Source organism: Apus apus, chromosome 24 (assembly GCF_020740795.1).
Source record: "Apus apus isolate bApuApu2 chromosome 24, bApuApu2.pri.cur, whole genome shotgun sequence".
Classification (NCBI taxonomy): domain Eukaryota; kingdom Metazoa; phylum Chordata; class Aves; order Apodiformes; family Apodidae; genus Apus; species Apus apus.
Genome location: NC_067305.1, coordinates 3,354,302 through 3,598,094, shown reverse-complemented (window position 1 = coordinate 3,598,094; position 243,793 = coordinate 3,354,302). Strand labels below are relative to the sequence as shown.

At 49.4% G+C, this 243,793-nt stretch overlaps 9 protein-coding genes, 1 long non-coding RNA gene and 2 other non-coding genes across 25 annotated transcripts; 7 read left to right on the top strand and 5 right to left on the bottom strand.

The window, feature by feature from the left end:
- Positions 1–933: 933 nt before the first annotated feature.
- On the bottom strand, positions 934–96,213 carry KDM4B (lysine demethylase 4B). 3 transcript variants are annotated; one of them, XM_051639691.1, is made up of 23 exons: positions 96,066–96,213; positions 83,297–83,450; positions 81,140–81,315; positions 79,912–80,026; positions 78,058–78,251; positions 60,749–60,798; positions 58,065–58,168; positions 53,354–53,491; positions 36,765–36,961; positions 36,279–36,311; positions 32,353–32,522; positions 25,900–26,408; positions 24,483–24,603; positions 20,900–21,078; positions 19,445–19,667; positions 16,777–16,853; positions 16,098–16,153; positions 15,544–15,652; positions 9,118–9,303; positions 8,847–9,011; positions 7,607–7,726; positions 5,176–5,268; positions 934–3,284 (listed from the first exon to the last, which is right to left on the bottom strand). In XM_051639691.1, exons 2-23 carry the CDS (start codon positions 83,429–83,431, stop codon positions 3,099–3,101), a joined length of 3,336 nt encoding a protein of 1,111 aa, XP_051495651.1. In that variant the 5' UTR covers positions 83,432–83,450; positions 96,066–96,213; the 3' UTR covers positions 934–3,098. The 3 variants fall into 3 exon arrangements, with proteins under 3 accessions (XP_051495651.1, XP_051495652.1, XP_051495653.1); XM_051639692.1 differs by having other exon boundaries at positions 25,900–26,405; XM_051639693.1 differs by lacking the exon at positions 36,279–36,311.
- A 608-nt stretch (positions 96,214–96,821) lies between these two features.
- Positions 96,822–108,300, top strand: LOC127394068 (uncharacterized). Its single transcript, XR_007891593.1, has 3 exons — positions 96,822–97,114; positions 102,909–103,197; positions 108,210–108,300. It is a non-coding gene; the product is annotated as an uncharacterized LOC127394068 (long non-coding RNA).
- On the bottom strand, positions 98,443–171,749 carry UHRF1 (ubiquitin like with PHD and ring finger domains 1). Of its 9 annotated transcripts, none has more exons than XM_051639747.1 (24): positions 171,712–171,749; positions 168,770–168,863; positions 160,595–160,692; positions 159,772–160,139; positions 159,369–159,522; positions 154,516–154,593; positions 120,958–121,040; positions 117,523–117,627; positions 113,334–113,491; positions 110,121–110,384; positions 108,931–109,103; positions 108,154–108,369; positions 107,541–107,647; positions 107,190–107,376; positions 106,112–106,235; positions 105,918–106,025; positions 105,052–105,156; positions 104,088–104,194; positions 102,874–103,036; positions 102,640–102,777; positions 102,145–102,259; positions 101,862–102,019; positions 101,214–101,312; positions 98,443–100,064 (listed from the first exon to the last, which is right to left on the bottom strand). In XM_051639747.1, the coding sequence occupies exons 9-24, from the start codon at positions 113,484–113,486 to the stop codon at positions 99,918–99,920; spliced, it is 2,364 nt and encodes a 787-aa protein (XP_051495707.1). In that variant the 5' UTR covers positions 113,487–113,491; positions 117,523–117,627; positions 120,958–121,040; positions 154,516–154,593; positions 159,369–159,522; positions 159,772–160,139; positions 160,595–160,692; positions 168,770–168,863; positions 171,712–171,749; the 3' UTR covers positions 98,443–99,917. The 9 variants fall into 9 exon arrangements, with proteins under 9 accessions (XP_051495707.1, XP_051495708.1, XP_051495709.1 ...); XM_051639748.1 differs by having other exon boundaries at positions 159,369–159,519; XM_051639749.1 differs by having other exon boundaries at positions 159,369–159,495.
- On the top strand, positions 126,482–134,954 carry LOC127394162 (perilipin-3-like). Its single transcript, XM_051639973.1, has 13 exons — positions 126,482–126,521; positions 127,475–127,551; positions 128,029–128,224; positions 128,857–128,939; positions 129,273–129,333; positions 130,228–130,340; positions 130,440–130,575; positions 130,991–131,190; positions 131,379–131,507; positions 131,600–132,057; positions 132,811–132,895; positions 133,270–133,839; positions 134,913–134,954. The coding sequence occupies exons 1-13, from the start codon at positions 126,482–126,484 to the stop codon at positions 134,952–134,954; spliced, it is 2,190 nt and encodes a 729-aa protein (XP_051495933.1).
- Positions 135,028–137,538, top strand: TICAM1 (TIR domain containing adaptor molecule 1). The gene has a single exon (XM_051639760.1). The coding sequence runs from the start codon at positions 135,098–135,100 to the stop codon at positions 137,264–137,266; it is 2,169 nt and encodes a 722-aa protein (XP_051495720.1). The 5' UTR covers positions 135,028–135,097; the 3' UTR covers positions 137,267–137,538.
- Positions 141,981–146,174, bottom strand: FEM1A (fem-1 homolog A). The gene has a single exon (XM_051639761.1). It carries the CDS (start codon positions 145,949–145,951, stop codon positions 143,903–143,905), a length of 2,049 nt encoding a protein of 682 aa, XP_051495721.1. The 5' UTR covers positions 145,952–146,174; the 3' UTR covers positions 141,981–143,902.
- Positions 171,750–191,601: 19,852 nt separating the features above from the next.
- TRNAV-CAC (transfer RNA valine (anticodon CAC)) lies at positions 191,602–191,674 on the top strand. Its single transcript has one exon. It is a non-coding gene; the product is annotated as a tRNA-Val (tRNA).
- Positions 191,675–191,991: 317 nt separating this feature from the next.
- Positions 191,992–192,063, bottom strand: TRNAG-UCC (transfer RNA glycine (anticodon UCC)). Its single transcript has one exon. It is a non-coding gene; the product is annotated as a tRNA-Gly (tRNA).
- A 452-nt stretch (positions 192,064–192,515) lies between these two features.
- On the top strand, positions 192,516–216,498 carry DPP9 (dipeptidyl peptidase 9). Of its 2 annotated transcripts, XM_051639737.1 has the most exons (21): positions 192,516–192,660; positions 194,610–194,697; positions 197,917–198,170; positions 201,868–201,980; positions 203,583–203,756; positions 203,956–204,124; positions 204,280–204,393; positions 204,702–204,834; positions 205,333–205,390; positions 205,949–206,049; positions 206,988–207,165; positions 208,161–208,326; positions 208,435–208,514; positions 209,905–210,057; positions 210,269–210,404; positions 211,320–211,465; positions 212,285–212,431; positions 212,578–212,730; positions 213,232–213,374; positions 214,011–214,122; positions 215,070–216,498. In XM_051639737.1, exons 2-21 carry the CDS (start codon positions 194,642–194,644, stop codon positions 215,160–215,162), a joined length of 2,679 nt encoding a protein of 892 aa, XP_051495697.1. In that variant the 5' UTR covers positions 192,516–192,660; positions 194,610–194,641; the 3' UTR covers positions 215,163–216,498. The 2 variants fall into 2 exon arrangements, with proteins under 2 accessions (XP_051495697.1, XP_051495698.1); XM_051639738.1 differs by lacking the exon at positions 194,610–194,697 and having other exon boundaries at positions 192,517–192,660.
- A 70-nt stretch (positions 216,499–216,568) lies between these two features.
- On the top strand, positions 216,569–222,046 carry LOC127394057 (procathepsin L-like). 2 transcript variants are annotated; one of them, XM_051639790.1, is made up of 8 exons: positions 216,569–217,560; positions 219,441–219,563; positions 219,706–219,828; positions 220,239–220,388; positions 220,585–220,809; positions 220,900–221,068; positions 221,255–221,369; positions 221,549–222,046. In XM_051639790.1, the coding sequence occupies exons 2-8, from the start codon at positions 219,450–219,452 to the stop codon at positions 221,646–221,648; spliced, it is 996 nt and encodes a 331-aa protein (XP_051495750.1). In that variant the 5' UTR covers positions 216,569–217,560; positions 219,441–219,449; the 3' UTR covers positions 221,649–222,046. The 2 variants fall into 2 exon arrangements, with proteins under 2 accessions (XP_051495750.1, XP_051495751.1); XM_051639791.1 differs by lacking the exon at positions 216,569–217,560 and adding an exon at positions 218,267–218,329.
- A 608-nt stretch (positions 222,047–222,654) lies between these two features.
- On the top strand, positions 222,655–227,006 carry MYDGF (myeloid derived growth factor). Its single transcript, XM_051639801.1, has 6 exons — positions 222,655–222,883; positions 224,171–224,221; positions 224,904–224,965; positions 225,205–225,286; positions 225,799–225,871; positions 226,122–227,006. Exons 1-6 carry the CDS (start codon positions 222,728–222,730, stop codon positions 226,199–226,201), a joined length of 504 nt encoding a protein of 167 aa, XP_051495761.1. The 5' UTR covers positions 222,655–222,727; the 3' UTR covers positions 226,202–227,006.
- A 714-nt stretch (positions 227,007–227,720) lies between these two features.
- Positions 227,721–234,863, bottom strand: TNFAIP8L1 (TNF alpha induced protein 8 like 1). 2 transcript variants are annotated; one of them, XM_051639800.1, is made up of 2 exons: positions 234,638–234,863; positions 227,721–229,204 (listed from the first exon to the last, which is right to left on the bottom strand). In XM_051639800.1, exon 2 carries the CDS (start codon positions 229,200–229,202, stop codon positions 228,642–228,644), a length of 561 nt encoding a protein of 186 aa, XP_051495760.1. In that variant the 5' UTR covers positions 229,203–229,204; positions 234,638–234,863; the 3' UTR covers positions 227,721–228,641. The 2 variants fall into 2 exon arrangements, with proteins under 2 accessions (XP_051495760.1, XP_051495759.1); XM_051639799.1 differs by lacking the exon at positions 234,638–234,863 and adding an exon at positions 231,242–231,446.
- Positions 234,864–243,793: the final 8,930 nt, after the last annotated feature.

Sequence of the window (243,793 nt, the reverse complement as noted above, 5' to 3'; positions counted from 1 at the left end):
TGGGGAAAAAAATGCACTGCAAGCTTGGTTCTTAATTTTGGGAAGGGGTGGAATGGCAGACCTCTTCTCCTACATGGGTAACAGAGGAAGGCAAAGAGCACGTTCTTCATCAGTCTCAGCTTCTCTTGGCTCAGTTTTATTAGCCAGTTTTACCCATCACATCTGGGAGCCACCTCCTCCTGCAGTACAAAAGACTTTCAATTTAGAAATGAAGAGACTTCAGCCCCCCAACAAATGCAATTCTGAAGTGCTCAACAGCCTTTAATTCGTTATGAACCTAGAGGCAGAGGAGAAAATAGGCAAAAAATACATCACATCCTTAATCTAGGGGGAGGGGGGAAAAAATAAAATCATTATTTTTATAGCACATAAGTAGACACTTACAAATGTATTTCACTGGAGGAAAGGGAGGGTAGGAATGTGCATTTCCTATTTCCTTTTCAATGCTCTGATGCCCAGAGGCCATCAACATGATCACTATCACCTGCACAAGTCATTCCTAAACCAAAAAGAGGGATGTAAAAATAGACCAAAAGGGAGAACCCTTGCAACAAGGAAGGGCATTCTAGGTTCATGTTTGAACAGAACTCAGCATCTGAATACGGGGTGAGGAAACACACTTTGTCTTTTTACAATATAAATAGTATGTTCAAAAAGTACTACATATGAATACAGTCATGGTGCTATTTCAGTCAGGACTTCAACATGCAGAGGACACTCCCCATTGCTCAACAACCACTCATCCCCTCCCACCCTTCCCCTCCCACCTCCAAAAAAAATAATAATAATAAAAAAAAGAAATCCTCTGCTGTTTAAATTCTCTTTCAGCTGTTTTAAATCTTTCCCTTCTGGCCTGACAACATTCATATTCTTTCAGGTCTGAACCAACAGGACACAGCTGGGCAGGAGTAACAACCGAGGCTTTGAAGAACCTTGCCAGTTTTGAAAACTTTTATTCATCTCAGTTTGTTTTTTCATCTTGGGAGACAACGATTGAAAACGTCAAAACCTCAGAAGTTGTTTTTTTTTTTTTAAAAAAAAAATCCCAAACAAAACCCAACCAGCAAACCCACCCTGTTTCCAACACCTTACAAACAGGCAGGTGAGCACACGCACGAGGAAAGAACCCGTAGCAGAGGCAGTAAAGGGAACTCCAATTCTCTCCAGGGAGAAGCAAAACCAAAATTAAACACCCTCCCCCCCCCCCAAACTGCTTTATTCTATCTCCACTCTTTCACTAGGACAGTTTAATACCAGTCGAATCTCTTAAGATGCTAATCTACCATCTGTTAAGCCCACAAATCCTTCCCACTTATTCCCTTTAAAGATCCAGCTGGAACGTTGCTTAAAAACCTCTCCACGGAACCATGACCACCTTGCAGAGAGGCTTAAAACCCCCCCCCCAAAACCAGAATATTGTCTCTTTCTGTCCAGTAATTTCAGGGAATTAAGTGGCAAAGATTGCTGCAGTGCTCTGGATAGCTCTGCTACCTCACAGCAGCTTCTGCCAGGCCAAGGCAGCGAGGGGAGATGTGCCCTGACTCCCCTCCATCCCGACGTCCCTGAAGCCAACGTCCCCTTCCCAACTCCACACTAGGGCTGCCTTTTTCTTTCCCTCTGAGCTGACAAGAGGTCCTCCAAAAAAGAGTGGAAAGACTTCCCAGTGACTTCAGCAGGGTTTTTGGATCAGGCTCTTTTACAAAACACTGCTCCAGGACAGCTCTTCGGCCAGAGGTGATTTTCAAGTGTTCAAGTGGGAACTGCCCACTCAATACTTTAGGATTTTGGTTTTTTTGCCTTTAATACTCATTCAATTCTCAGTGAACTGAGTCCAATCAAATGAAGGGCTTTGTGTTCCTCTTCCCCAGGAGTATCTCAAAGGCTCAGTCTTTACTTAAGTAAAGGATGTCACAACAATCAAAGATGTTTGGGGAATTTCTTCTTTAATAAGATAAAAGAAAAACATACAAACACCTCCCAAGGCTTCTGTCATGGAATGATTCTCACAACTGTAAGGAGAACAACTCAAAATTGAAATAAAATAAAAATAAGGAGATAAAGGAAAGAAAAAGGTTCCTATGGGAGACATGCCTACCAGAGAGCTAGAGCAACCCCTCCATGCTCTAGTCTGCAGTGGGGAAGGGGGATGGCTCGTAAAGGAACTAACACAAGAAGCAGCAACAGAACACTTGCCAAAACTGAGTGGCACATTGGAACTGAAAGCCATGCTGGATTTAACTAGAAAGCAACTGTGATGGCAAAGATGGGGAAGGAAGATGACAGGAATGACCATAACCTGGCCATTTCTTCCCTAAAAGTCCTTTCCTGGTGACATGGCAGAAACACACAGGTCTATCACACGTCTTTAAGAGAACTAATGGTAAGAAACATCCCAGCTATGAAACATTTCTTCCCCCATCTTCCCCAGCTTACAAAGAAGATAGTGTTTCTTTACAAAATAAAAGAACCCAGAACTTTCCAGGACATCTGCTCTTGCTCTCTTTCTCTCTCTCCCCACTGTAATTAGTCACATTTCATCTAGGGGGTGAGGGGGGAGAATTTTCTTTTGTTTTAAAGCCATAATCTAGAAAAATGTTTCGTTGAAACTTCGTTTTCCTATTTTTGTTTGCTTTTTTTTTTTTAATAATGCTCATTTATAGAAAACTTCACAAAGGTGACGTCTATGTACAGAAAACACAATTCCAAAGGCTGCTTCAGTAGTCAATGTAATAGCACCTTTAAAGACAAAAAGAGTTTGACATATTTTAAAAAGTCATTGCGTTTCATGTTAACCCTTTCCAAGCCTCACAGAAAGGAGCCCGTCACAAAGCTCCATTCGGGCAACCTCTTCCAAAGTCTTGGTGGGAAATGCTGTCTGAAGGTTTTTCAAGGTCCCTACTCTATAGGTCAGCAACATCTGGCCAAGTGGAGGTAGCGTGCAGCCAGACAGGATTTTCTTGCAGTCCAAACCAAGAGCAGATGAAAAAGAAACAGAAAATTCACAGCAGTCTATTGCACAAGGATGGTCTTCTAGTCCACAGTTTCCTCTTGACATTTCCACAGGCTTGAAAAGGGTTAATTTTTTTCTTTAATCCTGGTTAAAACATGTTGCTTTGAGTTCCATGCTGGTACTGTGTCTGCAACAGGCTCTCCATAAAGGCCAAGTAATCCGGGTTTTGTCCGTACTCTTCGGGATTTCTGGGATTCCCCAGCCGGGGACGCTTGGCTGGTCTCACTTCATCTCCTGAAAATGCCTCTTCCTGAGGAGCCCCAGTGCTGAGGGACTGCAGGAGAAAGGACAATCATTAGAGGCACAGCAGGGAAAGAGGGGGAGCCAGGGGTGCACCCAGTGGAGGGTCTGATCACCTGTGGGATCAGACAGTGAGGGCAGCCAGGGGACAACCTGGTTCAGAGAATCCTGGTGGAAAAGCTGAACTCCAAACCATGCCAAGTGCACAGCTGCAATGAAAACTCCAGGCTTCTGAAACCAAAGCCTCAAGTTGCCTTCTTTCTGCTTCAGAACATCTTTCACTTCAGCTCCTGCCTTGACAATTGTTAACTCCTACCCTCCTCTGCCTCTCCAGGTTACTCATGCCTAGCAGATGGCACAGAGGACACTGGGGCTCTGCTGATGTCTTTAAAAAAAAATAAAGACACCAAGAAAGAATTCAGGGATCATTGTACCAACAACTGCTGCTGTTCATCCTGCTCTGACACTCAAATGAGATGCATTGCTTGGTGGAAATTATCATCTCCTGTGGCCTTTGTTGGGCTGGGCTGCATTACAGCCCCGTGAGCATCACTTCCACAGAGCACAGTCTAACACTTCTGGCAGCAGGAAGGACTTGAGAAAAGCTTTCAACCAGACCTGAAAACTTCCTATTCACTTTCCAGCTTGGATTCCTTTCTCTGGAACTGTTACAAAGCCTGATGTCTCCACTGTGTTTCTTTCCAGCTCCTCTATTTCAGGGCTCCAATATGTTGTCTTTATTACTAGACAAGCTTAAATAAACTGGAGTATTGTGCACATCCAAGAAATTAATTCAAAGGTGCTTCTTTGCCACCAAAGTCTTTCAAGGATAACAAGGTAAATTATTATTAACCACTACAATTTATGCCATGAGGTCTGTTTCATTGAGATAAACAACCTCAAACAAGATGGAGAAGCCACCCAGAGCTAGATTACAGGAAGTCTTTTTCAAGTGGCTTTTTTGGGTAAAGCCCTTGAAGATTTCATGCATAATCAAACAATAGTTTCCTCCAAATTGTCATCAGTTCTTCCACAGAACTGCCTGTGGGTGCCAGGCTGTTTTCTGATGATGTGCATCTCACACTTCTGCTGGTGGCCAAGGATCCACAGGGTGTTTAACCTGGCACAGCAATTCATAGACTCTTAAGGGAAGGTTGGCCCACATTCTTTTTGTCCCATGAGAGACAGAAGTCCAGAACCTTATCACAGGTTAACTTTGTGGATCCATCCCTGTCCTACAGTGGATGCATCTACATGTAGAATGAAGAGGAAAACTGGGTATTCTCCATTTGCAGAGAAACCACTCCCCACATTTGTTTAAATGGCTTTAAAGCACCAGGATTGAAAGCAACCAGCAGGTTTGGAATGAAAAAAGCTATGAAATAAATCCCTCATATTTTCTAGGCTCAATAATTCCATTGTAAGGAGTGGAAAGACAGCCTGGTCTTTCAGATTAAGAGCTTCATAGGGAAAAGCTACATTCTGAATCTCCTGTTTGGTGAGAAATGGGGGTTTGGTCCCATGTGCTAATCAGTTCTCCAGAAACCACTCAGCTGGAAGTCAATTCATAGAGTCATCAGGGTTGGAAGGGGTCTCTGAAGAGGTCACTTGTGATGAAGGCAGTATTCAGACAGAATGGCAGTCTGTACAACTAAGTTCACAGGGTGTAAAATGATATGAACACAATCTTTTAACCAGAGAAAACTAAAACCAGATCCAAACACGGGAAAGGGAAAATCATTTAAATGCTTCTCAAGCATTTGCAGCAAGGATTTCTTCTACTCTGCATATTTTGTGAATGACAAGTGGTTTTAAAGCCACAGAAATTGCAGACTACAGTCACCTAATGTCTAAACAATATGCTAAGAAAAAGTAGTAACTGCAAGACACATCCATTCTACTCTTTCTATTCCTTTGATACCCACCAGGCGAGACTTCACTCTCTTGGGAAGCTCTTCCTCCAAGGTGTAAATATCCCCACGCTTTACCATTAGTTGGGAACCATCTTCAAACTCGACCTGCAGGGTAGGCAGAAGATGAAGTAAGAACTTGGCCTCTACACTTATAATACTTCAAGAATCCATTCCCAGACTGTGCCACATATGGAAATACCAAGGAAGCACCAGCTCCCGTGGATGATGCCCTGTTCTTGGCACTGCCTGTCTCCAGGATTGCTGCAGAATAAGCATCCCTGAGCTGTTTTAGTAGTGCTGAGCCCAAAAAGTGCTGGTCTCAGTGCTGCTCAGGCCCCTCCTGTCTTATCTGACCCACGTGGTTCCATTTAGGGGTCCTGTGGATCCTACAGTGTCATTACTACAGCTGGAGCAGCACCTCTGCTCCCTCCTTCCAGTCAGAGCACTAGAGATTTCCACTGATTTTTGACTCACACCCTGAAAAAATGCTGCTTTTCACTGACAATAACAGGCAGCCCTGGATCCTGGCAGTGTGGTAAGAATAATTTCTTTCATCTTAAACAAAGCATTTTCACACATCATAAGGAAGCAACTCCAGCTCCTAAAATACATTTGTATTTTAATAAGCAGAAATAATCAGCCAGGTCCAAAAAACCAGTGGTAACTCCTCCCATCAAACCTTTTTTGCTAAGCACTGATTAGATCATGAATTATGCATCAGATGCTGCAGGAATGTTTATTCACAGAAACGTGTGTATAAAAATGTTAAAACTATTAAAAGGTTTGAAGAAATTCTCATTTCCTTTGCTCAAGATTTGTTACTCATCTCTGGATAATGCTGAAGAACACACACCCCAGCTTAACGTGGGATGTCAGGTTGAGACTGGACACGTTCAGAGGGAAGAAAGCATCTGTGCTCTGAATTCCCCTCCTGCACTGCCCAGGTTGTGCAGCTCATCAGTTATGGGAGCTCCCAGAGCTGAGCAGCATCCATCAGCTGCAGAAACTGTGCAGGTGGGAGAACAGGCTTTGAAAGATGAGCTCTGCTGAGCCCTGCTGAGGTGGTTTAAGATGTTATCAGTCCCACTGACTGCCTGGTTTTACAGAGCACCACCAGTGGCACAAGGCAGAAGGGAACAGTTCTGAAGCAGCAGTTTGGTGTCTGCCTCCTCCGCTCCACCAGCTCCACCTCACAGAAAGGCAGGACATCTTAACCTATCCCAGAGTGGTTTGATCTTGTTTATTTAAGTTCCAAATTATTGCTAGGGGTTAGACACCCAGCAGGAACATACATTAGAACAAGTTACAAGACAGTCTTCTGGGCTTAGTCTTTTTGAAAGTTATACACAACATGTCATCTTAGCCCACAAACTACAGACTTAGGGATGTGACCTGGGCAGATAACTGCAAAATCACAGAATCATGGAATGGTTTGGGTGGGAAGGGACCTTCAAGATCATCTAGATCCAACCCACTTCCATGGGCAAGGACACCTCCCACCAGCCCAGGTTGCTCCAAGCCCCATCCAACCTGCCCTTCAACACTGCCAGGGATGGGGCAGCCACAGCTTCCCTGGGCAACCTGGGCCAGGCTCTCACCACCCTCACACTCCAGAATTCCCTCCTCATGTCTCACCTCAATCTCCCTCTTCCAGTTTTAATCCATCACCCCTTTGTCCTCTCACTACAAGCCCTTGTAAACTGAAATAAGACAAGTTCAAATTGCAAAAGCTAATCCCTGCTGTCTTCCGATGAACACACTTCATAAAAAAAGCAACATGACACAACTGTCTCTGTGTTTTAAAATATAATCCTATTCCAAAGCAGATAAAAGAGATGACTGGAAAAGTATCTACATAGGGAGCCCATGTGGAAAGCTACTCAGGTTATTTTCCCCATGGAGAAGAGCTTTACTTCGAGGTAACTGCATGATTTGAAAAACACAGATTCCTCATGCATATTTTTATGTCATTTGACAGAACAGCCAATTTCAAATGATGGTACCTTGGAGAAATCAATGACAACTTCCTATACTGTGATTAAACTGGGAAGCATGCATAATAATAGGTCTTGATGGAACTAGATATTGTGCTTCTTCATAACCTGGGTCACCTCAGATCACATCCTCTCTGCAGCAGTTAATGTCCATTATACACACCAAAAAAGGCTGTTAAGTGACAAGGATGGTTCCTGTGGTCTCTACAGCTGTGAAACACTCTGTGTGGGAAGGACAGAAACCAGAACCCCATTTCAAACAAATACAAGATATGGGATTTCTTTGCCATTTGTCCAGGGGTATCAATCTCTTTCAAATAACAATTATTTGCAAATTTCAGCACATAGGACTTGCACACAGTGTTGTACTTTCCAAATCACCACAACATTCAACAACTCAAGCAACAGACACATCGACCTGAAGTGGGTGGGTCCTCTTCCATGCTCACCTGGTAAATCTGACTGATCTGGGCTGCAATAAACTTGGCCTTATAGATGATTCCATCTGTCCACTGCAGTTGAACCAACTCACCCTCTGGAGGGGGTCCCAGCTGGATGCAGTCTCTGCTCTGAAGACAAAAAGATGTCAGCCAGTCAACACAAAGCTCAAGAAGTGGGTAAAGAGGGGTGTTAAACCCTGATGATCTTTAAGGTCCTTTCAAGCTTAACCATTCTATGATTCTACAAAACCAATACCCCAGGAAGCCCCTACACAGCCCTGTAATGAAGTATAAGAAATTTGCTGTACTTGTGCTTAATTGCAGTCATCTCAAACAAAACCATCAACCAGTGAGAGACCAGAAATCACAGAATCATAGAATGGTGAAGGTTGGAAGGGACCTTAAAGATCATCATGTTCCAACCTCCCAGCTCTGAGCAGGGACACCTCCCTCTAGACCAGGCTGCACAAGCCTGATCCAACCTGGCTAAATAAAGACATGCACCTCTTCTGGTGACAGTACTGAGTCCCAGGGAATTCCCATTACAAATCCCAAAACATCAGATCTCCTGTGTCAACAGCAACAACCAAGGGGGTGACCTGCTCTGTTCCACACAGGGAATCAGTGGCACAACCAGAAACAATGCATGAGCTGAGCAGTCAGCCTCTCCAAACATTCCCCCTATTAAGCACATTCCCTGTTTTGAACCAGAAGTGCTCCCAGACAACCTGCTTGCCCCAGGCTTGTCAGTTGAGAAATAAGAGATTCCTCAAGCACAAAACAAACAGGATGCAACTTAAAACAAACACTGATGTCTCTGAAGTCATCTGTGTATTGCAAAAAAAAATAAAATAAAAGGGGATAATGTCATAAACAAGAATGGTAACCAAGGGCAGGATGAGTTTTTCTATACAAGCAGTAACTTTTTCAATTACTTTTTTAAAGTTTTACCTTGTTGTAAAGAGGAAGAGGAACGACAGAATGGTTTGGGTTGGAAAGGACCTTAAAGGTCATCTAGATCCAAACCTCTGCATGGGCAGGGACACCTCCCACTAGCCCAGGTTGCTCCAAGCCCCATCCAACCTGCCCTTCAACACTGCCAGGGATGGGGCAGCCACAGCTTCCCTGGGCAACCTGGGCCAGGCTCTCACCACCCTCACAAGAAAGAATTCCCTCCTCATGTCTAATGCACACATCACACTTTGTACTCATCCCTAAGGTCAATGGTCTCCACCAAAGAGCTGCTTACAATGATGCTTTCTGGGTAAACGTTGTCACTGTATGAACCATCATCGAAGTTCACTTCATAGAAGGTCTGTGTGGTCATGCCAATCACTTTACATCTGTAGTAGAGCCCATTCCTGTTCTTGGTGATCACAGTCTGCCCAAGGGTCACCTCCCTCCGGAAGGGAACCTGCGTCGTGGAGAAAAGGGGAGAATTTGCAATTTGCAGTCAGAGAAACTGCAGGAGAAAAATCAGAGGCTTAGAGAAACTGTTCTAAATAAACCAAAACCCCTACATTCTGGTTAGCTGCTTTGTGTTTGAAGCAGGTGATGGAGACAACGTAGGGCCAGTCATCGGGCTCCATGGGCACCCCGGCTGCGTGGGCGCAGGTGACGTGGAAGGAGGTGGAGCAGTGCTCATAGGAGCACTGGATGCAGGCACCAGCCTCACGCTTCATCCTCTTCCTGCAGTACACACACTTCTGCAAGGGAACACAGGGAAGGGTTAGCCAGGCAGCCACCAGCAGCTCCAGCACCACAGATGGCACCTTGGTACCTGGTGGCGGGGGGATGTCTCTGGTATTAAAGTGTCCAGGGCACAGAAGGCACAGGCAGAACTGGTGATGTTTCCTGCTGAGAGGTCAGGTCTGATACTTGCAGAACTGTTTACACTCACTTGTAAGTCAAAGAAGTACAGCAGATATTAACTGAGCAGAGTCACAGAGAGGTGGGGTTGGAAGGGACCTCTGGAGATCATCTGTCCATCCCCCTGCTAGAGCAGGATCCCCTAGAGCAGATCCCACAGGAACACGTCCAGGTTTGGAATGTCTCCAGGGATGGAGCCTCCACAGCCTCCCTGGGCAGCCTGTCCCAGGGCTCTGGTACCCTCAGAGTCAAGAGGTATTTCCTTACAGAATCATCAAATGGTGAAGGTTGGAAGAGACCTTCAAGATCATCAGGTTCCAACCCCCTTGCATGGGCAGGGACACCTCCCACCAGCCCAGGCTGCTCCAAGCCCCATCCAACCTGCCCTTCAACACTGCCAGGGATGGGGCAGCCACAGCTTCCCTGGGCAACCTGGGCCAGGCTCTCACCACCCTCACAGGGGTACATGCTACAGCTCAATCCTCCTCCTTAGATACATTAAATGTACTCAAGTTAATTCAAACAGCATCTGGATCTTCACAGACACTCTGCTAGAAAACAATGTTTTCAATTTTTGAAAGAACAAAACACAGAATAACTGTGTAATAATTTGTTCTATCATATTCAATGGAACATTATACCTATTAGATCTAATAGAACATAATTTTATATAATGGAACAAAAATCTTACATGTTTATTTTACATATATAAACACATCAACTGTAAATGCTTCCTGTCAGTTCAGCTGTTGTAGTTAATTCAGCCACTGTTTTGCAAACAGAAAAAAGGAAAACATTGTGCCAGGCATCAGAATTACAGGGGGAAAAAAAGGGATTAAGTTTTTGGTGGTTTTTAAACTCATTTTCTGCAAAGCAGATCCACTTCTTAGGCTAATCGAATCTGACAGCACTTCAGGGGGACAGGTCAGCAACTCCAGGTGTGTGACAGCTTCAAAAAGAAATCTGAATTTTTTCAAAGCTAAAAATCACAAGCCTTATGACACCACAGACTTGGCAGCAAGCTCCAGGTGTCAGTGGGCAATGAGATACATTTCCCCGTGCCCCAACAGCACCAAATTATTGTTTTCAGCCTCTCAGAAGTACAGAAGACTTTGGGAATCCCAATCTAAAGAAATTTAAGTTGGACATTTGCATAATGTTTCCGAGGAGCTGTCTGGAAACCTCTTTCTTAGCTTTTAACATGTCAAGCCTAGGGCATCTGTCACTAATGGGTGGCAGGTTCTTCACCTTATCTGAGGTTTGGACAAGGCCAATCAAGGGAAATTAATATCACACATGTGAGACAAATGCATTTTTACTTCTTAGAAGGAACAGCTCACAGAAATGAAAGCCTGATCAAAATTATATGCCCATGAATCTGACTACTCAGCTATGTAATTTATTAATTCAAAGAAATGTCCACGTATAAGGAGGAACAGAGGAAAGCAGGGGGTTTTGGTGCCCATTTTAGATGACTGTCTCTCAAGCACTTTGCCCCCAGGTCTGACTCCCTCCCTCCCAACCCACCCACTCATCTCAACAGAAATGTCCTACAAACACCCTCTGATCCCACAGACGACAGATTCTTTTTTTCTCTCTGGTGTCTGACAATAACCAGAGCCTTTCCTCCCCTCTCCCACCCCTCGTGGCCTCTGGTTTCCCTCACTCCCATGAAAGCAGTGCTCAAAGCATGCAACATGACAGAAGACATGACCTACATTTTAGGATCAGTATGAATTACTACATCCCATGGGATGAGGAATGCAACGTCAGCTGCCCGAGATCACACACCAAACCAACACCACCCCCAGAAGGACAAACTCTGCTTCTAGAGCTGAGTCACCTTACCAAAAGTACCCTCAAAAATACGATGGGTGGTACCATGTTATAAACCCACCAGGAAATGCAAAATGAGAAGGGCCAAATTGCAGTGTGGTGTTTGTGATGGCATAGCTGGGAGCCAGGGCCCCACCATGCTAACTGGAACACACTGGCAAGATAAAGCCCATTCCTTCTCCAAAAAGTATTGCTCTTCTCCTTGAAAGCAAAGCACACCAAAGAAAGGGACAAGCATTTTGTCCAACATCACCCCTCCCCACCGGGGTCTGCCCCACAGGTCTATGAAATAAGGCAGATTCCCTTCCTGTGCATTAACTCAAGTCCCTATGTTTACATCAAAGATTAATTTGGCCTTTGTACTTAAGCTAACAAAAGCCAGGAAATTCAAAGCCAGAGCCTTAGTGTTGCCAGAATGTGGTTTTTAGTATTTAATAAGCTCTTCCTTTATCGCTCTGTAAACCATGTTCAAAAGGCAGATAAGCACCACAGCAAAGTGCACAGCAGGAACAGGGCACTGAAAGCAAGTCAATAGCAACAAGATCTCATTATTAAACTGCCAATACCTAATTCTGCTGCCAGCAGGGACAACTGCTGAGATACAGTGTGCTCAATATTGCCTCTCCAGGGAGCATTAACCCTCCAGGATCAGGAATCTGCCTTCATGGATGCAAACAGGATTCTTCCAAGCCAGGAGGATTAGTGTGCACCTAATGACACCCCAGTGACAAGACAAACTCCTTGTGACAGGCAGAAGAGCTACAGCAATGGAATAGAATCACATCCTAGAATCATGGAATGGTTTGGGATGGAAGGGACCTTGAAGATCATCTAGTTCCATCCCCCCTGCATGGGCAGGGACACCTCCCACCAGCCCAGGCTGCTCCAAGCCCCATCCAACCTGCCCTTCAACACTGCCAGGGATGGGGCAGCCACAGCTTCCCTGGGCAACCTGGGCCAGGCTCTCACCACCCTCACACTCCAGAATTCCCTCCTCATGTCTCACCTCAATCTCCCTCCTCCAGTTTTAGCCCATTCCCCCTTGTCATCTCATTACAAGTCCACGTCAAAAGTCCCTCCCTAGCTTCCCTGTATATATTCAGAGCAAATATGATGAAAAGATAAAGAAAAAACATGAGCTGCAGTCAGACTGAAATGTAGAAAACGGTGGAAAGGGTGAAAACAAATATCTACAGGGGGTGTCAGGAGGATGGGACCAGACTCTCTTCAGTGGTGTCCAGTGACAGGACAAGGGAGATGGACTGGATAGAAGTGCTGTGGTAAAGCAGCACATGCAGATTTCAAGACATTTTCTGCTGGAGGGGAGGCAGCAGGGAGAAGGTCTAAAGCATCTTCAGAATAAATGCACACTGGAGAGTCAGGCCCTAGCTGAGAATAAAGCAATGGGCTGTCTCCTGCTCCATGAACACTGCAATTCATTTACTTCACCAAGGACTGACAGCTAATTATTCCAAATTTCCGGGTCATAAATAATTTAGGTTCATGGGCCCGTAACAGACCATTCATCAGGAAAAATGCAAAATGCAGTCTTTAAAATGATACAGCATCCACAAATGGAGTGAAAGGTCTGTGCTTGAAAGAGGAGGCCTGGTGTATGCTCAGAGAACAGGAACCTTTAAACACATCACTGCAGTTCCTTGTCACCTCAGCCCTCTCACAGTAGCAAACATATAAAACAATACAAAAAAAAATAATCACAGAATCATTTCTGGTGGTAAAAGACCTTTAAGGTCATTGAGTCCAAGCACAACTTAACTCTACCAACCATTAACCCAACTCTACCAAGTCCAGTGATTAAACCATGTCCCTCAGGACCACATCTACACAGCTTTGAAACACCTCCAGGGAGGTGGCCTGGGAGCCTGTGCCAGGGTTTGAGAACCCCTTTCAGGGAAGAAGTTTCTTCTAATATCCAATGTAAACCTCCCCTGGTGCACCTTGAATCCATTTCCTCTTGTCCAGATAACTCCTACCTCCTCTTTCCCTCATCCATTCACTTCAATTATCCTCAATCTTCCTGTCATTCCTTCTCTCCTGTTCCATCAAAGGATATCTTTCCAATTTTACCTAGTATTGCATCAGCTCCATCATTGCCAAAGTCACCAGGTCCAACACCACCTCCTTCTAGTCAACCTTCAGTTGACTTCAGTAAACCTTCAGTTTATCTTCCTAAATATGCAGCTGCACACCTCCAAAAACCAGACCCCCCCAGTTCCTCCACTGACTCCTCATGAGCTCCATGAATTACCTGCAACATCCTACAAAGAAATCCAACTCCATGATGGCTCATGAGTGTTTCTCCACACAATCTTGTCCTATTTAAACAGCCTTTACTCTCAGGAGAATTTATTTGCTTTCTTTCCTGTGGCCAATGATGCTGACAATGCCACACTGTAGGTGGTGACACCACCAACCAACTTTTCAGCAGCCACAAACACAGACCAACAGAGCTGAAATATTTTTATAATCAGTCTAAATACAACAATATCCACCTGATGACATTCTTGAGCACAGAGTAACCAGGCTGGAAGTCTGCTTCTCACATCCTACCAGCTGGCCTGGCTGTACAGACACCTTAGAGGGGATCACACTGGCATGATGACAGAAACACTAGCCCAAGGCCTGAACCTGAATCCAAATCCACCTGCACCACCAACATTCCCTGCAGGCAGGGTCATGACAGATCCTGACAGAAATAGAACAGCATCAGACCTCTAGAAAAGTCCCCCTGATTCTGATGAAGCTGTGCACAGCACCAGCCATGCTAACACTTCCCCAACGAAGAGCTTAAAGTCAACCAGAATTGAGCTGCAAGACAGGCTCTTGCTACCTTCAACACGAGGAATTGGTGCCTGTAAATCACATTCTTGGACTGTGTAAGCCAAGGTAGTTCATATCAAAATTCTCCACCTTTCCTGAGACATGAAAAAACCATGATGCAAATGGAATACAACACTGCAGAAACCAACAAAGCTGTGAAGCTTTAATTTAGGAATGAAAGAGAAAGATGTGTAGCAGGCCTGTGCAGAGGCCTGGGATGGAGCAGCCAATGCTTCAGAGGAGCACGAAGCAACAGTGTTTTACACACATGAATACCACCCTGGCTCTACAGGATTGTAAGGCAGCCACAGAAGAGTTAAAGTCTTGTTTCCTCGTGAGGCTCCATTAAGCAATACAAGTGAGTCTTGTGTAAAAGGATTTTTAGTTTGTTACAAGTGCTGGTAATGAAGAGGGTGCATGCTGGAAGTGTCAGATGATCCATAAAGAACCACTGCTCTAAGATTTATCACTCTCCCATCACACTGCTCCATCACTCCACCTGAATAATGAATGCTTTTTACATTCACATTTGTGTACAAAACCCATTTGCACAACAGAGGAATAACTCTGGAAGCAGACAGAGATGCTTCCTAATCTCTCAGCCAAGCCCTGGCTGGGCTGCTGGTACTCAACGCCTGCACAGTTAACACACACATCAATGCTACCCAATGCATCACTGCTGCCTCTCCTTCCCCTCTACCACACTCCCAGCTGACTCCTGAAGGAATAAAAGCAGCAAAAGCACAATTTATTTTGCAATAACACACTACAGTGATGGGGCATTCACTAACATTAAGATTAATTGCTCTGAGCTAATGAACCATCCATTACTAATCCCTCAGATGAGGCTGCGCACCAAAATAACAAGTTGTAGGTGGACTTGCATTAAAATCTTTGCAGTCTCACCTTGCAGTCATGGTCACAAAGAAATGTTTATTAATTTCTACAAGAGATTTTTGGATAGCAAGGGAAAAATATTGTAAAGAAAGATGAGTCCAATTTATGATGAACAAGTCAGCAACACGTCAGCTTCTTTCCAGTCACCACGTCCCTTCACACTCCTGCCATGCAGAACTTAAACTAAATGGAGCTTTCAGGTGGTTTAGCCCTGACTGCCTGGTGGGTCAGTGTCCAAGGGGCTCTGCCCAGGGGAAAAGCACATTCCTGGAGTGCAAAGACAGATCTGATCATCACAATTTCTTGTGTGTCCAAGCACTGAGACAGTACCTCAAAAGACATCCTGATAACACAGCTTCCTGGCACGTTTTTTGGAAATCAGGGTTCCATCACCTCCCATCTCAGCTATTTTATGATCCCACACAATGTTTTTCTGTCTAGTTAAAGCCTTTTCCTTTTTTCTTTTGGCTCTTGTTCACTCTCTCCAGTTCAAAGACACCTACCAGTTTCCATCTCTGCTCTGGAATAGCACTGATATCCACAGGATGACGCTCTATTACGTTGAGAAAACGGGCCTCAGGAACAGCAATAGCACAGATTAGATGGACCCACCTGGAAAAGTCAGAGAAAAAGCAGAGCCTATCATTGTTTGAATTAAATACTCAAGAGGGCAGTTAACATTTCCCTGCCTCCCTCAGTATCAAGGTGTATTTATGGTGGTTGGCAGCCTTGGCAACATCATCAACTGACTGTTAATCACAGTCACACAGGTAAATGTCTCTGGAACAACAGGGATCAACCTTCCTATGTGTCTGATCTTCAAGTGATACTAAACATTATCTGAGAAGACTTCTCTGAGAATGAGCCAGATTTAACAGTGTTCAGAGCCACATTATCCCTGCTCCTGAAAAGCCTGGTACAGAGTGTAAGACAACACAGTTATTCAAGCTCATTCTGACAATTTAGTGAGTAGCAGTTACCTCCAGAATGCCAGAACTAGCTGTTAGACTGAGCATCAAGACCAAATTCTCAATAAATATTGACAAAATACACTCACCGCCCATCAGTGGTCATCTGAAGAGCTCCTCCCCTGAGATTGCATAGGCAACACTCCTGTGGGAACAAAACTGCTTCAGAACTGGGGCAAAAAGCTCTGCTAGACTGCCTGTCTCTCCCACAAAATGACATCACCACATCTGGGATGCAGAGGCAAACTGTACCCTCCCAACACCCATCTCTGGTGAAGTATCTCAGGAATTCCCAGAGGTGCTAGAGCATCTGCTATGAGGTGCTCTAAAAGGACAGGCTGAGAGAGCTGGGTCTGTTCTGTTAAGCTAATAGAAGGCTCTGTGGAGACCTTAGAGCAGCTTCCAGTGCCTGAAGGGGCTCCAGGAAAGCTGGGGAGGGGCTTGGGACAAGGGCAGGGAGGGAGAGGATAAGGGGGGATGGATAAAAAGTGGAAGAGGGAGATTGAGGTGAGACATGAGGAGGGAATCCTGGAGTGTGAGGGTGGTGAGAGCCTGGCCCAGGTTGCCCAGGGAAGCTGTGGCTGCCCCATCCCTGGCAGTGTTGAAGGGCAGGTTGGATGGGGCTTGGAGCAACCTGGGCTGGTGGGAGGTGTCCCTGCCCATGGAAGCGGGTTGGATCTAGATGTTCTTTAAGGTGCCTTCCATCCCAAACCATTCTATGATGCTATGAGGAAGTTTCCCTCTGTCTCCAGAGGAGGAGGCTCTTACCGCAGCCCACGCGTTGGCCGAGCACCGTGAGCAGGACCAACCTTCATTCACCAAGTCTGGACGTATTCCATAACAGCCTGAAAGAAATGAAGTCATATCCTTCAGAGTTTTGCTGACATATCTGTGGTACTGACTGGCTGACTTTTAAATTCAGAAGCATTTTTGAAATCAGGTGCAACTACATGGAACAGGCTCAGTCAAAAGTCATAAGGAACATCAGCTTTAGGAAGGGGAAAGAATTTGGGACCAGCAGGTCTCAAAATCAACAAAAAGCCAACACAGAGGTCACCCCACAACATTTTCTTTCTCTTTTGCAGGGACCATAATTGTAGTACTTTGATCCTGCAGGTAAGAAATAGACTCAAAAATGATTCTACTACTGCTGGAAGGTGCTCACCCATTAAACCAGTAAAGACCATTGAATTTTAGCATGACTGAAGCAGTCATCTTTGTATTGTGAGGAAGGACAAGCCCACTGGTATTGTAAAGAAAGTAAATAAATGTGTTTCACATTATTAAACAGTATTTAAACTAATAGTAATTTCTGGTTACATGAAGTGTTAGAAACATCAAACTTTATAGAGCATCAATGACTGTGACATGCAAGCACCAAATCCTCCTACATACTTCTCTGCAGCACCAAAATTGTAAAGTGGTATCATACTAATTATCAAGAGAGAAATATGAACAAAAAAGCCCTTAAAATCCTGTAAAAGGCACTGAGATTTGTTACTGAAGACAACAGGGACAAGACATACAAATAGTTTTGAAAAATTGGATCTACTTGATTCTCACCAGCTGGCAAAAAAAGCCTGGAGGAGAAAATTAAACATACCACAAATTGCTGGCCAGCATCCTGGCTAACACAAAGTTCATCCCATGGCCTTTGCCTGTCCTAACAAAATGGAACATTAAATTGCAGCTGGAGCATCTCCAGTTACTGAATTGGACTTAAAAGAAGTTTTTCAGCAAGCACTGAGATGGCCACAAGAACCTGATTTATAAAAATCACCCACTTAAGCAGAGAAACATGATGTCAAAAAAAAGTCAATAATATAGATCCAGGGCTGTCTTCCACATCTGAAGTCTCTTTTCATCATATGGCAAAGCAAGGAAGTAGATCCAAGGCAGTCCTAGAAAATGGGCAGGGGTGTGGGGGCTAAAAAACTGAGCTGGTGATGGAGCTGAAGGAGAAACAGCCCCTGAAATCCTGCTGGATGTACAACAGGCTGACACTGCAGGAGGGATTCCTTGCTCCAGGACCACAGCGAGCTGGACTATGGGATGTGAGAAGAGAAACAGTCCCACTTCTGAACACCAGGCTGTCCTGTAACTATGATCCAAACAGAACAACAAAAATATGCTCTTTTTAGGAATTTTGTCACTGCCTTTAAAGCTCAGAAACCTTCACAGGAGCTTTCTTCTCTCTGTGTCCTTGCTGCTGTCCTAACCCAGCACAGTTGGGTGAGGGCACTTCTCAAGAACAAGCAGACTGCCAACTGGTTTTGCAGCATGCTGCCAGATTAACCAAAATACACCTCAGCACTGCAATCCTGTAATCAAAGCAAAAGGACTCTCTGCAGCAAAGTCAAGGGGATATCACAGTCTGGAAGTACAAACAGCAACAAGGAAACAAGATGTTGGAGACCAGCTCAGAGCAGGTTTCACTTCTGTCCTATCCTCAAGGGTCGAACAAAGCCAAAATAGGAAGGTAAATTTCTCTGCACCCTGAGACTGCAGATTAACATCACCTTGCCCACATCCCTCTGTCCCTAAATAGATTTTAGTCACTGAAACCATTTTGATAGACTGGACGATGGAGGACACATGGATGTAGAAGGTGCAGCACCTCTATTTTGATTTCTGAAGACAGCAGAATTTCTCCCCACACTCACTCTGCATCGCATGCACTTATTAGCCAGAAGTGACCACAATCATGGATGCAGTAGGGAAATAAAAGTTGCATTCCAGTTCTCCATGCAGAACAATCCTGCTGAGCTGCACAGGGACCTGCTGACTATAAAATTGGAACAACAAAAGTAATTCCAGCTGATGCAAGTTAAATAAGATTTCCCATCTGTCAGGATCAAACAGCTGAAGAGTAATTCCTCACATCTCCTAGTACAGTGTAAATGCTAACTAGATGTACAATCTACAGTGAAGGTACACCCCACCAGGATTAATCAGACCTTCTTTTAGACAGAACTAGCAGGGAAACAAACAGACATATGTTTCTTTTTGCAATCAAGTGCCATTCCTACAAACAGTAACACAGACACCAATAAAACCTATCTCAAACTACTCCAATCTCTGATGCACGTGACAACACCACAGCCTTACCCAGCAGACCAATATTTGAACAAGGGAAAAGAGTGCCAGCAGCTTTGGCATTTCTTGCTTTATTATAAAAAAATTTAAAGATGACAAAGAATCTTTTCTGTGAGAATGAGGCAACTAAGCAAACAGAGAAAAATATTTGTGCGCATTTTAAAGATCAGTGACTGCCCAGATAGACCCAAATATACACATACTAGTACCAGAAAAGGAAGAAGTGGGAGTCACAGCTAGAACAAGTGTGCCCAGAAGGAATTCAAACACAGGCAACATGCAAAGAAACCTGGGAGTTTCTCAGTACCCAAAAAGCTTTAGTGAAGAAGGAAACACTCACTAGCATGAACTTGCAGGCAGCATTTGGCACAGGATATCAAGGGACTGGTTCCATCCTCTCCAATGTATGAATTTGAAGGAAGAGGCTCTGTGTTTTCTCCACTTGAGGTAAAGCACATCTCTGGGATCAGAGGCTTGGTCTTCTGTCCACACTTGGAAAGGTGGATGAAAGAGCTGGTCTCCCCCACAGAGACTGGGACAGCTTCTTTATCCATCTGTAAGGACTTAAAGAGAAAATACCATCATATGGAATCACTTCTTCCCTGCTCACAGTTTAAACCTTAAAGTCAGAGTGTTCCCCTTGAAAAACAGAAGTCATCCAACACCTGACCCCATGCAGGCAAATAATGAACTTTAGATCCTGCCTTTTCATGCAGACCCCCAGCCCTGCCTTGTGATCCCCTCTCTCTTCCTTAGGCCTGTACTGAGATCTCTCATTTATTCTGAAAGCTCAACAAAGTCATTTATTCTGAAAGCTCAACAAAGAAAAACATATAATGAGAAGCTTCCCCTGTTTTTCTTCTGTCAAAATCTAAATTCCTAAATCACAGCTGAAAACATCAAGAAAAAAAAAAGGAAAATATTAATTAAAGCAAGACCTTAAGACCTTCCATCCCCCTCTCCCATCCTTTTGGCATCCTTCCCTGCTCTTTCTGCAAGAATTTCTTCAGAAGGACATTTCAAGGTTTCTGGTAGCAGACCAGAGTTAAAAGCAATGGATTAAAGCAGCCTCAGCTGTACCCAGTTTTCCTTCCAGCCATTACACAGCAACACCCAGCAATCAGAACAGATCTTTTACTTTCAGTCTGTATAATAATAAATCAAGAGACTTTCTTGAAGTGGGAGGTTGGTTCTGCTTTGCCCAGAAAAAGCTTCCAACAGATACATACGCATCTAAGGCACGTATTCCTGGAGGACACACAAAGCCAGATTTGGCTCTATAAAGCATGCAAGAACAAATCAATACACAACTGGGCAAATAACTAATTCATCTGATAAATTCTGCCTTCCTGCTCATAACATATCCCAAAGCATATTGGTAGTTTCCCCCAAAAAATATGATGGATGTGCTTACTCAGGAAGTTTTTCTTTAGCTGCTTGTTTGCATATATTCAGAACTCTGGGACTGTATCTAAACTCTACATCTGTATCACATGCCACACGTGGCACAGTTTTCCTGCATGAAACAGGGTTTGCAGTGCAAAGCTCTTTGTGTGTGATTTAAAATATGAAAGCTGGGAAAGCCAGAGAAGCTGGGAAAGAGAACAAAAAAGGCTCCATCCACTGCCTCTACCAAATCTGAAGACAATTCTTTGGTGGGCAAACTATATGAGTTTTCTTACTTAATGACAGAATCCCAGAGTGGTGGGGTTGGAAGGGACCTCTGGAGATCATCCAGTCCAACCCCCTGCTAGAGCAGGATCCCCTAGAGCAGATCCCACAGGAACACAGTTACCTGGTTATAGGGGTAGAAGAGGGTACAGACAGCACAGTATGGCTCACTCAGGGCAGCAGCTGCATTGAATTTTCTTTCAGCCGGGAAATTATGTGCTTTATTCTTCCACTGGAGGGAAAGTAAAGATTTCATAGCTTCTGGGTCACTCATATCTTCCTCTCCAGAAAATGGAAATGTTTCTAGGAAGAAAGAAATAAAAATAAATCCCCAAACAAATGGACAGTAGAGGCAAAACAGGATACAGAGGGTAGAGACAAAAGGCAGCAAGGTGGGGTTAAACAGCTGATGTTTTGACAACAGAAGAAGTTCAATTAGTAAGCACATTCAGCTCACTCATGGTTCCTTATTTGTGTGTGCCTCAAATATTTCCTTAAATCACAGAATCATGGAATGGTTTGGGTTGGAAGGGACCTGAAAGATCCTCAGGATCCAACCCCCTGCATGGGCAGGGACACCTCCCACCAGCCCAGGCTGCTCCAAGCCCCATCCAACCTGCCCTTCAACACTGCCAGGGATGGGGCAGCCACAGCTTCCCTGGGCAACCTGGGCCAGGCTCTCACCACCCTCACACTCCAGAATTCCCTCCTCCTGTCTCACCTCAATCTCCCTCTTCCAGCTTTCATCCAATAGAGACACCAATGACCTAATGGAACTAGCCTTGAGGAAGAAGGAAGAGAACCTTGATTTGCTGCCTTTGTAACTCCACTTTCTAGCTGTGGGAACCTACAACATCCTTGTAATGAAGCCAAGTTCAAACTGCATGATGCACATGCAAAGAAATCCCCCTTCCTCTCTCCCGATGAACCCTCTGGAAGAGGCTGGTGCTGTTTGGTCAGGCCAGCTCCCAGTCCCACCAGTCAGCAGCGAGCCTTTTTCAACATTCCCAAAGTGCATCCAGTAGCTCCTGCTACCAACACCAATCTTGGCCATGAGGTATCTTGAGTTCAAGTCCTCATTTTACTTTCCTGCAGCTGCTTCCACCAAGCAGACACCACTATGCCCCCCATTTGCATTCAGCACCACCTCTTCTACTGCCACAGCTCTGATAGGTACTCCTTGTGCTAATTAGTTTGCTAATTCTTTATTTTTCCAAAACCTTAAAAAGGCCCTTGGTATTTTAGGATTAAACCACAGCAGAATCCATTTGTGTCAGTTTGGGACTCCAAGTTTCTCACCGTTCCTTATTCAGGAATTTTGAAACACTGTAAGTGTTAAATAAATTTTCCACACAAGACTAAGTATAAATCACTCATTGCATTGTCAATCTGCAAAGTCTCCAAAAGAACAGCTTTGGCAAGGAGAACTCAAAAGCATCTTAGTAGAACATTATCCCCAGAGCTCAGCACATTAAGCCAAATTGTTCACTGCTTCACTGTTAATTACTGGAAATTCGTCATTAATGTCTGAGTCTCCTCCCCATTCTTACCTCCCTTTTAGAGTTTCAGACTCTTAGGTGAACAGAAAGGATAAAAGGAAGTTGTAGTAAAAGACTAATGGCTAAATTTACATCTCACATTTTAAATGTTCCTCTCAACTAATCTGGTATTTGCCAAACGTAGGAAATTTTATTGAGTTTAATTCATCCTTTTTTTGAGATGATGAACACTGTGTATCTGTCACACTTCACATGAGGGTCACTTCCCAGAAAGTGGCTTTTCTTGCTATATTTTTTTATCTTGGTACCCAAAGGCAAACAGTAATTGGTAATACTCTTGCCTTTTCCACAACACAGCCTAGGATTCTGCTGGAAAGGGAGACAAACAGAGCCAGCCTTGCTACCAGGCTCCAGCTTTCCTTCCCAGAGGAAGGTCCTGCTTGTGCCAGGAGCTGACTGCCAGTACAGGGTGTGTCAGAGCAGAGCTGGCCCACACATCAAAACTGATTTACAAGGATATGTTCTACACTCTTAACTTCAGCTACATCTACTCCACATATCATGGAAAGCATAGATAAAATTGAAAGACCAGCTGATACTTCTGAGATGTCTCACTTCCAAAGCAGAGCTCAACCCTCACCTTTTGAAGAGATCAAGCACCTTTAATGACATTTTAAGACATGACCCAAAAACCAAACCATGTGTTTGTCCAAATTTTAGTCAAGGCACATAAAGAGACAGGCAGGGATTTATGGTGTCAGGGAAATCAATGAAACCAGGATCATAATCCAGAGTGACAGAAGAAAGGAAATGACTGTAGTATGTTATGTTATCATCACCTGCACTCATCCCAGGATGGATTCTGGGTGACACATGGCACTCAGGATGGCTCCTATATTTTAAGCAAGTTATACACAAGTAGAAAAGTCTACCAATTTGTGTCAACTGAAGCTTAGTGTAACATTTGCATTGCCTTAATTTACATGCTCACTCTTCCTCACTGCAGCCTCCACATCATCCCTACACGTTAGCCCTGAAAAAGCAAGGAGTGCAGAGAGCTGCTTCTATTCCCTGGCAGGGAAGAAAAGAATCTGTTTGATCAGATTTTACCCACCAGTGCTGTACATCAGCCCCCAAGAAATGCCAGCTTTCACAGAAAGTTGCTCTTGAGTCAGGCAGCAAAGCCCCTGCACACCATCCCAAAGTCAAACCTGTGAAAAGATGCTGCCTAATGAGGACCCTTCACACAAAGTTTGCTGCAAGGTCTCACACCAAAACCAGCTCACTAATCTCAACTGCCTTTCAGTGCTTCACTCTACTTTACAGATGTGCAAGACATCAAATGCATCATCCTTGGCAAGGAACTGGAGCTATGTATGTGCAGAGTATCCACTTCCTACTTAAAGGTTCTCTAAAACCCTCGGAAGGAGAGCAAACACCAAGGATGTTCTCCTTTTGAATTTGAAGTTTCAAGTACCTTGAAAGCAGGGGCTGCGAGCTACACCATTGTGTACATGTCCCAGCATGCAAAAGCTTCTTACTGTGGACTTTTCTATATATTCCAAGTACTTTATCACATGGGCAAGACCCAGAAGCAGTAAATTACAGGCACAGAACAGAAGCGAGAGGTAAGAGAAGTTTGTTTTCTCTGGGTTCAGACTGCTGTGGCATTCACAGTGACTGGAACATGGGAAAAAAAAACAACCCAGGGATGTGCATTTAAACACTGAGAGACTTTCTAATTCTCATTTCTGGATCTGCCAAGAAAAGCCGGACCCCAACATTGACATAAATTTAAAAACCCATCCAGAAACTTAGAATTAACTTTCCCCATACACATCACAGCAGACCCAACCTCTACTGCCCTCTGAGGTGAACAGATGTAATTTCAATGCAGTATCTAAGAAGGAGCTTTTACTTTAAGAGGTTGTTTTCTCTGAACTCTTTTTTCCCTTTGCCCAAAATGCTGCCTCATTCTGCAGCCAGCAAAATATTTTTCTTGAGAGAAAAAAGGGAGGGAGGTGAGAAGGGACACCTCCCACGGCTGAATTTCGTTTCCAGCTGGGTTATGAAAATGGGAACATGCTGCATTTTCTATCAGCTAAGTGTAACACAAAAAGTTTCAGATCATCCAGTTCTGTTAACAGCTTCAGCAATTTTTTCAGCTCAGACAAGACACACAAGCATCCTTAATGCTGCTGCACTCACCCTCATCACTCGAGGTCTCCTGCTTCACCACCGACAACGGGGAGCGCGTTGGTGGTTTGCCCAGGGGATGACGACGACTCTTCTTTATCTCCATCTTCATCTTTGAAAAAGCAGAAGCAGTCTGGAACAAACCAGAAAGAGTCCAGAACAAACCAAAAAGAGATCGGAACAAACCAAAAAGAGTCCAGAACAAACCAGAAAGAGCCCAGAACAAACCAGAAAGAGCCCAGAACAAACAAGAGGCAGCTGGAAGGGAACCCCAAAATATCTTGGTAAGCAAGGGGGATTACAAGGACAAGAGAGGCAGAATCCTTGTCATAAAGAGTTCCTGAATTTCCATAGCAAACTTTCCACTGCCTTTTGGCTGTAATCAATAAGCCTCCTGAGCCAATTACTGTAGCAGATAAAGGCAACGCTGTCTCTTGGATGTTGGGTAAACTAGTGTTGTCTTAAAGTCAGAACAGCCTTTAAGTCTGTCCATTCCATTAGCTTATGAAAAGTCTGGTCAATCACATAAAGAGCCAGGAACTCTAGCACGAGAATCATGTACAGGGCAGAGAGGACCAGAAACATTTTACTAGAACATCAGAGTGCATTTTATGCAAGTATATTTATACTGGTACCCACTGCTCTGTGTACCAGGCCATGTTGCAAGTACTGCCTGCACCCTCCTCACAGGGGCTCACAGGCCTCTCTCTGTGATGGGCACCAAACACATCTTCCTCCTTTAGGAAAAAGGAAGAAGATGCCTGTGACAGGTTACGTGCCCTGAACCATCATGTTCATATTTTCTGCCAGCTTTTCCAATGCTATCATCTCGTGATGCAAAAGATCCCCAGGCAGCACTACCTAGCAGGCCAACACTTAGAAGCATAAACCACATGCTGGAGAAGCAGAAAGCTCATCAGCTGCAGAAGTCAGAAACAAGGGAGAGGAATTATTAAAATGTTGGTGCCATCAAAGTTCCCCTGAGGATTGTTTGGTTTTACCACTCTGAGAATAGTTGCCCTGCAGCAGCCACTTGCTTGTGCTGGGTCTTCTTGATACTGTTTGAGACCAGTATTATCAGAGACTGGTTTAGGTCGGAAGGGACTTTACAGATCATCTAGTTCTTAACCCCCTGCCCCTCCTAGTGGGACACCTCCCACTAGACTAGGTATTAGCAGCAGGAAAAGATTCCCTCTTTCACCTCTTGAGGACAATAACAGCTTCAGTTAATCCTCTAGCCCCAGTGCCATGAGGGACTGAGCTGTGAGAATTTGACCAGTCTCTTCCCATGACAGCACTTTGTGGTCACCAACATGGCATGGCCTCACTGGAGGCTCAGGCACATTTCAGGCCTCCTCTCATTCCAAGTTTGGTCCCCAACTTGTCCCTTAAAACTAGCAAGTCTCATAGTCGCCTCCTCCACACGTACCTGTACGTCACTGACCGCTGCAGCCACCTCTGCAGTTTCTACTTCTGCCTTCTCCTCCTTCACAGGGATGTCCACAGGGACAGTCTGCTCCCGCCAGCCTGGACTCCTCTGGGTGGCAAACTGCTCAAAGGCCTGTTGGCAGGACATGCGCTCCTTGTCAAACACCACCTTCTTGGTCCGTGGCACCACGTAGAGCATGGGAATGATGGGCCGGGGTTTGAAGTCGTCCTCCTCCACTGGTGCCTCCAAGGGCTGGATGATGTTCAGGGGAGCAGGGGGCAGGCTCTTTTCTGCTGTGGGCACTGTGGCAGGTGCTGGTGGCCGTGCTGGTGGCACCTCCTCCTCTGCCAGCTGCTGTGGTGGGACTGCTGGGTTGGGCAGCGGCTGCTGCTGCTGCTGCAGAGAAGCTTGAGGCGCTTGCAGGTGGTGCTGGTGTTGATGGAAAAGGTGCTTCTTCTTCCTCTCCCCTTTTACTTTTGGAGGACGGGCCTTCACTTTGCAGTCACCTGCTTCAAGAAATAGGCAACATTTAGGCTCACATGGCGAGACTTCTAGGCATTCAGTAGTTTTTCTCCTTCTATCAAATAGCTGGGCTAACTCAGGACATTCTGGCACCACCTCTCCCCTCCAAGAGGCAGACTGAAAGCTGCAGACACGTTCAGCAGGACCTCAGCACTGCCTTAGAAAAGTCCATTTTAGAAATAAAAGACTCTTGTCATTTCTATGGAGTATTTCATTCCTGACTGGAGCAGAAAGGCTGCCAAAATGAATGTTGCCCAGAGGGAAAATATCTAAAACCCTAAGAAACTGGACAATGTGCCAAAAAGATGTAATATCTGACATTAGCCCTGACTCTGTGCTTCAAGTTTTCTGGATCACCAGCCTCCAAAGTGGGGTGTGCAAGACCATCCCCTGGGGTGCAAGAAGAAAATATGTTTGTACCATTGTCAAACAGATCTTTTAAATAGTATTTTATCTTATCTCCTCCTTTTAAAAACATTTGTGCATTTTTTTTATAATGGACATAATGTATTAGTACAGTAATACATGTACAGATTTTTATAAATAAGTATACACATACTGGGAGGTGTGCTCAACATTCTTGTGCTGATAAGGGGGTGCAATCAAAAAAGTCTGGAGACCACTGCTGTGTGGCACTAGTTTGGCCTAACCTCTGGGCCACCCCCATTTTCTGCTCCCTCTCTTTGCAAGCACAGCTCTTATCTGACTATTACTGTGCATCAATGCATTCACCAGCCCAAGGAAATGAAGAATTGAATAAAGATCCCTGATTCATTATTACCAAAAGATTTCTACTGTAAGGGCTTTTAAAAAAGATGCCTTTAAAGCATAAATCAAGTACAGCATTGAACTAAGTCTGTAACAGACACGACGCCAGCACTGGTTACTGAGATATCCTTTCCTAACGCTCACTCCATTTGTCCTTGTTTCTCTGTGCTTACTGTCATTCATCTTATCTGCAAAGTGTTGCAGGTCTCTTACATGGCTGTGACAACAAAAACACTTCTTGAACAGCCAGCCATCTCAATATTTTTACCAGAGGCAGTAACGACCCATAAAAGTCCTCCCCATCCATCTTCCCAACAGATCTCTGTTAAAGGAGCCACACAATCTTGAGTTTACAGCAGTAATTAAAATTCCTAGTCTCCATTAAGCAAGTGTCTCCAGGTTAGGAAAGGAGATGCCTTCACATCCTGCCTTATTCCATCTAGGAGATGTATGTTCCCTTTGTCCAGCTATCCCCCCACTTCATGACTGAAGGTATCAGTTCACTCAAAGGGAAGTAAATAATAGATGCTCCACAGACTGATGCCAGGGCTCTATTTGTTTCACAAGAGATTGTTTTTCACCTGCAGATGCTGTGACTAGATCAATCTGCTGCAAAAGGTAATTTTCCCACTACTAGGATGGGGAGGAGGGCTGATGGCAACAGCAGACAGACTATTCACCCTAACGATGATGCTCCACCAATCCCAACCTTCTCACATTCCTCCACCAAGGACTACACCAAAGCCAACCAGCCAAGCCTAGCAAGCAGAAAATCAGACAAATCATCACACAACACCCAAGGATCTGAAGGAGGAAGGGTTTGAAAAGAGAAGGTGAATAATCCCACTGAATAATCCCTGCTGGAATCTCCTGGAAGATACCTCAACCTGCAGTGAGGTGCCCCTGCTCCTAGCAGGGAGGTTGGATCTTGATGATCTTTAAGGTCCCTTCCAAGCTTCACCATTCTATGATTTTAAGACATTTCCCAGAAATTTGGTTTGATGACTTTATTTACACGAATTTATAAACATGGGAACAAGGCCAGCCCAAATACTTAGTGTTGTACTTGTGTGGGTAGCCCCTCACATAAACTGGTTTGTTCTATCACAGAGAAAGGAATATTGAATTTCCTTAGAGAAACAAACATCCTGAATGAAAGGCAAATTAGATTTTTTCCCCAGTTGCACAAAACCAGATCATATTTACTCTCTATACACTTGCAGAATTCTCTACCCAACAACAAAACAAATGCCATTCACCAGCATTATTGACTTGTGAATGGGTGATGTGACAGCAGCTGGCATCTAGAACTCTGCTTAAAAGTTTTTGTATTAAGATGAACAAACAAGTTGGCAAGTGGATCTATAAAATCAGAGGCCAGGAAAATGTGAGGTAAACTTCCAAATCCCTATCTGGCTGTCACGAATACTTCCAGAAAGGAAAGGGAACTGGATGCCCACATCAGCAGGGTAGGTTAGCAGAGGAATCCATCAGCTGCCCTGTGAAGGGGAAAAGCACAGGTAGCAGAGCTGGTACATGTGGAAAGCAGCAGTGGGGTGATGATTTTTCATGGTGAGAAGACTTGCTTGTTTAGAGATAATATGAAATACTACACAGAGCTCACAGAAGTTGCAGCTATATATATTACCTCTGAGAGGAAGAGGTGTTGGTGGGGAAATCAAATCACTTATATGGGGAAATTGAGTCACTTACACAGGACCTTACACTTTAATTGTGGGCAGTAAGATTGTAAAAAGCTTCTGTAAGAGGATGAACTTCATCTGCTACAGCAATATCCCCTGGTAGCAGGCAAAGACAATCAGAGATGGGCTTTAGCATCAGTAATTTAGCCACACCTTCAGTTACATTATCTGTACTGTCAGCAGGTCAAAAAGCAACTGTAAATTAGGCTTATTAATCTAGCAGAAGCACAAGCACAGAGATAAGATGAAGCTAAACACAGGAGAAAGCCTCTAATAAAGCACTGCATCCTTTAAGTGTCTGTGTTTGTCTCATAGTTGCACTCAAAGGTTTTTCTTTAATCCACACAGGAGACTGTGAAGAAGATGAAGCAATCACAAAGACTACTCCATCATCCCAAAGCTCCTCCTAAACACCGAGTTTACATTTTCACTTAAGCAGAGAATATTACCCCAGAGCAACCCCAGCACACCCAGGATTTATATCCTATGCTAACAGAATATGGGAACACAACTGACAGAACAGCAGGAAGCCAAAGTGGTAAAAAAACACCTTGTGCTTCCTCCTAGGAGTTGTGTCTGCTCAGTCATTACCAGAACTTCAAGCAGCACATGCTACAAACACGTAGATGGCCACAGGGACTGCCAGCAGATTTCTGACAAAGCTCTGTGTTCTCTACATGATGCCAGAAAAGTCCAGAAAGCCTCCAGGACAAACCCCTGTGCCATGACATTGTTTGATGATAAACCTTGCACAGTCTCATCTCTTAATGACCTAACACTGGAGAAAAACCAGTGAGAGACCAGCCACTGCTTGGCAGTTGGCCAGTTCATGAGATCTTGCCTCACGCAGCAAAGGGTCATCTAGAAATCAATTCTGCACCAGTCTGCCCTTGCAGAGAGATGACAGCAGAGAAGTTTTCAGTTCTGGTTTTTCAGGCAGCTTGGTCACAGCACCACTTCATGTAATGATGTCCTAGTTTACAGCTGCACTCCAGAGCGTAAGTGGAAACAGCATTTGATGAAATGTGGTGGGAAATGACAGACTGCTTTGCAGTTTGGTGCTGCATTGCTGCTTCTCACGTTACTGAAAACAAAACAAAAGGAATCCTCCTGGAAGATACATGGTTTGTAGCCCAGGACAGCAGGACTCTGAACAGGCACAGCCCCACAGGTAACCCTGCTGACTCACTGGGATGTATTTCTGCTGCTCAGCACACCCAGAGAACTGCAGAGCTTACAGGTTTTCCCTTTTCATTTCTACTCCCAAGACAACCTGCTAAGAATTCTAAATGCATTAATAGCAACATAATAAATTATTAATATTAGGCTGAGTCATAAAAACCGAAAGAAAACACCTTAAGGTATATGGGTCACAAATCTTGACTACAAGTTATTAATACTCAGCTAGTCCAAATAACCAACACAAAGCATAAGACCTACTTTGAAACTATCAAATATTACTTTGATTCTTCCTCCTTCTCAAGGTCATCTTTTGTGGTGTAAGTCAGACATGAAGCCAAAGTAAAATCAGAGGAAGAGAAAAAGGAAGTGAAGGTGGAGGTGGACAGCTAAACTGCCATGAGCAGGGCCATCCAAACAGATGCTATTTTCCTTTTCAAGATAAAAGTCTTAGACACTTTAGAGAGGTAAAGCAGGCAGGAAGACGTAGAAAACTAGAGAATCTGGTGGTATTTAATTGCCATATTGCATTAAAAAACTTGTGTCTTTGCTAACAGCCACAGGGAACACTAGACCTCTCAGAAATTGCAAAGCAAATTGTCTGGTCCTGGTGACACTTCCTGCAATGGTGCTGAAAATAATTTTTTTCCCTCCTGTGCTAAGTTACAGAGCTCTTAACATGTGGTCTGAGTGTATGATTTGGCACTTATTCAGCTAGAACAGAGTCTTTATTGTTCCTCTGCCATTCTAAGGATCTTGGATCCATGCTTGTCACTTACCACTTGCCTCTGAAGGGGTATCAGCATTTTTGGGCTATTTATTATTACCCTCAACTGTTAAAGCTGTACAAGAGCTAAGAACACAATTTAACACACTGCTGACCCTCCCAGGTTTAGGGCAATAGGAATGAACTATCTGCACGGTGCTGCTCCTGCTCTGTACAACAATGATATTCAAACTCCTTATCTCTCATGAAAAGAGAAAACCCACAGTGGAGCTGAGAGACTCTGGCACTGAACAAAGACCTCCATTCCTTTCCCAGAGCTTCCACAGATATCTTTTAAGATCATGATTAAGGTTCTCTCAACAGTTTGCAGCATCAGTTTGCTCCAAATGCTAAACAAACAGTGCATATATACAGTATCTGAAAATTAATCCACTGGTGTTTTTGAAACCCTCCAGAGTGCCTCAAAGAGAGAGCACATCCCAGACACATCAACTACTGAACCACTCACATTAGAGGGGGAAAAAAAACAACAATAAAGCAGCTTCCTTCCAGCAAGAACTGCAACATTTCATACACAGCCAAGGAAAGGAATGTGTCACCAAAAAGTGCCCAGCAAGATGGCTGAGGTCAGGCCTTTAGACTAAAAACATGTATCAGGAAGATGGCATGAAAAAAAACAACCACAAACCAAGATATTTTCTGGGTTTGCAACAGGCCTTCAGGTATGTTTTGCCTTAAGTCTTGGTGTATTCCAACAGCTTCAAAGAATTTTAAAAGACATTGTTTCTTACAGGACCATAATATTAAAAACATGATGTCCAGAAGTGCCAGTGAGCAGAGAAAAGTCAAGTGACTTATCAAAGGTTGCACAGAAATTTAGGCACAGATGTGTGCAAACAGCTCTGTCATTTTATTAGCTCTTACTCCTCTGCCTTCTAAGCAGTTTGGAACCTGTGCTTTCATGCAGAAGAAAACAAAGGACTGGGATTGTTGTCATGGCCTGGTGTGAACTTCAGCCAGGCAGAGAAAGTAAAGAAGCTTCTCTCCTAGAGCCAGGCTTGAAGAAAACCAAACCTTCAACTTGGACTCATGCAGCAGCTGTGGATCCCACACAATCTAAGGTTGCTTTTATTCACAGTCTCTGTAAGAAACTGGGAGGAAGGAATGAAGGAAAAAGGGAAAAGATTAATTGCACCAGGGAGTGCACTAATCTTTCCTTCTCAGAGTAAGACACCAAATATATTTGTTTGTTTCTCTATGGAATATTTTAAAATATTCCTCCCCTAATACATATTTTTACAGACCTGTAATAGTTTTGGCAGAAATTTCAAGCCCTGCCAAGAAACCTATTTGGACTGAATCCTTAAAGAGAGGGAAAAATCAATTGTTGCTGTAAATGATGGTGTCTTTCAGTGAGCACAGATTTAGCATTGGGAAAGCACTGGTACTTCAACAGAAATAAACAACAGCAGACAAGTTATTTACACAAGTGTTTTAGAGAGCTGTCTTGCCCCTGCTCTCCACTGATCTGCCATCAGGGAGCAGGGCCCTCACCTTCTCCCTCAATCACTTTGGTTCTCTCCTCTTCCTCTAGATCTGCCCCTCTTTTCAGCTCCTCCTTCACTTTCACATCTTCCAAGGCAGTTTCAATAGCCATGACATCCCCAAGAGACTTCTGATCCTCTGTTTTATGTCTTCTGGGTTGACTTCTTTTTCTGTGAGACCTAGAAGTACAGAAGTGTGATTTGACATAAAAGAACAGCCTTCAACATACACAGTTATCACTGCCTTAAAATGCTGAATACAAAACAAAAGAATCTTCTTTGGAGAAATAAACCACAAGGTAGCTAACAATAGCTACAGGGCAAAACAAGATATCTGAAAGGGAACAGATGAGCCTTGCATAGCACAACATTTAAGATCCATTCACAGCAGCCTGGGTGTTTCTTGCAGAGCTTTTCCCACTGATCCTAATGAAAGGATCTCATGAGCTGCAGTTAAAATTATTTTCATTGTATTTTACATCTATTTTGTTTGTATGTCAAAATAGAGATGAAAATTTGTTACACATCTGCCTTTCATCCTCTGCCTCCATCCCATCATTTCTTTTCATTCTGGACACGGAAACTGCTGGAAGTCTGCAAAGCATCATCTTCCAGCTCTGAAACATGACCCAGCACTACCAGTTTCTAAGAACACACTGTAATAGATGCATTTAGCATAAGCAATAGGTAGTCTGTGACTTTTCAGTACCATAATTCACAGGGTGCAAGGCCCATGGAGAAGTCTAACTAAAAAAAAGTGCATATTAATATGATCAGACAAACACTAACGAGTCAATAGCAATGTTGTTCTTTTTAAAGAGTCAGTGCCACTAAGACAAAGGGATGACAGTGGCCACAATACATAAATGCAGATTCAGAAGTCAGGATCATGTATTTTGGTTAGGAACTGTATTAGGAGCCAAGTACCCACACAGCTACTCACTCACTCCCTGCCTCTCCAGTGGGACAGGGGATGAGCAGGAAGAACAGCCACAAAACTTGTCAGTTGAGACAAAGACAGTTTAACAGGTGAAGGGAAGAGGAAAGAATAAAAAGAGAATGAAATCAGCAAAGGAAATCCACTCACCATCTCCCACAGGCAGACCAATGCCCAGCCAGTCTCCAAACAACAGCCACCTTGGAAGCCAACCCTCTTCCCCCTAACTCTGCCCCAGTTTTTACTGCTCAGTGTCATGTTTTATAGTACAGAATATAACCCCTTGGCCCCTCTGGGTCAGCTGTGTCCCCTCCCAGTCTCCTGCCCCAGCCTACCACCAGGCAGGGAGAAAAGCAGGAAACAGATTAACTCTGGACATGGTGCAAACCCTGTTCAGCCAGAGCCAAATCACTGGGGGCAGCCACCAATCCCAAACACAGCCCCTTGGGCTGCTATCAAGAAAGTTAACTTCATCCCAAGCAGACCCAGAGCCATTTATTCTACCTGATCTATTCAATGGCTGCTTGAATGTTGAGTTTAAACAAGCTCTTAAAAAGAGACTGATTCAGAAAGCTGCAATTTTTACACCATTTTTAGCACGTAGGGATTATTTTGAAAGCAGCATCTTCCATATGGCCTCCCTGCTCCAGGCCCTTTGCATCTACCATCATGTCACAAACTCTAAAATGCAATCACAGCATCAGCCCAAAGCTCCAGAAAAGCTGCAATTCAGGTTCCCAGCCTCAGAGCCCAGAACTTCAGCTGCTAATTAGATTTGGAGCACAATGGAGTGAAGAGCCCTTAATCAGGTAACCAACAAAGGAGGAAGAAAAAAAAATTCAACCTGAGATGAATGATTGATAGAAAAGAAAGTTGATCCATATGCAGAGTCATTTATAATTGCTAGACTCTAACCATATGGTAGCTCTCCAAGTATAGATGTTAACTTCACACCTGCAAGACATTTATTAGCAGGAACACTCAGCTGAACCCAGAAGGATCAACTTTTCTCTTCACCATACCCTAAGTTACATATCACCTTCTCTGTAAAGGGAAAAGCAAGGTGGGAGGAGGAGAGAAACCTGTGAGACTTTCCCATTGCAGCTGGAACTTTCCATCGTTGGTGAAGAAAACATAGGAGTACACTCAAGTGTTACAAGCTAATTTTAGTGCAGCGTGTGTTTTATTCCTGGGGTGTAGAAATGCCAGGCAAAAATTAAATCACAAAGCTTTCTATTCACAGCAGGTAAAAAAGCTCTTTTTGCAGTGCTTTTCTGACTCTGAAGTTGTGGAAAAATTCAGACAGTCAGAAAGCACATCATTTAAAGGAAGTGTGCTTCCCCAACAACAGCTGAAGGCTGCATGATTCCAGAAGTAAAAATGTTCTGAATCTGATATCATTCCATACCAGAAAGGGGCTTTTTGTGGACTAGATTTAAACAGTCTCTTGCTGCAGCCATAAAGTAAACAAAGTTGAATTTTTCAAGGTAAGGATGAATGACCTTAGAGAAGAAATAACATCTCTCTCTGTGGAGTTTAAAAGCTCCATTTTCCAAAAGAGCTGGCAAAAAAAGTAGCAGTTGTGCCCTTTGAAGAAGAGACCACAGAGTGACTTAATTTAAGTAGATACAACTGTGAAGAGGTCTGAGCAGAGGTGAATCCCATTCTTCCAGTAAGTCCATCCTGCTGAGAAAAGCAGGTGTTCAAGTAAAATGATGTCTTTCCAAGCATAGGGGAGAGAGATGACTGCTAAGCAGTATTTGACAGCTTCAAAACTGCTTCAGGATAATAGTGACATAATCTAGGAAACTATGAAGAGATAAGGGGGGAAATAAAATACCTGCATCTGTTGTGAGAGCTCAGGTTAAGAGAGAGGCTCCTCTGCCAAGCAGAGGGAAAATAATCCTTGGTGTTCATTCAGTACTTAGCATTGTGCAAACATTACATTTATCTAAGTACTGTAATGGCCACAGGCAGTAAAGAGATTCCCAGTTTCCAGATGAGGAAGAAGAATATCGAGGGACCCACTGGAGTTCAGACAGTGATTGTACATAGAGCAGAAATCACAGCTTCTGACCTTCTTCTACACTGATTTTCCTGAAGCTCACTACAGAAGGAATAGCTGAAAACATTTTAGGAAGATAACCTGAGTGGAGCAGCACTGCAGAGATCAGCTCTCTCTCAAAATACCCTTTTTGTTATGGCTTTTGGAGCATGGATTTGGTGGGGAACACACTTTTCCATTTCAGCATTTGTAAAACAATGGACAAATCATTTCATGTAGAAAAGGCAGGACAGGATCACCAGTCCAAAGCCACTCCAGGTGACTGAAAACTGGGTGACAAAGACCAGTTCTAGAGAAAGAGACACAATCTAACTAGCATGTTACCTTTTTTCTTTGATAGAATGCCTAAATAAATCAGTTATCAAATGATCTGCTCAGTAGCTTTTAAACTGTTACTCAAAGGATCCTCTCAAAGATGACCCCAGAAACCTAAAGTGCATTTAAAGCTTTTTTTCCTGGATTTCAGAGAAGTGATGTTGGAACTGAAATTACAAGCCAAATTGACACACCTGGACAAAAAGGTACGATTTCTGTACAACACTCATACCAGAAATGCAACAAAGAGCAGAGAGCAGAAAGCTTTGTGTGCTGCAAGCACTTTGGGGAAGAGGCAGAGCAGGAATGAGTGTGATGTAAAAAGGGAGGGAGCACATGGAAGGGCACACACACTACAGGGGGACATGAAAGCCCTGTGGTCACCCAGTTTTTGCAACAGTGAGGCTTTTTCTTCAAGCAAGCTTGATGAGGAAGGGAAGTTCTCCCATGTCTACATAAAACCAAGAAGAGGTCTGAGAAACCCCAATGCCCAAGGGTTTTCCATGCCCTTTCAAGGAAGCAGGCATGGAAAAAGCTAACTGAAAAGGGAGTTATTCTTTTACAAAACTTGACAGGAATAAGAATGAAGTCATTTACGTTGATGAGGGAAGTCACATACCGGTGTTTGTTGTCCTCTTCCTCATCTCCTATCCTATAAAGCAAGATTCCAAGATTAAAAGGTTAGCATGCCAAATTCTCAATTCAAGCATGCTGAAACAGACAAAAATACAAACTCGTAGAAAATTAATACAGAGATCAAAGGAAGCACAGACAGGCATGCATAAAATCCTGTTTGCAATTGATGGGTTTTTTCCCTCCTGCTTTCTGATAAGTGAAGCTGTAAATGTTTACTAGAAACTTTTTTGTCTTCCAGGATAAGAGATGAGATGTGAGAGGACACAGAGTGTCCTACTTTTAGAAAACATGCACTTCTGTAACATTTAAAGGAAAGAGACCACCGAGGGAGAACATTACCCAAGAAAAATTACAAGACAAAGTATTAACAAATACAAATAGAGTTTGAACTATCCCAAACTAAGATTTACAGCAGTTAAAACAAACCACAGTGCTCAGACACAACTTGTTTTTCTTTTTTTCTCTTTACCTGCGAAGCACTTTAGCCTTCAATTCTGGTTTTGTCTCATTCCAGGCATCTAGTTCTGGGCTAGTCAGAGCTGTGGGTTTCATATGGTCCAGGACAGCAATGTCTTTTCCTTGTTTCCATAAATCATAACGTTCTGGTTGCAGAATCCTCACAAAAACATCCATGGAAATCTTCACCATGTCTTTGCGGCAGGTGCACTGCAAGAGCAACCCAGACACCACCAGCAGGTCAGAGCAGAGGGACATTTTCTTGTTGGCTGAGTTTGCTTTTCTCCAGAGGCAAAATTAACACTTGGTCTGCAGGGCCTACAGTGGGTTGCCAGGGTGGGTCAATGCTAGGATGATTTATTAGTATTCATTAATGATGGGGTTTTTCAGCTTAATGGAAAGCATTGACTCTACCTGCCCTTGGAGAGACCAGAGACAGCACCAGCTGCCACACTCTGAGGGCAGTTGAAGACCCTGCTCCCAAGAGTTTTCTTGTCCCTCTAAGCCCACCAACCAAGATAAAACTTTCTGGCTGCTGACACCTAGTCATCACAGAATCATAGGAGGGTCTGAGTTGAAAGGGACCTTCAAGATCATCCAGTCCCACCCCCTGCATGGGCAGGGACACCTCCCACCAGCCCAGGTTGCTCCAAGCCCCATTCAACCTGCCCTTCAACACTGCCAGGGATGGAGCAGCCACAGCTTCCCTAGTCATTAGACAGTGATAACTTTGATCAAGTCTGAGCCTGATCTCAAACCTACATCCCCTCCTTTAGCCAGTCTCTTGCAGTTTTCAGGCTGAAAAGAGATTATTAGTATCACTTCATAACAGAAAAAAGTCTTAAAGGAACAAAAGACTAACCTAAGCAGTTAAACTTCCTAATTATACATCATGATACTGCACATAAATCATTCACAAGACTGTAGAGAAATGCAAAAGGCTACAACAATAACTACATACTGCATCTAAACCACAGATGCCTAAGCCAAAAAAAAAAGTGCACGATGCATTTCAAGCAGTAAATGCTCATTAGAATTAACCTCTGGAATGACACCCTTGAGATTGTACCTACCTACAAAAAGACTAATTACAGGTGGTTTCACTTGGATATCCATTTGTTCTGATGAAGCACATAATTACCAGGACCTGGAATTCCCATCCAGGACACAGACTGAACAAGCCTCTAGTCTTTTTCAACTTTTAGCCCAAAAGAAGGTGCAGGACTGAAAAGGAGGCAGCAACACCCTGATACCCACCTGCCTCCTGGGGGCTGCAGCTCCAGCTTTGCTGCTGTGTGTGAAAAGTTGAGACCCCTTCTAGTTCTGCTCTAAGGTGCAAAGCTTTGCTTGGTGTGCACTTGGACTAATTGCTTTTCACCTTCAAACTGAGGATGAGGAAATTACAGACACTCTGCAGGATTTGTTTTTCACCCTCCCTCCACACCTTTTCTTCGCAGAAAAGCAGGAAATTAAACTTGCTTCTCCCCTTTCTTCTTTCATTTCTCACTACCATTATTAAAAGATTTATGGCCATAGTTAAAGAGAGAAAAAAAGAGTCTTTCTGTACAGTTCTCAGCCATCCCACTTCCCTCACAACTCCTGTTTTTCATTTTGCAAAGACTGCTGGCTACCTTCTGCTGCTCTGACCAGGAGAGCAGCAATAACCTGAGTGCACCGAGTGGGAAGGAGTTTTTATGGACAGACACTTTCAGGAAAACTCAATTCATTCAATGAATAATAGTGTGGGACGGAAAGATTGGAAATGTAATTTGGCCAAGGAGTGCCTGGAACACAGATGGTATCCATGCTTCAAATTCCTGGCCAGGCAGAAGCTTCTCACCGGCACCTCCATCAATATTGGCTTAAGGGATTTGTATTGAGCAGATCTGCAATCATTTTCCCTTAAGAAATGTTAAAAGCACCTGTACACTGCTACAAAAAGGAATACAGAAGAGCACCCCATAGCACCCATCATCAGGGAGCTACAGAGACTGTAGCTTCATGCCTTTACAAGGCATGAAAAATGGCTTAATAGGGGAATGATCCACTTTCTGATCCGAACCTGGAACCAAGATGCTGCAGCACACAAATGGCAGCTCCTTCAAATCAAACAGAGCCAATCCTGAGGCAGACAGGTCTCAAGGTCTCCAGCTACCAGCAGCTCCAAAGTCTCACAGAAATGTAAAGTAACCACAGGTTATCAGAGCCCACCTCCTGAGCTCTCTGGATGCTACTCAGAGAAATGCCACCATGGGCTGCAATCTCCAGTGCTCCACACCAGCAGCAGCCTGCAGTGGCCAAGTTCCCTTCTTTACACAAATCTAACATGATGTATGTTTGTATTTCAATTTTAATTTGATTTTATTGCTTTCACACTAGCAAGCATGAATAATTTACAAAGCCTCTTTCCTCTGGGGCTTCTTCCAGACCATACAGTTCTACTTCCTCAGCTGCTGAGGTTGGTCCCATTCACGTTCCCATAATAACCAGGGTACTTTTCCGTACCCTTCTCTCAGACCCAACAGAGAGATCCTGCTTAATACAATAGATGCTTCCAATACAACTCCAAAAGGGAATATGCATGTGTGCATGAGGGGTTGGAGGGGGGAGGAGAATGGGGGAGATCAGAGGAGGAAACTGTGGGTAGAGAAGGGTGAGAAACTTCCTTTGCTCTTATTCCATGAGAGCAGGACAAAAGCAGCAAGCTTGTGTTCCCCTGTCAATGATACCCATTTCCATTTATTGCTTCCCCTTCCATATAAACAGAGTCGTATTTCTTTCCAAGTATTTAATTGTGCTCATAAACACATGTATTTCCTCAGAGACACTATTCCTGCACCTCCCACCTCGGTCTCTCTCTATCCCAATTTCTGCAGAACATATCCTCCAGATTCCATTTCCCCCTCTCAAATTCTAACACTTCCATATTACATTATTCAACTTTACAGAAACAAAATGGAATTAAAAACTAACATGTCTACACTTATAACACCACCACTAAGGAGAGATACAAAAACCCGTTTCATGAATCATAGAATGATTTGGGTGTGAAAGGACCTTAAAGATCATCTAGATCCAACCCCCCCTGCAACAGATCAAACAAAAGAATAAACAGCAGAATATTTATAACTGAGATCTCTAAGGACCAACTGCAAGTCCTGAAAATGGGGGTGGAAAAAAAAATAAAACTAAACTCAAGACCAGTTTTCAGGTTAGCTCTTTGCCTTCAGTTATGAGGGATCTGAGATCCAAACCAGCAAGAAGACAAAAGGAGCTTCAATATTCCCCAAATCTGTAGGAACACAATTTGTTCCATCTTCTGAAGGCTTTTCCTGGCCTCATCTCTCCTTTGGCAGAAGTTAAGGACTTTGTTCTCACCATATAGGATAAGAACATGCAGAGGAAACTTGCAACCTAAGCACATGCAAAAATACTATAGGGAAATCCACAATGAAGCACTTTTCAAATACAGAAAACCAACATTCTTCCTCTACTTATTACTTTATCATCTGCTTCTCAAAGTTGGAGACTGTGGTGAAATATCTGACCACACCAGGAACCCTGTCTCATTTATTAGAACTCAAAGACTGACAGAGGGAAATTTGTGGCTACTGAATATGTAACTGTTATCTTATTTCCCTGATTTTTTTTTAAATAAGAAGACTAATAAGTCTATATAACAGCCAAATAAAAAGACTGTCTCCTTGCAGTAATATAATTAAATGATATATGGAAAAAGGCAGGTTCATTCAACCTCAAGCATCATTTTTGTCATGATATCTCCCTCTCTTCCCAGCTATTAGCACTAAACTGAACCTCATCTGTTCTATAATATATAAAAAGTTAATGCAAAATTACCCTTCTCCTGATGTAGAAACAGTCACCAAAGTGATGCAGTTAAATTGGCACCTCTGGTTCTCATGGAAAACCCCCTCACATTTAGATGAGATCAGGACCCACTGCACAGCTGAAGCCTCAGCCAGGCTCCTCCTTTGTCTTAATGGACATTTAAATATAAGAAACCCAAATATGCTCAAAGTTGATCTTCTTTCAGCTACTATGCCACCATTAAATGGCAGCCCAAAACCTTCACTTAAAGCTTTTATATCTGTTTTTTCATAACAATGAAGCCTAAAAGCAAGTTACTGGGAATGAAAGATGAAGTTCAAAAGGCAGCTAAGAAATCCCTGCAGTGCTTGAAAGGAACACATCTTGCTAATGCAGACAACACCCCTAAACTCTCCATAATTTTCCAGCACAAGGTAGAGAGTTTCAGCTTTTGAGAGAAACAGAAAGTCCTCCCAGTTATTGGATTCCTTGGGTGCTACTTGAGATCTAGTTCATACTCACCCAATATGACAGAACAAACTCCAGTTTAATTTCCCTTCCACTCAACCCAAACCTCCATTTCCACTCAGACTCTCACAGAGAGTCAGGGTTGGAGAAGTGACAAAGGCACATGAATTACATCTCTGTGTCTGGGAGATGAGTGGAGCAGGTATTCTGCCAGTAAATGAAGAGTTAAACTTTGAGGAGAAGAAGAAAAACCAAAACTGCATAGTTTGTGTGTTGATGGTTGAAAGCTTGTGGGAAAGATGATGAGTCTTGACCCCCTGTTTCTAGTGTAATTACCAGCATTGCCTTAAGTCTCAACAACAAACCAGTTCATTAGGAAACCCACTGGAAATCCTCTACAGAGTTGCATAAACAAAACAATTAGGCAAAAATTTCCACCGACTCCCCCTGGTCCCTGGCTGCAGGGCACACTCTCCTTGCTTCCTTGGCTACCTCCCACAACGTTCCAGGAGGATTCTTCTGAGGACAGTTGGGAAAGTGGCAAGTGGTGTTAGCTGGAGAGTCAGATGTATCTCCTGCCATCCCAAACAAAAGGATTCTGGTTCAAGATAAAAACTAGAAAATACCATCTGACACATTTCATTCTAGGCTAATAAAACAATAAACCAGCCCAAACGGCATCAGGCTTGGGCTGATGTTACACATGGAGGTTTCACTTGGTTGTGGTGTTTTTTGGAAAGTTATTTTGCAACCTCTGCCAGAATTGTTTCATCTTTTACTTGTCTGTAGAATGTGCCTGTAAGGATGCAGAATGCTGAATCTGTCTCAAATAGAGGGCTGGAGCATATCTCCTATGAGGACAGGCTGGGAGAGTTGGGGTGTTCAGCCTGGAGAAGAGAAGGCTCCAGGGAGACCTGAGAGCACCTTCCAGTGCCTGAAGGGGCTCCAGGAAAGCTGGGGAGGGGCTTGGGACAAGGGCAGGGAGGGAGAGGACAAGGGGGGATGGATGAAAACTGGCAGAGGGAGGTTGAGGTGAGACATGAGGAGGGAATTCTGGAGTGTGAGGGTGGTGAGAGCCTGGCCCAGGTTGCCCAGGGAAGCTGTGGCTGCCCCATCCCTGGCAGTGTTGAAGGGCAGGTTGGATGGGGCTTGGAGCAACTTGGGCTGGTGGGAGGTGTCCCTGCCCGTGCAGGGGGGTTGTGACTGGATGGGCTTTAAGGTCCTTTCCCACCCAAACCATGATTTGCAATCCTCATTCCTGTAAGATGAAGACAACCACAGTCAGGGGGAAGTATCACCCCAGTAGGGTCCCTCAGTGACTCAAGCAAAGAGGCAAGAACAGCAGGGAATTCAGTGCTCTCAACAGCACTATAAGAAGAAGATCAAATGAAGTACCAGTTCCTTTCTGTTTTACAGACTCATTCCAGTACAAGGGACAAACAAAGTAAGACTCTTATCCAGTGGTTATGATGTAGACCACAGCAAACATCATTCTGAGGTTATCTCAAGATATTATTTCTTCCGCGCCACAAGACTTGTGGCTGGTGAGAGCAGCCCACCACCAGCCACTGCCACAAAACATGTCACTTCTGCAGGTCAGCACCTTGTGTTCATGCATTAAGCACACAGCAAGCATGAACTCATATGGCTTGGTGAAGATCTACAGCTCTAAAGTGACAGACACACCAGACAACTCTTGCTAAGTGAGTTGAGTTATCCTTTAATCCTCCTGTTTGACCACCTGCCTTTTATTCATTTATTTTAAAAAGAAAACTGAATGCTGGGCTGGATTATACCTGTAAACCAAGTGAGGAAGCAATAAAATCCACATTTTGCATCCCATGTACAGGACCTATAGGCAGTTTGTAGAAACATGAAAAATTATGTTTGGTGGAACATGAAGTGTATCTGAAGTGACAACCCAAGATTGGCTTCTAGCATAGTATCAAAATCTTTCCCCTGGTAATAACAAGGATTCTTCAGTAACACTTTTCAAAAGGATATGAAGTTGAAAATGTATTTTCTTGCAACTCCAAATGCTGCAACTTAAGAATCAAGAGAGGTTTTATGTATTCAGGAAGCAAAACACTGTGTATCAACCCTAAAGGAAAGGGTCATCAAGACCTCTGTGAAAGTCACACACCAAAGGAAGTGCTGTTGTCTCTCTTCTGTAATAACCTAGACCCACCTGCATTTATTTTCACAGCAGTTAGAGCTGGGTGAGTACAGAGCAGAAGCAAGATCTGAAATGCTGATGAGCAAGATTAGGATGTGCCCAATTATGGGTCACCCCACAAAACCCGAGACTGCCAATAGCCACGAGGGTACCATGCTGGAAGTAGGAGCACAGCTATCAGGAAAGACAAACCATGAAGCAAAATAGAGTTTAAAAAAAATAAATTAAAAGAGGCTGCTCATAAGCAATCTGCTCTCACTGTACTCTAATAAAAAGTAGGCTTTATTTTTCAAGTGTTTTTCATGCACGAAGCAAAGAGGCAGAAGAGTAAAAAAAACTGTTGCTTTTCAGTACCCTGAAGGATTTTCTGTGGGGGACATCAAAAAGGAAAGGTACTTGATGAGAAAGTATAACACCAATTCAGTTACTTTACACTTGTACACTGTCTTCCAGAGTTCTAAAGTCACCATTTCTGCAGTTCTTGAACAGAATGGACTCTTTAGTTATTTAATCTTAGGTGAAACATAAGACTTCGCTTCCTTCTTCATATCTGTGCCCCCACGTGTCACCCCTGAAGCAATTCCCCTGGAGCAACACCAGCTGCAGAGGAAAGCACAATGCTAAGGCAGCTTTTAAAGGGATTGTTGATAGCCTTGCCCTACCAACATCCCCAAAGCCAGATGACCCTTAAGCCTCTGCTCTGACACATGAATGATTGGGGCTGGTTGACTTTATCAGGGGCTCCTGTGTGATAGAGAAGCTGAACGAATAAGCTGCAGGGAACACATTCTTCATGTGGCTATTTACTGCAGCCACAAAACACACCACAGCCTCCCCACTATAAATCACAGGGTTAGTGAGGCAGAGAGAGAATGGGAGACTCTATCAAGCCTTCAAGATCAGGACTCCCTGGATTCAGGGCAGTTTTCCACCCCAGAGATCTGGCAGTTTGCATCGCAGGCCCTTGGGGAGCCACCCTGAGCTGGCAGTCATTACTAAGCAGTATGCAAACAGCCAGCACCAGTGTGCTTGATACCTTGCAGTAATTAAGCTGAAGTTAATTAGGCTGTGTAGCATAAATAGTGTTTTTTAAAATATGCTTTAAAAACCTCCAGATCCTTCCCAGTCCAGTGCTTCAAGGGTTACACTGAACATGGAGCAGAGGAGGAGGTGCTGCCTGAAGTCATCTCTGCCCCGAGGTCCCATTTGCTGTGAATCAAGTCCTGAACAGTTTACAATTATATTCTGCATTTAAAATTAGTCTCTCAGATGCCCCTTCTCAAGGGCAGGACATCCAGATACCTGGTTAGCACCCAACCATCCAGAGGGGACACCAGTCCTTAGGTCCAGTGACATCCCAGGGCCTGAAATCCTGCAAACCTCCAGGGTGTATTTCTTCTGCTGACAGGAAGTGTTAATTGTCCTTCCTTCATCAACAAAACTGATGACAAGCAACCTCCCAGTCACTACTTCAGAAGAGGATCATGGAGGAACTCAAAAGAAAGCTGATAAAATTGAAGCTCCAAGATAGTTCCAGAAAAAACAACTGTCTCCTTTCCACTGCAGGATGAAACACACTGGAAAAAAATTCCTCTTTATTGCACTGAATCTGTGCCTTCTCCAGAGCAGGGTATTAAGGATGTTTACAGATAATACAAGAAAATGAATACCAAAAAAACCACAACAAAACTAACTTTGAATCTGACAAAAATAAACTATGGAAATGCTATTCCATAACAGATCTATTTTTTATGTATTCTAAGCTTAAACAGCCTCATTAGAGTCAGGCAAGGCATACAGAGTAATGCAAAAATACAATTCTGATTTCCCTTCTTTTGGAGACCAATTTTACAATTATTAACCAAAAGGTTTCTGCAAAAACCCCATGAATTTTATTTTCTTGGAAAACATGGACATCTCTTCAGAGAAAACCTACTAACATCTGAATAGTAGGAAGTAAGCTTCAATTTTACAGTGAAAATTAGAGGCGAGGCAACTTTAAATCACAAATACTCCAAATGTAAATTTGAGATCTGTTGATTCCAGTATTATATCAAAAATATCCATGGCAGGAAGAGGGTTCAGATGCAATAAACTATGTAAAAACCATAGTTTGAGATCTAAATGATGCCTTTATATATCTGTAAAATCCAAAGAGAAGAGTCTTGTCTTCTCCCCGGGGAGATGAAGAAGCAGCAGAGCAGCACTGAACTGCCCTGGATAGGAGCTCTGGAGGAAACACTGCACAGGATGGCAGGAAGGCTACTTATTTCACAGCATAAAATGTAGGATTTGGGAAGAAAGGGCAACTTGACCCCATTTTATATTGAGAGAGATAATTCCAGCACTAAGTCTGGAGTAAACAGGAGATAAAATGAAGGTATGAAAATGTCAACCGACAGTAACACAGTCGTTATCATCCAGGAGCATCTGCTGTTCATATAAAGGAAAGTGCAATAAATTGTTCCCCTCCCATCCATTTATTTCCAGTCCAGTTTGCAAAAGAAATAGAAAAGCTGACCTGTGAGGTACACCCCAATTTCTTATAAAACTGTACACTCTAAAAGTGCCTTTTTGAGAACCCAGGCCACCTCAGGAAGGACACTTCCCTACAACACTTGGGCTTCAAAATGTTCTTTAGGCAAATTCACAGTTATTCAGGTCTGTCCATGGTTGCATCCAAGAGTTTTTGGAAGCAAATAAAAATCAAGCCAGTAATGTAGCTGGGAACTGCAGGCTTGTGTGGCAAAATGAAAAGGAAAAAAATTAGGGTAAGGAATGAAAATCATCATTCATTGCCTGTCACAGCCCAGTTCTTCAACAACCAGGCAGAAAAAGGCAAAAAAAAACCCAAAACAAACCAAAAACACGACCAAGAGTTAATGGAAGAAAAATTACCAAAGAATTCCCACTATGGAGTACAAAGGAAAATGTTTCTCCTGTAGACTCTACCTGTGCAGCTAAATATTAACTACAATGCATCCAAGTAAAACCATTCCTACTCAATTGTATAATTTAGTCAGTAAAGTTAAGGTCTAAAGCAGAATATTCAGGTTACAGTTGAGTCCTGAAATATTGTGCCAGTATCTACAACACTACAAAAAACCTTTTATGCTCATTTCTTCTGGATCTCTTTTTACTTTGCCCACTGTGACAGTTTAGTCAAATAGGACTGTATCTTTAAAAAGCATCAAAAATCATCCCCTGCCAGAGTTTGATCTCCCCATGTAGCATGGCAAAGAATAATGAGATGAAATCCCAGTAGCATGGCAAAGAATACTGAGATGAAATCCCATCAGGTATTTGGAAAGACCTAGTGACAGTACACCAGGATTATCCATGGGAGCCCCAGGATTCCCTGAAGGTCTCCCTCCCACCCACAGACAAGTAACTGACAGACGTGCTGTTCAACCACAGCTTTTCACACAGATGAGGTGGAACAGGCAAGCTATGGTTGCCCTCAAAGTCACCTTGACTGGGAAGAAGTCAGCAGCAACACAAGGTTCCCTGAGGACAGATGGAGACATTTACATTGACAAGAAATGGGATAACAGTGAAAGAGCTGTTAATTCTTAGACTTCTGGGCACAATGTCCAGCTGTAGGCAAGACATCTCCTTCCCAGTGGTACACCCCCATAAAACTGAAGACATGAATTAAAGGAGAATGTTATACCCTTCCTCTGAACACAAGGAGACTGACATTTGCTTAGAACAAAATCCAGTCAGTCCTGGGGATTTATACACATCACAAGAGATTGTATGAATCTTGCCTGTCACACAGGAGCACTCAGCACTGGGGCTGGAGACACAATTATTAGAAGGACCAGCAAATCAGACTTAAGAGGCAAATACCTGCTGCAAGTAACAAGCTGAAACAAGAGCAGGGCAAACCTGAAGAGAGAAACCAAAGCATTCTGCTGCATGTTTGTGATAACCCACGTGTCAAAAGCCACCAGCTCTCACACTGCTCACCTGGGCCTGGGACATGCAAAGCAGGTTCCAGAGACACCAGCTATAGATGGAGACACAAACCTCCCTCTGTGTATTGGCGCTGTGTTTAGTTAATAAAGATGTTTGGGTCAATATGACCTTATGGTAAGAGGCTACTTGTCAGCAATGGTTACAGCCCCCATCTAAGGACACAAAACCCAGCCCCACACCCTCATTACCATTACACACACACCCTGCCAGTTCCTCCCCATCAACTTCGAAGCAGCTCTGAAAGAGACTCAAAACCTCTCACTACGTTCTCAAAAAGCTTTGAACCAAACAGGACAGCTAGTTTATTCACTTGGCTACTCATCCAAGCCACTTCCACTTGGATTTTTAAGCATCCATTCACCCAGGTTACAGATAAAAGCATATTTACACACTATTAGTTTCCTACAAAACTGAAGCCTTCTTTTTTTTTTTTTGGCTAATGCTGATGCTTGTTCTACAGTTAGAGCAAAACTAGTGTCAAAGAAGCTGATCTTTACACTTCAGCCTGGTTATCAGGTCTTTTTACAGCCTGGGCAGGTTCTGCTGTGGTTGGTAGGACATCTCATCCATCTGGCAGGCAATTAGCACAGCCCTGTCCATGTTCCTCCAAGGGGCACCATTACCTTTAACATGAGCTCCAGCACAGTGTCCTGGACACACACTGCTCTCCATGGAGCAGAATCCAAATTTCATCCCCAGGATAACATCCAGGAGAACATTACAAGAGGCTAATTTTGAACCTTGCCTTGTCACAGGTCTCAGGAGTACTGGTAGGACAAGACAGCTGTGCTGCTAACCCAAGGAAAGGAGAAGAATCCATTTCCAGCCAGGTGGTGTCAAGTGCAGATGCTGCCCAGTCCAGAGTTTCACAGAATCACAGAACCATGGAGTGGTTTGGGTGGGAAGGGACCTTCAAGATTATCCAGTCCCAACCCCCTGCATGGGCAGGGACACCTCCCACCAGCCCAGGCTGCTCCAAGCCCCATCCAACCTGCCCTTCAACACTGCCAGGGATGGGGCAGCCACAGCTTCCCTGGGCAACCTGGGCCAGGCTCTCACCACCCTCACAGCCCAGAATTTCCTCCTCATGTCTCACCTCAATCTCCCTCTTCCAGTTTTAATCCATCCCCCCTTGTTCTCTCACTACAAGCCCTTGGCCAAAGTCCCTCTTCAGCTTTCCTGGAGCCCCTTCAGGCACTGGAAGAACTTTATAAATGAGCATGCAACAAGAAGGAAAAAAACCTGCTCTGCTGTGAGCAAAGATAATCAAATTGTGCCTAGAGCAGAGAAATCAATATAGTAGTTTTTAAACTTAGTAAACCTGCAATAGTTAACCAAAAATCCCACACTCCAAGATGGGTCTCTCCACGAATGTGAAGGCAGCTCAAGTGTACACACTCAGCTGAGATTTCATTAAGTCCCTGTTTAACTTCAAATGAGATTTAAACAAACCTTTTGCCCTCCCAGTGTAACAGCCTTCGTACCTCATCTGGAACCTGATAGCAAGGTATCCAAGGGTTAATTAACACGTATGCAGTGTGTGGCTCAGGCAATATTAAATGGAAATCTCTGAACAGACAAGTGTCACTGGGTGCAAGGGAAATAAATTGGGCGTCCCCTTCCACACTTCAACTTTCCCTCCATGGATTTGCTCAGAGCTCTCGGTGCTGCTTGTTCAGTAATTTCACGCTACGCTGCTTAACAATGTAAGCATGGAGGCTCAATCTGAAACTGCACTTCCCAAATGTCACTTATTTGTGAACACATGGCTGAACCCAAAATTGCTTTTAATATTAGAGTGGAGCCTGCTGGCACTGCTGTAGTTAAGGGTCTGTCAGAATTTCCATGACAAACCCCATTTTCTGGGGTGTAATACCATGACCATTTGCTACAGATAAACCAGGTGTACAAGGTCACAGCAGACAAACATGATCTTTAACATTTTCAAACCAAGTTTTCTCTTGTCTGTTTTCCAGTTTAAGACACTTCACACTGATTTGGATCTTACAGGTCCAGGTTTTCTTGTACCATCCCTTTAACTCCAGAACTAATCCAGATGTGGGGCTCCTACTACACTCAGCACTGCCACAGGGTCTGAGCTACAGCCTTGATGGGACATGAAGAGATTAGAAACACCAACGTGGGGTTCACAACTTGAACACTGCTGGGGGCAGAGAGGATGTCAACGTTTGACTCAGTTTGACAACACGCAGTTGCTAGTTGAAAAAAAGCTCACTGAAATAAAAAAAAAGGATCAGCAAAAGCAAAACTGGCTTCATCCTGGCTCAAACCAGGACAGAGGACAAATACATCTTCTCAGCATGAGGATTTTTCTGTTGTGAGAACTACTTCAGGTGCCATTAGTAGCAACTTACAGGTGTTACCCCACCAGCACAGGAAATTTGTGTCTTTTATATTTCAAGATGTATTTCATTTTTGTACTTCAAGGCACAGCCACTAGCATGCCTAGCAGAAGATGCTTTTACACCACTGTACTTCCAGAAAGGATATAATAAAATCTATTTTGTGTATTTCAGAAAAGGAGAAAGCTCAGGTGCCAAAGTTGTTGGTTAACAGTGGAGTCCTTGAAACCCCGGGCTGAATATTATTGAAGAAAAAATTAAACAAGACCGACATTTCACCTTTCAGGAACCTGACCAGCTGAGCTTGCTTTCCAAGGGATGAGCTTCTCAGACACCAATTATTGTGCCATTGGATATTCAAAGACTGCCTGCCTGAGTTGCTGAGGGAGGATATGGAATACCAGGACAGGGAAAAAAGTGGGGTGACAACCATCTTCTTTTTCTAGTTGGGTTAATGTTCACTTAAAAGGAAAAATAGGAAGAAACAGCATGGGGGTTTTTCTGTGATTCTACAAGATCCCTTGAAGCCTGCAGTGCCAGAAACAGCACTAGCCTCCAGAAGCAAAAAATGTGTGACTCACATTAGTCACAAAGCAGCCACTCAGGCTGATTAACACACAACATTGATTGCTACTGAATCTCCTGCCATGCAGCAAGTTTCAGCTTGGCTCAGAGTGGCCAAAGGCATTACAGCAAAGAGGTGGAGAGCTGAAAGGTGCTGTCAGGGGTCTCAGGATCCCAAAACTGAGAAGAGAATGATGCTGTTCAGTAACCAGCTCCCTTTTGCTCTCAGAATATAAACTTCCGTGAAGGAAAACTGGACATCACTCCATTGTTCCACAGACTGAGACACAGATGTGCTTGCAACCCAGTTTGAACAGAGCTGGTTTTGCCCAGAACAAAGGATTATGATGCATGATAGAAGTTAGAGTCAACCTGAGATGACAGAAGAAAAATAAGTGAAAGAGATACCACAGATGTTATGCTAGAGTGAAAACTAAGTCTGCCCTTCTGGAAAGGAACATCTGAGGTAATTTTCAAATACTACCCCACTGCAATCTTTCCTTCTTTCCCCAGAGACTGTGTGGAGCTGAACCTTAACTTAAAAATCCACATATCTCATTGAATCAGTTATGCTGATCAGCTACACTTCCCACCTAAACCCCAGAGAAAGCAGAATGTGCCATCAGGAAAAGTCACTGACTTCGCAACTGCCTAAAGTAACAAAACATACAAGAAATTTGCCCTAAAGAGAAAAAGCCACAAAGTAATTTCAGCATGACTCTCCTCTTCAAACTTAACTGAGTGCATAGATTAAAGAAATTCAGGTATTTTCAGAAGGTTATTACCACAGTCTTATTAAAGCTTAAAAGTATTTCCAGCTTATTCCTTCCCCTTCAGTGTGTACCTAATGAATTGTATTCAGTTACATCAGTCACCTTATTCACTGTGAAATGCACTTTGGATGCATCAGAAAACCAATCTAACACACTAGTCCCAAAACAACCTCTTCACAAGGTGCATGAAACATCTGGCATTAGAGAAAGTCATTCCTGTGCCCTCAAAATGGCACGAATGTCCTGGTTTGAGCCAGGATAAAGCCAGGGAGAAGGTCGGAGATGACAGAAGAAAACTTCCTTCCCTCCTGCTTCGCCCTCTCGCTGTTTCGCTTCGCCTCTGCCTCCCTTCCTCTCTCTTTCTCTCTCTCTCTTTCTTCTGTTCGTGGCCGGCGTCTGGGAAAACACCCTCTGCCCATCATCATCGACCTGTCGACCTCAAGCCCTCCTGACCCTCGTAACTCTCTGCCTTTCTCCAGGAGCAGCTTCGGGATTCCTCGAAATTGTCTCATCTGAGGGGAGTGCTGGGGGAGTTGCTGGGGGTGGGGGGAGGCGAGAGGCTTCTACCCACACCTTTGTATAATCACATATACATATATATATACACACACTCTCATATCACATATTAGTATTCTAATTAAAGCTGCACGGTTCAGTTTTCAATCTAGCCAAGTCTCTCTCTTTTTCTCTCTCTCCTTCCCTACCTGGGTGGGAGGGGATCAAGAGCATTGTTGTCAAACTGAGTCAAACGGTGACAACAATTAATTGGCGCCCAACGTGGGGCCAGGTGTGTCCCCAGGATCTCATCAGCTGCGGATCGTAAGAAACAGCTGGAAGAATGGTTGGCATCCAAAGGCAAGACTTACAAACGGCCACCTATGATGCTGCTTCAGAAACAGGCAGTGAAGCTGGCTGAAGTACCAAGAAGTACCAAGAAGAAAGAGAAGCAATTACAAACTGGCCAGAAGGCACCCACTTTGGAATGCCACCACAAGAAGTGGTGAAACGAGCTCAAGAAGCTCCACCATATGATCATCTACCAGAGACTGAGAAACAGTTTGCCCTTTTCACCAATGGCTCCTGTCATCTTGTAGGGAACCACTGGAACTGGAAAGCTGCCGTGTGGAGTCCTACACGACTGGTTGCTCAAGTAGCCGAAGGAGAAGGTGAATCAAGTCAGTTTGCAGAGGTCAAAGCCATCCAGCTGGCCTTGGATATTGCTGAGCGAGAGGGGTGGCTGAGATTCTACCTTTACACTGACTCATGGATGGCAGCAAATGCCTTGTGGGGTTGGCTAAAGCAGTGGCAGCAAAACAACTGGCAGCAAAAGGGTAAACCTATTTGGGTTGCTGACCTGTGGAAGGACATTGCAGCTCAAATAGAGAAATAGGTGGTCAAAGTACAGGTTTGGGGAGGCCTGGCAAACTGACTACATCACACTGCCTCAGAGCCGCCAGGGTAAGCGCTATGTGCTTACAATGGTGGAAATAAGTACAGGATGGTTGGAGGCATATCCTGTGCCTCATGCCACAGCCAGGAATACTATCCTGGGTCTTGAAAGGCAAATTTTGTGGAGACATGGTACTCCAGAGAGAACTGAGTCAGACAATGGGACCCATTTCAAAAATAGTCTTGTTACTGATTGGGCTAAAGAGCATGGTATTGAGTGGATCTACCATATCCCATACTATGCACAAGCCTCAGGGAAAATTGAAAGGTATAATGGTCTGTTGAAAGCTACCCTGAAGGCAATGGGGGGTGGAACTTTCAAAAATTGGGATAAAAATTTGGCAAAGGCCACCTGGTTAGTTAATACCAGGGGATCCATCAATCAGGCTGGGGCTGCTCAATCAGACCTTTTGCATACTACAGATGGGGATAAAGTCCCTGTGGTATGTGAAAGAAACTTGTTGGGTAAAAGTGTCTGGGTCTATCCTGCTTCAGGCAAAGGTAAACCTGTCCGGGGTATTGCTTTTGCTCAGGGACCTGCACATACTTGGTGTGTAACGATGGAGGATGGTGAGGTACAATATGTACCTCGGGGTAATTTGACGTTGGGAGAGAATCCTTGATTTAACAATTGGTAAGTTATAGAGCCTGTACGTAATGTATGGTATGGAATAAGGGGTGGAATGTCCTGGTATTTTCAGAAGGTTATTACCACAGTCTTCCATCTAGCCAAGTCTCTCTCTCTCTTTTTCTCTCTCTCCTTCCCTACCTGGGTGGGAGGGAGAGGGGATCGAGAGAATTGTTGTCAAACTGAGTCAAATGGTGACACATGAATTATCAACAAGAATAAACCAGGAACATGGCACAACGAAAAAGCACATTGTTAAAAACATGGCACTTTCCTTTTTGTTCCTAAGGGTAAGTCTCCCACTCTGACTCCTTTTACTCCCTGGGCCAAAGGTTTTTAATAGCCCTTTTAATAACCCCAGCAGACACCTACTTGGGTGGCCATTTTTCCATAGTCAATCCATCGCAAAGTGGCAAAGTTGGTTGACTCGGCACAGTTGAAGCCATGGTTGAAGCCAGCATGGTAACCATAAGGAAAGGTGATCATAAACTCTCCAGCTTCCTGGGTGATCTGGAAAACAAAAATTAAAGGAAGAGATACCCCATGGATTAGTTGATAGAGCAGCTTGAGAAGAGACAGCTGTAAAAAAAGTTCATTGGTTAAATCTCTTTCGAAAGGAGGGCAAAACAGTCCTTGCTAAACCTGAAACAATTCTTGTTCACTGCAGAAATACTGAATTATTTCTATTAAGGAAAAAAGACAGCACAGGAGTCACAAGATCTGAACTATTTAGACTCACAGACTCCAGTTACAGAAAGGGTCTCAGTCTGCAGAGCTCCTAAAGATCAATAAATCTTTAAATCAGAACCCCATCAACTCATGGCCAGGCTAAATTTACACTCCCACCACCATGTTGGTGGAGTCAAGGAAAGTGGATTCCTCTCCTAATGGGGGCAAAACAGGGAGAAAAGTGCTCTCTTCTGCAGGGTCCCACTGAAGCACATGCTGCCTTTCACTGTATTTATTTCCCCAGTCACATTTATCAGGTTTAGTCCCATTTCTTCATCCCAAAGTCACCCCCCTAAAAATTACTGCCCACTATTTGCCTGCCTAAGTATAATTAAACCAACAAGAAGCATTATGGACATTATTAATATAAGGTTTAATGCCCTGCAGATTGCAGCTGTAATCAGAGGCCAGTTGATTTGCAATGCCTCTAAAAAATATTTTTAAATCTTATGCAGAAAAGACATGGGGGAAAAGAAAGGAGTTTAATTGTGAGAGTGTGGCAGAGATCATAAGAGCAGCCAGCAGAGATCTAGCAAGCTTGGAGCAACCCCTCCAGTCCAGCTCTCCAGCTCAGCAAGCATGAGACAGCACTTCCCTTCTCTGGATTAGGAAAAGAGGCAAAATTTGACCTTCCCTGTCTTTCCAACCCAGAAGTGCTGACAGCCCTTTCAGAGCAGTCACATGCCAAGCAGCTCCATTTGGATTCCTTCCCACCAGCAGTAACTCACCACACAGCAGCCCAGAGCCTACAGAGATTTCAAAGAACCTACAAGCAGAAAGATGGGTCCAAACAGAAAATGGAAACAGGCAGAAGTTAAACCATTTACGCACTTGGCTGGACTAAACACCTAAACTTCATGCTATTAACATCAGCAGAGTAATTAAAAAAGAGAGAATAAAAACTGCCACGATAATAGAAGAAGCTCCTGCAGTAGTTCTGGATGAGAGGTGCTGAAGTCCAGCCTGTACCCAGCTCCATGGAACATTCTCCCCTCCAGCCTGCTCCATAAATCAGCATGGTAGATTGCTAACTTCAGAAGACAGAAAGATTATGTTTCTGTCAGGAAATCTACATCCCGGTGTCTTCATTTCAAGCCCAGAGTGTATGTCCTCCATGTCACTGCTGTCAACATTATCCCCACAATAAATTAGAAAGCACTCAAAATGATGGATAGGCCATGCAGAAAAGTAATAACTATTGAAGGAAAGCCAGCACAAACTGCCACTCATGGAGAAAGCCCTAAATTTACTGACTTCTGCAAGCTCTTGAGGAACAAATGGAGAAATCAATATGAGATTACAGAAATACACATTTTTAATTATTAAAAAGCCCTAGTATTGATCTGCTTCTTTTTTATTTTTTTGTTCCAGATGTAAATACCATTATAGAGATTTATAAATGCCTGTTCACTTCACTGAAATCTGCCAGGAATTTAGATGAAGGGATCCTATCTCTGTTTCCACAAAAAAGGCACATGTTCCCTGTTTCTGAATAACAGTGATCCTCCTTCAAAAGCCCCTATTTCAGGACAGAAGGTATTCACATATAGGCTGTTCAGACTGAAGAGATCTCCTCCTCCTCTTAATATTTCAAAACAGTGAGTGCCATAGAGGAGAGAGAAGCTCTCACAAAAACACACTTCCCCCCCCTCCCCATTCTGTAAATCAAGATTGGGAATTATATAAGTAACATGTTAGTAATCCCCCCTTAAAAAAGAAAGTTGGGGTTTGACTCTAATATTGTCCTCTACGTGCTCAGAGCTTTTTTTGTAAAACAAAAAATGAATAAAAAGAGGGAGACAAAAATCAGATTCTTAGCATCAAGATTTCTGCATCTCCTGAGTACGAAGGAGACACCAGAAATCAAGCTGCAAAAAAAACCCTCTTCGTGTCACAAATCAAAAGATTCATAGTGGGAAGCCCAGCTAAGCAGGTAAAGACTTTTCACCAAGCAATAAATTACAAACTCCCTTATTTAAAGCACTTTGGATCCAATCCCTAACATCACACAGCTCAGTAAAGCTGTCTTGGAATAAGCCTGGCCAGAAAGTTTTCCTCTGCTGCCTTTTTACAAACTCTTTTGCTGCTCTTGCTTGGTTATTGATCAGAAATCACTTAGTATGTAATTACCAGTCAATGCCACTTTCCTCAGACAGATGGAAAAGCAAACACATGACAATATATTATTCTAGAGGAAAAATATGCCCATCTACAACATTCAAACCTCTGGAGTCCTGCAAGAATTTCCTTCACTCCCTGACCCCTATCAGACCCAAGAGCACTGCCCCAGCAAGCTGCTTCAATGGCAGAAACTCATTCCCAATTCCAGGTCTCCTCCACTCTGCAGGATGGCTGCACATCACTGCAGGATCACATGGCAAACTTCACCTCCAGAGGTTCTGTGCACCAACAGGCTTGGGCTTGTTTTTTTCAATTATTAGACCCTGGCCCAGGTTGCCCAGGGAAGCTGTGGCTGCCCCATCCCTGGCAGTGTTGAAGGGCAGGTTGGATGGGGCTTGGAGCAACCTGGGCTGGTGGGAGGTGTCCCTGCCCATGCAGGGGGTTGGATCTAGATGATCTTCAAGGTTCCTTCCAACCCAAACCAATCCATGGTTCTATGATTATTTTCAGCTGGTTCTTTAGCTAAAGCAGGACATGCTTTTTAGGCTCTGTTCAGCCAATTATTGTACCACTTATGGCATCTGGACAAAACATCATAAGGAAAACACCAGAAGAAGTAGCAAGACAGAGTGTTCAATTGAAGCAGAAAAAAGCATAAGAAGAAATCCTTAAACTTTACAATTTAGGCCAATAAAGACAGATAAGGCCAGGTTTTTCAGGAGCTTGCACTACCTACAGATTTCATACTCTTTTCTGAATATGGTCAGGACAGAGAATGTATTTTACCCTCTATCAATTGCTATCTCTCAGAGGGGCATCTATGCATCAAACTGAGATGCCTCCCATATTCCAACCCACATATCCACTTTTCTGAACCTTGCAAAGTGGAAACCCTTACCTAAAAATGCAGATCCCACAATTAGGTATTTTCATTATTATTTTCAACCATGTGTAGCAGGTACTCATGTTTTACACTTGAGAATTAGGTTCCACAGATAGAATTACAAGAAAAATGGCTTGTTGCTCTCTCTACGAACAATTTAATATCAACCATCTTGTGCAAACTGGGCCAAGTCTGGCCACTGATGTTGAACCAGAAGCACCACATCACTTGGTACAAGTCTCCCTTGCACTGACAGCAAACTCATCTGACAAGCCAGACGATCACACTTCAAATTTCATTCATCACAGCCTTCCACTAGGAAAAATGAAAGTCTCTGGAGCAGTAAATTGAATGAATTCATAGGTTTTATGCTATAAAAGAGCCAAGATCTTTTCCTTCCTTTTCAAAGAACCACCAGCCTCATCAAATTGGTGCTTTACTTTGTCTCAAGTTGACTAATTCTAGCAAAACCACACTTAAGAAAAAATGATCAGAACTCAAAGAGATCTTAGTTAGAAAAAGGTGGCCATAAAATCTACCTACAGCCAGTGATGCAAAGGGGATGAAGGAGGATTAACTCAGTTTGAATCAGACATCCTTTGACACTTCCCACTGGAGTTATGAGTCCCAGTACCTCAAACTCAATTCTCTTCCCTCACCCAAGGGCTGTCCCTGGGCACCCAGGCAGGAGGGGCTCTGTGTGCCAGCACCACACAGCAGCAGCAGGAGCTCTTTGACTGATTCTGCACAGATCCTAAATCCATGGTAAGCATGCTTGGCTGAGGAGATTTACTTCTTGCCAGAAGACTTTGAGAATAAGCATATTAAAATGATCTTACCAAATAAACATGACTCCTCATTTCAAATAACAGGACTTAAGTGACTGATGGATCCTTACTGGCTTAGTGTAGAACAGACTCTTACACAACAGAGAACCAGCACGTTTAACTCTGGGGTTTGGTTCACAGTGGATCCAGGAGGAAAAAAATAGAAGAAGCCTGTGTTCAAGACTTACCACTGAGTTATGCTGCCTCCAGATAAGCCACATCATCGGCATTATTGTTTGCCCCTCTCTACCTGGAGAGGCTCCCTAATTGACAAAGTTAGTTCTAGTGAAAGCTTTTCTGAAGAGAAGCACTTCAGGAGAGTGTCTAAGCCAAGCCACAAATCCTCATTTGCAGCAGCCACCTGCTTTAAACCGATAGGACCCATTTAGCATAATAATGCACTTAGAAATTAAGCAAATGGCTCCTCAGCGGCTTGCAATGAATTGCGGCCTTAGAAGGGGGGTGCTGGGCTTTGTGCACCTCAACAACTTGCCAGGGTCTTCAATGCATCCTTTGGACATACCCGGTCAAAAGGGATGCCATACTTCTTCAGGATGGAGGGTGAAATGAGGGTCATCTTGTGACGGAGGAAAGCATCACATCCCTGAGAGCTTCCTGGGAAAAATCCTGTAGAGACATGAAAAAGAGGAGTATCACTGCAGGAATATTATCTCCCATCAGTCTTTAAGCAGAGACAAGCTGACAAAATGAAAACCTGCCTTAATACTTTATATAGATCAAACCCATAAGCACAGAACTGAAGACGTCAGTAATTATCATTGTTTAAAATACAACATAAATTGGAGCCCCCAAGATAGGAAGGACATGGAGCTCCTGGAGAGAGTCCAAAGGGTGATGAAAATGATCCAAGGACTGGAGCAGCTCTGCTCTGGAGACAGGCTGGGAGAGTTGGGGTGTTCAGCCTGGAGAAGAGAAGGCTCCAGGGAGACCTTAGAGCACCTTCCAGTGCCTGAAGGGGCTCCAGGAAAGCTGGGGAGGGGCTTGGGACAAGGGCAGGGAGGGAGAGGACAAGGGGGGATGGATGAAAACTGGAAGAGGGAGATGGAGGTGAGACATGAGGAGGGAATTCTGGAGTGTGAGGGTGGTGAGACCCTGGAACAGTGTCCCTTCCAACCCAAACCATTCCATGATTCTATGAAATTTTGTGACAAAAACTTGCACGTTGAGGCACATTCACCTCAATTCCACTCAAGCTGAGAGTTCACATCTTGGTTTTATGTGTCTGGGAACAAGCCCCTCAGCAAAACCCTAGGAAGTGAAGAAACAGAATCTATTTGTGTCAAGATTTGGCTAGTACCCTACGCCCTGAGCCACACTTGTTCTGAATATGGATAAGGAAAAAAACCAACAGTATCTCTTCCAAACACTGCCATGTCCTTTTTATACCTTCTCTGATGGACAACTATATTATTCCTGGAAAAGAGATCTACTTACTGCAAGACCCACACCAAGCCATTAGAATAAATCACAAAAAACGAAAAATAACAAATTTGTGGCAAAATCCAAACAAACCCTTTGATGCCAGCACTTTGCCTCCAGAAATACCAGCTAAACCAAAGTAACACCATTTTCTTTAACACTGTGTTCTACTCCAGCTGGGGGATTCAAGAACAAATGATGTGTGTACAGGGATTAAAAAACATCACCATTTAGGAAAACAAATAACCCAACCTTTGGAAACAAAACTAATTGATGAGACATAATGGAAGGAGTTTCAGAAAGTGAAAAGGATTACTGGATTCCAGATTTTCTTATATTTTTGTACTAAAAGCATTTCAATTAAAATTATGACTGTCTGCTACCCAGTCTGTCGTCCTTCTCTGCAGTTCCTCTTTTTAATGCACAGTTTAAGTGGCTCTCATTAAATCTACTAATAAAGAAGCACATTTTAAGTGATTAGCACCAATAACATGGCAACACATTAGCATTCTCTCCATGGGCTCCATAGCTCTCCCAGTGAGCCCATTTGCAGCTCAGCTATTCATTTTCCATATTAATTGCACACTCATTTCTCCACAGTCAACTTCTTCATAGCAGGGACCACTGATCATAGACAGGGAGAATGCCCAGGCAATGATACTGCTTTTTTGGAGTTCAAAACATTCCCCATCCCAACTTCTAAGCAAGAGAAAACTAAAATGAAGATGAGATTATTGATCATTTGCTTCTGGTTTATACCCTAGGTCTCAAAAATGGATCATCAGGAAAAAAGTTACAAAGAGCTAGAGAGACAGTATTACTTGAATCACTTTGGTGGGGTGTTTCAGATTCTATAGCACAGACCACCTGGATTCATTGGCTTTTTAATAGATGAAAAAGTGACCTTTCTAAAACATGGCAAATGACTCAAATGAACCGTAGCTTTGCAGTGCAACATTTCTGACCAGCAATTCTCAGTATTATTTCATAGAATCATGGGATGGTTTGGGCTGGAAGGAACCACAAAGATCATCTAGATCCAAGCCCCCTGCATGGGCAGAGACACCTCCAACTACACCAGGTTTCTCCAAGCCCCATCCAACCTGCCCTTGAACACCAAAGGAAAGCCACCCAATGCAGTGTGTGTAGTTATGGCCCAGTGAGAACCCCAGCAGGTACTCTCCATGAACCCTGCTGGTGAATTTGGAAGCTCTTTCCTAGTTAAGACTGAAAGTTATCGATGCTGATACTGTGTATGGAACATTTCCAGTATGGGAAGAATAGTTCCCAACACCTTTTTCCCCACAGAACCTGTATGGGGCTATCAGAAAACCCCCCCATGCTGCACCCCACAACAGTTCTCATCTCACCATGAAAAATTTATTACACACAGAGATGCATGAAGGGTCTGTTATTAAACCCATTTCCCACACGTAGAAGCATTTGGTCTCAAAGCCTCAAAATTCAAGGTTTTTTCCCCATCAATTTTAATTAGGGTCACAGTGTGTCAGCAGACCAAGGCTTTGAGTAAACAGTTGCACTGGTAGGAAAATTCACTGACAAGTTTTCTGACTCTGAAGCTATTACACCAACGCAGCAAGGCCCATCAAGCAGCTCTTGCAAGATTCAATTATAGCAGCCAGTCCAACATCAATTCCTTACCAATCCATTTCAAAATGAAGGGTAAGATTCTGCCCTGAGATGCTTCAGTTTTCCCTGAGACCACAGCCCTGTGTTTTTCCCAACACAGGAGCAAGCAAAGCTCACCTTTTGCCAGGCGTTCCAACCTCTTGCCGTGTTCTGGAGGTATGGCATACCTAGGAGAAAGTCACAGAAAAGAGGAAAAAATTAATCACACCTCACTATCACCTGAAAAAAAGGGAAAGGAAAAGCTAGAAACAAGTGTGGGAATAACTTTCAGCACTGCACACTTATAATTAATGTCTGGAAATATAAGGAAAATGTTAGAAGTCTGGAATGTATCAATAACACGTGATTACAACACGTGGAAGAAAGCAAATATTTTAATAAAAGTCTTTAGACATGTTATATGATGTGTTATTTGCCTGCTGTTTTTTTTAAGGAACATCACAGGACTCCACAAGGTAGAAGGAGAATGAAGAAGGCAGATGATATGGCAGTGGTAAAACCAGAAACCAATCAGTGTAACACAGCAGGTATGGTTCCACTTGAGCGATACCTGCAAAATAAAACCATGAGGCTGTGCTGGAGATTAATGGGCAAGAATTTCTGGATGGGCTGAGAAGGTGTGAAAGAGGGTCTGTGCACATTGGTATTCCAAAGAAAATCACAGAATCATGGAATGGTTTGGGTTGGAAGGGACCTTAAAGATCATCCAGTCCCAACCCCCTGCATGGGCAGGGACACCTCCCACCAGCCCAGGCTGCTCCAAGCCCCATCCAACCTGCCCTTCAACACTGCCAGGGATGGGGCAGCCACAGCTTCCCTGGGCAACCTGGGCCAGGCTCTCACCACCCTCACACTCCAGAATTCCCTCCTCATGTCTCACCTCAATCTCCCTCTGCCAGTTTTCATCCATCCCCCCTTGTCCTCTCCCTCCCTGCCCTTGTCCCAAGTCCCTCCCCAGCTTTCCTGGAGCCCCTTCAGGCACTGGAAGGTGCTCTACGGTCTCCACAGAGTGTTCTCTTCTCCAGGCTGAAATCTGCAAAACTTTAAAAAACTAAAATTTCTACCACTCAGAATTCTTCCACTGAGCTCGTGTGTGTGTTTGCCACCTCTCCTGACCACTGCACTCCTGCTTAGCCCACTTCAAGAAGTTAAGAGCAAGAAATACCTGTTTTCTTACATTTCTTCTATGTGTTTTAAGGCAACAAAAACATTAGAAGCAACTTGGGAAAAAACTGCAAGAACGTTTCTAACAGTTGCAAAAACAGAGCCATGTGTGTGATGTCTATTTTAAAAAAATAAATAAACCAGGAGTTTCAAATGGTTGGTTTTCTCCACCAAAAGTTGTTGGTTACCTTGCTCCTTTCAAGTTACACTACCTGAAGTTACACTATTCTGAGGTATTAGATGATTCTGATACCTCAGGATTCACAGAGGCAAAAATCAGGTGATGAAGATTTTATGTGTTCAGGTTATAACAAGGTAACTAAATACCATGATACACTGAAATATCTTTAACATCATGACACACATAATAATGCCAATGGAATTTTGTACATTATTCTTTAGACACTGCATCAAATCAAACGCAGCTCTCATGCCATTTTTATTGGTAACAGAGAATCTTAAAAATTTACATTTGTGAGAAGGACATTTATTGCCAGCTACAACTTTGGTTCAATGTGAAGCATAAAAAATGCATTATTTTTGTTATTTCCAATAAAGCTGTCAAAGCCATCATGTCTCATTATAACAACCTGGAAACAGGATATTGGAAGGAGGCAAGAGCCCAATCTCAACAGCAGGTAAAGAGTGTTTCTTTACTTCTGATAAGATCTCTCCAAAATTCACCTGATCTGAGAGGACTTTCAGCCAGTCCCCTTGCTCAACTTCTCAGTTTTGAAGTTTTAAATATATCTAGAATGTAAGGAGAAGCAGATAAGTCATATTTCATATGGCTTCTGGACAAAAGCAAAATGTGCCTCTTTGGCAGGTTAGAAAAGATAAAGGACTGAAATCATACGTAGGATGCTTCAAGATTTAGACATTAAGCCGATTTAAACTGATGGCTTAAATAAAAAAAAATCTAAGGGAAAACACTATGTAGCACCTAATCTTGTAAAATAATAAATATAGCAGTGGGCTGCCAACATCCACTGACCAAAATTTGACAGTGCCTTAAATTGCATAATTATCAACCAATTCAATTTCATTTGTCTGGGACAAACCTCGTAGCTTTCGTTTTACAAAGCCCATTCATCACTTACATAAATGTGATAAAAACTAATCCTGATCCAAAGCTCCTTTGTGGGATTAATGTCCCTTAAAACAGGAAAATGAGACATTCCATTCCTTCTGGGAAAAATGCTGAAGGATTGGGAAAGAACTAATTTATGGCTAGAAGGCTGCTGCTGATTAATGTAATATCCCCAGTCTACAATGCAACCTTCACTTAATTAGTGCCTGTAATTGGGAGTTGTAAAGATAAGATTAATTGAATCTTGAGGATGTTAAAAGTTTAATACATTGGAACATGGTTATTGTGTTATCTGAAACTGCAGACTGCAAAAAGCCAAGCTGAGCTTTAAAGCAGGGTCCATGGAGAGACATAGAAAAAGGACTTGCTTGGAGAGAAACCAGCAAAAGAGGAGGAATTTCCAGATTATAAAAAAGAACTATATGTAATAATATCCAGATCAGAATACCTTGCCACAGAACAGCCTCTTGCCAAGAACTGGCTCCAATTTCAGAAATTAACTTTTTTTGTCTGGGCCTATCCACCCTTGTACCTTTATGTCAGGAATTCACCAAATTAACTGCAGAAGAGAATTCAAAGTAGGTCAAACTCTCCTTTAAGTTACACTCACAAATCTGACTGATTTACACAAAGATGGGCAATAAAGAAAGAATTTGGGCTGCTATTTAAACCAGTGAGAGAAGCAGAAAGCTGCTCTAAGTGTTGCACAGACTGAGCCAGCCAGCTCCATCTAGACAGAAAATGATTGATTACAAGGGAGAGTAACAATGGAGGCAACATGGAAAGATTAGAAACTGCAGCAATCAAAAGGAGAACTGTTATTGAGCATATAAACACCCAGGAAGGGCTGGATTTTGTGTACAACCTTATGGTACCACCCTCCTGCTTTCACTATGAAAAATGGCCAGGCATTTGCTAGGGACAAAAATCCTTGACAGAAAGAACTGATAGAAATACTGTCACTCAGTATGATTTGGTCCCATCCCTCTTGCACCCACAGGCTCAGATGAACAGCAAAACATCTTGAACTCCAGAGACAACAGCAAAATATCTTTCATTCCACAGATACCTGACAAGATTATGCATACTAAAGCATATCCATTCATTTCCTTTTCTGTATGCATGACTTGGAATACTTTCACATGATTTTTTCCCACCAAATAGTATGGTTAGTTTCATTTAGTACACCAGGACCAAGGATAAATGTGACCTGCTAAAAGTAGGTTTCCTCTAGAAAAATAAAAAAAAACAACCTACCCTACCTTCTTGAAAATAAAATGTCAAAAGGCACGTAAAGCTGCTTCCCTTCTCTGCCCCATTCAGATCACAGCACAAATGCATCCCACAGAGACAAGGAGAGAGAAGAAAAAAACCTCAGAACGAATAAAATCTCACTTTTAAATCAATTGACCAAAATAGACTGTGGTAACCAGGCAAGACCTTGAACTGGGCTGTGTTAAGACTGAGAACTGCCCGATGTTTCACCCCTGGTGATGGAAGCTGAGTCTTGACACCTCCCTGCCTGGGGAGGACTGAATTTGGTGAAGCAGGACTCACTTTGCTTCAGACACTTCCTTTTAACCACAGCAAAGAGGGAGCAAGGATCTTCTGTTGCCCCAAACAACCTGAACTCAAGAGAAGTGGTAGTGGCACCATAAATATTTGAACAGCCCATCTTTTTATAGATGCTTGTGCTTCAGAGAAAACAAGAGCCAACAGAAAGCACAGCAGTGCCAAAAATGCTGACCTTGAGCCACTGCTTCAAGTGCAGAATCTGTCCTTTCTGGTTCAAACTGGTTGCCCAATAAAAGCAAAGTCTACATAAATAGTGCTCAACCAGCAAGTGTTTGAAGATAGATCAAACTTCCAAGAAACTGAGCTGGCAAACAAACCAAGAGACTGATGTTCTAGGCACGTACTTCCACGGATCAGCCTTGCAGGAGTTGCCCAAGACAAAGGGCCAAACTAAACCTGAAAACCTGCCACTCAGCAACTTGTGGGATTACAGCAAGAATAATGGCTTGTGCTTTGCCAGGGAACGTAAGATTTACAGAATAGGGAGAAAAAAATATAAATCTCCAGATAAAAATAAAACCCAAAGTTACAGCCATGTGACTCAAAGGTCATCTTACCCCAGAGTCAACAATCTGAAAGTAATAAACTGATCCTTTCCAATTACCTTGTCCTACTCTTCGTACCAAAACATGAGCAGGTTTCTGAAATGGATTAAGTACCACTTCTACTCAGCCAGAACTCACTGTTCTACCTGAAAGATTTTCAGCTTCCCAGCTTGTTCCACAAAACCCAATTCCAGCATTTCTGATCTCTACTTCCGTGTCATTTTCCAAGTTCTGGAGTATCCTTCAAAACTAAGTCTGACTGTAACTACACCAGGGGCACAAGCTCAGAAGGTACTTGCCCCAAAGCTACAAACATGTTAAATAATCATTTCCCTACAGTGCTTTTTTTGCTTTTGTTAACGTAAGTTTAACTGGACAATCCTCTTTTTCTCCTTAACACAAAGAAAGATCCTTCCTACTTGCCATAAAGGATGTCATTAATAGTGTAATTTTCTTGGTGTTTTGTTTATTCCCCTGGAAGGGCTTGATGGATGTGGATAATTATCAGACTATAAAAGCCAGCAAATGTGCTATTTTCTATCGCTCTAAATCATCAAACAAATAAAGTGTGAAACAGCATTTTTGAATACAATTTTCCCCTCTAATGGCTTAGAATTATTATCAGGAACAATGGAAATAAATAAGCAAACGTCTTGTGAGTTACGAACTAAATGAGTGTGTCAGTAAAAAAAGAGCAGACAGGCCATCCTGGGATCCAAGGACCAGTTTAGAAGGCAGTAAGAGATGACATAAGAGGGAACTCACTATGACAGTGACAGTTCCCAGCACCAGGGACCCTTCCAGCTCTTCAGAGACTTTGCAGTCTGGCTCAGATTGTCCTCACTGCTGCTTCTTCCAAGGGTGTGCAATTCAGTTCTGTCTTCTTGGCCACTGAAAGCTATTAAAAACTTGATCCCTAACCAAGGCAATCCTCCCCTGGTATCTCTCCATTTAAGAGCTGTTCTCACCTGAAGCTCTCAGTAGCTTTGGCAGAGGACCAGACCATCCTCTCCCTTACTTCAACCTCCTCCCAAAGCTTCCAAGGTCTTTTCTTGCTACAATTCTCACACATACACAGTTTTTGACAGTTCCAATACCTTGCATCCCCACCTTGTTACACATCAGCCTCTCCTTGCACCAAGACAGAGCAATTAAGCAGTGATTACATCACTAAATCTCCTGCACCCACCTTCTACCAGAGCTTGGGGACCATGGGCAGGGGGAGTTTCAACCACAAGGCTTTGGAAATGTCACTTCAGCCCGATTCATGTGAGAAGGTAAGAAAGTTAATTTCACAGTGTCTGCACAAGGTCTGGCCAAACAGGCCCCACACAGTTTAACATGCTATAATTACTGAAATAAGGAACAGAGACAAAAAGAGAACAGCACATTTTAAATGCCTAAGATCATGTGGCAAGCTGGGGGTTAGTTATCTGTCTTCAAAGCAGATTTAGTTGTGCCAAGAATATTGACCCTTTGAAGATTCAAATGCCAACCTACTCTCAGTCCTGACAGGCAGAATAAAAAGCTATTATTTCACTCTCTGTAAGACAAAGTGTGTCCATAAATGCATAATCTGAACCCTGACCTTCCACATCTTTAGCCCCAGTGACAGAAGCAATGCCTCCAAAGAAAATCCCTGAGTCTCTCCAGAATATTTATCATTAAGAACTGTCACTACATACAGGGTAGTCCTTCATTTGCAAGGTTCATACCCTGCTTTGGAGGCCTATTTTTTTCTACCAGGTAAAGTATTTATAATAGTACATCTCCGACTGTCAAAGTAAAGCTCACAGGAAAAAAAAAAAGGCATTTTTTCCACATTATTTTAAAGCTGTTTTGCAGCCTGTATGAAGAAAAGGGCATCTCAACCAGAAGCATGGATTGCTCCTTTGTCAACAGCACCCTCCCTTTCCTGGTCACCCCTTTTCCTCATACCTTTAGTCTCCTCCATGTTTAACCTCCCTTCATCCCTCTCTCCCTCCCAGCTTGTTACAAGGCAGAAATTAACTCGCCTTCTTCTCCTCATTGATACCTGAGGCTGCCCCACCATGAATTTACTCCAAGTATCCAGTTTCTCTCCTCAGGATCACTGCTTGGAGAGGAAAATCTCCAGCTTCCCTCCTCTGTCCCCTTCTGTTGTGGCTCCTCCACATGAAGAAGGCAAACAAATGCTCTGGAGATAAGATTGCACACAGATCAGAGAGCTCCTTGTTCCACGGGAAGAACCTTTATCGAGTACCTGCAGTTTTTATCTTTAATGGATCATTTTACAGGACAATGGATGATGGAATTCAGTATCTTTAACCAGCAGTGTCAATGATTTCAAATAATGACATTTTTATTGAAATACACATAGGGAGGAAGATAAACACAGAGGCTGGAGAGTATCTGCTCAAAAAGCCATAATAAGGAGTAAACAGGTAATGACAGAACAAGATTACAACCACACAAACACTCCAAATCAGCCTGTCTTCTAAAGCTCAGAGAAAAATGAGCTCTGCATTCAGCTGCTCAAATACAATCCTCTGGGAACCAGCACAGGAAGCAAATCAGGACAAAACCTGCTCAGAAAGGGCCTGGGTAACAGTAAGCATTCTCAGCACTTACACCACAGAGCCATTTCACTCAATAAAAATCTCTTTTCCATGCACATAGTTGCCTAATTATCCAACCCATTTCCATGCACAATATGGAGAAATGGCAGGCAATTTTGCTGCTAACAAAACAGTAAGCAAGATGAGAAACTTCCTCTTTCACTTGAGATCTGTGCAACTGCAAACTCTGCATTCGTTTTCAAGTAACCATGGGCAGAATATCTCAGGTCTCTGGAGTTGGGACAGAATCCTTAAGGACTGACTGTTGGAAGAGAAGTCACACCTAACTGGTGCTAATTACATACTGCTCTTTAACCTTTAAATTTGCCAGGAGTTAGAAGTAGTATTGAAGAGGCATTAGTTTCAAGAAGTGACATCAGAGAGCAGCTTTTTAAACTTCTGATTTTAAAGCAATATGAATTTTCAAGAGGTACAACTGAACTCATAGATACAAGATGCTAGTGGGTTAAAACTGGAAGAGGGAGATTGAGGTGAGACATGAGGAGGGAATTCTGGAGTGTGAGGGCGGTGAGAGCCTGGCCCAGGTTGCCCAGGGAAGCTGTGGCTGCCCCATCCCTGGCAGTGTTGAAGGGCAGGTTGGATGGGGCTTGGAGCAGCCTGGGCTGGTGGGAGGTGTCCCTGCCCATGCAGGGGGGATGGATCTAGATGATCTTCAAGGTCCCTTCCAACCGAAACCACTCCATGATTTTATGATTTGCATAAAACATCTGAACGATCAGCTACTTCCACATTGCTTCCCTAACCCAAAACTCCATGAATACCAAAAGGAGATTCTTCCAGAATTCAAATGCAATTTTTAAATACTATTTTAAAGCAGAGAGTTTAATATGAACAACCATCTGCTCTTGGAAAGGCGATCAATGTACCAGTCCAGTAAGCTTCACACAGCAACAAATGCCAGACAAGAAGCACAAAATTACAAACCTCACTGGAGTGCCCCTCCTTCCACACCTACACAATCAACCCCTAGTCTGCTTCTGCATGCAGTGAATGAGCAGGATGAAGGGGTATTTTACTAAGAAAAGGTGTTTTGGGAAAAACATTATTAAATCATCTATTCATTTCATTTGGCCAAGAAGATAATTAGTATACAATTCAACTGAGATGAATGACTACAATATTCATCCCCTTGCCATTCTCTGCTATTTGTTCTGAAGAACCTGTTCACATCAGATTTATTTCCCAAAACTGGCAATCAGATTATTAATTACTGGTTGGTTTTTGTAGTGGATACTATACAAACACAAAGAAAGGCAAAGATTATGCCTCAAAGACCTTACATTCTAAAAATCCCTCAATGCAAAAGAAGAAACATGGAGAAAAAAGGAAACCAGGGGAGATCACAGATGTTCCCTTCTTGTACCAACTGGCCTGTGAGAGCTGCCTCCTTTACTAGGCACAGGCCCACGTGCTTCTGCTCTTGGAAAAAAAAAAACATGGATTATTGCCCACAGCAGAACAGAAGAAATCTGCTCCCTAGTAATTAAAAGGTATCTTTGGATTAGGAAACCTCTTGTGCTAGAGGTGCAATGTCTCTACACACACTCTTCTTTTCTGAGGGGAAAAAAAAGTACAAAAGTTTCGTGCCCCTTATGCATCAATCTACTTCATTTGGACCCACAACTACTGCTTTGAAGCTAGTGCCTGTGTTCTTGTCAGCATCAAAGCTGGAAGTGTTAGAGCTGAGATTTGATCAAGATCAGTGACACAGGCTGTAAAGTTTCCTTTGTTTCTTCTACTTGATCAGCTTTGTCATGTTGATGGGCCACTTAGAAATGAAGTGGAGAGAAACCCCGGCATATAAACTACTTAGAACGTTAACTAGTTAACAGTTGCACAGCACTGGAAGGACAGTGTGCTGTTTAAGTACTGTCATCACTGCAGGCTTCTGTTATTTTAAACTACACTTGTGCTGCACTTGGCATCACCCAACCTCAATTTTCTCTGCTGAGTAAAGAAAAAAAAAAAAAATCCCTGCTGATTTCTGCCAGTGTGTTAACAAAATGTGAATAAAGACAAAGCTCTGCAGTATCACCGTTGGTTCCTTCTGGTCTTTCCAACCCTGGCTTTCAGCACCATGCCAAGGCAGAATTTGCAAGCTCATTCTCCCACAGGGCCCAAGTTAGATCAGGCTGAAAGAGTTACATGAAGCATGGAAGCACATCTCCCTCCCATCTTGTCACCATGGCAAGGTACACTGTTCAAAAGCCTCAGTTATTAAAACCAATCTGTGATCCTGTCAGACTTCCATAGATCTTCATTTCAAATCAGGCTTGAGCTTTAAGCAGGCACTTTCAAAACATAAGAGTGAGTTGCAGCAAGAACCTTCCTGGATCAAAGATGTGCTTCCCTCAGTCCAGACTGGGACTGCTGAGCTGTGATGAGTTATTAGTGCTGGAGGAAACAGCAGAGCAGGCATTAAACACTGTCTGTGGAGCAGGAGGCCCCTTGAAGACACTGCTGGAAAAACAGGGATGAGCCTGACACATCAGCATCACCACCTCTCCAGGTCATGATGGAAGGATGTGAAGATGACCCACAGATCAGAAGGCTCTCCACTTTGCTAGGCTAGGTACAAGTACTCACAGGTGAGCTCCAGCCTCCAAGAGTTTATCATCTCAAGAAACAGACACAGATGGACATAAAACAGACTGAAAACTAAAATGGCAGCAAAGTAGATATTAGTACCATGCCTTTTGCAGTGGATTTAGACAAGAGTAAGAAACAGAAAAGGACTTTAGAGGGGGAAGTACACCTACAGAACAGACCTGAGTGAAAAGAGGGGGACTGAATGGCTGCAAGCAGCCAGCTTGCTGGCTGAGGTCCTGTCATCCATTCCACATCCAAAGCAACAGTTCCTCCCCAGACAAGATCCATAGTTGATCCCATCAGTCCATGAGTCTGGCTTGACCTTCGTGGCATTTTCTCTCAAACTTAGATGAGGGTGAGTCAAGAAAGACAACAGAGGTGTCCTACCTCCCCAGAATGCTGTGCCTCCTCTGCATGGGAAAAGTTATCTTTTAATAACCTGTCTACAACAGCATAATAAAACACAACAAAAATCTAACTCTATTAAAAAGAAAAATCTCCACTATTCCAATTGCAGGCACCTGACTGGGAAGATAATCCACATAACACAAGTTAGAGCTCATAACTCTTCATATAGTTTGGTTTGATGACTTAACCACATTAAAAACACTCAAGTTGCCCAAGATTCAGATGCTGAATCCTTGGCTGTTTAAAGCAGCCCATCAGCTGTTCCCTTCCTAATAAGATTTACACCATTCTTCACCCACAGCACCACCTCCAGGACAAAGAGAGCTGAGAAAGGCTTGTTTGGATATTAGTAGTTTAGTGTGGTTGGTATTGATTAACTAATGACTGCGGTATATGAAGCTTGAAGGGCTGTATTAATAACTCACTGCTGCACTGCTCTCATTTATCAGTGAATTACAGGGGGATGCAACTCTGCATCTCAATACATCACTCCTTCCATGAATCTCTGAGCAAATCAACATGCACACAGATTCTCAATGCAGAAAGCCTGTTTCAAAGCAGCCTTCCCCTAACAGTTCTGGAGGAGGTAGGAGAGTGAAAAGCTGTTCTGTCTGGCCATACTTTACCTCCCTTCCCTCTTATTTCTTTTAATGAATATCACTGTTCCTCCCTCTATCCCTTTTATCAACAGAAAAGGGTCTTGCTTTGCCAAATCTGCCCGAGAGCAAATGGTGTTGCAGTTAATCTATAAATCAACCATCACCATAAATTCTACTCTTTCTCCATCCAAAACTGCAGAGCTGTAAAACAGATTACATTGGATGGCAGAGGCAGGAAGGAAATCTGTGAGCTGCAAGGAGCCCATCACAGCCAAATGGCTCCCCCACTGCATCTCCTTTCTTCCCCACTCTACCTCAATCAGCCTATAAATCTCTGTTGTCAGGAGTGAAACACACAAACCACAAACATAAGCACACATTTTAGAGCAAGGCAACCCCACACACCTCACATGGAAGGCTGATGCAGACCTTGGGGATCAAGGAAGGAAAGGCTGAGAATATTCTCATGAATTCCCTAATGCCAAGAAATAGGAAAAGTAAAACTCGGGTTAGGGGGGGTTGGAATTCTCTGTATGGAGCAAAACAAAAAGTCATAGTGCAACAAATTCAGAGTCCTCAGTCCCCCCAAGGGCAAAATGCATCTGTGACTCCAGTTAATCCAGCTTTAAGAAACTCACAGGATCTCCAGGGTGCAAGGGTTACTGAGATCCCAATAATCAAGACTTATAATCACACCTGATCAATTCAGCAATTCAACTGCCTTGTGCAATGGACCCCTGAGAGGATGGAACAGTTAGAAGGCAATAAATGATGCAAGGGACAAGTGCCCTTCCCCCCTGCTGCCACACAGCTCTACCAAACTCTAAACCCAGCTGCTTTAAATGAGATTACACCAAGCTCACAACAAACTGCAACATATGTGAGTGTGTTAAAAGCAGAGGGATGGTGCAGAATACCTGGGGACATGGGGATAAGGACCCAGCACTAAGAATGATGGAGAAGAGAAGAAGTGTTAAGCTCCATGGCTGTATTAGGTTATTTCTTTCCCCAAGATTGATAGTTTTCCAGGGATTAGTGTTTTCTATCCTGGGAGGAGCACAGGACAGCAGTTATGACTAAGACAGCTGCAATGCTCCCTAAGACAAGAATGAAAAATAAAATCAGCACTGAGATCCTCAGCACTTCATATCTGCAGCTGCTTCAGTATGTGCTTTTAGCCAAGAATAAGGACGGCTCCTTTTACAACCCTCCCCCAGGGGAACAATCATGTCTCACTTTAAATCTTGCCATCATATCACAGTTAGAAAATGTAAGGTTTCCTTATTGATGGTAGCATCAATTACAGACAATGCAAATTCATTTAGTTGTTACAAGCAAGTCCTCCCATGGACTTGTTTTCCTTGATTCCGAGAGATGGACTTAGCCTAGACTGGGAACCCTGCGGGACACCTGGAGGGAAGAAATCAGAACTTCTAAAATACTTCAACTAACAATATTTTCAAGTAACCATCTGTACTTTCAAAAAAGCAGTCTTAAGGCTTTTACAAGACAGAATTCCAGAAGTGTTTCTGAAAATGTAATTGTAGCTGTGGCCAGTGCTTGCAACTAATGATATTATTTTAAAGTTCCTTTGGTAATTTGTCCTTAATTCCACATAAAGTGCTGTTCTGGCATAAAGTGTACTTTGTGATATCAAAGTCAAACAGATTAGGCATGATCCACTTTCAGCAAGGGACTGTTTTGGAGAGGAGACCATACAACTTGAAAGCTAAAGCTGGCTACCTCTTTTAATTAAAGGGGTTTAAACATCCATCATGATAAGGGAAGAGGGACATTCTATAAAAATCAATTACCATCCTCAGTGTCACTCTGGTTTAACACCTGCAGTTCTGAGAGACAGAGCACAGTTTAACATCCCATTAGTACTTACAGAAGGTGTATTAAACATGGTTGCTATACAGCAAGCTAAGTCTCAAAGTATCTGAGAAAATAACCTTATTACTCAGCCAGGTGTTACAGTGTTGACAAAACAAGATAGAGACATTACACCTCCAAAGTGCATCCATCAACTTCACATTACTGAGATTTAAAGGTTCCTCCAGCACTTCCCTACCATGGGGAGCTCTCCAGGTGGGTACTGCACATTTTGTAGAGACAAAACCAAGGGATGGTGGAGCACCAGAATGTTTAAAAATACACTTCTGAAATTGCAAGAGCTTAAGAGGAACACGTTCCTCAATAAAATGCCATAATAACCATGAAGCATGAGGCTTGGCATTCAGCTTTGTTGCTTCTGTCATTATAAAATCAGTCTTCTGTTAGCCTCATTTGACAATATGCTTTATTTTAGATCTCAGCATATGAATGTATAAAGTAATTATACATAATATGTATAATTGATACAGTAAAAACTCCTACCACAAGAGATTTAATGTAAGGCTGCAAAATGAAATACATTTAAACTTTTGAAAAAACTGGAGACAGACCATTAAAAGGTTGTAATTAAACTACTAATGGGAGAGAGAGGTTTTATTGTAACTTGAGAAACAAGCAAGCAACTCAATCTGGCAGCTCCTGCCTGGGCAGCTGAACACAAAGCTACACAACAGCTCCAAATTCCCAGGGTATGTGATGGGAAGTGCCCACGCTTCCCATACTACCCCTCCAGTCTGTCAGACTGATTTTCCAGTTAAAAAACACCAACAGTGTGACCACAATGTAGACCAGATGCAAGCACCTGAGACACAGAACATTAGAAAAAGTGATGGGCTTGAACAGGAGGGTAACCTGACAGGGGGCTGTGGATCTGGCTGAAGACACACAACAGTGCTCATTCCTGGTACAACCAGACAGAATTTGAGGAGTAAATGCATTGCCATCTACAGGCACAGATAAATCATGTAATGAATGTGGAAGCAGGAAAAAGCTGTCTTCCATTAGCCCCTCTCCTCTCCCTCATTGCTGGATGACCCTTTATTGCTCAGGTACTTCACTCAGTGCTGAACACTTTCTTAACCTGCATCCCCAGTGACCCAGCTCTGAGCAGGCAACTCCTGTTGCTGCAGCCTGTTCTGCTCTGCTTAAGGAAAAGAGGCAGCACAGGAAAGTGCTGGCAGCTGGACTTCTCTGCAGTGAAGAGACACATTAATCAAGAAGCTGTATGACCAGGCAGATGCTCATTAGGTTGTACAAAGAAGCCATCTCCAATGGTTGAACCACAGACAGTTATTTTAACTCTAACCCTAACAGTCCCTAAAGCACCTGTTTCTTAAGAGGGATAACCCAAAATTTCAAAGACAAATGAAAGACCCATACAAAATAATACTTGAGTAACCATCCCCCCTGACCCACAAGACAGATTCCTGTCTCAGCTTATCCTTGTCCAGTGAGGTGGTTTTTCTCATGGTCTGCACATACCCAGACCTCCCCGAGAAGATATTTCACCTCTTCCAAAAAAAAAACACCACAAAAAACAGACAGAGATTTCTTGTCACTTGAAGGAGGTCTGGGAGGCAACCTCAATCAGCTTAATTCCCCTCTCACCATAAGGAAAGAGAGCTGGTGGTTTCTCACTGCTCCAACACACAACCCTGCAAAGCAGGGCTTTGCTTGCACAGCCTGGATTGAAGTAGCTTAAGATAATTTATCAGAGACATGAAGAGGCAGGGTTTTTCACAGAGAATTTTGAAGCAGAATACTACCAATATACACAGTCCTTGGTTCACTACATAAATACCTCTGACAGCCAAACAAGAACTCAGCCTCTTATTTTAGAGCTCAACCCCAAACTGGTAGACTTCGTAACTCTCCACACTCCTGCTGTTCCCTCAGGTGCTTCTATGATGATCAGAGTCAGAGTCTATAAAAAGGATGAAGGAAGCTGGGAAATTTCCATAGAGGTGATGCCAGAAAAACACAACTAACATTTTAGCCATCTTTGGGTAAAGCCAGGCTGCACCACTGGAACTTCCTCAGTGAAGTCCAAGAGCTCCCCCAGCTGAGCTCTGGGATGACTGCAATCACAACCAGAAGATGCTCGGGTGCCTGGAAAGTTCCAGGTCTGCTCAAAGGGATATTCAGATTCACTCCTCAGAAGCTGGTTCACAGAAAAGCCTAAGAACTCATTAACAGAAGCTGTCAGGGTGAAGAGCAAGGAAGAAGTGACTCAGGCAAGTGGCATACTCTTGCCTTATGCTTAAGGGAACAGCAGGGAGGGCTGCCAAACCAGCAGTGGCATCTTGTCACAATACATTTATTTTTGTCTTACCCACTGCCATCTATATAAGAAACCTCAGTTCAATGGGAAAACGTTTTGCCCAAAACATGCTCTGTGCTTAAAATCCTCATTTCCCCCTAACTGTGCAAGGTTTATAGAACTAGTTACTAGAAAAAAACAACAAACAAACTATACAGAATGGCTGGATACAAATCCTCCCCTTCATTTTAAGTGGGGTAAAAGTTTATCAATATCAACAAATAACCCAACCAGGTGCAGAGCATGTTCCTGCTTTGATTTTTAACCAGCAACACCTGAGCTCCTTTACAAGATTTTATTATTTCTCTGCTCCAATTATCAGCAGTAGTGACTGAACTCTGCAACAACTGAAGCCCCTCTTAGGGGACTACCAGGTGTCCCCAGCACCTCCCCAAATCCTCAGAAGACAGAAATAAAAGCTACAAAGAACTTGCAAGATCTGATATTTGACAGATACCATTTTCCATCTACAATTTCCATTTCTTTCTGATTCTTAACCTCTTCACACAAAAATGTTTTGTGTTTTACTGCTGGGAGGTTTGTTTTGGTGGTTTATCTACTATGCAATTCCTTATGTTTGATGTTGTATTTGGGGGAAACACTGTAGTAAAGATAAGGCAACAGCTTCAATGCAATGAGTTTATCATCCTTATGGTTTACTCAGTATGTGGACGTTGACATATCATACCAACAATACTCCAAAAAAACTGAAAACTCACAAACCCCCCCCACCAACCACAACAAAAAAAACTACTAATACTTAGTGTATTATTCATTTAGCAGCTGTTCTCTACCTTTTGCTCACAATATGAGTGTTTCATGGAATCCTGGAATAGTTCAGGTTGGAAGGGAACTTAAAGATCATCTAGATCCAACCCCCCTGCATGGGCAGGGACACCTCCCAGCAGCCCAGGTTGCTCCAAGCCCCATCCAACCTGCCCTTCAACACTGCCAGGGATGGGGCAGCCACAGCTTCCCTGGGCAACCTGGGCCAGGCTCTCACCACCCTCACACTCCAGAATTTCCTCCTAATGTCTAAACACTAAAGAATTGGTTCAATTTTGTGAATAGTTTGTGGAACAGCCACTATTTTCATGCTGTAAGCAGCTCCTTTTTTTAAAGGCAATCTGTTCTTCTATTTTTTGAAAGCAATAATCCTCCATTCTGGGAGAGGAACAAAAAGCAAGCAGATGAGGCAGGACTGGTAACGTGCAGGCACCAGGAGTGGTCAGAGACACTGGTGATGGCACCACCCTAACACCAACCTCAGGCAGCTGCTCCAACAGCTCTCAGAGCAGCCAACTCTTGTGTGCTGACCTGCTTAAACCATCACTCTGAAGACACCAGCTTTGCTGGTGGTCACTGAGCTGTGTGGGCAAAGGAGGGTAAGTGCTTCCACCTACTGGAGATGGGGACTGAATAAAACCGATGTTGAACGAACTGCTTCTGAAGAGGAAGGAAATAACTGACAGTGCCTAAAATGAGAGGGTGGCACATTCCATTCCTAATCCAGAGAGATGTTTCTTGAGAGTAATTTTGTTTAACAGAGATATATATCATAGAATACCTGCAAAATCCTGGTGTATCTGCCTGAAAGAGGAAGACTAAGAATCAGGTCTGCTGGGGAATTAGACTTTCTGACATGTTGGAAAGACTTAAAAAAAAAAAATCACTTTAAACCTAGAGCTGAATGTCCCAGATGCAGCCCCTGCTTCCAGTCCTCTTCAGGACTGCAAGAGAATCATGTATCCAGTCATTCTGTGCTGGAATATCCACAGACACTAACAGCCTGGAGACACTTGGTGTCACCAGGGACCCATATTGCAGGGAGAAGGGAGGATCCTGTCTGCCTCTGCCAGGGCACAACGACAGCAGCTTCACTGTGACATTTAAGCTCTAATTTGCACGCAAATGTCAATATTTATTAGTCACATCAAGATCTTCAAAGTTCTTCTGTGTTGCTAAGTCTCTCTGGTTGTACTTTTAAATGGGAGACTTGAGGAAAAAAAAGAAGACAGTTCTTGGTAACTCACTCCAGATTTCCTGGCTTCTTGAACTTCATCCTTTATCTATTGATTATTTTTGTGGAAAGCTACTGCAAACCAGTCTATGCTGAAAAATGCTTATGAACATGAAAACGTAGCACTTTGACCCACCCTGTCCCTGGAGTTATGAGCATATTTACATGTTTAACTACTGGATATTTTAAAGTAACAGATGCTTCCTGCCTGCAGTACAATGCAAGAAGAGTCTTTCACTGTTAAAGTGCTCCTGAAGCCTCCACACATCCCCAGCACCACTTGTCCTCCCACATTAGTGCAAGTGCTCCCCTCTGCATCAGCTTTTCAAAAGCCCCAAGTGTTGAGATCTGGTTTTACTCATAATGTCAACAAATCTCCCTAATTCTGCTGCTTTTCTAGTAAGTCAGGAATTAGGCCTCTGAGAAAGTCAGCATGGAAGTAAAATTGCTTTCAAATGTAGAGTAGGAGAGGGGGGGGGGGAAAAGGGAAGTGAGAGATTGGGTAAAGCTGATGGAATTAGGTAGGCCTGAAGGAAAGGGAATTGCAGTGAGGGCAAAAGGTATCAAAGGTATCAAAAGAGGCACCATCTGTTAGTACTCACCAGGATTTTGGCTCCCCAAAATGCAAGTAGTTGATACTGTAGAGATCCATGTCCTCTGTGTGCCAAGCAAAAGTTGTCTTCCACATCCCAAAGTAGAGGTAGGGAGTGTTCACACCTTCTATGATGATGCCACACTCGTGTTCCACCATGTCTAAGAGGGTGTTCAGATTGCCAATATTCCATTCTTCCACATCCTGTAATTCAAAACAAATGTTTTGTACTGGAACATACCAGGACTTTCTATAGCACAGTAATACCCCACAGCTTCCTTTCAGTGCCCTGAAATCCTTGTGTTGTCTGCATTCATTTAATTCCACCTGCTTCCAGAAAGCTTACTTTTAATGCTCAGCAATAACCATGAAAAGGATGCATTACCCTGTGGCAAAGGGATTGATGAATAGCTTCTCACTAAAAGTGTTTGTTGAAGAGGCACTTGTACTATGTGATTCCCTCCCATTAAGTAACTGTTCTACTAATAAAAATAAGTAGCTGGCCTAAATGTACAATACATTTGTCTCAATGATATATTCCACCCAGAGGTTTTTCACAGGATGAACATGTATCAGCTGATGAGAAACTATAGATTTCAATGTGGCCAAAGTGGCAGAACCTCCACATCAGCTCAGTGCTTCAGATAAAGAATGGGGAAGACAGTTTTGTTGTTATCAGTATCCAAACAGAAAGAGTATTAAGAATTTCTAAATCTGATGGCTGGTTTTCTCTGCTTCAGTACCAAAGAGAGAAGGCACATAAACTGGTACAAAACTTAAACCTTGGGATTGCCTGAAGAGTAAGACAATGTCCCAAAGGAAATAGGCACAATGTACATTGCAAAGCTCCTTCTCCCAAAGCTTGTGCCTGTGCCTGGTTTTATCACCTTCCCTGATCACACCATGGACAAAAATATGATCTCATCAAAGCACCAAATACTACAGGTAACTTTGATGTCCATTGCTCTGAGGACCTCAGGTATCTATGTTTATTCCAATTCATGCCTTATTAAACCACAGTGATGCTAAAAAGACACAGTTTATACTGCAGACAACCAGCCAATGCTCAAAAAAGGCCCTTTTCCACTCAAAAGAAAACTACAGTGGAAGGGCACTGCTTCAGATGAGCTGCCTAAACAGTTATAAAATAAGCAATCCTTGTTGTTTAAAGCATAAGAAATTACAGAATTACTTCATGCAGAGGATGCAATAAAGGAAAAGCTTTAACAATTTGAATTGTAAAACCATTTAGCAGGCAGGTGCATAGGCAAGACCCTAATGCAGCTGCTTATGAAGAAAAAAAACCCAAGCAGAAGTATTTCAATTGTGTTAAGAATCCAAAAAGTATTTTTGATTAAGCACTCCATTCCTTGAAATGCTGCTTTCTTCTGGCTCTCTAAGGTGCTTCAGCAGAAATTTCTATTATATTCCCTTAAATAAATAAAAAAGAAAAAGAAACAAACCTCCAGCTCTAGCATGATAAAGATCAGGGTCAGTAACTTTTAATTGACCTACAGACTATCACACACATCTCATTATGAAGCCAGCCCAAGATTCTTTAACACCCTTTTCTACAAGTTATATACAATTTTCAGCCACACATTTTGTAGGAATTAAACACTTTTTCCCCCTTCATTTTCCTAGTAAAACTAAGCTTTTCACACCTTCCATTTTCTCTGCTATCCTGAATCCTAAAGGAAGCTTAGTCACAGTTTGGTAATGAGGGAAAAACAAAGAGATTATTTGCTTTTTTAAGCGTTGCTAAATCAAATAAATACTCATTTACTGCTCCTTAAAGAGAGAAGAGCACTAAGGAAGTTAGTATCCATATTTAAAATGAATAAAAGAGGAGCATTTGACTTACTGCATCATACAATGAGCCACTGATGTCAGCTCCATAAAGTGGTGAGACAAACGTGAGGTTCTTCCAGTACTTGCGCTCCAAGTCTTCAAAATCCTGATGGCGTGGAGTGCAATACCTGACAGGAACAGGGGAAAGGTAGGGATGGAAGAAAGATGGAAGTGTAAGGAACACTCAGCAAAGACAAACAACTGAAAAGAAGCCTGTCTTCCAAAGTAGGCACTCTCAGGAGGTTACTGAAGGTGGATTTCATTCTTAATGCTACTCAGATTCATGCAATTTTAAATCTTTCTATAAAACCTGCATATTGATAGACAGGATGAGGGTTTCTGGGAAGCACCAGATCCCCATCCTGAGGATGCAGGAGATGAAGTTATCACATGGGGAGCTGAGGGCAGGTAAAGCCCTCTGGTATGTGCAGGAGTAGCAGTATTTCAAAGTTATCATAGAATGGTTTGGGTGGGAAGGAACCTTAAGGATCATCTAGATCCACCCCCCTGCATGGGCAGGGACACCTCCCACCAGCCCAGGCTGCTCCAAGCCCCATTCAACCTGCCCTTCAACACTGCCAGGGATGGGGCAGCCACAGCTTCCCTGGGCAACCTGGGCCAGACTCTCACCACCCTCACACTCCAGAATTCCCTCCTCATGTCTCACCTCAATCTCCCTTTCCCAGTTTTAATCCATCCCCCTTTGTTCTCTCAATACAAGCCCTTATAAAAGCTGACAGCATGATGACATTATTGCTCAAGTTAAAACCCAAGACACTCCAAAACTCTGGGCAAGTGACTCTGGAAAAAGGATGCAACTACAGCTTGTAGCAGTTGGCTTGTCCCAGCTAAGTGAAGTGCTCTGCCAAGTTCCCAGTCTTTTTGGAAGACTACCCTGGTGTTGGGCTCAGCCCAGACTCCAGGATACTCTTATTTCTACCTCAGCAATGGAACACATCTTCCAGAACAACCATTAACGTGCCCAGAGTCATAAGACATTCTTTTCAGGCAGATTCTTAGTCATCTACTGACTTTGAAGAACCTTGCTCTACCACCTTCCCAGAAAAAGATCTAAGATACACAAAAAGCCACCAAGTTACAAACTCCTTTGAGATTCTGGACATCAGCTTTCAAGATGACCCTTTAACAAGGCTGCATTGACTTTTCAGCTTGTTTCTAGAAAGAAAAGCTTTCTGCACAACTCCCCCATTCCAAAGGGGCATCACTTCACACCAACATACTTCTCACTGTTGGCCAGACGTCGATATTCTCCCACAGTCATTGCCTTCTTCTGTATATTGTACTGGGTGAATAACCCCGACTGTCCAGTCACCACCTGCTGAATAGGAGCTGGAATAACCATGTCATCTATGTCATCATAGGTTTTTCGGGGCTTCCATTCCTTGGGAGGAATCACCTGGAATTGGGAAAAAAAACAACAAATAAAACCCATAACAAATACACCACTTGATGTTCACAAGAGGCAAACAACTGCTGCTGAAGAAGAGGCTGCTGAAGGGGGAGGTTATTTCATCCTGCAGGTTCTCAGATAACAGCAGCATCTCAAATAACTGGCACAGATGACAAGACACCTGCTCTGCATCTGCTGAAGTGCAGGACTAGCTGACATGTTCAGAGGGCTGATCTCCTGCCCACCAGCAGCTCCACCAGTGTCACAGATGATGGCCAGTGAGGAGAAGGACACATGGCTATTCCAAGGAAACGTGCTGCATGCCAGAAGGACTGCACATGCTTTTCCTCCAGAACAGCATTCCACTCTCACCTCTCATTCCAAAAAGCTGCATGAAAACTCAAGCAGCTTTATTAGCACGTTGCATCTCCACAGCTCCATAACCTTTCATAGTAGTCTAAACCACTGCTCCATCTAGAATATCACTGATATCAGGGTTTTCTTGAGGGGATTGGGTTTTTTTTTTCATTTATTTGGCTTTTTTTTAATTAAGAAGGCTCAAAATCCTGTTGCATTATTGCTGTTGATGTTTCTGTATTCATAGGTGACAAATCCTTAAATGAAAATGGGCTAGGGGTAGAGAAGAAGAGAAAACCCTGGGGAATACATCCAGAACTCCACCCTTTGTGCAAAAAAAACCCCAAACAACCCAGAACCTGCTGCAAAGCAGTGCTGAATCTGGAAGGAAACGCTGTAATTTTAAACAGAAGAGCTGCCAACAATTCTAGGCTCAAGATCAGAGAACAATCAGTAGAACATTCAGCAGGCACGTGGGATGAAAAAGTAAAATATCTATAATCTAATTTGGTGTAAGGATTAACCACAAAAAGTTACAGGAACTGGAGGACAAGTTACTGATTTTATGGTTCCTCCATGATACAATGAGTTCTACTTCCGCTACAAGATATGAACTGCAGCTGCAATAGAGAGACACAAAAAATAACTTGAAATGCTCAGATTTAGTCCTACAAGTAGAGTAATTTCTTTACAACATCTGGAATTCACCAACAACCTTTATTAAAATAATCTACCCTAGCAGACTCCCAGAATGTAATTGCTAATACACTTGAGTGGACAAGGAAACATTTCACAGAGAGCTTCATTTCAATAGCTCTCTTTAGAACTGTAATAAAAACAGTAATTGACCAATGTTTTAGAAGAAATAAGAATTATTTCATGCCTCACAGCTTTATTTCTCTGCTGTGCTTTATTAAGTTCTGCTAAATACCAGACATAACAACTACCTTGTCAGAACAAACGATCTCCCTCAGCCTGTGGTGCAAAATGACACAGCCACAGAAATACTCTTTCTGATCGGTTAGTCCTGATTTTTTCCATGCAGTTGTACATCAAGTATCAGGATTTAAAACCTTCCCATGGAGAGTTTTCATACATTTCATGAGTTTGAGTGTATAGATGTGGGTGGGAAGGAAGTAGAAAGATGTTTTAGAGTTGGCTGAAGCTTCCTAAAGGTCAACAAGGCTTTCAGGTATTTTAGGAACTGCACAAGCACACATGACAAATTTACAGGTCTGCAGACTTCAAAAGCTTGATCCTTTAGCCTACATTCTGGAGGAGCTGGAAACCTCACACCTCCAGCCCCCGAGGACCATGGCTACCCCTACCTGCATCCTCAGGCCATGAAAACACCCTTAACCCATCTCTGTAAGGGCTGTTTTCCAGCTAGGGATGAGGAAAAGACATCCTGCAAATAAACACTTCTTTCACTCTGCTGAAGGGCCTGTAACTCCTCTGCCTTTCCTCTCTGGGTAAACTGAAGCAGAGGTTCTAAGTGCAGTTTTCAAAACCACACTCTGCTTGACTGCTTGAAAGCTCCTGAGTGACAGAAATTCAGACACATGGAGCAGGGCCTTGGGAAGGCAGCTGTCAGGAAGCCTTCACAGCTTCCTCAGCCTGGGCAACTCACCTTGGCAATTCCTGCCCGGTGAGCTCCTTGGGATTCCATGTAAGCAATGTACTTCCCAAAGTCCCGGAACTCCTCCAGGGTGGGACGAAAGGTCATGATCTTACAGCCAGGGTTCTGCAGACTTTCCGACCCCATATTTCTACGGCAGCGGCGCCTGAGGAGGGAGATCAACAAGGGAGAAAGAAAGAAAGAAGAGAGGCAGGAAAAAAAAACAACTGGTTAAACCCCTTTATTTTCTTTAATGGATTTCACAGAAACGCACGTATGTATTTTTAATTTTCTCTCCCCTGCTCCCCCAATAAAGTATTTCTAAGTACTGTCCCCTGACATGGATATGAAGAGCTCCTGACCAAAAACCCACTTAGTTGATTTGTGAGCAGGGCCCTAAGAAGGGTCAAGTATCAGGGAACTCCTGACACCAGCATCATCCGAGAGATTGGATAGGGCCTAAATATAGACCATGGACTTCACATCAACCCCTCCACTCATCCTATGGAGCTGTGTCTCCTTGGGATGGCTGTCACCAGCAACACCCTTCTTCCTGCCCTCAGCACCCAGCCAGTGCCTGTATGGAACCAGCTGCTCCTCAAAGCTTTCCACCAGAATGCTTCACACCCATTTGTATTAAAAAAACACCAGCTTTGGCTGATGTTATTTCTTTTTCATGTGCTGAGCTACACTAAAAATTATAAGTAAGGTTTTTTTTTTTAATGTAACCCCATTACACTTTGTATGTAAGTACATAGACAATAAAGTGCCAGACAATTCTTAAATGAATTGTAGATGCACAATTTCAAATCTTCCTTCAATGAGAAAAGCAGCATTGCCCAAGTTAAAATCTGTAGGGAGAAAAAAATCCAGCAGAATTCAGGATGAAATCACAGTTTTTAAAATGGCTCTTTGTAAGATTATGTTTGGAAGCTCAGAAGGCAAAGTGTTTTAAAGGCATTTCAGTTGCAAACACAACCAGGAAAATATTCTCCATGTCAGAGAAGCAGCTGCAGCACCGACAATGTGCTCAAGCTATCACGAGAGGGCACTACGGGGCTTTTCAGAAATAAAAAGTGCATCAAAACTATGTCAAATGTGACTTCTAAGTCACAAGCAAAGTATGTCTGGATTAAAAGCGATTTCGAACTAGCCAAGATGTATTCTAGGTGCTACTAGAAGTACTCTTTTTGTAGGGAAAAACAAAACTAAACAGAGAAATAATGAATATCAGTGTTCTAACCAGTGAGAACTGCACAGAACTCACCCCTCTCCAGCTACTCACCTGACTCCTACAACTAAACATCACACACTGATTTGGGCAAATCCAACACGCAGCTCAGCCAGGGCACCAAGGTTTCCTTTACACATTTAACGGGGTAAACCACTTTTATATGTTTTCATTGTAAAGGCAAATGAACAGTTTAGACTTGAAATTCTAGAGAGCACACCTTTTTAGTATTTTTCAGAGTAACTTCCACGTGCAATTTGTTTCAGAGCAACGGCCTGCAAGGCTAAGCCCTTCCCCAACAGAGTCACTGAAGGAATTTCACGCACAAAATTGCAGCTTCTCACTCCCATGCTTGTCCTGTCCTCTAGCATCTGCCTGATACCTCCTCACCCACACTGTTACTGCATCCTTAGAGTAAAGGAGATCTCAGAAAAGCTCTTCCCAAGCCAGGAGCCAGACATGCAAGGTACACACTGTATTAAAACCCAAGGAGAAAATAAGACTCTGGGGAGACCTTAGAGCACCTTCCAGTGCCTGAAGGGATGACAGAAAAGTTGGGGAGGGGCTTTTTGCCAGAGAGGGCAGTGATAGGACAAGGGGTGATGGGTTTTAAACTGAAAGAGGGGAGAGTTAAGTAAGACATAAGGAATAAATTCTTCACCCTGAGGGCAGGAAGGCACTGGAATAGGTTGCCTAAGGAAGCTATGGATGGCCCATCCCTGGAAGTGTTCAAGGGCAGGTTGGATGGGGCTTGGAGCAACCTGGGCTGCTGGGAGGTGTCCCTGCTCATAGCAAGGAGGTTGGAATCTGATGATGCTTAAGGTCCCTTCCAACCTTCACCATTCTATGATCCTATGATGAACCCCAATATCCCAGAGGAAAACCAACTAAAGAAAAACATCATTTCACTCTCTTCACCCCAACAGATACTTCTAACAGCAGCTTCTCCAACAGAATTTGTGGCAGTCTTAAAATAAAAAAGCCCTTTAACCAACCCCTCTCATCTTCAAGGTGTCTTTGCCTAAAGAGATTTCCAACCTTGCCATGCAGCAAAAAAAAATTGGTGTTGCAGGGTCATCTTTTTAAGATGAGAATACTTGATCCATACCCACAAGAACGATTTCCCACACACTTTGCAGAAACACAAAAAGAGGAAACGGCATCTCCCATCCCTGAGACAAACCACGGGAGCTGACAAGCTCCAGGCATCTATCTGCTGGAGGCTTCCTCCCAACTACTGAAAAACATTGTCTACCAGGAAAAAACAGCTGATCCTAGTGAAGAGTCAGAAGAAAAGTGACTGTTGGAGAACAGGGAAGGAGACAGAATCCATCCCCAAACTTTTATTCCGACACAGTCTCACTGAGAATATTTCTGCTATTTTTAAACCAGGTTTAGAAATGCCACCAAGTTCAGCTGAGCGGGAAGCCCCAAGTCACTGAGCACCAGTTCATCGGGAGTATCTGGCTCAGGGAAAGGAACTTGAATTCCATCCTAGGGAGGATCCGTGCCAGGACCATCTGCTCCAAGGATGCCTTTCCAGTATTCACAGCTTTACTCACAACCAAGGGGAAAAGAAATAGCCAAAGCCAGGTTTTATCCCATCTTTTCCTCTAGATCATCACCAGCAATTCTGATTTTTATTCAATTAACTGGGAGCAAATAGTCAAAGTACATACTCCAACAAAAGAAGAATGGGGACCAAAAACTACTTCTTGCAAAGCTCAATCAATTAATAAAGTGTTAACCTGCCTCAATACAAGCAATGTCACTCAGCACTCAAACTCCATAGTGCAAAGACAGCAAAGCACAATGGATTTTTCCCACGTTTAATCCCATCTCTCATGTGCAGGAGGGAGGACAGTGATGATGTGAACAAATTCTTCTCTCTTCACTACTCACAGTGAAAAGGATGATTTTGTAGAAAGAACCTCAGCCTCCCATTAGTTCTTGAAAATAAGTATTAAGGTATTTTTCTAAGCTAGGTGCATTCTGGGTGTTTGAAAGAGAAATATTTTGAAAACCTTCTAATTTGCAATCATGGTAAGGAAACACTAATAACTCCACGGGAATGATCTTGGTGGACACAAAGAGCAAAGTTTTTAAATTTCAATTACTTTTACATTACACTTTTTCTTCTAAAATTGATGTGAACTAAGATACTTTTGTGACTAAAATCCTGTACCTGTTGATTGAAACCTTTGTATGGCACAAAAAAGCCCAAGAAACCCAGCAGAGATGAACGACTCATGCTTACTAAAGGATTTCTAGGACAGGGAATCCTTCCGCTAGCAAAAGTCTTAGGGCTTTCAAGTAGTTCCCCACTGCTCTCCTGCTGTTTTTCTCAGAGGAGTGGATAATGCCAACCTCATTCTCCTCTGCTTTTGAGTCTGGGGGTAACTTTGACTAAAGGTAGTGACTGTTAGTGCAAATGAACCTGCCTTCAGGCACCAGTGCTGGAGGCGAGTGCTGTTCCTCCCTCCACCCAAACGCAAAGCAAACCAGTTCTGCTAGTTTGCTGTAAACCCCCTCCTTATCAATCTGGATTTGAACAGTAAAAATTTATGACAGAGAACTCACTTTGTTTATACAGTAACACAAGAAGACCACCCTTAATCTTGCTGAACAAATTTAATAAGCTTTGTGGGATTACCGATTTCTTCAACACATTGAAGTTCCATTCGATTAATTTAAAGGAGGCATCAGATCTAAAGGTAAACTTCCCCCCCAGTGGTGTCTGCCCTGCTGCCATACACATTACACTGCCAAAAGCCCTTCTGAACAACCTGCTGTCTCTCCAAAGATGCAGTTTTCCACCATCAACCCCCCCCCAAAAAAAAAACCAAAACAAACTCCTCCTGGCTTTTTGCCAAAGGCCTTGAAACCAGACAACCAAAATTCAAACAGATGAAGGAAAAGGCCCCTTGGAACAGGTCTAGAGCAAAAAAAAAGGAGAAAGCAGGTGTTCAAAATCTGGCAGACAAAACAACTGCATGCAAGACTCAGGCAGTAAAAATAACTTTGTGAGAAGAGGATATGGAACATCTACAGTGACTCTAGAAGGTTTCACCTGGGTTGTGTTGGAAGCGGCTGAAAAGACACACAGAAATATCCTCCCAAGCACCCCCTGCAACCTGCTGCCTACTCAGAGCAGAAAATACACCCATGAGCCTGGTGGGCACATGGGCTGGCACAAGTATCATCCCCCCCTGCTGAAGGAAAGAGAACCACAGCCATCAACATTTCACAGAATAAACAAAGCACTGGCCACAGCTTGGAGCAAGAGGAAATTTCACAGCAGTACCAACTGGGATAGCTACTGAGCTCCCATCCATGGCCATTTGTTCTTCTTCTGTGCCAAACATGATGATTTGTGGTGCCACAGTGCAAAACGATCAGGGAGCTGACTCTGCTTACATGGCTGTGCTTTACAACAAGCCTGTAGTTGCAGGGACAGGACTTTTACAGCCATTGTGCACAGTCACCACCTGAAACCACAGCCACAGCACGCAACAAAGAGCTTCAAACATCTGAAACAGTTACAGGAAAAATCTGAGTGGATTAAACTGTTCTAGAAGGCACACTCAGAGCAAATTCTGTCCTACAACACAGTCTCTCCTCCCCAAACAGAAGCGCTTTGTAATCTCCTACATTAACTGGAGTTTGGATGTGCCTAAAAATGGATGGAGGGTCACTGGTGCTCTTCAGTCAAATTGCCCTTTTATTACAGAATACTGAACCCACTAACTCTTAATCTAATCAGGGCAGACAACAAACATCACTGCACTTGTACCACCAGTAAAACTGCTGTTAGCAGTTAAGAAAATTAAGTTCCACAGCTCATTACACTATGTAAGGACAGTGAATTATACACCCTTGCAGGAGACTATCTAAGGACAACGCACGCCAAACCAAGGCAGGGAAGTGTAGTGAGTCCCAGATACTAAGGGGGAAAAAAAAGAGGAGCTATAATGAGAAGATCTAAATGAGACACATCTAAATAGCTTAGATAATTAAAGACATAAAGAAAATGTCACATCCAGCACAAAGCACAAAAATCACTAATATCTAACAAATTATTCACTTCAATGCTGAAAACATAGCAGCTCACTCTTTGGGGAAGAAATCCTGAGTGCATTCTACTCCTGACTGGAGGAAGCTGCTACCAGGCAAATAATTTACTGTTTTAATACTTCAGAAAGATAAAGAGAAATACCATATCTTAAGCAAGTTTTTAAATCTCCCTTGCCCTCCATGTTTCATTATAACTCTCTGAATCAGAACACAAAGCCTGGCAGCATTATCAATGGTAACAAATTCTCTAATCTTGTTATTGTTCAACCTTCTCTTTTCTTTCCCTAACCTGGCAATTCCCCTTGAAAACCTCAAGTCTATTGATCCAAATACCCCTTCTAAACTTCCCCCTGCCCTTTAGTAATAATTAGAAAAAGAGAGGTTTGACTTATGCTCAGATCCCTCATCCTCAGGCAGGTTGGACAGAGAGAATTCCTTACCCAGACATGATGCCCACCAGCCAGCACGACGTGCCTCACTTCACCTAGGACTGAGCTGCCACACATCTACCACCCTGGAAACTCCTGGAAGGTTCACCTTGCTGGAAATCCATCCTTACCTCAACATCCTCTGGCTCTGCAGCTGCACCCAACTTCTTTCAGGTGCCACCATGCTAGTAGGACATCCTTGTTTTACCCACAGACATGGGCAAAAGTTTAACACAACTATATCTCTCAGTGCTTGGAAGACTGAGAAGCTGAACAAAGGACTTCAACTTGGTGGTTTATCTCAATATCCTCAATTAAACTGTCAATCAGGTTGGGTTTTTGCCCATTATCCAGGAGATAAGGCCCAGCCGGGCACTGATGGCATGTGGGAGGAGGCCGAGCAGCCTGGCTGGGCCGCAGGGACACACACTGTTCTCACCAAAACAAAAACATGTTGTACAGTCAATCAGACAGCCAAACAGCACCACAAGAAGTTGGGATTCACAGGCCTGTTGCAAGTTTTTACCTCCCTCTGCTCTTTGCCAGAAGAGCTTACAGAAATTGTTCTGCCTTTGTCCCAACATCCCCAGGCTGGGCCTGGGCTGCAGGTTCTCTTCAGGGTCAATAAAAAGTAAAGCTTGCAGAATGATTTTTGCCCAAATCTAATTCCAGTCCCTAGCAAACTTGAAATTAAAATAAGTTTCATTTAAGGACAAAAAAAAAAGGGGGGAAAAAAAAAAAAGGCAGCTGATCCTCAACTGAAAATCCTGTCAAGTTACAAACTGAAACAAAAAACCCCACAAAATGCAGATTTCTTGTGCCTGAATTAACTCCTGAGGCATTTCATGTATAATAAGCTAAGAACCCTGTTCATAAAATATTTTTTTTTTAATTTACTTTTAAATCATTATTTGGCTACTAAGTATTGAGTGCAAATATTAATGGAAACCTCGTGTTTATTTGAAATGGCTTTTTTTTATTATTAATTAGGCTGGAACTTAAGAGGGCAAATTCTTCTATTTCTGTCTACTTCCTTTCTCATAAGCCAACTAGCTCTATTCAAATTTACATCGAGATTATCATGGATCAGATAAAGTTCCCCAGCAGAACAAAAGACAAACTTCTGCAAGACATCAAGATTGTATTGAAAGCAGACAATTAGACATCGATAGTTTTAGGGCAGAATTGGGTGTTGAGAGCCCTGCTGAGACAACTTTCCTTTCTTCCTGAGAATCAGATTACAGCATTTAGACAAAGAGAGTGTAAACTGGTAAATCTGCAGCTCCTTGAGGTGTTGCTCAGTTTTAAATGAGTGGAAGAATCTGCAGCAAGGATTTTAAATGACCACCTTTTCCTCAAAATTCTGTATATATTCAATTTGTTACATTTTTAGCGTCCAAATTGCTTTAAGCTTTTAATATCCTTTATAAAGCCTAAGTAAAAATAACAGGAAAGACGTGAGGAGGAGGAGAGAGCCAACATTCCCATACAGGCAAAGCCAGCACCCATCAGAGAGTGGATGAAATGCTGCAGTCCTTGGGATTTGATAAATTTTTAAGAGTATTTCTACTAAATTTTACACTCCACAAGCCTTCTCCAGAACTCCAGATTCTCCTGTAGTTCAAACCAAGCAGCATATGTAGCTCATTAAAGTAAAATTCTCCCTCAAAACATCCTCTTAGCTATGTCAGTGGATAGTCACTCATCCATTTCTTCAAACTGCAGCAAAATTTAGTCACAAACAGCACTTAAAAGCAGGAAAAGTGTTTAGATTTAAGAGCAGTAAGTCTGTAAGAAATTAAAACAGATCATTATTGCCTGAAGCAAGGTAGTCAACACTTAATGTTTATTTCTGCCTAAATTCAGAACCAGTATCCAACTGTCTCCCTCCTCAAATTCAATGTTTTACTGAATAGACAAGATAAACTTATATCAAAACAAACAGAAATCAGTTTGCATCCCACTAGTGAGATAGAATCTACAGCCAGGTATCTTACAAACTTCACAGCAGTTTGCTGCATGACAAAATCGTTATCTTTGCTGTTATTATCTTCACTTTATTTGCTACGAGGCTACAGAAGTAATAAAAAGGGGGGGGAAATACCATTTAACCTGCACTGGTTCTTCCAGCAGCTCTACTGTGACTCTGGATCTTTGATGCCAGGTACACAAAAGTGCTAGGAAATGAACAAGAGCATTTAGGAGCTCACCATTTCAAACTGCATGACCAGAGTGAGAAGAGAAACCTCCTGTTCAGACCTGGAGCAACTGAGGTAGAACAACTACCTCGTTTTTAGTGATTCCTGTTTGGTCTGAACAAGAACTCAGAGTCTCAACACTTGAATTCAAGGGTTTGCACTGCAAACCTTGAAGTGTTGTAAAGTCACCCGCAGTCTATTATTCTTCTATTTCAGAAAGCTTGGATTACTGCACCACTTTGTACAAAAAGGTAATTCCTGTATCAGATTAATACCTTAATGAGGACTAATTCCCAACTGCCTTCCCTCAGCAAACCTCCCAACATGCAGCAACGTTCTCAGCTACTTGCTCAACTTCTCTAGGTTGCTTCAAGTTTTTGCAAGAGAGAATTTCAACAAATGTGATAGTTCAAAGTGCTTTTGACTATTTTTGCCAGTCTAAAAACACAACCTTGGCTCACTTTTTTTTGCACAAGGTGCGTTAGGTCCTGCCTAGAGTGGGTGTGACACACTGACCCAGATTCCAGGCATAAGAGCAGCTGCATTGCCAGAAAATTATCTCCTGGAGAAGAGACTGAGCAGGAGGCAAAGCCAGGAGGCCAAAGAACAGGACCAAGAAGTGTATCCCAGCTCACAGAGCTCCAGAATTGGACTTCAGCAGGTGTATCTACCCCTCAGCTGCAACTGTAAATAACTCCTCATCTGCACTTAGAGAAGTTGGGGGAACCCCATAATCTCCTCTTAGGCATTTCATATCTCATTTCACACCCATTTCATATACCATTTCAGATCCATTTCACACTTTTTTTTAACCAAAATTGCAACTGAAAGCAGTGACCTGAGAAAACCAAGCCAGTGCTAGGTCAGCTTCAAGGTAACATTAGACAATTCCAATCTCTCCCAGCTCAATTTTATCCATTTCTCTCTGGAAGCTACAGCTCCAAACCTCAACACGTACATCACAGCCAAAGCTGCACTGCTTGTTTTGCCAACACACAACTGAGAAGAAATAGGACAAACTTCACATAAACTTCTTAAGTACAACAACAAAAAACAAACCCCAAAACCCACAGAGGCTCAGCAGAACCCTCCCCACTACCCTGAATGCATATCAGAAATTGTAAAGGAGTGTCAGACACCAGCAACACCCAACACCCTTCTTAGGCCATATCAATATACAGTATTTTTATCAATCAGGTTTAAGAAACAAAAGAACAAGCCTGGACTTCACAAGAAATTGGCATTTCTGGCCTGTTCATGAGCCTTCTGAAACAGCAAAGGCAAATACAGGAATGAAGGGGGAGGTCATTTCTGCCATGACTGAGGCACATGCAGACTAAGTAAAGATCTTATTCTATACAAAAATTTTACAACAGAATACAAATGTGTGCTCCTGTGTCAGCAGTCATCCAGCAGGATTGAGGAACTACTTAATTTATAAAATGGAATAACTTATCCCATGAAAATACAAATTGACAAATACAAAATAAGCACCTTAATTAAGCCATGGAATAAGGGGCTATATTTGTACATTGTGACCAGACCGAACATATTTGGTCCAAAACAAAGACATTTTTTACCTTACTAAGCAATGATCAGTTACTGAAAAATACTGAAAATTGAAAAACACCCTTCTCAGCCCTCAATGATTTTATACTGAGAAGAATAATAAATTAATATAATTAAATCTACGTACAAGGACAAGATTTCTGCCAGTTTTGTGCAGTACTCAGGGGTATCCATTTCCCAGTGCAAAGGGACAAACCTGCTTTTGCTTCTTAAATAGATGACAAATAATTCCTCCAAACAGAGCCTTGCACAGCCACAGAGACTCCTGATGGCATCCAAATACATTAGGCAAATCCCTGACTTGCAGTGACATATTTAGCTGCCATCCATCTTTGATATTAACAGATGCTTTATTGCAAGCAATGCTGCCTATAGCACACACAGGCAACACAGGACAGACAGGAACAGGCGCTGCAAAATCCTTTTCAGCTGCATGTGGTAAAACACTAAAAAGTGAGGCAGGAAGGGTGGAAAATTCACCAGGCCCCGTTCCTCTATATAGCCTAGAATTAATTGAAATGAAATAAAGTTTCTCATTCTTATGACTACAAACAGATTTTCATAAAGTGTGAATGGGTGCACAGTTGTCTCAGCCTGCAGCAAGACAGTGCTATTATTTCTACTTATGTGTGAACTTCCCTGTTCACTGAAATTAGATGTAAACTTTGCAGGCTAATTAATTACAGCTACCTGAATGCCAACACATTGTTCATTGTAGTGCAGCTGGACACTCTAAAAGAAAATGAGAATACAGAGCTCTTGATAAATGTACCAAAAAACAAAACCAAACCATCTAGATAATATGCTTATCCAGCATGTCTGGATAAACTGGTTTTCCCAACTCATATGATATTTCCTGGTACCTCTTTTATGGAAATAGCTCCAAGTTTTCAGAGGTTGCTTCTGGTTTTGATAATTTAAAACACCTGGTGCCTGGAGATCTGTACAACAATCACTCAACATGACCTGTTAAATTACAGGCATTGATGGTACCACTAGGAATTGTCTTCACTTTTTCCTTTTTCACTTCATTTTGCTCCAGAGGTTCAGCTGAACAGGCTGGTGAGTAGTTCCAAGTCCCATATTTGCCCCAGGCCAATATCCAGCATTATCTAAAGAGAATAGCTTGGATTCTCCTGAAAGTGCATTTCACTACCACCTTCTTACCAAAGCTGATGAAACCTCTTATGTCTGTAAAGTCCTACTTACAAAAGCCCCTGAAGTCAAACTCTGAAGGTCAGACCTGTGTACTTTGTGGTTTTGTCCATGTTTTGTAACTCACTGAGAAAACTAACTTCTAATGTCTAACACCACAAATATTCTGGTCCCACTGGACCAGTTAAATTAATTCTCTCTCCTTAAGGAGTTAAAAAAAAAATGAAATACTATTACCAAGTGCTGGGCAGCATTTTCCTGTCAAAAGATACTTCAGTGAGTGTCTTATCTGTGAACAGTAGCTCTGGAACAAGGAATCAAGTGTATCCACCTACATATATTTTGCATAGGAGTAACTCCTCCCACTAATGAGAAAGAAAAAGCTGTTGATTCCTTTTGGCTCTGGAGGAGTCAGTCTACCTGCCTCAACTTCTCTCACTTATTACAGGGGAACCTAAGAATTAGGAACTTACTATCAAAAAGCAATTACCCCCCCGCATACTCCAACAGTTATTTGATGTAATTGCTGAAATGTAACTGTAAGTTTTAAATTCTCCACTTCAGATTTCAAGGGATGATGTGAATTTTAACAGAACAGGAAAAGGAAACCCAACAGGGAGAAATGAAAAGTTCATCATCAAGAAGTGATTGAGGGTGAAAAGGGGAAAAAAACCAAAACAAACCAACACCCCTCCTAGGTTTCTGATGAACAGAGTTCCTTAAAATCTTCTTCTTTTGGTTAAAGGAAACTGAACTTTGGAAGGGCCAAGCTCGATGTAACACAATTATGGATTTACACTGCCCCAGCACAAAGACAACTGAGTCACACAACCAGACTCCAAACACTCCAGGCCTCAGCAGCAACACAGAACCAGCTGGCACCCCAAGCAGCACCCACGCTCCGCAGCAGCTTTCACCAAAAAGAATCAAAGCAACACGGATGAAACTAAATCCACTTTGTGACTTTCACTCTTTAAAACAAAAGGGTCCAAAATAGACTTTTCTGCAACGCACCAGCTCCTACGCAGCTTGGTATCAAGAGCCAGAACCAAAGCAAAGCCAAGCACCACCTTCAGATGGTTTCCTGAACAGTTTCCCCTTCCACCACACTCTGTATCCCAAAAAGAGCCTAACAGGTTTTCTATTTATTTCTTCTTTTTACGTATTTTCTTTAAATAAAGGGCAAACCGAGCAGCTGGAACCCAGGGCGAGTCACCAAAGCGTGACCAGACGAATCATTTCTGCAGACCACAAGTGTTTGAGAGCAGGGGACCGCACTTTATTGAGCCGGCAAGGCTGGGGCTGAAGGCTGCTGGAGAAGGGGAAGGACCTCCCCGCACAGCCGCGGGGCTTTCTGTTCACGTCAGGAAAAAAAAAATAAGCCCCTAAAAAGCCGAGGTTTTAGCCCTCGACTTTGACAGCCTCTGAAGAGGAAGAAAAAAAATAAACAGGCCGGTGTCCTGTTCTGGCCGCCGGGTTTCCTCGCAGCCGGGCCTGTGCTCACCCCCGCCGCTCCCGGGCCGCCGACATCCCCCCCTCCCGGCTGCCAACCGGCCCTGAGCGATCCCCCGGCAACCATCGCCTCCGAGCGCGCCCGCCGCGGCCGGTACCGCCGGGGGACGGAGCCGCAGCGGCCTCCGCCCGCCCCGCGCCGAACCCCCGCGTTCAACACCGCGCTCCGGAGGGACCTTCCGCGGACACCGGGGGAGGGTGTGCGGTGTGGGGGGGGGAACGACACACGGGAAGGGGGGTTCCCACCGCACCGGCCCGAGACAAAGCGGGGCCGGGAGGAGCGGGCCGTGACAGGCCCGGCCTCCGGTGCACAGGCCGGTCCCCCCGGGGCCGGGGCCCGGCGCTGCCCAGGGCCGGGCCGCCCGGAGGAGGGCCGGCCGACGGAGGGAGGCGCGACGGGGCCGCCGTCCGGAAGAGAGAGGCGAAGCCGGGGCCCCCCGCGGAGCTGGGAAGGGGCTCAGCCCTGGGAAGGCCAACGGGAACAAGGGTCCCGGGGGGGGGGGGGGGGGTGGGCAGCACCGAGCCGCGGGGGGGTCCCGGGGGTGGAGCCGCAGGAGGCGGCAGGGCCCCCGCGGGGAGGGAGAGAAGGAGACAAGCAGCGCCCGCCCCCGTACCTGGGCTCGCAGGCGGTCTCCCTCAGCGGCGGCGGCGGCCCCGGGCTGCCCGTCAGCGGAGCGCCCAGCGGCCCGGCTAAGGGGGCAGGGCGGAAGGGGGGCTGCGAGGAGAGCTCAGCGCCCCGCGGCCAGCACCTGCCGCCCGCCTCCTCGCCTCGCTCGTTGGCTGCGACCGGCGCCGCCTTCTCGGCGATTGGGCACATGGGGCGTGAGCGGCGGCCGCTCCCGCCGCTGCCGCCGCCGCCGACCCGACAACAAGGCCAGCGCGGCCGTTGATTGGCGCGTTGCGAGGGGTAACGGCCCGCCCCCCTGCGGGCGGGGCGGCCGCCGGCGCTCGCGTCGCTCAGCCCCTTCTCCGCCAATAGGAAGCGGCGGTTGAAAGGCGTCGGCCCACCCCTTAGCGGCGATTGGAGGAGAGGCGGGGAAAGGCGGGCTGCGATAGGCGGAGCGGGCTGCCTGTCAGCGGCCGGCGGGGGCGCGGGGCGGTGAGGACGTGAGGAGCCGCACAGCAGCGGGGGGGGCTGCGGCCGCGCTGCGCCAACGGGGCGGGCAGGGACCGCCCCCCGCGGCGGGACCGGGCTGCGGGGCCGGGGGGACACCGGGCACCTTGGCCCTGCTCCTCCCGGCCCGGCGCCCGGCCCCCGCGCCGTGGCGGTACAGGCTGAGGGGGGGGCACCCCGAGGGGGATCCCACACAGGCCTCAGGAAGGCGGCGGTCAGTGCTCCTGAGGTAAACCTGGAGCACAAAGGTGGTAAAGGGGGCATTGGTGTGTTTAGAGGCGGTCACAGCGCCATCAGCGCCAGCCACGCTGCTGTTGGCACATGGGGTTCCTCACGCTCAGCAGCCCCGGAGGAGGAACACCCCGAGGAACCCCAGCCCCTCAGCAGTGGGATGGACACCAGCAGCTGAGGTCAGGGCTGCAGCAGGTGCAGTTTGAGGCTCCTTGGAGACTTCAGTACCTAGAGCTTCAAAGAAAAAATACTAAGTTAACCATCAGCTGCTGCTGGGAGCACCAAATCTGCTTCTCCACTTCACTCTGTCAGAGCCAGGTAAATCTCATCTTCATTCCTATTTGCCCACCAAAAATACAGCAGTACCATGGCCTTATGGCCAGCTGATTGTGGCCTTCTGCTGCCCCAGGACCTGTCCCACAGCTGCCATGTCCCCTCCTGCAGAGAAGCCACCAGTCGTGGTGAGAACCTGTAGCCACCTCCAGCAGTCACCACCACCACCCAGAGAGCTCTTCTCCAACAGGCTGTCATTACAGGACCATGGAAGCCTGCCAGGCTGGAGAACTATCAGGGGCATTGTTTAATTTCTGCTCAATTAAATCTGTGCAGACCATGGAATCAGTACACGGTGCTGGGAAGTGAGATGGGAATTCCCAAATTAGAAGATCTTTAGGCTGGCTTTTTTGCAACAGTTATTCTTGCTGCCTTATCTGCAACACACTTACTGAAATCATATATTGGATATTTAGTCCAGAATTTTACACCACAAACATGGAGGGGAAGTGAAGCATCTTCTCAGTCATCTCCCACCATGAACACACACACACTCCCTTCCTGTCCAACTCACTTCTCAGCACAGTGATTTTCCTGGTAGATCTTTCATGTTGAGATCTCCAAGCCCCAAAAATACCAAGTATCTAATTTGCAGGAAAATCCTAATTCATCCAAAACAAATGCTGACCACCCAGGACACTGAAACCTAGGTAGGAAAAGTTTATTTTCCAAATATCAAACAATAGAGCAAGGAAATCATGGTAATAGGTAAATAGACAGAACTCCTCACTTTCACCCACTCACCCCAAATTCTTCTCATCACAATATAGATTAAAAGGTGAAAGGACATTTTCATGGAAATCTAAATACCTGAAATTGAAAGTGTTTGATGTTAACAACCTTAAAATAGTGTTTGATTTCACTGGCTGGATAAGTTGATGGAGATGCTCACAGTACTTGCTAGAAACCCCTCCAAGTGATGCATCCAAACAACATGGAATTTTGGTCTTATTCTACCAATTTTGTTCTTCTTACTCTTGGTCTTATTAAGTATGAAGGCAATTCCAATTGCCAGCTGATATTTAGGCTTTTAAAACTGTGGGAATGCCCCAAAGAGAGAGAAAATTTGGGAGTCTTTGAGGTTTTTTTTTTAGTTGAACACAACACAGGCCTTTCAGTAGCACCTGGAAGCAAAGATTCTGAAGGCAAGAATATCAAATTAGTATTTTTCCCATTTCTTTGTAGTGAAAAATCATAATAAGACTTCAGACAATAAAAGGCTCAGCATAATGGAATATAAATCCAAATTCCAGCACAAGCAGCTGGATCTAGAAACACATTTCAGATAAAAAGTACGAAAGGAAAAGAGTCACTTTCATCTGAAAAGATATTTATTTTGAGAACTTCAACTTGCACATTGTACAAAAAAAATGGACAAATTCAGCAAAAAAACCCCTATAAAACGTTTCTTCTTCTCTCTAACATATTAACATTATAATTTTAAAAAGGGTAAGAGTTAAGAAAACCACAAATAGGCACATTTGTTCCAGTCTGTCTGCAGTGAAGTGTGATTAAAACCCATCCCTGTCCTGCTGAGGTATTAAACTGCAAACTTTGGTCGTGTTAGAAAAATTCAACCCATTCACAAAACCCACCTTTTTGGGGTCCTGTACAATTAACAAAGTCTCAATAACAAAGTCATAATTGGTTCTTTTCCCATTTCCAAGTAGAAATGCAGCAAAACTAATTAATAAAAGAGGCATGTTACCATAATACACCTACCAATTAAGAGGAAACCTGATCCAAATCCATGCTAATCACATCCAGCCACAGTGTTAAAGATTTTAGCCCCAAAATTATGGATCTGGTTGGCAAGTTTAAACAATTCAGTGCTTATGAAAAGAGAAAAAAAATATATATATATCTAGATCTGGTGGTTCAGAGCCCAGTCTTTCAGGAAAATTAAAAAAAAAAAAAAAAAGGACAAAAGGCACTTAAAAAGAATGGCTTTAGAATATTCCACAATGGCATTTCTGGATAGAAAACAGCACCTGGCTGAACAAATAGTTCCCTAATAAGAAGTCCAACTGAGGTAGTACTTCATATCCCTTGGCTACAGGCAAGCAGCTTGATTTTTTATTTATTTTGATATATAAAATGAGCACTAAATGGCTTTTGATAGGTTTATCAAATGTATAAAAAACAGGTGTGGGGGTTTTTTGTTGTGTGTTTGTTTTTTGTGGGTTTTTTTGCTTTTTTTTCAAAAATAAATCCTAGCCACCCACTTGTGGATAAAAAAAAAAGCTAGGAATTACCTTGTACAAATTGAGCATGAAAATGCTGCCAAGGTGATGTACAAAAATCTACCTTGATGGCCAAATCCCCAAACACTGAAGATTGTTCTAGCAACCAGGCCTTTTTTTTTTTTTAATTTAAAAACCAATAATTAAAAAAAAAAGAAAAAAGGGAGGTAAAGGGAAGGGGGAACCATGAGAACCACAATCATTAGCAGCCTCACTAGAAGCACTTTAAGTCCCTTAAAAACAAGGAGAATTCTGTGCTGATGAGTTGGGAGAGGAAAAAAGAAAAATAAGAATCTGCAGAGTTCAGTATTTAGCAGAAAAACAAAAGCCACAAGGACAGAAAAAGGGAATTCCTGGAAGTTTTCTCGTTTTTTTTAAAAACAAGGAAGACTTGAAAACTTTTTTTAGGGGACTGGGAGAACACAGACTACTTGGTTGTGTTGGTTTGTTGTTGGTTTGTTGTTTTGTTTTTTTTTTTTAAATTAAGCCCATTGAAAACCCATGAATAAGTCTGAACAGGAGAAAATTCCAAGTGCTTTCCAGAGTCACCGCCCGTTGCCGTACCCAGGGAAGAGCTGGCTCAGGAGGCTCTGCAGGGTCTCGTTCACCTGCAGGGGGTCATTTTTGCCCAGGTTGTAGCGACAGGCTGGGCAGCTGTAAACCTCAGCTTTGAAGGACCTGTCCAAACAATCCTGGGGAAGGACAACAGAAAGAATTGGTTAAGAAACAGATGTGGCTTTTAGCTTCTATTGCAAAGCCTGCAGTGAGGATCAGGGGATGGGTTGGGTTGGAAGGGACCTTCAAGAGCATCTAGATCCAGCCCCCTGCATGGGCAGGGACACCTCCCACCAGCCCAGGTTGCTCCAAGCCCCATCCAACCTGCCCTTCAACACTGCCAGGGATGGGGCAGCCACAGCTTCCCTGGGCAACCTGGGCCAGGCTCTCACCACCCTCACACTCCAGAATTCCCTCCTCATGTCTCACCTCAATCTCCCTCTGCCAGTTTTCATCCATCCCCCCTTGTCCTCTCCCTCCCTGCCCTTGTCCCAAGCCCCTCCCCAGCTTTCCTGGAGCCCCTTCAGGCACTGGAAGGCCTGACATTCCTTTTATATCCTAGTTCTCCCACAGATGGGCCAGAGCTGAGAAAGGCTGAGAGCAGCACAAGGCTGGAGAGAACCTCCTCCATGACATGTGCTTCAGCAGAGCACGGTGGTCTTGGGGGCAGCATTTGGGTGTAGGGTGGAGCTTTTTTGTTCAATGACATGTCTAAAGATCAACAACTGCAGCTGTTAAAGGCTGTTGGAGCTTCTGCAAAACCACCTTGCATCATTCCTCAAAACAAACCCAAAGCCCACACACTGTGGAACAGTCACACCCCTCAGTGTCACCTGGCAGTGTCACTGAGCCAGCTGAGGGTCTCATCATTTTTTAAAATCATCCTAGAATCATTTAGGTTGGAAAAGACCTTTAAGATCATCTAGCCCAATCACCACTGTCCAACTTAGGTGGCCTATAAGCTCTAAGAGGAATGATCTTCCTACTCAATAGGCTGCCTTCAGCTCCAGGGCTTCCTTTTTCCTTGGAATTCCATGGAAGTTTCCACCAAGTCTATCCAGAATGGGACAGAACAACATGAAATGGAACTTCCTGTAAAGCCCAGACTTCTCTACACCAAAGAATTTTCATCAAGCCATAAAGCTTTAACCTGCCTCATACTACAGGACTAACTAGGACCAGAAAAACCCAAACCTACAACTACTCCCACCTCTCTCAGCACTAAATCAAGTCAGTTCAAGGGTTATTGACTCCACAGGACTCCAAGAGTTGGATCCACTACCCACCTTGCACACGTTGTGCTGGCACACAGTTGTGACTGGCCGAAACACGACCTCCTGGCAGCAAATACACAAGAAGGCCTCTTCCACTTTGTTTAGAAATTTCTGTCCAGAGAACATTTGAAGCCAGTTAGTGGTAGTACCTGCTAGAAGACACAGCCAAAAAATCCCCCCAAACCAACCCTGCCCCACATTAAATGCAAGGGATTACTTCAGACATAAAAATGTTTTCTGAAGTTCAACAAGGAAAAAAAGAATCACATGGATAAGTTCTTATCCTTCTTAGTGACCTCAAATACAGGACTTTAAATTCATCATGGAATGGTTTGGGTTGGAAGGGACCTCCAAGAGCATCCAGTCCCACCCCCCTGCATGGGCAGGGACACCTCCCACCAGCCCAGGCTACTCCAAGCCCCATCCAACCTGCCCTTCAACACTGCCAGGGATGGGGCTTCCCTGGGCAACCTGGGCCAGGCTCTCACCACCCTCACACTCCAGAATTTCCTCCTCATGTCCAACCTATGCTGTCAAAGTCTATACTGAAAAAAAAATGCTCTAGGTCTGAGGCTGTTTCCTTATGCAGCCAAGAGCTCTTTGTCTAGGGATACACTAAATAATGGTCACTTGACTTCTGGAAAGAAAAACATGACATACTGGTCCATCCTTGAGGGCTTCCAGTACTTCATTCCACAATTTTTCATTGGCTTCATCACTTTTGATAAGAGATTTTTGCTGAGATGTCAGCTTGTATGGCTCAACTTTAGTTTTCTTTGGAGTCCCCGTGGAAGAGGTAATGAGTTTTTCCTCCCCACCTGAAAGAAAACACAACTTTTTAAATGAACACACACAAAAAAAAAAGGCAACCAGAAAATATGAACTAGGTAAAATGCACAAAAACCTACAAGGCTTTCTATATCCACTTGCCTACTCCACAAACCTGCTAATTTCCTTTTCCTCTTTCCTTTCCCCGGGGTATCAAACTCCTCATCATCTTCATCATTTTCTTTTTCCTTATCTTTGCTTGCAACAGCTTCCAAATATCCCTCAGGATACTAGAGGAAAACACAAAATAAAAAGCACCCAATGCAAAGATGCCAGTGCAGAGACTTGCAGGCTGCAGCAGGTCAGCAGGATGACCTCTGGAGGGCTCCAGGGGTTCTCCAGGTTACCCAACACATCCCTGCTCTTGTAAAGCACTTACTCAGACTATAGAAATCCTAGTCAAGAGCTGAGTTTTGTCCATTTTAGCCTCCTGATGTAAAAAGAAAACATATGACCCACAGAACTGAAAGCACTTGTGTCCCCCTCAGTCTAAGGGGGCTGGCTTGATTCTTACACAAGGATCATCCTTAATAAGAAAGAGTAATAGAATAATTCCTGCTATTCATCAAGTTCATCGTCCAGGGGAACCCTGCTGGGGTTCCAAAAGTACCTGCATTGTTAGGCCAAGCTTTTTCATCCTGTCCTTTCCTTCCTTGGTCCAAGGAGCAGGTTCTTCATCATCCCTCCTCAGCAAGTAACGCCACACTAGAAATCCAGACTTCCCCGTCTCAGGCCAGTATTTCACAACCTAAAGAAGTCACATGCAAGCTCATCATTCACCACAGAAACCCCTCAGCCAAACTGCCTCTCCCTAATTCAGTAGGTGACTTCAAATCTTTCTTACCTTATATATTCCATCATATCTGTTCCCTTCTACAGGAGCATATTTGCTGTGTTTGCCTCCTTTCACGTTCCTCACCACTCGGACGGGTTTCCCAGCTCTCCAGTCCTTGGCTTCAGCTCCATGTTTGTCGTTGATGGGGGCACTGCAGTTCAGAGCCAGAGCTCTGCAAGGAAACTCCAGTCAACCCCCTGTATTGACCAGCCTGAACTCCTCAGAATCACAGCAATGGCTACAAAAACTGGAAGCGACTGCCTCCTTGCAGACACAGGAGTCCTTTCTGAATCTCTTCTGAGGAAGAAGGATGTAGCCAACCTTTTGTTTGTGGTAAGCAGTAAGACTCAAATATTTTGTGTAATACTAAGAACACTGGGAGATGGTAATTTAGGCTCCTGCCTGGAGAGCAAATTGTAAATCCACTGATTCTTAATTACATTGCCCTCATGTACCTGCATGGGCCACCTCCTCCACTCAAGTCCACTTATTTGTAAGAATAACAGTTCAGAATTATGAGTGATCTAGTCTCCCAAGGTGCCTAGTGGCTGCAAAGGTCTTCAAATGACAGTATGAAAACTTCTTTGCTTATTTATTACTCTGTTCCTCAAGCTTCAGTCAATATTAAATGTGAAACTAATATAACTTCCATTTCATTTAACAGTCACTCCACGAAGCATTTCCATCATGCAACTGATCTGCAGCCTCCAACATTGTCCTAATTAATTTGCACATTTTTTCCACTTAGCCAGTTTGTTTTCATAGAATGGTTTGGGTTGGAAGGGACCTTAAAGATCACCCAGTCCCAACCCCCCCTGCACAGGCAGGGACACCTCCCACCAGCCCAGGTTGCTCCAAGCCCCATCCAACCTGCCCTTCAACACTGCCAGGGATGGGGCAGCCACAGCTTCCCTGGGCAACCTGGGCCAGGCTCTCACCACCCTCACACTCCAGAATTCCCTCCTCATGTCTCACCTCAATCTCCCTCTGCCAGTTTTCATCCATCCCCCCTTGTCCTCTCCCTCCCTGCCCTTGTCCCAAGCCCCTCCCCAGCTTTCCTGGAGCCCCTTCAGGCCCTGGAAGGTGCTCTAAGGTCTCCCTGGAGCCTTCTCTTCTCCAGGCAGAACACCCCAACTCTCCTTTGACAAACCCAGCTCTTGTGACAAGCAACCTGTCAGGCCCCCAGCTGCTCAGGTCAGGAATGGAGCACAAACATTGCCAACCTGTTCATGTTGGTCAGTTTTTGATCACAGGACTGCTCGGCCGTGCGCTTGTTTCCAGAGAGATCCCGCCCTCCACTCCCTGTGTATGTGAAGGAATTCCCATGATCCTGAAACACAGAGGGATGGTTTGTTTCAACACATGCACAAAGAGGATGCAATAAAAGCAGAAGAGTCTTTTAATCAAGTAGCTTTCACATGGTGTTACCAACAAAGGAAAGATGGTTCCCTCCTTTTTGCTCCCAGCCTCAGTTTCTGTCCCCTCTCCTACAATGCCAAGGGAGAAGAGCCAAGGGGACAGCTCTGGTCTTGTCACACCTGCTGACACTGCCAGGAGAGCAGCACAACACTCCCGCAGGACCTGCCTGGAAGTGCAGGAGCACGTTCCAAGTAAGGATAAAGTAACTTGTGCCTCAGGGCTGACACCACGACCTCGCAGTCAGAATCCAGGCTTAGAGCAGCTGCTGAGCTTCCTGGTACCCAACAGGCACTGGGGGCAAGGGGCTGCAGGAGTGAGGAGCCCACCATCTGCAGGGAAAATGAGCAGCAGAGCCTGGTCCAGCCTGGTCAGGGTTAGGTGTGGCTGGAAGAACCAAACCATATATTCAGACACAGGACTTGTGTCCTTAGGCTTGTTCTGAAGATGCTCCTGACATGGGAAGATCTGGCAGCAGACACAGCAAGACTGTGGGTGTGATGGAGACCCCAAAAAGGCAGCTAAGGACTCTTGGACCAAAAGCTGGCATTCAGATATTAAGATTGATTTAGATGATCCTGTTTCTCAGGCTGGCACATATTACTGGATCCTAGTTTTCCTTTGCCTACTTTCGTTCTGAAGAACATCAGTATCATCAAGATGGGGAAATAAATCCCTTTATATTGAGTGTAAAAAGTACAACCCAGGCTCAGGCTGAGTTAACTACAAAGGAGATTGGTTCTCAAGCATAAAGAATCAAGGTCCACTTACTATGTCATCTTCATAGCCTCCTGCCAGAACCAAGGAGTAGGCACCATCATTACTTCTGCCATGGATACCTGCCACATGGGGCCTGTGAACACCTGATTCACTCACCTGGAGGGGGAAAAAAAACAACAGTTTTCCAGACAACTGTTGTCCACAGCCTCAAACAAGGAGTACCTGATGGTCTTGGAGCTAAAAATTTCACATTGGGTTTGCATATATTACTGGGTGAAACTCTCTTCTCACCACTGTCCTCCAAAAAGCTCCAGGGAGAGGAAAGGGAAAGAAAAATGCTTTGAAAAAGGTGTTGGATATTTCAGTAAATTGGAGACTTTATGATACAAATTTAGAAATATGAATCTCGCTGAGATTGGTTATTAAAAAGCTCCAGGAATTGAAGAATAATATAGATATTAAAATTAAATGTTTGCATAAGGGGATTGGTTTTGAAAGACTTGCAAGAACCTTGAAAACAAAATCTGGCTGAGTCAGTGCTGCTCCTTTTCCAGCTTTCTAACAGGATGAGAAACCCTTCAGGTTGATAGACCTGGAGAGCTGGGAGACCCTCACCAGCTGAACACGTGGGAGATCCTGCACATCTCCAGGACAAACTGCTGGAAGTACATGTTTGGTTTGGGGGTTTTAAGTTACCAAAAAATAAAAAAGCACTAAAGAAGCAGCACTTGAAAGGCCTGGACAAAGCAGCATTAGTTATGGAACACTTGATCCAGACAAAGCCAGAATTCCTTCCTTGCTGCACTTATATATCCAGTGACACACACTCCAAGATGAACTGTTTCAGGTTTTCTCCTCAGAGCTGGATCAGTCCCATTTTTCCCTACAGTGACTCAGACCAGGATTCAGCTTCATACCTGAACTCTGAACTTCCACATGGTGCCAACTGGAATGCCAGGAATTGGGCCATAGTGGTTGGAGGGGACAATGGTACATTCCTTTGTTCGACCAACACATGCCATGCCCTGTTTCAAAGAGCAAGACCCATCAGCCAAGAATGACAAGGAATAACACACACTTTTCTTCAAAATAAAACAGCTTTTGTACTGACCTTGCCCCAGTCTCTCCGTGAGGATGAATTAGCAGATGCCATCTTTTGTTTCTTTTTACTTGCTTTTAATTTCTCTCCTGCTAAAACCACCTCACTTGCATCATTCCGACACTCGGGGCAATACCTGAAGTCATCAAGTCAATCAAAATTATCTATCAGCAAAGATTTATTTGAAAGGTCACTTCACCAAAACATCCTGAGTTATGTTACAATTGCCCTGTGTGAAAGAAACTAACTCCCCAGAGCTAGACCTGTTTTGGCTACAGTTCCTGCACAATCTTCTGAGTCAGTGCAGATGTGTCAGGAAATCAACAGTATCATAAAAATCATGGTATAAAAATCCTGAAAGGGGGCACAAGGGGTAAAAGAGGATTATTTCACTCTCTATATTTCACTGTCTAGATCTACCACCATACATATTTCCTATATAAAACTCTATACATCACCAGTCTAACATGGTGATGGGGCCTGGGGACAACCTGTAAGTGATCCCTAAAAACCACTGCACAAGTTAAACCTCCTGGGTCAATCAGTTTTGCTTTTGGGTTCCAGGTAGTTCCACTTCGCTTTGAATAGGCACAAGGATCCCAAAACCAGGAAAAGAAGTTTGAAAGCTTCTCTTAAAATATACTCTCACTGAAGAAAAATCACAGAACCATGAAATGGTTTGGGTGTGAAGGGACCTTCAAGATCATCTAGATCCAGACCCCTGCATGGGCAGGGACACCTCCCACCAGCCCAGGCTGCTCCAAGCCCCATCCAACCTGCCCTTCAACACTGCCAGGGATGGGGCAGCCACAGCTTCCCTGGGCAACCTGGGCCAGGCTCTCACCACCCTCACACTCCAGAATTTCCTCCTCATGTCTCACCTCAACTTCCCTCTTCCAGTTTTAATCCATCCCCCCTTGTCCTCTCACTACAAGCCCTTATAAAAGCCATGAAGTCCTGCCAACAAACATCTCTCCACCTCATATGGTCACACTATTGCCACCTAAGGGCAGCGTGGAGCACTAGACCTCACTTCCTGCTCCTAATGAGATGGTAATAGTGATACCACACACACGTGCTTAGGACTTACCAATCCTCATCATCTGGTATACAACTAAGGGGAGGGTTGAGGCAGTAGATGTGGAAAGCCATATCACACTCATCACACATTAGCTGTTTATCTGGATCTTGTTTACCTCCACAGATATGGCAAGCACAAATTCTGCAGGTCTTGTTGGGGTTGTCCTTACAAGCTTTACACACAGGTCCACTTTGTCCTGTTAGTGACAAAGAAACCACAGTCTACTTTGGTCTCCAGAAAGTCCCAAGAGACACTGGAAACAGTCAAAGGAGTCACAAGTGTCTTGGAGCTCTCAGAGCTTTGATCTTCACAAAGACAATTAGCAGAACATCACATGCAAGAACTGTGGAACACACTCACGTTTTAATGGACGGGCAGTAAGTGGACAAGTACTGCCTGGTTCTTCAATTTTATAAATTTCATCCACTAATATGATTCTGCAGTCATTCAAGGAATCACCAGCATCCCTGGAAGGAGAAGTTGGCAAAAGTAAAAAAAAAAAACACCCACACTTTGAAAGCTTCACCCAGCAGGAATTGACAACACCAGCAGGGCAGGCTGCTCTGGGGGGAGTCCCACAGCACAACAAACCTCTTCTAGCATCACATCATCTGGGACATGACAAATCACCCCCAATCAAAGCATTTTCATGCAGTTCCAGTGTAGCCCCTCTTGTCTCAATGAGGATCCAGTTTATCCTCAGTGACTGCTCCCCCCTTACATGCCAACTCCCCTTGTATTGTTCACAGTTACCAAGTCAAAATCACGGGGGTGAGAGGAAAAAGGGGCAACACTGGCAACCCTGTGAAACTTCCCATAAAAAAATATATACTTAGTTTCCCCTGAAGCTGAGAGCCCCACCTTCACCTCTCTCCACTTGACACATTGTTTTTTTTTTCCAGCAGAATCCCTCAGAAAAGCTTGAGCAAGAGTCGGGGAAGTCAATTTTACTCCACATGATTCATTTGCTTACCCAAGTAAAATCTTTGCATTTAGCTCCTTGACCATTTTCGTTTCCCTTTTTTGCAGAATCTCCGCATCGTACCAAAAACCTCTCTCTTTGGGTTCATCAGGATTATAGTTGACCATCACCACCTGTCCTACCTCCAGCTGGTGCCACTTCAAAATAGTCCGTGCACGAGCCCGCACGTCCTTGGAATTCAGTTGTACAACTCCATTCTCTGGATAACTTGAAGGAGAAGGAAGGTGTGGTGGGACAAAGGAGAAAAAAAAAAAATCAGACTCAGCATCAAAGTTGGGATGGATTTTATCCAGGCAGGACAATTTAAGAACTGATGCCACGTGGGAACATCCTCAGGAATATCATCCTCTTCTCCCACGGTCAGAATCAAGCAGTCTAACTTTACTACTCTTGTAGCCCATTTATAACTTGGAGAATGGCATTTTGTGTTTCTAAAAACATGATTCCAACCCACTGGAATTCTAGTTGGAATTCCAACTGACAAACTTGCACTTCACAGGGCTCAATAATGTAACTACTGAGTCAGCCCAGCTTGGTTTTACTTTGTGGATCTCTACAATAAACATTCCCATCATGATCCAAAAGACTTTATTGGAACCACAGGATGGTGAAGGTTGGAAGGGACCTTAAAGATCACCAGGTTCTCACCTCCCTGCTCTGAGCAGGGACACCTCCCACCAAACCAGGCTGCACAAGCCTCATCCAACCTGCCCTTGAACACCTCCAGGGAGGGAGTATCTTATCAGCCAAGAAGATAACAAAACTCACTCTTCATATTTCACATGATATATTACATCTTCTTCAGGAATGGTTGGTGGCTGATCAGAACCTGTGCAGCTGCCAGCTGAGTCTTTTGTAGGTTTTCTTCTGGATACATTTACAACCTGGGCCTCAAACCACGCTCCCATATTCATATCTCGAGCATCAACCAAGTCATTGATCTACACAGAGCAAAGCAGACAGCTCACCAAGATGGACTTTCAAAGTAAGCATTAGTTTCCAAGTCTAATTGAAGACTTAACCACCTCAAGACCTTCACCAATATCAAACTATTTAACATACATTTAACATACATTTCTTTTGCTTTAGAATTACAGAAGGGTGAAGGTTGGAAGGGACCTTCAAGATCATCCAGTCCCAACCCCCCTGCATGGGCAGGGACACCTCCCACCAGCCCAGGCTGCTCCAAGCCCCATCCAACCTGCCCTTCAACACTGCCAGGGATGGGGCAGCCACAGCTTCCCTGGGCAACCTGGGCCAGGCTCTCACCACCCTCACACTCCAGAATTCCCTCCTCATGTCTCACCTCAATCTCCCTCTGCCAGTTTTCATCCATCCCCCCTTGTCCTCTCACTACCCTCCCTGATCTGCCTTCCTGATCCCATCTTCTCAGGTTGAACCTCTAAGGCTAAAAATCCATTCTGCACCCATGTGTGTACATCTTCCTTATCAAGCACAAACCATTTCTAGTTAGTCTGGAACAGACTTTCAGAACTGTCTTACTCATAGGTTGGCAAAGACATCACTAGATCTGTCATAAAATCCATTCAACTTACAAATAAAATGATTCTGAGCAGCTGGTTGAGATTTTCTTTTGTTCATTCAAGAAAGTTTCAGCTTGGACAAATGAAGTGACTTCAAGCAAAACTAGTGGGAAACTTTTTTAAATAAAACCAGGCCCTCTCAATGCTTTTTTTAAAAAAAAAATCAATGAATGTATTGTAGCTTTAGTTCAGAGGACAAAATGAAAAATCAGATTTTTTGACCTCCAACATGTTGCATTTAACTGATTTGTGGGTTGGTTGGCACTTTTTTTGTTGTTTTTTCTTGGAAAAATGAAGCAAAAAAAGAAAACACCCACACAAATTGAGGCATGAAATTCTCCACTGCAGAGAAACAATTCCCCCCACCTCCCCCAAGTGCAGTTTTCAGTCATCTTAGTTATTTTAATGCCTCACCTTATAGAGGCCAATTCCTGGGTCAGTCCAGTCGGGCTGTGCTGCTGTGCTGGGCTGTCCCTCCAGGTCCATGGCACCTTCCCCATTGTGGGAGCTTTTGTCAGATTCACTTTGGCCTGAGCCACAGCCAGAGTCTGTGTCAGAGAGCTCGGAATCCTTTTCCTTGCTGACAGCAGGAAGCACTGCTGGGCTTTGTCTGACCAAGAGCTGCACAATATCGTTCAGTCCCACACTGTAATCAAACAGGGAGTGACCATCCTCCATCTGCAGGGAGAGGAGGAGCAGAGGAGGATCAGAGAATGGTTTGGGTGTGAAGGGACCTTAAAGATCATCCAGTCCCAACCTCCTGCATGGGCAGGGACACCTCCCACCAGCCCAGGCTGCTCCAAGCCCCATCCAACCTGCCCTTCAACACTGCCAGGGATGGGGCAGCCACAGCTTCCCTGGGCAACCTGGGCCAGGCTCTCACCACCCTCACACTCCAGAATTCCCTCCTCATGTCTCACCTCAATCTCCCTCTCCCAGTTTTCATCCATCCCCCCTTGTCCTCTCACTATAGCCTTGTAAGAAGTATTAAAATAATTTAGTTATTTCACCCAACAGAGATTTTTCCAATTCCAAACCACCCAAGATGCTGTAATTGTCTCTATGAGCCAAGATCAACCACACTGCTTGAAAACCATTAACAATCAAGGAACTTGGCAGCTCTTCAGCATCACAGTTACTTATAGATCATTGTTCTTCCTATTTAAAATGTTCTTGTTTTGGACTCTACAAGCTCAAAGAACAAGAACTCCACATGGTGGTAAACTTGCTACCCAGATTAAGCCACAGAATTCTAGGAGATCTGAGAAGGTTTGCAGTAAATTCCCTAGAAGTATCATTTCTGGGAAGAAGGACTTAAAAAACTACAGATCCCCAACATCCCTATCAGGATTTCAAGAAAATTCCACATTACATACAAACTCAAAACTTCTTTAATTCAGACAAGTCCCTTGGACACAAACTGATCTTTGTATTGTAACTGTGTGTGCTCCAGATCATTGTTACAACATTGCTCTGTGACATGTGGCATTAAGGAGAAGCCAAAGAGTTAATCACCTGCTTATCTCTGGGCAAACACACCATTTTTCCATCGAAAGTAAGAGAAATTAAAAGACTCAATGCAACTTGAAACCACCCCATCACTTTTTAACACTGCCAGGCATGTCCTGACTTCACACCCTCTCTAATTCTCAGAGTTCTTTGTGGAAGGATGTAGTCAAATCAAGATCCTACCCCTGCAAACAGAGGCCCAAAGAGGTCTCTCAATTACCCTTCAGGAACTCAGAGGGGCAGGACCATTTGAGAGTTAAAAAGCAGCACTGCAGACCACAGTGCAGCTAGAAGTTGAGACAAGCTTCACCACATATTTAAGGTCTGACTAAGAAATTATACAGGAAATGATCATCCCCTTCCAGTCCAAACCACCAGAAAAAAAGCAATCCCCAGAGCTTTGTTCTCTATCAGGGGGAAACAGAGCAAAACCACAAAAATTTACACTTCACAGGAATCCTTATGATAATTCCAAGCCTGATTTATGGCATTAAATGACTACGGAACAATCCCTGGAAATCTGACTGCACAAGGAAGTGATCTGGACTTGATTTTTTTTCTGCTTGAGGGATGAAAACTCCCTGAGATACCAGAGAACACACCAGAAAGGGGTTGTTTCTCCTTAACAAAGAGACAACATCACAAGCACAGGATGGTTATCGAGGGCAGTTATCACCGAGGAACACAAGTGACAACAGGTGCAAACAGAAATGGAAGAGCAGAGCCAGCATGACAACCAGAACATGAAACCACAGGGGTTTAAAAGACTGCCTGAAAGAATTGCCAGCCTCTGAAGATGTGCCTCTAACAAAGGAGGCAGTTATTTAACTAACGAGTCTTTTCCCAACGTCATTTTAAACCTCTAAGTAAGAAGAACATTTCTACGGATTCAAAAAGCCAGACAAAGCACAGCAGGGGAGCGATGACTAAGAGGGGTTAGAGGCTGACACGGGATAAACGTTCCTGTCTCAAACCACGCCTAAGCTCAGAGCTACTGGAATTACACAGAGAGGAATTCTTGCTCTAAGGGAAGTGCATCCTCAGTGGAAAAAGTTCCCACTTGTACCAAAAATCTGCTCAGCTTGGCTCCGTGAGAGCTGGGCTGAGAGCTGCTGGGTGCCCTGGGTCAGCCCTCCCTGATCACCTCATTCCAGCCACAATCACAGCCCTCCAGAGATGCTCAACGCTCCCACGAGCCTTTTTTTAGCACTACAGGTACCCAAGCTGGTCAGATGAAAGCACTCCAGGTGTATTTCCACATCCTGCAGTCACACCTGCTGGCTGGAACACACAGCCATCCCAAAACGGAGGGAAAGGTGGGGAAAAAAGCAACTGGAAATTGCTAAGCTCCACTCACCTCCCAGTATCAACTGCAGTGCAAGTTATCCCACTCTTTATCAAATTAATTTATCTGAACAACCAACCACCGGTTCAAAAGCTTCTGAAGTGTCTTTAACTACACAGGATATGGAAAAAGTACCTGAAAACGGTTTCAGTTTTCTTGTTAGATACATCACTAACTCATGTGGAAGCAAAGGGCTGTAAAACCCTGGTGGTAAATAGACCAAACAAGAACATAACACACTCCTGAGCCACTCTGGATTCTACAGCGAGTTCTGGAGCTAATAAGGTGCTGATTTCAGAGCAGAACTTAAAACCCACGAGCTGCTATTCGCATTTCCCCAAGAAAACCAGAAAACGGGACCTTTAACTCCTTGAGAGGGGGGAAAACTTGCCATGCTCCAAAACTTCCAGACCGGTCATATCTGTATTTTAATCCCTGCCTTTCCAAAGACTTTCAAGACAGGAAAACAACGCACTAGGTGAAAAATAAGGATTAAAAAAACAACTTTTGCGACTGGACCTCGCTGAGCCCCCTTCTCCTTGCAAACCCACCGCCCGAGAAGCGGGGGAAAAGGAGGCCGGGAGTCACTAGATGGCAGCAAAAGATCCCGTTTTCAGGGAATTAAGAATAAAATACATGAAGATCTCCCTGCCCAGCTGGAGGGGGAGCGGGTTTGGGGGGTGGGTTTGGGGCCTGAGGCGGCTGCGGGTCCCCCCGCCCCCCCTGTTATTGAGGGTTTGGGGCTGTCAAACCTCCCCCCCTTGCTCCGGTACCTGTTTGCCGCGGTAAAACAACCGTTGCCGGTGTGGTTCGACCCCGAAAACCTCGTGTATCCGTAGCCTGAGCCCTTCCACCTTGGTGAGCTTGGAGAGCGAATCCACGCGGTGAGTCTCCTTCCCGTCCATGGTGCGCACCTGGATCCACATGGCGGCTGGGGCCCGCAACACCGGGGAGGAGAGGCCGGGGGGGGGTTAAGTAGAGGAAATAAGACTAAACAGAGGGTGCTGAAGCACAAAAAGGGCACAAAACCAGCCGGAACCGGCCCGCCGGGCCCGGATCAATGGGCCCGCTCAACCCGCCGCCCCGGCCCGCCAGGCCGGCCCCCCCACCCGCCCCCTTTATATCTCCTCCTCCTTTCAGCCGATTGGCCGGCAGCCCGGCCGGCTCGGCCGGTGATTGGTCGGCGCAGGTTTTAATCCCGCCCCTCCCACGCCGGGCTCTAACGGCTCCGGTTACGCTCGTGCCCCTCGCGCGCGCCAACCGTATCTCGCGCCACAATTGAAACGCCGCCGCCCCCACCCTCCCCGCGCCAAGTCTCGCGTGGTTATGCAAATGAGGAAAAGGATAAATACGGGAGGGGGGAGCGGGTTGTCTTAAAGGGGCCGAGACCAACCGGCCGACCCCACCCGTGCCCCGGGGGGAGACACCCCCCCGGGAAGGGAGGGACACGGGGCGGGCCCCGGAGGGCACCGCGGTGGCCGCGGCCTCGTAACCAGCCGGGTGGGGGAGGAATCGCTTTGGTTCCCACCCGGAAAACAACGGGGGGTGTCGGCGACCCCCGGAGCGGCCCCGAGAGCCGAGCGGGGCGATGCCGGTATCCCCGGTACCCCCACCCGCCGGTACCCTCGCTCATCGGTACCCCCGGCACCCCCGCCGCCCCTCCCGGTTCCACCCGCCCTCCCGTTTCGGCGGCGGGGAAATCGATCCCGCTGCCACGGTCCCCGAGCGACGCGTCCCGCCAACCGGCACCGTTACCGTCACCCCCCGGGGAGACCCGCCCCGAGCCGGGGGCGGCAGCGGCCCCGCGTCCCGGCAGCTGTCACCGGCTGGGGCACCGGCTGGGGCACCGCGGAGCCGCTCCCCGCCCAGCCCCGCCATCCTGCCCGTCCCGCGGCGGGACTCACCGGTGCTGGAGGCCGGTGCTGCCCCGCGGCCGCCGCCCGCGCTCTCCCGGGCTCTCCCGGGCTTTGGAGTTTGGCGCGGAAAAGCCCCGTGCGCGGCGGGCGCGCGCCCATTGGCCGCCGCTGGCGGGAACGAGCGGGCGGGGCGGGGCCGCCTCCCGGGAACGGGGCCGGGAGGGGGGGAGGGAAACCGGTGATCCCCGGGGGTCCCCGGAGAACAACGTGGCCCGGTCCCCCCTGCCCCGCGGGTGGCGAAACCCCCCGGGGGTCCCGCAGTGAGTGGGCTCCGGGAAAGCCCCTCGCCACGGCCACGGGGCCGGTTATTGTTCTGCAAACCGGGTCACGGAGAGCCCCGGCAGCAGCCAGCGGGAGACCCGAATGATTCCCTCCTCACATCCACCTTCCCGGTGCACCCCCCCGGCATCCCCCGGGAGCTCCAGGCCCCGCCATGCGAATAATCGGAATAATCGGAATAATGCGAATAACCCGAATAACCCATTAGAGGCCTCTAACCTCCCGGGCTCTTGGCTCCAGCTCCCTCTGGGGCTTGTGCACCACGGCCCTGCCGGTGGAAACGTGGCCTGGATGATCCGGGAAGGCCGGGATGTTCCCGGGGGATGTTTTCCTCCCCAGATGATGAACGCTCCAAGGACGTTAAACATGAGCGAGTTGGGCCATTGGGTGGAGTGAGCTGTAGGCAGGGGGTGACCGAGGGGTATCTCAGAAGAATCGGTTTCAAAAGAAGGATCAAAACATGAAAATCGACCGTTGAGGGGTGGGGGGAGGAAGAGATTCCGGGGCTAGGGAGGCAGGAATGGCGGCGGGAAGGCGGGAATGGCGGCGGGGCCGGAATTGCTGCAGCGAGGCAGCGACCCGGGCAGGCCGCGCTGAGCTGCTGCTCCGGGGACCAAGGGGACACGAGGAGCAGGGAAGAGCACGAAGGGGGTTTCCCTGCACCCACGGAACCAACTTCTCACGTGAAAAACCACCAACTCGGCACCCGCCCAACCCCCCCCTTCCGGCACACGGAAGCTCCTTCCTTGCTCCCCTCCTTTCTTGGGACCCGGCGGGGATCCCGCAGCTCAGCCCCGGGTGGCAGGTTGGAAGTTTCTGGCCCAGGTGAGGTTGGTCCCAAAGGTCAGGTGAGGGTCACTGAACAAAGCCTTGACTCTGACCTGTGACCTGCAGCCCTCAGGCTCCGTTTCCTCCCAGATCCAAAGCCTTTGCCTTCCCAGAAAGTCATTTTTTTCCCCCTGTGGATGCACTAGAGTCTTCACTTGGACCTACCAAGCCCTTCCCACAGCCTGAGAGGGCTCTCAGGCATGACAGACCTGGCAGGGAGCAGGAGGAAAGGCTGAGTGTTGGAAAAAGCATCTTTACACAGGTCACAGAATCATAGAATCCTAGAATGGTTTCTGTTGGAAGGGACCTTCAAGATCATCCAGTCCCAACCCCCTGCATGGGCAGGGACACCTCCCACCAGCCCAGGCTGCTCCAAGCCCCATCCAACCTGCCCTTCAACACTGCCAGGGATGGGGCAGCCACAGCTTCCCTGGGCAACCTGGGCCAGGGTCTCAAATCACTTTAAATAAGTCTCAATTCTAGATCATTCTAGTAGTGGAACGTTGATTTCATCAGAGATTAGATCATATATGTTCTCCTTTTAAGGTCCCCTTTTCTATTAAAGTAAGACCATTGCCAGAGTAACTTACAGAGAACTTGATGTCAGTGAGATAAAGCCCTGGAAGCTTCAAGTTTCCACAGACTGTCAGGAAAAAAAAAAGACCATGCAGTGATCTAAGAGGCTGATGAGTTTTAGTTTCCTCCCTTTCAGACTGTTTCAGGCATTTCTTTTCTTGGGAGCTACAATTCTGATTGAAAACACTGTTCTGCCATCTGGTAAATGCCCCACGCTGTGAGGAAACAATATCTTGGTTCTCCTGCCAGCAGGGGTATCCAGCTCAGTTTATGAACACTTCAAGCATTGTGGAATTCATTTGCAAGAGATGCAGTGAGCAAGAGAAAATTCAAACAGAGAAATAACCATATCCCGTGGAAATGCTGCTCAAAGTGAAGTTTTGGCACAATGTTGAGGAGAAATGGAAGCCCAGGCGTGTGCATAACCACTGCCAGCTGATAAATATCATTAAAATAAGTCTTGGAGGAAGAAGAATGGATAGTCAGTCTTCTCAGTTTTAAGGGGGGGCAATTTATCCTTGCCTAGGCAGCACAGTCACCCCGTTACAGCTGCTATGAGTCCTGGTCCATCCCTTACAAGCCTTTCCAGCACTTTCTGGGAAAAATAGCAGGGGGCTGGTCCCATAAAACCACAAGAAGCATCACAATTCTGGAGCCCCCATCTTTAGAAGGACATGAAGCTTCTGGAGAGAGTCCAGAGGAGGCCACAGAGATGATCCAAGGGCTGGAGCAGCTCTGCTCTGGAGCCAGGCTGGGAGAGTTGGGGTGTTCAGCCTGGAGAAGAGAAGGCTCCAGGGAGACCTTAGAGCACCTTCCAGTGCCTGAAGGGGCTCCAGGAAAGCTGGGGAGGGGCTTGGGACAAGGGCAGGGAGGGAGAGGACAAGGGGGGATGGATGAAAACTGGAAGAGGGAGATTGAGGTTGGACATGAGGAAGAAATTCTGGAGTGTGAGGGTGGTGAGAGCCTGGCCCAGGTTGCCCAGGGAAGCTGTGGCTGCCCCATCCCTGGCAGTGTTGAAGGGCAGGTTGGATGGGGCTTGGAGCAACCTGGGCTGGTGGGAGGTGTCCCTGCCCATGCAGGGGGTTGGGACTGGATGATCTTGAAGGTCCTTTCCAACCCAAACCATTCCATGAGTCTATGAAATGTTACAAAGGCTCATGCTAACAGCAAACTTAGCTTGCAGAAGGCTGGCTGGGTTCAGGAATGTCCATCTTTGGCTTCTCCTGCTAACCTCCCTGGCTCCCCCCAGTACTCATCAGCTAAAGAGACCACATCTGCTTTGTCTAAGGGACTTGCTGTGGCTCTGGTATCATCCCATGTCCTGGGATACAGAGTCATGCTGCATCCAGCAACGGGAACTCACCAGATTTCCTTTTCCTCTCCCTCCATGCCAGGCTCTTTGGGGACAGAAGCTGAACACGAGGCAGTTTCAATCTGTTCCTTCAGCTCTCTGGTTCTTCAGCTTTCCCTGGGTGGAAACATATTTGCCTTTGGTGAAACCAGTGTCTGCACAACAGATCCTGCCAACAGGCTAAGCAGATACATTTGGAAGTTACTTGTTTTGCACTGTGTTGTTCTGTATGAGATCTTCACCACTTCTCAAAAGACCAAAATGGAAGAAATTATGCTGGAGTCCAGGAGAAATGCTGCCCTCCTTAGTGCTCCTACTGGTCCCTAAAATAATTGGGGTCAAGCTACCCAGACTCCAAGACTGGGCAGTAATGTAAAGGGAGCTCTTGTTTCTGATGACCAGGGAAGCAAGAGCAGGGTCTCAGCAATGGCCTGAGCTGGAGAGGACACACTTTGCAGGCCCAGATGAGGTGGGATGAGGCAAGAGTGCAGCAGTAGAGGGAGGAGCAAGAGGTTGTGTAGAAAACCATCCTGCAGTCTGAGAAGCAGCAGAAAGGTGAACTGGAAGACTAGGAGAGCAGCCAAGAACCCATCAGGCTATTCCCTGCAGTGAGGGGCTCAGGGCAGGAACCTGCCTGAGCTGTCACCACTTGCCCTTATGCCAGGAAAAGTGCCAGAGGAGAAGCAGGGGCTGGGAAGCCCTCCAGGTGAGCCGGGCAGCCAGGGAGCAGCAGCCAGGCAGGTCCTGTGTCTGCTGATGCAGGGTGAGGGCAGCAGAGAGCTGCAGCGTGCCCCGAGCTTGGGAAGAGCTTCTGAGAGCTGGAGAGACCAGAGGGGTTGATTGGGAAGCAGCTGGGCTGAGGGTTTTTGGTACCTCGCTGGAGAACTGTTTTCAGAAGGCCACAGCACTCTGAAGGCTGTTGCCTCCGGATATGGTCAAGCAAAGAGTGGTGAAAGACACCAACCAACAGATGGGTAGCCCAGGACAGGATCCAGCAAGGAGTTCTCTTCTGCCATGGCCCAGCCTCCCTCACTCTGCTGTGGAAACAGACACCCAGCACTGCAGGACCAGCTCAGGGACACCCAGCATTCCCAGCCCGTGGCCTTGGACAAGGCTGCTGTGATGAGGAGCACCAGCAACTGCTGTGGCTGACAGGAAGCTGGAGGGTGAGGGGAAAAGAGTGCTTTGAGCTGATGAGACCAGCTAGAACTACTTCTGCCACTGCTACCCCATGGAGCACTAGCTCCCAGTAAGGGGAAGTGGTGGAGGAAAGGAAGACAAGAACAGGAGACAGCAAAGTCTCCAGGCAGTGCAGACAGATGGGGCTGGCAGCAAACACCTTGTGGACTTTGCACAGCAACAAATGGCAAAGACCACAGGCTGATTTGTCCCCTCAGAGGGCCACAGCCAACACTGGAGCAGCCCCTGAGAGAGGGACACCTGAGCAGTACAGAGCTTCTCCTGCAGTTTGCTAGAAGCCCAAGGCCTTGACTTGAACTTAACTGAGTAACAGAAATCAAAGCACCACATGCCACACCCTTGAATCATCTCTTCCCGTGCCTGTGCCTGCCCTGGGGAAGGTGACCATGGCATCGTGGCAGGTCATTCATGGAGTAAATGCCATGGAAGATCAACAGGATCATTTCCGTGGCAGTAGATGAGCACTTGCAGATGGGCTGCTTCAGGGTCACATGTGGCCTCTGGTCCCCAAAGAGATGATGCTGAGCTGTGACACACACCACAGAGCAGGGAAAGGAATTGCACCTGACAGCAGCGACCAACACAAGGGCCTGATCCTCCAGATCTGCCACATACCAGCAGGCTTTGTGCCCAACAGAAATCCAAACAGGACTGGGACAGCTGAGCAGCACGTAGCTGGAGAGACTCTCTCCATAGGCAGACCCCAGGATGCAGCTGAAACAAGAGCTGGAAGCTGGCAGTGGGGCTGCAGAGGAGTGGGGTGACAGGACTCACCCCTGGGGGCCACTAGGAAGATTCTGCTCCGTGTTTGCACAGAGGCTGCAGCTCCTGACACGAGGCTGCCTTTTGTGGGAAGCACTGCCCAGTGCCACAGGGCTCCTCCACTCCAACACAACTGCCTTTCTCTTCCCCAAACATGTTTCCCTGCTTCCTCCTCCACCCTTCCCATGCCCACCAGGCTTCTTAAAACTGATTTTATCTCTGCTTTGAGTATGTGGCATTTATACCTTAACAAGGACCAAAGGAATGATCCTGCCAAGCTTTGCTCTGAAACTGCAGCCTCCAAATCTCCAGTGTTCTGGCTGCAAGCAGGTCAACCTCTGAGCAGGAGCCCCAAGCATTGCTACTTTGACCTAGTACCTGAAGCTCCACTTCAGATATCAAACATTGTCTAATGATAAACACTGATGTTATCTCAAGTGAACCATCTGCCACCTCTCCTCACGCTCACCTGTGCACAAGCCCCATGAAGGTGCGTGGTGCAGATGGAGCTGTTCTGCCCACTCAGGTGATGAAATACCACCTTTCCCCATCACTGCTGCCTCTGCCCTCCTCAGGCACTTCCCCTCCATGAACTGACAATTTGCATCACTGACCTGACGTGGGGACTCAGCCACTGTCCATGGACAGGCCAAGATTCAGAAAAAAAAAAGGACTAACTTCTTGATTCCTGCTCCCTGCAAACACCAGAACCCACTTAATGAGATCCAAGAACATCCATTCTTTCCCCTGCATGGATCACAACCCATTAAAGCCACCATGTGACACCTGCTCATCAACTCCAGTTTGAGAATCAGGCACTGAACCCTGGGAACCTGCCAATTTACCCTGTGAAGGCAACAAGATGAAAGGAGGGAGCCTGCACTGCCAGAGGGGTTGGTAGATGTTTGTTCCCAGGTGATGCTGGGATTTGAAGTTTGTGTCACAGACAAATGCACAAAAACTCTTCTCAGCAGTGCAGGTGGGAAAACAAGAGTTCCAAAGCCACCATTTGTAGCTGGGGAAGTTCAGAGTGGACATCAGGAACTGCTTCTTCGTGAGGAGCATAATGTGATGCTGGATCCAATATCCAGAGAGGCTGGAAAGGGGAAAACTCCCTGGGAGTTTTCAAGACTCATCCAGACAAAGCTCAGGACTGACCTGGCATTGCCCACAATCCTGTCTCCAGCCACAGGATGGACCACCTGAGGTCCAGAGGTCTTTTCAGCTGCCAACTCCATGATATGTCTGACTCAGGGAAGGAGAGGGATTCCTTCTAACCTGCAAGCTGACAAGTGATAATTCTCTACATTTTTGTCATTTTAACAGCACATTTTCAAAAAACATTGACCACCTCCTGCTCCCACTGCCTTCATGGCTTTCTGTGGGCAACAGAGAAATGAGACCCAAGGTCTCCTGCATTCACTGGCCAAAAACAAGGTGACTCAATCAGCTTAATAGCTTTAGAAAACTTCAGATAATTCTTACCTGTGCCTCAGTTTCCTCCCCCACAGATCTTGGAAATAGACAACAGGAAGCTTAATTGATGGTTTCAAACCAGTTTTTGAGATCTGAAGATGAAAAAAAGCACAAATGGAAAAGCAGAGCATTAAATAAAATGTTCATTATTTGTTGTTGCTATTAAAGAGCCCAAACCTTCCCCAGCCAGGCTCAGAATCCTGCACTGCTGAGCCCTCTGCAAGTATAAAAATCAAAGGCAATCTCTACCTTGAAAATCACAGCAAAACTGAGCAGCAGCAGCAGCAGCACATTTCACCACCACGTATTTGCTGTAGCCAGGCAGGGGTTGAGAGTGGGAGGGCATGTCTTACTCCTCAGGTAGTTACAGCACCCACGCTGCAGGGTAGGAGAGACTTGCCAAGAAAACATCATGGCTGAGTGATGTCTTCTCATCACAGGTCCCACATCCTGCTCCTCTGGAGCTTCATGGCAATGCCTGCGATGCCAGGGGGCAGCCCAAGAGCAGGCGTTTCCCTTGGAAAAGGCCAAGCACGAGCTGCCTGCTGGGGCTGGCTGACCCTGCATCTGGGCAACAGCTCCTCCAGCCTCGGGAGCAGGAGCTGAGCTGCCCCAGCACCCTCCTTCCAACCAGCCTGTGCTGAGGACGTGCTCCACATCCCCGCTGTGCCGACGGGCAAGATCCACGCTTGAATCTGCATCCATGGCAGCACAGACACACCTTGGCAAGCAGGTCTTTTCCTCCAGGCTTCGCTCCGTCCCCGGCCAGGCCTTTCTTGGCTCGCAGAAGTGAGCGTTGGAGCCAACACGGGGGCAGGCAGGCCCACCCAGCTCCGAGGCGTGCAGGGGCACGGAGGGCTGCGGTGCCCGCTGGGCCGAGCCCGTCTCAGCACCACGGGCCTGCTCCCCGTGACCTCCAGCACCGTCTCCCCCAACACCCAGCAGGCCGGGGGGTGCCCCGCTGCCCCTGGCTGGAGCGGGGGGGGGTTGGACACCCCCAGCAGGGCCCCCCGAGATCCCCCCCAGGTTGGTCCCAATCCTGAGGGGACCCCAGCCCCTCACCCCACGTCCCGCCCCTCCCTCTCCCTTCCGCTCCCCATTGGCCAGGCCAGCGCCTGCCGCGTCCTGATTGGCTCCCTCGGCTGCTCATCAGGCCCTGGGGGGTATTTATGTGGGGCGAGGCCCAGGGCTCCCCATCCTGTCAGCGCTGGGAGCGGAGGAGGCAGGTGAGGCAGGGCTGGGTGGGGAGGGGTTGATGGGCTTCGTGGCTTGGTTGGGGTTCCCGGAGGTTGCCCCCCTCACCTGGGCCTTTGCAGCCCTCCCGGGGGTGGAGGTTGGGCTTGGAGATGGATCCATGCTTGAAGGACTTGGCTCCTGGCCCCAGGGTGCACTGAGCCTGCAGCCTCCCTGCCGAGGGGCTGTGCTCCCCCAGACGTGCCCCTGGGGCTGTTCCTGCTCCCTCGGAAAGCAGAGCTGTGCTGTGTCCCTGCTGCTTTCCCCCATCTGTAGGTGGGGGGTGTCTTGGCTTTTTGAGGCCGAAGGTGTCCTGCTCTACCTGCTGCGCCTTGAGGAAGAGCTGAAAGGCTTTAAATCCCTCCCTAAAGGTTTCTTCCCAGCCTTGAGACGGCTTCTTGGTGACACTATGGGTCTCACCTGTGATTGAGGAGCTTTGGGTTGGTCTGAAAGTTCTTTTCTGCTTATCATCTGGTGAAGATGCAAGCTGGGTGAGGGGAGGTGGCTCTTCCTTGGCCAAGCAGGGGCAGCGCGTGATGTGCCCCCTGGACATCCCTGCTGACTTGTGTTGATGCTGGGAAGTGGTACATGCCTCGGGAGGCAGAGGGATCAGCTGGGCATTCCCTTCCTGTTGACTGTGCTGCCAGACCTGCCTGTAGCTATTTCACATGATCGTTTAGTGTAGGCACAGTAATGGTGTTAGCGAAGGGGGTGGCCAGGTAACTTCTCTCTTGCTCAAGAGCTCTCTCTGCAGCTGGAGGCTGCAGCCATGCATGGCTCTGAGCTTGCTGGAGAGAGCAGTTGGCAAATGAGCTTGGTGTTTCTTAAGACTAACAGGGCTCTCAAATGTGGTTGTGACTACCTGGAACTGGTACAGCTGTGGAGGACTTCAATGCCTACAGCTGGTTCTGCTGAAACTTCCAGATAAAAGCATGTGTTAAAGACTAAAGCAAGTCACAGCTTATGACAGAGAGGTGTGTCCTCTGGAGAAACTGGTACATGGGAAGTACTAGAAAGCCAAGAAGCTGTTTTAACCCAACTCCCTCTCCTCTTTCCTAAAATATCTCAAAATTCTAGTAGCTTGGATAGCTTACCCTCTGTCCCAAGGAGTTACTGACTGAATAATGGCCACTGGCTGTGGTGCTGGATTTCCATGGTGCTGGATTCCCATTGGAAGTGTGTGTGTGGGAAAACCCTGCTTCTGCCTGCAAAAGTGGCTTTAATCTTTGAGGCTCCCTAATGGCTTTTCTAGAAAGGTTAGGTGGGCACCTCTGCCAGCAATTCTGAAATTGATGTCCCAAGGTCGAGCCTGAAAAACCATCTGATACTCCTCCTAAAACTAATTCTGCCCTTGGAGCATTTGCCAACAGCTCCCTTGGCTGCAGCAGAGCATTCCCAGGGGAGCAGCCAGTTCTGCTGGCCACATTATGGTCACTGGGGTATCAGTGGCAAATCTTGAAGGGAATCTAAGTGCTTTAACCACAAATTAATACCTCTGCCCTGATTAGCTCTCCCTGCTCGGACCTAAAGCACTAAACTGAGCTTTGTTTTCCTAAATGGGGAATAAAGAATTGCCAATTCAGCTACTGAACCAGGCAGGCTAGAGGTGGCTCAGCCTGTCCACCCAAGGTAAAACACATTTGGAAGGGAGAAGAGCTTCCTGAACAGCAAGATCCTGCCTCTGTACAGGACAAGGTAACAGCAGACTGTCTTCATGAGGCAGAGCTTCTTTCCACAGGAAAATTTAAACCTTACACAAGTTCAAGAATTAGCTTGATGTGTGCTGGTCACTGTCAGGGTGGCAAAAACCCAGGGAGGTGCTGCCCCCAGCACGAGACCAACTCTCTTCTTCCAGGCCAGTGTGTTGCCCTGGTGTGACAGGAAGGCAGGGAAAACAGGGAGCAGTTTGGCAGTGGTGGTGTTGTTGCCCTTCTGATTCACAGAGTTCAGACTTGGTGCCACCTTGGGCAGTGAAGTTCAGCTACTGTGCCACGCTAGAAACGTGCACTGAAAAGTTTCATCTTGCTGAAACTACCTGCTTCAAGAACTTTCTCCAGCAGTGACCTCATATTTGTGTCGTGGCAATGGTGTGAAATCATCTGCTCATCATTTTTGCATGAAGCAAGCTGGGACCAAAGCAAACCCTGGGGCTGGTTCTGCTTTTCTGCCATGCATGGGGCTCTCACTTGCAACTACCCCAGCTTGAAGTTGTGCCTTTCTCCAAAGGATCCTGGCACAGCTGCCCCAGAGTTCCAAGCACTGTGCTTTCCTGCAACCTCTGAAGTGAAACAAGGTCTGCTCAGCACTTTTGCAAGGGAAAGAGAAAATAAAACCATGCTGTGGGCTCCTGAAGATTTGCCCACACCACTGGCATTGCAACACAGCCTGATTCCTCCTCCACAGAGGAGAGCAAACCATGTTCTGACATGACTCTGCTGCAAGGATTGTCACTGACACATTTGCATCCATAATTAAGATGCACTCCTAGTACTTCAGAGCTTGATTCTAACCTCACACCACTTTTGCCATCAGCCAAGGCCTTGCTCCTCACTTATGCTACCAACTGGAGTCCTTCCTCTTTTCCTGCAGTGTCTGTGTGCTCACCCTGACCACAAGGCCAGGAAGATACTCTTGGAGTCTCAGGTTTTTGCCCACCCATCTAGAAGTAAAAGAAAAGAGCAAAGGGGTTGTTTGCAATGGTGTTGAAATAGTTGTGCTTTGCCCTGTGATAGGGCTGCTGATTCAGCCTCCTTGGCTTCCAAAAAACCAACAAACTTGCCTTAAAGCAGAGGGAAAGGAATGACTACTAACTGAGAAACCATGTGGACTTTGGGACTGAAGACTTTTTTTTCAAGCCCTGCTTTTGTTTTGGGCATTTTTCTAGAAGTTCTCCCAGACTGATCAAGTTGAAGCTGTATTTTTGGCTCTGCAGGGTTAAATGAAGCAGCCCCCTGGGCAGGACCATTAGTGGGAATGTGCAGAAGAGCCTGGCTCTGGGCTTCTCACTTGAGAGGCTGGAGGTCCCAAATTCTGTGACACCTTTTGCTGCAGACATGTAGCACTCCACCGCCTTGCTTGGATCTCAAGAAGCTGACTAATTGCAGCATTAACACAGCAATGTTTTACATATTTTACTGCCAAGTTACCTCCTGAGATGTCTCCCCATCCTCAGTCCAGGGCTAACAACTGCTTGTTTCACTGCTGCTTCCCCAGCTCTCTGTTCCTGTTTCCACAGCAAAATAAAAACCTTACACAAGGCAAAGAACAGAAGAAACAAGACAATGGTCTCTGTCACAAATGAGAGGGCAAGTTGGGGTTTTTTTGGGTGGAGTCTGCCAATGAGCCTGGAGCAGTGCTTGGCTTGGGAATCTGGTTTGTGAGGAATTTTGGTTTGAGGGTTTTCCATTGGAAAATGCCACAGCAATTCTAAGAATAGGAATTAACTGGCAAGGGAGAGAAAGGGAATGAAGACAGGCTGGGAGAGTTGGGGTGTTCAGCCTGGAGAAGAGAAGGCTCCAGGGAGACCTTAGAGCACCTTCCAGTGCCTGAAGGGGCTCCAGGAAAGCTGGGGAGGGACTTGGGACAAGGGCAGGGAGGGAGAGGACAAGGGGGGATGGATGAAAACTGGCAGAGGGGAGATGGAGGTGAGACATGAGGAGGGAATTCTGGAGTGTGAGGGTGGTGAGAGCCTGGCCCAGGTTGCCCAGGGAAGCTGTGGCTGCCCCATCCCTGGCAGTGTTGAAGGGCAGGTTGGATGGGGCTTGGAGCAACCTGGGCTGGTGGGAGGTGTCCCTGCCCATGCAGGGGGTTGGGACTGGATGATCTTGAAGGTCCCTTCCCACCCAAACCAGTCTGGGATTCTATGAAAAGCAGACACTGCACTGAAGAACAAACATGCTGAAATCCCTCCTGTGCCTGACTAAGGATGAGAAGTCATCCTGGATTTGTGACATGATCCTGGAGTGTCCAGATACCGACTTAGGTCTCTCCTGGGGAGGTCAACGTGCATTCAAGATATTGCAGTTTTTATACTTGGACTTCCTTAATCCCACTATGTAATGAGAACACTTCTGAGAGCTGGTTTCACAGGAAGTGAGGAGAGATTTCCTGCCCAGCTGGTTAGTAGGATGGGAGCCAAACCTCCAAGGTAGCCAGCCAGAACACTACAGCAGTGAAACCTGGCTCCCTGTCGAAGAACTTTCATACCCTTCCCAGAGCAGTGAGGCTGCCAGTGTCACTGGAGTTGGTGGCACTGGAGAAGCTGGTAAAAGTTCCTCCCTATGAACAAGGGCCTAGTGGGATGACTCAAAAAGAACTCATCTCCATGTCTCTCACCAGAGGTACTCCACAGTGAGCCTTCAGAGTGAAGGGGCTATGAACACTGAACTCTTTTTAAGAAAGCAAAATACACCTATTGCTGTTTCAGCACTTCTGTTCAGTCTCTGGCCCTGACACCTTTCTGGAGGGGAGCTGAAGTCCTGTCTGGCTCTTCCCTTTTTTGCCCCCAAAATGGAAACCAGGTTAAGCCACTGCAAGAACCATCTGCACTTCAGATGAAGTAGTGGAAATCTCAGGGCTTTGGCCCCTTAAAGGGTACTAAGCAAGTTCATTTTTTTTTTTTCCAAATCAGTATTTCTGGTTTTAAACTCCATTATTCAACTGTTTCAGCTTCTCACATTCTGAAAATGAAAACTAAAAAGCTACTTATACTGCTGCATAAGTAATTCTAACAAGCCCTGCTGCAGCTGCATTGCAGCAGGGCTCGTTAGAAGGACAGTAATTTGTCATGATCAATCAAGACAACATTCAGTGATTCCCACCATCAGCCCCAGCTCCACAGGGTGCATCTTTCCTTCAAGTGTTCCAGTCCTTGGCCAGCAAAGAGCCTGTGCAGTGGGAAGCTGAACCAGAAGTGTCTCTAGCAGAGAAAAGGCAAGAGAGAGAAGAAGGTTCTCACCCCCTTCTGACTTGCAACTTTCAAGCCCATCAAATGTTATCAGCAGTAAAATAAGTAGGATGGTTATTTTGTTTAAGGCTGTTTGGGGATTAAGGGAGGTGCCTGGGAACAGTCCTTGTCCGACATAAATGTTTGCACATCCTAAATCATGGAACCTCTCAAGTATCTTCACATCCTTACATGAAAGACTAGTGATGCCACACTGATGTTCCTTGGACATGCTGACTGGTAGATCCCAACGTTGCCCTCTGCTCTTCACCAGTTTTGCTAAGACTTTCATTCACCAGAGAGAACTGAGTTGTACTCATGCTGTTGTACTCTTGTTTTTCCTTTCAGCTGCAACTCAGTCCAGGATGGCATCAGAAAAGACCACAAAGAAAGACCTGCTGAAGGCTGAGGAACAGCAGCAAGCGGTAGGTGCCAGGGCAGCTGGTACTTTACCATGCAACCATTAAACTACCTGCTCACAGACACACTGGTAACACCTGGGGTCTGCAGCTCAGAACCAGGCTGGGGGTACCAGAAAGATTCACTGTATGAAGCTGCGGATAAATCTAAACTCAAACTCTTTTTGCTCAAGAGAAGACTTCAGGGCTGGCTCAAGTAATGCCAGTAATTCTGAAACATGAGCTGTTCCAGGTCCAACCTCCCATCTGGGCATTGTGCTGAAACCCAGTGTGACTTGGGATTCAGGAGTCCAGAGCTCAGACTTTTAACCCTGGTTGTTGCTGACTTGCTAGTGGTCTTTGGATGACCCCCTTCAACTCTAGGGTTAAGGGTGAGGAGATGGACTGGGTGTTCCCTTAGGACCTTTCTGGATACACTCACAGCTTGTCCTGACTCACCAGACCAGACTGGGTCTCCAGTGTCACATTTCTCTTGAGTTTCAGAGTGCTGTTGATCGGGTCACCAGCTTCCCCTTGCTAAACTCTGCTTTCAACCTGGTTTCATCTGCCTACAACTACACCAAGGAGACCCATCCTTGCCTCAGTGGTGTCTGCAACGTGGCTGAGACTGTGGCTGCTGTGGCAGTTGGCAGTGTGGTTGGTGGGGCACAGCCCATCCTGAACCAACTTGAGCCACAAAGTAAGTGAAGAGGCTGGAGGGACCTTTCCTACATGGAGGAACAGGTGGAGAGGGGGGTTTCCTGTGCCTGTTGGGTGATCTCCATCCCCTACAGCACATTTTTGTAGTTCATTGTAGCTCTGAGTCCTCTGCTCAGCTGCTCCCAGCTGCCCAGTGAACTCCCTGAATTTCATGAACATGAAGCTGTCCCAAGCAGAACCAAAGTCTGGCCTGTCTTGTGCTTTCTTTGAGCCACTAAGCAAAACCTCCCTGCTGTATCTCTCTCACTCCAGGTTATGAGCATCCCAACAGGTAGCAACAGTGTCCATCTTGGATATATGTCACTCTGCCTCCTCCCAATATTTCCCAACCCTTTCACTGTCCCACCCACCAGGGGCAAGTATAATGCTCCAGTTGGAGCAATGTGCTGCCACCAGCTGGGAGCTGGGAAGACAAAATAGAGACTATGGAACCTGCCAGACTGGAGGGTTTGTTCCTGATTTAACAGGACACCACCCCCCCCACCCCCCCCACCCAGAATAGGGATTTTTTTTCTGTAGGCTTTCCTTCATGAGTTTGTCCTGAATTGGCCATTGTAGGGTCAAAAACCTCCTCTCCAAATAGAAGAATAAACTGGTACTTGTCTTTTCTAGTTGCACTTGTAAATGAATATGCCTGTAAAGGGCTGGATCAACTGGAGGAGAACTTGCCTTTTCTTCAACAACCAGCAGACAAGGTAAAGGCTTTTCCTGGAGAAGCCATGGCTTGATATCTTGCTTGATGGGATGGTTGTGGGTACAGAAGAGAAAAGGGAAATAAACTTCAGGAGCACTGCTTTGTCAGGTCAGTCCTTGGCACAGACTAGAGGAGACACTGCTAGCTGATGGAAGCTGGAGATGGGCCTTCAGCATGTGGAAATCAACATGTCTATGTAAAGAGAGGTGTACTGGCTTCTCCAGCTCTCCCACAAGACTGCAAACACAATCTAGTCAGATGGAAAAGCTACTTCAGGGAGGGAAAACCTGTTTCAGAAAAATAAAATCTCTCTCTCTGCCTGTCCCTGTTGTAGGTCCTCTCAGACACCAAGCAGCTGGTTTCCACCAAAGTGATGTCTGCCATGGATGCTGCCTGTGAGGCAAAAGAAGCAATGGCTGACAAAGTGACTGAAGCAGTGGGCCTCACCAAAAATGTTGTTGGGGACAGTGTCAAGCTGACTAAGTCAATGGTCACCTCCACTGTTAACAGTGCTGTGGAGGCTGCCCAGGGTGCCAAGGACCTGGTGACTAACAAGGTGACAGAGGCAGTGGACCTGACTAAACACATGGTAGAGGACAGTGTTGAGCTGACCAAGTCTACAGTTGCTTCTACTATTATCAATGCTGTGGAGGCTGCTCAGGGTGCCAAGAACCTTGTCACTAACAAGGTGACAGAGGCTGTGGAGTCTGCCCAGAGTGCCAAGAACCTGGTGACTAACAAGGTAACTGAAGCTGTGGACCTCAGCAAGCACATGGTAGAGGACAGTGTGGAAATGACCAAGTCTGCAGTGGCTTCTTCTATTATCAATGCAGTGGAGGCTGCTCAGGGTGCCAAGAACCTTGTCACTAACAAGGTGACAGAGGCTGTGGAGTCTGCCCAGAGTGCCAAGAACCTGGTGACTAACAAGGTAGCTGAAGCTGTGGACCTCAGCAAGCACATGGTGGAGGACAGTGTGGAAATGACCAAATCTGCAGTGGCTTCTACAATTGGTGCTGCTGTAGGAGCTGCCCAGGGTGCCAAGGACCTGGTGACTAACAAGGTGACACAGGCTGTGGACCTCAGCAAGCACATGGTGGAGGACAGTGTGGAACTGACCAAGTCTGCAGTTGCTTCTACTATTGTCAATGCAGTGGAGGCTGCCCAGGGTGCCAAGGACTTGGTGACTAACAAGGTGACAGAGGCTGTGGACCTGACAAAGCACATGGTGGAGGACAGTGTTGAACTGACCAAATCTACAGTTGCTTCTACAATTAGTGCTGCTGTAGGAGCTGCCCAGGGTGCCAAGGACCTGGTGACTAACAAGGTGACTGAGGCAGTGGACCTAACCAAAGGGGCTGTTCAGGATGGTGTTGAGAAGACCAAATCAGTGGTCACTTCTACAGTCAACACAGCTCTGGATGCTGCCTATGGCACCATAACCAGCAAAATAAACACAGCCTTGGAGCAGAGCAAGGAGGCTATCCAGGAGGGTGTGGAGAAGACTAATTCAGTGGTGACCAACAGCATAAGCAAAGCCAAAGCAGTGAGCCAAGCAGTGGCAGGTGGAGCAGAATCTGTCCTGGGAATGTCAGAAGATCTGGTGGATCATTACCTGCCCATGACAGAGGAGGAACTAGGTGAGAAAGTGCTTAGCTGCCAGTTGTGAATGCAACTCCTTTCCCACATGACCAGAGAGCACCTGACACTGCAAGACTCCTCTTCTGAAGCAGACAGGTAGCTCTGATGTGTCACCAAGATGGCTCTTTGTCAACACTGACTTGCCACATGGTATGGGACAGAGTTTAAGTACTTGCCCATCAGCCTCAAGGCAAATAAACACAGGGGTGCATGATCAACCTGTCAAGTCTGTTTATCTGAAGAACACAGCTGAGCAGGGACCAGCCTCCCTTCCACCTCTGAGCAACTTCAAACCTCTCCTGCTTACCCAGCAAGCTCCAGCCTTCGTGTCTTTCAATGGGTGACCTCCCCTCTTCCCCCCACTCCCAGCTGGGGAGTGCAGCACAGCTGCATCTCTGTTCTTGTCTCCTCCAGGTAAACTGGCCACTGCTGTGGAGGGATCTGGCGTGGCTTCTGTGGAGGAGCAGAAGCAGCAGAAGAGCTACTTTGTGCGCTTGGGCTCCCTCTCTGGCCAAGCGCGGCGCCGAGCCCTCCAGCACTCCCTCTGCAAACTGCAGCGCCTCAGGAAAAGCACCCAGGACACTCTCTCACGACTGCAGCTGGCCATAGAACTGGTACAAACATGCTTTCTGCTTTTTCCTCCTGCCTGTCACCTTCCTGCCCTACTATCCAGGTGCAAGCTCTTTCTCCATCCTGCACCAGCTGCCTGGCACCTTGGATCCCTCCCTGGGAGGGAAGCACTCGTGCTTCCCTGAGCGTGTGTGCTTGCAGTACAAGCTCTCCCTGTCATTTTCCCCATCAGATTGAATCTGTGAAACAAGAGGTTGGCCAGAAGCTTCTGGATGGGCAAGAGAAGCTCCATCGGCTGTGGGTGGACTGGAGCCTGACCCAACCCAAAGGAAACCAAGTCAAAACTGCCTGCGAAGGAGAGGTACCCCTAGAAGGGTGTATTGAGTCAGGCCTCTGGTGGATGGTGCCCAGCTCATCTGCTCTGGTAACTGAGCTCTGTCTCTGTCCCAGCAGGGAGAGGCACGGACTCTAGCCATGCTGCGCATCATCACCCGGCACCTCCAACCTGCCTTCGAGAACCTGAAAGCCAGCACCCAAGGCCTCCCCAGCCACATCCAAGAAGCTGTATATCAGGCTACTCAAAGTATCCATAAGCTCCATAGGTCTTTTTCCAATGCTATGTCTTTTCAGGACCTCTCCAGCACCACCCTGACCCAGAGCCAGGACTGTGTGGCAGAAGCCCGGAGGTCCCTAGATGACCTGTTCGAGTATGTAACTCAGAACACCCCTCCAAACTGGCTGGTGGGTCCCTTCAGGGCAATAGCTAAAGTGTCACAGGGTGGCAGAAAGGAGAAGAAGAAAGAAAGGGTGACTGATACAAAATCAGCCATGTTGGAAAAGGCTACATCATCAAAGGAGGTGGCTGAGACACCCAAAGAACCAAAGGCAGCCAAAAGAATCTCAGGGGAATGGTTTGAAGTGCTAGAGAAGCTGAAGGAGAAGGCAGAGAAAGACACAGAGGTGGCACTGGCTGCAGAGGAGATAACAACTACTGCACCAGAGAAAGAGCTCTGAACAACTCCAGCTCTTCTGGCCCTGGCTAGAACAGAGCTTCATCTTTTAATTGTGTCCAACCGTTAATTGCACCAAGAGCGCCCCCTGCTCTCCCCCTGTCCCAGGCTGAGCTTCCCTTGCAAGGAGACTTGATAACCAAGCTGGGGTGATTCTATATCTTGATTTCCTATTTTTTAACTCATGCTGCTGCCCTGAAAGGCAAGATGGGGACCTGCACTTCAGCTTTCTAAGTCAGTATGCATGAATGGCTAGTTCTTGCAGAGACAAGTTGTGGGAGAGAAGAGGTCTCAACTTATTTTTAATGTTGGCTTTGTTTTTAATTCACCCAAGCTGCAGGGTTCTTGAGAGGATGATGTGTTTGATCTTTGATACCGTTTCCCTCCTTCTACAAGTTTAAAAGTGTGACTAAGACCACTTCCTTCCTGCCCCTTGTGCTTCCAGAGCAGACTGGGGAACAGCTGGGGGCACGAGGCTGCTCCTCAACAAGAGACTTCTCTTTAGGGACCAGCCAAACACTTTATTTTAGAGAGAAACATTTAGCAAGGTGGGGTTTTCTTTTCAGCATGCTGATTTGCAGTGGGATTCTCTTTCCTAGTCACATAAATAACTTCAGGGATCTTCTGTGACCCCATGCATGAAACCTTTTGAAGCATTAAGAAGCTGGCAAAGGAGGCAGCCTTTGCCAGGAGTTACTCTGCCACGCTGGTGGGATATCCTGTTATTAAAGCAGGGGAGGTAGGTGCTGGTTATTTTCCCAGGAAAAAATAAAACAAAACAACTTTACCAATTTCTAATGTAACTTATTTTGATGATTTGTTTCCTGGCACAGTCCCTGTGCTAAGGCTGGAATGATGACAAGCAGACTTCAGAATAAAGTGTGCCCCAAATACCTGCCTCCTGTCTCTGTCTGAACCTGCAGCATTTATGTTCTTCCCTCTGCCTGGCTGGGTAAGAAGCCTGCACTTAAACCACATCCCTGGGCACCTTCCCAGATCCCGTTGGAGGAAAAAAACAAGTTAAGCTTTTAGCAATTCCGAAGTTTTGTCTCAGTCTTAAGGAGAAAAGTATCTTCACTGTTTTGTCCCTAAGACTTCTGCTGTGCCGCGGAGGCTCAGCTGCACCTGCACCGCTCCTGCTGCCCCCGCTCCCGGGATCCTGACCCTTCCCACGGGAACTGCCACCAGCCTCTCGCTAGAGGGAAGCGTCGCTTCCCGCACCGAGCCCGAGCCCCGCGCACCGGCCGCCCGCAGCGCCGGGACCGATGCTCCGCCGGCTTCCGCCACCGGCGCTGGGCCCCTTCCCCCGGGGGGGCAGATGGCAGCTCCCCCGGGCCGGTCCGCTCGGGGTGCTCGTACCCCCGGGTACCCCCCGGGCTCGCTGCGGGCTGCCCTGGCCCCGCTCCGCCCCGGCCCTGCCCCGCCCAGCCCCGCCACCCGCCGCTTCCTCGTGTGCCAGCAGGCCCCGCGGCCCCGGCCGGTCCCCGCGGCCCCGGGAGGTCCCTACGAGCCCCGGGAGGTCCCTACGAGCCCCGGGCCCACAGCAGCCCCGATCGCTCCGCTGGACCCCGGCTCGGCGGGAAGCGCAGCCTGGGCAGCGGGACGAGCCGGCCCCGCCGCACCGAGCCCTCCCGCACCGAGCCCTCCCGCACCGAGCCGTCCCGCGGAGCAGGACCCCCGGAGGTAGGAGGGCCCCTTCCCTTCCCCTGCCCGCCCGGGGGCAGCGGAGCCCCCAGGGCTGCGGGAGGAGGCGGGAGAGGCGCGGGGCGTCGCGGTGAGTCAGCGGGAGGAAGGGGCAGAGGTCTCGGCTCCGGCTGCAGCGCCTGCCCTCGCCCTCCCTGCCCTCCCGCCGCCGTTTCTCTGCATCACAGGTTTTCACAGGAAGCACCAGCAACTTCCTGGGGTTCGGCCTGAGCTCATTCAGTAGGCGACTGGAGGATTTTCATGAGGGAGGGAAGAAGAATTTGAAATGAGCAACTTTCCCCAGGCCAGAGCTGCCTGGGGGCGTTCTCGGGCGCTCCCTTCACATAAGGAAAGTTTCTCCACCAGGTTCGGTCGGTGCTGGGGAGCAGTGTCCCCTGTGGACCCGCCGGGCACCCTGCACTCCCCACAAGTTCTGCTGTTTAAATTTAACCCCGGTCAGAGGCCTCTGGTGAGTGTGAGGGGTTAGCAGGGCTCAGGGGTGGGATGTGGATGGAGATCTAACGTCCACAGTCCCACTGGGCAGCCAGACAGATGCCTGGGGGTTATCAACCCTCCTGGCACAAGCAAATCTGAAAGGGCTTCCTCTAAGTGGGCTTTATTCCTCCACTGCCCACCACAAGGAGCCTGAGAGGCCACTGGATCCAGCTGCCTGGAGGAGACAGACACTTGGATTTATGTACATACATTGGTAGTTCAGCAGTTATTTTAAACCCGTTGTGATTCATGGGAAACGAACGCCCAGAACTTGGTCTTTGCTTGATAACAGAGTTGGGATAGTGCATGGAAATGCTCAAAACCCGCCTGGTCATGTTCCTGTGTGACCTACTCCAGGTGATCCTGCTCTAGCAGGAGGTTGGACTAGATGATCTCCAAAGGTCCCTTCCAGCCCCACCATTCTAGGAACCCGAGGGGAGGGCTGGCAGACCTGCAGCAGATGCAGAAAAACCTGAGAGCCTTGAGGGAACCTGGGAGCCCCACAAGCCTTGCCAGGACCCCCCCCCAGAGCTCCCCACATCACTATTTCTGAACATTGTCCCGTCTTCTTCTCGCAGGTTCTTCAGGATAGAGAGGTCTCAGTTCTGATGAGCCCCTGAGCAGCAAAGAGCCATTGCTTGTGTGGTACGTGGAGTGTGACCATCACAGCACCCCAGGAGGACAAACCTTCACTCCCAGTGCCATAATACACTTTTTCCACCCATGTTGCTTCACTCCATCATCTGGGCCACCAGCTGAGGAGATGGCACAGAGCAACGACCTCCAGGCAAGCCTTGAGGAAGTTTTTAATGTTCTATGCCAGATGCCACATGATAAACTCCTTTCCTTCAAGGATAAACTCCTTCACCTCGAAGATAAAGTGAAGGACTTGAAACCTGGGCTCTGCAGCAAGTTCCTGCAAGTCGTGGTCCAGCTCACACTGGGGCAAGAAGTGGAAGCAAGAATTGGTTTGGATTCCTTGAAAGATAACTGGGCAACCCAGTGTGTTCACCAGAGCAAACTGGGTACTGTGGGAGTGCTGGAAGTTGAAGCCGTGGCATTTCTGAACCACATCCGTGCTGTGTTGTTCCAAGAAGAGCTGCACAGTGAGGACGCTCTGGGGGAAGCCACCACAGCCTGTCACCCCACCAGGGAAACTTGGGGGGACACACTCAACAGTGTCCCAGTTGAGGACCAGGAAGAACATGACTCTGCTACCAGCAAGGACTCAGATGAAAAATTCCAGACACTGAGATCTGATGTGGACATAGGGCTTCACCAGATGCCCAGCCCAAACTACGTGGTGAGAAGTTCTCCAGTGCAGATTGGAGGCAGCTCCAACCCTACAGGCCCACGGACCTTGTGCTCCTTGGGGAGTCCCTCTATCCCCAGTTGCTTTGAGATCAGTGCCTCGCCAACGTGTCCTTTTCTCACCCAACCTTCTTCCCAGCAGCGTGACCCCAAGCCCAGCCAGCTTTGCCAAAGAAGCACGGGTGGTGCTGGACCTGATGAGGACAGGCAGAGCCATGGCCTGCAGGAAACCAGCTGGGCCAGCAGATCCAACTCTCATCCTGGGCAGGATGCAGGTGCCCAAGTCCCCCAACCTGAGGAAGTTCTGCAGGTGGGGTTGTGTCATCCAGCTTCCCCTGTTCCCAAAACCCAGCTGCCCAGGCTGGGAGCTGGGAACCAACCTGTGGAAAGCAGTGATGTCTCCAGTACGGTGGCAGCAGAACCTCGGGCACCAGAAGGAAACAGAGACACAAAGCAAGACAAAAAGCAGTTATCTACAGGTCCTCCTGATTCAAGAGCTACAGTGGATACTGGTGCTGCACACGTATCCAGGGAGGACTCCAATGTTCCTGTAGGCATTTCTTCTAACTCTGCACCTGCTTCCATTTCGGCCTGCTCCCTTCCTCTTCCCACCTACTCCTTCTCCTCAACGCTTCCCCATCCTCTTAATGGAGCTTCTTCCAACTCATCACATCCCACTCCCCTCCACTCATCCCCCTCTCCAGTCTGGCCTCCTCCTCTCCAAACTAGAGAACCAGTGCCCACATCAGAGCCAGATGGTGGAGAGAAAAAGTTCTTCAGTTTTGTTGTTCTGCACGCCAGTGAAGATGAGATCGTTGCCCAGCGGGTCAAGAACCTGCTGGAGAACATGGGGGTTCCCAATGGTGCCACACTCTGTGAGGACTTCTTCATTGCTGGACAAAGCCATATGACTTCCTTTCAGGATGCTATGGAAAACTCTGCTTTCATTATCCTTCTGCTGACCAACAACTTCCCATGTGACCTGTGTATGTTCCAGACAAACACTGTTCTGATGGATTCCATCCAGAATCCATCCAAGCGCAACTCAGTCATCCCTTTTTTACCCAAGGAGAACCCGTTGGGGCCGAGTCAGATCCCCAGCATGCTTGGTGGGCTGGTGAACTTGGATGAGAACTCTCTTGGGTTCCCCAGGAAAGTGCAGAAGACCTTTAGCAGCAGTAGGATCAATGAGAGGAAAGCCATGTGGGAGCTGAGGCAGAGAAGGAAACTCCAGCTGTATCAGGAACGGTATCAGACACTGAATTTAGCTGCTCTGAACCTTGGCTCCCCTGCCCAGGAGCCTCCATCAGCAGCACAGCCACAGCTGCTGGAGCAACCACCCCACCAATGGTGTCCCCCTCCTTCAGCTGTCCCTTTTGCCACATACCCATCTCCCCCAGCTGGTCACCCTGGGCCTGCTCAGATGGATCCCCCTCCTTTCCAACCACTTCATCTCCCACCAGGCCACTACAACATGATGCCAGGTGCAGGAGGCATCCAACATCCAACATCCATCGTCATCCAACACGCCCGCATGGTTCAGATTGGGAACCACAACGTGATGCAGGTGGAAACTGTCACACCAGGTCCACAGGATGGACAGGGAGACACCAGTGCTTGATCAGAGGCACAGCAGGTCAGCCAAGGCTGGCGACACATTCATTTCAAACCTTCAATCACAGTGATTCTGCTGGGACTGGGACTATTCTTACTGCACTGCAGGTAAAAGGTGCCACTTCCTGGAGCACAGGAGAAATTTACCTTCCTTTTTGTTGGACAAAAGAGGCTGCCATCTCCTGAGGCTGTTCTCCTTGTGCTTATTTTCATGTAATTGAGAAAACAATTTTCCTGATTTTTCTGAGGCTGCTACAAGGTTTTAGAAATTAATTTTAATGAATTGATTTGTGCTTCTCTGGTTCTTCTTTCCTGTAGAATTGGCCAAGGGGCAGTCGGGGATATCAGGGTATCTGCACATCTGTTCCTCTGGGGTGAAGGGGGCTGGGAGATGGTTCTGCTTCATCATCTAACCAAAAGGAAAACCTTGAAGGAAAATCTTCAGGGGGTGCTTTGGGCAGTCACCGTGGCCCCTGTCGAGGTGCTGAGCACCATGAGGTCCCACCCTTTTCTTCCAACAATCCTCTCTGCTGGGGGTTGCAGAGCATCCTCTCAGCCCTTCCCACCAGTGTGTGCCAGATGCAGCTGCACCAGCAGCACCATCTCCCCCAGGCCTCTGGCACCAGAGCCAGGAAAGTTCAGGAAATCAGCTCAGAAGCTGCTGAGAAGCTGCAGACCTCCAGGCTGAGCCATCCAGAGATCACTCTGCCCAGTTCCCTTCTGAAATTACAGAGAGAGAAGTTTTGTGTGTGTGAAAGACAAAATTCCCACGTGGTCCTGGGGGCACAGTTTGGAGTATTTGTGTATTTAAGAAAACTCTGTTAAAGAACTAATACTACACACCTGAGAGAAGGCTGAACAAGAATCTTTACAGTAAAGCTGTGCTTGGGGGGGGAATGACTTCATGAAGGTGGAATGAGAAGGGGGAAATGCAGACAAAGTCTGAGGGGGCAGAAGCTGAGTGTCTACTCCTGCTTGTAGAAGGTCAGAGGTGGGACAAGGGTCATTAGTCTGGCTGTTGCATGGAGAAATGGTACTTGCTTACTCCAAATATTTATGTTACTGCCTTTGAGAAAAAAGTTGGACAGCAAACCAAAAGCACTGAGCAGAGAACGAAGAGGAGTGGTGGAAGGTCAGCAAGGGGGGATGTGTGTCTGCAGGGCCTGGGTGAGGGCTTTACCAGGCAGGTACCTGCTGGGCTTTCAGCACAAGGAGGGCACCTGGAGCAGCCCCAGACACCAGGCTCTCCCTCAGCCGGCTTCTCCCGCAGCCGTTTGCCGGCTGTCAGCAGAGGTCAGCCCGAAGCCACCAGACGGTGAGAAATGGGACTGCTCCCCCCACCCCAGCAGGGCCAGCCAACCCCCTGAGCTCCCGAGTCATGCTCCAACCAACCCCCTGAGCTCCGAGTCCTGCTCCAACCAACCCCCTGAGCTCTGAGTCCTGCTCCAACCAACCCCCTGAGCTCAGTCCTGCTCTAACCAACCCCCTGAGCTCGGAGTCCTGCTCCAACCAACCCCCTGAGCTCTGAGTCCTGCTCTAACCAACCTCCTGAGCTCTGAGTCCTGCTCTAACCAACCCCGAGCTCTGAGTCCTGCTCTAACCAACCTCCTGAGCTCTGAGTCCTGCTCCAACCAACCCCGTGAGCTCCATCCAGCTCCATCCAGCTCCAACCAACCCCCTGAGCTCCAACTCTCACCCTACTCCAGGGCCTCCCAGGGCAGTGCCTGCTCCTCTCTGCACCCCAGGAAGGAACCTGCTGAGTCCTTGCTGAGGGGGTCCTTGAGTGCCCAAGTGGTTGATCCAGGGGGGTGGCCCCGTTTCAGGTATTCCTGCAGGTGTGTGGGAGTTTGTGTTACTCTGGGCAACTGTCCCAGTAGGTTTCAAATGGAGAGGAGCCAGCACGATCTGGCAGGCGAAGTGCAGGACACCACTAGCCATCCTGGGACTACCCAAACTGGGCACCCACCAAGTCTAATTCTGGATTACAGCCTTTGTCCATCCAAGCATTCCAACCAACAACTGCTTAGGAAGGATATTAATAAATCCTTGGATAAAAGACTGTTCAGCAGACATGAATTCCCTCTTAGGAGCACTCTTGTGACTCGGCTAAAGACTGGCCAGTTCTCACTCTTCCTCTCTGGCTCAACCTGCCCAGCACACCCTCACACACCAGTATCAGCCCACTCAGCTCACTGCTGAGACATGAACCACCCCAACAAGGAGGAGAGAATGGGCTGGGAGCCTCTGCTCAGCCCTGGCTCCTCAGGCAACAGCAGGTAACAGCATAAAGGACAGTCCCCTACACCTGCCTGTGCTGACACAGCTGCAACTGCTGCCTTTTTGTTTCTGAGCAGCTTCTGCCCCTCAGGAGGGGATGAGGATGTCTGTGGGATGATGCTGGGGAACCTTGAGCATTGGCTGACCTTCAGTGCAAGCTCTGGAGCTTCTGGGCACCACCAGATGTAGGAGCTGAGAGCTGGTATGTCCCTACAAAGTGCAACAGCTTGGTGGCTGTCAAGGGTTTTGGATTTCAATCCCACAGAATTTCCTCTTAAGAGGCCACGGGTCCTTTCTCATGAACCTGTCAATATAAGGTCTCTCTGCTTCCCCCATCACCACCTCAAGGAGGCTGAGCTCCTGGATCTCCTTGGCTGAGACATAAGATACCAAGCCTGGACAAATAAAAGCATTCTCTGCCCTGAGCAGAACAAGAACCAACATTGCTGTTTCAAGGCTGCCATCAGTTGTTGGCTTCCAGCTTTGGAACAGTTCAGCTTTTACCTTTGAAGGACCCAATGACAATGGATTAACTCGTTCACTCTTTATAGTCTGCTGGAATGCTCCAAGTGCTCAGATTCCTTCTAATTCCCCATTTTCTCTCCTCCATGTCACCTTTGTTCCAGCAGCTGTTGTGTTACTGGAGTTCTTATCACACTGCTCAGCCACCAGGACAGCTCCTCCCCTTGGGAGAAAACTACACCTCACTCCTTCCCCAGCTCCTCTGCTTTCCATAAATAAACCTCATACAAAGCTGGCAACTGAAGCTGCTCTAGCTTGTCAACAACCTTAACACAGTCACACCAGGTTTGCTTGGACTGGAAAAAGGAAAAGACACATGACAGGGCTGGGGATTTTGTTTTTTAAGCTTAATGTGTGAAGGGCCCAGAGGCTCAAAGGTTACTGGGAGCAACATCCACGGAAGAGCCACAGCCCTGCTTGAACTGCAGCAGCAGCTTCATTCATCCCACATTTTTAGGACCCTCTTTGCTGTTGCATACCTGGAAATCATAGAATCCCAGACTGGTTTGGGTGTGAAGGGACCTTCAAGATCATCCATTCCCAACCTCCTGCATGGGCAGGGACACCTCCCACCAGCCCAGGCTGCTCCAAGCCCCATCCAACCTGCCCTTCAACACTGCCAGGGATGGGGCAGCCACAGCTTCCCTGGGCAACCTGGGCCAGGCTCTCACCACCCTCACACCCAAGAATTTCTTCTCAATTTTCCTATCTTGCCAGTGCACAGAAGGGCTTTGGGAGGGTCAGTAGCCACCCCAGTGAAAAAAACAAACACCACCTTCACTCTCTGTCCAAGATAATTACTCAGAGAACAACATCACTGAAACATTCCACTGCTCCCCACAACTCCTTGTCTAGCCCCACATACTGGAGCAGATCCAGACCACACCTACAATAAATAAGGACTGTTCATTGTAATTACCCCTACATTCACACAGTGATTTCTCCCACACAGTAATTACTATCAACACTTCATTGCTGGGTCCTTACTATGTAATTACAGATCATTTATGTGTTGAAAAAAAATAAATTAAAGCCCTTTTCTATCACACAGCAGCAGAATTTCAGTGGGAGAAACATGTCCCACAGAACTGCAGACACTGCTTGTGCCATATCTAGCATAAAAGCAGCAACACCCATCAAACCATCATGACTTATTTTTGAGAATGGAGCAACTGATGAAGGGACAAATATACAAGTATCTTATCCATATGCTCCCATCCTCTCTGGGGAATCAGAAAATGGTTTGAGTTGGGAGGGTCCTTCAAGATCATCTAGATCCAGCCCCCCTGCATGGGCAGGGACACCTCCCACCAGCCCAGGCTGCTCCAAGCCCCATCCAACCTGCCCTTCAACACTGCCAGGGATGGGGCAGCCACAGCTTCCCTGGGCAACCTGGGCCAGGCTCTCACCACCCTCCCAACAGAATCACAGAATGGTTTGAGTTAGAGGGGACCATAAAAGAAGGCCAAAACTTTTTGGAAATCCAAATTCTTGTGTGGAACTAACTGCTCTACATTCCACTGGCTGCTTTTGACCTCCCACTGACAGCTCTGGGCTTGAAAAAGAAACTGTGACAGCCACAACGTGTCCCTCTTTCTCCTTGCTGTGCCCAGCATCCCAACTGCAGATAAAGCAGGTAACATCTGAGCCAACACAGCTGCCTCCTTTCCCACTGCTCCATTTACTCCAAAAGATAAAGCAAAGGACCTAAAACGAGGTGTCACTTCAGTGTTACCCTTTTCCAGGGGAAATGTTTGCAATTTCAGCACCGATTCGTTTTCCCAGGAGTAAATTCAGATGAAATGAAAACAATCACACCTGTTGATTGCAAACTCCCAGTATTTCCATACCCACAAGTGGCCCATCCCTGGGAAAGAAGCTGAAAACAGAGGGTTACCAGCAAGAAGTCCAAGGCACTTGCATTCTAGCAGCCATTTTTTGTTTTATTATTTAAAGTTAAGAGCGCTCAACAGCTCACAAATTAAACAAGTTCCATTCCTGCAATTTAGTTCAGGTCTCAGCCAAAAGGAGAAGAAAAAAAAATATAGAGAGAATGTAGCTAAACTAACTCTGCACTTTACATCTCAAGAGAAGTTAAACCTCTTTGCTTTATAAATAAATGTTATAGTTAACACTGCAAAAACGTCATGGCAGATCTACAACACCTTTAAGGGGCAGAGAGCACTGGATTATTGAAGCATATGGATGTGCTGGCTTATAAATACAAGTAGAGAAGCTTCAGGAGCATTTAGTGCATGGTTGTTTATCAGGGTTCTGCTCTCCCAGTCTTGACCTTTCCCAAAGCTCAGAGGCAGCTGCTTCACCCCCAACTGTGCTTTCCACTCTGCCCTGGGCCAAGAAATGAGCCCCTGGCTGCCAAAGCCCAGTCACTCCCCCTGCAAGAAGATCATCTGCTGGAACAGCATCATGTTTACCAACACTGTTGTTCACCAAGGAGGGTTCTGCTAATGCAGGCAAATACCTACCCTGAGACTACAGATTTCAAGAGAAAACCAAGTTGTGTGCAGCTCCTAAATGAAAGGAAGGAGCTTGCCCAAACAGTAGCCAAAGGAGATTTCAAATTCCACCTTTGAAGTAGCACCATCCTCAGTGAAGTTGCAAAAAGAATTAAAAGCCAAACCCCAGATGCTAACAACCCACTCCCTGTAGGTTTTCAGAATGGGGTAATTAACAGAGCCCACTGGATTGATACTAATTAACCTCAGAAGAACAAGAAGGCACCTTTAACTTTCATTTCTCTCTTCCTTCAGACCACCCTCATGCAAACATGCCACAAACACTCACTTGCTTTAATAACCCCCTGAGCACCACCCACGCTATGAGTACCTCCCATCCTAGAGGGCTTCCAAGAGAACATCCTCAGAGATGGTTCCATGGGCACTGGTTTGGCTCTGAAACCTGGTCAAATCCACCCTATACAGCTCCATCCCTGTGGACCTCTGGAGCTAAAGGACCTCCACGTGGGGAAGGGAGTGAACATCAGCAGAATGTATGCAAGCCAAGGGCCTGAACTTCACATTATTTTGTTCTTAAGGTAGCAGTTTTTCCTCCCCATCCATAAACCCCAACAACTACTGATGAAACTAAATAACCAGAACTGACCTTACTACATCCTACAGGATTGAAGAAGTCTTGCAGCATAGATAGGGCCTGGCTCTACAAGAGAAAAAATAACTCAGCTTTATGCACAATCATTGCAATCTCAGGCCTTTAACACCACTTGCTACTTGGCCAACCAAGGCAGAGGGGAAAAAAACCCCTGTCCTCAGCATACCCAGCCCTACTGCCACGCAAGGCAACTACCTCAGGTTGTTAGATTGATAACGTAGCAAATCTGAGAAGGGGGTGGGGAAAGAATTAGTTGGAAGGTATTTTTTTATTCCTCACTTGCATTCCTAGCTGTTCAGTACTTGGGATGGGAAGGGCCAGAGCACACGTGTGATGTGTGGCTGCTCCAAAGCTTTATGCTGAGTTAATCCTGCACTAACAGGAGAGGCTGCAGGTCTCAGGGATCTCCATTTTCCTTCCTTCTCAGGACAAGACAGCTGGCATGGGACAGGGCAGGGGCTGTGGCCCTCTCTGGATACAGTGCACTGGAGATAGCTGGTACCTGAAGGTGACAATAAGGAGGGATAGCCATGAGCTCTGGAGCAGCCTCCTCCCCTACCCCTACACACACCAGCTTTGTGGTGACAGATGAGGACAAAGCTCGCAGCGATGGCCTTCAGCACCTGGGCAAGGATGGCCTGAGATCTCAGGCTGCACTACCTCTGTGGGGTGAAATGGGTGACAGGAAAGGCTGGGGACCTTCAGCTCTCCCACCCTAGTGCAGTTCAATGAAGGCTTCCAGCTCCTCGGGGATGAAACCCTTGTAGGGAATCTTGTGCTTGTCCAGGGCGCGAGCAGCAAGGCACTGGAGGGTGATGTAATTGAAGGGCTGCATCATGCTCTTGGTGAGCAGCTTCTCATCCAGCAACTCATAAGCAGTCTGCTTGAAGGCGTTGGTGGCGTCCATGTGGGCTCCAGCCTCCATCAGGGCGCTCATGATCAGGGGGCAGTTGTTACGGGCAGCAACGTGCAGGGGGGTGTTGTTGTCGTAGTCACGGCTGTCCGGGTCAGCCCCGCACTCCAGAAGCAAATTCACAACGTGGAGGGATGGGAACTTGCCCACGGGATAACGTCCCACCGTGGTGGTATCCTTGTCCACAGCCATATGCAAAGGAGTGAAGCCATTCTTGGCCCGGGGGCTGCACTTGAGCAGGCGGTAGATGGTCTGGCGCTTCTGGTGCTCCTGCTCCGGGGTGCACTCCACCTTCTCCAGCAAGAAGACCAAGTGGAGGATAATAGCCAGTGTCTTGGTGAACTGAGCTGAGTCAACCACAGGGTCTTTACCATGCACCAGTGCCCTCTCCACCTCCCGGACCCCTTTGCTCAGCACTCCCATGAGGTCCGAGAAGCCCAAGTGAGTGGCTAAAGTGCCTTTGGAGCGGTCCTGAAGCACGTAAGAGAAAAGCTCAGCAAAGGAAAGGAAACTGCTGGCGGTCATGGGGCTGAGAGGCTCCAGGTTGCCTTGCTGCATGTCCAGGGCGTATTTCCAGAGGTTAATGCAGCGTTCGAAGTTGCCGGAGTCGGCGTAGACTGCCCCTCGGTACCGGATGTAGTAGGAAGTGTCGGGGTGGGAAGGGCCCAGGATGCGCTCCCTGATCAGCAGCGCCTGCATGCGCATCTCGTCGGGATCAGTAATCAAAGCTTCCAGTTCCTCCAGTGAACTCACTTCTCGGGAATAGTCGTAGGCCAGGACCAGCTGCCGGGGCTCAGGCTTGGGCAGGTATTGCCCACCCTCGCACCGCAGCTCCATCGCCCTCCGCCAGTACTTGTGGGCTCCCAACAGGTCACGCTTCTTATCCACAAACGTAGCACCCAGCAACTCCAGTGCTTCCACAGCAGCCTCTCGAGTGCAGAAGACATTAGGGACCTGCTGCTCATCCTGACTGGAAGCTGAGGCACAACACTGCTCACACACCTCTTCACTGCAGCCCTGAGGAGTTTCCTTGCTGCTGCTGCAGCACCTCAGATGGCTCCCACCTGCCGCACAGGTCCCACTTTGGCTCCCCGCAACCTCCTCATCCTCCTGCTGCAGCCCTCCTTGGATGAGGTACTCCACAATGTTGGTGTGGCCGGTGACGCTGGCCGCTAGCAGAGGAGTCATGCCGTAGCCATCCTTCTCCATGCGGGCTTTGGAGCGGAGCAGGAGCTGCAGGATCTCCAAGCTGCCAGACTCGGCGCAGTCATGCAGGGCTGTGTTCCCCTTCACGCTCCGGCGGTTCACATCAGCCCCTTTCTCCAGCAAGTAACGTGCAATTTCCCGGTGCCCTTTGTAGCAAGAAATCATTAAACAAGTGTGTCCGTGCCGGTTAGCTACCTCCAGGTCAGCCCCGCGCTCCCCCACCAAGTAGCGCACGATCTCCAGGTGCCCGTCGAAGCAAGCAGCCCGCAGCGGCGTCGAGTTGGTCAGCGTGGTCTGGTTCACGGAGGCGCCGTGATCCAGGAGGCTGCGAACCACCCCCAGGTGCCCGGCAGCAGAGGCCGCCCAGAGCGGCGGGGCCCCCTCGATGGTCTCCCCATCGAAGTTGACCGAGCCCCCCTCCTCCACGCGGGCGCCGCAGTGATCCAGCAGGTATTCCACCACCTCCAGGTGCCCGTGCCGGGCGGCGATCAGCAGCGGGGTGCTGCCTCCCCCGGGGCCGTCTCCCCCACCGGGCCCTGCCGTCAGCGCCTCCAGCTCCTCCCGGCTCCGGCTGCCCAGCAGCTTCTGCAGCAGCTTCAGCTTCCCATCGCGGGCCGCGTTGTACACAGCCGTGCGCAGGTCCATGGCGACGGGGGCCGCGGCGACCGGCCCGGCCACCTCCTGGCCATGGACCGGCTGCTCCTCCACGCCCCCAGCTCGGCCCGGCGCAGGGGACGGGCGAGGGCAGCCCCCCGGCGGGGAGGAGCCCTGCGGGGCCGGCGGCGCCCGGCGAGACAACCCTCACCTCAGCACAGCAACCTTCCGTCCCTCCGCCCGGCCGCCATCTTAGGTGCTAAAGCGAAACAAAATGGCGCCCGCGCGGCCCCCGGGGGGCGGGGAGGGAGGAGGACGATGGGAAATGTAGTCCCGCCGCCGGCCCGGCCCCGCGGGAGCGGCCCCCCGCGGACTCCATTTCCCGGCAGGCAGCGGGAAAGAGGAGGTGGCCGGAGCCCGCGGGCCGCGCCGCGCGGGGCACACTGGGAAATGTAGTCCCGCGGTGCCGGGAACTCCGCCCCTTCCCGCGCATCCCGGGGGCTCCGCGCCTGCCTTTCCCAGCGCGCCCCGCGCCCCGCCGGGGCTGGCGGGGCTGGGGGGGCCGCGGGTTCGCGTCCTGCTCCGTCCCCCGGGCCGGGGAACGTCCCCGCAGCCCCTTGTGGGGGACACCGGGGGGGCCGGGGGGCGATGGGGACCGCAGGGACCCGCTCCTTGTGCGCCCGGGGACGGTGACCCGGGGTCTCCCGACCGCCTGGAACGCTTTAGTCCCACACGGGAATTCCGATCCCCAGCGCTTCTACAACTCGACGCCGTGTTTTCCGTTGCGCGGGGGGGGGGGGTTTGTTTTATTTCCGGTGAATTCCTCGAACGGGCTGAGCTCCCGAGCCTGGCAGCTCCGCGGCCTGCCGGCCCGGCCTCCCTGCGGCGGCACCGGGAGCGTTCCAGGCACCGGGCAGCGAGGGAGCAGCGAAGCCAAGTCCCTGGGAGGAACAGGCTGGTTCCCTTTGGTCCCTCCCGGGGGACAAGATGTGCAGCCTCCCTCCCCCCGGGATGGCGAGACACGGATGGAGCGGGGGGAAACAGGGCGCTCAGGAGCCTGGCCTGGATGAGTGAAGCTCTGGCTCCCCGAAAATATGGTTAGAAGTGCAGGGGGGTGTTGGTTTCACGTCCTAGTGTCAGCAGCAGAGGGTTGGGGTTAGTGCTGTTTTCCCATCCTAGTGCTGGAATCACGTTGTTGGGGTTTTATTTTCTCTCTATACCCTCGTGTCAGGGATAAATAGTTTGCTGGAGAGAAGGGAGATCTCCGCAGGTCCCAGTGACCCCCGGGGGGGTTTTACGGTCCCAGCAACCGAGGGACTGAACTGGGCTCCACCCGGGGGGTCCCCAGACGGAGCAGGATTGATGCCAAGACCAGCCCCAACACAGCCCCTTGTGCCCTGCTCCCCGGGGCAGGAGGACACCAGCGGGTGCGGGTCATGGTGGGGACTGGGAAGGCAGCCACGGGGGCAGGAAAGGGCAGAATGAGACCTTGAAAGGGACAAAGTGACCTGCTAGAATGGAACGTGTGAACAGGGGCAGGAAACTTACAGGATCATCAGAAGCATCAGATGGGCTGTAAACCCTGGAGCGCCCGGGCAGGGGGGAAAGAGGGGAGGGAGCTTTGGGAGCAGGGAACACCAAGGGTTGTTCAGCTGGCCATGGGTGCGCCTGCTTGTGGAGGTCACCCAGTCTTGCCAGGGTGTCAAGAACCTGAAGGATCCGCTCGGGCCCGTTCCCCGGCGCCACAAACGTTGCTCACACTATTTTTAGTTGAATTTCAGTGGCTCTAATCTTTACATGGGGAGTTGGCACAGGCTTTCTCCTGTTGTATTTTATTTATAGCTGTTTCTTTTCCTTTCCAGAGAAAGATGAGCCTCATTATTTCCATTATTATTATTCTGTCATTATTCAGTCCACCTATCCATCCACCCATTTAAGTCTTGTCTGGAATTACCCAGGATTATCCTGCTAATGCTTGTTGCCTTCTCACAGAATATCATTTTTGTTGCTAAGAAACTGCTTTTGCATAACAGACAGTGAGGGCCTCGTTTGCACTTCGGCAGCTGCTGGAGTCCAGGGGAGCAGCAGGTGCTCCGTGCTCCTGGGAGCCTGAGCCAAAGGGTCTGTGCCAGGATTCCCCCCCAAGCTCTGACTCTGCATGTGAGTGTCACCTACATGAACCACGTGCTTGGGGACACGGTGCCTTTGTGCTTGAAAAGGAGCAAAGGTGTCTTCATAGAACCATGGAATGGTTTGGCTTGAAGGGATCTTCAAGATCATCCATTCCTAACCCCCCTGCATGGGCAGGGACACCTCCCACCAGCCCAGGTTGCTCCAAGCCCCATCCAACCTGCCCTTCAACACTGCCAGGGATGGGGCAGCCACAGCTTCCCTGGGCAACCTGGGCCAGGCTCTCACCACCCTCACACTCCAAAATTCCCTCCTCATGTCTCACCTCAATCTCCCTCTTCCAGTTTTCATCCATCCCCCCTTGTCCTCTCCCTCCCTGCCCTTGTCCCAAGCCCCTCCCCAGCTTTCCTGGAGCCCCTTCAGGCCCTGGAAGGTGCTCTAAGGTCTCCCTGGAGCCTTCTCTTCTCCAGGCTGAACACCCCAACTCTCCCAGCCTGGCTCCAGAGCAGAGCTGCTCCAGCCCTTGGACCATCTCTGTGGCCTCCTCTGGATTTGTTCCAACAGGTCCATGTCCCTCTTGTGTTGAGGGCTCCAGAGCTTCCACCCATCCCTGTGTGAAACCTGCAGCTCTCGGGCTGTTTCTGCTGCAGGTCAAGGCACAGACACGATGACGTTTCCTCTCCTTGCTGCCTCTTTCATGTTGCTATGGTGATCAGATGCACTTTTATCTGAAGTATCTATTAACTAAAGCTTCCTATTAATTTCCCCTCCACCGAATGAATATGGAATTCACCAGAACACCAGGTAGGCTCTTCAGGTCCCAAATTTACATCAGAGCCTGTCCCCGATTTTCTGCCGGAAACATCAGAAGGTGGAAGTGCAGCTGATGAAAATGGGCTTTTTTGTTGTTGTTGTTTTCCATGAATGAATAAATTGCTTCGTAATGAGAGAATAAAGAACACAAGGAACAGTGTCACAACAGCCTCTCCCTGTAGATCCATGAATGTGAAAGGTACTCGAGCCTGAAAGCCTCGACCCCGATCCAACTGTAAATGGATTCTTTGGTTTGGGGAGGCAGAGGTGGGGGTGGATGGGCTGGAACCACATCAGCCTGGGAGATCTAGGGCAGGATTTGACCATGTGGGGGGCAGAAACCAGAGGCACTCTGCTTCATCCTGATCAAATTCCTTTGTCACATGGGTTCTCCTGCATCCTTAGAGTTGGGGGGTTCAGCCTGGAAAAGAGAAGGCTCCAGGGAGACCTTAGAGCAGCTTCCAGGGCCTGAAGGGGCTCCAGGAAAGCTGGGGAGGGGCTTGGGACAAGGGCAGGGAGGGAGGGGACAAGGGAGGATGGATGAAAACTGGGAGAGGGAGATTGAGGTGAGACATGAGGAGGGAATTCTGGAGTGTGAGGGTGGTGAGAGCCTGGCCCAGGTTGCCCAGGGAAGCTGTGGCTGCCCCATCCCTGGCAGTGTTGAAGGGCAGGTTGGATGGGGCTTGGAGCAGCCTGGGCTGGTGGGAGGTGTCCCTGCCCATGCAGGGGGGTTGGGTCTAGATGATCTTGAAGGTCCCTTCCAACCCAAACCATTCCATGATCCTCTTACTGAGGTCACCACCAAAAGACTTAGTGTCCCAAACCAGGTCACTGGGGTGATGGAGACTTCTGAACCTGATGGGCACCAGAGCTGCAGCTCCTGCTTCCACTGACAGAACAATCAGGAATTAAAGATCTTTCATCTAAGAACGTGGCTGAGTGATGTGTTGCTGTGATGGGCACCCATGCCCAGGGTCCTTCCCATGTCCTCCTGCAGGGCTGGAGCTGGTGCTGCCTGTCAGAGGAGCTGCCAGGAAACCTTCCTGTGCCAGTGACAAGGAACACAGAATAGATCTGAACACCTGGGACAGAAATGAAGGGCTCAAAACTATCACATCCCTCATCTACAGGAGACATCCTCCCCAAGGCCCTGGAGACTCCAGGGAAGGTTTTCAGGGTAATGCAGATAAAGCCCCAGCAACTATTTGGAGAATATAGAGGGAAATTAAATACCAGAGGAAGAGAAGATAAAAAATGAGACATTTTGACAGGGCTGCCAGATTGTGTGGCAGGAGGGTTAATTTTTTTTGAAACTGCCATTTCATATTTCCTTTCAGACAAGCTGAATTACACGGTTCTGGCTGCTGGAAGAGTTGCATAATTTCCTTCACAGAAATAATGACAGAGTGCTTAAAAAGGAAGTGAAAGGATGGCTGAAGTATTGGGCAGACTTCAGAAATCTAGGCTGAGAGCTCACCTTGGCTGGAGGCTCATTTGGGGACCTTGGACTCATCGTTTCATCTTCCCATGGCTTATTTCCCAACCAATAAGATGGGAATAATAACTGTTCTTTACCTCTCCTGCTTATTTTAACTGCAAGCTCTGAATTCACAGGTTGCATGTTCTGTGCTTACAGGGGCAACCAAAGCCCAAGAGCTTCCATTCATGTGAAGGTGTCTGGGACAACCACAATTCACAACACAGATCATCACAGAAGCACTTGGATACACAGTCTGGACCATTTTGAAAGCTCAAGAGTTTCTCATCCCTTGTTCCACATCTCTCCCCCCCAGAGGTGGAGCAGCTCGGATCTGTGCCAAGAGTCTCAAAAGCCTATCAGTAATTTAGGAGCAGAGCCCATGCTGCTTTCCTGAACTCCTGCCTGACTTCTGAAACTGTTGGTGGATGACTGAGATGCCTGCAGAGTTTCCTGCAAGGTCTTGGTGCTCAGTCTGTCTCTGCACTAAGGGGTGGCAACAGACTGGGGTCAAGAGCCTCATTTTTTCCCCAAGTTTAAATTCAGCTCTGCAGGCAGCTCTGGACCAAGCCTTTTTTTTTCTCAGTCTCTTCAACTTTTAGGGGCTTGTCTGATTTTTCAGGAGGCAGAGGAAGATGGCTCCTTCCTGCTGGGTCCACTGAAGACAAGATCTCCTCTGGAGCGAAGCAACTACGGGAGAAATTTGCTGCACAAAGGGACCAATTTTAAAAAATAGCAAGAAATGGCAGCATGACATTAGCAGGAACAATGACCCAATACCCAGTTTGCTGCAGGGGCTTTTGTCCTGTAACTACCTTCATCATTAAGGCTTGTGATGACATTATTTTCTGTGCTTATCTAGGGCACGAGGCCGTGGCTACCTGGAAGGAAGGATCCTGATCAGACTGCAGAAGATGAAGAAGCAGGAGAGGCATGTTGAGTAACACTAAATCAATGTAGTTTCATTTACATTAGACACCAGCCTGGCAATTTGGACACTAATGGTTGCCCTGCTGCCCTCTGAAGTTTTGTAGATTTAATGGAGCAGTGGGGGAGTAAAAGAGAGGGGGAGTGTGATTCGTTCTTGGTTATGATACATGGATCTTTCCTTTCATCCAGCCTCAAAGGACAGTGATTGGTACAATTGTTACCTTCTTTTGGCAATAGGTTTCCTGGGATAAGCACCTCTCTGCTCCTGCCTCACACGTTATCCAAGGTAATAGCAGTTGTGTCTCTGGATCCCTCCCTGTGCCAAAGGGAAAGGACAAAAGACTGGCTCTGAGGCAAGTGGCAAGAGCATCAGATGTGGACCTAAGCCTTGGGCAGCTTGATTTTGTGGAGCCACCAACTGCCTTTGTGTGTCTTAGCAAGTCACCACCTCTGTCCCCTGCCTCAGTTCTCCTGGGTAATGTGTAGCTGTCTTGTAGGAGCTGTGATGGAGTAAAGTGCTCCAATATGAAAGGGATGAGACCCCACCTGGAGAACCTGGTCCAGTTCTGGAGCCCCCAACATCAGAAGGACATGGAGCTCCTGGAGAGAGTTCAGAGGAGGCCACGGAGATGATCCAAGGGCTGGAGCAGCTCTGCTCTGGGGACAGGCTGGGAGAGTTGGGGTGTTCAGCCTGGAGAAGAGAAGGCTCCAGGGAGAACTTAGAGCACCTTCCAGTGCCTGAAGGGGCTCCAGGAAAGCTGGGGAGGGGCTTGGGACAAGGGCAGGGAAGGAGAGGACAAGGGGGGATGGATGAAAACTGGCAGAGGGAGATTGAGGTGAGACATGAGGAGGGAATTCTGGAGTGTGAGGGTGGTGAGAGCCTGGCCCAGGTTGCCCAGGGAAGCTGTGGCTGCCCCATCCCTGGCAGTGTTGAAGGGCAGGTTGGATGGGGCTTGGAGCAGCCTGGGCTGGTGGGAGGTGTCCCTGCCCATGCAGGGGGTTGGGACTGGATGATCTTCAAGGTCCCTTCCAACCAAACCATTCCATGATTCTACTAGGGACACAGAGACTTCTAGATAAACAGAGAACCAAGTTATTCTGCCTTTCTCACAAGCAAGAATCACTCCTTCCTTTCACAGAGGCCCCCAGTGCAGCAGCAGAAGCAACAACGGGTCAATAGGCAGGAGGAAACAGAACCCGTTCGATACCAACTGCAAACAAAGGAGTATTGAGACCCACTGAGGACCTGGATGTTATTGACTGGCTTCAAGGACTGCAAAGTATGTTTGCAAACTGCAAAGCACAGAGATGTGGAGGGCAGTGGACTGTGTGTGCCCTGGTGTTCTCTGCACCAGCTCTACAGATCATTGTCCAGGTGGGCTTCTCTTTTCAGCCTCAGTGACCTGGTTGGAGGACAAGGTGGAAGGGCTGAAGTTCCTGAGTCACCTCTGCCATCATGACAGTGACAAGAGGGCAATGCTGAGGGTGTCCTGCTTGGGTTAAGAAAGAAACAGACAAAGAAAATGCTTTTCAGCACCAACAACCCAAAGTACTGAGGACATCTCAGCAGTTACTTTTACCAGTGACCTCAGCGGGGTTCAGGGGTTTCATTTTCACACCTAAATACCTTTGAAAATAGAGGCACTGGGGGGTACTGGAAAGCTGCTCTTTTCATCTTTTAAAGCCCTGCTGGAAGCAAAAGGCCAGAACTTCAACCCAAGCCCCTGTGGGGTCAGGGTACAAGCAAGGTCTTGCTGTGCCCAGCAGAGCCCTGTGCCCCCAGCAGCTGGTACTTGAGTCCTGCCCCTGCCACAGATTTGTTGTGGGCTCTTTGAGCCACTGTCATGATTTCCCTGTTGGTTTCTCTGTGAAATTGCTTTGAAGTTCGAGCCCACAGCTTGGCTCTTCACAGCCACTTCTCCTGTTGCTTCAGTCAGAGCCCATATCTGGGCAAGTTCCTGGGGAGGGGAAGCGAGGAGCAGCCTCTGTGCTGTATGGCAGGCTATGATTTGTTGTCACCTTCATAAATCAGAACAACAAAATCACTAGTCTTCCACACAGAGCCAGAGCACCAAGAGCAGCTCTTTCTCCTCAGGGATGTCCTCCTTCACGTCTGCTTCTCTTCTTCCTCAGCTGGCCTCATTCCTTCCACACTCATTGCTCATTCCAGGGGTGGATGCTGCCCTTTGCAGGGCAGAACAACCCAGTCTTCTTTGTCAGCCTGTGTCAAACCTCACTAGAACAATCTGTCCAATCTTGAGACTGTAGCTGTGACTTTCAGCACTGTTCTCTCACTCAGGAGACTCTACATGCCTATAAAAATTGGGATGATGGGGTTTTTTTTTCCAGGGATATCAGGGCTCAGCAGGGTGTCCTTTCTCCTCACCCTAGATTAAACTTCTCCAGGAGTGCCCTATCAACCTGTCTGTCTCTCAGCTGTATTTTGCTCTGACTAACCAAGCAAATGCAACCCATGCTTGGGAATGCTAGAGAAAAGGGATGTTAACAAAGACAAGGATAACGAGGGTGCCAAGTTTCCTGGAATCCAATTGATTTAAGCAAGAAAACCAAAACCCTTTTGCTGTTTCTTTTTCTCCGAACCTGTTGACGAGCAATCTTGACTTCAGCCCAGGTTTGGCTTTGCTTCCACTACCAGGCTGGTAATACCTGGCATGTGGCAGGAGCCCTCAGCACAGGATAGAGACCTGTTGGAGAGGGTCCAGAGGAGGCCACAGAGATGGTCCAAGGGCTGGAGCAGCTCTGCTCTGGAGCCAGGCTGGGAGAGTTGGGGTGTTCAGCCTGGAGAAGAGAAGGCTCCAGGGAGACCTTAGAGCAGCTTCCAGGGCCTGAAGGGGCTCCAGGAAAGCTGGGGAGGGACTTGGGACAAGGGCAGGGAGGGAGAGGACAAGGGGGGAGGGATGAAAACTGGCAGAGGGAGATTGAGGTGAGACATGAGGAGGGAATTCTGGAGTGTGAGGGTGGTGAGAGCCTGGCCCAGGTTGCCCAGGGAAGCTGTGGCTGCCCCATCCCTGGCAGTGTTGAAGGGCAGGTTGGATGGGGCTTGGAGCAGCCTGGGCTGGTGGGAGGTGTCCCTGCCCATGCAGGGGGGTGGGACTGGATGATCTTGAAGGTCCCTTCCCACCCAAACCATTCCCTGACTCTATCATTCTGTGCACAAGGTGTGAGAGGACAATGCTGGCTCACAGCCAGGAGAGGACAGGACTTTATTCCTGTCTCCCACCTCATCCAAGTGATGCTCACTTACCTCAGCCTCTGGGATCAGACAGGGACATCATCCTTCCCATCCTCAGACCAAGCCTGTTCTGGGGACTTCTGGAAGCAGCTGTTAAAATAAAAAAAAAAGGGGGGTGGGGGGAAGAAACAAAAATTTCCTTCCAGGGCCTCAGCTCCGTGGTGAAAAGCTCCTCTCAGAGGAGAAAGGGTTCAGCAGCAGGAGAGGATTTGCTGCTGCTGGCAGAGGTTGTGCCCCACACAAGCTCTCAGGGAGCACTCAGCCCTCTCCCTCCCTTGTTGTTGTTTTTTTTTTTTACCATATGTGCTTTCTATGGACACTTTAATCAAACTCCAGATGGGTTGTTTCAACACAGGGATTTGTGCTGCTCGGGAGATAACAGCCCCGTTGTGCTAGGAAGGCAGCAAGGGTGCTTGTGATCCCTGGAGCTGATAGCAGGAGATGTCCAGGTGGTCTTATTTAACAGGGGGAATTAGTGATCCTGCCATTGTCTAGGAAATCAGATAAAACTGGAGTCCAGGTGTCACCCTACACGGTGTTTGTGTCATGCTGTTGCCAGCTGCTGATTGCAGCCTCCATAAAACGCAGAGCAGACACAGCAGAAGGGGGGTGCTTCCTTGGCCAGGGGTTGCCATCACCCCCAAGCTTCCTGGGGTGACCTTTTCAAAGTTCAAAATGTCACCTGAGCGTGACGTGGCCCAGAAGTGAGTGTGCACCCCTTGCTCACCCCGAGAACAGCTTTGCTCTGATCCCTGGGCTTGGATGTCCTAAACTAGGGCATTTCCTCTAATCTAGCATGTATTCTTTTCTCTCTGCCACAACCACATTCTCAAAGAAAAACACCTGATGGGGGCAGATGATTTTTACAAACAAGCTGCTCAGGATAATTCAGTGTTCTGCCAAGGATTGTTAGAAGAGAGAAAGAATTGTAGAGAAGAATAAACTTGTGAGAGAGATGAGAGTTTGGGAAGTGGGCTGTAAGTTCAGGTGACCAGAACACTCTACAGTCCTCACTCTGGAACTCTGCTGCACGGGGATACACCAGGGCCAGGAAGGGACTCATGAGACCCCACCTGGAGAAGCTGGTCCAGTTCTGGAGCCCCCAACATCAGAAGGACACGGAGCTCCTGGAGAGAGTCCAGAGGAGGCCACAGAGATGGTCCAAGGGCTGGAGCAGCTCTGCTCTGGAGCCAGGCTGGGAGAGTTGGGGTGTTCAGCCTGGAGAAGAGAAGGCTCCAGGGAGACCTTAGAGCAGCTTCCAGTGCCTGAAGGGGCTCCAGGAAAGCTGGGGAGGGGCTTGGGACAAGGGCAGGGAGGGAGAGGACAAGGGGGATGGATGAAAACTGGAAGAGGGAGATTGGGGTGAGACATGAGGAGGGAATTCTGGAGTGTGAGGGTGGTGAGAGCCTGGCCCAGGTTGCCCAGGGAAGCTGTGGCTGCCCCATCCCTGGCAGTGTTGAAGGGCAGGTTGGATGGGGCTTGGAGCAACCTGGGCTGGTGGGAGGTGTCCCTGCCCATGCAGGGGGCTGGATGATCTTCAAAATCCTTTCCAACCCAAATGAGTCAGGGATTCTATGATTTGCCACAAACTCTTACTAGACAAGAAGAAATATCAAGACAGAAGAAGTAACTGCTGAGCTCGAGCCAGGGCTGAGCCCCTCTGCTGCTCTCACAGAGCTCTGCTCTCCACACAGACCTTCTCTTTTTGGAGCAAGGCGTGAAGTGGGAAACATAAATCCCAGGCTGAGAGGTGTGTGAGGCTTTTGTCTAGACTTCCCACGCTGAGATCTGTCTCTGTTGGGCCATCTTTCTCCAGGTGCTCTTTTTCAGGAGGGGATCTGCCACTTGCAGTTTGCCCCCGAGATCTCGGGGGGGCAGGGGCTGCTGGTGGCAGAGGAGCCCCCTGGCACTGAGGAGCTGCTGCTGTTCCTTCCTAATTGTTTGTTGAGAGAGGATCTAAATTTAGCTACAGAACATGGGGGGGGGGGGAAAAAAGCAACAACAACCCTGGTTAGAAAGAGTGGGGACTCAAGAGTTTAGCCTCCAGCTATCTTAGAAGACGTTGGCTCATGACAGAGAGATCCCCAGCTGCACTTCCAGGCTGTAAATTAAACAAACACTATTTCCTATATACCAGACCACAGGGATGGTGGAAAGAACAGTGTGGCCTTATTGCTGTTATTTCCTTTGCTTTCAGCCTCTCCCCTCTGCCCCCCACCTCCTTCTCAGGCCAGCCTGGCCCACTTTACCAGATTTGTTATTTATTACAAGGGTTTAAAGAGAGGCAGGAGGAAAAAGGCTCAGTGCAAATTATATTTTGAGCTGTTGTGCTTTGCCTCTTTGGCAGATACTAAATCTCTCTGGCAATGCTCCTCTGTATAGGATTTGTCATTAAATGCAATTAAACAAACCCTGCAGGTGTCCATGGTCAGGCCTGCAGCAGCCCCTTCACAACTGCAATGTGATTATCATCCTGACAACAAACCACCAGATATTTCCTGAGCTCCCCTGATCGATGAGCTCGACTGGAACTGGAGGGAGGAGAGAAAAGGGGAAGAGAATGGTTCCAGTGCTCTTTAGACTTATTGATGGCAAAGTCAAAATGCTGCTCGGCCGTCAGAGAGGAGGTGGGAAGGGAAAAAGGCAGAGGGACAGGGGGGCTGAAAGGAAAAAAATCAGAGGGGTATTTGGGAGGAAAAAGAGAGACATGAAGCAACATCACATGGTCTCTATCTACCCAGTCATTTACTTAATGCACAGGAGTAACATTTAGGAGGCAAGCAAGGTATTTTAGGTGTGATTCTTCTCTATTTAGCCTATTAAGAGTTAGGATTTTAGTGTCAAGTGAGTCACTGAAGTCAGTGCAAAAATTCATCTCACCCCAAGACAGGGCTTGACGAGTAGGTTGCTTGTCCAGAGATCTCTGTCTCCATGAGTTGGAGCCAAGTGGTCAGGTCAGATTCCAAATGAATTGCAAATCCCACCCACAACAGCCAAAGGAATTGGCTTTTGCTGAATGCATGTTCCCTTCTATCTTCATGGCCAAGGAGGCACCTCCTGGCACAGGCAGCAGGGGAGCCTGGCACAGGGGCACTGCTCCTAGCATTTGTAGAAAGCAGATGCAACAAGGTTTACACCAGAACTGTTGTGTGTTCTGACAGTCGAGGCACAGGGGGGAGGGAGGAAAAACAACCTCCTGTGTTTTATGTCAGCACTTCCAAGGCAGAGGATGAAGGTCAGGGATTCCCAGGGGACCTGCTGCCATCAGGTCCAGCCAGAGGGAAAATGCTGCCAACACCAGGCAAATTATTCTGCCTGAGTGGTTTGCTCAGCTCAGCCTCAGGGTGTTCAGGTGCAGGATGAACTTCTTCCCTCTGCTGCCCTCCCCCCAGGGATCCCAGTTTAATCCAGCTGTTAATCCAGCTGATTTGGGCACAGATAGAACTGCAGAGGTAGCTTGTATCACCCCAGTGCCTTTGCAGATGCACAGTAGCCCAGGAAGAAAGGCAGTTTTTGGTTGGATGAAGGGACATGTGCAGGGACACCTCCCACCAGCCCAGGCTGCTCCAAGCCCCATCCAACCTGCCCTTCAACACTGCCAGGGATGGGGCAGCCACAGCTTCCCTGGGCAACCTGGGCCAGGCTCTCCCCACCCTCACACTCCAGAATTCCCTCCATGTCTCACCTCAATCTCCCTCTTCCAGTTTTCATCCATCCCCCCTTGTCCTCTCCCTCCCTGCCCTTGTCCCAAGCCCCTCCCCAGCTTTCCTGGAGCCCCTTCAGGCACTGGAAGCTGCTCTAAGGTCTCCCTGGAGCCTTCTCTTCTCCAGGCTGAACACCCCAACTCTCCCAGCCTGGCTCCAGAGCAGAGCTGCTCCAGCCCTCCCATCATCTCCGTGGCCTCCTCAGGACTCCTTGGTTATCTAGTGGCACAAGCCAGCCCTGGTCTAGTGCAGCCAGCAAAAGTGGGGTTTTCCTGCAGTACCACAGAACTTGCCCCTCAAGTCTATCTACAAAGTCTCAATTCCCTGGACACTCCAGTGGTTCCCCAGTTGTGGCCAGTTGGGGCCTGCAAGGGCATGGAAAGATCCACAGCAACCAGCAGGATCCATGGATAAGTCCATCTTGCATGACTTCACCTGTGGATCTTGGGGACATTTGAGGTGCCACTGGTTCAGAACATTTGAGAGCCATGCAGGTATGCAAAGCCAGCATCCTTACTGGTGCCACAGCCCTGCACCTCTCTGGTTTCTTCCCTTACCCTCATTTTCTGCCTGGATTCTGCTCTCAGACACGTCTGCTGAGAGCCAGGAACATCTCTGCCTTCCTCCCCCAGCTGCAGCAGGATTTGCTCTGGGGTGACAGAGCCAACCCCAAGGGATGTCCTCTCTTCTAGGGAAAAATGACAAGACCTGGCACGTCCCAACTGCCAGTCTGAGGAGCCTGGTGGCTGTTAATGAGTGTCCCTTGGACAGACCTTCAGCTGGTGTGAATGAGCACCAGCTGATTGTCAGCCCAGCAGGACTTTGGTGGAGCTCTGTCCATTCACACCAGAGGAGCAGCTGGACCAGGGCTTGGTCTGGCTGGGAAAAACCCCCTGGAGTTTCCATCAGTGGGTGTGAGAGGGGGTAGAAGCAGGAAGCAAATCAAGGGAAATGCACAGTTCCTGGACTGGCTTTGCCAACAAACACTTTGGGGTTTTATCCTTCTCTCCCTTTCCCTTCTCCCCCACCTCCAGCAGCTCCTCTCTCCCTCTCTCTCCACGCTGCTCATCTCCCTTTGTGCACCTCTTACCCACACTCTCCTCTCTAAACAGGTGCAGTTGCCACTCAATACACTTTAATTACCACTTCAAGGGCTCTCACCAGGGTCTGTTGGGAGGCTGGAGATGAATTTTCCTGAGGATTATGTGGATCTCCGAGTTCTTTTGAGTCAGATGGCAATATTGCTGCCAGGCTGGATCCTTCCAGATATTGTTTCTTCATCTCCTCTCTGCTTGGGTTAACAAAAGCAGAACTGCTGATGAAAGGGAAAAAAAACCAAAACAAAACCCTTGCCATTAGTTAGATTAATTATCAGGACAGCAAATTGGCCGAAGAAAAATAGAAGGGACCTTTAACAAAACCCAGGAGGCTGCTGGGCTTCTAAAACATTGTTTCTGCTTGCAAATAAGGGACCCAGTTTTCAGAAGTGAGGAGCTCAGAATCTCCAAAGATTTCTGTGGGAGGCTGAGGTGTAAGAATACGAGTTGTTTTTTAAGCACTTTACCTTCTTTTTTTTTTTGCTCTGTGCTCTTCCCATCCCAGCTCACTGGAGAAATGCACCATTAATGCATCTGCTGGTACCCCCAGGGATCCCTCCAGAGTCAACATCTGAGTTGATTTCCATCTTCACCACAGTTTGTCTAGGATGGGGAGTTATTCCCAATGTTTAACTAGTAAGAGAACACGATTTTTGTCAGGAAGATCCTCTGCAAAAGGCACTTCTGGAGAATGCAGAGCAGAAGCTGAGGTCTGTTGGATCTGCTTGGACTTGTTTGCCCAGCAGTTTGAGGATGGACTTGTGGATAAAAGCAGGTGCTCACAGAAAGGCACATCCATGCTTCTATGTGCTGACACCACTGGAACAGAGAGGAGCTGGAAAAAATGACAGTGTCTATTGGGGGAAACCTTTTCAACATCATTTTGCTTTTGCTCAACGTGAACCTTTTCTCCCCTCTGCCCAAAATGCAGAGCAGGAAGGAGATTGTGCTTCAGCAAATGAAGCAGCAGTTTTCTTCAGCCAGAATGAAGATGGTTTTTTTTTTGTTCCCAAACAAGCAATCCAGCCAGCTGGGGGAACAGTGGAACCAAGTCTGCATTTTTGTGTTTTCCAGGCAGTGTTTTCCAAACAGCTGGGCACAGGCAACCTTTGGGATTTGGTTTGGCACTGGCTGGTCCCTGTGCATGCACCCAGGCCAGAGAGAACACAGAGCTGTGCTCTGCCTGCACACCCTCTGCACTCATCCATGGAGCCCCCTTGGGTTCTGGGGTTAGTTCCAGGCTCCCCTTTATGCTCTGGGCATCAGTAACCACACTCAAGAGGTTCTTACCTGTCTCTGCACCCCAGTGGTGTTTCTTTCCCACCCAACAGCATCTGCCTCTGCTCTCCTCTCTGCTCTCAGAGCTGGGCTTGTGGTGGTACCTGCAGCTGGAAGAGAGGAGAGAGGAAGGAAGGACAGATGGGCAGGGGTGGGAAGACACTTGTACAAAAACCAGTCACCATAATTGCACTTCTCTGCTAAGGTATCACTTCAGTCTCTGGCTGGGAATGTCCTGCTCCCCCTTCCTCAGGCTCAGAGGATAACTGGGACCTGACAAAGTGAGGAGGTGTGTGACACCACGGGCTCTGTCTGGGGCAGAGCTGCTGGTGTAGGTTCCATGATGGGCAAAGGAGGAGGCACCACAAGCACCACATCCCTTCCTCTGGTCTTTATCCCCAGGGTGATCCATTCCTCTCTCCTTCCTGTACTTCCCCAGGAGTCCTGCCCTCCTTTTCCATTCCTGCCCTCCCCAGCCTCTGGAGATCTGCCAGCCTTCCTGCCATTCCCACTCACATTTCCCAGGTCCTGCCCTTCTACTTCTCCCTGGAGTCTTTCAGCTTCAAACTTTTCAGCAGCTGGGGGGCTTGGACTGGATGATCTCCAGAGGTCCCTCCCAGTCCCAGCCATTCTCTGTGATTCTGATTCTAGGGTTTAAAAACCCTTCACTCTTCATCATCTCTTCTTCCTTCCCTCCCTTTTCTCCCACATTTTGCTTTTCCAGGCCCACCTACCACATGCCCTCCTGCCATTTATGTGCCTCTAGGATGAACATTGATCACAGCCATCTCAACCCCCTTCTCTCTCTTTTCCCAAAGAGCCAATGAAAATGTCACCCATGAGATAATCACCGTGTTGCTCACATCCCTTAATTGCTCTCAAAGTAGCCATCCTTGCAGGGCCTCTTTGAGAGGCAGGTTCTGGCCTTTGGCACATTATTGACAAGCTGTTGATGGGCCCCTTTGTTGAGGAGCAATTTTGTCCCTTTGGCTGTACAATTTTTTGGTGCTTTTGCTGCTGTTGTTACAGACAGCCCTTTCAGAGAGCAGATTTTTAAAAACCAGAGATGAGCTTTGAAGGAGCAGGCACCAGACTCCCTGGCACACACGTGAGATGTTGTTTCATGCAAGACTCCATGCCAGGAACCAAAAACTTCATCCTAGTTCCCTTTTATTCATTCTCCTCTTAGACCTTTTAATTAGATGTTTATTTGCAGGGTATTACTAAACCATTAGATGTCTTGTGTGTTCCAGTGCCTGGTCTCTGGTAAACAAGTTGACACTCAAGCTGTGCAGCAACACATTTGGATCTATTAGTGGTAATTCTTTTGTTTATTTAATACCTGCTGATTAAAATGGACTAAGATTTCCTCAGCACAGCAGCCCTTCATAGAATCATGGAATGGTTTGGGTTGGAAGGGACCTTAAAGATCATCTAGGGACTTGGGAAAAGGGCAGGGAGGGAGAGGACAAGGGGGGATGGATGAAAAGTGGCAGAGGGAGATTGAGGTGAGACATGAGGAGGGAATTCTGGAGTGTGAGGGTGGGGAGAGCCTGGCCCAGGTTGCCCAGGGAAACTGTGGCTGCCCCATCCCTGGCAGTGTTGAAGGGCAGGTTGGATGGGGCTTGGAGCAGCCTGGGCTGGTGGGAGGTGTCCCTGCCCATGCAGGGGGTTGGATCTAGATGATCTTGAAGGTCCCTTCCCACCCAAACCATTCCCTGATTCTACGATTCAAAACCTCCAGGCTGTCTACAACTCAAAGCCCACCCTTCTACAACTCAAACCCCACCCTGACAGAAATGATTCTCTTCCCTCTCTGAACCAATGCCCCTTGGGGTCATTTGGCTGCTAATGAACCCCGACTGAGCTGCTGTGTTTTGGAGCCACTGGTGTGCATTTTAACAAGGAGCTCCCTCTGCCTGGATGTGCATCAACAGAGCCAGCCCCTGTAATGGGAAGCTGTTCAGCATCCTAAACCCTGCATTAGGCTGTGCCTGTAGCAACCCTGGGATGTTCCACCGAGACTGCCTGAAGGAAATCATCCCTCTCAGCCTCCTGGCTGTCCCTAACCAAGGGCTCTGCTTGCATCTATGCCAGGAAAACAGCTCTGGAGATGGTAAAGTTTCAACCCTGAGGCATTCGCTGGTGACAAGGGGGGGGTAAAGTGCTGTTTGATTAGAGAACAAAAGGAAAAATGTGAGGAGCTTTGGTATTCAGGAGGATCTCCAGCATGCTGGGGTTTGGTTGTTGAACCCTGTGAGGGAGTAGAAGCCCTTGAACTTCATTGGTTTCTCCCAGTCACTACAGCCAAATCATAAGCAAGAGTTGAAAACTGAAATCCACTTTGGATTTCTCTTAGAATCCCAGATGTAGCCCAGTGGTTTTGATGATAGAAACTTATTCATACATCACATTCAAGGGCAGGTTGGATGGGGCTTGGAGCAGCCTGGGCTGGTGAGAGGTGTCCCTGCCCACGCAGGGGGGCTGGGAGTGGATGATCTTGAAGGTCCCTTCCCACCCAAACCATTCCATGACTCTATGACACACTTAACTACATAATTGTCCTGTGTGTGAATCAAACACAGGGAGCAGCACAACTACCCATCATTTTATCAGTACATTACCCAGAATGGGCTCCATTCTGTCAACATTCAGGAAAAGGAATTCTTTCAAACCCTCCCCTCACTGGTAGGGCCTCAGGAGAATGTCATGCCTGCCTTCTAGAAACAGAAAAGCTGCTAATTTCTTTTTCAAAGCTGTGAACTCATTAGCTGGCCTCTCATTTTTCTACCTACCTGTGTTGCACCTTGCCAGGCTCTGTAAAAGCTGCACACACCTCTCTTGCCAAACCCACCTTCCCCAGCACGGAGTGAGAACTGCTCTAAAATAAAATGTTGGCTGAATTAAAGAGAGAGGATTAGAAAGATGATAAAGGACAAGCTGGGAGAAAATAAGATGATAAATAGGTCTGGCAAGATAGATGGAAAATCTTCCTCCCGGGCCAAACATGACAAGATAATAACCTTTTTCTTTTCCATTTGCTCTTGGACCTCCAGAGCTTTTTGAGTATCACTTAATTTGGTCTTTGGGAACCTCTGTGAAATGGGTATCACAATGTCCATTTTTACAGAAAAAAGGAGCTGAGCTGCTTTCCTGAGGAACAGGTTCAAATTAAAGATTAGGACTGCCAAAAAAAAAAAATATATAAAAATCGACCAAAGTGCCTGTTTCTGGTGGTTTGGGTCTCAGCAATCCCTGTGCCCTGGGCAGTGCTGGGCACTGGAGCCCAGCTGGTAAATCCCAGCTGCCTTGCCCCACTGCCTCTGCTGGAACAGGGCAGGACTGAGCCTTCTCCTCCCCTGCAGAGCCTGTCCCTGTCCCTGTCACCAGCTGGGGACAGTGGCTGTCACAGGAGCCAGGCAGCACCCAGTGCTGGGTGCAGGTGCTGCAGCAGAGCAGCTCTTCTCTGTCCCCTTGTCCTGCTGGGATCTGCAGAGCAGAGGCTGCAGCTGGTGAGGGGATGGGGGTGACTGTCCTGCTGTCCCCTACCTGGGATGGAGGTGACTGTCCTCCTATCTCCTACCCTGGGATGGGGGTGACTGTCCTGCTGTCCCCTACCTGGGATGGGGGTGACTGTCCTCCTGTCCCCTACCCTGGGATGGGGTGACTGTCCTGCTGTTCCCTACCCTGGGATGGGGGTGACTGTCCTGCTGTCCCCTACCCTGGGATGGGGGTGACTGTCCTGCTGTCCCCTGCCCTGGGATGGGGGTGACTGTCCTCCTGTTCCCTACCTGGGATGGGGGTGACTGTCCTGCTGTCCCTTACCTGGGATGGGGGTGACTGTCCTGCTGTTCCCTACCTGGGATGGGGTGACTGTCCTGCTGTCTCCTACCTGGGATGGGGGTGACTGTCCTGCTGTCCCTTACCTGGGATGGGGGTGACTGTCCTGCTGTCCCTTACCTGGGATGGGGGTGACTGTCCTCCTGTCCCCTACCTGGGATGGGGGTGACTGTCCTCCTGTTCCCTACCTGGGATGGGGGTGACTGTCCTGCTGTCCCTTACCTGGGATGGGGGTGACTGTCCTGCTGTCCCCTACCCTGGGATGGGGGTGACTGTCCTGCTGTCCCTTACCCTGGGATGGGGGTGACTGTCCTCCTGTTCCCTACCTGGGATGGGGGTGACTGTCCTGCTGTCCCCTACCCTGGGATGGGGGTGACTGTCCTCCTGTCCCTTACCCTGGGATGGGGGTGACTGTCCTGCTGTCCCTTACCTGGGATGGGGGTGACTGTCCTGTCCTCCTTTCCCCCATGCCTTCAGAGCAGAGACTATTTCTGAGCAGATCCAAACAACCTCTCGGAGCAACTGCTGAGCTCGCTGGACGCTGGGGGCCGTGGCGGCTCCTTCTGAGCTCGGAGCAGGCTGCTCTGACCTCTCCTGAGCTCTCCTCGCCCCGCAGACATTCCCATTTCTCCTGCTAGATGCAGTGCAAGATCTGAGCCTGCAGCCTGCAAAGCCCAGGGCCCTTTTCTGGAAGGCTTTTGCCTTCCAGATGGTGACACCTGAACCGAGGGGGAGATCCTGGGTGAAGTCCTCTATCCCTTCATGTCATTGATCTCTCCGTGTCCATTCATCTGGCAAGGGAATATTTGATTAGACAGGATTACAGACCACAACATTAATAATTTTGTGAGTTTAAGTGGAAAGATTTGCAATTGTTCTTTCAGGGAATGGTGCAATTTTCTCCTCTCCTTTCTGCTTTAATGGCAGGCTGCACTGTCATCTCCTTGTCATCTGGGGGGGCTTGAATTCATTTTCATCTGGGCTGGAATCTTGTAGGTGGCCTGTTCATCATGGCTCTAGGTTTTCAAAAGCAGTTAGCAATGTTGGGTACCTGATATTAGTGTTTGAGACACTGTGAAAGGGCACCCAGCACAAGAGAGGTCCCTGAAAATCAGGACTAATTGAAATAGGTTGTGCTGGGCACCTAAAGCCACTAAATGCTTTGGAAAAACCACAGTTCTCTTTCTGGACATGACTTGGGAAGACTGCACAGCCCTAAGTGACACAGGATAAGAAGACAGGACTTCAATAAAATTATGGAAACATCCTGTAATCCACAGTTCAGCTAAGTGCTTAGACTTTTTTTTTCACCAGGGAGTGTAATGGTAGGACAAGGGGTGATGGGTTAAACTGAAAGAGGGGTGATTTAGGTTAGATATTGGGAAGAAATTCTTCCCCCTGAGGGCAGGAAGGCACTGGAACAGGTTGCCCAGGGAAGCTGTGGCTGCCCCATCCCTGGCAGTGTTGAAGGGCAGGTTGGATGGGGCTTGGAGCAGCCTGGGCTGGTGGGAGGTGTCCCTGCCCATAGGAGGGGGGCTGGTGATCACTAAGGTCCCTTCTATGCATTTGATTCCCTTGGGAGCTAAGTGCTGACATTTACGGAAGCGTGTTTGTGTTTCCCTGAAGTGGGGGCTGCTGTTGGGTGAGTTGCTGTAGGTTTGTTTGGTGGACATGTCTGAGTTGGCCTCCAAACGAGAATCGCAGGAAAGGCAACATCCTGCCCTCTCTCCTGGTGTGATGCTGAGCAGGACACACAAGGCTTTTGCTGCCTTTCTGCACATCAGGGTGCCCACATCCAAAGCCACAGAGCGTACCAAGAAATGCCTGTTCTGTGCACCTCCTCAAAACCCCAGAGCCTGAGTCACAGCCCGTGTGAAACGCTGGACAAACACAGCATAAAACCTCCATGCCCCAAAGAGCATCGAGCTGCTCAGCCCGGGGCCAGAGCAGCAGGGCCTGGATCCCTCCAGGATTTGCAGGGCTGCAAAGGTGCACTTGAGAAGCCCCCAAGTCATCACAAAAATAAACCCCACCGAGCTCCTCCCCTCATCAATCAGCAACCTGACTGAGAAATCCTTGCTGGCAACACGTGGCAGAGCCTACTCTTGCAGCTCAGGGGCTGCTGAAGGGGAAGTCCTGGGACTGACCCTGCTCTGCTCTGCAGCCTTGGGCTCTGGGCAGAAACAAGGTGCAGCTCCAAACTCATTAGGTGCCAGGAAGGGGCCAGATCTCACCATCAGCACTCACAGGAGCCACCTGGGCTCTGTAAATAAGGGCTCCTGGAGTCACAGCCTGAGCATGGAGTGATGGTAGAACTTGAGTGGTCCTACTCATGCAGGCAGGGTTACAAGAACCAAGCCAGGAGCTGCTGAAGGCTCTGCTGAGTCAAACAAAACTGTGGTAGTAAAGTGGGTTTTTTTCCCTCTTGCAGGGTCGATCCTATAACTGCAGGAGTGAGCTTCTTTTAAGGCAGGGTTGGATGCTTTCTGGGCATCCAGGAGCTCAGCCCTGCTTCCTCAGCAGTGAGCTGTGGCTAAGGATTTCAAAGCTGCTTGGAGGACAATTCCTTTTAATCTCAGCCAGTGCTGAAGACTCCAGATATCCTGGGCAGCTCAAACACAAACATCAATATTGAATATTGTATTAACTGTTCCTTCACTATTGCTTTTTTTCTTTTCCTACAGCATCTCTAGGCTTAAGTTCAGGTAATTTTATTAAACTGAAATCCCAGCATCTGTTTTACTATGGATTTGATTTACAAAGCTATTTCAGCATCTAAAGACAGATCATTTTAACCAAGGAATTTGGAGCCCTGCTCCTACCTACAGCCAGGTGAGCTGCACACCAGGTCGATTTACAAATCCCACCAGCCCCTGACACTTGTTCTAAACTCATTAAGTTTTAACGAGGTGTTAAATGACAACGTACTTTGAGGCCAGGCAAGGATCAGAACAGTCTTTGAGGGACCACCTGCTTGTACAAAATGTCTACATGAATTTTATCACCTGCTTTTCATCCCTTCTGTCCTTTGGGTCCTTATCAGGATCTCCCTTCCACGGGAGGTTTATTTCTTTTTCTTGTAATGAGCTGCTCTTGAGGGGCTTGAATTTAGTATCATCAAGTGGACAATTCCTCTTGATTTCAGGGAGCAGAAAAGCCACATTTTTTTGCTCTGGCTTGTTCCACAAGATCTCACACAGGCCCTGATTCAGTTGCCTACCTAAATCCTGCTGAAACTGGGTGTGGATGCAGGTGCTGAAATTGAGAAGGGCCACCAGGATGATCAGAGGAAGACCTGCCAGGTGAGGAGAGGCTGAGAAAACTGGGTTTGTTCAGCCTTGAGAAGACAAGGCTCAGGGGAGACCTTATATCACCACGTTCCAGTACTTCAAGGGTGGCTACCAAGAGTGTGGAGAGTCCCTGTTTTCAAGGAGTCACGTGGAAAAGACAAGGGGTGATGGGCACAAGTTGCTCCTGGGGAGATTCCCATTGAACCCAAGAAGTAAATGTTTCCCCATGAGGACAGTCAGACACTGGAATAGTCTCCCAAGGGAAGTGGTGGATTCCCCCACATGGGACAGTTTAAGACTCAGCTCAAGGTGCTGAGGCATCTCATATAGACCAGATGATCCCTGAGGTCCATGACACTATGGTTCTGTAAGTGTTGCTGAAAGCCCTGGCTGAGCCAGTCCCTTTGTCTCCTGCTGTCCAGTGGGGAGAACAGGGTCAGGTGGGACCAGGCTTGTGCTGCAGGGCAGTTGTGGGGACAGACAGAGACAGGTTGAGTGAATGCAAGTGTTCAAAAACCAAAAAATGGACAGTTACAGGTGGGTGCAGCTGCCTGGAGCACGTGTCGTGCCTTGGTCCCAACACCATGTTCAGGTGGCTGGGGTGGAACAAACCTCTGCCAAAGAGGGAAGAACCTCGACGTGTTTATCCGAGCTCAAGAGCTGCTGCAGCTCTCCTGTCTGCAATCCCCTCTCCTTTTCCTGCTGAGATTCCCAAGCACCTCCCAGTCTCCCAGCTCCTCACAGCCTGAAACCCCACCAGATGCCATGATTGCAGTGGAAAAGCAGCTCATTACTGGAGGGGCAGGAGATGCACAGGCAAATATTTGTGCAAGGCACACAGAGCCCAGAGCCTGGAACACTCTGTCTCTCTGATGGGAGGAGGAAAAGGGGAGGGAGGATCTTGCCTTTAGCAAAATTAAATCACAGAAATCTAGAGAGTGGTTTTATGTCTAGCAAAACTTAAAACGTGCTCTCCTAGCTGCCAGATTCATCTCCAGGTTATGCATTTTGCTAAATACTTGAAGGGTCAGGAATTCAACTGAAGTTCAGCTCTTACCCTGAATCCCCTGCTCTTCAGGGATCTCTGCCTTAGGATTTCTCAGGAAGGAGACAGGATTGTGTCCTTCTACGAGGTGCCTCTGGTTTCAGATCTACAGAAAATGGCCAGGCAAAACAAACAAACAACACAACAAACAAAAAGGGTAAAAAAATATGCCCTAAACAAATTCAAATGCGACTTTGATTAAGCAACACACTCTGCACCATAAAAAAATGCAGTGCCCTTTGGGGACATGGTATCATCTGTGCTAATATTTTTTCTATTCAATATGAAACCTGATGAGGCAATTTCTCAGAATGTGGAGACAAACCCCTAAAAGCAGGAATAGGTACTTGGTGCAATAGAATTTTCTGGCTTCCCCTCAGGTTCTTTGCCCTGCCTGCAGGGGGGCAGGGGATCAAGACGAGGATTTCTTGCCCTTATTTTACAGCTGAACTTCAAAAGGGAAAAAAAAAACCAACCCCAACAAGCCCTTGTCTTGATGTTATCAGAAACAAGGCATTTCCAAAAGAGGAGCTCAGCCTGACGTTGCACGGAAGGGAGATCACAAACTGAGTTGTTGTGCAGAGACAGAACAGGGAGGGGAGGTGAGAAAAGGTTTACAGGTGGAGAACAGAAAGATTCATCCCCATCAGATTCCACAGGCAAGGATTTCCACCACTGGTTTGTTAAATGTATATATCACGTGCCTCCCTGAAGGCTGGCTGTGTATTCAAGGCCTTAAGGAAATACCAACTGACTTTTCAAGTGGTCTTTTGGTTTTTAACCTCAAATATTTAATTTGGAATCAGCAAATGGGGGTTCCCTCCACATGGAGAACAGCTTGGCTTCCTTTTCCTCTCAGAAACCAACATGATTTAAGAGAAATGGAAGTGTAAAGAGAGGGACAGTTGAGCCTTGGATGATTTTGTCTTGGGGAGCCTCTGGTTAACAAAGTGTTTCAACATTTAACTGAGCTGGGTGAGTGTTTTCAAGGAAGAAAGGATTCATTTAGTGACTCGTCTCAGCTTCCAAAAAATGGAGATGAAACAAATGCAGCAAATCACCTCAGCTGACAACAGCAACAGGAAATGCTTTCTTTCCAAAGCACCCAAACATCTTACATCTTTTCTTCCCTAAATCCCACCTGTGGTTTAAAAATCTCAATGGGAAGGAAAAAAAAAAGTTTCCTTGCAGCTTGGCTCAAATTTCTGAGTCGAGGCAGAGTTAAAACTCTTTGCTGCTTTAATTTTATCATTTTTTTTTTTAAATAAAAACTTTGTTTCCTTTGATCCCACTCCATTTTTTTTTTAGTTATTTTTGTGGAAGTCAGGATTTGGTGACAAAATCTATGATACAGTCACTGAGCACTTAAATACAACACGGTCCCTAAACAGACCCTAAATGTACCACCTAAAACAAGACAAATCTTGAGTACTCAAAGGAAATAAATGACTGAGGTGGAATGTTTTTAACTAACTGCTTGTTGAGGATTGTCCTCCCAACAGCACCTTGGGGAAACGTCCTGTTCCTCCTATAAACTGGAGAATCTGAAGAGCAGCTTCACACCCCAGGCAGCCACATTTCTGAAGGAATGATGTTGAGGTTTCCAGCAGAAATCTTTGCTGGTGGAGGAGATGGAGGGGGTGGGTTGTGTTCAGATCTCGCCTCCCTGCGTGGTTTCAGTCCCTGCCCTCCTCTGGGCTGTCTTCCCTGGGGCTGCCCGGGGGAAACGGATCCCAGTCTCTCCCAGTCTCTCCCAGTCTCTCCCAGTCTCCCTTTCCACCCCGTTCAGCCCTTGGCTCCCGGTCACATCCCAGCTTTCCTGGGGCCGGCCCGACCTCTCCTGTGCCCGGGCTCCCTGCCGTGGGGCGGGCAGGCTGCCCTGCCACCGGGCGCTGCTGCCTCTCACCGCCCCACCGGAGGGTGTCCCCTCCGGGACCGGCCTCACCCCGGCCCCGCTCAGCAGTTCGGAGGCTCGGGGAGCGGGACCGGGCAGCGCTGACCCCGGCGGGGAGTCCTACCCCGACCTGCCGGGACAGCTGCCGGTGTCCCCTGCCCGCTGCCCGTTTCCCCAGTGCTGCTTCCCCAACCCGCTGCCTGTGCCCGGTACCCGGTGCTCAGGGCCGGTGCCCACTGCTGGTTCCTGTACCCGCTGCCTGTGCCCGCTGCCCGGTACCCAGTGCCCAATGCCCGGTGCCCGGTACCCAGTGCCCAGTGCCGGTACCAGGTGCCCAGTGCCAGGTGCCCAGTACCCAGTGCCCAGTGCCGGTTCCCAGTACCCAGTGCCCAATGCCCGGTACCCAGTACCAGGTGCCCAGTACCCGGTACCCAGTGCCCAGTGCCGGTTCCCAGTGCCCAGTGCCTGGTGCCGGTTCCCGGTTCCCAGTGCCCAGTTCCCGGTGCCCAGTGCCCAGTGCCTGGTGCCGGTTCCCAGGTCCCGGTGCCCAGTGCCTGGTGCCGGTTCCCGGTGCCCGGTTCCCGGTTCCCGGTGCCCAGTGCCCAGTGCCGGTTCCCAGTGCCCAGTGCCTGGTGCCGGTTCCCGGTTCCCAGTGCCCAGTTCCCGGTGCCCAGTGCCCAGTGCCTGGTGCCGGTTCCCGGTGCCCGGTGCCCGGTTCCCGGTGCGCAGTGCCGGTTCCCGGTTCCCGGTTCCCGGTGCCCGGTGCCCGGTTCCCGGTTCCCGGTGCCCCGGCCGCGCCGCTCGGGCCCTGTCCGTGGTGCTGATCAGCGGCGGCCGCCGGGGCCGCGCTCCCCCCACCCGTTCCCCCACGCTGGGGTCCCCCTGCCCAGCCCACCACCCAGGGGGTGCTGAGGGGCGGGCTGGGCAAGGGTCCCCCCGGCCAGAGCCGGACCCGGCTCCACGGGTGACCAAGGCGCCCTCCCCCGGGGGCACCGCAGCCCCCCCGGCTCAGCCCGGCCCTCTCCTCCCAGCCTGTCCCCGCATCCCCGCCGGAGCTCACCTGTCCCTGGGTCACCTTTGGAAGGAGAGGGGCTTGGAAAGCTGCCCTGCCTCTGCCTCGGGGCTTTTATGAGCCGCGGCGGGGGGTGGGGTGGGGCGGGAGGAGCGCCCGGGCGGGGAATTCTTGGCTTCGGCCAACGGGAGGCTGGTTTTCCTGGCAAACGGGGAGATGGCACGGATTACATCATGGAGAGCTGCCTGCGCTTCAGTGTAAGAGTCTCCTCCCGGCCGAAAGGCGGCTCGGAGGAGGGAGAGGGGAGAGCAACAGGTCTGGGAGGATGGGAGCGACGCCTGCACCCCTCGGCAGGAGGGCAGGGGTGGGGAAGGAGGGGGGAAAGGAGCGATCCCCGTGAGGGACACGCAGAACCTGCCCAGAGAGCCAACGGGCTCTTCCCGTGCTCCACTCTGAGCAAGGAGCTGCGTGTTTTGTTTTTGGGGAGGTAAGTTAAGGAGCAAGCCCCTGTGCAGCCTGTTCTTTCCATCTGACCATAGTGTCCCTTGGCTGGTGTTGCTCACACCCTCTGACTTCCCAGCCCAAGGGACAAGCCAAGTTTCAATCTAAATTCTCCACCTTTATCACCCTGGTTTGGGAACTTACACAAAAAGCCAGCCCTCCATTTCTTCCCAAAGGTACTGTGCTGAGCTGCAGACCAGAACAGCTAGAATCCATTTGGTTCTCTCGTGTTCCTAGAGCAAAGAGGTCAGACAGTTATTCCCTGGAGTGTGGACAAAGAACAAATCTCTCACTAGTGAAAACAATCACAGAATCACAGACTGGTTTGGGTTGGAAGGGACCTTCAAGATCATCTAGATCCAACCCCTGCATGGGCAGGGACACCTCCCACCAGCCCAGGTTGCTCCCAGCCCCATCCAACCTGCCCTTCAACACTGCCAGGGATGGGGCAGCCACAGCTTCCCTGGGCAACCTGGGCCAGGCTCTCACCACCCTCACACTCCAGAATTCCCTCCTCATGTCTCACCTCCATCTCCCTCTTCCAGTTTTATCTATTACCTCTTATCCTCTCACCACAAGCCCTTGTAAACTTCTTCCCTAACCCTTACACCCAGGAACAGACATATGTTTCTGACTTTGACTGGGGGGGGGGATCAGCTGGCAGGTATTTGTGTTGTGTCTCTTAGATTGCAAATACACAGGTTGCAGACATCAGTTCTCCAAGACTGCTCTAGATTGTCCTCCATAGTCAGATGGTTGATGAAAAGCTTTGTTTTCTGGTCCATCCTGTGCACAGGATGTATTATCACATGGTACCAAAGGGAAAATAATAACTGAATGTACCATTAATTGGACAGAAATCAAAATGGTCCAGAGGGAAAGGCTTGGGCAGGGTAATACTTGAGATCCACATTCAGATCTGATTTGGGGAAATTGCTGCCCACTTCCAAGGGATCTCCTGTGAGATCTGGGCTCTGAAGATCTGGATTTACAAGCAGACAACATGAGGGGCGCCCACTTTCAAGTGGCTTTGGATGCTATTCAAATTACATCATGATTAGACTAAAGCCAGGAGCTCTGTTTCCTAGTCTCTTTCCCCCCCCCCTGTTTTTCATACCATTGTGGTGATGGGCCAAATCCTTTGGCTGGTTTACACCAGCTGAGGATCTGACCGGCCACCGTGATGTTGTTGTTGTTGTTGTTGCTCAAGACAAAAGGTGGTTTTGAGCAGAATGTACCTGTGTTCAACACCAATCAGTGAATACCATGGGAGGCTCAAATGCTGATCTCCTGGAGGAGGAGATGGAGACTGAGCAGTACCTGGTGACCTTGCAATGCATTAGTCACAGTGTGAAGAATGTAGACGTGTGTATGGGTAAGAGAAGATGTTACAGCCTTGCTAGTGCCTGGCCTTGGTGTGTGTCTGTGAGAGACTGTCATTCAGGAGCCAAATCTGGAAGCTTTTTGCTCTGGCTTTATCAAGGCAAAGCAGGAATTTGGGGGGAACGTGAAAAAAAAATGGGAGCTGAAGCTCTAAGCAGCCTCTAATGGAAAATGATGAGGGGTGCCCAAGTCCCTCCAGGACATACACCAAAAGGACAGTGAGACTTTGGTACTTAATTCCCTCAGGGGATCTACTAGAAAGGAAATCCAGAGTAAGGGACTGAGGCCAGTGCTCACCCCAGCTGGATTTGAAGAAATCCTTCACCATGAGGGTGGTGAGAGCCTGGCCCAGGTTGCCCAGGGAAGCTGTGGCTGCCCCATCCCTGGCAGTGTTGAAGGGCAGGTTGGATGGGGCTTGGAGCAGCCTGGGCTGGTGGGAGGTGTCCCTGCCCATGCAGGGGGTTGGAACCTGATGAACTTTAAGGTCCCTTCTACCCCTCACCATTCCATGATCTCTTCATCCTTTACCTCATTTGCTCACCACTTTGCTCTCAGTTCAGTTGTAACATGGTACCTGCTGCTCTCCCCTGGCCCAGAGCTGCAGCTACAAAGCCATCTTTGGTTTTCCTCCAGCTTTTGCCCTTTGGCCTGTTCTGGAGTCAAGGCCCCACTGAGGCTAAATAAACAGGCCATGAGGAAGGGTGAAGAATAAACCCTCCAGCTGCACATCTAGGAAGAACAGCCATTTTGCAACTGTGCTGAGTCCACAAGAGACAACAAGTGTCCAGGCACTGCCTGTTCTCCTGAGAGCTGTAGCCTCTTCTAGAGGGATCAGGCAGGAATTGGTACTCAACTCCTCTCTGTGCCACCTAATCAGGAATTTTGGCCAGGAACTTCAGCTGAGACTTCAGAAACTTGCTTTTCAAAGGGATCTGAGTTGTGAACACGAGGTGTACCTGAGTCAAGCCCAAACTCTCTCAAGCTGCAGCTACTCATTCAACAGATGTATTTGGATGTATTGTGAGCAGAGACCTGGAAACTCACCATGTCTATGGCAGATTCATTTTGTCTGGCTTTTCCACCCTGGGAGCCTCCTCTGCCTCACTCCTTTGCATCCTAGATTTGTTTCAATTGAAGAGGGGATCGGACAGATTTGTTTTTTTTTTTTTTCTCATGGAGAAAGTCTGGGATGAACTTAGAAGCCCCAACGGGAAAGGTCACCATTTTATTTAATGATTTCAAGTTGTTTTTCACCCCCTGCACGGAGCAGCCCTCACAGCTCGGTAATTAGCACTGAGGAGAAGGGGGAGCGAGCTGGACTTTGGCCCCAGCTGACCTGATTCATACAACATGTCTGATTAATGTACCTGGTCACATGGCAGCTGCCGGAGACTTGTTGCTGGGCATCCAGAGGTTTCCAAGGGAACCGGCTCCTTCTGCCGCTGCTCCTCAACAAGTGCGGGAGAACCGCGGCTCGGGGGGCCTGCGGGAGACAGGAGCAAAGGGGGTTGGAGGAACCCCCAGGAACAGGAAGGGCCTGCCGTGAAGGTGGGGCTGCTGCGCGGCGGAGCGGCTGGGACGGAGCCCCGCGAGCAGCGAGAGCCCCGCGGGGTGCGCTGGAACCGCCTCTGCTCAGCCCTCCCCGCACAGCTCTCCCCGCACAGCCCTCCTCCCCACACAGTCCTCCCCGCACAGCCCTCCTCCCCGCACAGTCCTCCCCGCACAGCCCTCCCGCACAGCCCTCCCCGCACAGCCCTCCTCTCCGCACAGTCCTCCCCGCACAGCCCTCCTCTCCGCACAGCCCTCCCGCACAGCCCTCCCCCCACAGCCCTCCCGCACAGCCCTCCTCCCCGCACAGCCCTCCCGCACAGCCCTCCCGCACAGCCCTCCCCGCACAGCTCTCCTCTCCGCACAACCCTCCCCGCACAGCCCTCCCGCACAGCCCTCCTGCACAGCCCTCTTCTCCGCACAGCCCTCCCCGCACAGTCCTCCCCGCACAGCTCTCCTCTCCGCACAGCCCTCCCGCACAACCCTCCCCGCACAACCCTCCCCGCACAGCCCTCCCCGCACAGCCAGCCAGCCCAGCCCACGCACGCCTCGCTCACGCCCAGCCCTCCCCACGCCCCGTCACGCCAAAGACACATCAGAAGCAGAACAAGAGGTCCGTGCTAACAGGGACCCTCTCCCAGCCCCCGGGGAGCCCCTTCTGTCCGCCGAGCTCCCAGCGCACCTTTGGGGTCCCTCTCCCCGCGGCGGGATGCAAAACGCCCCTGCAGATCCCGGACACCCGGACGGACAGAGCCCCGGGCCCCTGGGCAGCTTCCCAGCGCCGCTCCAGCCTGCCTGTGCGGGCTGGCACAGCTCTCCCACGGAGACCCTCTCCCTCCCCCCAGCCCCTCTTCTCGCAGCAGCCCGAGCGCTGCCCGGCACGGGCGCGGTGGGTTCCGCGGGCTCCAGGCACGCAGCAGCTCCTCGCAGCTCCTCACGCACACGCTCGCAGGCGGCTGCCCCTGCACACCCAATGCCAGACACTCCTGCTTGTTTGCAGGCAGCCGGAGGGATCCCCACGCCTGTGCACGCACACACACTTACACACACACACACTCACACACACACGTGCACTCACACACACACACACAAACACACACACACACTCTCTCACACACGCTCACACACACTCACACACACACACTCACACACACGTGCACTCACACACACACAAACACTCACACACACACTCTCTCACACACACACACTCACACACACTCACACACACTCACACACACGCACTCACACACACACACTCACACCTTTGTTCCACAACCTGCACGCTCCCCCTGGGCAGGCAGGGATGCACATCTCAGGGTTGCTTCCCACGCCTGCAGGTGCACAGTGCCCACCAGCAACACCCCCACCCCTCTGCCAGGGGCTTCTCCCCCTCCTCCCTTCTCCCCTCCTTTCTATCTGCACTGTCTCGCAAGCCCAGCGTGTGCTACACACAACTGCACGGGCCAGCAGTTCCTGGCAGTACAAATGAAGCCCCTGCACCAGCAGAGGCAGCTGACTTGGCGAGGAGCACTGTGCTGCCACAGCAGGCTGCCAACACCCCCCGCAGCCTCGCAGCAGCCTGGCTTCCCCTGCTTCCCCTTCCCTCGGATGGAGGGTGTGGATCTGCACCGGGGGCTCTTCCCCAGCTTGGGAACACGCTGCTCCAGGGGTGTTGGTCGTGTGGTGCGAGCCCCAAGGAGGCTCCAGAGCTTACTGGTGCTGTGCCTGGAGACCTGCCACCCAAACCCCACACGTCTGAGCCTTGGCAGCACAGTCAGCTTATCCTGCTGCTTGTTGTACAGCAACACTGGTTTATCCCCACTGACATGGTGGTTTGTATTGCTGAAGGACAGCAACACGCAGGGAAACGTGTCTCAAACACCTCTTCCCTTCCAAAAGCTCTCTCCTTTTCCCCAGGAAGGTAATACATCCTCACTAAACGCCCTGGATCAAGCAGCTTTCAGGAGATGTTTATCCACTGTCTCTTATCTAATCTTCCAGACTAGAGCTTGTGCCTGCAAGAGGTGAATGGCTTCATGTAGCAAACTGGATTTACATGATGGGAAGAGAAAGATTGGAAGGGTCTGGTTCCTGTGCCTCTTAACTCTGGTTTACACCACATCAGCACTGTTGATCCCAGCATTTGATACAGGAGGTGCATCAGACTGAGGAGAAATGTTATTTGGATGAAGCTCCAAGGCTTAGGCAAGAGGAGGGATGTTCAAAAGTCAGTGCAAGTGAACAATGCAACCAGGAGGATACAACTCCACAGAGGGCAGCAAAGGCTACGAATGAACAACTGCTTGTTAGAGCCGAGGTGTCTGGACAGAAGGAGCCAGACATGTTTGTGTCAGGGTGAGCTGTCTCTCCCCGTGTCCAAGTGATGTGTGTGGGCATGCGTGCCTGCAAAGATACAAGGGCATGTTTATGTGTAATGAACCCGCTGTTAATGAGGTGTCTGCAAGAGGCACCATCGAGCAGCAGCAGAGCACGTTCGTGCCTCCGGGGAGAGTGTGGAAGTCTGTCTCCCTGCCTTGATCTCGGCGTTGTATGAAACCCCACGTGCATCTACTTGAACTTGTGACACTGAGGCCATCACAACTGTGATGAGGAGAGCGAGGTCATTCAGACAAACTTGCCCGTCCTTGGCTGAGCTGGTGCTCACGTCTCCAGCAAACAGACTCTCCGCTGCTGAAGCAGTTAAAAGGGGGATATGGTGAAAACAAAGCCCATGCTAACTGAGTAAACAAGAGGCTTGAGAACTGGGTCTGCCAGGGGTAGAGCGGCTTGTAAGCAGAGGTTAAAGGCAAAAAAAGTAAATAAATAAAAACAAGCTGAAGAGCAAACGAGCACTGGAGGCAATATTTTCATAAGCATTAAAAGTAGAACCCGTGCTCCGTTTTCAGAAGTGGTTTTAACACTTGGAAGTCAAAATCCCGTGACCTTTCAATAAAATCTGGGATTCTGTGTCCCTCAGATATCTCAGATGCTGTATCTCACAACAGGAGAAGTTGGTGCCCCAGTGAAATGAGCAGGCAAGTTTAAAACAAACACAAAGAAATTCTTTCTCACACAGCACATAATTAAATTTTGGAGCTCGTTTGCCACAGGATATTGTGTAGACTGAAAGTATAAATAGGTTTGAAGGGGTTTAGACAAGTTTATGGAGGTTTGGTCTATCAGTGGTGATTAAACTGAATAGTCTGGATGCAACATCCAGACAGTCCTTGCAGGTTGCTGGGAGCTACAGAGCTACAGGTGGGAGAAGTCTTCTTCTTTATAACAATCTTCCACAAAAGTCTTTATTCTTATTCTTATTCTTCTATCTATCCTTGTACACTGTCCTAAGCATCTTCCTCTCCTTACTACCAGTTCCACTACACTGGGATGAGGACACCTCTGCTGTGGATCAGTCAGACCATGTTGATATCCCTCAACATCCTGTGAATCACTGGTTTAGGCTTTCAGAAGGAAAAAAGAATGAATCATTTTTGGAATGCTGATCTGCAGGGATTCTCATCTCATTTATTCTGCTACAAATGAGATGCTGTTTCCACGAGGCCTCAACAGAATTACACTTCCATGGAACTCACCTCATATGGTGAATTCCAAACCGTTAATTTAGGGTCATTCCACAGTGGATTTGAGCCCTGAATCCTCTCTGTGGAGAGATTCCAGAAGAAGCTGGCAAAAAGGAGGCCTTAGTTGGCACAAGAGTACATGCTACTATGTAACAAGACAGTCTGATTCTGATCCCACCACATCAGTTAGAAGAAAATTCATAAATGTGGTCATTGTGCTTCAAAGAGATTTCTCAGGCAATGCTGAGAATGCCCATTCCAGGAGAAAAGTAGAGTATGAGGGAAGGTGTCCCTGCCCATGCAGGGGGTTGGGTCTAGATGATCTTTAAGGTTCCTTCCAACTCAAACCATCCCGTGACTCTATGATTCTGTGAGCACAAAGATTTCACAGTGCTGCTAAGAGCCACCAAGTCCTGAGAAACTTCCCTGATGTGAGTAAAATTGCCCCCCCAAATGACACTAACTCTGCACTGACTGAGACTGCAAGAAGCAAACAGCAGTGCTTGGTCAGGGAGTATCTCAAGCAGAGCACAGGGAGCACTGGCTGGACAGTGATGCTGCCAGAGGAAGATGTGTCCCTTACAAAATACCAGATCACATGTCTGGTAATTGGTTTTGGGGTGTCTATGTAAGAGTTCCTCTTACTGGGGTTCCTGGAGACCATGTTAGTCCACACCACAACATCCCTCTTCTGCATTTCTCCACCTCCCTTCTTCCTTTCTCTTCCCCTTCTGCTCTCATCCATATTTCTCCTCTTCTGCTCTTCTCCTCCTTCCTGTCTCTGCCCTACCCTCCCTGCACCCCGCTCCAACACCCAAACCTTTTTTTGGCTGAAAAGGATGAAAAATAAACCCCTTGTGAGGAGCTGCAGCGTGTGCTCTGCCAGAGAGTGGTCTTATTCATTAAGGTAATGGTCTTGTATGCATTTGGGCATGTTATCAGTAACACTCCAAAGGGAAATGGACTACTTAAACCTATTATATCACTGCTTTATTCACCATGTGCTGCCATTTACCTCCTACATGACGCTGGGCTCTAATAGCACCAGTTCTGAGAAACCCTGCACATTAGCCACAAGCAGCTCATTAATCCACTGTTTTCATTCTTGCAAAAAAATCATCATCGGAAGAAAAAAAAAAACAGAGGGGCTCCAACCACATGAGAGCTCAGATGCTGAGTGCTCAGCCCAAAGCAAAACAGCTTTGTTGTGCCAGCAGCCCCGAGGTAGCCCCAAACAGAACAGCAGTTTCTGCTGATGGGGCACAGAGGGGGGGTCCTGGGGCTTGGGGGGACAGGGTGTGCATCAGGGAATGGGACAAAGCTGTCAGGCAGCAGCTGCTGCAGGGAGGCTTGGAGAATTGGGTTCCTGGAGGCTCCAAGCCAGGCCCAAGTGGCTTTTACTAGAATCAGGTCATCATAGAATCATGGAATGGTTTGGGTGGGGACGGACCTTAAAGATCATCTAGATTCAAACCCCCTGCATGGGCAGGGACACCTCCCACCAGCCCAGGCTGCTCCAAGCTCCATCCAACCTGCCCTTCATCACTGCCAGGGATGGGGCAGCCACAGCTTCCCTGGGCAACCTGGGCCAGGCTCTCACCACCCTCACACTCCAGAATTCCCTCCTCATGTCTCACCTCAATCTCCCTCTTCCAGTTTTCATCCATCCCCCCTTGTCATCTCCCACCCTGCCCTTGCCCCAGGTCCCTCCCCAGCTCCTGGCTGTTGATGCAGCTCTGTCCCAGGATCTCACTTGTCCCAGACAGAAGAAAGAAATTGGAAGGCATCTCTTTAACTCCAGCACGGGGAGTCTGATCAGATCAGGGATTAGCAGAATTAATTCCAAGCAGGTATAATGAGATCTTCCTCAAAAGCCCTTGAAGAAAAAGAAAGGCCCCTTGTCCCAGCCTTGAGCCACAAATCTGTGAGCCTTTTTGCCTCTTCACAAACACGCAGCGGTTGTAGCATTAAAAAACCAGTCACATCTGCTTCATCAAAGGGAAGAGCCCTGCTGAGGGCCCAGGCTTTCTCTCCCTAGTCCCCTGCTGGCACCAGGCTGAGGAGACAAGCTGCTCCACCTCCTGGCTGCCTGGGCTCCCTGTCCAAGCCCCTCAGCATCTCAGGGCAGAGCTCCCTGGAGAACAGTGAAGCTGTCTCCAAACATTACTATTTCTGCTGAAATCTCTGAAGCCAACAAACAAATCTCCAGTAGAAGATGTGCAGCTCGTGGACAGGAGATCATGCAAAAACAACTGCTCATCCAGGTGGGAATAATAGAGTATCTGTGTCCACAAACTAGGCACGGAGCAGAAACAAAAGGCAGGGCTTTTCTCATGACTGGGACTTCAGGAATCTGGTATCTGTTCTTTCAGGATGTTTTGGTCACTTTTTTTCCTGCCTTATTTATCAAAATAACTGCTGCAGATCCCTGCTTTCCTCCAGAACAAAGAGAAATACAAAGGCAAGTGGATCTGGCCAGGGTCCCTGGTGGAAATGAGCAGAATCCAGGAGCTACTGCAGTATTTACCAACCCCACTCTGAGCCCTGCCTTTTATTTCAGTAATTCTAGTTCAGCTTGTAGCCCAGTCTCAGCTCTGCTGTGTCGTGGCCATTGTCAAACCTTCAGCTCTCCTTCCCAATCCCCTGGAAAGCTGCTGCAGAGGCAGTGAGAACTAGAGCTGCAAACCTTGGTCTTTATGACCTACAGCTTCTGGTTAAAACCTGTGCTCCCCTCCTGGCCAGAGAGGTCCTTTTCCCAGCTGGAGAGAAGGGTAGAAAAGCTGCTACCCTCAGAGGAAGGGGAGCTGGATGCAGGATTCAGCTCTGGAGACACCGTGGGGCAGAATTAACCACAAGCAATAGTCATCAAATGGTGGATCTGCTCTGATTCCAGGTCCCAGCTGCTGCTTCTGGACAGCAAGGAAAGCTAAACCCACCACATCTTTGGATGCACACAGCTCTGTCCTGCTGCCACAGCCCTCCCCACGTCACTGCTGTGCACGTCTTGGTTGATTTTAGGTGGATTAGTGGAAAATCTAAGCAGGGAAAAGGGCTAAGAGGTGTGCAGTTGAATGGATTTCTGCTCTTGGGTGAGGACCTGGATGAAGTGGGAGGGTTGCAGAGGGTTGCTACTGGTGGAAGAATTCCTGAGGTCTAGAGCTTTAGCCTAGAGAAAAGGAGGCTGAGGGGAGATCTCACCAGTGCTTATAAATATCCACAGAGGGTGGCAGGAGGATGGGGCCAGACTCTGCTCAGGGGTGCCCAGGGACAGGACAAGGGGCAATGGGCACAAACTGCAGCACAGGAGGGTCAAGCTAAACATGAGGAAACACTTCTTGACTGTGAGGGTGACAGAGCCCTGGGACAGGCTGCCCAGGGAGGCTGTGGAGTCTCCATCCCTGGAGACATTCCAACCCCACCTGGATGTGTTCCTGTGGGATCTGCTCTAGGGGATCCTGCTCTAGCAGGGGGTTGGGTTAGATGATCTCCAGAAGTCCCTTCCAACCCTCACCCCTCTGGGATTCTGTCTGCTCAGGAGAACCTACAGCCCGACAGTTCAAACTGCCCAGGGGATCCACAGCTGACAAAATCCCTGCAGCCCACAGGAGGTGTGAGCACAGGCCTGATCCTGCACCCTGCCTGCTGCAGTGTGTCTGCCAGAGGAGCACAGAGCTGAGAGGCACTTAGAGACATTTTGTGGAACACAAAACGTTCTCCTGGGGCATGAGGGGGATGGAGCAAGGCTGGGCAGACTCCTCCCTTGAGCTCAGCTTCATTGGAATCAATATGTTATCAGGGCAGCAACTCCAGCCTTTAATATTCTAGCTCTGAACAGTTTTGTGTTTGTGTTGAACAAGGAAGACTTAGGGTAGACATCAGGGCAACTTCTTAGCAGTGACAGGGACAATTAAGTCCTGGAACAGAGCACTGAGAAGGAGATAGGATTTCTAGTGCACAAGGTTTTTAAGAAAATTCTTTTCTTTCGTGTAGTCACAGAATTATTTGGGTGGGAAGAGACCTTAAAAATCATCTAGATCCAACCCCTGCATGGGCAGGGACACCTCCCACCAGCCCAGGCTGCTCCAAGCCCCATCCAACCTGCCCTTCAACACTGCCAGGGATGGGGCAGCCACAGCTTCCCTGGGCAACCTGGGCCAGTGTCTTCAGATAAAATTCTTCCAGAAGGGATGTGTGGCCAGGAGGGAGTCTTGGGGCAGCAGGATGGGACTTCTGCCCAGTCCTCTTTCTAGTCTCATGAAACACATTTAACAGCAGGTTTTACAGAGCTGTGTGGTGTCCTGACAGCTCTTTGAACACGGGTGACAGGCCCTAGCTCCAGGCTGTTTCTGTCTGTCTTCCCCACCTCTCTTCACCAGCCCTTAGCTGAAGCTTACCTGTTCACTGACATGTAAAACAAAGCAGTGAATCCCCTCTCCATCCCCCCTCCATCCCCTCTCCCCCGTGCCTCGTGTGTCTCTGCCTCTCACTGCCCCACCTGAGGCCTGTTTTCCTCGTTGATGCTTCTAATGAAACTTAAGTGGCTGCAACCAGAAAGTTTCCACTTTCTGTCTCTGGGCTGATTACTGCAGAGCTGCCCCAGGCAGCATCCTGTGCTGGAGCCTCCATGGATGGGAACCCTCAGGGGAGGAGACAAAGTGCTGCTCCGTGCCCCCTGCTCACCAAGCACCATTAGAGCACTGCCTGCCTAACTGGGCAACCTCAGAGATCTCAGCAGCCTGACTTCTGAGGCCAAGGTCCCTGGAAACCATGTGCCAGTGCAGGGATACATGATCTCCTCTGCAGTCCTTGATACTGGGCTTCAGCATCAGAACCTCGAAAAGAATCAGCCAAGCTCTTTTCTCAGCCATACTGCAGCAATGGTGGCTGGTGCTGCTGGAGGGGAGCTGGTCTCTGTTGCTATTTTTGTGTGTACTTAATAGTGTCTGGAGACATTTCTCCATCGGTGGGGACTGTTTATGCCCTGAGCAGGGACAGAAGGAGCAGCTGTAAGGTACAGGTCCATCTCTCCAACCCATTCTGCCCGGCCAAGCTCACCTTTGAGAGCAGGTGAGGGAAGAGCCCAGCACATGGGCCAATTCAAGCCCTGGCTTTCCTGCTGACAGGGATTCCTACTAATTCCTACTAAAGATTTCTGAGCCACGAGGCTGAACTTCTGCAGGGCAGCCACCAGCTTTCTGCCTGGCCAGAAACACTGAAGCTGAGTAAGCTGAGCTCCCTAGGCCAGCCAGATGTCCAGAGAACACCTGAAAATCACACTTACTTGGGTCTTAGAAGGCAGGCTGTGCCTTGGTTTTTCCCTCCCTCAATTCAGGAATGATGCCCTTGGCTCCAGGTCAGTGCCCAAGGCCTCCACTCGGTGTGTTTCTCAGCAGCCTGAGCACTAAGCAGTTCATCACAGACAAGGCTCACGTGCCTGCTGCTCCTGGCACCTCTCTTGGTGAAACTTCCCTCTGGGTTTCTCCTCTAGCCCACGGGCTTTCTTCCTGCATGTGAACCAAGGGCTTCCTAACCAGCACCCTGAGCCCTTGCAACCACAGCCCTGTTCCCAGCTGGACTCCGGCGTCTGGGCGATGCCACGTTGCCTGGGCCTCTCAAAGGTGGTTCCTGGGTTAGTTTCCTGCACCTCTTGAGTTCCTGGTTGCTCCTGGAAACCCAGGCCTGTGCCAGCAGGGCTGGGTTACCCTGCACATCACCTTGCTGACAGGAGGGGAAAGCAAACACGACTCTGCTCAGCGCTGCAGAGACCGACTGCTCCCCTGTTGCCTGGCAGATGGGGCCCAAGAGGGAGACCATCTGCTCCAGAGTGGGGCCCTAAACTTCTCCCTGTGGGCTCCTCAACTTCTCCCTGAGGGCTGAAGATACCCAACTGAGTCTAGTCCTTGGTGACTGGGTGCCTTGCAGAGCTGAGCCAGAGCTTGGACCTCTGCTCTGGGGGCTGCTGGATTCCCGCAGCCTCCCCATTCCTAACATTCATCATTTTTTTGGTTCTCTCTCCCATCTCCACCCTCTTTTCCTCTCTGCAGTCCTTTCCACAGCATGCAGAGCTTTGGTTTAGTAAGTGTTGCAGAGCTGGGCAGAGACTGGGCAGTTCCCCTGCACTCCTCAGAGCCACCACTAACCCTCCCCTCCACCTTGCCCAAACACCAGGGTATCTGCCCAGAGCAGGGACCATTTGCCTGATGCCTGGGCTGTTGGCAGCTCATTCTGGTGACACTGGAGGGGGTTAAAAAGAAGCACAGTGGGGAGGCTGCAGAAAAGCTGTCAGAACTCAAGGAAGGGGCTGGCATCTCAGAGAGAGAGAGAGAAGGGATGACACCCAGGGAAGGCTGGAGAAGGAAAGAGCAATCTGCTGAGAGTCAGCATGTCTGAGGAGCTGGGAACATATTGTATTAAACTGATAATACCACCTTGAACAGCAGGGTGGTAGTTTCCATCTGGCCTCCTGCTGAGCTTGGTCTCTCTCATTTCCTCCCCCCTGCAACCAGGGAATCCGAGGTGTGGAGCTGGTCACCCAGCAAGGCTGTGGCAGAACAAGGATGAAAGAGAAGAGCCTCACAGTGAAGAGCAGGGTGCAGGGAAGCAGCAGCACAGCCTCTTGACTCTCCTTTCACCCCAGCTAGATCCTCCTTAGGCTTGGGAGGTGGGAAAGCACTAGAGCTCTTTGCTTAATTAGTAGCAACAGATGAAGCACTCGAGAAACAAAAGCTCCTCTCTCTCTGCCCCACTTTTACTTGGGAGCCAGGGGTGGGGAGCAAATTGCTTGGAAGGCAGAAAGAGCCCTGGATCTTGTCACCATGGCTGCACAGACACAGCCTCCTGTTACCTCCAGAGGAACAAAACCTTCCTCCCACCCTCTCCTGTCTCAGCTGGAGCAGACAGAAGAAGAAATAAACAAAACAAACAATAATAATTATTCAAAAAAATACCCCAACCCAACCAATAAATATCCAGTCTTCTGCAAAACATATTTGTTTCTGCAGTGGCTTTGGGGTTGCTGGAGAGCTGAAGGACTCAGGTGAGCATTTCAGGTTAAAGAGGCCACCTCAGTAACACTGAGATTTACAAAATCACAGCTCAGGGACATCCCAGATCATGGCATTTGCTTGGGAATAATGATTTTTAACTATAGATACCTAACTGCATAGTGCTGATGTATTTCTATATCTGGCTGTGTGTGCTGTTAACATGATTATATGTAATTTTTATGTCTTCTTGTTTGGAACCCACAGGGAGCACATCTCTTAAGTGCTCTGTCAGAGCTGGACTCTTGCCTCTTCTGTCCCTGCATCACACCATGGGCAGGCAGAGGCACCAGAGGTGGCAGCAAGATCTTTGTGCTACCACAGTTCAACTGGTTTTGGCATCTGGGCACCTCCAAGTTTGACAGCAGTGGGGCCAGAGTGAAAAACAAAGCAGGGCTTTGTTGTGTTGTTCCAGTTGTGTTTAGCTGTGTGAGTTTTGATGAATCCCAGCAAAGTGCAGCAATGATTTGGCACCAGACAAGTGCAGGGGTGATGGAAAATACGTCAAACAACATAGCAGCAAAGCAGTGAAAACTAGCAACCATCTATTTGTATTTTGAGAGAAATTAGGGCTATTATGGCTGCTCCAGACGGGCTTCCTACATAAACTGGGTAGATAATTTCACTTGGTGCTTCATGCATCAAGGCTCTGACCATCTGGCTCAACACTAACATACCTTTTAGCAACATGTCTTGTTTTGGCTCGATGCCTCCAGGGCCACCTCCCTACAACAGGCACTATTTCAGTGCTTAATTACACTGCCTGGTAAAAAAAGGACAAGTTATTTTTAGTGTGTATCTTTCCACTATCAGCTCCTGGGCACTGAATATCCTACTGGCTGTGTAAGCACGGGGCAAGCAGGGTGTTTAAACCAACCTGTGGGCCATTAGGGGGGAGAAGATGACCCACAGGATGACTCTAAGTTGTCTTGGGTTTTAAAAAAAGTCATTCACATGAGAACAAACAGATGGAGAATAACTGGTAATCCAAAGTTTAACCTAGTTTTCTCCTTTGGGCACTGGCTGGCACACTCAGCTCCTTGGCTCACCCACTTTTTTTTACTAGGAGTAGTTGAAATGTCAATGCTTGTCATTCTAGTGAGAAAATTATGACTTTGATAAACAAGAACCATGTTGCTTAAATTACAAGTATGGTCTTTGCTTACAACTTCTTGTATTGCAATTGCTGAAGAAAGTCAGGTGGTTCCTTTGAGTCAAAAAGGCTGAAGAACATCACAGGAAGTGGCTGGTGGTGTCTTTCATAAAACTGGAAGAGGGAGATTTAGGCTGGACATGAGGAGGGAATTCTGGAGTGTGAGGGTGGTGAGAGCCTGGCCCAGGTTGCCCAGGGAAGCTGTGGCTGCCCCATCCCTGGCAGTGTTGAAGGGCAGGTTGGATGGGGCTTGGAGCAGCCTGGGCTGGTGGGAGGTGTCCCTGCCCATGCAGGGGGTTGGATCTAGATGACCTTTAAGGTCTCTCCAACACAAACCATTCTGTGAGTCTATGATTGGTTCAACTTTTCCACACCCAGATTCTCTCCCATCAGTAGTTCTTTGGCCAACCACAGGAAAGTGTCACCTGCAGAAGTCCAGTCTGGGTCACAAAACACCACTCAGTGAGAGATATTTCTCCCTGGGAGACTTACCTGGGTGAACTCCTGTTTTTCAACTTACTTGACCTTCCTTTGCACATGGACTTACTTGGATACACTCATTTAATCCATGACAACAGCCTGCCTGAAAAGATCAGGCTCTTACTGATAGCTCTGAGCACCCTGTTCCTGCTAAAGAAAACACACTGCTCTTGTTTTCCCAGCACCAGATAAACACCAACATCTGCATCATGGTTGTCAGAACAGCAATACTCAGATGAATGATACTGGGGTGAGAACTGGGTCTGGTCTCCAGTGTATTCTCCTGGATACCCAGTCAAAGAACTGTCTCCAGGACCTCTCTCTGCAGACAGTCAGACACTCAGGTGGCCTTCAGAACCTGGGTTTAAGGGATCATTTTGAAGGAGTTGCTGATTTTGACCCAAACCCACCAACTGACAAAGAACTGAGTGTGGTTTCACAACACATCAGGTGGTCAGGCTGGGTGGGGACTTCTGAGGGGAAAGAAATTACCAAGAGAATGGCACAGGATCACCTTGGTTGGAAAAGTCCTTAAAAATCACCAAGTCCAACCATCAACCAACACTGACAGGTTCTTAACTAAACCATATCCCTGAGGACCACATCTATAAGGCTCTTAAATCCCTCCAGGGATGGTGACTCCACCACTGTCCTGGGCAGCCTGTGCCAGGGCCTGACAACCCTTTAAGTGAAGAAATTCTTCCTAAAGAAGAACCTGATCAATGCTGATGATTGCAGCCCAGGTTCCTGGGGCTTCATCGTGCCCATCCTACCCTGACTTGCTATGTTCTCCAGAAAAACTCAGTCCCTTTGCAGTTTATGTTTTGTTTTGCCAAGAGGAAGAGCAGGACCTCTGGGCCTGAGGGTCTCACCCCCCTCACACTCCAGAATTTCCTCCTCATGTCTCACCTCAGTCTCCCTCTTCCAGTTTTCATCCATCCCCCCTTGTCCTCTCCCTCCCTGCCCTTGTCCCAAGTCCCTCCCCAGCTTTCCTGGAGCCCCTTCAGGCTCTGGAAGGTGCTCTAAGGTCTCCCTGGAGCCTTCTCTTCTCCAGGCTCAACACCCCAACTCTCCCAGCCTGGCTCCAGAGCAGAGCTGCTCCAGCCCTTGGATCATCTCCGTGGCCTCTTCTGGACCCTCTGCAACAGCTCTTTTATGATTAAAGACCAGTCTCCAAGGTGCTCCTGCACCCTTTGGTGTGGAGAACCATCTGATAATTCTCTTTCTGCAGAGACAGTGTTTGACCTCTCTGTCCCCTGCTGACCAAGTCCCCCAGTTCCTGTGTGAGCCTCAGGCACTGGTGGGAGTGTCTGCCCCTCTGCTCTCACTGACATACAAACACCCCTCATCTCCCAGCACCCACTGACTCCCAGCATCTGTGCCACTTGCTTGGCCTCTTTTCCTTTATGCTGCTCCCCTCCACAGTCGTGTGACTGCTATTGTGTGGTCCCTGCCACACAAAAGCCAGCCTGACCTAATTTAAATCAGTGCTATTGAAGCTGTTCTTGTTTTATCTCCCAGCACAAGGGCTGGGCTCCCCATTTCAGAGGGAGCAGAAATGAATGGCTAATTGGGGGGGGGTGGGGGGGGGGGGTGGCTATTGTCCCAGCCCTGATTGTCAGCTCTCCTGCTCCACAGTGCTCCTCCAAGCTCCTCTCTGTAGAGGGAGAGGAGGGAGAAAAGAGGGGAGAAGGGGCCTCTGCAGCCATTGCAGTGTCAGGCAAACAAAGCAGAGCGTGGCCACATCCACTGGTGAAAAGCCTGGCTGGGGGAGGGTTCCCGTGCTCAGAAAGGGCAGATGCTGATGATAATAGTAGAGAATATCCATCCTTCACCTCCAAAGAAACCCCCTGCGTTCTTTTTTCCTGGGTATTTATGTGTTGGGCCTTCCTACAGCTCCCGAGACTGTCCTTGGGGAGGGGGGTGAGGCAGGGGGGGCCCTGGCACACGAGCAGTGCTGCAGGGTCTTGGGAGCAGAGGGAGTGGGTCAGGGGCTGGAGAAGAGATGAAATGCTGCCAGCCCCTTTGTCCTGTGGGGCAAAGTCTGAGCAGTCAGTGACAACGGATCTTTGGAAGAAATCATGAACATCCCCGGGGAGCCATTCCAGCAAGAGGGAGATTTGTCTGGGCCCTCAGAGCCAGAGGTGCCCCTGTGAGGAGGATCTAGAGCCCACAACCATCCACACGGTGTCTCAAGGCTCCCAGAGACCAATCCTGCCTTAACAAAGGACCAGCCCAATATCTTAACTCTGTAGGTCTGGGAGTTAACACCAACAGCAGAATGTCTTTTGTCTAATTTCTGCCTCTCACAGGTACCTTCCAAGCCTGGGACTGTCTGCTCTGCCTGCAGCTCTCCTTTCTCCACAGCTCCCAAGACTGACACAGGTCTGTGGAAGAAAACAAAAGCCAATGCATTTGAAGCTTTCAATCGGTGGTCTTTGGGTCACTTACAGATCCACCTCCTCCTGCTGGATGGAGAAGACTTTGCCCCCAGGTATTGATTAGGTTTGCCCCCAGTGCACTCAGCTGATGCACCGTGCAAAGGTTGTGACCAGAGTCCCCTCCTGCCAGCTCTGCCAGCTGCAGGCAAAAGGGACAGTGCAACACCAGGATATTGAACAGCAACGTGAAGCAAACACACCCCAAGGCTCCAGGTTTGTCATGGACTTTAATGCCATCTTCTAATCCTTGCTGCAAATCAGATCAGAATAAAGTACTGGCAAGTTCTGCAGTTAAAGGATGTGGAACAACTTCCTCTCTATCCTTTTTGGCCCAAATCAGAATCTCCAGAATTATCAGGAGATAATTTTACAAAATTGTAAAATTATAAGTAGGCTTTATTACAAGGGTAATTAAAAGTGAGGTTCCTTTCACTTCCTTCTGGGTTTTTGATTCTTTTTCTCCCTTGTCTCTGCAGCCAGCAGAGCATAAACACACTTCAAAGGACAAATCAAATCAGGAAACACAACTGTCCTATTACCACCTGATTTCTGGGGCTGAGGTTTTACCTATTGCCCTGGGTGTGTGGGTTGCTAACACTGCATTATGATTGAAAAAACAAAAAAAAAAAAGAGGAACTAGCATATTCCCAGAACCATCTGGGATTGTCAACAGACACGTTACCCGAAACCTCAGTGATGGGAAACTCACTGCAGGGTGATCATGCTGGCATCATGTCACCCTGCTCTCTCCCATCCTCTTGCACAGCTCCCACTGCCCTGGAGAAGCACTGTGTGGTGAGAACAGAGTCTTGCAGGGAGGGAAAACTTCTCCCTAGACCACCAAGGGCCTGTCCTCTTCCTCAGAAACCCACGGCCGGCCCTCTGGGCTGAATCCTCTCCCTCCTGAGCAGCCCTGCAGGAACCTCCAGTTATTTATTCCCCGTTGCCACTATTCTACCGACATCTGGTGGCAGCTGCCTCAGGAAGAAAAGGGGTTTCTACCCAAGTGGCCCAAGCCCTGGTACCTCCTGCCCTTCCTGAACCTGCCCCCGGCCTCCAGGCCTGGCTCTGGGCGAGGCGGGTGGGCGCGGAGGGGACCAGGCCTGGAGGGCCAGCCCGGCCATGCTGGCTCGGGGGGGGCTTCTCCTGCTCCCCCTCCACGGGGTTTTTTTTTCTCTCTATACCCTATTGTCAGGGATATATAGTTTGTTGGAGAGAAGGGAGATCTCTGCAGGTCCCAGTGACCCCTGGGGGGGTTTTACGGTCCCAGCAACCGAGGGACTGAACTGGGCTCCACCCGGGGGGTCCCCAGACGGAGCAGGATTGATGCCAAGACCAGCCCCAACACAGCCCCTTGTGCCCTGCTCCCCGGGGCAGGAGGACACCAGCGGGTGCGGGTCATGGTGGGGACTGGGAAGGCAGCCACGGGGGCAGGAAAGGGCAGAATGAGACCTTGAAAGGGACAAAGTGACCTGCTAGAATGGAACGTGTGAACAGGGGCAGGAAACTGACAGGATCATCAGAAGCATCAGATGGGCTGTAAACCCTGGAGCGCCCGGGCAGGGGGGAAAGAGGGGAGGGAGCTTTGGGAGCAGGGAACACCAAGGGTTGTTCAGCTGGCCATGGGTGCGCCTGCTTGTGGAGGTCAGCCAGGCTTGCCAGGGTGTCACTAACCTGAAGGATCCGCTCGGGCCCGTTCCCCGGCGCCACAAACGCCGCTCAGCTGCGGGAGCCCCGGGGCGCGGGTGTCACCGCGGGCGGGAGGAGGAGGAACAGCACGCCCCGCCCGGCAGAGCTTCGTCAGGCGGGTTTCCGTAGTGTAGCGGTTATCACGTTCGCCTCACACGCGAAAGGTCCCCGGTTCGATCCCGGGCGGAAACACCCCTTTTTAATTTCTATTTTATTTTCTTTGGTTTTGGTGGGTTTATTTGTTTAATTTTTTTCTTTTTGTCGGTTTCCTCCGGTGTTATTTATTTCCCCGGCTGCTCAGGATCCCGGGGAACAAAGAACAGCACTACCCGCCTCACCGCGGGGGTGGGGGGGGGCACAGCGCCGGGGGGGTGTTTTTTGGGTGGGTAAAACGCAGCCGGGTGGGGCGCTCCGCGTGCAGACGGAGCTTTGGGTTATCGGTGGGTGAGCGGGGGGAAAAAAAAAGAAAAAGGAAGAATCAAAATCGAATAGAAAGCAAAAAGTGTAACTGCGTTGGCCGGGAATCGAACCCGGGTCAACTGCTTGGAAGGCAGCTATGCTAACCACTATACCACCAACGCCCGCTGTGGGAAGCGTCCCGCGCCTCCCTCAGGAAGCTGAAGCTCCGGACTCAACCATTCCCCACTGATGGGGGGGGGGGAAGCCGCAACCAGCGCCGAGACCCGCACCACAACCGCCAGGCAACACGCGCCGAATCAGGGGCCCTGCTGGGAGGTGAAAACTCTTCGGGTTGTTTTCTTTCACCCTCTCTGTCAGCCTCTCTCTCTACACCCCCCCCCCCCAGCACTTTGGTGAATGGTTCTCCCTCAGCCATCCCCCCCCCCCCCCCCGTTCCCTCACGATGGTTTCTCCCCCCCCCACCCCCGGCTATGACTTGGTTCTTCCCCCTGCGCGCTCCCGCCATCCCGCCCCGGGCGCGCGTCCCCGGCGCTTCCGCCACCGGGTGAAAGGTCTCGCTGTGGCAGCCGCCGCCCCCCCCCCCCCCCCCCCCCCTCTCTTCCCACCCCCCCCATCTTTTCCCTCCTTCCCCTCCTTCCCCTCCCCCGTTTCCGGGGCTGCCCCAGTGTCCGGGACATGGAGCGGGAGTGACGGAGACGCCGCCGCCCCCCCCCCTCCCCCTCCCCGGCCCCTCAAGGGGGAGGTCGCCGCGCCCCGGGGTGAGTGAGACTGAGGAGGGGAGGGGGGTCCCGTCCCCCCCCCCCGGGACCGTCTGATCGGGGGACGTGGGGGCCCAACCCGGGGGAAGGGCCGTTCCCCCCCCTCCCTGGGCCGCCTTCCCCCCCCTTTGCCGGGTTTTGGGGGGGGGGGGGCTGCGTTAAGGTTGGATATTCCCCCCCCCCCCCCCATGATCTGGGACCCCCTCAGGGTGTGGGGGCGTTCACCCCTTCTCCTGGGGGGGGGGGGCTTTGGGCTCTCACGGTGTGTCCTCCAGGCCCTGAGTTGGGGGGGGGGGATATATGTTTGTGTTTCCCAGGGGTGGGATGGACCTGCCGTTTTGGGGGGGCTGGGTTTACACACACACCCTCCCCCCCCCCCCCCAAGAAGCCTTCGCTTTAGCGGGGCAGGTGAGGAGCTTCCCGCCCCTCTGCTTTTGTTTTGTTTTGTTTTAATTCCACGGGGAAAGAGGGTGTTGGGGGGGCACAGGCTGCTCTGTCCCCTGCGCTCCCCACCCCCCCCGGCCCGGAGAGGACTCCCCACCTCTTGATTCCACCCTCAGTGGCTTTGATTTTTGGAGAAGAAGGTCTTGAAGCTCCCGGCCATGACAGAAACACCTTGTTATGGGCTCCTCTAGGGTGGCTGTGGCTCTTCCTGACCCCCCTGAGCAGCTCCTCGGGTCCGAGTATCCTGATTCCTGAGCCTTCCTTGCCTGTTTTGCTCAGGTTTTTTTTTCCCCTTCTGGGTTCAGCCCCGGGGGTCTCATTGTTCCTTCTCTCTGGGAAAGGTGGGAGCTGCGGGGAGGGTGGGATGGGGGTGTGAAGTGTTGCTCTGAATCATTCAAATCACAGGGTAGCTGAGGTTGGAAGGGACCTCGGGGGGTCTCTCATCCAACCCCCTGCTCAAAGCAGGGGCAGCTCCCAGCTCAGACCAGGTTACTCAGCATTCCTGAGCATCTCTTCCTAGTGCCCTTCATTGAAAATTGCTCTTAAATTACTGGCTGCTGCCTCTTCGTCCCTCTCTGCTCTCCTCTGCAGTTGAGGAACTTCACTGCTGGCGCTTCTTTGTCCCTCCTGATCCTCTGTGGGTGCAGTTTTGGGGGAGAAACAGCTGTTTGGGCAGAGCAGGAGCCTCGGTGAAAGATCATGGCAGGTCTGGGGTGTGTCTGTGATTCAGAGCAGCCCTGAAGAGGAGACAAAGATCTTTGTACTTAGGTGGACTTGGGTAGAGAGGAGCACAGTGAAGGCAGGACCTTCATTGCTGGTGTAGGGATCCAGGGCTCCTCCTGGCTCCAGGAACAGGGAAGCAGTAGCCTGGATGGAAGATAAATGGGTTTATGTCCCAAGTGGGACTGGAATGGGTTGCCCAGGGAAGCTGTGGCTGCCCCATCCCTGGCAGTGTTGAAGGGCAGGTTGGATGGGGCTTGGAGCAGCCTGGGCTGGTGGGAGGTGTCCCTGCCCATGCAGGGGGTTGGGACTGGATGATCTTTAAGGTCCCTTCCCACCCAAACCTTTCCATGGTTCCATGACTGTGCCACTCTGAGCCTCTGGCCCCTCGTGGTGTCCTTTGTTTGACTCGTGCCTGTGAATGTACAGAGCAAACCTCTGCTTCCTCAGTTCTTGGCACTTCAGGGAATTTAAGGATTCTGGGAAAGAGCTGAGAGGAAGGGTCAGCACTGAAGATTCTCATCTTTTAAGAAGATTTTTTTAGCAAAGAAAGAGACAGGCCACAGAGTCCACTGAGTTCCATTGTTCAGGTGAAACAATCCCTGATTTCTCTGGGCTTTCAATATCCAGCATGAGCTGGTGAAACGTTTGGAATTGGTGCAAACCAAGGATTTGTGCCTCTGTGCTCAGCTGGAAATGTGGCCTACAGAGGATGCTTTTATACAGCCTCATTCCTGTGACAGGGGAGCCTGAAATTTGCTTTTTTCCCCCCTCTTCCTTCCTAGTTTCCTGTCCTGCCCAGCTCGCTGAGTAGTTAATGCAGAAGATAAAGAGGGTTCGTCTGGAAAAAGAGACTGCAGGAAGTTGGAGAAGGTATGTGTCCTGCTCCCTCCCAGGGCCTTTCCTGACCTCTGGACTGTGTGGGACAGATCAATCAACACCTCTTGGAATCAATGAGGGCTCTAAAAAAAAAAAAAAAAAAAGCCAAGTATATAATCCAGCCCAGGGAGCACCTTGTCAGGGTCTGTGGCTCAGGAAGTGACTCTGGGGGTAACTTGTTTCACTGATTTCCAATTCCAAGCTTTACATTCTTGGATCCTGTGCTGCTGTCCCACCTTGTCTCCAGATGAACATGTTCCCTGAAGGAGGAACACATCCCTGGGTGGATGTGTGCCTGATCCATCTAACCTGGCCAGGCAGGGAAAGCATGGAAAAGACCTCCCTGGAATAGCCAGGATTTAGGGAGGGGGATTCAGTGCAACCAGCATGGGATCATCTGGATCAAAACCTCAGCCTGAGGGACAGTCTTGTTGTTTTCAGGGAGGTATAAATCTCACATCTGCTCCATTGATGCCAAAGTTTCCAGACAGTGTAAGAACAAGACTGTTCAAATTGAATCATTTCATCCCAAAATTCCCCCTGCAGCTTCAGTTAGATAAATTCATCCTTATCCATGTTTACAACCTGCAGTGTTGCCAAATCCATGTTAGGTTTTTATCCCCGAGCTGGCTGTAACCATGGATGAAGCAACTGGATTTTCCTTTTGCTCTCTGTTGAGTCAGGACCTGAGTTTTGTCAGACTCCACAGCTCCCCAGCGTTGCCAGTGGTATTTCCCAACATTTCACCTCATTTTGTTTACCCCCACCCCACTTTAACCTAACCCTATCCCACTACCCTGCTGTGTTCCAGGGTCAGAATCACCTGGATGAGACTAAAACTTGAGTCTTTTAGTTCCTTGGTGAATCAGAAAATTATGGCAGTACCATTGGGAAGGGCCTCCTGCCTCCAGTTCAGTTGGGCCAGGTACCAATATTATATTTGGGAACAGTCTGAAGCTCTTCAAGGTGCAGCTTCCCCTTGTGAGGAGTCAAGCTGCCTGAGTTAAGGTGGTTTCACCACCTGGGTGAGGGTAACCTGAAGGTTTTGGCTTCTTGAGCCAAAGCCAGATTATTTTAATTGACCAACCTGACCTGCAGTGGGGTTGTGTTGAGAGAAATGTACCAAATTTATAGGGTTTTGAGGTCTTCCTGTCACACATTTCTGATAGTTGTGATTGTAGTTGCTGCAGTGGAGACTCTGGATGTAGGAGGAGAGGACTCACAGTCTTAAAACATCCCATAATCTTCTCCTTTGTGGTTTCACTTGGGCTTCCTGCCTGGCTTTGATTAGAAAATACTCCTTTTGAAAACTAATTTTCAAGCTGTGGATTTACAGCTGGGCAAGGAGGTACCAGGAGTACCTACAGATTTATTTCAGGAGCTTGTTCTTGTCTTATTAGTCACACATTTTGTCCAATTTAGGGACAATTTAGCAATTTGAAGACATGCTTAATTTTACAGACCTGGTACCATATGGCTGTAGCTTAAGGAAGTCCAGCTGTACTTTGTTTTAGGTTTGCCCATTTCCTGCAGTAATTATGTAAGATGTCAAGCCAGGTGAGAAATTCCTTTTTGGAGAGCTTGGTAGGAGGTGCAAAGTGGTGGGGAATCCTCAAGGAACACTCAAGGTTCTCCTGAAAAATATTCCTGGTAGAAAATGGGTGGAGAGAAGTGTTTTCCTGTGGTGGTATAAATAACCATCCTTCTCCTTTCCCCTCATTCCTGCTGCTGGGAAAGAACTCCTTGTGCATCTCACTGAGACTGAAGGCTTCAAGATTGGGTTTTTATGTAAATTTTGTTTAATCCTTCAGCCCAGAAGCTGCTCTCCTGTTGGGATGCAGGTCACGGTCCCACATGACAGGAGAGCAGCATCCAAGAAACATCTGATGGGAAAATGTAAATTTCTGGCAAAGCATGGAATGGTTTGAGTTGGAGGGACCTTAAAGATCATCCAGTCCCAACCCCCCTGCATGGGCAGGGACACCTCCCACCAGCCCAGGCTGCTCCAAGCCCCATCCAACCTGCCCTTCAACACTGCCAGGGATGGGGCAGCCACAGCTTCCCTGGGCAACCTGGGCCAGGCTCTCACCACCCTCACACTCCAGAATTCCCTCCTCATGTCTCACCTCAATCTCCCTCTTCCAGTTTTCATCCATCCCCCCTTGTCCTCTCCCTCCCTGCCCTTGTCCCAAGCCCCTCCCCAGCTTTCCTGGAGCCCCTTCAGGCACTGGAATTCTTAGTCACTATTTCCCCCTCTTGATCCTGTCTCCATGGAACAAACTTCTCCAGCCTTATTTTTCAGTAAACTGAAGTTCTTTGTAACGTTCTTCCCAAAGCAACTCGGATGTCCCACTGGAGGGAAATCCAGCCTTTGGAATGGAGTGACAAGAACTGGTTTCCCTGGTCCTGGGCTCATTCCTGCTTTGCAATTGATTACATCATTGACCTTGGGCAAGTCTGTTAGTCCACCTCAAATTAACATTCACTGGAATTGCTGGTGGTGGAGACATTTTTTGTAGAGACTCACTCAACAATTGCTTGGAAAGGGATGAGGAATGCCTGCCACACTTTGCAGGAGACCACCAGGGGCTGTTACTGCTTTTCTTTTCCTGTTGACAAAGACAATTGTGCTGTTTTCTTCCTGTTTTACCATTCCTCCCACTTCACTCCTGGCTGTAGTAGCTCTTCAGGTAAGGGAGGTGCTGAGCTGGAGTTTAAACCTCTCTCAAGTGATGAACAGGTTTTCCTGGAGGTCAGGAAGGGCACTTGGCTTTTGTGGTCTTCCAGAGGAGGACCTGATGTGCCTTTACCATAGATCATAGCTCTGATGACTTACCCATCCAAATTCCTGGGGTGCTTTTCCTTTGAGTCAAGCTGATTTTTTTTCCTGCACTCAAATCTTCTGCTGGTGCTTATTTTCACCAGCTTAGTTCTAGGACTGGTCCTGGCCCAGTGAGGTTTCCCAGGTGAGTATCTTCATTTTCAGGACTTGGGGTGGGATGGGAAGTGGACTTTTCCTGTCAATATTTCAGTGCCTATTTAAAATGTAATCCTTGAGTGCAGAGTGTCCTAGGATCTGTAGTTGGAGTGCCTGTTTTTTGCAGCTTGGTGCATACATTCTGTCTGACCCTGTGGTACTTGGAGCTCTCTTCAAGGCAGCAAAACATCCCTCCATGATTTTATGACCTAACTCTCCCTCGACTCCTTCCACAGTTTTTTGTCCAGTTCAGAAGGGGAAGAGAGGATGACTGCAGTGGACACATTATCAGACAGCTCTGAAGTGGTCGAAATGGAAGATGTGCCTTCCCAATTCCAGGTGCAGAAGCATTCTTGGGATGGGCTGCGTGACATTATCCACAGCAGCAGGAAATACTCGGGCATGATAGTCAACAAAGCTCCCCATGATTTCCAGTTTGTCCGGAAAACTGAAGAGTCCAGCCCGCACTCCCATCGCCTCTATTACCTGGGTAAGCCAGCCTGGGTGGGAACACCTCATGGGAGAGCTTCCAGTCTGAACAGGAGAGGGGAAAAAAATGGGAGGAATCTCCATTTATGAGATGGGGGAGCTGAGATTAAGTAACGTTGCTCGAGGTTTGAATCCTTGTAGCAAAGTCAACCCTGTGGTGCAGCCAGCAGGGCCAGGGAGGGGTTTGTCCTCCTCTGCTCTGGTGAAACCCCACCTGGAGCATGTGTCCAGTTCTGGAGCCCTCAAGAAAAGAAGGACATGGAGCTCCTGGAGAGAGGAGGCCACAGAGGTGAGCCAAGGGCTGGAGCAGCTCTGCTCTGGAGCCAGGCTGGGAGAGTTGGGGTGTTCAGCCTGGAGAAGAGAAGGCTCCAGGGAGACCTTAGAGCAGCTTCCAGTGCCTGAAGGGGCTCCAGGAAAGCTGGGGAGGGACTTGGGACAAGGGCAGGGAGGGAGAGGACAAGGGGGGATGGATGAAAACTGGGAGAGGGAGATTGAGGTGAGACATGAGGAGGGAATTCTGGAGTGTGAGGGTGGTGAGAGCCTGGCCCAGGTTGCCCAGGGAAGCTGTGGCTGCCCCATCCCTGGCAGTGTTGAAGGGCAGGTTGGATGGGGCTTGGAGCAGCCTGGGCTGGTGGGAGGTGTCCCTGCCTATGCATGGGGGTGCGTTGGATCTAGATGTTCTTTAAGGTCCCTTCCAACCCAAACCATTCTATGATCCAGTGAGCTGGTCCCATCCAAGCACTTTATCCTCAGCCTTTTGCCTAGTGCCTTGGGAAGCCCTTGGCAGCCAGACCTGCCTCCTGGCAGGGATGCAGTGTCCTTGGGCAGCCCAGGGCAGTCCAGGTGATGAGGCAGAAAGGATATTCCTCAAACTCAGGACTATCTTGTGCCTCCTTTAGGAAAAATGGGATTTACTTGATTGACCAATGGGATTTACTTGATTGACCAACCAGACTGACTTTCCAAGGAGTTTGCTGACAGTAATTACTAACTGTGTGTTGCAAGTTGAAGGTATGAATGGCAGGGAGGTGGTGGTGTCTCCTTGCTTTGTGAAGTACCATGTAGGACATGGAAAACAAAATATTCAGTGGGAATGAACTATTAATGGAATTTGCAGGGAAATACCCTCTTCTTTACAGTAGGATTGAGAGACAGCAGAATGCTGTGTTGTCCAGGTCCCTCATTATAGCTGGAGCCACAATGTAATTAGTGACAGAGTAGTTGGATTTTAGTAACTGGATCATTTAGTGGTTGGTAACATGGGAAGGTTTATAGACTATAAAGAGTTTGTTGTGCTTTGGGGCATGAGCTGATTGTTCGTGGGCCAGTAAAGAAACTGCCTGATGTGCAACTCAGTGACTGCTTCCCTGAAGTGACCCTGCTGGTTTTTTCTTCTCTCTCTTTTTTTGAGCTGTGCAGTGTAGGTCACTGTAGGACATGGGATGCTGGACTGGAGGGACTGATTTGTTTTGTCATGAAGCAGCTCCTGTGTGCCAGGGACTTGATTTGTTGTAGTTCTTTCACACATTTTTATGACACAAATGCTACAAGAAAGGGCAGTATCCTCTGTTAGCAGATTTTTCTTGTCTAGACTTGATTTAAAGCTGGATATTTCAAGGGCAGGTTGACTTTGATATGGTTTTTTGATCTAGATGACTAATTTAAAAAAAAAATATATATATATATAAAATTTTCTTCTGTTGTATGAGATGGCAACCAGACCAGCTACTGACTGGCTGCTGCTCTGCATGGGTGTGACTGTTCCAGGAGCCAGGAATGAAGACACACAAGGGCTTTTTCAGTCTTTTCTTCCTTAAGGAATTTTACAGGGCACCTGAGCCATCATTTAAGACCAGTATCAGCCAGGTGATTCCAGGATACCTCTTCTCAGGCATTCCTAACAAAGGGTAAACCCTGATTTTTTTCTTTCTCTTGCCATAATGAGCATCTTCTGAGTTGCTGTTAAATGCTCAGAACCCATTTCAGCAGCTCAGAAGTGCTGTTACTGCCCCAATGTTAAATAACATTCCCAGGTTTTTCTGGGAATAGTGACCATACCCAGGAGCAGGATGAAGAACTCTGAAGGACTTTGCTGTAGAAATTGAACACTTGTGAGCAAAATACAATGGGTTTTTTTTAGGGAAGAAGGCAATATTCTTGTAAATGCTCCTTGATTGTAGAAAGTACTAATAAAAGAAGGAGAAAGGAAGCTCATGTTACAGTTGCATAAGGGTCAAATGTGTGTATATATAGTCATTTGTTCCTATCTGCAGGATTTTTTTCTGTTTGGACATCTTAAATCATCCCTGGGATGTCCCCATAGGATATTATGTTGTATCACAGCAGATGCTGCTTATATTAAACACCACATGCTCAGCACTTTGGTGTTTCTGTGTCTCTGAGGATTCTATCCTCACATATTGCTTTCCTTCCTGAGCACTTATTAATATTTCAGTTTTAATTTTAAGTCACTGCTGAGTTAAAACCAGCTCAGGAATCTTTTTCTTCTGCCCAGAACACGTGCAGAGGAGACAAGATCAGAGCACGTTTCCCTGGGTGAAATTCTGAGCTAGGGAGTCTCTGCAGCATATGTAGAGGGGCAAGTTCATGGTCTTTTGATTTTGTTGAAACTGCCAAAATGGTATGTGCAGAGATACTCATTTTTCTTGGTTGTTTTAGAAACTGGATGAAGGCCAAGAGCTTATTTGATAACCACAGGCAAAGGCTTATAGAAAATGAGGAGGTCTTTTGACTGTCTCGTGTTCTGGTCCATATTAGAATGAGCTCTCTGGAGCTTCCAAGCTTTTCCCTCTTCTCTCACAGGCTGGTGCCTTGGCCCAGCTGAGGTCCCTGCAGCAAAGTCCTGGCTAAGGAGAACATGGAGAGAATCGTGTTGAGCCAAAGGATCACAGAATCATGGAATGGTTTGAGTGTGAAGGGACCTTAAAGATTATCTAGATCCAACCCCCTGCATGGGCAGGGACACCTCCCACCAGCCCAGGTTGCTCCAAGCCCCATCCAACCTGCCCTTCAACACTGCCAGGGATGGGGCAGCCACAGCTTCCCTGGGCAACCTGGGCCAGGCTCTCCCCACCCTCACACTCCAGAATTCCCTCCTCATATCTCACCTCAATCTCCCTCTTCCAGTTTTCATCCATCCTCCCTTGTCCTCTCCCTCCCTGCCCTTGTCCCAAGTCCCTCCCCAGCTTTCCTGGAGCCCCTTCAGGCACTGGAAGCTGCTCTAAGGTCTCCCTGGAGCCTTCTCTTCTCCAGACTCTTTTTCTTCCCCTCTCACAGGCTGGTGCCTTGGCCTGAACTGAGATCCCTGCAGCAAATTCCTGGCTTAGAAAACGTGAAGAGAGTCGTGTTGAGTCACCCATGCAGGGAGTGGCTCTTTCAGTGTGGGTCTAGGGTGTGGGTTGAACAGTCCACTGAGAGGAAAGTTGGATGTAACCAATTCCTAAGAGGTTGGATAATGTAAAATATTGCTCAGGGAAATTTCTAACTAAAGAAGTATCTCAATTTAAATAACTTAGATATGATGCTGGGACGAACTGAGAGCTGCTTGGGAATGAGAGCTGGGTAAAAACCTCTGGGCAGCCCCAGCTCCTCTCAGAATTCTCTTTCAGTTTGCTCTTGGTCCTGTTTGTTCTGGCTAACTAATCTTAACTAGGATGATACTTTTCTCCTCCTGGCAGGAATGCCATATGGCAGCCGAGAGAATTCCCTTCTTTACTCAGAGATTCCCAAAAAGGTACGGAAGGAGGCCTTGCTGCTCTTGTCATGGAAGCAGATGCTGGATCACTTTCAGGTAAGCCAGAGTGGGGAGAGCTGGGCTTGGCAGTGCTTGGGAAAAGTGTGGGGCTGGTGGGATGGAACCCTAGAGATCAGAGAGGAGCAGCATCTCAGACACAGAGTTTTGGTAGGAATGTTGTGTGGAGAATTAGAACCTTCTTCTCAGCCTGAAGAGGAGAAGGCTCCAGGGAGACCTCAGAGCACCTTCCAGTGCCTGAAGGGGCTCCAGGAAAGCTGGGGAGGGGCTTGGGACAAGGGCAGGGAGGGAGAGGACAAGGGGGGATGGATGAAAACTGGAAGAGGGAGATTGAGGTGAGACATGAGGAGGGAATTCTGGAGTGTGAGGGTGGTGAGAGCCTGGCCCAGGTTGCCCAGGGAAGCTGTGGCTGCCCCATCCCTGGCAGTGTTGAAGGGCAGGTTGGATGGGGCTTGCAGCAGCCTGGGCTGGTGGGAGGTGTCCCTGCCCGTGCAGGGGGGTGGGACTGGATGATCTGTAAGGTCCCTTCATACTCAAACCATTCCATGATTCTGTGAGAATGGCTTTTCTTCAAGGCACAAGGTCTGTGCAATGAAGCCACCAGTGGATGTGAAATGGTGAATGGTGGTTATGTGGCCAGCAAGGGGATGACCCAGCAAAGAGGACCCTGGACTGAGTCTGCCTTAGGTTAGAAGCCATCAGGACAGTGCACCTTTCTTCTGAGTATCTTGTCTGGGCTATTGCCATGCTTGTTGATGTGCAATGTCCATCTCTCAGCTTTCCTGCTTTTAAGGAAGTTGGGAAAGGTGAATTTAAACTGAATTTCACATGGGGAGTGAAGCAGGAAGGGGGTGAATTTTCCCTTCCCTGATTCCAGTGTCCTTTGTCACTCAGGGGCTTGATGAAGAAGAGTGTGGAGGGTGTTAGTCTTTCTTTTCTACTAAAAAGGTTCCTGGTGGAAAAAAAAACCTGCAGCTGTCCTGCCCCCATTTGGATTGCTGGTCCCTTGGGGTAATTCAAGATCCCTGGAAGAGCTTTTGTTTGCAGTGTCTGACATGGAAACTGTTTGTGAAGGCTGCAGATAACCTCATTAAGTTAATTGGTTACATCTGATTTGCATAAGCAGAGCACGTGCAGCTGTCCCCAGTCCATGCTGAAGTGCCAACTGCAGAATTGATGGATTCAAATTTCATCCCTCTACATTTGGAGGGAATTCTGGGCTGTGAGGGTGGTGAGAGCCTGGCCCAGGTTGCCCAGGGAAGCTGTGGCTGCCCCATCCCTGGCAGTGTTGAAGGGCAGGTTGGATGGGGCTTGGAGCAGCCTGGGCTGGTGGGAGGTGTCCCTGCCCATGGCAGGGGGGTAGGATCTAGATGATCTTCAAGGTCCCTTCCATCCCAAACCATTCCATGATTTTAGGATGTGATTCTATGATAAGAGGGAACTTTGGGGCACGTGGTTTGTTTCTTCCTCCTGGGTCCCACCTGTCGCCCAGAGTGCAGCAAATACAGACCTGTCTGGTGAAGCTGCTGATGGTTTGTGTCTGAGGGATTGTATTTTGGTCACTCCCAGAGCCAGTCTTGGAGCATTCCTGTTATGTAGAAGTTTCCTTACAGATGCTTCCATATTTTCCTTCGATACTAGGCAACCCCTCATCATGGGATGTATTCCAGAGAAGAGGAGCTGTTGAGGGAGCGCAAGAGACTCGGTGTCTTTGGTATAACATCTTATGATTTCCACAGTGAGAGTGGCCTGTTCCTCTTCCAGGCCAGCAACAGCCTCTTCCATTGTCGAGATGGTGGCAAGAATGGTTTCATGGTGAGTCTGCTGCTGGTTTTGTCAGTATCACCTGAAATTGACTTCATGGGTTTTGGTTGGAGGTGGCTGCTCATCTGCTTGGTTCTTCTCCTTTCTCCTGTGTCCTCCAGAGCTGTGTTTGCCCTTATTTCATGGGCTGTGGTTTAGACCTTGAAATCTGAAGCTGTTTTGGTACAGAGCTGTTTGTCTGTTGTTGTAGGTGTCTCCAATGAAGCCTCTGGAGATCAAGACTCAGTGCACAGGGCCACGGATGGATCCCAAGATCTGCCCTGCTGACCCTGCCTTCTTTTCTTTCATTAATAACAACGACCTGTGGGTGGCAAACATTGAGACAGGAGAGGAGAGGAGGATGACCTTCTGCCACAAAGGTGACTGCTGCCTCTTGCCAAGTTCCAACAGAAATTCCTTCTGACAGATTTGGCCTGGAAGAGCTCTTCATGGCTTCTTCCTTACAATTACCTTCTTTTGGATCAGCTTTTTCACCAAGAGACGTAAATTCAGTCTCTTCTTTCTTCCTCTCCAGGCTTATCCAATGTTCTTGATGACCCCAAGTCTGCTGGTGTAGCCACTTTTGTCATTCAGGAGGAGTTTGATCGTTTCACAGGCTATTGGTGGTGTCCTACAGCTTCCACAGAAGGTCAGTCCATGTTCTGCTCATCACATTCTGACACCCTGACTGCTGCTGGCCCTGCTGTGAATGACATTTCAAGCAAGGTTTTCCTTTGGCCTGGGTTTGGCCTGTTCCCAGGGAACCACCTGAAGGAACAAAACACTCAGGGCTTATCATTGTGCCCTGAGGAGTATTTGCAGGTGGTCACTGGGAGCTGGGGCTGTGCAGGAGATGGACAGTGCCCCAGAGCACAGTTTTCCAGGCAAGTTAGAAACCACTGGCAAAAAAAAAATCCTAACCCAACACTGTTAAAACATGTCTGCTGTCTGTCCTAGGTTCAGAGGATTTAAAAACACTGAGGATCTTGTATGAGGAAGTGGATGAATCAGAGGTGGAGATCATTCATGTTCCCTCACCTGCCTTGGAGGAGAGGAAAACAGACTCTTATCGGTACCCCAGGACAGGCAAGTGAAATACCAGGGGGCTCCTCATGCAGCTCCTGACTCCTGCTGGCAGCAGCAGTGGAATTTGGGCTGTAAACTTTGATGAACCTGGGTACTAACTGGGGTGGAGGTGCTTGGTGCTAAATGTTGAGGCCTAATGGAGTCTCTCAGCTCCAAATGTGGTGCAGGAAGGGAGTGGGGTTTAAAGTTCAGCTGAAATGAAAGGGTTGCTGAGAAAATGGAATCTGTCTGGTGGCATGTTGTGGAATACATCTTGAAGCCCAGCTTTCTTCTCCCTCCTGAGAATGGCACAGGCAACTAGGCAAGGCAAAACCAAACTTTTCCCACACCCAGAAGGACTCTGCTGATGACCATGGTGTTTGCTCACTTACATCATTTGATATTTCTGTATTGACACGTGGCCATTTTAGTAGGACCAAGAGCTGTTCTTCTCTAGAAACTGTCTTGTGTGTAAGTTCAAGTTGGTCATCTTGGTCTTCTTTTTGTCCTTCTTTCCAGGCAGCAAAAACCCCAAAATTACATTAAAACTGGCAGAATTTAAAACAGACAGCAAGGGTAAGGTAAGTGATGACTGGATGATCTTCAAGGTCCCTTCTAACCCCAGCCTTTCTATGATGATGAACTCAGAGTGGGATATTGCACAGGATGGTTGACTGCTCCTGAAACTCCCTAGAATTAAAACAAGATCACTAAGGAAACCTAGGTAGTGGGAGCCTTGATTTTCACTCTCTGCCTGGTTCTAGGATATGTTTATCCATGAAACAGAAAAACTTTAAAAAAAAAAGGGGTTGTTCTGGTGGAGAAGCACTGGGAGAGGGGAGGGAAGTGAGGAGCAGGGTTAGTTTGGAGTACCACATGGTTGGTAAGGGAGCAGGAGGGTTGAAGCCTGATCTAATCCTGGGCTTCAGTCCCTGGCTGGATCCTTCTCTGTGGCTGAATGCCAAAATCATGTTGCTTTGAAGCTTGTTTGTCCCTTCTCTTCCTGCCAGTTGTAGAAAGGCTTCTCCTGGCCTGCCCCTTGCAGATGCCAGCTTCCTTCTTCTCCCATTCCACTGAGCTGGAGGTGGGGAGGTCTGGTAGCAGCCTGATTTGATACTGGTCCTTCCTTTTTGCTGCAGATCGTGTGTGCTCAGGACAAGGAGCTGGTGCAACCCTTTGCTGCCTTGTTTCCCTCTGTGGAGTACATTGCCCGTGCTGGATGGACCCGAGATGGCAAATAGTACATTAAGTTTTTCTTCCAGACTTATTCTTCTGGCTGAACTCTTGCTTTGTGTTGTGGTCATGACCTGGTTTTTAAAGCCATAAGTGCCAGAAATGGCACCTGAGTATTTGGCTTCTTCAATGTCGTCCTAGAAGAAGGAGTTAATCAAATGTAGACCAGAGTGACAAGCTCTGGGGTTTAAGTCACCAAGTTAAATGACATGGATAAACTAGGCAGGTTTAGGGGATTCTTTTGAGTTGGAGAAGGTTGCCCAGGGAAGCTGTGGCTGCCCCATCCCTGGCAGTGCTGAAGGGCAGGTTGGATGGGGCTTGGAGCAGCCTGGGCTGGTGGGAGGTGTCCCTGCCCATGCAGGGGGGTGGGACTGGATGATCTTGAAGGTCCCTTCCCACCCAAACTATGCCATGATTCTGTGTGGAGAGGCCTGCAGGGCATCACCACCCCAAGTGACTCTCCTTGGAGAGGAACAATGCTGAAACTGAAGAGACTCCTTTCACTTGGCAGTTGTCTCAGGTCTGTGCCTCTCCCTGCCAGGAGGAAGCTACAAGCAGATGACTTTATGAGTGATCTCTTTAGCTTGTTAGGAGCTTGCCAGAAAACAAGTAGGGCTTCCTGATGGAGGGGCCATCCAAGGAGAAGTTCCACTCTGGAGACAGGGTTGTGTTAACTCTGCTCCCTTGGAATAGACACTCAGGCAAACCTGTCAGACATTGTGTCTGAATGACACCCCATGAGGTACCAGAGAGCTCTGGCAATCATGTGATTGTTGGCAAAGCCTCCAGGAGATTAGAAAGCAGCAATGATGAGGAAAGCTTTGCATTCAGATGCCTGAATCCTTTCTGCCAGAGGGGAGGGGAGAGAGGGTTGCATGTTCTGAGTGTTAGAAAGGAACTTCTGTTTTGTGGGACTGACCTTCACCTCCCAACTTCTTTCTGCAGTGCCTGGGCTATGTTCCTAGACAGACCTCAGCAGAGGCTGCAGCTCATCCTGTTGCCTCCAGCACTCTTTATTCCAGTCCCAGAAAATGAGGAGCAACGTGCTGAACTTGCCAAAACTGTGCCAGAAAATGTCCAGCCATTTGTGATCTATGAAGAAACCACTGATGTGTGGATAAATGTAAGTGGTTCAGGGCTGGGAGGAGGACACAGGCTGCTCCTTCTTCCCCCAGAGTTAACCATTTTTGTGTTGGGTTGGTGTCCAGTTCAGCCCATGCCCCACCAGACTGCTCACTAGTACTAGATTTGGTGTTAATTAATACCCATGAGGGTAGGAAGGGCCTGGAATAGGTTGCCCAGGGAGGTTGTGGCTGCCCCATCCCTGGAGGTTTTTAAGGCCAGGTTGGATGAGGCTTGTGCAGCCTGGTCTAGTGGGAGGTGTCCCTGCTCATAGCAGGGAGGTTGGAACCTGATGGTCTTTAAGGTCCCTTCCAGCCTTCACCATTCTATGATTCTGTCATCCTATGAATTCAGGGTGTTTGATACAGATATGAGAAGGACTTTGATGCAGTCAGCACTGGATGAGATGAGGATCCTGCCATCTCCTTGCAGCTGGAGCTGTTCCTTTAATTCCTGCTGACATTCTTGCTGAGCACAGGCACTTCAGACACTGACACTTTTGGATGGAACACTGCCTTTATTTTGGGGGTACTTTTATTACCAGCTTAAATGGCTTCTTGAGGCTTGAGCAACCCTAATCCCTGGAGCTTGTTGTACTTAGGTAGGTAATAGACACAGGGGACAGGGAATCAACTTCATCCTCTGAGGTGGAACAGTCATGGTGCTGAAGTGCCAAAGGGAGTTCACCCTGTGGTGTTCCTAAGGTGTTGGGGTAGCAACCACCCTGTGGGGCCTGTGTAGCTGAAATGTCTGGCTCAGAGGCAAGACTGGAGCTGATTTTGGGGGCAACCAGGGAAAAAGCCCAGGTCTTCTCCATGGGTCCCAGAGTGTCTCTGTGGTAACAGCAAAGTATGGCCTGGCTTTTTCCCCACTAGCTGCTCATCTGAGGTACTTCTCCTTTCCCCTCTTTAAGCCCAGTAGTTCAGCACTGATTCCTCTCTCTGTCTCTGCTCTCTCAGTACAAATCACTCATGGGTCTTTTGCCTTCTGGGACAGGTTCATGATATCTTCTATCCTTTCATCCAACCCGAGGGAGAGGAGGAAGAGCTCTGCTTTATCCGAGCCAACGAATGCAAAACGGGTTTCTGTCACCTCTACAGAGTCACAGCAGTCCTGAAGCAAGGCAGCTATGACTGGGTGCAGCCCTATGTCCACAGTGAGGGTAAGAGCTGCACTTGGATGGTGTTTCAGCTTTGGGATCTCCCTCTTGGGTTTGCTGGTGTTGTCTTTTGGAGGAGGTGGTGACTTCCTGTCGCGTTCTTTCTTCTAGATGATTTCAAATGTCCTATCAAAGAGGAGGTTGCCCTGACTGGTGGGGAATGGGAGGTGCTGGCCAGGCATGGATCCAAGGTAGGGCTTGTTTTGATTCTCCCTTGCAGTGTTACAGCCTTGCTTTGTCTGCCCACAGTCCTGGCCTGTGCCCCCTCTTACTCCTGGGACCACCTACAACTATTAAAGCTTCATTTTGTTTCTCTCTTTATTGCTGCCTCTGCTTTCTTTCCCCAGCAGTGCTGGAGGCCAGTGCACATTGAACCAATTGCCTTTTTCATCAGATTGCTCCTTAGGTAGGTCCCGTGAGTGAGTCAGGCTGTAAAAAAGGACACAAGTCTGAGGTTCAAGTGCAACAAAGAGCTATTTGTGGAGAAGCTTGGGACTGTTGCCTTTGCTGGAGCATTTTAACCCCAGTGAGCACTGGAGAATTGGAAATGTGTCCTAGTGCTTAGAGTGAACTCTTGGTTTCCAGCTGATCCCTCAGGAGAGCCTTTAGGAAGAAGGCAGCTGGGGGGTATAAAGCAATTTAGAATATGGAGAAAATGTATCTGTTCTTGGCTGCAGACTAGTCAGGAATGATTTTTTTTTTATTATTTTATTAATCCTGTAGAAACCTAGTTCCATTTTTGCTTCGGGAATTAACTCTTGAGTCTGATCTTTAATGTTCCCAGGTGGTTTCTGTCAAAATAAAGACCTTGTCTGTTCATTTCCAATTAATCTGGATTTTTCACTTCTCTCTTCTTCAAAGCCCTGCAGCTCCATGCTTTTGGTTTCTGCTGCTTTTTCTCAACCTGCAATTAACCTGCTGTCCCTCCTCATGTGGATTCTCTCTGTACATGCTGTTGATTTTGGCCACAGCTCTTCCCTGCATGTGTTATGGCTAAAATTGTGTTAGCAGCAATTATTTGGATGCGTTTGTTGCTCCACAGGGCTCTGCCAGCTTTTCCTGACCAATTGAGCTGGATGTTTTCTTCCCTTTGCTGCCCAGAGTGGTCTTCAAACTGTGGATTGGCCAGAAATAGCATTTGAGCTTCAGCATTTGGAAACTTGTGAGGTGGAAAACAGTTCAGTTACTGTTGCTGGATCCATGAAGTATTTAAAAGCTCTAGTCTCTCTATTCCTGGCTGGTCAGGTGGTTTTTAGAAGCAGCTTTATCTGGACATTAAAAACATATTTTAACGTGGCTTGAAGTTTCACACTGTTAGAGCTCTTAGACTGATCCTTCCACAGACAAGAACTGATCGTCACAATTGCTGGAAAAAATACACACAGAGCCTTAAAATCCAGGCATACTAAAAGGAAGGTCCCATGTTTCAGCACAGAATCTCTCTAGTTTCACCTGTGGTTCCCAATGCCCTGGGCAGTCTGTCATGGTCTATTTGTGTTTTCAGCTGACTCTGGCTGGGGCCAGGCTCTTTGACCTGTAGTTGTCATCCTGCTGTGGCTGAGCCCTCTCTTCTCCTCCTAGATCTGGGTCAATGAAGCTACAAAGCTGGTGTACTTCCAAGGCACAAAGGACACCCCTCTGGAGCATCATCTCTACGTGGTCAGCTACGAGTCCCCTGGAGAAATCGTGCGACTCACCACGCCAGGCTTCTCCCACAGCTGCTCCATGAGCCAGGTTTGTGGCTTCTTAGGTACAGGGTGGTCACATCTCCTGAGTGACAGGGATACTGATTGGGAATGGGAATGAATCATGACCCAGTAATGAGCCCAGAGGGCTTCTCTGGCTTGGTTGTGTGAGATGGTAGAAGCTTTTTCCTGCACGGAGAAGGCCAGATGTGGGATATGAAAGGCCTCATTCCCCTAACTCTTCTCTCTTCCTTCTGTAGAACTTTGACATGTTCATCAGCCACTACAGCAGTGTGAGCACTCCACCCTGTGTGCATGTCTACAAGCTCAGTGGCCCTGAGGAGGACCCACTCCACAAGCAGCCCAAGTTTTGGGCCAGCATGATGGAGGCAGCCAGTAAGTCCCATCAAATGTGGCAGTGCCAGGTTATGTCTGTGATAATCTTCATAGTAGAGGTAGTGGTGGAGAGGGAAGTGGCCCAAGTATCAGAGAGTCATGGAGTTGTTTGGGTTGGAAGGGACCTCTGGAGATCATCCAGTCCAACCTCCCTGCTAGAGCAGGATCCCCTAGAGCAGATCCCACAGGAACACATCCAGGTGGGTTTGGAATGTCTCCAGGGATGGAAACTCCACAGCCTCCCTGAGCAGCCTGTCCCAGGGTTCTGGTACCCTCAGAGTAGAGAAGTGTTTCCCTGTATTTAACTTGACCCTCCTGTGCTCCAGTTTGTGCCCATTGCCCCTTGTCCTGTCCCTGGGCACCCCTGAGCAGAGTCTGGCCCCATCCTCCTGCCACCCTCTGGAGATATTCACCAGCACTGATCAGATCCCCCCTCAGCCTCCTTTTCCCTAGGCTGAACTTCACTCTCAAGGGACAATGACTTTTGTTATCTCAGGGAGGAGGTGTCTTTAGTGGTGGCTCATCCAGGGAATGGTTCACAGGCTTTTAAGATGTTACTATTCCCTGCTTTGGGTGACAGCAGTGCTCTGGGGTGCAGGGCTTGGATGGCTGTGGCTTGAAGTGTTTCTTGATTCATGATTTGCCTGAGGAGGGGTGAGTATCTGGGATTTTGATACAGCTCACACAGGACCTGAACCCCTCCTGAGAATGTTTTCTCCATGTGATCCATCTCTGTTCTTAACCCTCCACGTGTTGCTTTGAGTTTCCCAGTGTGAGGCTTCTCTGAGAGGCATTGCCAAGGCTCGGGGTGCTCTGGTGTTGGAAAGATCCCTGCCTGGGGTCAGAAGAAGCTGGTTCAGGTGGGGTAGGAGGCAGATCCTGCTGCACTACTAGTGTCTGACCTTCCTCCTGCAGGTTGTCCCCCAGATTACATCCCACCCGAGATCTTTCACTTCCGCACTCAGTCGGATGTGGAGCTTTATGGAATGGTTTACAAACCTCACGATGTCCAGCCTGGGAAGAAGCATCCCACAGTGCTCTTTGTGTATGGAGGCCCTCAGGTAAGAGAAGCATACAGAGGTTTGGTTTGGAAGGCACCTTAAAGATCATCCAGTCCCACCCCCCTGCATGGGCAGGGACACCTCCCACCAGCCCAGGCTGCTCCAAGCCCCATCCAACCTGCCCTTCAACACTGCCAGGGATGGGGCAGCCACAGCTTCCCTGGGCAACCTGGGCCAGGCTCTCCCCACCCTCACACTCCAGAATTCCCTCCTCATGTCTCACCTCAATCTCCCTCTGCCAGTTTTCATCCATCCCCCCTTGTCCTCTCCCTCCCTGCCCTTGTCCCAAGCCCCTCCCCAGCTTTCCTGGAGCCCCTTCAGGCACTGGAAGCTGCTCTAAGGTCTCCCTGGAGCCTTCTCTTCTCCAGGCTCAACACCCCAACTCTCCCAGCCTGGCTCCAGAGCAGAGCTGCTCCAGCTCTTGGATCATCTCTGTGGCCTCCTCTGGACTCCCTCCAGGAGCTCCATGTCCTTCTTTTCTTGAGGGCTCCAGAACTGGACACAGTCCTCTGGGACTCACCAGAGCAGAGAGGGAGAATCACAGCTAATCCAGATTAACTGATGTCAGCCACGGGATCACTGCTCAGGGCAGAGCTCAGTGTAGCTCAGTGGTGCAGCAAGACTCTGATAAGCTCTGAGCACTGCAGCTCTGTGCTGACCTCTGCTTCAAACCTCAGCTGATTTTTCCAGCCTTTAGGCTGATTTGCATGGCTCTGGTGGCTCAGTCAGTGGCTGCTCTCCAGCTCAGGATCCAGGCCCAGAGGAAGGTACTGGAAGGCAGCTGCTTGGCTCTGAAACGTTTCTTCCCTCCTCCTGCAGGTGCAGCTAGTGAATAACTCCTTCAAAGGAATCAAATACTTGAGGCTGAACACACTGGCATCCCTGGGCTATGCTGTGGTGGTGATTGATGGAAGGGGCTCCTGCCAGCGAGGACTCAAATTTGAAGGGGCCCTGAAGAACCAAATGGTAACGAGCTTTTCTTGATCCATCTGCTCATTTGCTCTTTCTGAGGCTGCCTGGCTGCGTGTTTCCTGTCTTGAGTGTTGCTCTTTTCTGCCTCAAATGTCTAGATTGAGAAAGCCACTGACTCCAGCTCCCTTGTTGCCTTCTAGGGTCAGGTGGAGATTGAGGACCAGGTGGAAGGTTTACATTATGTAGCTGAAAAATACGGGTTCATCGACCTGAGCCGGGTGGCCATTCATGGCTGGTCCTATGGAGGGTTCCTCTCCCTCATGGGCCTTATCTGCAAACCCAATGTCTTCAAGGTGAGTCTGGATGTGGGGCTGTCATGTGGGGACACTTCTGTGGCTTCTCTAGCTCTTGGCATCTGGAGTTGGCTTGTTTTCTTTTAGCTCAGTGTTTCTGATGGATGGGTGTAAAGTGTCCCCTGGTCCTGCTTGTAGCTCTTGTCTCCAGTCCCGTGGGTTGTGCAGTTGGTGGGGATGGGGTCATTCCCCAGGGAATGCCAGTGGAGGACCTGGCTTGGCATTCAGTGAACTAATTGATGAGCTATTCCTAAGCCCCTTCCCTAGCACAGTTTCTGGATCATTCCACAAGTCCCCCTTGGAAAGGGGAAGCCTCGGGTGCTGTTGATACAGGAACTCTCCCGATGGTGACTATTAGAGGAGCACAAGAATCTGCTTTTTAAAGTGGATTTGCTGTGGAAGAATCCTTGAGTGACAGACCAGTCCAGAGCCTGTGTTTCCCAGCTGAACTCTTTAGCAGGAGCTAATGAGGCTGTCTCCTGCCACCTCTCTGTTGCACAGATTGCCATCGCAGGGGCTCCTGTCACCGTCTGGATGGCGTACGACACCGGCTACACGGAGCGGTACATGGACATCCCAGAGAACAACCAGCAGGGCTATGAGGCTGGTTCTGTGGCACTGCATGTAGAAAAGCTTCCCAACGAGTGAGTTCTGTGGGGTTCTCATCTGCTCAAAACCTCCCACCACCTGCTTGGTGCCACTCCTGGTTGCCACTGTGTTGAATCCCAAAGGAACGGATGGATTCTGATCCTGTTTAGTCATAGTAATGGTTTGAGTGGGAAGGGACCTTAAAGACCATCTATTTCCAACCCCCCCTGCATGGGCAGGGACACCTCCCACCAGCCCAGGTTGCTCCAAGCCCCATCCAACCTGCCCTTCAACACTGCCAGGGATGGGGCAGCCACAGCTTCCCTGGGCAACCTGGGCCAGGCTCTCACCACCCTCACACTCCAGAATTCCCTCCTCATGTCTCACCTCAATCTCCCTCTGCCAGTTTTCATCCATCCCCCCTTGTCCTATCTCTCCCTGCCCTTGTCCCAAGTCCCTCCCCAGCTTTTTTAATTTGAACTTGGACTGGTCACTGCCTTCTGCAGCAAGCTGGGGTGCTGTACCCCCAGCCCCTTTGCCAGGGAGGGGTTGAGGACCACGTCCATGGCCTTGCACTGCTCTGACTGCCCCTCCACTGCTCACTTTTGCCTTGTGAACTGGCAGCTCTTTGCTCAGACCCACTGCAGAGCTTTTTGTGGGGTTTCTCATCCTCTCTCTCATCCCACCTCTAGGCCAAATCGTTTGCTGATCCTCCATGGCTTTTTGGATGAAAACGTGCACTTTTTTCACACCAACTTCCTGGTATCACAGCTAATCCGGGCTGGAAAACCTTACCAGCTGCAGGTAGGAGGAATAAGAGTGAAGTGGGAAGGTCTCTTAAATCTGGAAAGCTTAACAGTTTTCTGCTGTGTGTTCTGAGGGTGGGAGAAGGCGGAGGCAGATGCTCCCACATCTTGTTGCCATTTAGATGACAGTCAGTGCCTACTTTGACACCGGGAGGTGGCACTGTGGCTGTTCCACTGCTAGCAGATGTGGCCCTCTATGTACAAGCATTTGCAATCAGGGCTCCTGCCCTCAGGCCTGGAACTTTCCACTGAAGGGTTGTTGTCTCACTTGGCTGGTGGCAGCAGGGCTGGCTCAGAGAGACCTGTGGAGATCTAGTCCAACCCCCTTGCTAGAGCAGGATCCCCTAGAGCAGATCCCACAGGAACACATCCAGGTGGGGTTGGAATGTCTCCAGGGATGGAGACTCCACAACCCCCCTGGGCAGCCTGTCCCAGGGCTCTGCCACCCTCAGAGTCAAGAAGTGTTTCCTCATGTTTAGCTTGACCCTCCTGTGCTCCAGTTTGTGCCCATTGCCCCTTGTCCTGTCCCTGGGCACCCCTGAGCAGAGTCTGGCCCCATCCTCCTGCCACCCCCTGGAGATATTCACCAGCACTGATCAGATCCTCCCTCAGCCTCCTTTTCTCTCAGCTGAGCAGCCCCAGCTCTCCCAGCCTTTCCTCCCAGGCAGATGCTCCAGCCCCCTCAGCATCTCAGTGCCCTGGGCTGGACTCTCTCCAGCAGCTCCTTGTCCTTCCTGACCTGGGCAGCCCAGACCTGGACACAGGGCTCCAGATACAGGGCAGAACAGGGCGGGGGGGCTGGTGCTCTAGACCTTCCCTGACACCTCTTGGTCCTGATGGAAAGTGGGTTGAGGGAAAAGGGGCTGACATGAGGCAGAGGGGGGGAGGGCTGTCTGTGCTGAAGGAGCTGCTCCTGCCTAACCTGCCCTCTGTCTCTCTGCACAGATCTACCCCAACGAGAGACACAGTATTCGGTGCCCTGAGTCAGGAGAGCACTACGAAATCACGCTGCTGCACTTTCTACAAGAATACCTCTGAGAGCACAAGCCTCTGCAAACTGGACACTGACAGCTCACCCCACCCCTCGCCGTGCCCTGCCACCACCTCCCACCCCAGCCACCCCACCCACAGCACACATGGCTGAGTGCCCACCCCCGGGCTGGGTGTCTCCCAACCAAGCAAGGGGGCTGGGGGAGAGGCTGGAGGGCACCTTCCCTTTTGGACAGTGCCACCTTCCTTCACTTTTCCATGCTGGAAGGTCTGCCCCTGCTCAGCTGCTCGTCCCCTTCCTCTCCTCTGGCCTGGCTGATAATGCTTTTTTTGCTGCTACTCCCTCTCTCCTGGGAATCAATGGACAGTGATCTGTCTCCCGAGGCTGAGGTTTGTGTCCATCTCTCTCTCTCTCTCCCCCCCTCATCCTTTTCCCCTTCCACTGCACCTCTGCAGTCCCCCTACTCTTACCTGCAAGAACTCAGTGCCTGTGTTAGAAATGGAAAGAGCTGAATCAGCAAAGCTGCCTTAAGCCAGGAGCAGGAGGGAAGAGACAACTACCTATTGTCAAGCCCCAGGGGAGCTGATCTGCTGCTGCTGCTGCTGCTGTGTCCTGGCCCTGCTGCCACAGTGTGGAGCCCTGGGATGTGAAGAGAGCTCCACACAAGCATGCAACACTAGTCTTTGTTTCTCTATTTTTCAGTTCAGTTTTGCAGAGCAGATGGAGGAAGGGGCTGGGGTCAGTGGCAGTGGCCTCTGCTCCCTTTCTCTCATGGCCGCTCACGAGTTGTGCCAACAGGTAGCACAGCAGCTGGAGCAGCTGCCACCACCAGAGATCATCTCTCCACAGCAGCATTTGGGGTGTGGGTCTTTTTTTGGGGATTTGTTGTTTGTTATTTTCCAACACAAGGTGAATGATATTTATGCAAATCCTCCCTCCCTCCGTTCTCTGTGCTGCCTCCTGATCCCACCTTCTCCTTCCTCCACACCCTGAGCTTTCAGATGTGCACTGAATTTGGCTGTGCTTCAGTTCTCTGCGGGTCAGTGACTGTTCCCTTTGCCCACCTACTCAGCAAATGCTCTCTGCTGGTTTTTAGTTACCTGGTCAACAGGAACTGCAGTTCTGGGGAGGTAGGGGTGGGGGGATTGAGCAATCACACCTCAGGGGAGCACATACCCCCCCTCCCCCCCTCAAGCCAAGGGTTCTGCCAGGGGTAAAAAGGAAAAACAAAACCAACCAACCCACCCCCACCCAAAGGAACCACGTGGACTTGCCCTGGAGTATTTTAAGTGCGTATTATGAAAAGAAAATATTTTTATGGATTCTTATTCTTTTATAATTATGAGTGTAAGATGTAGCGACTCATTAAAATATTGGACAGAGGACAGGCTGGGCTGGCATCTGTGCCTGGGGCTGGGAATGCAGGAGGAGGCTGGGAAGGAAATGGCTCAGGAGAGCCAAAACCCTGTCTGTGGGAAAAGCCAAGTGCTCTGGTTGGTTTCTGTGCCAAGCAGGGGAGAGAATATTAAATCCCTGATCTTCCTCGGGGGGAAGCACGATCCAAGCAGTTGAAGATGCAGGGTGGGGAGTTGGGAATCCTGGAGTGTGGGTCCTTGGCTCTGGGTGACCTTGAGAGAGTCAAGACACCCTGTGCTGGGCAACACCAGGCTCTGCTGGAGGTCAGTGCTTCAGCCCCACTTCCCAGGGGGATACAGCTGCTCCCATCCCACCCTGGGACACGTGGAACTTCTCTTCTGGCATGTGCTGGGCCTGCCTAGGTTGCCCCCTCTGGAGCTCAAAGCTTTCCAGACCTGGCCTTGCTGTTTTCCTTTTGAGAAGAGAGTTGGGCATTAATTAAACTGCTATTAAATGCCCTGAGGGTGCAGGCTGGAGGCTTCTGGTTTTAAATGCAAAGCATCCTGCAGCTGGAGCACTTTGTTTGCCCAAGATGGTGTGAGCATATTTTTAATAGATTTTTATTTTTTTTTAATAGAATGGTTTGGGTGGGAAGGGACCTTAAAGATCATCTGGATCCAACCCCCTGCATGGGCAGGGACACCTCCCACCAGCCCAGGTTGCTCCAAGCCCCATCCAACCTGCCCTTCAACACTGCCAGGGATGGGGCAGCCACAGCTTCCCTGGGCAACCTGGGCCAGGCTCTCACCACCCTCACACTCCAGAATCTCCTCCTCATGTCTCACCTAAATGTCCCCTCTTCCAGTTTGCCTCCTTCTCACCCCTGTGTCCAAATAACTGGCCCCAACCATTGCAGTTGTGTTTTAGCTCCTACTACCCACCCCCTTGAGCAACTTCTGGTGCAGTTTTTGAGGTCAGAGGGGCGGAAGGGGACGTGCTGGAGGAAGTTGCACATCTTTGAAGCTTTCTTGAGAGAAACCTGCAGGCAGAGGAGCTGTTCCCTTTTCTCTCTGCCACCTTTAGAGCCAGGTGGGTGCCAAGTGGATGGTAAGAAGCTTTATTTTTGCAGGCTTTCTTTTCAGTCTGAATTTAAACTGCTTTTTTCCTGCCCTGAAAGAGCAAGTGTTTCTTAAAATGTCTGCAGTGCACTCTTGAAACACTCTTGTCTAGAAGAGTTTACAAATCTGGCAGCTTCTTTCTGTTTCTCTGTAGGATGATTTGATGCCATAAAAAAAAAAAACCAAAACCCAACAAGGGGTTGGTTTCCTTCTTTTGGGAATCTGAGAATCCTGAAAGGAATTAACTGGGAAATCACCTCCCTCAATGCTGAGCTTTTCCATATGTAACAGGCTCTGCTGGGGATTGAAACACAAATGATGTGGGAGGCCCCCACCCAGCTGTCCTGTGGGAAAGGTGCTGGGAGGATGAGGCAGGGTGGATTTGGATAAAGGATTTGCAGCTGTGGGATGAAGTTGAGTTCATTTCCTGAAGAGCAACAGCCAGAGGAAGCAGCGGGTGCTGCAACGGGTGCTGGGGAAACTGGGCAGAAACGACTTTTCCTCAAGAAAATGGGATGAAGCTTGAGAGCAGCTTGGGAGTGATTTCTTCCACGAAAACCCAACGCGTGGGGCTTTATTTTTAGGTGGAGGGAGAACAGATGTTCTCGATGGCTTATTTTTAAAAACAAAAACACTGCTCAGGCTACAGAATTAGCTCAGAACAGCCACCACTCAAGCCTGGAAGGTGCTCGAATGGAAAACTTCCCGGCATCTCCGTTCCCAACGTGTGTGGGAGAAAGGTGGGACCATGGTGGCTGTTGGAAAGCCAGTGTGTGGGGTGACAAGGGGTGTCTGAGGCATTTGACCCCTGTGCTTTGCAGAGCAGCACCCCCAGGATAACTGAAGTTGCTCAGAAATACCAGGGTCCATCAGAGGAGGTTTGGGGCACGTGGCTGAGATGTGAGGAAGACAAATGGCTGTGGTGGAGGGGAGGGGACTGGCAGGCAGAGGGGCCAGGGGAAGGGCTGCCTGTGGGTGCTGGCAAGAAAGAAAAGGGTGTAAATTGATAGTGGAAAATCCTCAGGGAGGGATTTTGGGGAAGCACGTAGGCACGGGCAGCCTGTCTTGGGGATGGGACAGATGGGAGGCTTCGGGGAGCAGTGGCTGCTCCACTTCCCCACCCTGGTGGAAAAACCTCTTATCTCCTGTTCCAGCTCGAGCCCCTTGCAAGGAGGCTGGTGTAGATTTCTGCTGGTGCCCGTTTCTTCTGTCTTTCAAGTGAAAATGGCTTCGTCCTGGCCCAGTGGCTGTGCAGTTCTTGCTCCACTGGGGCTCTTCTGCTTTGCCTCGAGTCCCAAAGCTGCTCTGGGTTGGAGCCCGGGGGGCTGAGTTGTCTCCAGCCAACAGGGAAACTGCTCCGGGGGGGGGGCAGACATGGTCCTGCCTTCCCTGCTCATCCTTTAGCTTGGGGTTCCATCCTGCTGGGTGCTGAGCTCCCGAGCAGGGGGTGTTCTCCTTCTCTGGGTGCAGGGAGAGCTGCCATGGGAAGGGGGAAAGAGAGGGAGAGAAAACCAGGGGGGGTGCAAATGAGAAGCGTGGGGAGAGGCTGCAGGGAGGGCTGGCACTGTGTTCATCTCCTCCAGGCTCTGCTCTCTCTCGAAGCTCCTTGTTCCTCTCCTAAAAAGGACAGTTAAATACCACCCAAAGGGCAGCTTGGAGCTCCTGAAGCTCCTGTCAAAACAGCAAAAGCTGATCCAGCTGCAGGAGCCACCGGGTCTCTCTGCCCCCTGCTTTGGCTGCTCTCTTTGCATTCCTCTGCCTCCAGTTCAGGCTGGGAGAGACTCATCCAGCTCCCAGCCCGTGGTGCTCAGCCCCAGGACATTCCTGACCCCTCTCTCACTGTCCCCCCAGTCTGGTGCCATGGCTGTGCTGGGGCTGCTGCTGGTCCTGCTGGGCTGCACCGTGGCACCGGATCCCGCCCTGGAGGAGACCTGGGAAGGGTGGAAGAGCCTCCATGCCAAGCAGTACCTGGGGGTAGGTCCTGCTCCCCCCAGGCCTCCTGACACATCCCAGGGCTGGCTCCAGGAGGTCTCACCCGTGTGCACCCACCCCATCCCCTGTCCCCCTGCTCCCAGGGGACGTTTCTGATCCTGCCACCACTCCGCCCCCGTGGCAGGAGGTCGAGACCATCCGCAGGGAGGTCTGGGAGAAGAACCTGCGGCGCATCCAGCAGCACAACCAGGAGGAGTCCCAGGGGCACCACACCTTCCGCCTGGCCATGAACCACTACGGGGACCTGGTACCTGCCCACGTTCCAGACACCTTCCCTGGGAACCCTGCCTGCACCTGGGGCCTGAAAACCCCCCCGGGTTTTGGTGTGGGGACGCCTTGATGCACTCAGGGCTTGGTCTGGCGTCCTCTTGATGCACCCAAGGCTTGCTCCAGGGGCTGGGTAATCCCAACACGCTCCACCAGGAGCTCCTGGGTCTTCCTGGGGGTTGACCCGATGGTGGGAAGCCCCAGTGTTGCCAGCTTCATAGAATCATAGAATCCTAGGGGTTGGAAGGGACCTCAAAAGATCATCTAGTCCAACCCCCCTGCCAGAGCAGGGTCATCTAGAGTACATCACACAGGAACGCATCCGGGTGGGTTTTGAATGTCTCCAGAGAAGGAGACTCCACAACCAGCCTCCCCCTTGGTGACCTGCAGACGGACGAGGAGTTTAACCAGCTGCTGAACGGCTTCACCCCGACACGGCAGCAGGAGCCAGCACTGCTCTTCCAGGCCTCGGGGGCCCTGAAGACCCCCGCAGAGGTGGACTGGCGGGCGAGGGGCTACGTGACACCCGTGAAGAACCAGGTGGGCACGGGGCGAGGGTCTGCTGGGTGGCACCAAAAAAAAAACACCCCTCTGGGCAACCTCAAGAAGCAGCTCTCCTCCTTCCCCCCCCCCCCATTTTTTGGCTGCTTGAGTTTTGCAGCCCCAGGGGCCACAGCATCCCCGAGCCGTGGGTTTTGGGGCGACGCTGTGACCCCCTCCCTGGCGCCGTCCCCAGGGGCACTGCGGCTCGTGCTGGGCCTTCAGTGCCACGGGGGCTTTGGAGGGGCTGGTCTTCAACCGGACGGGGAAGCTGGTGGTGCTGAGCGAGCAGAACCTCATCGACTGCTCCCGAAAACTGGGCAACGACGGCTGCCGGGGCGGGTACATGACCCGCGCCTTCCGCTACGTGCGCGACAACGGCGGCTTGAACTCGGAGCGCGTCTACCCCTACCTGGCCACGGTGAGGGGCGGCAGCTGGCCCTGGGGGCACAGCAGAATGGGGGGGCTGGAAGGTTCTCAGCACCAACGTCCCCCTTCTCCTTCCTCTCAGGACGCCTCCAGCTGCCGATACAACCCCCGGGACAAGGCGGCCAACTGCTCGGCCGTGGGGCTGGTGGCCGCGGGCAGCGAGGCGGCGCTGGAGCGGGCGGTGGCAGCTGTGGGACCCGTCTCGGTGGCCGTGGATGCCAGCAGCTTCCACTTCCACTTCTACAAGTCTGGTAACTGTCTCGCTCTTCACCGCCTAGGTGGGGAAACCGAGGCAGGGCTGCTTTGCTGGGAGGGGGCAGGAATTGGGAGGTGGGTTGTACCCAGCCCCGGGGGAATAGGATCTACCACCCTGCTCTTACTTGGAGGAGAAACAATCAGGGCCGGGCCCCGGCTCAGCCCAGCTCTGCTCTTCCCAGGGGTTTTCAGCAGCGTGTTTTGCAGCCAGAGGGTGAACCATGGGATGCTGGCCGTGGGCTACGGCACCAGCCAGGAGCGTGGGCACAACGTGAGCTACTGGCTCCTAAAGAACAGGTAAAGGATGAGGAGGGGGGGTCTCCCCAAAACCCACTGCCCCTTTCACCACTGCTGTGTCACCCACTCCTGCAGGGCAGGAGGATCCTGCTCCGTGGGGTGCTCCAGCTTCCCGAGTGGGGCTGGGTGTCGGTGTGTGAGGGAACGGGGATGTGCTCACTCTCCACCTCTTCCTGCAGCTGGTCGGAGGTGTGGGGTGAGCAGGGCTACGTCCGCCTGCTGAAGGGAGCCAACAACCAGTGCGGGGTGGCCAACCAGGCCAGCTTCCCCCTCCTCTGAGCCAGGATTTCCCCTCTCTCTCTCTCTCTCTCCTTCCCCAGCTGCGGATCCAGGGGCTGTTTCCTTCTGGAAAAGGGCTTTTGTTTGTGCCATTGAAAGTGGCACAGCTAATTGCTCTGTGCCTGCAAATGGTGGCCAGGCAGGATTTGGTGGCCAAGGCACAGCTCACCCAGCCCGTCCTTTTCCTTGGGGGAAAGACAAAGCTCCCTCCACACGACGCTTGGCAAGAGGCTCTTTCTCTTGTGCCTCTCCCCCCCCCCCCCCAGCCCTCGCCTGGCTGTTCCTTCTCTTTCCCTTGCTGTGGCCCCTTCTCCTTCCAGCTGAATCCCAAAAGCTGGATTTTCAGGCCCCCGACCCACAGGGGCTGAGCCAGCAGAGCTGCCCCCAACACCCCCAAATAGGTCTTTGCCCCATTAAACCTTCATGACACGGCAGAAAACGAATCTTTCCCCCCATCCTGCTGTTTATTTCCCCCCCCGTCCTGAATCGTTCCGGGGGGGATTTCACTCAGTGTGCAGCCCAGAGAGCCAGCGGGGGCTGCGGTTGGAGGCCCTGCAGGGAGGGGTCCCCAAAACGTCCCACGGCTGCCCTGTGCGCCCCGGGGGGGAGCACCCACACAGCAGGGTGTGACCCCAGAGCTCCACATTCCCCTCTCCCACATCCCAGTGTCCCCACGTCCCACATCCCAGTGTCTCCTCGTCCCATATCCCTGTGTTTCCTGCTCCCAGATCCCAGTGTCCCCTCATCCTACATCCCAGTGTCCCCTCATCCCACCTCCCAGTGTCCCCTCATCCCACCTCCCAGTGCCTCCTGCTCCCACCTCCCAGTGTCTCCTGCTCCCACCTCCCAGTGTCTCCTGCTCCCACCTCCCAGTGTCCCCTCATCCCACCTCCCACTGCCTCCTGCTCCCACCTCCCAGTGTCCCCTCATCCCACCTCCCAGTGCCTCCTGCTCCCACCGCCGGCCCCACACGGCTCCACCTGCCCGGCCTTCCCGCCCACACCCAAGATGGCGGCCGGGGCGCCGCGGCCTCAGCGCGCTCCGGCCCCTCCCGCCGCCGCCCGGGCTTCCTTCCCAAGATGGCGGCGCCCAGCGGGACGGGCGGCGGGAGGCTGTGGGCAGCGCTGGTGCCCGCCGCGCTGCTGTGCCTGGCGGCCCGGGCGGCGGAGGAACCGGGCGCGGCCCGTTTCGACGTGCGGCCCGGCGGGGAGATTCACTCCTTCTCCCGGAGCCTGGTGAGCGGCCGGCAGGGAAGAGGGGTGAGGAGAGGGTACGCGCCTCTCTCTGATTGGCTGCCGGACACGTCGCTCCCGCCTCTCGCCACGGGGATTGGCTGGCGGCGAGGGGGGGGGGCGGGACGAGCGGGTAGCGGAGGCGGGGGGGGGGTCTGGGCCTGTTGCTAGGGGGGCGGTTGCTAAGGGCGGGGGGACCCGGCCTCTGGTGGGGACTGGGGAGGGGGTCCCCGGGGAGAGAGGGGTCCCCGGGGGGGCCTTCAAAGGCCGGGGGATCCCCAAGGAGTGAGAGAGAACCCAGGGAGAGAGAGGGGTCCCCGGGGGTCCTTCAAAGGCCGGGGGGTCCCCAAGGAGTGAGAGAGAATCCAGGGAGAGAGAGGGGTCCCCAAGAGGGGTCTTCACAGGCCGGGGGGTCCCCAAGAGGGGTCTTCAAAGGCCAGGGGGTCCCCAAGGAGTGAGGGGGACTCCGGGGAGAGAGAGGGGTTCCCAAAAGGGGTCTTCAAAGGGCAAGGGGTCCCCAAGGAGTGAGGGAGACTCCAAGGAGAGAGAGGGGTCCCCAAGAGGGGTCTTCAAAGGCCGGGGGGTCCCCAAGGAGTGAGAGAGAATCCAGGGAGAGAGAGGGGTCCCCAAGAGGGGTCTTCAAAGGCCGGGGGGTCCCCAAGGAGTGAGAGAGAATCCAGGGAGAGAGAGGGGTCCCCAAGAGGGGTCTTCAAAGGCCGGGGGGGTCCCCAAGGAGTGAGGGAGACTCCAAGGAGAGAGGAGTCCCCAAGGGGGGTCCCCAAGAGGGAGTCTCCAAAGGAGGGGGCTCCTTAAAGAGAAAGAGAGCCCCCCAAGGAGAAAGGGGGTCCCCAAGGGGGGGGGTCTCCAAGGGCAGGAGGTACCCCAAGGGAAGGGAGGGGTCTCAAGGAGGAAGAGGGTGTCAAAAATAGAGGGTCCCCATGAGAAGGTGGCTCATCAAGGAGAAGGGGCCCTATGGGGAAGGGGGCTGCAGGTCCCTGGACCCCCCCAGAACACAGGTCCCCACCCCAGCACCACGGGGGGCTGCTGACCCCCCCGCAGGGGATGGGGGCGGCGTGGTCCTGCCTCTGTGTCCCAGTGGGGTCTGGACGTGGACGTGGCGAGTGGTCCTCCTTGGTCACCCCCAGGGTGAGCCCCGTGGGGGGCTGCCCCGTGCGCAGCCCTCGGGCATCCCCAGAGCTCCTGTCCTCGGGGAGAAGCGGCTGCTGGGGAGTCAAGAGAAGGTCCTGCCCAGGGAAGGCTGCTCCTCATGGTCTTCTTCTCTCCTCCCAGGGGGATTACACCTGCACCTTCACATACTCAGCTCAGGGAGGAACCAACGAGGTGAGCTGGGCGCTCCGGGGCCTCGCCCTTACCCTCGGTCCCTGGGGCTGCACGGGGTGAGAAGCTGCTGAGGACGGTTTTGCTCGTGATGAGCTGATGGCCAGGAGCTGTGAGGAAGGGATGGTTGCACCGTTTCCAGCCACGTGTGTTTTGCAAAAGTCACTGGTGGGATTTGCTCCCGGGACGGACGCGTCCCCCGCGTGTCGCAGTGATGGTTTGCAGGGCCGTGACGTTTGTCAGGCTTAAGTGATCTCTGGCCTGGATGTCTCTGGAGAACAGGGAGTGACATTTTCATCCCCCAGTTGGTAGGAAGGGCCTCGGAGGAGTAAATCTGGTCTTCTTGAAGGTTTTTTTTGCAGCTCGTGTTGCTGCTGCAGTGGGTGCTTTGCGGTTCCTACTCATTGGCAAGTCCTGTTAGAAAATCAGGTCCTTTTAGCCTAAAGGGAAATGGGATTTAAACTCTTTTCTGCAACTGTACTAATGAATTATGGAGAGGAGAGGGCAGCCAGGCCTTGAGCTTTGTGCAAGACAGAGTAAAAGGCACCATCAGCAAGCGTTGTGTCATTATGTTGTGTTCTTCTAGAGTGGTGGAGACTTGCCTGGTGTGGGAGGGGAGCTGGCTGGCCTCAGGGGTGAGCAGGAAGCCTCTCACCCTCATTAACTGGACCTTTCCCTTCCACAGCAATGGGAGATGGACATTGGAGTCAGCGAAGACAACCTGCTCTTCTCCTGCTCTGTCTGGAGGTGTGTGCTTTAACCCCAAACTCTCTGAGGCCAAAGCAACCACAAGGCAGGTGGGATCTGGGCCGGGGACTCTTCCTCCTGGCTGGCATTGCCTGCTGTGCCTCCGGGTGGGTTCCTTAGCCAGGTGGTGGTTGGTAAATGCTGTGTTTCCCCCTCTCCACCCTCTGTGGCAGGAGGGAGCCATGAATCCTCAGCTTGTCTGCACCTCCATGTCAAAGCCTCTTGCTTTCTTCTTCCAGGCCCCAAGGGAAGTCTTATCTCTTCTTTACGCAGTTTAAAGCTGAAGTGAAAGGAGCCAAGATAGAGCATGCCATGGCTTATGTAAGTCCCAGCTGATCTCTGGGAAGCAGGTGTGTGGGAGGCTGCTATAAAACATGAATTGGAGATGGAAAACATTTATTAGACATCTGTGCAATAAAATCTTCTCCATCGCCTCACTAATTAGGGAGCAGTGGCAGCCAGGAGAGGCTGCAGGTCGGCTCTCCTGCACCATCTTTCTCCTGCTCCCTCCATTTGTTGAGGTTTGCCTCAACAAATTGCATGTGGCAAAGGAAATAAAAACCTCTGCTGGTGTTTTTGGCTGGTTTGTTCTTCCCTTTCCCAGTCCTCAGTGGTGAGGCTGTTCAGTCACCCGAGTGACACCAGTCAGTGGTTTAACAGAAAATGAGAAAAGAGCCAGAGATTTTCCTTCAGATTTCCCAGGTGGCTTTAATTATTCCACTCCACATTGTTAAAATACAAGCTCATTCTGCAAAATGTGGTGGTGTTTGTTTGCTTTGAAGAGCTTCTTGGGTTGCCTTACCTACTTTAAACCTTCTTCCTTCCCATTTCAGTCTCAAGCCGCAGCGGGTGGACAAAGCGACATCCCCTTGAAACAGGAAGAATTTGAAGTCACTGAAACAACAGGTCAGTGACTGAGAGAACGAGAAAGGGGCTTGGGGTGGGGGACAGCAGGATTTTGTGGGTCCTGTCCCAGTGGGAATGTTCCATTAGGGTGGGGGAAGAAGGGGTTTATCACAATGTGCTCGTCGCATGCTTCAGAAGGAAGTGCAATGCCCGATTTGCTGCCTTTATCATCCTGGAAGGGACCCAGCAGGGCTGTTTTGTTCATGCTTTACAATCTGCTTCACCCTCTGCCTCTTTACTCTCTTTCTAGTGTCTCACAGGGAAGGCAAGTTCCGTTTTGAACTGTCCAAACTCATGATTGTAGCAAAAACTCCCCGTGACGAGCTGTGACCCCGGGGTCAACGCTGGGGAAGATCATGGCAGATAAAGAGGATGACTTTTTAACTGCAGGGTTTGGTTGGGGTTTTGGTTGTTTTTTTTTTTGTTTTGGTTGGCCAAACAATTTCTGTTTTCCATATTGAAGTGTGCCAGGGTCCAATACAAGTGGGACTTGGAGGTGTTAAGACAGATGCATTCTGTCTTGTGTCAGAGTAACAATGTGCTTTGCAGCTGGAAACCTCCTCTGAGACTCCTGATCTGCAGCCAGGCCTTCTGTCACCCTCTTTCTGCTTGGTTGATCTGCTGAATGTGGTAAAGCTCCCCTCTAACAGGGGCTCCTTATCTCTCTGGCTAGGAAGGGTAATGCAGAAAGATAAGTGGCTGGATTTAAACATGGTTTGCTAAAGTTGTTAACTCTCTAGTCTCTGGAGGGAGGACGGGATTTCTGTCGCTGCAAACGTGACAGGAGGAACTAATGAAATTGAGTGGGAGGGGGAAGGAAGGAGTGGAGTTGGCCAGAGCTGTCTGACTCCTTGTTGAGTGTGGCTGCTAAAGGTCAACACTGCCAGGAGGGTGTTCTGGACTAGTGTGGAGCACGAGTTGGGATAACGTGGCATGGGGAAGGCAGAGCTGCTTATTCTGACACAACCCAGGAATCCATCCGAGCAACACTTGCACACCTCAGCACAACTGCAGGACTATTTTCTACGTACAGAAGTGGGGGTGTTTTGTTTTTTTTTTTAAATCTAGAGTAATACCAGTGAGGGAATGTGGAATTCCTCTCCTGTGTAAATACAAATAAAGAAATAAAGCATCATGCTCTTGCCTGGAGTCTGCTCCGTGACACCCGCCCTCTCCAGCTGGGTCCCCAGTGGGTGGCACAACCTTTGGTGGTGGCTTGGCCAGGAGGAGCTGAGATGCCACATGAGAGGCTGGAGGCTGTGGAGGGTTTACAGGGGCTCTGCCCACCCCAGAGGAGTCACAGCACCTGAGAACAAGGTTCAGCTGTAAGTTTGCATCACCCAGCAGTGTCATGACGGGTGCTCTGCCCAGAGGTGATTCCTGGTGAGTCCTTGGGAGCTGCTTTGCCCAGCTTTTGGCAGGCTGGGGGTGCATTGCACTGGGGATTTTACAAGTCCTGTTTTCCAGGCTCTTCTTAGATGCTTCTTTCTCTCCTGTGCAGCTCCTCCTGGATCTGCAGGCACCTGCAGAGAGCTGGTGGGTGGGGAGCTGTGTCCCCAGCTCCCAGCTGCATTCAGGGCCCCACAGCTTCCCTGGGCAACCTGTTCCAGTGTCTCACCACCCTCACAAGATGCTCATTTTTTTCCATTTTTGCCCTTGGAATTCTCTTCTTAGTGGGGATGCAGAGGAGCAGGATTTGCTCCCATCCTGGGACCCCACTGCACCATTTTCCTCCCACTGTGCCCCAGAGCAGGGGACAGAGAGGGTAAAACCCCAGGACACAGACAGAAAATCACCAATTCCAAACCCAAGTACCCCTGAGGTTCATTTTATCACCAACCACATGGAGCACCCAGGCCAAACAGGTGAGTTTATTTAAATAACTCATCAGGGCTACAGAGTTTGCTAAAAAAAAAAACAAACCAACCCAAACAAAACAAAAAGAACAACCCTAACTCAGTGGAGGACCCATGAAATGTCTGAAATGCTGGGGAGAACTTTGGGCAACCACTGAGGAAGGTGTCGGGGCCATCACCGTGGTACCATCATGGAGGGGAAGTTGGGTCTTGGATGAAGGGGTGTACCTGGGATGCAGGGACAGAGTAGGACCCTCCAGCTCCCTCCCTGCCCCGAGGGACAACCCAGGTGAGGTGGGATCCTTCTGCTCTCAAGGACTTGTCTTTCAGGAGGTCAAAGCCCACGCAAGCCTGCAAGGTGCAGAAGCACCTTCCTACCCTGGGCAGCACAGGTCTGGACTGGGATTTGCTCCCACCGTGTACTGGAGCTACTGAAAGACAACTTGGGGCTCCACAACCCTCCAGTAACAGGGTCTTCACAACCCTTCATCCAAGCAACCACCCACCCACTCAGAGACACCTTAGAGGTGTTACCACCACGAGTCTTTGGTCTGGTTTTCCCCCAGAAGGGACATGATAGAGTTCAAGGTGAGGAGTCCAGTTCATTGGACTCCGAGTTAAGAGCACTTAGGTGGGCAAAGGAAATCTAGCTGGACAGCAGGAGCCCAGAAGCCCAGGATCACCTGGAAAGGACTCAAGCCCAGCACAGGTGGGGCTTGCAGACCCTGGGCAAGGGTTAGAAGAAGTCAAGAGGTTCAACCTTTTGTAGAAACAAGGAGAAAACGAGTTAGCACAACAGAGGAGAAGAGGCCAACAAGCCTGGTGCTGGTCAACACAGGCATAGGTCCTGTCCTCGGTCTCACAGGAGGCAGAGCCTGGCAGCTGCTGCTGCTGCTGGCCCATCTTGGCCAACTTCATATGTTGTCCTCCTCCAGCATCTTGTTGACCCCTTCGCAGATCCTCTTCAGGTGGGTGCGATAGGGCTCGGCCGGCCCGTAGAGAGCCGAGAGGAACTCGTAGTCCGCAAAGTGGTTGAAGACGTGGTTGATGCGGGAGTGGGACTTGGCCGTCAGGTGGCCGTTGACAGCCTGGTGCAGCAGGTCCCTGCACTCCGTCAGCACCCCCGACATCACCCTGCGGTCGAAGGTGAAGTCTATCTGGTGGAAGCTGACGGCTGTCATGGCCAAGGTGTGCACCTTCTTGCGGAACCGCTCCATCACCAGCAGCTCCTCGGGGCTGAACTGCCCGTTGCGGTAGAGCACGCCCAGCTTCATCACGATCTTGATGAGGTTTTTGATGATCTTCTGGGCCTCCTTGCGGTTGTGGGTGTACTCCTTGGTGGCCCGGTACAGCTCGTCCAAGATCTCGCTGCTGGTGTCGTCAATGAAGACGTTGGCTATGCTCTTGGTAGCCATCTTGCTCAACAGCTTCTTCTGGGCCTGCAGGGCCAGGTTCTTGGTGCTGAAGGTGTCCATCTCTGCAGGGGGAAGAGACACACACACAGTTCAGCCCATGCCCTGGAGCAGTTCCCACCTCCTCTCCTCCCCACGGGGCCTTTTGGGAGGAAAAAGATCATCTTTTTCATCTTGGCAAGGCCAAGAGGAGCTCCTGGGGTGCCCAGGGCAGGCGAGAGCCAACCTCATGCCCCAGGATTTGTTAGTGGGATGAGTTACACATTGTTCCCACCTCCCTTCCCTGGAATTCTGGGGAGAAGCTTCAGCGTGATGGGAAGAACAAGAGGTGAGCGAGGTCTCCCTACCTGAGAATGGCCTGCAACCCTCCATCCCCATCTCCCTCCTGCGGCCAGCACCGCCCTCCTCCCGCTGCAGGAAGAACTCTTGCCCCATCATTTAAACATTTTGCTTCCTTCAAACCTGACTCACTTCCTGCAGGGTGAGCTGGGGACACCCCAGGTGACAGCTGAGTCACCCCCTGCAGCCAGCACAGCCACGGCCCCTTTGCTGTGCCCACCCACGAGTCTCCAAGTCCTTTTTCCCCTTCTCCTGGTGCTGCCTGCCCTGGGACACCCGCACCATCCGAGCTTGGACTCATCCTGCCACCACCTCAGCTTCCTCTGAGCCAGCACCAGCATCACATGGTGATGGATAAGTCATCAAGGTGAACGTTCACCTACAGCCCAACTCCCCACACCACAGCAAGGACCACATCAGTCATCGGAGGCTGGAGCAGCTCTGCTCTGGAGAGAGCTGGGGTGTTCAGCCTGGAGAAGAGAAGGCTCCAGGGAGACCTTAGAGCAGCTTCCAGTGCCTGAAGGGGCTCCAGGAAAGCTGGGGAGGGACTTGGGACAAGAGCAGGGAGTGATGGAACAAAGGTGATGGCTTTCAACTGGAAGAGGGGAGATTTAGGAGAGGAGGAGTCTCATCTGCAGCCCTCTGGTGATTATAGTGCAGAACCAAGTCTATCCCCATCACAGCAGCCCCGCAGACCCCCGGACTGAGCCACCACCCAGTCCTGGACCCCTCCAGGGATCCTTGATCCCACTCCTACCACCGCAGAGCCCATGCCAGGCTCTGGGGAGCACACCCTGCCTCTCTGCAGAGCTGGGACACCCCGTGGTGGTGGCCAAGGCTCCATCTCCCTGCAGCCAGTCGTGCAGGGGTGAGGGTGCAAGGGAGAAGGTGCAGCCTGAGCCCCAGCTTCCTGGGCACCTGCCAGCCACGCTGCCTCTCCCAGCCCAAGGGTGGCCAAGGCTCTGCAAGGGTGTGAACCCAGTGAGCAGCCCCGGAGCCGCCGCCGCCGCCGCACGTGGAGTTATTTGCAGCCCTCCCAGCAAACACCCAGGTTTGCAAGGATGGCAGAACATTGATTTTTGCCAGCGTGAGCTTCGAGCTGGCAAATCAGAACTGACAAAGCAGAGGCTGCTCTGGCAGAGCCCTCAGCTGCTCCCCAGCCATTCGGGTGCGTTTAACACCGACAGCACCATGTGAGAGATGCTGGTGGAGCCAAGGCCGGAGGGACGGGCAGGAGGAGGCTCCATCTTCCCTCCCTTGGCTGGAAAGGGGACAGACTCTGCCCGTGGCTGGCAGCCTCTTCGGGAAGGAGCAGGGCTTTTTCACAGGAATTCCCTGTGGTTGCAGGGTGTCCTGGGCTCCCAGCCGGGAGCGGTGCCCGGATAAATAGGAATTCCCACACCTGAGCTCTCTGTTGGGCAACTGCAGCCACAAAGTGACTGCAAACTCCACCTACAGAGCCCAGAAAGGCTGGGAAGCACCAGCTCCTGCCAACTGCCCTGCACACCCACAGCTCCCAGTGAGTGACTGTAACCATGGACCAACCCTCCACTCCCAGCACCTAGCAATGCCTGGCTGCCCCAAAGCCCTCTCCTGCTGGGGAGCAGGGAGATGAGCATCACTGGTGGTGGTGGGGAAACTGAGGCACGAAGCTGTATAGGGGAGTGTCTCCTGGATCCCCCCCCAAACACAACCCTCTCCTCCTCCAGCCTCCCTGGGATGGTTTGCAGGTCGCTGGCTGTAAGAAGGAAACCCAAGCTCACCTCCGTTCCCGGTGAACCCAGCACCCTCCTCTGTCCCACCACGACCTGCTGACTCAGCACCAACCGGGAGATTTCACCGGAACGAGGCGTTTTCCTGCCGGGAAAGGCCCCACGACCCCATTGTTCACGGAGGGGGTGCCGGGCGGCGTGTGGAACAGACGAGCCTTGCCCCGAAGAGCAAACTCGAGACCGAAATAAACCACCCCGTTTCCTTCCTGTCGCTGAAGTTTCCAGCCCTGCTCAGGGTTTGTTGGGTTTTTTTTTTCTTCCCCCCTCCCCCCCCGCCCCCTCTTCTATTTTTTTTCATGAAAACGCCCTCAAAAAAACAGCTTCTCCTACCAAAAAAAAACCGAGCAGCTTTTGCTGAGTCCCTCCCTGCTCCGGAAGAGTGGGCCATGGCTGTGGTCCCAACAGTGGCTTTGTGGATAGTCACAGCCTGTTTTTTTTTGGGGGGAGTGGGGTGTTTCCCACCCATTTTGGAGGTTTTTTGGGGGAAGTTTTGCAGCCCCGAGCTGCAAAACTCAGGAGGGCTCAGCTGAAGGTTGGGACATCTGGGTGTTCCTCCCTGCCAGGCCACCACCCATGAGGATCCCATCCAATCTCAGCCCCCCCACCCCATGGAGACCCCACGTCAAAAAAACATCTCCTTCACCATGGTGGGCACAAGCCAGAGCAGAGTCCAGCCCTCTGGTTTAAAAGCATCAATTAATGATCCTGTTGGTGGGGGACACAAGACCCCACCATCCTCCCAGCACCGGGGGCCAGTGGCTCATTATGGCCAAGGGACCAAACCCAGCACTGACACCATCCCTGAGTTAATCCTGCCCTGTCCCAAAAATCCCTCTTCCCCAACTGTCCCAGCCTCAAGGGACCCACCAGTGACTCCCTGTGCTCATCCTCCCAAGTCGTCCCCCCCCCCCCGCAGCTCCTTTGGCAACAGGCTGAATATTTCATGCAGGAAAGCAAAAGCACTTCAATAATTGATGGGGAGGCCACAGGGAGGGCAGGGCCAAGCCCGGCTGAGAGCAGAGCCACCTCTGCCTCCTTCCTCCTCCTCTTCCTCACCAGATTAACCTGTAGCCCCCTGGCTACGAGTTCCCCCTGACACAGAAGCATCCTCTCCCCAGCTGGGGGGAACAGTGGTGGAGACCTCCCCAGTTTTCCCTCCATCCCCGGTTATCCCGAACCCGTGGCCAAATGCCAGGGTGTGTGTGTCGGGGGGTGGATGGGATCCTGCTGCTCTGCTCTCCATCCCCCTGGCATCATTTTCCACCCTCTCCCAGTGCCTCCAACCCCCATTAATTAATTAAACCCTGCTGCTGAGCTGGATTACAGCAGACGTGGGGTCGGAGCGCGTAACCGGAGAGCCCGACCGCTGCCACCGGCCTGTCCCACCACCATCCACGGCCCTGCCAGCTTCCAGACCCCATTTTACCAGTGCCAGGGCAGCAGAAGAGGAGGAAGAAGAGGAGGAGGAGGAGGGAGCCACGCTGCCTTTTGCAATGAGCGTCCCTCTCAGGTTGCCATGGGTGCAAACAGCCCCGAGAGCCGGCAGGTCCGGCGCGTGTGTGCTGAGCAGGGTGAGGCCGGCGAGGAAGCCACTGAGTAAACACCTCGCCCGAGGAAAGACTCGTTTCTTGGCAGGGGAGGCAAGAAACTGGCTGGAGCCGGGAGCTGGGATCCTCAGGGAGCTCCAGCATCACCTCAGCTGGGCACCACACGGGCTGCATCTTGCTCCGCTCCCTCCTGGCGCTTGTGCCAAACCCTCAGCCATGTCCCCACCACTGTCCCCCACTGCCCTTGGCACTGGGATCTGGAATTCCTCTATCCCATAACCTCCTTTCCTGGCGCATTCGCAGCCCCGGCGCAAGCACCTGTGGGAAGGAACAGCTTGTTTGGTTTCTCTTTTGCACCGAATCCAGCACCAAATGCCTGGGGATCTGCCCCAGCAACTCCGACGTGTCCGTGCAAGGAGCCGGGCGGCCGATCCGAGGGGGCTCCGGCGATGCCAACCCCCCCGGCGTGGGTGGTGGATCCCGCCGGCGCTTCCCGTTTTGCCGGCGCCCGTGTGGGAAGGGGATGCTGGCACATGGCAGGCTGCTGGCTCTGGGTGCTCCAGGGAGGAGGGGAAGGGGTGTGCGATACCCCCAGTGCAACCCCAAGGATTCGGGATTAGGGAGCTGCTCTGGCACCCTATCAAGGAATACCCCTGGGATTGGGGGGGGGGTTGAGGCAGCAGCTGCAGCATGGAGAGGAAGAGGAGGAGGAAGGGGGGTATTTTACAGAGAGGAGGAGGAGAAGGAAGTGGGGGTTATTTTGGAGCATCTGTCTCGCCTTCCATTTCCTCCTTTTCTTTACCAAGCTGCTCCCTCCAGCAGCAACTTCCCTTCTCCTTCGCTCGGAGCAGACAGAGGCTCAGGAGCCTCAGGGGGAAGTGGAAAACTGAGCACAGAGGGGGAGGGAAATAAGAGGCCAAACCATCCTCCATCCATCCACCCCGTGGTGGGGGCCTTGGTGCATCACATGCTTCCTGCTCCTGGGGATCTGTGAGGACAAAGTTGCTCCGGGATGGGAGAAAAGCTCCACGGGACAATTGGGATCCGGTGCAGGGCTTGGGATCGGTCCAGAATGGTTTATGGCCCAAATCCTTCTCTGCTCCGGATAAAGCTTTGGTTGGTGGGAACTGGGAAGTTTTGCACCCAACTCTGTTGCTGCGGGCAGGATCTGGCCTGGCCAAAGGGATTCGTCTCCCCGGGAATGGAGGAATTTCATCCTTCAGAGCCCCAGGAGGGGCAGTACCCGGGGGGGAGGGGAGGGAGGGAGGATGGGGTGATGCCAAGTGCTGCCGTGGGGCACCCGTCCCTGCACGTGGGCTCCAGGGCTGTCCCCGCGGGCTCTGACCCCTTCTCCAAGCTCCTGTTAGCCGTCGCCCACCGTTCCCAGCGGCCTTTCCAGCCCCCCTCGGATTTCCCACCGGTTCCGGGCTGGAGATCGCCCTTTCCCGAATTTATACCCGCCTGGGGAAACTGAGGCATGGCCAGGGCTTCCCGGGAGCAGCCCCGGGCTCTTCTCACCCAGCAACTTCTGCCCCTCGGGGCTCCTCAACACCCCGTTACCCCCCTCAGGCTGCCCCGTGGGCCGGGAGGGACCGTCGGTGTCCGGTGACACCGGAGGGGACCAGGGCGATGCCCTGGGGGGCTGCGATCGCCTCCGGGAACGAGAAGTTTCGCCCCGCTGGGGTCCTGGAGAGGGAAGCACGAACCGGGCCGGTAGCGAGTGCCCCCACCCCCACGGATCAGGGGAAACGGGGGTACCGGGGAGAAACCAGGGGGAACCGGAGGGGCCCGATCCCGGCAGCGCTACAGCGGCGGTCAGCAGAGCCCGGCCGGCCCTTACCTGCTGCCTGCCTCGGGGGAGCGCGGCGCCGGGACCGGGGCTGCTCCGGTGCCCGCGGAGGGACGGGACGGGGCGGAACGGGGCGGAGCGGGGCGGAACGGGGCTGGGGAGGGGTTGGGGTTCGGTTCCCCCGGCGCCTCTCCCTGCCCGGTGCCCGGTGCCCGATGCCCGGTGCCCGGTGCCCGATGCCCGGTGTCCGGTGCCGGGTTCCCGGTGCCCGGTGCTCGGTGCCGGGTTCCCGGTGCCCGGTTCCCCGTGCCCGGTGCCGGGTTCCCGGTGCCCGGTGCCCGGTTCCCCGTGCCCGGTGCCAGGTGCCAGGTGCCCGGTGCCGGGTTCCCGGTGCCCGGCCGGGCCCTCCCGCCCGCGGCTGCGACCGAGTCCCGGTCGGGGTCGGGAGCGGCGGCGATGGGCGGGGCCTGCGGGCGGTGCCAGCCAATGGCAGCGCGGGGCTTGCTACGAAGCAGCCAATGGGAGAGCGCGGCAGGGGGTCCCACGGGGGTGGGGAGGGGGCGGTCCCGGTACCGGGGCTCGGGGGGGGGGGGGGGGCACCGGGCCGGGGGTGGGAGGTGCTGATGTTGGGGCTCGGGGGGGGCGGGCACCGGGCCGGGGGGGGGGCGGTGCTGGTGTTGGGGCTCGGGGGGGGGCACCGGGCGGTGGCACGGGGGGCGGTCCCGGTACGGCTGCCCAGGGGTGGGCTCCGGGAGGGGCCGCACGGAGCTGCCTGGGTGGTGGGGACCCGTGTGGGTAACGGGGACCCGGGTGGAGACGGCGTGGGATGCCGGCCGGGGGGGGTCAGAGCTCAGGAAAGGGCCGGCAGACCCGGCCGGGTGGGCAGCACCGGGGGGTTCCGCAGAGTCCCCCCTGTCCCGCACTGGGGGGGAGGGGGGTTCTGGGTGCGCCGCGGGGATGTGACACCCGTGGGAAAGGGGGGACGGCGTGGGGGTCCGCGGAAAGTGTGCTGCCCTTTGCCAGAGACCCCCCGAATCGGGCAGCCCCGGCCCGCTGCTCCCCCACGTCAGCCGCGTGGGGGGGGGGGGGGGTTTGAGGCCGGAGTTGCGGTGATGGGGGGGGGGGCGGGGGGTCTGTGATGCTGTGCGGGACCCCAAGAGCCCCGCGGTCCCGCCGAGGTTTGCAGCCCCGTCCCCTCGGGGTGTCAGAGCATCCTCCTCCCGGCCCGGGGAAGGAGCCACCGCGCAGGATCCCCGTCCTGAGAGGTGGCATTAAGCGGATTAGAGGTGGGATTCAGACCGGATTCAACTTCGGATTAACCAGACCCTTGACTTGAATCTTGGCTTCACGTAGTGGCTGGGAAGTGAACTTCAGCCCCCCCCCCCACCTCCCGATCCTGCCCATCCCCCTCCAGCCCTGCCATCCTCACACCCCCCAGAGATTCCCAACAACCCCGGGCACTGCCCTGGGGGGGCCCCATCGCCCCCCACTCCTGCCTCCTCCGAGGATTTCCTCCCGGCCTCCTCGTGCTGGAGCAGCTGGAGCAGCTGTTGCTGCTCTCCCGAAGGGTTGAGGTGTCAACCTGCCCAGTATAAATCACCCTCCCGGGCTCATCTGTTCCTGGCGGCCACTTGCCATGATGGGAAATGAGCCGTTAGCTGGGAACAGCCCGGCCTGCAGGCTCAGGAGACACGGACTGTCCCATCCCATGTGCCCGTTCCTGTCCCATCCCATGTGCCCGTTCCTTTTCCCCTACCCACAGCGACACACACACACACACACACACACACACACACACACACTGTGCCCACCCCCCCCCCGGGAGCCACTAATTAGTAGCAGCAGTGGGAAGTTTCGCTGTTAACACTGGAGACTGGTAATTAGAGGTGTTGCTGCTGCCTCCCCCGGGGGAGCACCCGCCGCCGGCAGCAATTACCGCTGTATCCCAAATCCCACCGCTCCTCTCCCGGGATCCCTCCAGGGATGGGGTTTCAACGGGGACGTGAAGGGACCCCCTGAGCTGGGGTGGGTGACACTGCAGGTGCTTGGTCACCGGGTGGGGGCATCTTTGGGGGGGTGGGAGATAAAGGGTGAGGGGACTGGGTGCTGCACCCCAACATCACCTTGTCACCATGCTCTGGGGGGACACTGAGGGCCTGTCCCCAAGCCTGGAATTTAACCCCTTTGCTCCCGGTGCTCCTTTTTGCTGACTCCCCATTCCTCCAGAGCAAGGGGTTTCCAGGGGTCTCCAGTCCTGTGGCCCCAGAGCCAACCGAGCAGCATTCCCCTGCCACCCCCCTCCGCTGCACATCTGGCCCCCATGCCACAGCTGGAACCTTCTGCCTGGGTGTGTGTCTGAGGCTTATTAGATAATTAGCACAGTCTCAAAGCTGTCCTCAGCGAGGTCTGCTCCCCAAGAGGCTGCTGGGCACTCCTGCACCAGGGAAGGAAGAGGCTGGGCAGGAGGGTGCTCCAGGGGTTACACCCTGGGGAAGGGGCTCCTGTGCCTACCTGTCCTGTGAGGAGGTCAAATATTGTCCCCACCTTGAGGACACCACACCCTGGCCTGATGGCACTTCGTGGCCCTGCCTGCACCCATGGGTGCGACCCGGCTGAGCCTTGGACGCTCAATTTGGGGCTGGGGGCTGCTCAGTTTGGGATGGGGTGCTGAGCCCAGCTGAGCTGTGCCATTCCGTGCCGTGCTGAGCTGAACTCAGAGCCCCGGGCGGGCTCTGGCTGCTCCTGCTGGGACAAAAGCAAATGTAGGTTAAGCACAAAGCGATGAGGCTGCGGCACGTGGAGCTGCACTGGGGGCTGGGGGGGGGGGGGGGGGGCAGGGCAGACCCCCACCCTGACCTCCCACTGCAATTAGCTAATTGCTTCCTATTCCCTCGTGGGGCCTGGGGAGATGCTATTATTGCTCCCTGCTGTGCTGTCCCTGCTCTAAAGCCACCCCAGGGACACGGTCCCTTCCCCGCCCGTCCCCGTGCTCTGCTGCAGCCAAGGGGGGGTTGGGAGGAAGGATGGGCAACATCTTGGCCCCCAAAACCTGCTGTCCCACAGCTCGGCTGGATGCTGTGGGACCTGATGGGGACGATGCTCTTCCTTAGCACCGGAGACAGGTCTGGCTTTGTCCCCAACGTTTTGCGGGTGCCCTGCTGCCCCCCAATGTTTGGCGATCCTTCATGGACAAGTTGTCCCTGACCCATCAAGTGGGAACTGGCAATATCCCACCCTGGGATTCATCCTGGCACAGCTGATGGTTGCCCACCCGGCACTGCCACCTGCACACACCTCTGTGCCACCAGGTGCGACGCCGGTGGAGGTGACGTGTGTGTCCCTGGTGTCACACGTGTCCCCAGCCAGGGCGACTCCTGGGAGGGTGCAGGGCCCTGGGGACCACCCCCAGTGTTCCCCCCAGCAGAGCCACACTCCCGCTCATCCCCACTGTCCCCAGCCCAGCCTGGGGGTCCTGGTGGGATCATCCCGGGGCCACTTTCCTGCCGGACTGGGGACATCCATCCCCAGCCGAGCTGACCCCATCCCCGCCGCAGCTGCTGCCTTTTGCCAGATCCATCCCACATTCCTTATCCCAACCAGCTCCCGAGATCCCTGAATCCATACCCGCGGGTCCCAGGGCACCTCTGGGCTCAGGCCTGGGAGCGTTTCGAGCTCCGTTTGGGAGCAGACGATTTAATTCGGGTGCTAATCCCGCCCCGCTCCGGGCTCATTTACCGCCGCGGCTGCCGGCAGAGATTTCCCAGCCCTAATTAAAGCTCGGCGCGTGCAGCGGCAATTCCCTGGGGACGCTTCCCTCGCCTCCCTCTTCCCGTCAGGATCCAGGGGATAAACCAATGTTCCCGGCAAAGTTAAGGCCGGAGGCAGCCGAGGGAAGCGGGGACAAGCCCCGAGCCGGCAGCGGCCGCGGCTCCGGAGACTCGTGAGACGAGTTGGGCAGGTCTCAGCCCGGCGCTGAGCCCCGTCCGTGGCAGCTTCTCACGGCCTCGCCGGGCTCGTGGTGTCACCCTGGTGTCACTGCGGTGCCACCAGGCAGCTGGGTCCTTCCAACGGCCCTGGGACTGGCCAGAGGGGGGGGTCGGGGTGTCACCTGGCAAGCTGGGGGGGGGAGCAACTGCCTCCTTGTAACCCTGAGCCCACCGAGCAGCCAAATCCCCGGCACCCACCCCGAGCCCCCTCCCCCCCCGGGCTCCAACACCCACCGGGTGGGCTTTGGCAGGGCACCCCAGTACCCACCAGCTGGCCCTTCATGGGGGGACAATGACCCCAGCCACGGCAGCCGGGCCCGGGGACGGGGATTAAAGGGAGTTAAAACAGTTGTTGGCCTCACAGTGCAGCGCTTTATTCTGGCTGTAATCCCCTGGAGCTGCCCTTCCTGCCTGCACCCCCTCTCCTGCCTGCACTCCTCTCCTGCCTGCACCCCTCCCCTGCCTGCACCCCCTCTCCTGTCTGCACCCCCTCCCCTGCCTGCACCCCTCCCCTGTCTGCATCTCCCTCTCCTGCCTGCATCCCCCTCCCCTGTCTGTATCCCCCTCCCCTGCCTGCATCCCCCTCCCCTGCCTGTACCCTCTCCCCTGCCTCCACCCCTGCCCTGCCTGCACCCCCTCCCCTGCCTTCACCCCCTGCCCTGCCCTGCCTGCACCCCTGCCCTGCCTGCACCCCCTCCCCTGCCTTCACCCCCTGCCCTGCCCTGCCTGCACCCCCTGCCCTGCCTGCACCCCTGCCCTGCCTGTATCCCCCTCCCCTGCCTGCAGGGCCCAGGGGACAAAAATCCCTTTGCCAGCTCTGCCAGGGCAGCTGGTGGCTGGGGGGGGGGTGGGTCACTAAGATGGGGTGCCAGGGGGGTGACTGAGATGGATGCTGGGGATTACTGGGATGGGTGGTATCACCAATGTCTCTCCCAGTGGCACCAGGAGCAGTGGCAGGACCCAGCACCCCCAAATCCCCCAGGATGGTGTGGGACCCCCAAACCTGAGCCTTGCTGGGCCCCATCCTGCAGAGCTGCACTGGATCAGCCACCAGCACCCAACCCTGACACCCAGCACCCAGCACTGGACCCCAGCCCCCCAACCCAGCCCAGCTGTGTAGCCCACCCCTCCCCTACCCCACCAGCAGGACAGAGGTGCATTAAGACGCCGCTTTGATGAATTATTTATAAGGCAGGTGACCTCATTCGTTCAGATTGATTTTCCTCCCTGTCACTCCAATTCCATCCTGCTCCTGGAACCAGCAGCAGGCGGCACTTCAGGTACCGCGGGGAGCGGCGGGGACAGCTCCCCCCCCCGGCACCAGCCGAGGGCCCTTTGCTGCTCAAGAACTATTATTATTATTATTATTATTATTTTCATCCTCATCCTCATCCTCATCCTCATCCTCATCACCACTGTTGTCACCACCACCCTTAAAATAAAGAATAAAATACACATTAACACGTTGTTCTAAGATAAAAACATAATCTGCACCTTTATTATTATTATTAATATTAATATTTACACCATTCCCCCCCTCCGAAGCCCCCCGGGACCACCCCTGGTGGTGCCCACCCGACCTCACCCACTGCAGTTACACCCATGGGTGCCCAGGCTGTGCTGTCCACTCCGTGGGGTGTCCCCAAGTGGGAGGGGGGGGGGATATGGGTGGCCTGGTTGTTCCCCATAACCCAGTGCCTTAAGGACGTGGGCTACAAGGGCAGCACCGTGTTGAAACTGGAGATACTTGGTGATACATTGAAGAGGAGATGTTGTTCTTGGTGTTCAACCTGAGGCTTGAGCTGTAGGTGGGGAAAGGCAGAGCTCAGGGTGACAGCCCCGGGCTGGTGGTGCTGGTGCTGCTGCCCTGCCATGGGCAAAGGCCACCCCTGGGGCCCCATTGCCCTCCTGCTGCCCCCAGTACCCTCTGCCCGAGCATCCCCCTGGAGTATCCCTCCAGCTGAGATTCTCCCTGGCCTGGCATCCTTCTGCCTGAACATCCCTCCAACCAAGCAGCCCACCAGCCTTCCAGATGAGCACCACCTTAGCCCAGCAACCCCCCAGACCTGCATCCCTCTGCCCAGCATCCCTCTCACCAAGTATCCCTTCAGCCCACCACCCCTCCAGCCCATCACCCCTCCAGCCCATCACCCCTCCAGCCCATCACCCCTCCAGCCCATCATCCCTCCAGCCCAGCATCCCCCAGCCCAGCATCCCTCCAGCCCAGCATCCCTCCAGCCCATCACCCCTCCAGCCCAGCATCCCCCCAGCCCAGCATCCCCCAGCCCATCACCCCTCCAGCCCATCACCCCTCCAGCCCATCACCCCTCCAGCCCATCATCCCTCCAGCCCAGCATCCCCCAGCCCAGCATCCCTCCAGCCCAGCATCCCCCCAGCCCATCACCCCTCCAGCCCAGCATCCTTCCAGCCCAGCATCCCCCCAGCCCAGCATCCCCCCAGCCCATCACCCCTCCAGCCCAGCATCCCTCCAGCCCAGCATCCCCCAGCCCAGCATCCCCCCAGCCCAGCATCCCTCCAGCCCATCACCCCTCCAGCCCAGCATCCTTCCAGCCCAGCATCCCTCCAGACCATCACCCCTCCAGCCCAGCATCCCCCCAGCCCAGCATCCTTCCAGCCCATCACCCCTCCAGCCCAGCATCCCCCCAGCCCATCACCCCTCCAGCCCAGCATCCTTCCAGCCCAGCATCCCTCCAGCCCATCACCCCTCCAGCCCATCAGCCCATCACCCCTCCATCCCATCACCCCTCCAGCCCAGCATCCCCCCAGCCCAGCATCCCCCCAGCCCAGCATCCCTCCAGCCCAGCATCCCTCCAGCCCAGCATCCCCCCAGCCCAGCATCCCCCCAGCCCAGCATCTCTCCAGCAGAACATCACCCTGGTTGAACCTCCCTCTGGCCAAGCACCCCCTTGGCCCATCACCCCTCCATCCCACCACCCCTCCACCACCCCACCACCCCTTCACCACACCACCCCACCACCCCATCACCCCTCCACCCCACCATCCCCAGCTGATGACCAATTCCCCAACCTGCCGAACCCCCAAACCCCCCCGCTTGTGCCTAACGAAGCGGGCCCCCCCCGGCCCCTCGGGGCGCTGCCCGGCGCTATTGTCGCCTGACAAAGGGAAGCGCCCGGCCCCGCTCCCCGGGAGCGCCATTAGCCCAAATATTTGCTTCCCGTCTCCAGGGTGACGGGGTTGCCAGCGCTCACCCACATCCCTCCTTTGATCATTTTCCTCTTGATCTTCAGCGCTTCCCCGGCGCTTCCCTCCATCTCCCTCGCCTGGCGGGGATGCGGGAGCTGGTGGTGGCAGCCGGATCCGGGAGAGGGGATGCGGGAATGATGCGGGGCTGAGGGAAGGGCGGGGGGTGATGGGGATGAGGGGCAGGAGGTGAAGGAAGGGTTGGGGAGATGGAGAGGGGGGGTGAGGGATGAAGGAAGGGCTGGGGGGGATGGAGATGAGGGACAGGGGATGAAGGAAGGGCTGGGGGTGAGGGAAATGGGGGATGAGGGATGAAGGAAGGGCTGGGGGTGATGGAGAGGGAGGGTGAGGGATGGAGGAAGGGTTGGAGGCGATGGGGATGAGGGGCAGGGGATGAAGGAAGGGCTGGGGGAATGAAGAGGAGGGGTGAGGGAAGAAGGAAGGGTTGGGGGTGATGGAGATGAGGGGTAGGGGATGAAGGAAGAGTTGGGGGAGATAGAAATGGGGGATGAGGGATGAAGGAAGGGCTGGGGGGATGAAGAGGAGGGTGAGGGATGGAGGAAGGATTGGGGAGATGGAAATGGGGAATGAGGGATGAAGGAAGAGCTGGGGGAGATAGAAATGGGGGATGAGAGATGAAGGAAGGGCTGGGGGGATGAAGAAGGGGAATGAGGGATGGAGGAAGGGCTAGCAGTGATGGAAGTGAAGGATGGAGGATGAAGACAGGGATGAGGGGGATGGAGACTGGAAATTAAGAATTAAGGAAGGGCTGGGAATGGTGGAGATGGGGGGATGAGGGATCAAGGAAAGGCTGGGGGTGATGGAGATGAGGACCAGGGGATGAAGGGAAGGCTGGAGGTGATGGAGATCCTCCCTGGGAGGGCCAGTGGGGAGCACAAGGAATACCTGCATCCTCCAGCAAAGGGGCCTTGGACAAGCAGCTGCCCTTTGCTGCACCTCCTGTTTTTTACCCCTTTTGGCCACTTTCATCCCACCCCACCTCTGCAGGCTGCAGAACAGGAGATGGGGCTGTGATCCTGCCCTCTCAGGGACAGATCAGGAGTCAAGCACTTGATGTAAACCCCATGGCCACAGCCACCATCTCTCTGTGACCAAAACCAACTCCCCCTGGCCACCACCATCTCCCCATGGCCACCACCATCTCCCCCTGGCCACCACCATCTCCCCATGGCCACCACCATCTCCCCCTGGCCACAACCATCTCCCCAGGGCCACCACCACCAATCTCCCTGCATACAGGCAGGACAGTTCAATGACCACAGACAAGAGAGACATTGTTGGGACCAGGAGCTGCATCGTGGCAGAAGCTCCAGGGAGGATTGATCCAGCTTCTCCCACTCTTTTCCCCACTCCTACACACCCCTCCTGGAACAGGTTTTTCCCAGCCCAGGGAGCCAAGTGGAGCCACCAGCAGCCCAGGCTTGTTTCAATCCCTCCCAAACCTCACCCTGGCCCAACACAGGCTCTCAGGGTTGGAAATGGAGCTGGGAATTTTCCCCTAGAAAAAGGGGAATTTTGGAGCCAAGTGGGATCATTTCCAACATCTCCAGGGATGTGGTGGTGGCAGGGGAGGGGCCACCAGTGCTGAGTGATTTCTAAGCAGCCTTTTTAGAATAAAAACAAAGTGAAATCCTTGCCAGAAAATGTTATTTTGATCACTTGGGAAAAGAAGAGTCGTTTGGAAGTGGTTCTTTGGGTGGGGAATTGGACCCAAGTGTAAAGGGATGGGGAAGGGGAAAAAGCCTGGCCCAGCTCCTCCTGCTTCCCAGCTCCTGGAGAAGGTTCCAGGTGAGACAGGCAAGTGGTCCTAGGGTGGGGGGAGCCATTGAGGTCCCCTGTGGGGTTCAGGGGTGGTGCTGGGAGTGAAGTCACCTGGAAATCCCGTGGGAGCTGGGATGGAGGTGTGATGAGGGGTGTTGGGGTTCAGGTGCTCAGGGGGTGCCACCATGCCTGGTGAAACACTTCCCCCAGTGCCCCA

Bases quoted from the DNA above. Each gene is read 5' to 3' on its own strand.
- DPP9 (XM_051639737.1), top strand. From the start codon at position 194,642: ATGCAGAAGATAAAGAGGGTTCGTCTGGAAAAAGAGACTGCAGGAAGT. The intron at 203,757-203,955 runs GTGAGTCTGCTG...CTGTTGTTGTAG, and splicing joins GTGGCAAGAATGGTTTCATG to GTGTCTCCAATGAAGCCTCT. The intron at 206,050-206,987 runs GTACATTAAGTT...TTCTTTCTGCAG, and splicing joins TGGACCCGAGATGGCAAATA to TGCCTGGGCTATGTTCCTAG.
- LOC127394162 (XM_051639973.1), top strand. From the start codon at position 126,482: ATGACTCAAAAAGAACTCATCTCCATGTCTCTCACCAGAG. The intron at 126,522-127,474 runs GTACTCCACAGT...TTTTCCTTTCAG, and splicing joins CTCCATGTCTCTCACCAGAG to CTGCAACTCAGTCCAGGATG. The intron at 130,341-130,439 runs GTCAACACAGCT...GGTGTGGAGAAG, and splicing joins AATCAGTGGTCACTTCTACA to ACTAATTCAGTGGTGACCAA.
- TNFAIP8L1 (XM_051639800.1), bottom strand. From the start codon at position 229,202: ATGGACACCTTCAGCACCAAGAACCTGGCCCTGCAGGCCCAGAAGAAG.
- TICAM1 (XM_051639760.1), top strand. From the start codon at position 135,098: ATGGCACAGAGCAACGACCTCCAGGCAAGCCTTGAGGAAGTTTTTAAT.
- MYDGF (XM_051639801.1), top strand. From the start codon at position 222,728: ATGGCGGCGCCCAGCGGGACGGGCGGCGGGAGGCTGTGGGCAGCGCTG. The intron at 224,222-224,903 runs GTGAGCTGGGCG...TCCCTTCCACAG, and splicing joins CTCAGGGAGGAACCAACGAG to CAATGGGAGATGGACATTGG. The intron at 224,966-225,204 runs GTGTGTGCTTTA...TTCTTCTTCCAG, and splicing joins TTCTCCTGCTCTGTCTGGAG to GCCCCAAGGGAAGTCTTATC.
- FEM1A (XM_051639761.1), bottom strand. From the start codon at position 145,951: ATGGACCTGCGCACGGCTGTGTACAACGCGGCCCGCGATGGGAAGCTG.
- UHRF1 (XM_051639747.1), bottom strand. From the start codon at position 113,486: ATGTGGATCCAGGTGCGCACCATGGACGGGAAGGAGACTCACCGCGTG. The intron at 105,157-105,917 runs GTATGAAGCTGA...TTCCCCCTCCAG, and splicing joins TGTGGAAGTTCAGAGTTCAG to GTGAGTGAATCAGGTGTTCA. The intron at 102,020-102,144 runs GTTTGTGGAGTA...GTTTTCTTTCAG, and splicing joins GAGGAAAAGGAAATTAGCAG to GTGGGGAGGAAAAACTCATT.
- LOC127394057 (XM_051639790.1), top strand. From the start codon at position 219,450: ATGGCTGTGCTGGGGCTGCTGCTGGTCCTGCTGGGCTGCACCGTGGCA. The intron at 221,069-221,254 runs GTAACTGTCTCG...TGCTCTTCCCAG, and splicing joins CTTCCACTTCTACAAGTCTG to GGGTTTTCAGCAGCGTGTTT. The intron at 221,370-221,548 runs GTAAAGGATGAG...CTCTTCCTGCAG, and splicing joins TACTGGCTCCTAAAGAACAG to CTGGTCGGAGGTGTGGGGTG.
- KDM4B (XM_051639691.1), bottom strand. From the start codon at position 83,431: ATGGGGTCGGAAAGTCTGCAGAACCCTGGCTGTAAGATCATGACCTTT. The intron at 26,409-32,352 runs GTGAGGGCCCTG...TATTTCTTGAAG, and splicing joins CAAAGTGATTGAGGGAGAAG to CAGGTGACTGCAAAGTGAAG. The intron at 5,269-7,606 runs GTGAGCATGGAA...CCTACCCTGCAG, and splicing joins AGATCAGTCAGATTTACCAG to GTCGAGTTTGAAGATGGTTC.